The sequence below is a fragment of the Schistocerca serialis genome, chromosome 6 (assembly GCF_023864345.2).
Source record: "Schistocerca serialis cubense isolate TAMUIC-IGC-003099 chromosome 6, iqSchSeri2.2, whole genome shotgun sequence".
NCBI classification, from domain to species: Eukaryota; Metazoa; Arthropoda; class Insecta; order Orthoptera; family Acrididae; genus Schistocerca; species Schistocerca serialis.
In genome coordinates, this window is record NC_064643.1 from 46,880,020 (window position 1) to 47,168,377 (window position 288,358).

The following is a 288,358-nucleotide window of genomic DNA, read 5'->3' on the forward strand; positions in this document are numbered from 1 at the left end:
GTCGCTATGAAATACTATGGGTTTCATGACTTCTCATTCTAAATCGAGTAAAATTTTTTTGGAAACGACAGGATATAGTTTTGGAATTCGAGTATCTCTTTTCCGATGCACTATTCGTTTCTTACTGCAACGTTCGCTCCCTCACATTGACGAATTAACACAGAAATTGTGTCGCTATGAAATACTATGGATTTCATGACTTCTCATTCTAAATCGAGTAAAGTTTTTATGGAAACGACAGGATTTAGTTTTGGAATTCGAGTATCTCCTTTCCGATGCACTATTCGTTTCTTACTGCAACGCTCGCTCCCTCACATTGACGAATTAACACAGAGGTTGTGTCGCTGTGAAATACTATGGGTTTCATGACTTCTCATTCTAAATCGAGTAAAGGTTTTATGGAAACGACAGGATTAAGTTTTGGAATTCGAGTATCTCCTTTCCGATGCACTATTCATTCCTTACTGCTACGCTCGCTCCCTCACATTGACGAATTAACACAGATATTGTGTCGCTATGAAATACTATGGGTTTCATGACTTCTCATTCTAAATTGAGTAAAGATTTTATGGAAACGACAGGATTTAGTTTTGGAATTCGAGTATCTCCTTTCAGATGCACTATTCGTTCCTTACTGCAACGCTCGCGCCCTCACATTGATGAATTAACACAGAAATTGCGTCGCTATGAAATACTATGGATTCTATGACTTCTCTCTCTAAATCGAGTTTCGTTTCTATGTAAACGACAGGCTTTTCTTTTGGGATACGATTATCTCCTTTCCGATGCACTATTCGTCCCTTACTGCACCCTTCGCTCCCTCACATTGACGAATTAACACAGAAATTGTGTCGCTATGAGATACTATGGGTTGCATGACTTCTCATTCTAAATCGAGTAAAGTTTTTATGGAAACGACAGGATTTAGTTATGGAATTCGAGTATCTCCTTTCCGATGCTCTATTCGTTCCTTACTGCAACGCTCGCTCCCTCACATTGATGAATTAACACAGAAATTGCGTCGCTATGAAATACAATGGGTTCTATGACTACTCCTTCTAAATCGAGTAACGTTTCTATGGAAACGACAGGATTTAGTTTTGGGATACGAGTATCTACTTTCAGATGCACCATTCGTTGTTTACTGCAACCCTCGCTCCCTCACATTGACGAGTTAACACAGAAATTGCGTCGCTATGAAATACTTTGGGTTCTATGACTTCTCTCTCTAAATCGAGTCTCGTTTCTATGTAAACGACAGGATTTTCTATCGGAATACGATTATCTCCTTTCAGATGCACTATACGTTCCATACTGCACCCTTCGCTCCCTCACGTTGACGAATTAACACAGAAACTGTGTCGCTATGAAATACTATGGGTTTCATGACTTCTCATTCTAAATCGAGTAAAGTTCTTATGGAAACGACAGGAAATAGTTTTGGAATTCGATTATCTCCTTTCCGATGCACTATTCGTTCCTTACTGCAACGCTCTATAAAATAAATAAAATGAATAAAAAAATGTTATTGTTATTTTAAATATGTTAATTATTCTATCTGTATGATGGTGATTGTGATTGCAATTGTATTTGCTTATCTGGAACGTGGACGTTTAATTATTCGGTATCAGACGCTTGACAATGACTTTTTCGTAAAGGCAATGTTACTCGTAGTTGACCGTGAAATAAAACTGAATAATCGGACTTCGTAATTAAATCGTTTCCTAAGACTGCTGCGGTAGGTGCGGACTCATAATCTAAATCTCAATATTACAATAATTTGCCAGCCATGCCAATACGTCGTACAGAGGTGATTGTCTACTAAACATAAAAAAGTTACACAGTTAGTTAAATCAGATATATTCAATTAATAAGCCTACAGTTCATAATCCTACTTACTTTTATAAATATAAATTCTTTACAGAATCGAGTGCCTAGTGTGGTTGCAACTCGCAGTATTCTTCTATAACATGAAATATGGCGGTGTGCCAGACAATAAAATAAAATACGTGCTTCTCGCACCACTTCAACCAGAGCTCTCTCTTCCTTAATCAAACATAAGAGTAACGTAATTGTGCTTTTGTTTTATCAGCGACACAGCGCTGCAGTTGTGTGCCATAGGCTTTATTTATTTGTCACTGATTATTTATTTAATTAATATTTCGCGTTTCCGAGGAAACTCACGCTCGGCATGCAAATGTGCCTTTATATTGCCCCCTGAATTGCGAGGCGAAAGGACACACCTGCAGGCGAGCAATTCACCTAAAGGCACAAGAAAATCTAAGTAATCTACAACTATTTACATGACTTACATTACACATTATACACATTATATACAAAATTTGATTGACGCGGGTGCGCCGTAAAAGTTCTTATGTTGGCAGATAGAGTGCGCGCATGCGCAGAAGCGTCTGTGTAACTGCAGCACTGCCGTTATATCGTACAGTTAGATCACGCGGCACAGTATTGCAGATCATATTGTTCGTGTGTGCGCGTTTTTCAGTCGTTGCACAAAGAAAATATTCAACCAGGATTACATATGAAGACTACATTCTACGACAGGTAACTTAGTTTTAAATTTACAATATTTGTTATAACACAATACAACTTAGATTGTTAAATGTTCTTAGTTACATAGTATTGTTTTGAAATACTTCAAAGAAAAATGACCGTATTTTTCAGGTGTGTTGACCTATACACATCGTGTCGTTATTACAGTTCATATTCATCCGCTGCACAATAATTTTTTTTACAGGTTAGTATCGTCGTGGTAAAGTTTTTTGATCACAGTAACATCGTTGTATAACAACGTGATTAATACATAAGCGTGTCCATTTCTCATTTCCATTATAGTCGTAGTGATGCAGTTCGTTGTGACCAAAAGCATTGCTTATTACAGATCAGACGTGACCCGTCGAGTAATTGGTCCACGTGCAGTTCGTTTTTTACATTCCGCGGAAGCTTGGTTGCAGAACCTCGGACGGCACATAGCTGGCGTCGATCCTTGGACAGTCCAAGTAAGAGTGTCCGTCACATTTCGAGAACATTTCATTCCCTGAAGTACCAACCAAAATTCTTCCACCCGTCGTGTTGTTTTCTGGACAGGCACTTTGTGTCCATTTAATCCAGTTAACATCTTGAAGTTGGGTACTGTAGTAATATCACTAGACGATGCACGAATTATGCACTTCACATTTTCAGTTTTTTGCTGAATATAGCTCACCTAAATGTTCGTAGTTATTAATCAAGGAAATCGTTCATCGCGTTTACATAGATACGCTGCATAATGAATGGCATTAACAGTTTCTTTCACATGGGTTTCCGCGTAGTTGCAGAGTTAGTAATGTTCGTTAATGTCCGTGAACAGTGGTTCACTATGCAATGTCCTTTTGGCACTCGTTTTGTTCAAATTTTTGCATAGTAACAGTTGCACTATACATCAGTTTAAAAAATAAGTAATTATACATACACACATCACATATTTTCTTAGCATAAACATAATATAGTTGCACATAAACATGTTTACATCATCATTACATCGCTATAGGTTATTACATTGTGTCACATTTGATTACATGAATTGCAGATATTTACATCCTCTTTAGCGGTTTTGCTGGGATATTATCGATGTTTTTTGTGATGTCATCTGAAATTAAGATAGGTTAGACACAACATTTATTACATCAGTAGGCGAGACCAGGCGTTTTCACTACTCAATAAATATTCAAAATAGTAAGAGAGAGAAAATGTTCGATTCCTCGCGTTTTGTGCGTGTGTGTAGAGTGTCTGTGTGGCCTTGACTACTGATAGATGCTTTTCGTGTTGAGAGATGTGCGTCTAATCTATTTCCCAAAGTAAAAGATCGCTTCACAGATGACGTCTGTCAGTTCGTCAGGTGTCACACCAAGTCAGTGGTACCTTCAGTAACAAATGTTCCGTGAAAAATTAATATGTCATCCACTGCTACGTAATCATAAATTTCACTTTAATATTCCGTCTTTTAGGTGGAGGCGCGCGCTGAAAGAAGAGTTCTTCTGTCTTCAACTACGTCACTGGAACCGCTGAAATGAAAATTTCTATACTACTTATTATCTGTGTTGTCACAACAGAGTTTTTCGAGTTGCTTAGCAAAATTTTGATGGGTATGACTTTGACATTATTCAGCATGAAATGCTCTATGATCTCGGTGTGCGTTTAGCCCAATAATTTTGTTAGTTCTAGGATGTTGTAACAGATACGCACCAGGATGGGGTATGTTAATAATTATATACGGTCCTTCATATAGCAGACGCCACTTAGCGTTGCGTCGTTTGAGTGCTACAGATTTATGATGAGTATGAAGTAGTACAAGCATTCCTACCTCGAATTTTTGTTTTCTTTTTATTATGTTTCTGTGATGTTTGTTTCGTATTTGTGCGTGATGTGTCAATGTAGTCAATACTTCTTTTATTTTCTGTTCAGGTGTGATTTCCTTGTCTGACAACTTAGGTAATGGTTCTATCCACTGATCGTTCTGTTTGCAATTGAACATGATCTCGTTAGGTGTGTAATTCGTATCGTAAATATTTAAGTTATTGTGTACGTCTTCGAAAAGACTTAGGTAGGACACCCAATTAGTATGCTTTGATGAAATATAGGTCCTCATGAAACGGTTTAATTCTCGGAAAAGTCTCTCAGTCGCGTTACATTGTGGACTAAACCTCGAAATAAATATACTTTTAATGTTATTGTCCTTCAAGAAATTTCTCCATTTGTACCCAGAGTAGTATGCTGCATTATCTGATAGAATTGCTTTAGGTTTTCCCACGTGCGTCAGGTAATCACTTGAGAACCTTCGTATTATAGCATTTGCAGTGGCGGATTTTAAAGCATAAAGTTTTACATGTTTAGAAAATATACCGTAAAAAGCTAAGATATATTTGACGCCTCCAGAGCTTGCTGGATGCGGTCCACTGATGTCAGTACACAGAATTTCCAGGGGTTTACTGGGTAAAATAGAATGTAAATCTGTTTTTGTGGATAAATTCTGAGGTTTTGATTTTTGACATATGACACATGTTTTCAGTTCCCTGTAAATTTTTCTTCTCATATTGCTAAAATAACAGTATGTGCTGAGCTTCGCTAAACACTTTTTTGTCCCATAATGACCCCAAACTAAGTGTGTGTGCCAAATTAGATTACGTTCAGAATCTTTGGGAATGCATACACACCAGTTAGTAGCATTTGGATGTCGGCGGTAAAATAACACATCATTGTGTAACTTGTAATACTTAGTCAAAGGATGATTGTGTTTTTCTACCAGTAATGTTATTATCTTATACCAGTGAGGATCAGATTTTTGTAATTCAGCCATGTTTCTGCACATATCAATATAATATTGGTGATACTGCTTGTCTTGCATTAAGAGAATCCTGTAGTCATTTATATTTTCTAAGGCACTGTTGGTATCATTCATACCTTGTGGAAGTCTAGACAAAGTGTCTGCAATGGTGTTGTCCTTACCTCTTATGTACTTAATTTCAAAAGAGTAGTTCTGAAGTGTGACTGCCCATCGTGATAGTCTAGGATGTACAAGTTTACAAGTTAACAAAAATGTCAGGGCCTGGTGATCGGTGTAAATTACCGTATGTTTTCCAAATAAATAATAATTGAATTTCTTGAATGCCCATACTATGGAAAGTGTTTCTAACTCAGTAGTGGAGTATGTACGCTCACATTCAGTTAGAGTGCGACTCGCAAACCCAATAATTCTTATCTATTCCTCCTCTTTATTCTTTACAACTTGAAATAAGCAACAGCCCAAGCCAGTACGTGAAGCGTCACAAGTCATACAAAAATCTATATTGAAATCTGGATGGCTCAATATGTTAGCATTCACTAAAGCATGTTTAATTGTATTAAAGTCATTCTGGCACTGTTCCGACCAGATCCAAACTTGATTCTTTCTGAGTAGATTTAGCAGATGTTTACTGTTCAAAAGTGGTTGTGGCAAAAAACGTCTGAAAAGTGAACATAGCCCAAGGAATGATTTTAACTGCTTTTTAGTTCGAGGGCTAGGAAAGTTTCTGATAGCATCTAATTTACTGGGATCCGGACGTATGCCCTGTGAATTAATGATATGTCATAAATACTTTATCTCACTGCAACCAAATTTTGATTTTCTTAGGTTGGCTGTGACTCCAGCTTGTGCAAATTTTTCTAAAATTCTTTGAAGAGTGTCAACGTGTTCATTCCAAGATTGTGTAGCTATCAGTATATCATCTACATAGTGTGTGACTGTCTCAACTAAATCGTCGCCAAGCACGGTATCCAGGGCTGTAATGAATACCCCAGAGCTGACATTCAGTCCGAAGGGTAGAACACTAAACTGATAGGTTCGCCCTCCGAACATAAATGCAGTATATTTCCGAGAATCAGGAGTGATACCCACCTGCCAAAACGAATTAGCGAGATCTATTGTGGAAAAATATTTTGCATCTAGAAATTTCTGTAATTGCTCTTCTAAATTTTCAGGTTTTGTGTGAACCGGTAAAATTATTTCATTAATAGCTCGTGCGTCTAACACTAACCTAATGCTTCCATTTGATTTTTTGACAACAAGTAGAGGACTACAATAAGGTGAGGTGGATGGTTCAATGACCTTCCAGTCTAACATTTGTTTTAATTCTTGCCACACAGCAGGTCGTTGAGATAACGGTACGTTATATGTCTTATGGTAGAAGATCTTGTGAGGCTTAACTTCAATCTTGTACACATACGTGTTGATAACACCTAATCGTTTGGTAAAAACTTGTAAATATTTGGATAACACTTCCTGTAGTTTTATACGTTCATGTACACTGAGAGCTGTAGCTTCACTTATCTTATGATCTAGCAATGTTTTCAAGTCCATTAGCTCTGTGTCAGATGAGTGTGTTTGCATGTCTTGAATGTCATTGTCAAGTACTAACTGAACCTTGTACCCTGTACAGTGTTTGTCATGCTTTAGAGTTCTCCTGTCCAAATCAATAATAATTACACTGCCTTTATCATTTAAAATACATTTACCTTTGGAGAAGTCTATAATGCAGTCCTTCTCGCTCATAATATCTATTCCTAATATGCAATTTGTCACAAGGTTTTGTACAACCAGGAATGGCCATTGTACGGTTCCATTACCTATTTTAACGTTTACAAAAACTTGCTTCGTAACCCTACATGACTTATTACCTAGTGCAGTAGTTATTTTACAGTTTTGGGCAGGAAACTCAGGCACAGGTTCCAATTCACACATCTTTTTATAGAAATTAAAAGACAAAACGCTCACAGCTGCACCTGTATCTAGGATAATAGTAGTTGGAATCCCACCTACTACACCAGTAGTAGATGCTAAAACAATTTCATTTGTGTTTAAACGACATTGTGTACTGTCTTGTAAAAGTTCATCTGATATATTGTTATTGTGGTTGTATCTTATAAATAAAACAGGTAGTTTTTGTTTAGAATTACTCGGCATATCATTATTCTGTTGTTCATGTGTGGTGTCAAATAACTGATTAACATTGAAGTCGCCCCCCAAGAATTCTTCAGCCACGACCTGGGGCAAAGTAGTGACTGTTTCTAGTTTGTTGGATTATCATTTGTACTAGGTACTGATACAGATTGAGGTTGTGCATCAGGTGTCATTTCTATTATATTCACATTCGGATATTGCCTATTATGATCTCCAAACTTTTGCGGTTGTTGTTGCTGTTGCGCATTATAACTTACCTGTCGGTCGTAAGGTATGCTCCAATTTTGACCTGGTGGCTGCTGTGGTAAAGCAGAGTTTGACTGAAAGTACTGATCGTTACGAGTCCAACCTTGATGCTGTCTTGGCTCGTAGTTATTATTATTTCTATTTCTGTTTGTGTTTTTGTTATTACCTTTGTATCCCGTTGTTACCGTTGTAGTTATTACCGCGGTGCCTTTTGTATGGATTGCCGCATGAAATGTTATTACTGTTGTAACTATTGTTTGCATTGGAATACGCGTGTTGATTTTGATTTCCGTACTGAGACGGCATGTGAGTTTGCTGTTTTTGTTGTACCGCGTATCCAACTGTGGGCGCGCCAGAATTGTGTTGGCAAGCCTGCATGTTTTGCATACCACTAGTGTAAACATTGTGGCTGCTGTTTTGCCGCGCGAAGCGCTGATCTTCAAGTAACATGTCAACCGAATCTAAAGCTGTTAAAAAATGATCTGAATCGTCATCCGGGATATGTAGAAGTTTTTCCTTAATGTTGAAAGGCAATTTGGCCTTCAACACTCGGAGTATATCACGCGTTGCGACTGGTTCGTCTAAAAAATGTCCCATGTTCAAGTATTTTTCAAAATATCTGCGTAAGTTACCATTTTTACTGTTAAAAGTTTCAGGTTCTAAAATTTGTCTTCTGAGTCGCTCCTGGACGGATTGCGACCAGAATTTTTTCAGAAAAGCACGCTCAAACTCACTGTACGTGGTACATACGTCAGCTTGACTGTATGCCCAGACAGCTGCATCGCCTTGGATGTAACCGACAATATATGAAATCTTTTTCCGGTCACTCCAAGTGCGTGGAAATGCGTTACTAAAAGACTTAAGAAAAATCACCGGATGAATGGTTCGTTTTTCTGGGATAAAAATCTGAAATTGCCTGTGTTTCATTAAGCTTTCATCTTCCTTCGCATTGTGATATGGATTTATTCCACTGTAATTACTGGTATGTTCAGCTGGCGAGTAATTACGATAATGTTGCTGTGGTTTACCATGATAGTAGCTTGTGTTTGTGTTTCCACATCGTGGTATGTGTTGTAGTCGTGGTGTGTTTTGTTCTTGTGTATTTGTCGTGTGCGGAATGTGTGTATCATACTCGAATGTATATTGGTTTCTGAACTGTACATTTTGACTGATATTTTCGTTACATTCAGACTGTTATTAGTAATGTATTGCGCTACGGAGTCGTGCACAATTGTTGGTAAATTTTCACGTAAGCATCTATCAAAATGTTTGTCTTTGTTCTCAACCCAATCATGAAATTCTTTATTAATATTTTGAAAATGAGCTGTGGCATCTGATTGTAAGATGTCAGTCAGGTGTTGTTCAATATTGTCAAATTTATGCTGTACGTCAGTAATTCGTTTTTCAAGATTGTCATGTACTGAAGGATATGTTTGAATTTGTTCAGTAAGAACTTCACACGTGACATTAAGGTTTTTTACTTGTGTCTGTAAAAGTGCTACGTCAGTTGTAGTCTTTTCTTGTCTCGTATTGAGCTGGCAAAATTTAGTACTGAGTTCGGTCATCTGTTTGGTCAGTGTGGCGTCTATAAGTTCCACACGCTTACATAAAGTGTCATTACCTATCTTGATTGCTATGAGATCAGATTTGATTTCGTCATTTTGTGTTTTTAACTGTTCGTTTTGTGTCTCTAATTGTGCCTTTAAGGTTGCCATATTTTCGGCGTTTTGTTTCATTAGCATTTGTAACATGTCGGCAATGTTTACCGTTTGCAAGGTCTCTGCCCCCGCCGCGTCATTAGACGTGACGTCATGCATTAACATGGGCTCTGATTGAGATTTTGAAATTTTTGTAGTGGACGGCCTATTGTCAAAATTTTCATCAACACTTGCGTCAATGTTTGATGAATCGTCACTACCGGTTGCTGTCGTAAAGTCATTTTCTAACACTTGTCTCACGTCCGAGTCGGATTGCGTCTGAATAGTACGTCCTTGCTGTTCCATTTTTGCGTATTGTTTTCTAGTTATTACCATGCCACACGTGATATATGTTTCAAAAAAATTTTTGACACTGATTTTAAAATAAAATGTAGTTGAGCATGAATCGCTCGTAGCAACAATGGCTGTCTGTTAATTTAAAAATATAAACTGAATTTGAGATTATTGGTAATGGCTGCTAGCCATGTTACATGATATCGTACAGAAGTCGGCCATATTGTACACTCGTGTATTGCTATTGTTGCATACGTTATTGTTTAGGGAAAAGTACTGAGAATGAAATTTATCACTGAAACTGTTATGCGGAAAAGGAGCACTACAGAATTTACTGAAAGGCTAATACACTGAATTATACGTCTGGTCAAGCCTACCAATGCAAAGATGCTGCGTCTTACCTTATTTTGCTGGAAGTTTCATTGCGTCTTCCCGCAAAATTTCAGAATTGGAAAATATCTTCAGATTTTGTTATCTCTTATACATTGACGTCCAGGTCCAGAAAGTTGATTTTTTACATGAAACAAAGAGAACAATGTAACAAATGACAAAACAACAAGTCCGACACGCAGTCGCCAATATAAAATAAATAAAATGAATAAAAAAATGTTATTGTTATTTTAAATATGTTAATTATTCTATCTGTATGATGGTGATTGTGATTGCAATTGTATTTGCTTATCTGGAACGTGGACGTTTAATTATTCGGTATCAGACGCTTGACAATGGCTTTTTCGTAAAGGCAATGTTACTCGTAGTTGACCGTGAAATAAAACTGAATAATCGGACTTCGTAATTAAATCGTTTCCTAAGACTGCTGCGGTAGGTGCGGACTCATAATCTAAATCTCAATATTACAATAATTTGCCAGCCATGCCAATACGTCGTACAGAGGTGATTGTCTACTAAACATAAAAAAGTTACACAGTTAGTTAAATCAGATATATTCAATGAATAAGCCTACAGTTCATAATCCTACTTACTTTTATAAATATAAATTCTTTACAGAATCGAGTGCCTAGTGTGGTTGCAACGCGCAGTATTCTTCTATAACATGAAATATGGCGGTGTGCGGTGTGCCACTTCAACCAGAGCTCCCCTTTCTTAATCAAACATAAGAGTAACGTAATTGTGCTTTTGTTTTATCAGCGACACAGCGCTGTAGTTGTGTGCCATAGGCTTTATTTATTTGTCACTCATTATTTATTTAACTAATATTTCACGTTTCCGAGGAAACTTACGCTCGGCATGCAAATGTGCCTTTATAGCTCGCTCCCTCACATTGATGAATTAACACAGAAATTGCGTCGCTATGAGATACAATGGGTTGTATGACTACTCCATCTAAATCGAGTAACATTTCTATGGAAACGACAGGCTTTAGTTTTGGAATTCGAGTATCTCCTTTCAGATGCACTATTCGTTCCTTACTGCAACCCTCGCACCCCCACATTGACGAAATAACACAGAAATTGCGTCGCTATGAAATACAATGGGTTCTATGACCACTCCATCTAAATCGAGTAACGTTTCTATGGAAACGACAGGATTTAACTTTGGGATACGAGTATCTCCTTTCAGATGCACCATTCGTTCTTTACTGCAACCCTCGCTCCCTCACATTGACGAATTAACACAGAAATAGAGTCGCTATGAAATACTATGGGTTCCATGACTTCTCCTTCTAAATCGAGTAACGTTTCCATGGAAACAACAGTATTTTCCTTTGGGATACGAGTATCTCCTTTCCGATGCACCATTCGTTCTTTACTGCAACCCTCGCTCCCTCACATAGACGAATTAACACAGAACTTGCGTCGCTATGAGATACTTTGGGTTCTATGACTTCTCTCTCGAAAATCGAGTCTCGGTTCTATGTTAACGACAGGATTTTCTTTTGGGATACGAATATCTCCTTTCCGATGCACTATTCGTTCCTTACTGCACCCTTCGCTCCCTCACATTGACGAATTAACACAGAAATTGTGTCGCTATGAAATACTATGGGTTTCATGACTTCTCATTCTAAATCGAGTAAAGTTTTTATGGAAACGACAGGATTTAGTTTTGGAATTCGAGTATCTCCTTTCCGATGCACTATTCGTTCCTTACTGCAACGCTCGCTCCCTCACACTGAAGAATTATCACAGAAGATGCGTCGCTATGAAATACAATGGGTTCTATGACTACTCCTTCTAAATCGAGTAACGTTTCTATGGAAACGACAGGATTTAGTTTTGGGATACGAGAATCTCCTTTCAGATGCACCATTCGTTCTTTACTGCAACCCTCGCTCCCTCACATTGACGAATTAACACAGAAATTGCGTCGCTATGAAATACTATGTGTTCTATGCCTTCTCTCTCTAAATCGAGTCTCGCTTCTATGTAAACGACAGGATTTTCTTTTAGGAAACGATTATCCCCTTTCCGATGCACTATTCGTTCCTTACTGCACCCTTCGCTCCCTCACATTGACGAATTAACACAGAAATTGTGTCGCTATGAAATACTATGGGTTTCATGACTTCTCATTCTAAATCAAGTAAAGTTTTTATGGAAACGACAGGATTTAGTTTTGGAATTCGAGTATCTCCTTTCCGATGCACCATTCGTTCCTTGCTGCTACGCTCGCTCCCTCACATTGATGAATTAACACAGAAATTGCGTCGCTATGAAATACTATGTGTTCTATGACTTCTCCTGCTAAATAGAGTAACGTTTCTATGCAAACGACAGGTTTTAGTTTTAGGATACGAGTATCTCCTTTCCGATGCACCAATCTTTCTTTACTGCGACCCCCGCTCCCTCACATTGCCGAATTAACACAGATATTGCGTCGCTATGAAATACTACGGGTTTAATGACTTCTCCTTCTAAATCGAGTAACGTTTCTATGGAAACGACAGGATTTAATTTTGGGATACGAGTATCTCCTTTCCGATGCACTATTCGTTCTTTAGTGCACCCTCGCCCCCTCACTTTGACGAATTACCACAGAAACTGCGTCGCTATGAAATACTATGGGTTTCATGACTTCTCATTCTAAATCGAGTTAAGTTTCTACGGAAACTACAGGATTTAATTTTGGGATACGTGTATCTCCTTTCCGATGCACTAGTCGTTCCTTACTGCAACCCTCGCTCGCTCACATTGACGAATTAACACAGAAATTGCGTCGCTATGAAATACTATGGGTTCTATTACTACACCTGCTAAATAGAGTCTCGTTTCTATTGAAATGACAGGAATTTCATTTGGGATTCGAGTTTCTCCTTTCCGATGCACTATTCTTTGTTTACTGCCACCCTCGCCCCTGGCATTGACGAATTAACACAGAAATTGTGTCGCTATGTAATACTTTGGGTTTCATGACTTCTCATTCTAAATCGAGTTAAGTTTCTACGGAAACTACAGGATTTAATTTTGGGATACGTGTATATCCTTTCCGATGCACTACTCGTTCCTTACTGCAACCCTCGCTCCCTCACATTGACGAATTAACACAGAAATTGCGTCGCTATGAAATACTATGGGTTCTATTACTACTCCTGCTAAATAGAGTCTCGTTTCTATTGAAATGACAGGATTTTCATTTGGGATTCGAGTTTCTCCTTTCCGATGCACTATTCTTTGTTTACTGCCACCCTCGCCCCTGGCATTGACGAATTAACACAGAAATTGTGTCGCTATGAAATACTATGGGTTTCATGACTTCTCATTCAAAATAGAGTAAAGTTTCTATGGAAACGACACGATTTAGTTTTGAGACATCTGTATCACCTTTCCGACGCACGATTCGTTCCTTACTGCAACCCTCGCTCCCTCACATTGACGAATTAACACAGAAATTGCGTCGCTATGAAATACTATGGATTCTGTAACTTGTCCTTCTAAATCGAGTAACAAAATTATGGAAACGACTGGTTTTAGTTTTGGGATACGAGTATCTCCATTCCGATGCACTATTTGTTCTTTACTGCAACCCTCGTTTCCTCACTTTGGCGAATTAACACAGAAATTGCGTCGCTATGAAATATTATGGGTTCTATGACTTCTCCTGATAAATGGAGTAACGTTTCTATGGAAACGACAGGATTTAGTTTTTGGATACGAGTATCTCCTTTCCGATGCACCAATCGTTCTTTACTGCCACCCTCGCCCCTCACATTGACGAATTAACACAGAAATTGTGTCGCTATGAAATACTTTGGGTTTCATGACTTCTCATTCTAAATCGAGTAAAGTTTCTATGGAAACGACACGATTTAGTTTTGGGACACCTGTATCTCCTTTCCGATGCACTATTCATTCCTTACTGCAAACCTCGCTCCCTCACATTGATTAATTAACACAGAAATAGCAACGCTATGAAATACAATGGCTTCAATGACTTCTCCTTCCAAATCGTGTCTCATTTCTATGGATACGAATGTATTTTCTATTTTGATACGAGTATCTTCTTTCCGATGCAATATTCGTTCTTTACTGCAACCCTCGCCCCCTCACTTTGACGAATAAACACAGAAATTGCGTCGCTATGAAATACTATGGGTTCTATGACTTCTCCTTCAAAATCGAGTAACGTATCTATAGAAACGACAGGATTTAGTTTTGGGATACGAGTATCTCCATTCCGATGCACTATTCGTTCTTTACTGCAAACCTCGCTCCCTCACATTGACGAATGAACATAAAAATTGCGTCGCTATGAAATACTATGGGTTCTATCACTTCTCCTTCTCAATGGAGTCAAGTTTCTATGGAAACGAGATGATTTTCTTATGGGATACGGGTTTATCCTTTCTGATGCAACATTCGTTCTTCACTGCAACCGTCGCTCCCTCACATTGTCGAATTAACACAGAAATCGCGACGCAGTGAAATACTATGGGTTCTAGCACTTCTCCTGCTAAATCGAGTCTCGTTTCTATGGAAACGACAGGATTTTTTTTTGGGTTACGAGTATCTTCTTTCCGATGCAATATTCGTTCTTTACTGCAACCCTCGCTCCCTCACATTGGCGAATTAACACAGAAATTGCGTCGCTATGACATGCTATGGGTTTTAAGACTTCCTATGCTAAATCGAGTAACGTTTCTATGGAAGCGACAGGACTTAGTTTTTGGATACGAGTATCTCCTTTCCGATGCACCTATCGTTCTTTACTGCGACCCTTGCTCCCTCACATTGCCGAATTAACACAGAAATTGCGTCGCTATGAAATTCTATGGGTTCTGTGACTTCTCCTGCTAAATCAAGTAACGTTTCAATGGAAACGACAGGATTTAGTTTTAGGGTACGGGTATCTCCTTTCCGATGCACCATTCGTTCTTTACTGCAAACCCCGCTCCATCACATTGACGAATTAACACAGATATTGCGTCGCTATGTAATACTATGGGTTCTAGGACGTCTTCTGCTAAATCGAGTCTCGTTTCTATGGAAACGACAGGATTTTCTTTTGGGATACGAGTATCTTCTTTCCGATGCAATTTCCGTTCTTTTCTGCAACCCTCGCTCCCTCACATTGGCGCATTAACACAGAAATTGAGTCCCTATGAGATACTATGGGTTCTATGACTTCTCCTTCTAATTTGAGTAACGTATCTATGGAAACAACAGGATTTAGTTTTTGATACGAGTATCTCCTATCCCATGCACTATTCGTTCTTTACTGCAACCCTCGCTCCCTCACATTGCCGAATTAACACAGAAATTGCGTCGCTATGAAATACTATGGGTTCTATGACTTTACCTTCTAAATCGGGTATCGTTTCTATGGAAACGACAGGATATTGTTTTGGGATACGAGTATTTCCTTTCCGATGCACCATTCGGTCTCAACTGCAAGCTTCGCTCCCTCACATTGACTAATTAACACAGAAATTGGTTCGCTGTGAAATACTATCGGGTCTATGACTTCTCCTGCTAAATCGAGTCTCGTTTCTGTGTAAACGACAGGATTTTCTTTTGGATACGATTATCTCCATTCCGATGCACTATTCGTTCTTTACTGCAACCCTCGCTCCCTCACATTGACGAATTAACGCAGAAATTGCGTCGCTATGAAATACTATGGGTTCTATGACGTCTCCATCGAAATCGAGTAACGTTTGTATGGAAACGAAAGGATTAATTTTTGGGATACGAGTATCTTCGTTCCGATGCACCATTCGCTGTTTACTGCAACCCCCGGTCCCTCACATTGCCGAAGTAACTCAGAAACTGCGTCGCTATGATATACTATGGGTTCTATGACTTCTCCCGCTAAATCGAAACTCGTTTCCATTAAAATGACAGGATTTTCATTTGGGATACGAGTATCTCCTTTCTGATGCACTATTCGTTCTTTACTGCAACCCTTTGCACCCTCACAATGACGAATTAACGCAGAAATAGCGTCGCTATGAAATACTGTGGGATCTATGATTTCTCTTTCTAAATCGAGTAACAGTTCCATGGAAACAGCAGGATTTAGTTTTGGGATACGAGTATCTTATTTCCGATGCATTATTTGATCTTTACTGCAACCCTCGCTCCCTCAAATTGGCGATTTAACTTAGAAATTGCGTCGCTATGAAATTCTATGGGTTCTATGACTTCTTCTTCTAAATCGAGTAAAGTTTCTATGGAGATGACATTATTTAGTTTTGGGATTCGATTATTTCCATTCCGATGCAATATTCGTTCTTTACTGCAACGGTCGCTCCCTCACACTGACGAATTAACACAGAAATTGCGTCGCTATGAAATACTATGGGTTCAATTACTTCTCCTTGTAAATCGAGTAACGTTTCTAAGGAAACGACAGGATTTTCCTTTGGGATACGAGTATCTAATGTCAGATGCACTATTCGAACTTTACTGCAACCCTTGCTCCCTCACATTGACGAAGTAACACAGAAATGGCGTCGCTATAAAATACTATGGGTTCCATGACTTCTCCCTCTAAATCGAGTAACGTTTCTATGGAGACAACAGTATTTTCTTTTGGGATACGAGTATCTCCTTTCCGATGCACTATTTGTACTTTACTGCAATTCTCGCTCCCTCACATTGGCGAATTAACACAGAAATTGCGTCGCTATGAAATACTATGGGTTCTATGACTTCTCCAGCAAAATCGTGTAACGTTTCTATGGAAACGACAGGATTTAGTTTTGGGATACGAGTATCTCCTTTCCGATGCACCATTCGTTCATTACTGCGAGCCCGGGTCCTTCACATTGCCGAATTAACTCAGAAATTGCGTCGCTATGAAATACTTTGGGTTGTATGACTTCTCCCGCTAAATCGACTCTCGTTTCTATTGAAATGACAGGATTTTGATATTGGATAGGAGTATCTCCTTTCCGATGCACTATTCGTTCTTTACTGCAACCCTCGCTCCCTCACATTGACGAATTAACACAGAAATTGCGTCTCTCCGAAATACTACGTTTTCTATGACTACTTGTTCTAAATCGAGTATTTTTTCTATGGAGACGACAGGATTTAGTTTTGGGATACGAGTATCTCCTTTCCGATGCACCATTCTTTCTTTACTGCAACCCTCGCTCCCTCACGCTGACGAATTAACACAGAAATTGCGTCGCTATGAAATACTATGGGTTCTATGACTACTCCTGCTAAATCGAGTATCGTTTCTATGGAAACGAAAGGATTTTGTTTTAGGATACGAGTATCTCCTTTCCGATGCACCATTCGGTCTCTACTGCAAGCGTCGCTCCCTCACATTGACGAATTAACACAGATATTGGGTCGCTGTGAAATACTATGGGGGCTATGACTACTCCTGCTAAATAGAGTCTCGTTTCTATGTAAACGACAGGATTTTCATTTGTGATACTTGTATCTCCTTTCTGATGCACTATTCGTTCTTTACTGCAACCCTCGCTCCCTCACTTTGGGGATTTAACACAGAACTTGCGTCGCTATGAAGTACTATGGGTTCTATTACTTCTCCTTCTAAATCGAGTAACGTTTCTATGGAGGCGACAGGATTTAGTTTTGGGATACGAGTATCTCCTTTCCGATGCACCATTCGTTCTTTACTGCAACCCTCGCTCCGTCACATTGACGAATTAACACTGAAATTGCGTCGCTACTATATACTGTGGGTTCTATGACTTCTCTTGCTAAATCAAGTCTCGTTTCTATGGAAACGACAGGTTTCTCTTTTGGGATACGAATATCTCCTTACCGATGCACTATTCCATCTTTACTGCAACCCTCGCTCCCTCACATTGACGAATTCACACAGAAATTGCGTCGCTATGAAATAGTATGGTTCAAATGGCTCTGAGCACTATGGGACTCAACTGCTGAGGTCATTAGTCCCCTAGAACTTAGAACTAGTTAAACCTAACTAACCTAAGGACATCACAAACATCCAAGCCCGAGGCAGGATTCGAACCTGCGACCGTAGCGGTCTTGCGGTTCCAAACTGCAGCGCCTTTAACCGCACGGCCACTTCGGCCGGCCGAAATAGTATGGGTTCTATGACTTCTCCTTCTAAATCGAGCAACGTTTCTATGGAAACGGCAGGATTTTCTTTTGGGATACTAGTATCTCCTTTCCGAAGCACTATTCCTTCTTTACTGTAACCCTTGCTCCCTCACATTGACGAATTAACACAGAAATGGCGTCGCTATAAAATACTACGGGTTCCATTACTTCTCCTTCTAAATCGAGTAACGTCTCAATGGAAACAACAGTAATTTCTTTTGGGATACGAGTATCTCCTTACCGATGCACTATTTTTTCTTTACTGCAACCCTCGCTCCCTCACATTGGCGAATTAACTCATAAATCGCGTCGCTATGAAATACTATGGGTTCTATGACTTCTCCTACTATATCGAATGCCGTGTCTATGGAATCGACAGGATTTTCCTTAGCGATGCGAGTATCAATATTCCGAAGCACCATTCGTTCTTTACTGCAACCCTCGCTCCCTCACATTGGCGAATTAACACAGAAATTACGTCGCTATGAAATAATATAGGTTCTATACATTCTCCTTCTAAATCGAATAACGTTTCAATGGAAACGACATGATTAAGTTCTGGGATACGAGTATCTCCTCTCCGATGCACCATTCGTTCATTACTGCAACCCCAGGTCCCTCACATTGCCGAATTAACTCAGAAATTGCGTCGCTATGAAATACTTTGGGTTCTATGACTTCTCCAGCTAAATCGAGTCTCGTTTCTATTGAGATGACAGGATTTTGATTTGGGATACGAGTATCTCCTTTCCGATACACTATTCGTTCTTTACTGCACCCTCGCTCCCTCACATTGACGAATTAACACAGAAATTGCGTCGCTATGAAATACTGTGGGTTCTATGACTTCTCCTTCTAAATCGAGTATCGTTTCTATGGAAGCGACAGGATTTAGTTTTTGGTTACGAGTATCTCCCTTCTGATGCAACATTCGTTCATTACTGGAACCCCAGGTCCCTCACATTGCAGAATTAACTCAGAAATTTCGTCGCTATGAAGTACTTTGGGTTCTATGACATCTCCAGCTAAATCGAGTCTCGCTTCTATTGAAATGACAGGATTTTGATTTGGGATATGAGTATCTCCTTAACGATGCACTATTCGTTCTTTACTGCAACTCTCGCTCCCTCACATTGACGAATTAACACAGAAATTGCGTCGCTATGAAATACTCTGGGTTCTATGACTTCTGATTCTAAGTCGAGTAACGTTTCTATGGAATCGACAGGATTAAATTTTGGGATACGAGTAGCTCCCTTCGGATGCACCATTCGTTCTTTACTGCAACCCTTGCTCCCTCACATTGACGAATTAACACAGAAAAAGCGTCGCTATGAAATAGTATGGGTTCCATGACTTCTCCTTCTAAATCGCGTAACGCTTCCATGGAAACAACAGTATTTTCTTTTGGGATACGAGTATCTCCTTTCCGATGCACTATTTGTTCTTTACTGCAACCCTCGCTCCCTTATAGGCGAATTAACACAGAAATTGCGTCGCTATGAAATACTATGGGTTCTATGACTACTTCTTCTAAATCGAGTATCTTTTCTATGGAGACGACAGGATTTAGTTTTGGGATACGAGTATCTCCTTTCCGATGCACCATTCTATCTTTACTGCAAGCCTCGCTCCCTCACATTGACGAATTAACACAGAAATTGCGTCGCTATGAAATTCTATGGGTTCTCTGACGTCTCCTGCTAAATCGAGACTCGTTTCTATTGAAATGTCAGGATTTTCATTTGGGTAACGAGTATTCCCTTCCCGACCCTCTATTCGTTCTTTACTGCTACCCTCGCTCCCTCACATTGACGAATTAACACAGAAATTGAGTCGCTATGAAATACTATGGGTTCTATGAGTTCTCCTTCTAAATCGAGTAACGTATCTATGGAAACAACAGGATTTAGTTTTTGATACAAGTATCTCCTATACGATGCACTATTCGTTCTTTACTGCAACCCTCGCTCCCTCACATTGCCGAATTAACACAGGAGTTGCGTCGCTATGAAATACTATGGGTTCTATGACTTTACCTTCTAAATCGAGTATCGTTTCTAAGGAAACGAAAGGATTTAGTTTCGGGATACGACTATCTCCTTTCCGATGCACCATTCGTTTGTTACTGCAAACCCAGGTCCCTCACATTGCCGAATTAACTCAGAAATAGCGTCGCTATGAAATACTTTGGGTTCTATGACTTCTCCAGCTAAATCGAGTCTCGGTTCTATAGAAATGACAGGATTTTGATTTGGGATACGAGTATCTCCTTTCCGATGCACTATTCGTTCTTTACTGAAACCCTCGCTCCCTCACATTGACGAATTAACACAGAAATTGCGTCGCTTTGAAATACTGTGGGTTCTATGACTTCTCCTTCTAAATCGAGTAACGTTTTTATGGAAACGACAGGATTTAGTGTTAGGATACGAGTATCTCCTTTCCGATGCACCATTCGTTCTTTACTGCAACTCTCGTTCCCTCACTTTGACGAATTAACATAGAAATGGCGTCGCTATGAAATACTATGGGTTCTAAGACTTCTATTGCTAAATCGAGTAACGTTTCTATGGAGACAACAGTATTTTCTTTTGGGATACGAGTATCTCCTATCCGATGCACCATTCGTTGTTTACTGCAACCTTTGCTCCCTCACATTGACAAATTAACACAGAAATAGCGTCGCTATGAAATACTATGGGTTCCATGACTTCTCCTTCTTAATCGAGTAACGTTTCCACGAAAACAACAGTATTTTCTTTTGGGATACGAGTATCTCCTTTCCGACGCACTATATGTCCTTTACCGCAACCCTCGCTCCCTCACATTGGCGAATTAACACAGAAACTGCGTCGCTGTCAAATACTATGGGTTCTATGACTACTTCTTCTAAATCGAGTATCTTTTCTATGGAGACGACAGGATTTAGTTTTGGGATACGAGTATCTCCTTTCCGATGCACCATTCTTTCTTTACTGCAAGCCGCGCTCCCTCACATTGACGAATTAACACAGAAATTGCGTCGCTATGAAATACTATGGGTTCTATGACTATTCCTGCTAATTCAAGTCTCGTTTCTATGGAAACGACAGGATTTTCTTTGGGATACGTATATCTCCTTTCCGATGCACTATTCGATATTTACTGCAACCCTCGCTCTCTTACACTGACGAGTTAACACAGAAATTGCGCCGCTATGAAATAATACAGGTTCTATACATTCTCCTTCTAAATCGAGTAACGTTTCAATCGAAACGACATGATTAAGTTTTGGGATACGTGTATCTCCTTTCCGACGCACCATTCGTTCATTACTGCAAACCCAGGTCCCTCACATTGCCGAATTAACTCAGAAATTGCGTCGCTATGAAATACTTTGGGTTCTATGACTTCTCCAGCCAAATCGAGTCTCGGTTCTATTGAAATGACAGGATTTTGATTTGGGATACGAGTATCTCCTTTCCGATCCACTATTCGTTCTTTACTGAAACCCTCGCTCCCTCACATCGACGAATTAACACAGAAATTGCGTCGCTTTGAAATACTGTGGGTTCTATGACTTCTGCTTCTAAATCGAGTAACGTTTCTATGGAAACGACAGGATTTAGTTTTAGGATAGGAGTATCTCCTTTCCGATGCACCATTCGTTCTTTACTGCAACTCTCGTTCCCTCACTTTGACGAATTAACATAGAAATGGCGTCGCTATGAAATACTATGGGTTCTATGACTTCTCGTTCTAAATCGAGTAACGCTTCTATGGAAACGACTGGATTTAGTTTAGGGATACGAGTATCTCCTTTGTGAAGCACCTTTCGTTCTTTACTGAAACCCTCGCTCCCTCACATTGACGAATTATCACAGAAATAGCGTCGCTATGAAATACTATGGGTTCTATGACATCTCCTTGTCTATCGAATGACGTATCTATGAAAACAAGGGGATTTAGTTTTGGGATACGAGTATCTCCTTTCCGATGCACTGTTCGTTCTTTACTGCAACTCCCGCTCCCTCACATTCTCGATGTAACACAGAAATTGCGTCGCTATGATATTCAATAGGTTCTATGACTTCTCCTTCTTAATTGAGTAAAGTTTCTATGGAGACGACATTATTTAGTTTTGGGATACGAGTATCTCCTTTCCGATGCACCATTCGTTCTTCACTGCAACCCTCACTCCCTCAGATTGACGAATTAACACAGAAATTGCGTCAGTTTGAAATACTGTGGGTTCTATGACTTCTCCTTCTAAATCGAGTAACGTTTCTATGAAAACGACAGGATTTTCTTTTGGGATACGAATATCTCCTTTCCGATGCACTATTCGTTCTTTACTGCAACCCTCGCTACGTCACATTGACGAATTAACACAGAAATTGCGTCGCTTTAAAACACTATGCCTTCTAGGACTTCTCCTTCTAAATCGAGTAACGTATCAATGGAACCGTCTGGATTTAGTTTCGGGATACGAGTATGTCCTTTCCAATCCACAATTCGTTCTTTGCTGCAACCCTCGCTACCTCACATTGGCGACATAACACAGAAATTCCGTCGCTATGAAATACTATGGGTTCTATGACTTCTCCTTCTAAATCGAGTCTCATGTCTATGGAAACTACAGGATTTGCCTTAGGGATACGAGTATCTTCTTTCCGATGCAATATTCGTTCTTTACTGCAACCGTCGCCCCTAACATTGACGAATTAACACAGAAATTACGTCGCCATGAAATACCTAGGGCTCTATGACTTCTCCTGCTAAATCGAGTAACGTATCTATGGAAACGACGGAAGTTAGTTATGGGATACGAGTATCTCCTTTCCGATCCATCATTCGTTCTTTACTGCAACCCCCTGTCCCTCACATTGACGAATCAACTCAGAAATTGCGTCGCTATGACATTCAATAGGTTCTATGACTTCTCCTTCTTAATTGAGTAAAGTTTCTATGGAGACGACATTATTTAGTTTTGGGATACGAGTATCTCCTTTCCGATGCACCATTCGTTCTTCACTGCAACCCTCATTCCCTCAGATTGACGAATTAACACAGAAATTGCGTCACTTTGAAATACTGTGGGTTCTATGACTTCTCCTTCTAAATCGAGTAACGTATCTATGGAAACAACAGGATTTAGTTTTTGATACAAGTATCTCCTATACGATGCACTATTCGTTCTTTACTGCAACCCTCGCTCCCTCACATTGCCGAATTAACACAGAAGTTGCGTCGCTATGAAATACTATGGGTTCTATGACTTTACCTTCTAAATCGAGTATCGTTTCTAAGGAAACGAAAGGATTTAGTTTCGGGATACGACTATCTCCTTTCCGATGCACCATTCGTTTGTTACTGCAAACCCAGGTCCCTCACATTGCCGAATTAACTCAGAAATTGCGTCGCTATGAAATACTTTGGGTTCTATGACTTCTCCAGCTAAATCGAGTCTCGGTTCTATTGAAGTGACAGGATTTTGATTTGGGATACGAGTATCTCCTTTCCGATGCACTATTCGTTCTTTACTGAAACCCTCGCTCCCTCACATTGACGAATTAACACAGAAATTGCGTCGCTTTGAAATACTGTGGGTTCTATGACTTCTCCTTCTAAATCGAGTAACGTTTCTATGGAAACGACAGGATTTAGTATTAGGATACGAGTATCTCCTTTCCGATGCACCATTCGTTCTTTATTGCAACTCTCGTTCCCTCACTTTGACGAATTAACATAGAAATGGCGTCGCTATGAAATACTATGGGTTCTAAGACTTCTATTGCTAAATCGAGTAACGTTTCTATGGAAACGAATTGATTTAGTTCTTGGATACGAGTATCTCCTTTTCGATTTACCATTCGTTCTTTACTGCAACCCCCGCTACCTCACATTGCTGAACTAACACAGAAATTGCGTCGCTATGAAACACTATGCGTTCTGTGACTTCCCCTGCTAAATCGAGTCTGGTTTCTATCGAATTGAAAGGATTCTCATTTGGGATACGAGTATCTCCTTTCCGATGCTCTATTCCTTCTTTACTGCAACCCTAGCTCCCTCACATTGACGAATTACCACTGAAATTGCGTCGCTATAAAATACTTTGGGTTCTATGACTTCTCCTTCTAAATCGAGTAACGTTTCTATGGAGACAACAGTATTTTCTTTTGGGATACGAGTATCTCCTTTCCGATGCACCATTCGTTGTATACTGCAACCCTTGCTCCCTCACATTGACAAATTAACACAGAAATAGCGTCGCTATGAAATACTATGGGTTCCATGACATCTCATTCTTAATCGAGTAACGTTTTCACGAAAACAACAGTATTTTCTTTTGGGATACGTGTATCTCCTTTCCGATGCACCATTCGTTCATTACTGCAAACCCAGGTCCCTCACATTGCCGAATTAACTCAGAAATTGCGTCGCTATGAAATACTTTGGGTTCTATGACTTCTCCAGCCAAATCGAGTCTCGGTTCTATTGAAATGACAGGATTTTGATTTGGGATACGAGTATCTCCTTTCCGATCCACTATTCGTTCTTTACTGAAACCCTCGCTCCCTCACATCGACGAATTAACACAGAAATTGCGTCGCTTTGAAATACTGTGGGTTCTATGACTTCTGCTTCTAAATCGAGTAACGTTTCTATGGAAACGACAGGATTTAGTTTTAGGATAGGAGTATCTCCTTTCCGATGCACCATTCGTTCTTTACTGCAACTCTCGTTCCCTCACTTTGACGAATTAACATAGAAATGGCGTCGCTATGAAATACTATGGGTTCTATGACTTCTCGTTCTAAATCGAGTAACGCTTCTATGGAAACGACTGGATTTAGTTTAGGGATACGAGTATCTCCTTTGTGAAGCACCTTTCGTTCTTTACTGAAACCCTCGCTCCCTCACATTGACGAATTATCACAGAAATAGCGTCGCTATGAAATACTATGGGTTCTATGACATCTCCTTGTCAATCGAATGACGTATCTATGAAAACAAGGGGATTTAGTTTTGGGATACGAGTATCTCCTTTCCGATGCACTGTTCGTTCTTTACTGCAACTCCCGCTCCCTCACATTCTCGATGTAACACAGAAATTGCGTCGCTATGATATTCAATAGGTTCTATGACTTCTCCTTCTTCATTGAGTAAAGTTTCTATGGAGACGACATTATTTAGTTTTGGGATACGAGTATCTCCTTTCCGATGCACCATTCGTTCTTCACTGCAACCCTCACTCCCTCAGATTGACGAATTAACACAGAAATTGCGTCACTTTGAAATACTGTGGGTTCTATGACTTCTCCTTCTAAATCGAGTAACGTTTCTATGAAAACGACAGGATTTTCTTTTGGGATACGAATATCTCCTTTCCGATGCACTATTCGTTCTTTACTGCAACCCTCGCTACGTCACATTGACGAATTAACACAGAAATTGCGTCGCTTTAAAACACTATGCCTTCTAGGACTTCTCCTTCTAAATCGAGTAACGTATCAATGGAACCGTCTGGATTTAGTTTCGGGATACGAGTATGTCCTTTCCAATCCACAATTCGTTCTTTGCTGCAACCCTCGCTACCTCACATTGGCGACATAACACAGAAATTCCGTCGCTATGAAATACTATGGGTGCTATGACTTCTCCTTCTAAATCGAGTCTCATGTCTATGGAAACTACAGGATTTTCATTTGGGATATGAGTATCTCCTTTCCGATACACTATTCGTTCTTTACCGCAACCCTCGCTCCCCAACAGTGGCGAATTAACACAGAAGTTGCGTCCCTATGAAATACTATGGGTTCCATGAGGTCTCCGTCTATATCGAGTAGCGTATCTATATAAACGACGAGATTTAGTTATGGGATACGAGTATCTCCTTTCCGATGCACCATTCTATCTTTACTGCAACCCTCGATTCCTCACATTGACGAATTAACACAGAAATTGCGTCGCTATGAAATTCTATGGGTTCTCTGACGTCTCCTGCTAAATCGAGACTCGTTTCTATTGAAATGTCAGGATTTTCATTTGGGTAACGAGTATTCCCTTCCCGACCCTCTATTCGTTCTTTACTGCTACCCTCGCTCCCTCACATTGACGAATTAACACAGAAATTGAGTCGCTATGAAATACTATGGGTTCTATGAGTTCTCCTTCTAAATCGAGTAACGTATCTATGGAAACAACAGGATTTAGTTTTTGATACAAGTATCTCCTATACGATGCACTATTCGTTCTTTACTGCAACCCTCGCTCCCTCACATTGCCGAATTAACACAGAAGTTGCGTCGCTATGAAATACTATGGGTTCTATGACTTTACCTTCTAAATCGAGTATCGTTTCTAAGGAAACGAAAGGATTTAGTTTCGGGATACGACTATCTCCTTTCCGATGCACCATTCGTTTGTTACTGCAAACCCAGGTCCCTCACATTGCCGAATTAACTCAGAAATTGCGTCGCTATGAAATACTTTGGGTTCTATGACTTCTCCAGCTAAATCGAGTCTCGGTTCTATTGAAACGACAGGATTTTGATTTGGGATACGAGTATCTCCTTTCCGATGCACTATTCGTTCTTTACTGAAACCCTCGCTCCCTCACATTGACGAATTAACACAGAAATTGCGTCGCTTTGAAATACTGTGGGTTCTATGACTTCTCCTTCTAAATCGAGTAACGTTTCTATGGAAACGACAGGATTTAGTGTTAGGATACGAGTATCTCCTTTCCGATGCACCATTCGTTCTTTACTGCAACTCTCGTTCCCTCACTTTGACGAATTAACATAGAAATGGCGTCGCTATGAAATACTGAAACGTCCCCTTTGAACAACTATACATATGACTGTGCTTAAACTGACACACAATATTTTGTTAGCGCAACGCAATCTGACTTTCAAAATTCCCTACAAAAGAATGGCCCTGACTAACATTAAACTATACCTTTCACAAATCACTTACCTCACAAAAATCTTCGCTGCTCAAGCTACTGCAATACAGCGAGCGCCACTACTGCCAGCTAAATAAAAGATTCAAACTACTGAAGGCACTAACTATTGATAGGGATAGTTAGCAAATGAAAGATATTAGTAGAGAACAAACAATGTATTTACCTTGATATCATCATATATAAATATAGCAGTTCATGACAAATTTCAAAACTCCGCCATCTCTCTCTCCACATCCACCACTGCTGGCGGCTCACCTCCAACTGCGCAACGCTACGCGCTGTTCACAGCCAGCTGCCTAACACTACAATGGCGAGTATTACAACAATGCAAAGCAGACACAGACTGCCCACAGCACAGCCAGTGATTTTCATATTGAGCGCTACGTAACGTTGCCAATAAGAAAACATAAACAGCCTACTTACGTAGAGAAAACATAAACAGCCTACTTACAATACTATGGGTTCTAAGACTTCTATTGCTAAATCGAGTAACGTTTCTATGGAAACGAATGGATTTAGTTCTTGGATACGAGTATCTCCTTTTCGATTTACCATTCGTTCTTTACTGCAACCCCCGCTACCTCACATTGCTGAACTAACACAGAAATTGCGTCGCTATGAAACACTATGCGTTCTGTGACTTCCCCTGCTAAATCGAGTCTGGTTTCTATCGAATTGAAAGGATTCTCATTTGGGATACGAGTATCTCCTTTCCGATGCTCTATTCCTTCTTTACTGCAACCCTAGCTCCCTCACATTGACGAATTACCACTGAAATTGCGTCGCTATAAAATACTATGGGTTCTATGACTTCTCCTTCTAAATCGAGTAACGTTTCTGTGGAGACAACAGTATTTTCTTTTGGGATACGAGTATCTCCTTTCCGATGCACCATTCGTTGTTTACTGCAACCCTTGCTCCCTCACACTGACAAATTAACACAGAAATAGCGTCGCTATGAAATACTATGGGTTCCATGACTTCTCCTTCTTAATCGAGTAACGTTTCCACGAAAACAACAGTATTTTCTTTTGGGATACGAGTATCTCCTTTCCGACGCACTATATGTTCTTTACCGCAACCCTCGCTCCCTCACATTGGCGAATTAACACAGAAACTGCGTCGCTGTCAAATACTATGGGTTCTATGACTACTTCTTCTAAATCGAGTATCTTTTCTATGGAGACGACAGGATTTAGTTTTGGGATACGAGTATCTCCTTTCCGATGCACCATTCTTTCTTTACTGCAAGCCGCGCTCCCTCACATTGACGAATTAACACAGAAATTACGTCGCTATGAAATACTATGGGTTCTATGACTATTCCTGCTAATTCAAGTCTCGTTTCTATGGAAACGACAGGATTTTCTTTGTAATACGTATATCTCCTTTCCGATGCACTATTCGTTATTTACTGCAACCCTCGCTCTCTCACACTGACGAGTTAACACAGAAATGGCGCCGCTATGAAATAATACAGGTTCTATACATTCTCCTTCTAAATCGAGTAACGTTTCAATCGAAACGACATGATTAAGTTTTGGGATACGTGTATCCCCTTTCCGATGCACCATTCGTTCATTACTGCAAACCCAGGTCCCTCACATTGCCGAATTAACTCAGAAATTGCGTCGCTATGAAATACTTTGGGTTCTATGACTTCTCCAGCCAAATCGAGTCTCGGTTCTATTGAAATGACAGGATTTTGATTTGGGATACGAGTATATCCTTTCCGATCCACTATTCGTTCTTTACTGACACCCTCGCTCCCTCACATCGACGAATTAACACAGAAATTGCGTCGCTTTGAAATACTGTGGGTTCTATGACTTCTGCTTTTAAATCGAGCAACGTTTCTATGGAAACGACAGGATTTAGTTTTAGGATAGGAGTATCTCCTTTCCGATGCACCATTCGTTCTTTACTGCAACTCTCGTTCCCTCACTTTGACGAATTAACATAGAAATGGCGTCGCTATGAAATACTATGGGTTCTATGACTTCTCGTTCTAAATCGAGTAACGCTTCTATGGAAACGACTGGATTTAGTTTAGGGATACGAGTATCTCCTTTGTGAAGCACCTTTCGTTCTTTACTGAAACCCTCGCTCCCTCACATTGACGAATTATCACAGAAATAGCGTCGCTATGAAATACTATGGGTTCTATGACATCTCCTTGTCAATCGAATGACGTATCTATGAAAACAAGGGGATTTAGTTTTGGGATACGAGTATCTCCTTTCCGATGCACTGTTCGTTCTTTACTGCAACTCCCGCTCCCTCACATTCTCGATGTAACACAGAAATTGCGTCGCTATGATATTCAATAGGTTCTATGACTTCTCCTTCTTCATTGAGTAAAGTTTCTATGGAGACGACATTATTTAGTTTTGGGATACGAGTATCTCCTTTCCGATGCACCATTCGTTCTTCACTGCAACCCTCACTCCCTCAGATTGACGAATTAACACAGAAATTGCGTCACTTTGAAATACTGTGGGTTCTATGACTTCTCCTTCTAAATCGAGTAACGTTTCTATGAAAACGACAGGATTTTCTTTTGGGATACGAATATCTCCTTTCCGATGCACTATTCGTTCTTTACTGCAACCCTCGCTACGTCACATTGACGAATTAACACAGAAATTGCGTCGCTTTAAAACACTATGCCTTCTAGGACTTCTCCTTCTAAATCGAGTAACGTATCAATGGAACCGTCTGGATTTAGTTTCGGGATACGAGTATGTCCTTTCCAATCCACAATTCGTTCTTTGCTGCAACCCTCGCTACCTCACATTGGCGACATAACACAGAAATTCCGTCGCTATGAAATACTATGGGTTCTATGACTTCTCCTTCTAAATCGAGTCTCATGTCTATGGAAACTACAGGATTTGCTTTAGGGATACGAGTATCTTCTTTCCGATGCAATATTCGTTCTTTACTGCAACCGTCGCCCCTAACATTGACGAATTAACACAGAAATTACGTCGCCATGAAATACCTAGGGCTCTATGACTTCTCCTGCTAAATCGAGTAACGTATCTATGGAAACGACGGAAGTTAGTTATGGGATACGAGTATCTCCTTTCCGATGCATCATTCGTTCTTTACTGCAACCCCCTGTCCCTCACATTGACGAATCAACTCAGAAATTGCGTCGCTATGATATTCAATAGGTTCTATGACTTCTCCTTCTTAATTGAGTGAAGTTTCTATGGAGACGACATTATTTAGTTTTGGGATACGAGTATCTCCTTTCCGATGCACCATTCGTTCTTCACTGCAACCCTCACTCCCTCAGATTGACGAATTAACACAGAAATTGCGTCACTTTGAAATACTGTGGGTTCTATGACTTCTCCTTCTAAATCGAGTAACGTTTCTATGAAAACGACAAGATTTTCTTTTGGGATTCGAATATCTCCTTTCCGATGCACTATTCGTTCTTTAATGCAACCCTCGCTACGTCACATTGACGAATTAACACAGAAATTGCGTCGCTTTAAAACACTATGCCTTCTAGGACTTCTCCTTCTAAATCGAGTAACGTATCAATGGAACCGTCTGGATTTAGTTTCGGGATACGAGTATGTCCTTTCCAATCCACAATTCGTTCTTTGCTGCAACCCTCGCTACCTCACATTGGCGACATAACACAGAAATTCCGTCGCTATGAAATACTATGGGTTCTATGACTTCTCCTTCTAAATCTAGTCTCATGTCTATGGAAACTACAGGATTTGCTTTAGGGATACGAGTATCTTCTTTCCGATGCAATATTCGTTCTTTACTGCAACCGTCGCCCCTAACATTGACGAATTAACACAGAAATTACGTCGCCATGAAATACCTAGGGCTCTATGACTTCTCCTGCTAAATCGAGTAACGTATCTATGGAAACGACGGAAGTTAGCTATGGGATACGAGTATCTCCTTTCCGATGCATCATTCGTTCTTTACTGCAACCCCCTGTCCCTCACATTGACGAATCAACTCAGAAATTGCGTCGCTATGATATTCAATAGGTTCTATGACTTCTCCTTCTTAATTGAGTAAAGTTTCTATGGAGACGACATTATTTAGTTTTGGGATACGAGTATCTCCTTTCCGATGCACCATTCGTTCTTCACTGCAACCCTCAATCCCTCAGATTGACGAATTAACACAGAAATTGCGTCACTTTGAAATACTGTGTGTTCTTTGACTTCTCCTTCTACATCGAGTAACGTATCTATGGAAACGACAGGATTTAGTTTTGGGATACGAGTATCTCTTTTCCGATGCAGTATTCGTACTTTACTGCAACCCTCGATTCCTCACATTGACGAATTAATACAGAAATTGCGTCGCTATGAAAAACTATGGGTTCTATGACTTGTCCTACTAAATCGAGTAACGTTTCTATGGAGACGACTGGATTTAGTTTTGGGATACGAGTATCTCCTTTCAGATGCACCATTCGTTCTTTACTGCAACCCTCGCTCCCTCACATTGACGAATTAACACAGAAAGTTCGCCGTTATGAAATACTATGGGTTCTATGACTTGTCCATTTAAATCGAGAACGTAACTATGGAAACGACATGATTTAGATTTGGGATACGAGTATCTCCTTTCGATGCACTATTCGTTCTGTACTGCAACCCTCGCTCCCTCAAATTGGCGAATAAACACAGAAATTGCGTCGCTATGAAATACTATGGGATATATGACTTCTGCTGCTAAATCGAGTAACGTTTGTATGGAAACAACAGGATTTAGTTTTTGGATACGAGTATCTCCTTTCCGATGCACCATTCGTTCGTTACTGCGACACCCGCTCCCTCACATTGACGAAATAACACAGAAATTGCGCCGCTATGAAATACTATGGGTTCCAAGATTTCTCCTGCTAAATCGAGTCTCATGTCTATGGAATCGACTGGATTTTCTTTAGGGATACCAGTATCTCCTTTCCGATGCACTATTCGTTCTATACTGCAATCCTCGCTCCCTCACATTGACGAATTAACACAGAAATTGCGTCGCTATGAAATACTATAGGACCTTTACCTTCTCCTTCTAAATGGAGTAACGTTTCTATGGAAACGACATGATTACGTTTTGGGATACGAGTATCTCCATTCCGATGCACCATTCGTTCTTTACTGCAACCCCCGATCCCTCACATTGCGACGCTATGAAATACTATGGGTTATACGACTTCTCCTGCTATATCGAGTCTCGTTTCTATTGAAATGACAGGATTTTAATTTGGGATACGAGTATCTCCTTTCCGATGCACTATTCGTTCTATACTGCAACCCTCGCTCCCTCACATTGACGAATTAACACAGAAATTGCGTCGCCATGAAATACTGTAGGTTCTATGACTTCTCGTTCTAAATCGAGTAGCGTATGTATGGAAACGACAGGATTTAGTTTTGAGATACGAGTAGCTCCTTTCCGATGCAGTATTCGTTCTTTACGGCACCCCTCGATTCCTCACATTGACGAATTAATACAGAAATTGCAACGCTAGAATTCCTATGGGTTCAATGACTTCTCCTTGTAAATCGAGTGACGTATCTATGGAAAAAGGGGATTTAGTTTTGTGATACGAGTATCCGCTTTCCGATGCACTATTCGTTCATTACTGCAACCCTCGGTCCCTCACATTGGCAATTTAACACCGAAATTGCGTCGCTATGAAATACTATGGGTTCTATGACTTGTCCATTTAAATCGAGTAACGTAACTATGGAAACGACGGGATTTAGATTTGGGATACGAGTATCTATTTTCCGATGCACTATTCGTTCTTAACTGCAACCCTCGCTCCCTCACAATGACGAATTAACACAGAAATTGAGTCGCTTTGAAATAGTATGGGTTTTATTACTTCTCCTTCTATATCGAGCAACCTTTCTAAATAAACGATAGGGTGTATTTTTGGGATACGTGTATCTCCTTTCCGATGCACTATTCGTTCTTCACTGCAATCCTCGCTCCCTCACATTGACGAATTATCATAGAAATTGCGTCGCTATGAAATACTATGGGTTCTATGACTTCTCCTTCTAAATCGAGTAACTGTTCTATGGAAACGACAGGATTACTTTTGGTATACGAGTATCTCCTTTCCGATGCACCATTCGTTCTTTACGGCAAACCTCGATCCCCCACATTGACGTATTAAAACAGAAATTGCGTCGCTATGAAATACTATGGGTTCTATGACTACTCCTTCAAAATCTAGTAAAGTATCTATGGAAACAACAGGATATAGTTTTAGAATACGAGTATCTCCATTCCGATTTACTATTCGATCTCTACCGCAAGCGTCGCTCCCTCACATTGACGAATTAACACAGAAATTGCGTCGCTGTGAAATACTATAGGTTCTATACCTTCTCCTTCTAAGTCGAGTAATGTTTCTATGGAAACGACAGGATTAAGTTTTGGGATACGAGTATCTCCTTTCCGATGCACCTTTCGTTCTTTACTGCAACCCCCGCTCCCTCACAATGCTGAATTAACACAGAAATTGCGTCGCTACGAAATGCTATGGGTTCTATGACTCCTCCTTCTAAATCGAGTATAGTATCTATGGAAACTACAGGACTTAGTTTTGGGATACAAGTATCTCCTTTCCGATGCACTATTCGGTCTCTACCGCAAGCTTCGCTCCCTCACATTGACGAATTAACACAGAAATTGCATCGCTGTGAATTAGTATGTGTTCTACTACCTCTCCTTCAAAATCGAGCGACGTTTCTACGGAAACGACAGGATTCATTTTTGGCATACGTGTATCTCCATTGCGATGCACCATTCTTTCTTTACTGCAAACCTCGCTCTCTCACATTGACGAATTAACATAGAAATTGCGTCGCTATGAAATAATGTGGGTTCAATGACTTCTCATTCTAAGTCGAGTAACGTTTCTATGGAAACGACAGTATTACTGTTGGGATACGAGTATCTCCTTTCCGATGCACCATTCGTTCTTTACTGCAACAATCGCTCCCTCACATTGACGAATTAACAAAGGAATTGGGTCGCTGTGAAATAGTATGAGTTCTATTACTTTTCCTTCAAAATCGAGCGACATTTCTACGGAAACGACAGGATTCATTTTTGGGATACGTGTATCTCCTTTCCGATGCACCATTTGTTCTTTACGGCAATCCTTGCTCCCTCACATTGACGAATTAACATAGCAATTGCGTCGCTATGAAATACTGTGGGTTCTAAGACTTCTCTTTCTAAATCGAGTAACGTTTCTATGGAAACCACTGGATTACTCTTGGGATACGAGTATCTCCTTTCCGATGCACCATTCGTTCTTTACTGCAACCCTCGCTCCCTCACATTGACGAATTAACACAGAAATTGCGTCGCTATGAAATACTATGGGTTGTATGACTCTTCCTTCTAAATCGAGTAACGTTTCTATGGAAACAACAGGATTTAGTTTTGGGATTCGAGTATCTCTTTTCCGATGTACTATTCGGTCTCTACCGCAAGCTTCGCTCCCTCACATTGACGAATTAACACAGAAATTGCGTCGCTGTGAAATACTATGGTTTCTACGACTTCTCCTACTAAATCGAGTAACGTTTATATGGGGACGACAGGAATTAGTTTTGTGATACAAGTATCTCCTTTCCCACTCACCATTCGTTCTTACTGCAACCCTCGCCCCCTCACATTGACGAATTAACACAGAAATCGCGTCGCTATGAAATACTATGGGTTTTATGAATTCTCCTTCTAAATCGATAACGTTTCTATGGAGGCGACAGGATTTAGTTTTGGGATACGAGTATCTAATTTCCGATGCACCATTCGTTCTTTACTGCAACCCTCGCTCCGTCACATTAACGAATTAACACAGAAATTGCGTCGCTATTATATAATGCGGGTTTTATGACTTCTGCTGCTAAATCAAGTCTCGTTTCTATGGAAACGACAGGATTTTCTTTTGGGATACGAATATCTCCTTTCCGATGCACTATTCGTTCTTTACTGCAACCCTCGCTCACTCACATTGACGAATTAACACAGAAATTGCGTCGCTATGAAATACTATGGGTTCTATGACTTGTCCTTTTAAATCGAGTAACGTATCCATGGAAACTCAGGATTTAGGATTTGGGATACGAGTATCTCCTTTCCGATGCGCTATTCGTTCTTTACTGCAACCCTCGCTCCCTCACATTAACGAATTAACACAGAAAATGCGTCGCTATGAAATACAGTGGGTTCTATGACTTCTCCAGCTAAATCGAATTACGTTTCTACGGAAACGACAGGACTTAGTTTTTGGATACGAGTATCTCCTTTCCGATGCACCAATCGTTCTTTACTGCAACCCTCGCTCCCTCACATTAACGAATTAACACAGAAATAGCGTCGCTATGAGATACTATGGATTCTATACCTACTCCTTCTTATTCGAGTAACGTTTTTATGGAAACGACAGGATTAAGTTTTGGGATACGAGTATCTCCTTTCCGATGCACTATTCGTTCTTTACTGCAAACCTCGCTCCCTCACATTGGCGCATTATCACAGATATTGCGTCGCTATGAAATACTATGGGTTCATTGACTTCTAATGCTAAATCGAGTAACGTTCCTATGGAAACGACAGGATTTAGATTTGGGGTACGAGTAACTCCTTTCCGGTGCACCATTCGTTCTTTACTGCAACCTTCGCTCCCTCACATTGTCGAATTAACGCAGTAATTGCGTCGCTATGAAATACTATGGGTTCTATGACGTCTCCTTCCAAATCGAGTAACGTTTCTATGGAAACGAAAGGATCAAATTTTGGGATACGAGTATCTCCTTTCCGATGCACAATTCGTTCTTTACGGCAACCCTCGCTCCCTCATATTGACGAATTAACATAGAAATTGCGTCGCTATGAAATAATGTGGGTTCAATGACTTCTCATTCTAAGTCGAGTAACGTTTCTATGGAAACGACAGTATTACTGTTGGGATACGAGTATCTCCTTTCCGATGCACCATTCGTTCTTTACTGCAACAATCGCTCCCTCACATTGACGAATTAACAAAGGAATTGGGTCGCTGTGAAATAGTATGAGTTCTATTACTTTTCCTTCAAAATCGAGCGACATTTCTACGGAAACGACAGGATTCATTTTTGGGATACGTGTATCTCCTTTCCGATGCACCATTTGTTCTTTACGGCAATCCTTGCTCCCTCACATTGACGAATTAACATAGCAATTGCGTCGCTATGAAATACTGTGGGTTCTAAGACTTCTCTTTCTAAATCGAGTAACGTTTCTATGGAAACCACTGGATTACTCTTGGGATACGAGTATCTCCTTTCCGATGCACCATTCGTTCTTTACTGCAACCCTCGCTCCCTCACATTGACGAATTAACACAGAAATTGCGTCGCTATGAAATACTATGGGTTGTATGACTCTTCCTTCTAAATCGAGTAACGTTTCTATGGAAACAACAGGATTTAGTTTTGGGATTCGAGTATCTCTTTTCCGATGTACTATTCGGTCTCTACCGCAAGCTTCGCTCCCTCACATTGACGAATTAACACAGAAATTGCGTCGCTGTGAAATACTATGGTTTCTACGACTTCTCCTACTAAATCGAGTAACGTTTATATGGGGACGACAGGAATTAGTTTTGTGATACAAGTATCTCCTTTCCCACTCACCATTCGTTCTTACTGCAACCCTCGCCCCCTCACATTGACGAATTAACACAGAAATCGCGTCGCTATGAAATACTATGGGTTTTATGAATTCTCCTTCTAAATCGATAACGTTTCTATGGAGGCGACAGGATTTAGTTTTGGGATACGAGTATCTAATTTCCGATGCACCATTCGTTCTTTACTGCAACCCTCGCTCCGTCACATTAACGAATTAACACAGAAATTGCGTCGCTATTATATAATGCGGGTTTTATGACTTCTGCTGCTAAATCAAGTCTCGTTTCTATGGAAACGACAGGATTTTCTTTTGGGATACGAATATCTCCTTTCCGATGCACTATTCGTTCTTTACTGCAACCCTCGCTCACTCACATTGACGAATTAACACAGAAATTGCGTCGCTATGAAATACTATGGGTTCTATGACTTGTCCTTTTAAATCGAGTAACGTATCCATGGAAACTCAGGATTTAGGATTTGGGATACGAGTATCTCCTTTCCGATGCGCTATTCGTTCTTTACTGCAACCCTCGCTCCCTCACATTAACGAATTAACACAGAAATAGCGTCGCTATGAGATACTATGGATTCTATACCTACTCCTTCTTATTCGAGTAACGTTTTTATGGAAACGACAGGATTAAGTTTTGGGATACGAGTATCTCCTTTCCGATGCACTATTCGTTCTTTACTGCAAACCTCGCTCCCTCACATTGGCGCATTAACACAGATATTGCGTCGCTATGAAATACTATGGGTTCATTGACTTCTAATGCTAAATCGAGTAACGTTCCTATGGAAACGACAGGATTTAGATTTGGGGTACGAGTAACTCCTTTCCGGTGCACCATTCGTTCTTTACTGCAACCTTCGCTCCCTCACATTGTCGAATTAACGCAGTAATTGCGTCGCTATGAAATACTATGGGTTCTATGACGTCTCCTTCCAAATCGAGTAACGTTTCTATGGAAACGAAAGGATCAAATTTTGGGATACGAGTATCTCCTTTCCGATGCACAATTCGTTCTTTACGGCAACCCTCGCTCCCTCATATTGACGAATTAACATAGAAATTGTGTCGCTATGATATACTATAAGTTCTATGACCTTTCCTTCTAAATCGAGTAACGTATCTATGGAGGCGACAGGATTTAGTTTTGGGATACGAGTATCTCCTATCCGATGCACCATTCGTTCTTTACTGCAACCCTCGCTCCCCCACATTTATGAATGAACACAGAAATTGCGACGCTATGATATACTATGGGTTCTATTCCTTCTCCTTCTAAATCGCGTACCTTTTCTATGGAAACGACAGGATTAAGTATTGGGATACGAGTATCTCCTTCCGATGCACCATTCGTTCCCTACTGCAACCCCCGCTCCCTCACATCGCCGAATTAACGCAGAAATTGCGTCGCTATGAAATAGGTTGGGTTCTCGGACTTCTCCTGCTAAATCGTGTCTCGATTCTATGGAAACGACAGGATATTCCATTTTGATACGAGTATCTTCTTTCCGATCCGATATTCGTTCTTTACTGTAACCCTCGCCGCCTCACATTGACGAGTTAACACAGAAATTGCGTCGCTATGAAATACTATGGGTTCTATGACTACTCTTGCTAAATGGAGTCTCGTTTCTATTGAACTGAAAGGATTTTCGTTTGGGATTCGAGTATCTCCTTTCCGATGCACTATTCGTTCTTTACTGCAAACCTCGCTCCCTCACATTGACGAATTAACACAGAAATTGCGTCGCTATGAAATACTATGGGTTCTATGAATTCTCCTTCTAAATCGAGTAACGTTTCTATGGAAACGACTGGATTTAGTTTTGGGATACGAGTATCTGCTTTCCGATGCACCATTCGTTCTTTACTGCAACCCTCGCTAACTCACATTGACGAATTAACACAGAAATTGCATCGCTATGAAATACTATGGGTTCTATGTTTCCTCCTTCCAAATCGAGTAACGTGTCTATGGAAACGACAGGATTTGGTTTTGGGATACGAGCATCTCCTTTCCGATGCACTATTCGTTCTTTACTGCTTCCCTCGCTCCCTCACATTGACGAATAAACATAGAAATGCTATGGGTTGCATGACTTCTCCTTCTAAATCGTGTAACGATTTCGTGGAAACGACAGGATTTAATTTTGGGATACGAGTATCTCCTTTCTGAAGAACCCGTCGTTCTTTACAGCAACCCTCGCTGTCTCACATTGGCGATTTAACACAGAAATTGCGTCGCTATGAAATTCTATGGGTTCTGTGAATTTTCCTTCTAAAACGAGTAAAGTTTCTATAGAGACGACATTATTTAGTTTTGGGATACGAGTATCTCCTTTCCATTGCACTAATCGTTCTTTACTGCAACCCTCGCTCCCTTAGTTTGACGAATTAACACAGAAATTGCGTCGCTATGAAATACTATGGGTTCTATGACTTCTCCTGCTAAATCAAGTCTCGTTTCAATGGAAACGACAGGATTTTCCTTTGGGATACGAATGTCTCCTATCCGATGCACTATTCGTTCTTTACTGCAAACCTCGCTCCCTCACATTGACGAATTAACACAGAAATTGCGTCGCTATGAAATACTATGGGTTCTATGAATTCTCCTTCTAAATCGAGTAACGTTTCTATGGAAAGGACAGGATTTAGATTTGGGTACGAGTTTCTTCTTTCCGATGCACCAACACTCGTTCCCTCTCATTGACGAATTAACACAGAATTTGCGCCGCGATGAAATACTGTGGGTTCTATGACTTCTCCAGCTAAATCAAGTGTCGTTTCTATGGAAACGACAGGATTTTCTTTTGGGATACGAATATCTCCTATCCGATGCACTATTCGTTCCTTCCTGCAGCCCTCGCTCCCTCACATTGACGATATAACACAGAAATTCTGCCGCTATAAAATACTATGGGTTCTATGTCTTCTCCTTCTAAATCGAGTAACGTATCAATGAAAACGACAGGATTTTGTTTTGTGATACGTATATCTCATTACCGATGCACTATTTGTTCTTTACTGCAACCCTCGATCCCTCACATTGGCGAATTAACACAGAAATTGCGTCGCTATGAAATAATATGGGTTCTATGACTTCTCCTGCAAAATGGAGTAACGATTCTATGGAAGCGACAGGATCTAATTTTTGGATACGAGTGTCTCCTTCCGATGCACCATTCGTTCTTTACTGCAACGCTCGCTCCCTCACATTGACGAATTTACACAGAAATTTCGCAGCTATAAAATACTATGGGCTCCATGACTTCTCCTTCTAAATCGAGTAACGTTTCTAACGAAACAACAGTATTTTCTGTTGGGATACGAGTATCTCCTTTCCGATGCACAATTCTTTCTTTACTGCAACCCGTGCTCCTTCACATTGACGAATTAACACAGAAATTGCGTCGCTATGAAATACTATGGGTTCTGTGACTTCTATTTCTAAAACGAGTACCGTTTCTAGGGAAACAATAGTATTTTCTGTTGGGATACGAGTATCTCCTTTCCGATGCACTATTCGTTCTTTACTGCTACCCTCGCTCCCTCACATTGACGAATTAACACAGAAACACTATGGGTTCCATGACTTCTCCTCCTAAATCGAGTAACGATTCCGTTAGGACGACAGGTTTTAGTTTTGGGATACGAGTATCTCCTTTCCGATGCACCATTCGTTCTTTACTGCAACCCTCGCTCCCTCACATTGACGAATTAACACAGAAATTGCGTCGCTATAAAATACTATGGGTTCTATGACTTCTCCTTCTAAATCGAGTAACGTATCTATGGAAACGACAGGATTTAGTTTTGGGATACGAGTATCTCCTTTCCGATGCACTATTCGTTCTTTACTGCTTCCCTCGCTCCATCACAATGACGAATTAACACAGAAATGCTATGGGTTCCATGACTTTTCCCTCTAAATCGAGTAACGATTCCGTGGAAACGACAGGATTTAACCATGGGATACGAGTGTCTCCTTTCCGATGCACCATTCGTTCTTTGCTGCAACACACGTTCCCTCTCACTGACGAATTAACACAGAAATTGCGTCGCTATGAATTACAATGGTTTCTATGACTCTTCCTTGTAAATCGAGTCTCGTTTCTTTGGAATCGACAGGATTTAGTTTTTGGGATGCGAGTATCTCCTTTCTGATGCACCATTCGTTCTTTACTGCAACGATCGCTCCCTCACATTGACGAATTAACAGAGAAATGGGGTCGCTAAGAAATACTACGGGTTCTTTGACTTCTTTTTCTAACTCGAGTAACGCTTCTATGGAAAAGACAGGATTCTCTTTTGGGATACGAGTACCTCCTTTCCGATGCACCATTCGTTCTTTGCTGCAACACACGTTCCCTCTCACTGACGAATTAACACAGAAATTGCGTCGCAATGTAATACTATGGGTTCTGTGGCTTTTATTTCTAAAACGAGTAACGTATCTATGGAAACGACAGGATTTTCTTTCGGGATACGAGTATCTCCTTTCCGATGCACTTCTCGTTCTGTACTGCAATCCTCGCTCCCTCTAATTGACGAATTTACACAGAAATTTCGTAGCTGTGAAATACTATGGGTTCCATGACTTCTCCTTCTACATCGAGTAACGTTTCTATGGAAACAACCGTATTTTCTGTTGGGATACGAGTATCTCCGTTCCGATGCACTATTCGTTCTTTACTGCAACCCTCGCTCCCTCACATTGACGAAGTAACACAGAAATTGCGTCGCTATGAAATACTATGGGTTTTATGACTTCTTATGCTAAATCGAGTCTCGTATCTTTGAAAACAACCGGTATTAGTTTTGGGATACGAGTATCTCATTTCCGATGCACTATTCGTTCTTTACTGCAACCCTCGCTGCCTCACATTGACGAATTAACACAGAATTTTATATCGCTATGAAATACTCTGGGTTCTATGAATTCTCCTTCTACATTGAGTAACGTTTCTATGGAAACGACTGGATTTAGTTTTGGGATACGAGTATCTCCTTTCCGATGCACCATGCGATCTTTACTGCAACCCTAGCGCATTCACATTGACGAATTAACATAGAATTTGCAACGCAATAAAATACTATGGGTTCTAAGACTTCTCCATCTAAATCGAGTAACGCTTCTATGGAAACGACTGGATTTAGTTTTGGGATACGAGTATCTTCTTTCTGAAGAACCTGTCGTTCTTTACAGCAACCCTCGCTCCCCCACATTGACGAATTAACACAGAAATTGCGTCGCTATAAAATACTATGAGTTCTACGATTCCTCCTGCTAAATCGAGTCTCGTTTCTATGGAGACTACAGGATTTTCTTTTGGGATACGAGTATCTCCATTCCGATGCACTATTCGTTCTTTACTGCAACACTCGCTCCCTCACATTGGCGAATTAACACAGAAATTGCGTCGCTATGAAATACTATGTGTTCTAGGACTTCTCCTTCTAAATCGAGTAACGTATCTATTGAAACGACAGGATTTAGTTTTGGGATACGAGTATCTCCTTTCCGATACACTATTCGTTCTTTACAGCAATCCTCTGTCCCTCACATTGGCGATTTAACACAGAAATTGCGTCGCTATGAAATACTATGCGTTCTCTGGCTTCTCCTTCTAAATCGAGTAACCTTTCTATGGAAACGACAGGATTTTCTTTTGGGTTTCGAGTATCTCCTTTCCGATGCTCTATTCGTTCTTTACCGCAACCCTCGCTCCCTCACACTGACGAATTAACACAGAAATTCCGTCGCTAAGAAATACTGTGGGTTCTATGACTTCTCCTTCTAAATCGAGTCTCGTATCTATGGAAACGACAGGATTAATTTTCGGATATAAGTATCTCCTCCTCCGATGCACCATTCGTTCTTTTCTGAACCCTCGCTCCCTCACATTGACGAATTAACACAGAAATTGCGTCGCTATGAAATACTGTGGGTTCTATGAATTTTCCTTCTAAATCGAGTAACGTTTCTATGGAAACGGCAGGATATAGTTTTGGGATACGAGTATCTCCATTCCGATGCACCATTCGTTCTTTACTCCAACCCTCGCTCCCTCACATTGACGAATTAACACATTAATTGCGTCGCTATGAAATACTATGGGCCCTATGACTTCTCCTGCATTGTGGAGCCTCGTTTCTATGGAAACGACAGGATTTACTTTTGGGATACTAGTATCTCCTTTCCGATGCACCATTCGTTCTTTACCGTAACCCTCGCTCCCTCACACTGACGAATTAACACAGGAATTCCGTCGCTAAGAAATACTATGGGTTCTATGACTTCTCCTTCTACATCGAGTCTCGTATCTATGGAAACGACAGGATTAATTTTCGGATATAAGTATCTCCTCCTCCGATGCACCATTCGTTCTTTTCTGAACCCTCGCTCCCTCACATTGACGAATTAACACAGAAATTGCGTCGCTATGAAATACTGTGGGTTCTATGAATTTTCCTTCTAAATCGAGTAACGTTTCTATGGAAACGGCAGGATATAGTTTTGGGATACGAGTATCTCCTTTCCGATGCACTATTCGTTCTTTACTGAACCCTCGCTCCCTTACATTGACGAATTAACATAGAAATTGCGTCGCTATGAAGTACTGTGGGTTCTATGAATTTTCCTTCTAAATCGAGTAACGTTTCTACGGAAACGGCAGGATATAGTTTTGGGATACGAGTATCTCCATTCCGATGCCCCATTCGTTATTTACTCCAACCCTCGCTCCCTCACATTGACGAATTAACACATTAATTGCGTCGCTATGAAATACCATGGGCCCTATGACTTCTCCTGCAAAATCGAGTCTCGTTTCTATGGAGACGACAGGATTCACTTTTGGGATACGAGTATCTCCTTTCCGATGCACCATTCGTTCTTTACTGCAACCCTCGCTCCCTCATATTGACGAATTAACACAGAAATTGCGTCGCTATGAAATACTATGGGTTCTATGACTTCTCCTTCTAAATCGAGTCTCGTTTCTATGGAAACGACAGGATTTAGTTTTGGGATACGAGTATCTCCTTTCCGATGCACAATTCGTTCATTACTGCAACCCTCGCACCCTTACATTGAGGAACTAGCACAGAAATACCTTCGCTGTGAAATACTATGGTTTCTATGACTCCTTTTTCTAAATCGCGTTTTGTTTCTATGGAAACGACAGGATTTGGTTTTCGGAAACGAGTATCTCCTTTCCGATGCTCTATTCGTTGTTTACTGCAACCCTCGCTCCCACACATTGACGAATTGAAGCAGAAATTGCGTCGCTATGAGATACTATGGGTTCTACGACTTCTCCTTCCATATCGTGTCTCGTTTCAATGGAAACGACAGGATTTAATTTTGGAATACGTGTATCTCCTTTCCGATGCACAATTCGTTCTTTACTGCAATCCTCGCTCCCTCGCATTGACGAATTAACACAGAAATTGCGTCGCTATGAAATAGTTTGGGTTCTATGTCTTCGCCTTCTAAATCGCGTAACGTTTCTATGGAAACGACAGGATTTAGTTGAGGGGTACGTGTATATCCTTTCCGATGCACAATTCGTTTTTTACTGCTACCCACGCTCCCTCACATTGTCGATCTAACACAGAAATTGCGTCGCTATGAAATAGTATGGGTTCTATGTCTTCGCCTTCTAAATCGAGTAACGTTTCTATGGATACGACAGGATTTAGTTTTGGGACACGATTATCTCCTTTCCGATGCACCATTCGTTCTATACTGCAACAATCGTTCCCTCACATTAACGAATTAACACAGAATTTGTGTCGCTATGAAATACTATAGGTTCTGTGACTTCTCCTGCAAAATCGAGTTTCGTTTCTATGGATCCGGCAGGATTTTCTTTTGGGATTCGAGTATCTCCTTTCCGATGCACTAGTCGTTCTTTGCTGCAGCCCCCGCCCCCTCACATTACCGATTTGACACAGTAATTGCGTCGATATGAAATACTGTGGCTTCTAAAACTTCTCCTGCTAAATCGAGTCTCGTTTCTATTGAAATGAGAGGATTTTCTATTGGGATACGTGTATCTCCTTTCTGATGCTCTATTCGTTCTTTACTGCAACCCTCGCTCCCTCACATTGACAAATTAACACAGAAATTGGGTCGCTATGAAATACTAAGGGTTCTACGAATTCTCATTCTGAATCGAGTACCGTATCTATGGAAACTACAGGATTTAGTTTTGGGATACGAGTATCTCCTTCCTGATGCACCATTCGTTCTTTACTGCACCCTCGCACCCTCACATTGACGAATTATCACAGAAATTGCGTCGCAATGAAATACCATGGGTTCTATGAATTCTCCTTGTAAATCGAGTAAAGTTTCTATGGAAGCGACAGGATTTAGTTTTGTAATTCGAGTATCTCCTTTCCGATGCACTATTCGTTCTTTACTCCAACCCTAGCTCCCTCACACTGACGAATTAACACAGAAATTGCGTCGCTATTAAATACTATTTGACCTATGACTTCTCCTGATACATCGAGTCTCGTTTCCATGGAAACGACAGGATTTTCCATTGGGATACGAGTATCTCCTATCCGATGCACTATTCGTTCTTTACTGCAACCCTCGCTCCCCCACATTGACGAATTACCCCAGAGATGTCGTCGCTATAAAATACTATGGGTTCTATGACTTCGCCTTCTAAATCGAGTAAAGTTTCTATGGAAACATAAGGATTTTCTTTTATGATACGAGTATCTCCTTTCCGATGCACTATTCGTTCTTTACTGCAACCCTCGCTCCCTCATATTGACGAATTAACACTGAAATTGCTTCTTAATCAAATACTGTGCGTACTATGACTTCTCCTTCAAAATCTAGTAATGTTTCTATAGAAACGACAGGATTTTCTTTTGGGATACGAGTATCTCCAATCCGATGAACTATTCGTTCTTTGCTGCAGCCCTCGCTCTCCCACATTGACGAATTAACACAGAAATTGCGTCGCTATGATATACTGCGGGTTCTATGACTTCTCCTGCCAAATCGAGTAACGCTTCTATGGAAGCGTCAGGATTTAGTTTTGGGATACGAGTATCTCCTTTCCGATGCACCGTTCGTACTTTACTGCAACCCTCACTCCCTCATATTGACGAATGAACACAGAAATTGTGTCGCAATGAAATACGATGGGTTCTGTGACTACTCCTGCTAGTTCGAGTCTCGTTTCTGTGGAAACGACATAATCCTCTATTGGGATACGAGTATCTCCTTTCCGATGCACTATTCGTTCGTTACTGCAACTTTCGCTCCCTCATATTGACGAATTAACACAAAAATGGCATCGCTATGAAATACTATGGGTTCTATGATTTCTCCTTCTAAATGCAGTAGCGTTTCTATGGAAACGACAGGATTTTCTTTTGGGATACGAGTATCTCCTTTCCGATGCACTATTCGTTCTTTACTGCAACCTTCGCTACCTCACATTGACGCCTTAACACAGATATTGCGTCGCTATGAAATACTATGGTTTAAATGACTTCTCCTTCTAAGTTGAGTCTCGTTTCTATGGAAACGACAGGATTTAGTTTTGGGATACGAGTATCTCCTTTCTGATTCACCATTCGTTCTATACTACACCACTTGCTCCCTCACATTGACGAATTAAAGCAGATATTGCGTCGCTATGAAATACTATGGCTTCTATGACCTCTCCTTCTAAATCGAGCAACATTTCTATGGAAACGACTGCATTTTCTGTTGGGAAACGAGTATCTCCTTTCCGATGCACTATTCGTTCTTTACAGCATCCCTCGCTCCCTCATACTGACGAATTAACACAGAAATTGCGTCGCTATGACTTACTATGGGTTCTATGACTTCTCCTTCTAAATCGAGTCTCGTTTCTATGGAAACGACAGGATTTAGTTTTGGGATAGGAGTATCTCCTTACCGATGCACCACTCGTTCTTTACTGCAATACTCGCTCCCTCACATAGACAAATTAAAGCAGAAATAGCGTCGCTATGAAATACTATGGGTTCTATGACTTCCCTTTCTAAATCAAGCCTCGTTTCAATGGAAACGACAGGATTTAGTTGTGATATACGAGTATCTCTTTTCTGATGCACAATTCGTTTTTTACTGCAACCCTCGTTCCCTCGCATTGACGAATTAGCACAGGCAGTGCGTCGCTATGAAATACTATTGGTTCTATGACATATCCTTCTAAATCGAGTAACGTTTCTATGGATACGACAGGATTTTGTTTTGGCAAACGAGTATCTCCTGTCCGATGCTCCATTCGTTCATTACTGCAACCCTCGCTCCCTATTACTGACGAATTAACACAGAAATTGCGTCGCTATGAATTATTATGGGTTCTATGACTTCTCCTTCTAAATCGAGTCTCGTTTCTATGGATACGACAGGATTTTGTTTTGGGATACGAGTATCTCCTCTCCGATGCACTATTCGTTCTTTACTGCAGCCCTCGGTCCCTCTAAATGACCAATTAACACAGAAATAGCGTCGCTAAGAAATTCTATGGGTTCTATGACTTCTTGTGCTAAATCGTGTTTCGTTTCTATGGAAACTACAGGATTTAGTTTTGGGATCCGAGTAGCTCCATTCCGATGCGCCATTCGTTCTTTACTGCAACCCACGCTCCCTCGCATTGACAGACTAACACAGAAATTGCGTCGCTATGAAATACTATAGGGTCTATGACTTCTCCTGCTAAATCGAGTCCCGTTTCTATGGAAGCGACAGGGTATTTTTCTTTTGGGATACGAGTATCTCCTTTCCGAAGCCCTATTCGTTGTTTACTGCAGCCCTCGCCCATTCACATTGACGAATTAACACAGAAATTGCGCCGCCATGAAATACTATGGGCTCTATGACTTCTCCTTCTAAATCGTGTAATGCTTCTATTGAAACGACAGGATTTAGTTTTGGGATACGACTATCTTCATTCCGATGCACTATTCGTTCTTTACTGCAACCTTTGCTACCTCACACTGACGAATTAACACAGAAATTGCGTCGCAATTAAATACTATTTGTTCTATGACTTCTCATTCTAAATCCAGTCCCGTTTCTATGGAAATGCCAGGATTTTCGTTTGGGATACGAGTATCATCATTCCGATGCACTAATCGTTCTTTACTGAAACCCTCGCTCCCTCACATTGGCGAATTAACACTGAAAGTGTGTCGCTATGAAATACTATGGGTTCTATGACCTCTCCTTCTAAATCGAGTAACGTTTCTATGGAGAAGACACGATTTAGTTTTGGGATACGAGTATCACCTTTCCGATGCACCATTCATTCTGTACTGCAACCATCGCTCCCTCACACTGCGAATTAACACAGGAACTGCGTCGCTATGAAATACTGTGGCTTCTATGACTTCTCGTGCTAAATCGTGTCACGTTTCTATGGAAATGCCAGGATTTTCTTTTGGGATACGAGTGTCTCCTTTCCGACGCACTATTCGTTCTTTACTGCAACCCTCGCTCCCTCATATTGACGAATTAACGCAGAAAGTGCGTCGCTGTGATATACTATGGGTTCTATGACCTCTCCTTCTAAATCGAGTAACGTTACAATGGAACCAACTGGATTTAGTTTTGGCATACGAGTATCTCTTTTCCGATGCACTTTTCGTTCTTTACTGCAACCTTCGCTGCCTCACACTGACGAATTAACACAGAAATTGCGTCGCTATTAAATACTATTTGTTCTATGATTTCTCATTCTAAATCCAGTCCCGTTTCTATGGAAATGCCAGGATTTTCTTTTGGGATACGAGTATCATCATTCCGATGGACTATTCGTTCTTTACTGCAACCCTCGCTCCCTCACATTGACGAATTAACACAGAAATTGCGTCGCTATGAAATACCATATGTTCCATGAATTCTCCTTCTAAATCGAGTAACTTTTCTATGGATACGACAGAACCTAGTTTTGGGATACGAGTATCTCCTTTCCGATGCACTATTCGTACTTTACTGCAACCCTCGCTCCCTCACATTGACGAATTAACACAGATATTGCGTTGCTATGAAATACTATGGGTTCTATGACCTCTCCTTCTAAATCGAGTAACGTTACAATGTAACCGACAGAATTTAGTTTTCGCATACGAGTGTCTCTTTTCCGATGCACTTTTCGTTCTTTACTGCAACCTTCGCTGCCTCACACTGACGAATTAACGCAGAAATTGCGTCGCCATAAAATACTATGGGTTCAATGATTTCTCCTTCTAAATAGAGTACCGTTTATATGGAAACGACATGATTTTCTTTTGGGATACGAGGATCTTGTTTCCGATGCACCATTTGCTCTTTACTTCAACCCTCTCTCCCTCACATTGACGAATTAACACAGATATTGCGTCGCTATGATATACTAAGGGTTCTATGACTTCTCCTCCTAAGTCGAGTAACGTTTTTATGGAAACGACAGGATTTAGTTTTCGGATACGATTATCTCCTTTCCGATGCACTATTCGTTCTTTACTGCAACCCTCGCACCCTCACATTGACGAATTAACACTGAATTTCGTCGCTAAGAAATACTAAGGGTTCTATGACTTCTTCTTCTAAATCGAGTAACGTTTATATGGAAACGACATGATTTTCTTTTGGGATACGAGCATCACGATTCCGATGCACCATTCGCTTTTTACTGCAGCCCTCGCTCCCTCACAATGACGAATTAACCCAGAAAATGCGTCGCTATGAAATACTACGGGTTCTATGACTTCTCCTTCTAAATCGAGTAGCGTTTCTATGGAAACGACAGGATTTGGTTTTCGGATACGAGTATCTCCTTTCCGAACCACTATTCGTTCTTTACTGCAACCCTCGCTGCCACACATTGACGAATTAACACAGGAATTGCGCTGCTATGAAATACTATGGGCTCTATGACTCCTCCTTCTAAGTCGAATTACGTTTCTATGGATACGACAGGATTTAGTTTTGGGATACGAGTATCTCCTTTCCGATGCACTATTCGTTCTTTACTGCAACCCTCGCTCCCTCACAATGACAGATAAACACAGAAATTGCGTCGCTATGAAATACTGTGGATGCTATGACTTCTCCTTCTAAGTCGAATAACGTTTCTATGGATACGACAGGATTTAGTTTTGGGATACGAGTATCTCCTTTCCGATGCACTATTCGTTCTTTACTGCAACCCACGCTCCCTCACAATGACAGATAAACACAGAAATTGCGTCGCTATGAAATACTACAGGTTCTGTGACTTCTCCTTCTAAATCGAGTCTCGAATCTATGGAAACGACAGGATTTTCTTTTGGGATACGAGTATCCCTTTCCCGATGCACTATTCGTTCTTCACTGCAACCCTCGCTCCCGCACATTGACGAATTAACACAGAAATTGCGTCGCTATGAAATACTATGAAATCTATGACTTCTCCTGCTAAATCGAGTCTCGTTTCTATGGAAGCGACAGGATTTAGTTTTCGGATACGAGTTTCTCCTTTCCGATGCACTATTCGTTCGTTACCGCAACCCTCGCTGCCTCACATTGACGAATTAACACAGGAATTGCGCTGCTATACAATACTATGGGTTCTATGACTTCTCCGTCTAAGTCGAATAACGTTTCTATGTATACGACAGGATTTAGTTTTGGGATACGAGTATCTCCTTTCCGATGCACTATTCGTTCTTTACTGCAACCTTCGCTGCCTCACACTGACGAATTAACACAGAAATTGCGTCGCCATAAAATACTATGGGTTCAATGATTTCTCCTTCTAAATAGAGTACCGTTTATATGGAAACGACATGATTTTCTTATGGGATACGAGGATCTTGTTTCCGATGCACCATTCGCTCTTTACTGCAACCCCCTCTCCCTCACATTCAGGAATAACACAGAAATTGCGTCGCTATGATATACTAAGGGTTCTATGACTTCTCCTCCTAAGTCGAGTAACGTTTTTATGGAAACGACAGGATTTAGTTTTCGGATACGAGTATCTCCTTTCCGATGCACTATTCGTTCTTTACTGCAACCCTCGCACCCTCACATTGACGAATTAACACTGAATTTCGTCGCTATGAAATACTACGGGTTCTATGACTTCTCCTTCTAAATCGAGTAACGTTTCTATGGAAACGACAGGAGTTTCTTTTGGGATACGAGTATCTCCTTTCCGATGCACCATTCGTTCTTTACTGCAAACCTTGCTCCCTCACATTGACGAATTAACACTGAAATTGCGTCGCTATGAAATACTGAGGGTTCTATGACTTCTCCTCCTAAGTCGAGTAACGTTTCTATGGAAACGACAGGATTTAGTTTTCGGATACGAGTATCTCCTTTCCGAACCACTATTCGTTCTTTACTGCAACCCTCGCTGCCACACATTGACGAATTAACACAGGAATTGCGCTGCTATGAAATACTATGGGCTCTATGACTCCTCCTTCTAAGTCGAATAACGTTTCTATGGATACGACAGGATTTAGTTTTGGGATACGAGTATCTCCTTTCCGATGCACTATTCGTTCTTTACTGCAACCCTCGCTCCCTCACAATGACAGATAAACACAGAAATTGCGTCGCTATGAAATACTATGGATTCTATGACTTTTCCTTCTAAGTCGAATAACGTTTTTATGGACACGACAGGATTTAGTTTTGGGATACGAGTATCTCCTTTCCGATGCACTATTCGTTCTTTACTGCAACCCACGCTCCCTCACAATGACAGATAAACACAGAAATTGCGTCGCTATGAAATACTACAGGTTCTGTGACTTCTCCTTCTAAATCGAGTCTCGAATCTATGGAAACGACAGGATTTTCTTTTGGGATACGAGTATCCCTTTCCCGATGCACTATTCGTTCTTCACTGCAACCCTCGCTCCCGCACATTGACGAATTAACACAGAAATTGCGTCGCTATGAAATACTATGAAATCTACGACTTCTCCTGCTAAATCGAGTCTCGTTTCTATGGAAACGACAGGATTTTCTTTTCGGATACGGGTATTTCCTTTCCGATGCACTATTCGTTCTTTGCTGCAGCCCTCGCGCCCTCCCATTGACGAACTAACACAGAAATCGCGTCGCTATGAACTATGATGTGATCTGTGACCTCTCCTTCTAAATCGAGTAACGTTTCTATGGAAGCGACAGGATTTAGTTTTCGGATACGAGTATCTCCTTTCCGATGCACTATTCGTTCGTTACCGCAACCCTCGCTGCCTCACATTGACGAATTAACACAGGAATTGCGCTGCTATATAATACTATGGGTTCTATGACTTCTCCGTCTACGTCGAATAACGTTTCTATGTATAAGACAGGATTTAGTTTTGGGATACGAGTATCTCCTTTCCGATGCACTATTCGCTCTTTACTGCAACCCTCGCTCACTCCCATTGACGAACTAACATAGAAATCGCGTCGCTATGAACTACTATGGGTTCTATTACTTCTCCTTCTAAATCGAGTAACATTTCTATGGAAACGACAGGATTTTCTTTTAGGATACTAGTATCTCGTTTTCGATGCTTTATTAGTTTTTTACTGCAACCCTCGCTCCGTCCCATTGACGCACTAACACAGAAATCGCGTCGCTATGAAATACTAAGGGTTCTATGACTCTTCCTCCTAAGTCGAGTAACGTTTCTATGGAAACGACAGGATTTAGTTTTCGGATACGAGTATCTCCTTTCCGAACCACTATTCGTTCTTTACTGCAACCCTCGCTGCCACAAATAGACGAATTAACACAGGAATTGCGCTGCTGTGAAATACTATGGGCTCTATGACTCCTCCTTCTAAGTCGAATAACGTTTCTATGGATACGACCGGATTTAGTTTTTGGATAAGAGTATCTCCTTTCCGAACCACTATTCGTTCTTCACTGGAAGCCTCGCTCCCTCACATTGACGAATTAACACAGAAATTGCGTCGCTATGAACTACTATTGGTTCTATGATTTCTCCTTCTAAATCTAGTCGCGATTGTATGGAAACGACAGGATTTTCATTTGTGATACGAGTAGCTCCTTTCCGAAGCACTATTCGTTCTCTACTGCTACCCTCGCTCCCTCACATTGACGAATTAACACAACAATTGCGTCGCTATGATATACTATGGTTTCTATGACTTCTACTTCAAAATCGAGTTACGTTTCTATGGAAACGACAGGATTTAGTTTTGGGATACCAGTATCTCCTTTCCGATGCACTATTCGTTCTTTACTGCAACCCTCGCTCCCTCACTATGACAGATAAACACAGAAATTGCGTCGCTATGAAATAATACACGTTCTGTGACATCTCCTTTTAAATCGAGTCTCGTATCTATGGAAACGACAGGATTTTCTTTTGGGATACGAGTATCTCCTTTCCGATGCACTATTCGTTCTTTACTGCAACCTTCGCTACCTCACATTGACGCCTTAACACAGATATTGCGTCGCTATGAAATACTATGGTTTAAATGACTTCTCCTTCTAAGTTGAGTCTCGTTTCTATGGAAACGACAGGATTTAGTTTTGGGATACGAGTATCTCCTTTCTGATTCACCATTCGTTCTATACTACACCACTTGCTCCCTCACATTGACGAATTAAAGCAGATATTGCGTCGGTATGAAATACTATGGCTTCTATGACCTCTCCTTCTAAATCGAGCAACATTTCTATGGAAACGACTGCATTTTCTGTTGGGAAACGAGTATCTCCTTTCCGATGCACTATTCGTTCTTTACAGCATCCCTCGCTCCCTCATACTGACGAATTAACACAGAAATTGCGTCGCTATGACTTACTATGGGTTCTATGACTTCTCCTTCTAAATCGAGTCTCGTTTCTATGGAAACGACAGGATTTAGTTTTGGGATAGGAGTATCTCCTTACCGATGCACCACTCGTTCTTTACTGCAATACTCGCTCCCTCACATAGACAAATTAAAGCAGAAATAGCGTCGCTATGAAATACTATGGGTTCTATGACTTCCCTTTCTAAATCAAGCCTCGTTTCAATGGAAACGACAGGATTTAGTTGTGATATACGAGTATCTCTTTTCTGATGCACAATTCGTTTTTTACTGCAACCCTCGTTCCCTCGCATTGACGAATTAGCACAGGCAGTGCGTCGCTATGAAATACTATTGGTTCTATGACATATCCTTCTAAATCGAGTAACGTTTCTATGGATACGACAGGATTTTGTTTTGGCAAACGAGTATCTCCTGTCCGATGCTCCATTCGTTCATTACTGCAACCCTCGCTCCCTATTACTGACGAATTAACACAGAAATTGCGTCGCTATGAATTATTATGGGTTCTATGACTTCTCCTTCTAAATCGAGTCTCGTTTCTATGGATACGACAGGATTTTGTTTTGGGATACGAGTATCTCCTCTCCGATGCACTATTCGTTCTTTACTGCAGCCCTCGGTCCCTCTAATTGACCAATTAACACAGAAATAGCGTCGCTAAGAAATTCTATGGGTTCTATGACTTCTTGTGCTAAATCGTGTTTCGTTTCTATGGAAACTACAGGATTTAGTTTTGGGATCCGAGTAGCTCCATTCCGATGCGCCATTCGTTCTTTACTGCAACCCACGCTCCCTCGCATTGACAGACTAACACAGAAATTGCGTCGCTATGAAATACTATAGGGTCTATGACTTCTCCTGCTAAATCGAGTCCCGTTTCTATGGAAGCGACAGGGTATTTTTCTTTTGGGATACGAGTATCTCCTTTCCGAAGCCCTATTCGTTGTTTACTGCAGCCCTCGCCCATTCACATTGACGAATTAACACAGAAATTGCGCCGCCATGAAATACTATGGGCTCTATGACTTCTCCTTCTAAATCGTGTAATGCTTCTATTGAAACGACAGGATTTAGTTTTGGGATACGACTATCTTCATTCCGATGCACTATTCGTTCTTTACTGCAACCTTTGCTACCTCACACTGACGAATTAACACAGAAATTGCGTCGCAATTAAATACTATTTGTTCTATGACTTCTCATTCTAAATCCAGTCCCGTTTCTATGGAAATGCCAGGATTTTCGTTTGGGATACGAGTATCATCATTCCGATGCACTAATCGTTCTTTACTGAAACCCTCGCTCCCTCACATTGGCGAATTAACACAGAAAGTGTGTCGCTATGAAATACTATGGGTTCTATGACCTCTCCTTCTAAATCGAGTAACGTTTCTATGGAGAAGACACGATTTAGTTTTGGGATACGAGTATCACCTTTCCGATGCACCATTCACTCTGTACTGCAACCATCGCTCCCTCACACTGCGAATTAACACAGGAACTGCGTCGCTATGAAATACTGTGGCTTCTATGACTTCTCGTGCTAAATCGTGTCACGTTTCTATGGAAATGCCAGGATTTTCTTTTGGGATACGAGTGTCTCCTTTCCGACGCACTATTCGTTCTTTACTGCAACCCTCGCTCCCTCATATTGACGAATTAACGCAGAAAGTGCGTCGCTGTGATATACTATGGGTTCTATGACCTCTCCTTCTAAATCGAGTAACGTTACAATGGAACCAACTGGATTTAGTTTTGGCATACGAGTATCTCTTTTCCGATGCACTTTTCGTTCTTTACTGCAACCTTCGCTGCCTCACACTGACGAATTAACACAGAAATTGCGTCGCTATTAAATACTATTTGTTCTATGATTTCTCATTCTAAATCCAGTCCCGTTTCTATGGAAATGCCAGGATTTTCTTTTGGGATACGAGTATCATCATTCCGATGGACTATTCGTTCTTTACTGCAACCCTCGCTCCCTCACATTGACGAATTAACACAGAAATTGCGTCGCTATGAAATACCATATGTTCCATGAATTCTCCTTCTAAATCGAGTAACTTTTCTATGGATACGACAGAACCTAGTTTTGGGATACGAGTATCTCCTTTCCGATGCACTATTCGTACTTTACTGCAACCCTCGCTCCCTCACATTGACGAATTAACACAGATATTGCGTTGCTATGAAATACTATGGGTTCTATGACCTCTCCTTCTAAATCGAGTAACGTTACAATGTAACCGACAGAATTTAGTTTTCGCATACGAGTGTCTCTTTTCCGATGCACTTTTCGTTCTTTACTGCAACCTTCGCTGCCTCACACTGACGAATTAACGCAGAAATTGCGTCGCCATAAAATACTATGGGTTCAATGATTTCTCCTTCTAAATAGAGTACCGTTTATATGGAAACGACATGATTTTCTTTTGGGATACGAGGATCTTGTTTCCGATGCACCATTTGCTCTTTACTGCAACCCTCTCTCCCTCACATTGACGAATTAACACAGATATTGCGTCGCTATGATATACTAAGGGTTCTATGACTTCTCCTCCTAAGTCGAGTAACGTTTTTATGGAAACGACAGGATTTAGTTTTCGGATACGATTATCTCCTTTCCGATGCACTATTCGTTCTTTACTGCAACCCTCGCACCCTCACATTGACGAATTAACACTGAATTTCGTCGCTAAGAAATACTAAGGGTTCTATGACTTCTTCTTCTAAATCGAGTAACGTTTATATGGAAACGACATGATTTTCTTTTGGGATACGAGCATCACGATTCCGATGCACCATTCGCTTTTTACTGCAGCCCTCGCTCCCTCACAATGACGAATTAACCCAGAAAATGCGTCGCTATGAAATACTACGGGTTCTATGACTTCTCCTTCTAAATCGAGTAGCGTTTCTATGGAAACGACAGGATTTGGTTTTCGGATACGAGTATCTCCTTTCCGAACCACTATTCGTTCTTTACTGCAACCCTCGCTGCCACACATTGACGAATTAACACAGGAATTGCGCTGCTATGAAATACTATGGGCTCTATGACTCCTCCTTCTAAGTCGAATTACGTTTCTATGGATACGACAGGATTTAGTTTTGGGATACGAGTATCTCCTTTCCGATGCACTATTCGTTCTTTACTGCAACCCTCGCTCCCTCACAATGACAGATAAACACAGAAATTGCGTCGCTATGAAATACTGTGGATACTATGACTTCTCCTTCTAAGTCGAATAACGTTTCTATGGATACGACAGGATTTAGTTTTGGGATACGAGTATCTCCTTTCCGATGCACTATTCGTTCTTTACTGCAACCCACGCTCCCTCACAATGACAGATAAACACAGAAATTGCGTCGCTATGAAATACTACAGGTTCTGTGACTTCTCCTTCTAAATCGAGTCTCGAATCTATGGAAACGACAGGATTTTCTTTTGGGATACGAGTATCCCTTTCCCGATGCACTATTCGTTCTTCACTGCAACCCTCGCTCCCGCACATTGACGAATTAACACAGAAATTGCGTCGCTATGAAATACTATGAAATCTATGACTTCTCCTGCTAAATCGAGTCTCGTTTCTATGGAAACGACAGGATTTTCTTTTCGGATACGGGTATTTCCTTTCCGATGCACTATTCGTTCTTTACTGCAGCCCTCGCGCCCTCCCATTGACGAACTAACACAGAAATCGCGTCGCTATGAACTACTATGTGTTCTGTGACCTCTCCTTCTAAATCGAGTAACGTTTCTATGGAAGCGACAGGATTTAGTTTTCGGATACGAGTTTCTCCATTCCGATGCACTATTCGTTCGTTACCGCAACCCTCGCTGCCTCACATTGACGAATTAACACAGGAATTGCGCTGCTATACAATACTATGGGTTCTATGACTTCTCCGTCTAAGTCGAATAACGTTTCTATGTATACGACAGGATTTAGTTTTGGGATACGAGTATCTCCTTTCCGATGCACTATTCGTTCTTTACTGCAACCTTCGCTGCCTCACACTGACGAATTAACACAGAAATTGCGTCGCCATAAAATACTATGGGTTCAATGATTTCTCCTTCTAAATAGAGTACCGTTTATATGGAAACGACATGATTTTCTTATGGGATACGAGGATCTTGTTTCCGATGCACCATTCGCTCTTTACTGCAACCCCCTCTCCCTCACATTCAGGAATAACACAGAAATTGCGTCGCTATGATATACTAAGGGTTCTATGACCTCTCCTCCTAAGTCGAGTAACGTTTTTATGGAAACGACAGGATTTAGTTTTCGGATACGAGTATCTCCTTTCCGATGCACTATTCGTTCTTTACTGCAACCCTCGCACCCTCACATTGACGAATTAACACTGAATTTCGTCGCTATGAAATACTACGGGTTCTATGACTTCTCCTTCTAAATCGAGTAACGTTTCTATGGAAACGACAGGAGTTTCTTTTGGGATACGAGTATCTCCTTTCCGATGCACCATTCGTTCTTTACTGCAAACCTTGCTCCCTCACATTGACGAATTAACACTGAAATTGCGTCGCTATGAAATACTAAGGGTTCTATGACTTCTCCTCCTAAGTCGAGTAACGTTTCTATGGAAACGACAGGATTTAGTTTTCGGATACGAGTATCTCCTTTCCGAACCACTATTCGTTCTTTACTGCAACCCTCGCTGCCACACATTGACGAATTAACACAGGAATTGCGCTGCTATGAAATACTATGGGCTCTATGACTCCTCCTTCTAAGTCGAATAACGTTTCTATGGATACGACAGGATTTAGTTTTGGGATACGAGTATCTCCTTTCCGATGCACTATTCGTTCTTTACTGCAACCCTCGCTCCCTCACAATGACAGATAAACACAGAAATTGCGTCGCTATGAAATACTATGGATTCTATGACTTTGCCTTCTAAGTCGAATAACGTTTTTATGGACACGACAGGATTTAGTTTTGGGATACGAGTATCTCCTTTCCGATGCACTATTCGTTCTTTACTGCAACCCACGCTCCCTCACAATGACAGATAAACACAGAAATTGCGTCGCTATGAAATACTACAGGTTCTGTGACTTCTCCTTCTAAATCGAGTCTCGAATCTATGGAAACGACAGGATTTTCTTTTGGGATACGAGTATCCCTTTCCCGATGCACTATTCGTTCTTCACTGCAACCCTCGCTCCCGCACATTGACGAATTAACACAGAAATTGCGTCGCTATGAAATACTATGAAATCTACGACTTCTCCTGCTAAATCGAGTCTCGTTTCTATGGAAACGACAGGATTTTCTTTTCGGATACGGGTATTTCCTTTCCGATGCACTATTCGTTCTTTGCTGCAGCCCTCGCGCCCTCCCATTGACGAACTAACACAGAAATCGCGTCGCTATGAACTATGATGTGATCTGTGACCTCTCCTTCTAAATCGAGTAACGTTTCTATGGAAGCGACAGGATTTAGTTTTCGGATACGAGTATCTCCTTTCCGATGCACTATTCGTTCGTTACCGCAACCCTCGCTGCCTCACATTGACGAATTAACACAGGAATTGCGCTGCTATATAATACTATGGGTTCTATGACTTCTCCGTCTACGTCGAATAACGTTTCTATGTATAAGACAGGATTTAGTTTTGGGATACGAGTATCTCCTTTCCGATGCACTATTCGCTCTTTACTGCAACCCTCGCTCACTCCCATTGACGAACTAACATAGAAATCGCGTCGCTATGAACTACTATGGGTTCTATGACTTCTCCTTCTAAATCGAGTAACATTTCTATGGAAACGACAGGATTTTCTTTTAGGATACTAGTATCTCGTTTTCGATGCTTTATTAGTTTTTTACTGCAACCCTCGCTCCGTCCCATTGACGAACTAACACAGAAATCGCGTCGCTATGAAATACTAAGGGTTCTATGACTCTTCCTCCTAAGTCGAGTAACGTTTCTATGGAAACGACAGGATTTAGTTTTCGGATACGAGTATCTCCTTTCCGAACCACTATTCGTTCTTTACTGCAACCCTCGCTGCCACAAATAGACGAATTAACACAGGAATTGCGCTGCTGTGAAATACTATGGGCTCTATGACTCCTCCTTCTAAGTCGAATAACGTTTCTATGGATACGACCGGATTTAGTTTTTGGATAAGAGTATCTCCTTTCCGAACCACTATTCGTTCTTCACTGGAAGCCTCGCTCCCTCACATTGACGAATTAACACAGAAATTGCGTCGCTATGAACTACTATTGGTTCTATGATTTCTCCTTCTAAATCTAGTCGCGATTGTATGGAAACGACAGGATTTTCATTTGTGATACGAGTAGCTCCTTTCCGAAGCACTATTCGTTCTCTACTGCTACCCTCGCTCCCTCACATTGACGAATTAACACAACAATTGCGTCGCTATGATATACTATGGTTTCTATGACTTCTACTTCAAAATCGAGTTACGTTTCTATGGAAACGACAGGATTTAGTTTTGGGATACCAGTATCTCCTTTCCGATGCACTATTCGTTCTTTACTCCAACCCTCGCTCCCTCACTATGACAGATAAACACAGAAATTGCGTCGCTATGAAATAATACACGTTCTGTGACATCTCCTTTTAAATCGAGTCTCGTATCTATGGAAACGACAGGATTTTCTTTTGGGATACGAGTATCCTTTCTCCGATGCACTATTCGTTCTTCACTGCAACCCTCGCTCCCGCACATTGACGAATTAACACAGAAATTGCGTCGCTATAAAATACTATGGGTTCTATGACCTCTCCTTGTAAATCGAGTAACGTTACAATGGTACCGACAGGAGTTAGTTTTGGGATACGAGTATCTCTTTTCCGATGCACTTTTCGTTCTTCACTGCAACCCTCGCTCCTTCACATTGACGAATTAACACAGAAATTGCGTCGCTATGAAATACTAAGGTTTCTATGACTTCTCCTCATAAGTCGAGTAACGTTTCTATGGAAACGACAAGATTTAGTTTTCGGATACGAGTATCTCCTTTCCGAACCACTATTCGTTCTTTACTGCAACCCTCGCTGTCTCACATTGACGAATTAACACAGGAATTGCGCTGCTATGTAATACTTTGGGCTCTATGACTTCTCCTTCTAAGTCGAATAACGTTTCTATGGATACGACAGGATTTAGTTTTGGGATACGAGTATCTCCTTTCCGATGCACTATTTGTTCTTTACTGCAACCCCCGCTCCCTAACTTTGACGAATTAACACAGAAATTGCGTCGCTATGAAATACTATGAAATCTATGACTTCTCCTGCTAAATCGAGTCTCGTTTCTATGGAAACGGCAGGGTTTTCTTTTGGGATACGAGTATCCCTTTTCCGATGCACTATTCGTTCTTCACTGCAAACCTCGCTCCCGCACATTGACGAATTAACACAGAAATTGCGTCGCTATGAAATACTATGTGTTCTATGACCTCTCCTTCTAAATCGAGTAACGTTTCTATGGAAACGACAGGATTTGGTTTTCGGATACGAATATTACCTTTCCGATGCACTATTCGTTCGTTACTGCAACCCTCGCTGCCTCACATTGACGAATTAACACAGGAATTGCGCTGCTACCTAATACTATGGGTTCTGTGACTTCTCCGTCTAAACCGAATAACGTTTCTATGTATCCGACAGGATTTAGTTTTGGGATACGAGTATCTCCTTTCCAATGCACTATTCGTTCTTTACTGCAAACCTCGCTCCCTCCCATTGACGAACTAACACAGAAATCGCGTCGCTATGAACTACTATGGGTTCTGTGACTTCTCCTTCTAAATCGAGTAACGATTCTATGGAAACGACGGGATTTTCTTTTAGGATACGAGTATCTCGTTTTCGATGCACTAGTTTTTTACTGCAACGCTCGCTCCCTCCCATTGTCGAAATAACACAGAAATCGCGTCGCTATGAAATACTAAGGGTTCTATGACTTCTCCTCCTAAGTCGAGTAACGTTTCTATGGAATCGACAGGATTTAGTTTTCGGATACGAGTATCTCCTTTCCGAACCACTATTAGTTCTTTACTGCAACCCTCGCTGCCACACATAGACGTATTAACACAGGAATTGCGCTGCTATGAAATACTATGGGCTCTATGACTCCTCCTTCTAAGTCGTATAACGTTTCTATGGATACGACCGGATTTAGTTTTGGGATACGAGTATCTCCTTTCCGAACCACTATTCGTTCTTCACTGCAAGCCTCGCTCCCTCACATTGACGAATTAACACAGAAATTGCGTCGCTATGAACTACTATTGATTCTATGACTTCTCCTTCTAAATCGAGTCTCGATTCTATGGAAGCGACAGGATTTTCTTTTGTGATACGAGTATCTCCTTTCCGAAGCACTATTCGTTCTCTACTGCTACCCTCGCTCCCTGACATTGACGAATTAACACAACAATTGCGTCGCTATGATATACTATGGTTTCTATGACTTCTACTTCTAAATCGAGTAACGTTTCTATGGAAACGACAGGAATTAGTTTTGGGATACGAGTATCTCCTTTCCGATGCACTATTCGTTCTTTACTGCAACCCTCGCTCCTTCATAATGACAGATAAACACAGAAATTGCGTCGCTATGAAATACTACATGTTCTGTGTCTTCTCCTTCTAAATCGAGTCTCGAATCTATGGAAACGACAGGATTTTCTTTTGGGATACAAGTATCTCCTTTCCGATGCACTATTTGTTCTTTACTGCAACCCCCGCTCCCTTACTTTGACGAATTAACACAGAAATTGCGTCGCTATGAAATACTATGAAATCTATCACTTCTCCTGCAAAATCGAGTCCCGTTTCTATGGAAACGGCAGGATTTTTATTTTGGATACGAGTATCACCTTTCCGATGCACTATTCGTTCGTTACTGCAACCTTTCACGTCGCAGATTGTAAAATTGTTGCTCTTTGGTTTATTTATTCTCTTTGTAACAACACATTTACGAAAAGAGTTACGTGAAATACTTTTAGCAATGCTGTGCTTTGAATTTCTTTATCATCATTACCCTTTAGCGGAATAAAATGTATATATGGAAGTCTTATTGTTCTGTATCTGGCCTACAATTTAAGGAACGATTTTTCGTAACTGCAACTCATGCTAAGAATCAATATATCTTCCCTACTTCATAGTGATTAAAAGTTGAAATTACTTTGTTCTGACCACCGATGCTACAGTCCGTGTGATCGTTCAAAAACACAAGTTCGCAGTGGATTTTATTTCTCGTTAAAATGCTATTTCATACCCCGACTAGCCCAAGAACATGAGACTCTCATTAATAAATACGTTGTCACTATAAAGTTTGCCAGATCAGAACGGAGCACAGCAAGATTCCTATCAGATTCTGAAGGTACATTAAATTATTTACACTGTAAATTATATCCTATCAGCAGCCCGCGTCAATCTGCAACACATCATAAAATCTGCTGATCTTCACTGCCAGACTGGGAGCTAAAAGAAATAATATTATTTTACTATTATTTTACCGCTTCCTTGCGGTGTGCTCGACTATATTGTAAGTTGTTTAAATACGCCGCGGCAGCGGCTCTTCGTTCTCCACGCAGCTCAGCACCACAGATAATATTTATATAACTGAAAAATGTCTCAACAGGATGGGATAATATGCAAGCAAGCTTAACAATAAATAATACAAGTTTTCATTTAAACAACTCTATTAAAACCTTTAAATATCTCAGTGATTACAGACCTTTGTGAATTCACACGTAATGGCGTACATTGCTTAGTCTCGACAAAAGAATGCTACACTAGCGTTCGCTACTACGACACAGGATATCTTACTCGTTCGACTCCCAGATGAAGAAGACAAAGAAATTGCTATTCGTCACGTATTATATACTAGTTACTTACTTTAATCTTTGTTCGACATTTATCGTCTGTGGCGGTTTCATTACTCGCCGACGCAGATATTCTCAAAAATAAATAATAAAAAAAATACATAATTTTATACAATAACACAATATGATACATATAATTTTCTAGTTACTACATAATATGTTGTTTTTGTTTCTTACTAGACGTTACAATGCCCCCTGGCAGCAATTGACTAACGTTAAGAATGTTCGGCAATATGCTGCCACTAACGTCTGTTTGGTTATTGTCTGTTACCTTGGTTAGAACATTCACTTTAAACTTCTTAGTTCTTTTACACTGTAGGTTTAATTACACTTTTTATACTGTTCTTACACTTTGCGAGGTGACCATAAACCTAGTCCCAGGGTCATTACATTTATTTGGCTCCCCCATTCGGGCTACGTGCGATCAGAAAACCTGGGAAAACTGCGCCGGAGCCATGGTCATCTCGTCTGGTTTGTTTTAATACCCAGTTTGATCACAAAAAGTTCAGATTCTATCCAATGTTCACATATAACAAAGGCTATTTGTGAGAGCATGTTAAACCTTTAGTCTCTTTGTTACCCATATAATATTTGTGTTTTGGATTGTAATGAAAGTCACTTATTACACATTTTTACAGTAGTATCATGAATCGTCCTTGCATTTACTCGCGACAATTGCTTTAAAATGTCTAGCATTCATGCGAGTATACTTCATTAACATGACGAAAACATATTATATCTATATATCACTGAACCAATGAATACTTTGGGTCCGTATTGAATAACTCAAGAAAAAAAAAACAAATGTTTGTCACGTCATTTCGTGTCCACTAAACCCTATTCATGTTAGTGCATTAAACACATATTTGGTAGTTCATTTGAATGACAACAATGTTGTACGGAGCTGGCGGCGCGAAGCAATTGTTGAGTCGCGTCGTCTGGAACGCCGCGTGCCGACGGCCGCTGGGTTCGACGACCTGCTCTCAGTAACAGCGACGTCGTGCTGACGGGGCGCAAGCAGTCGCGAACCGCGGCGAACCATTCGCCGATGTCGGTGAGTGGCAGTGGTTTACCGCGACCGGCTGGCTGGCGGCACGGCACTCGTCTCGGCTTCTCCACATGGCTCCCCGTTGTAGCGCATGAAACAAACATTCCACAACGGTGTACTGCCTTTAAGGACACAGATTACTAGCTGTGGAAGAAGATGCAACTTGTTAAAAGCGTTTATTGTTCAGTAAGCCGTCGCTTCACTGGTATGCACAGGATGGCTTGGCGTGATAACAGGTTTCTTGTGGCATTGTGACACTGGTATTCAAGGTTCGTCACACGCACATTGTACTACACATTTTCACTCACTCCACGGTTGGTACACTGCCAGAGCGTCTTTCAACACGTGAAAATGTTTCGTAACACACATACTACATGTCCCCATCGAGCTAGGTTCGTTTAACTCGACTCCGAACGGATCAATAACTACTGTTTTTATACACTGTCTATTGTTCATTGAGCACTGCACTAGGACAGTCTGTCACTCAACACTAGACTTATCGACGTATATATTGGTGCAGATACAACAGTCATTTTCTGTCCCTGCTACACACAATATTCCGTCCTTTCCTCCATTGTTTATGCACACAGTTTATTTTTTAATACCTTTTAACTGTTCTTCGCATACTCACTCTCATCTACATGGCGTCTATTTGTTTTTACCTTATCACAACACACTTTTCATATTGTTACTAGGCGTATACAGCCCTTTTGTAAAAATTTTTTAATTTTCTTATCAGTGTAGCTTGCCTGGTTATCACCCATCTATCAAACAGATTTTACCATGTGCATGACAGCTTGACTTGGGCATATTGATCAATAAATACTTCATTTGGCACTAGCATTATTTTTAATAATTTTTCCTATATGACTACAGTGTAGGTTCCACATTGGTTGACTTAATTCGCGTATCGCGTAATGAATATTCAAGGGCGTGTACCAAGTACACAGGCTTCAATTGAAGCATTGTTATATACAAAGCGGATTTTCCACGGAACGGGCTTGTTTTTTGATTAGCTTATGCTCCAGTGTCGTTCTCATATCACTACTGGCAGCAAACATCACATAATTGTTGCATATTACAGAGTCCATGTTTGGCTAGTCAAGACTCTCTCTCTCAGGATTCCTTATCCTAATACAATTACAACAGTTACCTTACTATATTAGATTGCATCATTAATTGCACTTACATACTACACATAGAAAATGGTTCAAGAAATTAATCCTTTGTATAATGATTCAAGAAATTAATCCTCACTTTATCAACAAGAAGATTGTTCGTTGCTTAATGAGCCTATAATTTTTAAATGGCTCTAATTGTCTGTAAACAAAATCTTTCCTGTGTAAGCTATTGCCTACTTTCTGAATCCACTTCCTCCAAGTTTCATTACACACAAATTTCTTTCTTAAAACTAACATACTTATATTCTAAAACACAATTAAAATCTTCTTACAACTATTACTCTTTATATGTGATATGTCACTGAATAAATAACTTCACATCTTTACGTGGATACAATCCTTTGATCTTCCCCGTATGGGGATGTGCTAACAAATAGCTACATTCGTGTGGCACGCTTATTACTTCAAAAGGCCCTGAATATAGCAATTGCCACTTACTATTCTGTTTTAAGGTGGCTGAGGATTTAGCGTGGTTACGAATAAGTACTAGATCTCCTACATTATATTTCTGTTCGTTAGTTACACCTCGGTCGTACTTCCTTTTCCTCTTTGCCGCACAGCTGGTTAGTCTGTTCCATATCTTTTTCATCTTTTCCTCCCTTGTTTCTGCCTTGACTGGTAGTCTCGGCAAAGGCGTGAGCCATTCATTCGGTGTCTCATTAAATCCCTTCAATATCTCTACCGGTGGATAGCCTGTACTTGAATGGGGTGTTAAATTGTGTATTTCTACAAATTTCGGTATTAGCCCTGGCCATTTTGTATGTTGGTTCCCTATGTAGATTCTAAGGAACTTATTCAATTCTCTGAATATTCTTTCAACTAGACTGGCTTCGGGATGGAACCGGGATACCAGAATATGCTGTATATTTTGTTCCCGTAGGTAATTTTTCCAAGTTCGACCCGTGAAATAAGAAGCATTATCAGTCGTTATGGCTTCGGGTTTTCCCACTTGAGGCAAGTATTCTTGACTGATCCGCCTGACCATGGTTTTGGCCGTAGCTGATTTTATGCAATAAATTGCCAAGTATTTGGAAAAAATATCGTACATGGCCAGTATATATTTCATACCTCCTCTGGCCATGGGGTAAGGACCGGCTACATCCACAGATACTATTTGAAGCGGCCTGAGTGGAACTATGGGATGTAGCTCAAACTTAGTGGATCTATTATAATGTTTTGCTTTTTGACATATCACGCAAGTTCTAACTGTTGCCTGAATCTGGTGTTTCATACGGGGAAAGTAGCAGTATCTCGCCATGATCTCTGCACACTTTCCAATCCCTGCATGGCCCCATGCCAAGTGCGTGTGCCATATCATAACTTTTACCGACTGGTTAGGTATACATACCGCCCAGCAGTCTTCTTTCGTATTAAGTTTATGATACAAAATATGGTTCACTATTTTAAAACATTGCTCATCTCTATTGTTAACACCCTCTTCAATATTATTAATGATTTTTTTCCACATCGGATCTGCCCTTTGTAATTCGCACAGGTTTTTACATATATCTAAAAAATCCTTCATGTAAGTATTGTCACGCACTAACAGCACTTTATACTCCGCGGACTGCTCTAACATTTCTGCTAAATCCGGTAATCCTACCGGCAGTCGCGACAGAGCATCCGCTATTACGTTATCTTGGCCTTTTATGTACATAATCTTTATCCGGTATTCTTGTAAGACAAGCATCCATCTCCTCAGTCTAGTATGGAATAGTTTGCATGACATCAAAAAACTTAACGCCTGGTGGTCACTATACACTTTAATCTCCTTCCCTTGTAAATAATAATTAAACTTTTTCACAGCCCAGACTACTGCAAGTGCTTCCAGTTCCGTTGCCGAGTAGGCTCTCTCGCAGCTAGTTAAAGTCCTACTGGCGAAGCCGATAATCTTTATTGTTGCCGGGTCGTTGCCTTCCTCCCACTGGAACAGGCACGCTCCCAAGCCATAGGAACACGAATCCGTCGCAAGACAAAAATCTTTTGAGAGATCTGGGTGCTGCAAAATATTTGCATTCAGTAGGGCGGTTTTAATCGCTTCAAAAGCTTGTTGACATTTGTCAGTCCAAACCCACTGCACACTTTTTCGTAGCAGATTTAGTAGCGACGCGTCATTTAACAACTGATTGGGCACGAACCTTCTGAAAAAAGACGTGAGCCCAAGGAATGCTTTCAATTGCCTCTTAGTGCGGGGGCTTGGAAATTCTCGGATCGCCTCTAGTTTTTTGTTGTCTGGGCGTATACCAAGTGGTGTAATAAGATGGCCTAAAAATTTAATTTTATTTCGTCCAAATTTTGACTTTTCTAGGTTTGCTGTCACACCTGCTTGCTTAAATCTCTCTAGTACTCTACGCAACAATTCCATATGTTCGTCCCAAGTAGCAGTAGCGATTACCAGATCATCAACATATACAGTGATTTTTTCTAATAAGTCTGGACCCAGTACCGTGTCTAGTGCAGTAATAAACACTCCAGCACTCACATTCAATCCGAAGGGAAGTACCTTGAATTGGTAACTCCGCCCTCCGAATATGAAAGCTGTGTACTTCCTGGATTCCGGTGTAAGGGGAATTTGCCAATATGAACTTTTCAGATCGACCGAGGTCAAGTACTGTGCTCCATGAAATTTTTGTATCTGCTCATCTAAATTCTCAGGGCGAGTCCGGACAGGTATGATAATTTTGTTAATGTCCCTCGCATCTAACACTAGCCTGATTTTTCCATTGGCTTTCGCCACTGCTACAAGAGGACTACTGTATGGAGAGAAGGAGGGCTCAATGATATCCCACTCTAACATCTTCCGAATCTCTTTAGCTACTAATTCCCTCCTCGACCAAGGGATGGAGTAAGTTGCGCGACAGTATGTTTTGTGGGGCATCACCTCTATGTGATAGTGGTACCCTTTGACTATTCCTGGTCGGTCGGTAAATACCATAGTGTATTCCGATAGCAGCTGCGTCAACTGTTGCTTTTGTTTACCGCTTAAACCTTCAGATTCCTGCACTTTGGTTTGAAATGCCTCAACATTTGTTTCAAAATTTCGATCCTCTAAATTCGGGTAATAGAGGTCTGCTGCATGTGACAAATCATCAAGGTGTAGTACCCAAGGGTTCCTACCCTTGATATTGATTCGACTACAACACGGCACAAGTACCTCCTTCGATTTCATCATAGATAACTCAATCCTCCTACCCCTATTAACTATGCTTAATTTCCCCAAGGAGAGGTCGATCAATGCGTCCCTCTCACGGAGAAAATCTACTCCCAGAATGCAGGCCACCTTCAATCCTTTAACAACGAGGAACGAGCTCACTATGGCTTCGCCCTCCTTACAAATCTCCACCTGCACCTGGTACTTAACTGATTGGCTCTGTGCACCAATGGCTCCAGACACCTTACAATTATTAACCAGGAAAGTCGGAATGCTATGTCCTTTTCCCAGTGCCTTAAATAACTCCATACTCATTACACTTACTGAGGCACCTGTGTCGATGATTATATTCACTGCAACATCATTGATTTTCGCTTCGATAATAGCTTGCACATTTTCGTTATTATCTTTCTTACATTCGTGTGGTTCGTTCAGTAGATCTTTATCCATACTGACACCATCGTTGTATCGCAGCATACGTATCCCAGGTATATTATTATCACTCGTGTTGCTCTCACTCCATCCCTCGGCCATCGATGGAGAGCATATCGAGGCCGATTCTAGTTTGTTGGATTAGTTGCTTGTGAAGTACTTGGAAGGCTATTGTCCGCGACCTCCACTATATGTACACTCTGATTTGTCGGCCGCCACGGCTGCGCAATAGGCGCGTTTTGCGGCGGTGGTCTATTGTTGTCATACCGGTCATTACCCTGTCGCTCTGGGCTTCTTCGCTGATTTTGCTGCCAATTTCGATTACTATCACTATAATTGCTCTGCCACTGACCTCGCGCATTTTTCCAGCGGTTGGTCCCTGACATTCCAGATTCGTACCGGTCGTCAAATCGACGCCTTTTGTTATAAGTTGTTTGTCCATACCCGTTCTGGCCTCTACCATTACTACCATTTTGCGAATGTTCTTGCCGCTTGTTACCACCCCCACCATTTCCCTGGTTGTGGTTTTGTGCACTACTATTTCTGTCATGTTTACATCCTGATCCATTATTCCGCGAGTGATCACACGCTGATTTTGCGTCTTCCTGTATCAAGTCTATAGAATCTAGAACAGACAGGAAGTTTTCCATATCGCTTTCTGGTACGTGTATTAATTTCTCTTTGATGTGAATGGGTAACTGTGATTTTAGTAGTCTTATTATGTCTCTTGGTGATATAGGCTCGTCCCAGTAGCGTGTTTTGTTTATATATTTTTCAAAATACCGTCTCAAATTCCCCAGACGAGGTGAGTATGGTTCGGGATTATATACTTCTTTTCTTAACCGCTCTTGTATACAAGGCGACCAATATTTCGATAGAAATGCCCTTTCGAACTGTTCATATGTCATGCAGCTGTCTGCTACTTCTGTAGCCCACAACGCTGCATCACCTTGAATGTACGACATTACGTATTGAATTTTCTGTGTTTCGTTCCACACACTGGGCAAGATATTCTTAAAGCTTTTTATGAATACTACTGGGTGTACTGATTTCCGTTCAGTAGTAAACGTTTGAAATTGTCTATTTTTGATTAAACTTTCTTCCACTAATATTTTTGAACTACATGGTTTTGCTCCTTGGACATATGCTGTGTGCTCCGAACCGAAGCTACAGCTCTTCGCATTATCGACTACAGATTCCCCATTGTTGTATCGCGTATAAGTTTGTGCGTTGCCGAAACCATGGGCTGTTGGCGACAGAGGTTCCTGTTCCAAATGTTTTCTGCTTTGTGCTAAACCCTTCTCCAGGTCGGATATCCGTTTGTTCATATTGACTTGCCACTGCAGAATATCCTCACTGAGTATTTGTTTGATGGTTTGCACGTCGTTCTGTACCTGACTATTCACTGCGGTACTGAACGATTCGGAGCCTCTATTTGCTATGGCTGCTTGTACTTTGGAATTAATGTTCTTGTCAATCTCACACTCCTTCACTTCTAGCCATGAGTTGAATTCTGTTTCAATTTTAGTTGCTTGTTCGTTCCACTTCTGCTCTACAAGCTGCGTGGAATCTATTTCTAGCTTTTCTACTCGATTGGCTAATACACCTATTTCGTCTACCCTGTTAGCGTTTGCTACTTGCAGGTTGTTGACCTGTTCAGTCAGCTCCTGCACGGCCTTAGGTATCGACTCATAATTCTGTTTCATATCTGCAATCTCTTTTTTCATGTTTTCTAACGATTGCACAAGTTGCTGGTCCCGCTCAGCTTGCCGGCGATCTCACTCAGCTTGCTGGCGGTCTCGCTCGACTTGCTGTTGCGCAAATTCTGCCTGGTAATTCAGCACGCGCTCTAATATAGCCTGAAGCGAATACCCACCAGGCAGATTACCACTCTCTGGTTCCTGCTTTTCTGGTGGTGGTACAACTTCTTTCTCTACATCCGCTTGAGGACTAGTGGGCGGTGGCACCACTTCCTGTGCCCCTGCCCCCATATTCTCACATGTTATATCCTCAAAGAGAGTACTAGTACTACTTGAGGTACCCGGTTCCACATTTCCTGCACTAACTAATTGTTGTTCCTCAGTATCCATATTGCTCGGACGTTGACTACGCAACTTAACCATATTCATAAATTGCTTACTAAACCACAAAGTCTGACAGTTTTGCCCCTTGCACACAAAATACGTTAATTTATCTACACTAACTGCACACTAAAAATTACTATCTACCATCAACTTTGTCCTGTCACAAACACTAACATCAAACTACGCACAATATGCACACCACTAGCGAAATGAGATCACTTCACTGGAGCTCGACTTCTACAAACAGGACAACTACACTGTAGTCTTACCTTTAGTTTATCTTATCTCGGGGTTCGGCTGCCCCCGGATTACGTAGTCGTTACAACTTCTCAGTACTATCAGGATCGTCTTCTCAGACTCGTTTGCAGTAGTACGTTTTGTCATGAAAGAGTGTTTACACATTCATTAATACATAGCATTGATCATGATATACATACATACATTTATCACTAAATACATATATATCTACACATACATAACAATCAACACTGAAAGAAAAATACATAAAATTTTATATTTGTGGCCACTGCAAATTCGGGCCCCGCGTTTTTGGGCGACAGTTTCACGTCCAACTCTCTCGCGGATTGTAAAATTGTTGCTCTTTGGCTTATTTATTCTCTTTGTAACAACACATTTACGAAAAGAGTTACGTGAAATACTTTTAGCAATGCTGTGCTTTGAATTTCTTTATCATCATTACCCTTTAGCGGAATAAAATGTATATATGGAAGTCTTATTGTTCTGTATCTGGCCTACAATTTAAGGAACGATTTTTCGTAACTGCAACTCATGCTAAGAATCAATATATCTTCCCTACTTCATAGTGATTAAAAGTTGAAATTACTTTGTTATGAGCACTGATGTTACAGTCCGTGTGATCGTTCAAAAACACAAGTTCGCAGTGGATTTTATTTCTCGTTAAAATGCTATTTCATACCCCCACTAGCCCAAGAACATGAGACTCTCATTAATAAATACGTTGTCACTATAAAGTTTGCCAGATCAGAACGGAGCACAGCAAGATTCCTATCAGATTCTGAAGGTAAATTAAATTATTTGCACTGTAAATTATATCCTATCTGCAGCCCGCGTCAATCTGCAACACATCATAAAATCTGCTGATCTTCACTGCCAGGCTGGGAGCTAAAAGAAATAATATTATTTTACTATTATTTTACCGCTTCCTTGCGGTATGCTCGACTATATTGTAAGTCGTTTAAATACGCCGCGGCAGCGGCTCTTCGTTCTCCACGCAGCTCAGCACCACAGATAATATTTATATAACTGAAAAATGTCTCAACAGGATGGGAAAATTTGCAAGCAAGCTTAACAATAAATAATACAAGTTTTCATTTAAACAACTCTATTAAAACCTTTAAATATCTCAGTGATTACAGACCTTTGTGAATTCACACGTAATGGCGTACATTGCTTAGTCTCGACAAAAGAATGCTACACTAGCGTTCGCTACTACGACACAGGATATCTTACTCGTTCGACTCCCAGATGAAGAAGACAAAGAAATTGCTATTCGTCACGTATTATATACTAGTTACTTATTTTAATCTTTGTTCGACATTTATCGTCTGTGGCGGCTTCATTACTCGCCGACGCAGACATTCTCAAAAATAAATAATAAAAAAAAAATACATAATTTTATACAATAACACAATATGATACATATAATTTTCTCGTTACTACATAATATGTTGTTTTTGTTTCTTACTAGACGTTACAAACCCTCGCGCCCTCCCATTGACGAACTAACACAGAAATCGCGTCCCTATGAACTACTATGGGTTCTATGACTTCTCCTTCTAAATCGAGTAACGTTTCTATGGAAACGACAGGATTTTTTTTTGGGATACGAGTATCTCGTTTTCGATGCACTATTCGTTGTTTACTGCAACCCTCGCTCCCTCACATTGACGAATTAACACAGAAATTGCGTCGCTAGGAAATACTATGCGTTCTATGACTTCTCCTCCAATGTCGAGTGACGTTTCTATGGAAACGTCAGTATTTAGTTTTGGGATACGAGTATCTCCTTCCCGATGCACTATTCGTTCCTTACTGCAACCCTCGCTTCCTCACATTGACGAAATAACACAGAAATTGCGTCGCTATTAAATACTATGGGTTCGATGGCTTCGCCTTCTAAATCGAGTAACGTTTCTACGGATACGACAGGACTTAGTTTTGGGTTACGAGTATCTCCTTCCCGATGCACTCTTCGTACCTTACTGCAACCCTCGCTCCCTCCCATTGACGAACTAACACAGAAATCGCGTCGCTAGGAACTACTATGGGTTCTATGACTTCTCCTTCTACATCGAGTAACGTTTCTATGGAAGCGACAGGATTTTTTTTTTGGGATACGAGTATCTCGTTTTCGATGCACTATTCGTTGTTTACTGCAACCCTCACTCCCTCACATTGACGAATTAACACAGAAATTGCGTCGCTAGGAAATACTATGCGTTCTATGACTTCTCCACCAAAGTCGAGTGACGTTTCTATGGAAACGTCAGTATTTAGTTTTGGGATACGAGTATCTCCTTCCCGATGCACTATTCGTTCCTTCCTGCAACCCTCGCTTCGTCACATTGACGAAATAACACAGAAATTGCGTCGCTATTAAATACTATGGGTTCGATGGCTTCTCCTTCTAAATCGAGTAACGTTTCTACGGATACGACAGGACTTAGTTTTGGGTTACGAGTATCTCCTTTCCGATGCACTCTTCGTACCTTACTGCAACCCTCGCTCCCTCACATTGACGAATTAACACAGAAATTAAGTCGCTATGTAATACTATTGGTTCTATGACTTCTCCTTCTAAATGCAGTCTCGATTCTAAGACAACGAGAGGATTTTCTTTTGGGATACGAGTATCTCCTTTCCGATGCACTATTCGTTCTTTACTGCAACCCTCGCTCCCTCACTTTGACGAATTAACACAGAAATTGTGTCGCTATTAAATACTATGGGTTCTATGACTTCTCGTTCAAAATCGAGTAACGTTTCTATGTATACGACAGGATTTAGTTTTTAGATACGAGTATCTCCTTTCCGATGCACTATTCGTACTTTACTTCAACCGTCGCTCCTTCATATTGACGAATTAACACAACAATTGCGTCGCTATGAAATACAGTGGGTTCTATGACTTCTCCTTCTATATCGAGTAACGTTTCTATGGCATCGACAGGTATTTCTTTTGGGATACGAGTATCTCCTTTCCGATGCACTATTCGTTCTTGACTACAACCCTCGCTCCCTCATTTTGACGAATTAACACAGAAATTGCGTCGCTATGAAATACTATGGGTTCTATGACTTCTCGATCAAAATCGAGTAACGTTTCTATGTATACGACAGGATTTAGTTTTGGGATACGAGTAACTCCTTTCCGATGCACTATTCGTACTTTACTGCAACCCTCGCTCCCTCACATTGACGAATTAACACAACAATTGCGTCGCTATGAAATACTATGGTTTCTATGACTTCTACTTCTAAATCGAGTAACGTTACTATGGAGACGACAGGATTTAGTCTCTGGATACGAGTATCACCTTTCCGATGCACTATTCGTTCTTTACTGCAACCCTCACTTCCACCCAATGACAGATAAACACAGAAATTGCGTCGCTATGAAATACTACAGGTTCTGTGACTTCTCCTTCTAAATCGAGTCTCGATTCTATGGAAACGACAGGATTTTCTTTTGGGAAACGAGTATCCATTTTCCGATGCACTATTCGTTCTTCACTGCAACCCTCGCTCCCGCACATTGACGAATTAACACAGAAATTGCGTCGCTATGAAATACTATGGGTTCTATGACTTCTCCATCTAAATTAAGCAACGTTTCAATGGAAACGACAGGATTTAGTTTCTGGATACGAGTTTCTTCTTTCCGATGCACTATTCGTTATTTACTGCAACCCTCGCTCCCTTACTTTGACGAATTAACACAGAAATTGCGTCGCTATGAAATAGTGTGAAATCTATGACTTCTCCTGCTAAATCGAGTCTCGTTTCTAGGGAAACGAAAGGATTTAGTTTTGGATACGAGTATCTCCTTTCCGATGCACAATTTGTACTTTGCTGCAACCTTCGCTCCCTCGCATTGACGAAATAACACAGAAATTGCGCCGCCATAAAATACTACGGGTTCTATGACTTCTCCTTCTAAAACGAGAAACGTTTCTATGGAAACGACAGGATTTTAGTTTCGGATACGAGTACCTCCTTACCGATGCACCATTCGTTCCTTACTGCCACACTCGCTCCCTCACATTGACGAATTAACACTGAAATTGCGTCGCTATGAAATACTATAGGTTCTATGACTTCTCCTTCTAAATCCAGTCTCGATTCTAAGACAACGACAGGAGTTTCTTTTGGGATACGAGTATCTCCTTTCCGATGCACTATTCGTTCTTTACTGCAACCCTCGCTCCCTCACTTTGACGAATTAACACTAAAATTGCGTCGCTATGAAATACTATGGGTGCCGTGATTTCCCCTTCTAAATCGAGTAACGTTCCTATGGAAACGACTGGATTTTCTTTTGGGATACGAGTATCTCCTTTCCGATGCACTATTCGTTCATTACTGCAACCCTCGCCACCTCACATTGACGAATTAACACAGAAATTGCGTCGCTATGATATACTACGAGTTCTATGACGTCTCCTTCTAAATCGGGTAACGTTTCTATGGAAACGACAGGATTTAATTTTGGGATATGAGTATCTCCTTTCCGATGCACTATTCGTTCATTACTGCAACCCTCGCCACCTCACATTGACGAATTAACACAGAAATTGCGTCGCTATGATATACTACGAGTTCTATGACGTCTCCTTCTAAATCGGGTAACGTTTCTATGGAAACGACAGGATTAAGTTTTGGGATACGAGTATCGCCTTTCCGATGCACAATTCGTTCTTTACTGCAACCCTCGCTCCCTCGCATTGACGAAATAACACAGAAATTGCGTCGCCATGAACTATAATGGGTTCTATGACTTCTCCTTCTAAATCGAGTAACGTTTCTGTGGAAACGACTGGATTTCCTTTTGGGACATGAGAATCTCGTTTCCGACGCATCATTCGCTCTTTACTGCAACCCTCGCTCCCTCACATTGACTAATTAAACCTGAAATTGCGTCGCTATGAAATACTAGAGGTTCTATGACTTCTCTTTCTAAATCGAGTAACGTTTGTTTGGAAACGACAGGATTTAGATTTGGGATACGAGTATCTCCTTTCCGATGCACTATTCGTTTTTTACTGCAACCCTCGCTCCCTCACATTGACGAATGAAAGCAGAAATTGCGTCGCTATGAAATACTATGGGTTCTATGACTTTTCCTTCTTAATCGAGTCTCGTTTCTATGGAAACGACAGGATTTAGTTTCTGGAAACGAGTATCTCCGTTCCGATGCACTATTCGTTCTTAACTGCAACCCTCGCTCCCTCACAATGACGAATTAACACAGAAATTGCGTCGCTATGAAATACTATGTGTTCTGTGTCTTCTCCTTCCCAATCGAGTTACGTTTCTTTGGAAACGACAGGATTTAGTTTTGGGATACGAGTATCTCCTTTCCGATGCACTATTCGTTCTTTACTGCAACACTCGCTCAATCATATTGACGAATTAAGACTGAAATTGCATCGCCTTGAAATACTGTGGGTTCCATGACTTCCCCTTTTAAATCGAGTAAATTTTCTATGGAAACGACAAGATTTTCTTTTGGGATACGAGTATCTCTTTTCCAATCCACTATTCGTAGTTTACTGCAACCCTCCCTGCCTCACATCCACAAATTAACACAGAGATTGCGTCGCTATGAAATACTATGCGTTCTATGACCTATCCATCTAAATCGCATCTCGTTTCTATGGAAACGACAGGATTTAGTTTCTGGAAACGAGTATCGCCTTTCCGATGCACTATTCGTTCTTTACTGCAACCCTCGCTCCCTGACATTGACGAATTAACCCAGAAATTGCGTCGCCATGAAATTCTACTGTTCTATGAGTTCGCCTACTAAATCGAGTGACGATTCTATGGAAACGACAGGATTTTCTTTTGGGATACGAGTATTTCCTTTCCGAAGCACCATTCGTTCCTTACTGCAACGCTCGCTCCCTCACATTGACGAATTAACACAGAAATTGCGTCGCTATGAAATACTATGTGTTCTATGACTTCTGCTTCTAAATCGTGTAACATTTCTATGGAATCGACAGGATTTTCTTTTGGGATACGAGTATCTCCTTTCCGATGCACTATTCGTTCTTTACTGCAACACTCTCTCAATCATATTGACGAATTAAGTCTGAAATTCCATCGCCTTGAAATACTGTGGGTTCCATGACTTCCCCTTCTAAATCGAGTAAATTTTCTATGGAAACGACAAGATTTTCTTTTGGGATACGAATATCTCTTTTCCAATCCACTATTCGTAGATTACTGCAACCCTCCCTGCCTCACATCCACGAATTAACACAGAGATAGCGTCGTTATGAAATACTATGCGTTCTATGACCTATCCATCTAAATCGCATCTCGTTTCTATGGAAACGACAGGCTTTAGTTTTTGGAAACGAGTGTCTCCTTTCCGATGCACTATTCGTTCCTTACTGCAACGCTCGCACCCTCACATTGACGATATAACACAGAAATAGGGTCGCTATGAAATACAATGGGTTCTATGACTTCTCCTGCTAAATCGAGTCTCGTTTCTATGTAAACGACAGGATTTTCTTCTGGGATACGAGTATCTCCTTTCCGATGCACTATTCTGTCTTTATTGCAACTCTCGCTCCCTCACATTGATGAATAAACACAGTTATTGCGGCGCTATGAATTACTATGATATCTATGGCTTCTGCTGCTAAATCAGGTCTCGTTTCTATTAAAACGACATGATTTTCTTTTGAGATACGAGTATCTCCTTTCCGGTGCACTATTCCTTCTTTACTGCATCCCTCGCTCCCTCCCATTGAAGAATTAACACAGAAATTGCGTCACAATGAAATACTATGGGTTCTATGATTTTTCCTGATAAATCGAGTCTCGTTTCTATGGAAACGACTGGATTTTCTTTTGGGATACGAGTATCTCCTTTCCGATGAACTATTCGTTCTTTACTGTAACCCTCGCTCCGTCACATTGACGCATTAACACAGAAATTGTGTCGCTATGAAATACTATGTGTCCTATGACTTCTCTGTCTAAATCGAGCAACGTTCCTATGGAAGCGACAGGATTTTCTTTAGGGATACCTCTATCTCGTTTCCGATGCACTAGTCCTTCTTTACAGCATCCCTCGGTCCCTCACAATGACGAGTTAACACAGAAATTGCGTCGCTATGAATTACTATGGGTTCAATGACATTTGATTCTAAATCGAGTAATGTTTCTATGGAATCGGCAGGATTTTCTTTTGGGATACGAGTATCTCCTTTCCGATGCACAATTCGTTCTTTACTGCAACCCTCGCTCCCTCACATTGATGATTTAACACCGAAATTGCGTCGCTATGATATACTATGTTATCTATGACTTCTCCTTCTAAATCTAGTCTCGTTTCTACGGAAACGACAGGATTTTCTTTAGGGGTACGAGTATCTCCTTTCCGATGCACTATTCCGTCTTTACTTAATCCCTCGCTCCCTCACATTGACGAATTACCACTGACATTGCGTCGCTATGAAATACTATGTGTTCTATGACTTCTCCTGCTAAATCGCGTCTCGTTTCTATGGAAACGACAGGATTTTCTTTTGGGATACGAGTATCATCTTTCCGATGCACTATTCCTTCCTGACTGCATCCCTCGCTCCCTTACATTGACGAATTAACGGAGATATTGCGTCGTTCTGAAATACTATGGTTTCTATGACTTCTCCTTCTAAATCGAGTAACGTTTCTATGAAAACGACAGGAATTTCTTTTGGAATACGAGTATCTCCTTTCCGATGCACTATTCCTCCTTTACTGCATCCCTCCCTCCCTCACAATGACGAATTAACACAGAAATTGCGTCGCTAAGAAATACTATGGGTTCTATGACTTCTCCTGCCAAATCGAGTCTCGTTTCTATGGAAACGACAGGATTTTCTTTTGGGATACGAGTATCTCCTTTCCGATGCACTGTTAGTTCTTTACTGCAACCCTCGCTCCCTCACATTGAAGAATTAACATAGAAAACCCGCCGCTATGAAATACTATGGGTTCTACGACTTCGCCTTCTAAATCAAGTAACGTTTCCGTGGAAACAACAGGATTTTCTTTTGGGTTACGAGAATCTCCTGTCCGATGCACTATTACTTCTTTACTGCATCCCTCTCTCCCTCTCATTGACGATTTAACACAGAGAATGCGTGGATATGATACTCTATGGGTTCTGTGACATCACCTGCTAAATCGAGTCTCGTTTCTATGGAAACGACAGGATTTTCTTTTGGGATACGAGTATCTCCTTTCCAATGCACTATTCGTTCTTTCCTGTTACCCTCGCTCACTCACACTCTCGAATTAACACAGAAATAGCGTCGATATGAAATACTATGTGTTCTATGACTTCTCCTGCTAAACTGAGTCTCGTTTCTATGGAAACGACAGGATTTTCTTTTGGGATGCGAGCATCTTTTTCCAAGCACTATTCGCTCTTTACTGCATCCCTCGCTCCCTCACGTTGACGAATTAACACAGATAGAGCGTCGCTATGAAATACTATGGGATCTATTACTTATCCTGCTAAATCGAGTCTCGTTTCTATGGAGACGACACGATTTTCTTTTGGTATGCGAGTATCCCCTTTAAGATGCACTTTCCGTTCTTTACTATATCCCTCGCTCCCTCACATTAACGAATTAACACAGAATTTGCGTTGCTATGACATACTATGGGTTCTATGACTTCTCCTGCTAAATCGAGTCTCGTTTCTATGGAACCGACAGGATTTTCTTTTGGGATACGAGTATCTCCTTTACGATGCACTATTCCTTCTTTACTGCATCCCTCGCTCCCTCACACTGACGAATTAACACAGAAATTGCGTCGCTACGAAATACTATGGGTTCTATGACTTCTCTTTCTAAATCGTGTAACGTTTCTATGGAAACGACAGGATTTTCTTTTGGGATACGAATATCTCTTTTCCGATCCACTATTCCTTCTTTACTGCATCCTTCGGTCCCTCACATTTAGGAGTTAACACAGAAAATGCGTCGCTATGTAATGCTATGGGTCCTATGACTTCTCCTGCCAAATCGAGTCTCGTTTCTATGGACGCGAGAGGATTTTCTTTTGGGATACGAGTATCTCCTTTCCGATGCACTATTCCTTCTTTACTGCATCCCTCGCTCCCTTATATTGACGAATTAACACAGAAATTGCGTCGCTATGAAATACTATGGGTTCTGTAACTTCTCCTTCTAATTCGAGTAACGTTTCTATGGAAACGACAGGATTTTCTTTTGGGATACGAATATCTCTTTTCCGATGCACTATTCCTTCTTTACTGCATCCCTCGGTCCCTCACATTGAGGAGTTAACACAGAAAATGCGTCGCTATGTAATACTATGGGTTCTATGACATCTCTTTCTAAATCGAGTAATGTTTCCATGGAAGCGACAGGATTTTCTTTTGGGATACGAGTATCATTTTTCGGACGCACTATTCTTTCTTTACTGCAACCCTCGCTCCCTCACATTGACGAATTAACACAGAAATTGCGTCGCCATGATATACTATGTGTTCTATGCCTTCTCCTTCTAAATCGAGTCTCGTTTCCATGGAAACGACAGGATTTCTTTTGGGATACGAGTATCTCCTTTCCGATGCACTATTATTTCTTTACTGCATCCCCCGCCCCTCACATTGACTAATTAACACAGATATTGCGTCGCTATGAATTACTATGGTTTTTATGACTTCTCCTTCTAAATCGAGTCTCGTTTCTATAGAAACGACAAGATTTTCTTTTGGGATACTAATATTTCCTTTCCAATGCACTATTCCGTCTTTACTGAATCCCTCGCTAACTCAAATTGACGTATTACCACAGAAATTACCTCGCTAAGATATACTATGTGTTCTATGACTTCTCCTGCTAAATCGAGTCTCGTTTCTATGGAAACGACAGGATTTTCTTTTGGGATACGAGTATCTTTTTTCCGATGCACTATTCGTTTTTTACTGCAACCCTCCCTCCATCACATTGACGAATTAACACAGAAATTGCGTCACAATGAAATACAATGGGTTCTATAACTGCTCCTTCTAAATCGAGTCATGTTTCTATGCAAACGACCGGATTTTCTTTGGGGTTCGAGTATCTCCTTTCCGATGCACTAATCGTTCTTTACTGCATCCCTTGCTCCCTCACATTGACGAATTAACACAGAAATTGCGTCGCTATGAAATACTATGGGATCTATTACTTATCCTGCTAAATCGAAACTCGTTTCTATGGAAACATCAGGAATGTCTTTTGGGATTCGAGAATCTCCTTTCCGATGCGATATTAGTTCATTACTGCATCCCTCTCTCCCTAACATTGACGAATTAACACAGAAAATGCGTAGTTATGAAATACTATGTGTTCTATGGCTTCTATTGCTAAATCGAGTATCGTTTCTATGGAAACGACAGGATTTTCTTTTGGGATACGACTATCTCCTTTCCGATGCACTATTCGTTCTTTACTGCAACCCTCGCTCCCTCACATTGAAAAATTAACACAGAAATTATGTCGCTATGAAATACTGTGGGTTCTATGACTTCTCCTTCAAAATCGAGTAACGGTTCTATGGAAACGACAGGATATTCTTTCGGGATACGAGTATCTCCTATCCGATGCACTATTCCTTCTTTACTGCATCCCTCGCTCCATCACATTGACGAATTAACACAGAAATTGCGTCGCTATGAAATACTATGTGTTCTATGACTTCTCCTGCTAAATCGAGTCTCGTTTCAATGGAAACGGCAGGATTTTCTTTTGGGATACGAGTATCTCCTTTCCAATGCACTATCCGTTCTTTACTGCAACCCTCGCTGCCTCACATTGAAGCATTAACACAGAAATTACGTCGCTATGAAATACTATGGGCTCTATGACTTCTAAATCTAAATCGAGTAACGTTTCTATGGAAACAACAGGATTGTCATTTGGGATACGAGAATCTCCTTTCCGATGCACTACTTCTTCTTTACTGCATCCCCCAACCCCACACATTGACGAATTAAGACAGAAATTGCGTCACTAAGAAATACTTTGGGGTCTATGACTTCTACTGCTAAATCGAGTCTCTTTTCCATGGAAAAGACAGGATTTTCTATCGGGATGCGAGCATCTCCTTTCCGATGCACTATTCGTTCTTTACTGAAACCCTCGCTCAGTCACATTGACGAGTTAACACAGAAATTGCGTCGCTATGAAATACTATGGGTTCTATGACTTCTCCTTCAAAATCGAGTAACAGTTCTATGCAAACGACAGGATTTTCTTTTGGGATACGAATATCTCTTTTCCGATGCACTATTCCTTCTTTACTGCATCCCTCGGTCACTCACATTGAGGAGTTAACACAGAAAATGCGTCGCTATGTAATGCTATCGGTCCTATGACTTCTCCTGCCAAATCGAGTCTCGTTTCTATGGACGCGAGAGGATTTTTTTTTGGGATACGAGTATTTCCTTTCCGATGCACTATTCCTTCTTCACTGCATCCCTCGCTCCCTTATATTGACGAATTAACACAGAAATTGCGTCGCTATGAAATACTATGGGTTCTGTAACTTCTCCTTCTAAATCGAGTAACGTTTCTATGGAAACGACAGGATTTTCTTTTGGGATACGAATATCTCTTTTCCGATGCACTATTCTTTCTTTACTGCATCCCTCGGTCACTCACATTGAGGAGTTAACACAGAAAATGCGTCGCTATGTAATGCTATCGGTCCTATGACTTCTCCTGCCAAATCGAGTCTCGTTTCTATGGACGCGAGAGGATTTTCATTTGGGATACGAGTATCTCCTTTCCGATGCACTAATCGTTATTTACTGCAACCCTCGCTCCCTCACATTGACGAATTAACACAGAAATTGCGTGCTATGAAATGCTATGGGGTTCTAGGACTTCTCCTGCTAAATCGAGTCTCGTTTCAATGGAAACGGCAGGATTTTCTCTTGGGATACGAGTATCTCCTTTCCAATCCACTATTCGTTCTTTACTGCAACCCTCGTTCCCTCACATTGAAGAATTAACACAGAAAATACGTCGCTATGAAATACTATGGGTTCTATGACCTCTCCATCTAAATCGAGTAACGTTTCTATGGAAACAACAGGATTCTCTTTTGGGATACGAGAATCTCCTTTCCGATGCGCTATTCCTACATTACTGCATCCCTCGCTGCCTCACATTGCGAATTAACACAGAAACTGCGTCGCTATGAAATGCTGTGTGTTCTATGACTTGTCCTGCGAAATCGAGTCTCCTTTCTATGGAAACGACAGGATTTTCTTTTGGGATACGAGTATCTCCTTTCCGATGCACTATTCGTTCTTTACTGCATCCCTCGCTCCCTCACATTGACGAATTAACACAGAATTTGCGTCGCTATGAAATACTATGGGTTCTATGACTTCTCCTGCTTACTGGAAAATCGTTTCTATAGAAACGACAGGATAATCTTTCGGGATACGAGTATCTCGTTTCCGATGCACTATTCCTTCTTTACTGCATCCCTCGCACCCTCACATTGACGAATTAACACAGAAATTGCGTCGCTTTGAAATACTATGTGTTCTATGACTTCTCCTGCTAAATCGAGTCTCGTTTCTATGGCAACGGCAGGATTTTCATTTGGGATACGAGTTCCTCCTTCCCAATGCACTATACGTTCTTTACTGCAACCCTCGCTCCCTCACATTGAAGAATTAACACAGAAATTGCGTCGCTATGAAATACTATGGGTTCTATGACTTCTCCTGCTAAATCGAGTAACGATGTTAACGAAACGGCTGGATTATCTTCTGGGATACGAGTATCTCTTTTCCAGTGCAATATTCGTTCTTTACTGCTCCCCTCGCTCCGTCACAATGATGAATTAACACAGAAATTGCGACGCTATGATATACTATGGCTTCTAAGACTTCTCCTGCTAAATCGAGTAACGTTTCTATGGAAACGACAGGATTTTCTTTTGGGATACGAGTATCTCCTTTCCGATGCGCTATTCCGTCATTACTGCCTCCCTCGCTCCCTCATACTGACGAATTAACACAGAAGTTGCGTCGCTATGAAATACTATGGGTTCTATGACTTCTCATTCTCAATCGGTTAACGTTTCTATGGAAACGACAGGATTTTCATTTGGGATACGAGTACCTTCTTTCCAATGTACTATTCGTTCTTTACTGCAACCCTCGCTTCCTCACATTGAAGAATTAACACAGAAATTGCGTCACTATGAAATACTATGGGTTCTATGACTTCTCCTTCTAAATCGAGTAACATTTCTATGGAAACAGCAGGATTGTCTTTTGGGATACGAGAGTCTCCTTTCCGATGCGCTATTCCCTCATTACTGCATCCCTCGCTCCCTCACATTGACGAATTAACACAGGAAATGCCTCGTTATGAAACTCTATGGGTTCTATGACATCACCTGCTAAATCGAGTCTCGTTTCTACGGAAACGACAGGATTTTCTTTTGGGATACGAGTATCTCCTTTCCGATGCACTATTCGTTCTTTACAGCATCCCTCGCTCCCTCACATTGACGAATTAACACAGAATTTGCGTCGCTATGAAATACTATGTGTTCTATGACTTCTCCTGCTAAATCGAGTCTCGTTTCTATGGAAACGACTGGATTTTCTTTTGGAATACGAGTATCTCCTTTCCGATGCACTATTCCTTCTTTACTGCATCCCTCGCACCCTCACATTGACGAATTAACACAGAAATTGCGTCGCTATGAAATACTATGGGATCTATGACTTCTCCTTCTAAATCGAGTAACGTTTCAATGGAAACGATAGTATTTTCTTTTGGGATACCACTATCCCATGTACGATGCACTATTTCTTCTTTACTGCATCCGTCGCTCACTCACATTGTCGAATTATCACTGAAATAGCGTCGCTATGAAATACTATGGGTTCTATGACTTCTCCTGCTAAATCGTGTCGCGTTTCTATGGAAACGACAGGATTTTCTTTTTGGTTACGAGTAACTCCTTTCCGATGCACTATTCCGTCTTTACTGCATCCCTCGCTCCCTCACATATACGAATCAACACAGAAAAGTCCGCCCCGGTAGCTGAGTGGTCAGCGTGACAGACTGTCAATCCTAAGGGCCCGGGTTCGATTCCTGGCTGGGTCGGAGATTTTCTCCGCTCAGGGACTGGGTGTTGTGTTGTCCTGATCATCATCATTTCATCCCCATCGACGCGCAGGTCGCCGAAGTGGCGTCAAATCAAAAGACCTGCACCAGGCGAACGGTCTACCCGACGGGAGGCCCTAGCCACACGACATTTCCATTTAACACAGAAATTGCGTCGCTACGAAATACCATTGGTTCTATTACTTCTGCTGCTAAATCGAGTCTCGTTTCTATGGATACTACGGGATTTTCTTTTGGGATACGAATATCTCCTTTTCGATGCACTATTCGTTCTTTACTGCATCCCACGCTCCCTCCCATTGACGAATTAACACAGAAAATGCGTCGCTATGAAATACTATGTGTTCTATGACTTAACCTTCTAAATCGAGTAACGTTTCTATGGAAACGACGGGGTTTTCTTTTGGGATACGACTATCTCCTTTCCGATGCACTATTCCTTCTTTACTGCAACCCTCGCTCCCTCACATTGACGAATTAACACAGAAATTGCGTCGCTATGAAATACAATGGGTTCTATGACTTCTCCTGCTAAATCGAATCTCGTTTCTATGGAAACGACTGGATTTTCTTTTGGGATACGTGTATCTCCTTTCCGATGCACAATTCCTTCCTTACTGCATCCCTCGCTCCCTCACATTAACACTGAAATTGCGTCGCTATGAAATACTGTGGGTTCTTTGACTTCTCCTGCTAAATCAAGTCTTGTTTCTATGGAAACGACAGGATTTTCTTTTGGGATACGAGTATCTCCTTTCCGATGCACTATTCGTTCTTTACTGCAACCCACGCTCTCTCACATCGACGAATTGATACAGAAATTGAGTCGTTATGAAATACAGTGCGTTCTATTACTTCTCCTTCTAAATCGATAAACGTTTCTATTGAAACGACAGGATTTTCTTTTGGGATACGAGTATCTCCTTTCCGATCCACTGTTCTTTCTTTACTGCATCCCTCGCTCCCTCACATTGACGAATTAACACAGAAAATGCGCCGCTATGAAATACTATGTGTTCTATGACTTCTCCTGCTAAATCGAGTCTCGTTTCAATGGATACGACAGGTTTGTCTTTTGGGATACGAGTATCTCCATTCCGATGCACTATTCGTTCTTTACTGAAACCCTCGCCCCGTCAAATTGACGAATTAACACAGAAATAGCGTCGCTATGAGATTCGTTGGGTTCTATGACTTCTCCTTCTAAATCGAGTAACGTTTCAATGGAAACGACAGGATTTTCTTTTGGGATACGTGTACCACCTTTGCGATGCACTATTCCTTTTTTACTGCAACCCTCGCTGCCTCACACTGACGAATTTACCCAGAAATTCCGTCGCTGTGAAATGCTATGGATTCTATGAGTTCTCCTGCTAAATCGAATCTCGTTATTATGGAAACGACAGGATTTTCTTTCGGGATACGAGTATCTCCTTTCCGATGCACTATTCGTTCTTTACTGCATCCCTCGCTCCCTCACGTTGACGAATTAACACAGAAATTGCGTCGCTATGAAATACTATGGGTTCTACGACTTATCCTGCTAAATGGAGTCTAGTTTCTATAGAAACGACAGGATTTTCTTTTTTGGATACGACTATCTCCTTTCCGATTCACTATTCGATCTTTACTGCACCCCTCGCTCCCTCACATTGAGGAATTAACACAGAAATTACGTCGCTATGAAATACTATAGGTTCTATGATTTCTTCTGCTAAATCGAGTCGCGTTTCTATTGAAGCGACTGGATTTTCTTTTGGGATACGAGTATCCCCTTTCCGATGCACTAATCGTTATTAACTGCAACCCACCTCTTTCACATTGACGAATTAACAGAGAAATTGCGTAGCTATGATATGCTATGGGTTCTATGACTTCTCCTGCATATTCAGTGATGTTTCTAAGGAACCGAAAGGATTTTCTTTTGGAATACGAGTATCTCCTTTCCGATGCACTATTCCTTCCTTACTGCAGCCCTCGCTCTCTCACATTGACGAATTAACACAGAAATTGCGTCGCTATGAAATACTATTTGTTCTATGACTTCCCCTGCTAAATCGAGTCTCGTTTCTATGGAAACGACAGGATTTTCTTTTGGGATACGAGTATCTCCTTTTACGATGCACTAATCGTTATTTACTGCAACCCTAGCTCCCTCACATTGACGAATTAACACAGAAATTGTGTCGCTATGAATTGCTATGGGTTCCATGACTTCTCCTGCTAAATCGAGTAACGTTTCTAGGGAAACGACAAGTTTTTCTTTTGGGATACGAGTATCTCTTTTCCGATGCACTATTCCTTCGTTACTGCATCCCTCGTTCCCTCACATTGACGAATTAGCACAGAAATTGCGTCGCTATGAAATGCTATGGGTTCTATGACTTCTGCTGCTAAATCGTGTAACGTTTCTATGGAAACAACAGGATTTTCCTTTGGGATACGAGTATCTCCTTTCCGATGCACTATTCCAACTTTACTGCAACCCTCGCTCCCTCACATTGACGAATTAACACAGAAATTACGTCGCTATGAAGTACTATGGGTTCTAAGACTTCTCCTGCAAAATTGAGTCTCGTTTCTATGGAAACTACAGGATTTCCTTTTTGGATACGACTATCTCCTTTCCGATGCACTATTCGTTCCTTGCTGCATCCCTAGCTCCCTCACACTGACGAATTAACACAGAAATTGCGTCGCTATGAACTACTGGGGTTCTATGACTTCTCCAGCTAAATCGAGTCTCGTTTCTATGGACACGACAGGATTTTCTTTTGGGATACGAGTATCTCCTTTTACGATGCACTAATCTTTATTTACTGCAACCCTCGCTCCCTCACACTGACGAAGTAACACAGAAATTACGTCGCTATGAAAAACTATGGGTTCTATGACTTCTCCTGCAATATAGAGTCTCGTTTCTATGGAAACTACAGGATTTTCTTTTTGGATACGACTAACTCCTTTCCGATGCACTATTCGTTCCTTACTGCATCCCTGGCTCCCTCACACTGACGAATTAACACAGAAATTGCGTCGCTATGAACTACTATGGGTTCTATGACTTCTCCTGCTAAATCGAGTCTCGTTTCTATGGAAACGACAGGAATTTCTTTTGGGATACGAGTATCTCATTTTACGATGCACTAACCGTTATTTCCTGCAACCCTCGCTCGCTCACACTGTCGAAGTAACACAGAAATTACGTCGCAATCAAATACTATGGGTTCTATGACTTCTCCTGCAAAATCGAGTACCGTTTCTATGGAAACTAAAGGGTTTTTTTCTGGATACGGCTAACTCCTTTCCGATGCACTATTCGTTCCTTATTGTATCCCTAGCTCCCACACACTGACGAATTAACGCAGAAATTGCGTCGCTATGAACTACTATGGCTTCTATGACTTCTCCTGCTAAATCGAGTCTCGTTTCTATGGAAACGACAGGATTTTCTTTTGGGATCCGAGTACTCACTTTACGATGCACTAATCGTTATTTACTGCAACCCTCGCTCCCTCACACTGACGAATTAACACAGAAATTGCGTCGCTATGAACTATTATGGGTTCTATGACTTCTCCTGCTAAATCGAGTCTCGTTTCTATGGAAACGACAGGATTTTCTTTTGGGATACGAGTATCTCCTTTTACGATGCACTAATCGTTATTTACTGCAACCCTCGCTCCCTCACAATGACGAAGTAACACAGAAATTACGTCGCTATGAAATACTATGGGTTCTATGACTGCTCCTGCAAAATCGAGTCTCGTTTCTATGGAAACTACAGGATTTTCTTTTTGGATACGACTAACTCCTTTCCGATGCACTATTCGTTCCTTACTGCATCCCTAGCTCCCTCACACTGACGAATTAACACAGAAATTGCGTCGCTATGAACTACTATGGGTTCTATGACTTCTCCTGCTAAATCGAGTCTCGTTTCTATGGAAACGACAAGATTTTCTTTTGGGATACGAGTATCTCCTTTTACGATGCACTAATCGTTATTTACTGCAACCCTCGCTCCCTCACAATGTCGAAGTAACACAGAAATTACGTCGCTATGAAATACTATGGGTTCTATGACGTCTCCTGCAAAATCGAGTCTCGTTTCTATGGAAACACAGGATTTTCTTTTTTGATACGACTAACTCCTTTCCGATGCACTATTCGTTCCTTACTGCATCTCTAGCTCCCTCACACTGACGAATTAACACAGAAATTGAGTCGCTACGAACTACTATGGGTTCTATGACTTCTCCTGCTAAATCGAGTCACGTTTCTATGGAAACGACAGGATTTTCTTTTGGGATACGAGTATCTCCTTTTACGATGCACTAATCGTTATTTACTGCAACCTTCGCTGCCTCACATTGACGAATTAACACAGAAATTGCGTCGCTATGTATTGCTATGGGTTCCATGACTTCTCCTGCTAAATCGAATAACGTTTCTAAGGAAACGACAATATTTTCTTTTGGGATACGAGTATCTCTTATCCGATGCACTATTCCTTCGTTACTGCATCCCTCGCTCCCTCACATTGACAAATTAACACAGAAATTGCGTCGCTATGAATTGCTATGGGTTCTATGACTTCCCCTGCTAAATCGAGTCTCGTTTCTATGGAAACGACAGGATTTTCTTTTGTAATACGAGTATCTCCTTTCCGATGCACTATTCCAACTTTACTGCAACCCTCGCTCCCTCACATTGACGAATTATCACAGAAATTACGTCGCTATGAAAAACTATAGGGTCTATGACTTCTCCTGGAAAATCGAGTCTCGTGTCTATGGAAACTACAGGATTTTCTTTTTGGATACGACTATCTCCTTTCCGATGCACTATTCGTTCCTTACTGCTCCCTCACACTGACGAATTAACACAGAAATTGCGTCGCTATGAACTACTATGGGTTCTATGACTTCTCCTGCTAAATCGAGTCTCGTTTCTATGGAAACGACAGGATTTTCTTCTGGGATACGAGTATCTCCTTTCCGATGCACTATTGGTTCTATACTGCATCCATCGCTCCCTCATATTGATGAATTAACAAAGAAATTGCGTCGCTATGAAATACAATGGGTTCTACAACTTTTCCTGCAAAAAATGGGTAACGTTCCTGTGGAAACAACAGAATTTCTTTTGGGATACGAGTATCTCCTTTCCGATGCACTATTCGTTCTGCAACCCTCGCTCTCTCACATTGAAGAATTAACACAGAAATTGCGTCGCTATTGTAATCTCTCCACGGAAAATTACCCTCTACCACGCAACAATTAATAATGGGCAATCAAATTATCCACATTTATTTACGTTTGAAAAGTATCTGATCAGATTTTCTAGTAATATATGGGCCGACAGCTCGTCAACGCCTAGGTATTTTTCTAGTTCGTTTATTTTTTGGAGCAACTGAGGTACAGGTATGTATGCTTCATAGTCATTATAGTGGGAGAAAGGAACAGCTTCGGAAGTATCGGTTGGAAGATTTTCGGATTGCTAAAAGAAATTTATTTACTCTTCTTCGCGCTAAAGCGAGCTAGGATAGTTTGTGCCGCTAGCGTGATAGATAAAGAGAAAAAAAAACCTGTAAATGAAAATTACATGACTTGGAACCAACAGAAAACGGAACATGTACGTAAATGGATTCAATATACAATTTTTCTCAGAAATTAGGTTTGTGACCATTTTATTCTAGAGTGAATGATGAATGAGTTCTCTGTCTGAATCACTGATGATTGTCTGGGCCCTGTAATTAATTGGGAAGTTTCAGCTGTGACGGAGAGAGCCTGCAATCTCTGAGTTTTTATAAATCGTCCAAAAGGGCATCGTCCACATCTAAAATTTTAGATCTGTCGTAAACTGAACGAATTGTTCAAACGATCGATTTTCCCGCCTGGATGCAGCGCTTAATAATAATAACAAATGTAAAGATCTTTTCCAGCAAGCCAGCCGCTGAACATTAAGACGAAGGGCTCCACCAGAGATTCTACTAGGCTGATTTCACGTAAATAATATAGTTAAACTGTACACAGATAAACGACAGGGAGAGAGAGAGCGAAAAAATTCGAGAAATTACTGAGAATCCTCCATTAGCATAATTGTTTGTCTGTCTTTTCACGGATCAGCCTAATAAGAAAACACGAAGCCCTGACTTTATTGTACCGATTTATGTGTGAGGGTGACCGAGCGATGAAGGCGACAGATACATTTCTGTACAGACAAAACATTACACCAAGTTAGCGGCAAGCTGCATTCATATAGACTTTCATCATTTACAGAGTAGAATTCATTATACTATGAAATACTATGGGTTCTATGACTTCTCCTTCTAAATCGAGTAACGTTTCCGTGGAAATTGCAGGATTTTCTTTTGGGATACGAGAATCTTCTTTCCGATGCACCATTCCTTCTTTACTGCATCCCTCGCTCCCTCAGATTAACGAATTAACACAGAAAATGCGTCGTTATGAGACTCTATGGGTTCTATGATTTCACCTGCTAAATCGAGTCTCGTTTCTATGGAAACGACAGGATATTCTTTTGGGATACGAGTCTCTCCTTTCCGATGCACTATTCGCTCTTTACTGTATCCCTCGCTCCCTCACATTGACGAATTAACACAGATATAGCGTCGATATGACTTACAATGGGTTCTAAGACATCTCCTGCTAAATCGAGTCTCGTTTCTATGGAAACGACAGAATTTTCTTTTTGGATACGAGTACCTCCTTTCCGATGCATTATTCCTTCTTTACTGCATCCCTCGCTCCCTCACATTGACGAATAAACACAGAAATTGCGTCGCTATGAAATACTATGGGTTCTATGACCTCTCCTGCTAAATGGAGTCTCGTTTCTATAGAAACGACAGGATTTTCATTTGGGATACGAGTATCTCCTTTCCGATGCACTAATCGTTATTTACTGCATCCATCGCTCCCTCACATTGACGAATTAACACAGATATGGCGTCGCTATGAAATACTATTGGCCCTATGACTTCTTCTAAATCGAGTAACGTTTCTATGGAAACGACAGGATTTTCCTTTGGGATGCGAGTATCTCCGTTCCAATGCACTATTAGTTCATTACTGCAACCGTCGCTCCCTCACATTGACGAATTACAGACATTGCGTCGCTATGAAATACTATGTGTTCTATGACTTTTCCTGCTAAATCGAGTAACGTTTCAATGGAAACGACAGGATTTTCTTTTAAGATACGAGTACCTCCTTTCCGACGCATTATTCGTTCTTTACTGCAACCCTCTCTCCCTCACATTGAAGATTTAACACAGAAATTGCGTCGCTATGATATACTATGGGTTCTATGAGCTCTCCTTCTCAATGGAGTAACGTTTCTATGAGAAAAACATGATTTTCTTTTGGGATACGAGGATCTCCTTTCCGATTCACTATTCCTGCTTTACTGCATCCCTCGCTCCCTCACATTGACGAATTAACACAGAAATTGCGTCGTTATGAAATACGATGGGTTCTATGACTTCACTTGCAAAATCGGGTCTCGTTTCTATGGTAACGACAGGATTTTCTTTTGGGATACGAGTATCTCATTTCCGATGCATTATTCCATCTTTACTGCATCCCTCTCGCCTTCACATTCACGATATAACACAGAAATTGCGTCGCTATGAAATGCTATGGGTTCTATGACTTCTCCTGCAAAATCGAGTCTCGTTTCAATGGAAACGCCGGGATTTTCTTTTGGGATACGAGTATCTCATTTCCGATGCACTAATCGTTATTTACTGCAACCCTCGCTCCCTCACATTGACGAATTAACACAGAAATTGCGTCGCTATGAAATACAATGGGTTCTATGACCTCTCCTGCTAAATGGAGTCTCGTATCTATGCAAACGACAGCATTTTCTTTCGGGATACGAGTATCTCCTTTCCGATGCACTAATCGTTATTTACTGCACCCCTCGCTCCCTCACATTGACGAATTAACACAGATATTGCGTCGCTATGAAATTCTATGGGTTCTATGACTTTTCCTGCTAAATCGAATCTTGTTTCTATGGAAACGATAGGATTTTCTTTTGGGATACGAGTATCTAATTTGCGATGCACTATTCCTTCTTTACTGCATCCCTCGCCCCCTCACATTGACGAATTAACACAGAAAATGCATCGTTATGAGTCTCTATGGGTTCTATGACTTCACCTGCTAAAACGTGTCTCGCTTCTATGGCAACGACAGGATTTTCTTTTGGGATACGAGTATCTCCTTTCCGATGCACTATTTGTTCTTTACTGCATCCCTCGGACCCTCACATCTACGAATTAACACAAAATTTCCGTCACTATGAAATACTATGATTTCTATGACATCTCCTTCTAAATCGAGTAATGTTTCTATGGAAACGACAGGATCTTCCATTGGGATACGAATATCTCCTTTCCGATGCACTATTCGTTCTTTACTGCAACCCTCGCTCCCTCACTTTGACGAATTACCACAGAAATTTCGTTGCTATGAAATGCTATGGGTTCTATGACTTCTCCGGCTAAATAGAGTGATGTCTCTAAGAAAACGACAGGATTTTCTTTTGGAATACGAGTATCTCCTTTCCGATCCATTAATCCTTCTTTACTGCATCCCTCGCTCCCTCACATTGACGAATTAACACATAAATTGCGTCGCCATAAAATACTAAGGGTTCTATGATTTCCCTTGCTAAATCGAGTCTCATTTCTATGGTAACGACAGGATTTTCATTTGGGATACCTGTATCTCCTTTCCGATGCATTATTCGTTCTTTACTGCAATCCTCGCTCCCTCACATTGACGAATTAACACAGAAATTGCGTCGCTAAGAAATAAAATGAGTTCTATGACTTCTCCTTCTAAATCGATTAACGTTTCTATGGAAACGACAGGATTTCCTTTTGGGATACGAGTATCTCCTTCCCGATGCACTATTCCTTCTTTACTGCATTCCTCGCTCCTTCACATTGATGAATTAACACCGAAATTGCCTCGCTATGAAATACTATGGATTCAATGACTTCTCCTGTTAAATCGAGTCTCGTTACTATGGAAACGACAGGATTTTCTTTTGGGATACGACTATCTCCTTTCCGATGCACTAATCGTTATTTACTGCAACCCTCGCTCCCTCACATTGACGAATTAACACAGAAATTGCGTCGCTATGAAATTCTATGGGTTCTAAGACTTCTCCTGCTAAATCGAATCTTGTTTCAATGGTACGTCGGGATTTTCTTTGGGGATACGAGTATCTCCTTTGCGATGCAAAATTCCTTCCTTACTGCATCCCTCGCTCCCTCACATTGACGAATTAACACAGAAATGCCGTCGCTATGAAATACTATGTGTTCTATGACTTTTCCTGCTAAATCGAGTCTCGTTTCTATGGAAACGACAGGATTTTCTTTTGGGATACGAGTATTTCCTTTCCGATTCACTATTCGTTGTTTACTGCAACCCTCGCTCGCTCACATTGACAAATTTACACAGAAATTGCGTCGCTATGAAATACAATGGGTTCTATGACCTCTCCTTCACAAATCGAGTAACGTTTCTATGGAAACGACAGGAATTTCATTTGGGATACGAATATCTCCGTTCCGATGCACTATTCCTTCATTACTGCATCCCTCGCTGCCTCACATTGACGAATTAACACAGAAATTTCGTCGCTATGAAATTCCATGGGTTCTATGACTTCTCCTGCTACATAGAGTAATGTTTCTAAGGAAACAACAGGTTTTTCTTTTTGATACGAGTATCTCCTCTGCGATGCATTATTCCTTCTTTACTGCGTCCCTCGCTCCCTCACATTGACGAATTACCACAAAAATCCCATCGCTATGAAATACTAAGGGTTCTAGCTCTTCTCCTGCTATATCGAGTCACGTTACTATTGAAACGACAGGATTTTCTTTTCGCATACGACTATCTCCTTTCCGATGCACTATTCGTTCTTTACTGCAACCCTCGCTCCCTCACTTTGACGAATTAACACAGAAATTTCGTTGCTATGAAATTCTATGGGTTCTATGACTTCTCCGGCTAAATAGAGTGATGTCTCTAAGAAAACGACAGGATTTTCTTTTGGGATACGAGTATCTCCTTTCCGATCCATTATTCCTTCTTTACTGCATCCCTCGCTCCCTCACATTGACGAATTAACACATAAATTGCGTCGCCATAAAATACTAAGGGTTCTCTGATTTCTCCTGCTAAATCGAGTCTCATTTCTATGGTAACGACAGGATTTTCATTTGGGATACGAGTATCTCCTTTGCGATGCAAAATTCCTTCCTTACTGCATCCCTCGCTCCCTCACATTGACGAATTAACACAGAAATGCCGTCGCTATGAAATACTATGTGTTCTATAACTTTTCCTGCTAAATCGAGTCTCGCTTCTATGGCAACGACAGGATTTTCTTTTGGGATACGAGTATCTCCTTTCCGATGCACTATTCGGTCTTTACTGTAACCCTCGCTCCCTCACATTGACGAATTAACACAGAAACAGCGTCGATATGACATACTATGGGTTCTAAGACTTCTCCGGCTAAATCGAGTCTCGTTTCTATGGAAACGACAGGATTTTCTTTTGGGATACGAGTATCTCCTTTCCGATGCACTATTCGTTCTTTACTGTATCCCTCGCTCCCTCACATTGATGAATTAACACAGAAATTGCGTCGCTATGAATTACTATGGGTTGTATGACTTCACCTGCTAAATCGAGTCTCGTTTCAATGGAAACAACAGGATTCTCTTATGGGATACGAGTATCTCCTTTCCGATGCACTATTCCTTCTTTACTGCATCCCTCGGACCCTCACGTTGACGAATTAACACAAAATTTCCGTCACTATGAAATACTATGGGTTCATGACATCGCCTTCTAAATCGAGTAATGTTTCTATGGAAACGACAGGATCTTCCATTGGGATACGAATATCTCCTTTCCGATGCACTATTCTTTCATTACTGCAACCCTCGCTCCCTCACTTTGACGAATTAACACAGAAATTTCGTTGCTATTAAATGCTATGGGTTCTATGACTTCTCCGGCTAAATAGAGTGATGTGTTTAAGAAAACGACAGGATTATCTTTTGGGATACGAGTATCTCCTTTCCGATCCATTAATCCTTCTTTACTGCATCCCTCGCTCCCTCACATTGACGAATTAACACATAGATTGCGTCGCCATAAAATACTAAGGGTTCTATGATTTCCCTTGCTAAATCGAGTCTCATTTCTATGGTAACGACAGGATTTTCATTTGGGATACGTGTATCTCCTTTCCGATGCATTATTCGTTCTTTACTGCAATCCTCGCTCCCTCACATTGACGAATTAACACAGAAATTGCGTCGCTATGAAATAAAATGAGTTCTATGACTTCTCCTTCTAAATCGATTAACGTTTCTATGGAAACGACAGGATTTCCATTTGGGATACGAGTATCTCCTTCCCGATGCACTATTCCTTCTTTACTGCATCCCTCGCTCCTTCACATTGACGAATTAACACAGAAATTGCGTCGCTATGAAATAAAATGAGTTCTATGACATCGCCTTCTAAATCGAGTAATGTTTCTATGGAAACGACAGGATCTTCCATTGGGATACGAATATCTCCTTTCCGATGCACTATTCGTTCATTACTGCAACCCTCGCTGCCTCACATTGACGAATTAACACAGAAATTGCGTCGCTATGAAATTCTATGGGTTCTAAGACTTCTCCTGCTAAATCGAATCTTGTTTCAATGGTACGTCGGGATTTTCTTTTGGGATACGAGTATCTGCCTTGCGATGCAAAATTCCTTCCTTACTGCATCCCTCGCTCCCTCACATTGACGAATTAACACAGAAATGCCGTCGCTATGAAATACTATGTGTTCTATGACTTTTCCTGCTAAATCGAGTCTCGTTTCTATGGAAACGACAGGATTTTCTTTTGGGATACGAGTATTTCCTTTGCGATGCACTATTCGTTGTTTACTGCAACCCTCGCTGCCTCACATTGACGAATTATCACAGAAATTGCGTCGCTATGAAATTCTATGGGTTCTAAGACTTCTCCTGCTAAATCGAATCTTGTTTCAATGGTACGTCGGGATTTTCTTTTGGGATACGAGTATCTCCTTTCCGATGCACTAATCGTTATTTACTGCAACCCTCGCTCCCTCACATTGACGAATTAACACAGAAATTGCGTCGCTATGAAATACTATCGGTTCTATGTCTTCTCCTGCTGAATCGAGTCTCGTTTCTATGGTAACGACAGGATTTGCTTTTGGGATACGAGTATCTCCTTTCCGATGCACTAATCGTTATTTACTGCAACCCTCGCTCCCTCTCATTGACGAATTAACACAGAGATTGCGTCGCTATGAAATACTATCGAGTCTATGTCTTCTCCTGCTGAATCAAGTCTCGTTTCTATAGCAACGACAGGATTTGCTTTTGGGATACGAGTATCTCCTTTCCGATGCACTAATCGTTATTTACTGCAACCCTCGCTCCCTCTCATTGACGAATTAACACAGAGATTGCGTCGCTATGAAATACTATCGAGTCTATGTCTTCTCCTGCTGAATCAAGTCTCGTTTCTATAGCAACGACAGGATTTGCTTTTGGGATACGAGTATCTCCTTTCCGGTGCACTATTCATTCATTACTGCAACCCTCGCTCCCTCACATTGACGAATTATCACAGAAATTGCGTCGCTATGAAATACTATGGGTTCTATGACTTCTCCTGCTAAATCGAATCTTGTTTCTATGGAAACGACAAGATTTTCTTTTGGGATACGAGTTTCTTCTTTCCGACGCACTATTTGTTCTTTACCGCAACCCTCGTTCCCTCACATTGAAGAATTAACACAGAAATTGCGTCGCTATGAAATACTATGGGTTCTATGACTTCTCCTTCTAAATCGAGTAACGTTTCAATGGAAACTACAGGATTGTCTTTTGGGATACGAGAATCTTCTTTCCGATGCACCATTCCTTCTTTACTGCATCCCTCGCTCCATCACATTGACGAATTCACACAGAAAATGCGTCGTAATTAGATTCTATTGGTTCTACGGCTCCACTTGCTAAATCGAGTCACGCTTCTATGGAAACGACAGGATTTTCTTTTGGGATACGAGTATCTCCTTTCCGATGCACTAATCGTTATTTTCTGCAACCCTCGCTCCCTCACATTGGCGAATTAACACAGAAATTGCGTCGCTATGAAATGCTATGGGTTCTATGACCTCTCCTGCTAAATGGAGTAACGTTTCTAAGGAAACGACTGGATTTTCGTTTGGGATACGAGTATCTCCTTTCCGATGCACTATTCCTTCCTTACAGCGCCCCTTGCTCCCTCACATTGACGAATTAACACAGAGATTGCGTCGCTATGAAATACTGTCGGTTCTATGTCTTCTCCTGCTGAATCGAGTCTCGTTTCTATGTTAACGACAGGATTTTCTTTTGGGATGCAACTATCTCCTTTCCGATGCACTATTCCTTCTTTACAGCATCCCTCGGTCCCTCACATTGACGAATTAACACAAAAATTCCGTCATTATGAAATACTATGGGTTCTATGACATCTCCCTCTAAATCGAGTAATGTATCTCATTAAACGACGGGATTTTCCATTGGGGTTTAGTATCTCCTTTCCGATGCACCTTTCGTTCTTTACTGCAACCCTCGCTCCCTCACATTGGCGAATTACAGAAATTGCATCGCTATGAAATACTTTGGGTTCTATGACTTCTCCTTCTAAATCGTGTAACGTTTCTATGGAAACGACAGGATTTTCTTTTGGGATACGAGTATCTCCTTTCCGATGCACTATTCGTTCTTTACTGCAACCCTCGCTCCCTCACATTGACGAATTAACACAGAAATAGCGTCGCTATTGAATGCTATGGGTTCTATGACTTCTCCTTCATAAATCGAGTAACGTTTCAATGGAAACTACAGGATTGTCTTTTGGGATACGAGTATCTCCTTTCCGATGCACTATTCCTTCTTTACTGCATCCCTCGCTCCCTAACATTGACGAATTAACTCAGAAAATGCGTCGTTATGAAATACTATGGGTTCTATTACTTCACCTGTTAAATCGAGTCTCGTTTCTATGGAAACGACAGGATTTTCTTTTGGGATACGAGTATCTCCTTTCCGATGCACTAATCGTTATTTACTGCAACCCTCGCTCCCTCACATTGGCGAATTAACACAGAAATTGTGTCGCTATTAAATGCTATGGGTTCTATGACCTCTCCTGCTACATCGAATCTCGTTTCTATGGAAACGAACATTATTTTCTTTTTCGATACGAGTATCTCCTTTCCGATGCACTATATTGTCATTACTGCAACCCTCGCTCCCTCACGTTGACGAATTAACACAGAAAATGCGTCGCTGTGAAATACAATGGGTACTATGACTTTCCCTGATAAATCGAGTCTTGTTTCTATGCAAACGACAGGATTTTCTTTTGGGATACGAGTATCTCCTTTCCGATGCACTATTCGATTTTTACTGCCACCCTCGCTCCCTCACATTGACGAATTAACACAGAAATTGCGACGATATGTCATACTATGGGTTCTATGACTTCTCCTGCTTAATCGAGTCTCGTTTTTATGGAAACGACCGGATTTTCTTTTGGGATACGAGTATCTCCTTTCGGATGCACTATTCGTCCTTTACTGCAACCCTCGCTCCCTCACATTGAAGAATTAACACAGAAATTGCGTCGCTGTGAAATACTATGTGTTTTATGACTTCTCATTCTAAATCGGGTAACGTTTCTTTGGAAACCACAGGATTTTCTTTTGGGATACGAGTATCTCCTTTCCGATGCACTATTTCTTCTTTACTGCATCCCTCGCCCCCTCACATTGAGGAGTTAACACAGAAATTGCGTCGCTATGAAATACTATGGGTTTTCTGACTTCTCCTTCTAAATCGAGTAACGTTTCTATGGAAACGAAAGGATTTTCTTTTGGGATTCGAGTATCTCCTTTCCGATGCACTATTCCTTCACTACTGCATTCCTCGGTGCCTCACAATTAGGAGTTAACACAGAAATTGCGTCGCTATGAAATACTATGGGTTCTATGACTTCTCCTGCTAAATCGAGTCTCGTCCTACGGAAACGACAGGATTTTCTTTTGGGATACGAGTATCTCCTTTCCGACGCACATTTCGTTCTTTACTGCAACCGTCGCTCCCTCAAATTGACGATTTAACACAGATATTGCGTCGCTATGAAATACAATGTGTTTTATGACTTCTCCTTCTAAATCGAGTAACGTTTCTATGGATACGAAAGGGTTTTCTTTTGGGATACGAGTATCTCCTTCCCGATGCACTATTCCTTTTTTACTGCATCCCCCGCTCCCTCACATTGATGAGCTATCACAGAAATTGCGTCGCTATGAAATACGATGGGTTCTGTGGCATCTCCTTTTAAATCGAGTAACGTTTCTATGGAAACCACAGGATTTTCTTTAAGGATACAAGTATCTCCTTTCCCATGCACTATTCCGCCCTTACTGAATCCCTCGGTCCCTCACATTGACGAATTAACATAGAAATTGCGTCGCTATGAAATACTATGTGTTCTATGACATTTCCTTCTAAATCGAGAAACGTTTCTACGGAAACGACAGGATTTTCTTTTGGGATACGAGTATCTCCCCTACGATGCACTATTCCTTCTTTACTGCAACCCTCGCCCCCTCACATTGGGGAGTTGACACAGATATTGCGTCGCTATGAAATACTATGGGTTCTATGACATTTCCTTCTAAATCGAATAACGTTTCTTTGGAAACGAAAGGTTTTTCTTTTGGGATACGAGTGTCTCCTTTCCGATGCACTATTCCTTCTTTACTATTACCCTCGGTCCGTCAGATTGACGAATTAACACAGAAATTGCGGCGCTATGAAATCTATGTGTTCGATGATTTGTCCTTCTAAATCGAGTGACGTTTCTATGGAAACCACGGGATTTTCTTTTGGGGTTCCAGTATCTCCTATCCGATGCACTATACCTTCTTTACTGCTTCCTTCGCTCCCTCACATTGAAGAATTAACACAGAAATTGCGTCGCTGTGAAATATTATGTGTTTTATGACCTCTTATTCTAAATCGGGTAACGTTTCTATGGAAACCACAGGATTTTCTTTTGGGATACGAGTATCTCCTTTCCGATGCACTATTTCTTCTTTACTGCATCCCTCGCTCCCTCACATTGAGGAGTTAACACAGAAATTGCGTCGCTATGAAATACTATGGGTTTTCTGACTTCTCCTTCTAAATTGAGTAACGTTTCTATGGAAACGAAAGGATTTTCTTTTGGGATTCGAGTATCTCCTTTCAGATGCACTATTCCTTCACTACTGCATCCCTCGGTGCCTCACAATTAGGAGTTAACACATAAATTGCGTCGCTATGAAATACTATTGGTCCTTCGACTTCTTCTTCTAAATCGAGTCTCGTTTCTTTGGAAACGACAGGATTTTCTTTTGGGATGCGAGTATCTCCTTTATGATGCACTATTCCTTCTTTACTGAATCCCTCGCTCCCTCACATTGACGAATGAACACAGAAATTGCGTCGCTATGAAATACTATGGGTTCTATGACTTCTCCTGCTAAATCGAGTCTTGTCCTACGGAAACGACAGGATTTTCTTTTGGGAAACAAGTATCTATTTTCCGATGCACTATTCCTTCTTTACAGCATCCCTCGCTCCCTAACATTGAGGAGTAAACACAGAAATTGCGTCGCTATGAAATTCTATGGGTTCTATGACATCTCCTTCTAAATCGAGTAACGTTTCTATAGAAACGACAGGATTTTGTTTTGGGAAACGAGTATCTCCTTTCCGAATCACTATTCATTCTTTACTGCATCTCTCGCTCCCTCACATTGAATAGTTAACTCAGAAATTACGTCGCTATGAAATATTATTGGTTCTACGGCATCTCCTTCTAAATTAAGTAACGTTTATTATCTTTTGGGATACGAGCATCTCTTTTCCGAAGCACTATTCTTTCTTTGCTGCATCCCTCGCTCCCTCACATCGACGAATTAACACAGAAATTGCCTCGCTATGAAATCCTGTATGTTCTATGCCTTCTCGTTCTAAATCGAGTAACGTCTCTATGGAGACGAAAGGATTTTCTTTTGGGATACGAATATCTAGTTTCCGATGTACTATCCCATCTTTACTTCATTCCTCATTCCTTCACATTGACGAATCAACACAGAAATGGCGTCGCTATGAAATACTATTGATTCAAAGATTTCCCCCTCCGAATCGAGGAACGTTTCTATGGAAACGAGACGATTTTCTTTTGGGCTACGAGTATCTCCTTTCCGAAGCACTATTCCTTCTATACTATATCCCTTGCTCCCTCACATTGACGAATTAACACAGAAATGGCGTCGATATGAAATACTATGTGTTCTATGGTTCTCCTTCTAAATCGAGTTATGTATCAATGGGAAAGACAAGATTTTCTTTTGGGATCCGAGTATCTCCTTTCCGATGCACTATTCCATCTTTACTGCATCCCTCGCTCCCTCACATTGACGAATTAACACAGAAATTGCGGTGCTATGAAATACTATAGGTTATATGACTTCTCCTTCTAAAACGAGTAGCGTTTCTTTGGAAACGACAGGATTTTCTTTTGGGATACAAGTATCTACTTTCCGATGCGCAATTCCTTCTTTACTGCATCCCTCGCTCCCTCACATTGACGAATTAACACAGAAATTGCGACGCTATGAAATACTGTGGGTTCTATGACTTTTCCTTCCAAATGGAGTAACGTTTCTATGGTAACGCCAGGATTTTCTATTGGGATACGAGTATCTTCTTTCCGATGCACTATTCCTTCCTTACTGCATCCCTCAGTCCCTCACATTGAGGAATTAATCCAGAATTTGCTGGGCTATTAAATACTATGAGTTATATGAATTCTCCTTCTAGATCGAGTAACGTATCTATGGAAATGACAGGATTTTCTTTTGGGATACGAGTATCTCCTTTCCGATGCTCTTTTCCATCTTTACTGCATCCCTCCGTCCCTCACATTGACGAACCAACACAGAAATTGCAGGGCTATTAAATACTATGGGATATATGATTTCTCCTTCTAAATCGTGTAACGTTTCTCTGGAAACGACAGGATTTTCCTTTGGGATACGAGTATCTCCTTTTCGATGCACTATTTCTTCTTTACTGCATCCCTTGCACCCTCACATTGAGGAGTTATCACTGAAATTGAGTCGCTATGATATACTATGGGTTCTATGACATCTTCTCCTAAATCGAGTAATGTTTCTACGGAGACGACAGGATTTTCTTTTGGGATACGAATATCTCCTTTCCGATCCACTATTCGTTCTTTACTGCAACACTCGCTCCCTCACATTGAGGAGTTAACACAGAAATTGTGTCGCTATGAAATACTATGGGTTCTATGACTTCTCCTTCTACATCGAGAAACGTTTCTACGGAACGACAGGATTTTCTTTTGGGATACGACTATTTTGTTTCCGATGCACCATTCCTTCTTTACTGCAACCCCCGCTCCCTCACATGGAGGAGTTAACACAGATATAGCGTCGCTATGATATACAATGCGTTCTATGACATCTCCTTCTAAATCGAGTAACGTTTCTATGGAAACGAAAGGTTTTTTTTTGGGCTACGAGTATCTCCTTTCCGAAGGACTATTCCTTCTATACTATATCCTTTGCTTCCTCACATTGACGAATTAACACAGAAATGGCGTCAATATGAATTACTATGTGTTCTATGGCTTCTCCTTCTAAATCTAGTAACGTATCTATGGGAAAGACAAGATTTTCTTTTGGGATACGAGTATCTCCTTTCCGACGCACTATTCCTTCTTTACTGCATCCCTCGCTCCCTCACATCGACGAATTAACACAGAAACTGCGTCGCTATGGAGTACTATGGGATCTATGACTTCTCATTCTAAATCGAGTACGTTTCTACGGAAACGAAAGGATTATCTTTTGGGATACGACTGTCTCCATTCCGATGCACTATTCCTCCTTTACCGCATCCCTCGCTCCCTCACATTGACGAATTAAAACAGAAATTGTGTCGCTTTGACATACTATGGGTTATATGACTTCCCCTTGTAAATCGAGAAACGTTTCTATGGAATCGAGAGGATTTTCTCTTGGGATACGAGTATGTCCTTTCCGATGCACTATTCCTTGTTTACTGCATTCCTCGCTCCCTAACATTTACGAATTAACACAGAAATTGCGTTGCTATGAAATACTATGTGTTCTATGACATCTCCGTCTAAATCGAGTAACGTTTCTATGGAAACGACAGGATATTCTTTTGGGATACGAGTATCTTTTTTCCGTTGCACTATTCCTACTTTACTGCATCCGTCGCTCCCTCACATTGACGAATTAACAAAGAAATTGCGTCGCTATGAAATACCATGTGTTTATGACTAGTCCATCTAAATCGAGTAACTTTTCTATGGAAACGACAGGATTTTCTTTTGAGAAACGACTATGTCCTTTCCGATGCACTATTCCTTCTTTACTGCATCCCTCGCTCCCTCACATTGACGAATTACCACAGAAATTGCGTCGCCATGAAATACTATGGGTTGTATGACATATCCTTCTAAATCGAGTTTAGTTATTATGGAAACGACCGGATTTTCTTTTGGGATACGAGTATCAGCTTTCCGATGCACTATTCCTACTTTACTGCATCCCCCGCACCCTCACATTGACAAATTAACACAGAAATTGCGCCGCTATGAAATACTATAGGATCTATGACTTCTCCTTCTAAATCGAGTAACGCTTCTATGAAAACGACAGTATTTTCTTTTGGGGTACGAGTATCTCCTTTCCGATGCACTAATCATTCTTTACTGCATCCCTCGCTCCCTCACATTGACGAATTGTCACAGAAATTGCGTCGCTATGAACTACTATGTGTTCTATGACTTCTCCTTCTAAATCGAGTAACGTTTCTATGGAAACGACTGGATTTTCTCTTGGGATACAAGTATGTCCTTTCCGATGCACTAATCCTTCTTTACTGCATCCCTCGCTCCCTCACATTGACGAATTGTCACAGAAATTGCGTCGCTATGCAATACTATGGATTCTATGACTTCTCCTTCTAAATGGAGTAACGTTTCTATGGAAACAATAGGATTTTCTTTTGGGAACGGAGTATCTCCTTTTCGATGCACTATCCCTTCTTTACTGCATCCCTCGCTCCCTCACATTGACGAATTGTCACAGAAATTGCGTCGCTATGAAGTACTATGTGTTCTATGACATCTCTTTCAAAATCGAGTAACGTCTCTATGGAAACAACAGGATTATCTTTTGGGATACGAGTATCTCCTTTTAGATGCACTATTGCTTCTTTACTGCATCCCTCTCTCCCTCATTCCTCACGTTGACGAATGAACACAGAAATTGCGGCGCAATGAAATACTATTGGTTCTATGACTTCTCCTTCTAAATCGAGTACCATTTCTACGGAAACAACAGGATTATCTTTTGGGATACTACTATCTCCTTTCCGATCCACTAGTCCTTCTCTACTGCATGCCTCGCTCCCTCCCATTGACAAATTAGCTCAGAAATTGCGTCGCTATGAAATACTATGCGATCTATGACTTCTCCTTCTAAATCGAGTAACGTTTCTATGGAAACGACAGGATTTTATTTTAGGATACATATATCTCCTTTCCGATGCACTATTCCTTCTTTACTGCATCCCTCGTTCCCTCACATTGACGAATTAACACAGAAATTGCGTCGCTATGAAATGCTATGTGTTCTATGACATCTCCTTCTATATCGAGTAACGTTTCTATGGAAACGACATAATTTTCTTTTGGGATACGAGTATCTCCTTTCCGATGCACTATTCCATCTTTACTGCGTCCCTCGCACCCTTACATTGGCGAATTAGCACAGTAATTACGTCGCTATGATATATATGGTTTCTATGACTTGTCCTTCTAAATCGAGTAACTTTTCTTTGGAAACGACAGGATTTTCTTTTGGGGTACGACTGTCTCCTTTCCGATGCACTATTCTTTCTTTACTGCATTCCTCGCTCCCTCAAATTGACGAATTAACACAGAAATTACGTCGCTATGAAATACTATGGGTTCTATGACATCTCCTTCTAAATCGAGTAACGTTTCTATGGAGACGACAGGATTTTCTTTTGGGATAGGAGTATCTCCTTTCCGATCCACTATTACATCGTTACTGCATCCCTCGCTCACTCACATTGACAAGTTCACATAGAAATTACGAGGCTATGATATACTATGGGTTTTATGACTTCTCCTTCTAAATCGAGTAACGGTTCTATGGAAACGACAGTATTTTATTTGGGATGGGAGTATCTCCTTTCCGATGCACCATTCTTTCTTTACTTAATCCCTTGCTCCCTCACATTGACGAATTGAAGAAGAAATTGCGTCGCTACGTAATTCTATGGGTTCTATGACATTTCCTTCGAAATCGAGTAACGTTTCTATGGAAACGACAGGATTTTCGTTTGGGATACGAGTATCTCCTTCCCGATGCCCTATTCCTTCTTTACTGCATCCCTCGCTCCCTCACATTGACGAATTAACACAGAAACTCCGCCGCAATGAGATACTATGGGTTCTATCACTTCTCCTTCTAAATAGAGTAACGTTGGTATGGAAACTAAAGGATTATCTTTTGGGATACGATTATCCCCTTTTCGATGCACTATTCCTTCTTTACTGCATCCCTCGCCCCCTCACATAGACGAATTAACACAGAAATTGCGTCGCTATGAAATACCATGCGTTCTATGACTTCTCCCTCTAAATCGAGTAACGTTTCTATGGAAACGACAGGATTTCCTTTTGGGATACGCCCCCAGGGGCTCAGCATTCATTTGCTGGGTACGGGCTTGGCGACCCCGGGGTTCCTGAGCTGGGGACTGGTAAGCGCCACCTTTCCCCCGTCACCGTAAGCTCTGAGTACACTTCAGCGACCACCGTGCGGCGCGGCGGTGGAATGTTGTGTGTCTCAGGGAATGGGGATCTTGGCTTGGCCGCCCGGATCGCGATGATGGAACAAACCTCTATAAAAAACCCCTCAATCTTCCGGTGTGCTCCGCGCCTATGAGATGCATGGCTGTTGAGGTGGAACAGTCGCAAGCGGGCAACCTCTGGGGCACCTGCCACACCCCAGTTGTATAGGGCTTACTCAGGCATGCGGGGCTCTGTCTGAGCGGACCTTTAGTTCCCTAGCTGCTCGTGGGATCGAGATGGAACCCTCGAACTTTTCTTTTCCTCCCAGCGGAAAGGGTGGGCCGCTGGTAGGTTCTAACACCCAATCTAACAAGAGGGCTCGTGTAGCCAGTCCTCCTGATTCAGGTACTAGTAACACAACGCATTCTGCTTCTCAGAATGTGTTTCTCATAATTAAAAGAAAAGATGGGAGTTTTGAAAAAGTTTCGCCATTTTATATACAGAAGGGCTTAGAGGGTATGTTTTTACAAAGATTTTAGGGAGCGGATTTTAATTTGCTCACTGTGTGACAAGCTCGCCCATCTTTTCTGTAAGTGGCCAGCCAATGACACATTCCTGTGTCATTCTTGTTGCTATGTTTTCCCTTCCCTTCGGTTATACTTTCTTATGTAGTAATTTCCCTCTTTTCCTGTTTTCTTTGAATGTGTTTTTCAGTTTTATTAGGTCTCTCCACATTCGTTCCTTTTAATGTGTGTCAGGGCACTGATGACCTCGATGTTGAGCGCCCATAAACCCCAACACACACACACACACACACACACACACACACTTTTGGGATACGAGTATCTCCTTTCCGATGCACTACTCCTACTTTACTGCATCCCTCGCTCCCTCACATTGACGAATTGACACTGAAATTGGGTCGCTATGAAATACTATGGGTTCTATGACATCTCCTTCTAAATCGAGTAACGTTTCTAAGGAAACGACAGGAATTTCTATTGGGATACGAGTATCTCCTTTCCGATGCACTACTCCTTCCTTACTGCATCCCTCGCTCATTCAAATTTACGAATTACCACAGAAATTTTGTTGCTATGAAAAACTATGGGTTCTATGACATCTCCTTCTAAATCGAGTAACGTTTTTATGGAAACGACAGGATTTTCTTTTGGGATACGACTATCTGCTTTCCGATGAACTAATCCTTCTTTTCTGCATGCCTCGCTCCCTCACATTCTCGCATTAACACAGAAATTGCGTCGCTATGAAATACTATGTGTTCTATGACATCTCTTTTTAAATCGAGTAACAATTCTACGAAAACGACAGGATTTTCATTTGGGATACGACTATCTCCTTTCCGATGCACTATTCCTTCTTTACTGCATTCCTCGCTCCCTCACATTGTCGAATTAACACAGAAATAAGTCACTATGATATATTTTGGGTTCTATGAGTTCCCTATCTAAGTCAAGTAACGTTTCTATGGAAACGACAGGATTTTCTTTTGGGATAGGAGAATCTCCTTTCCGATGCACTATTCCTTCTTTACTGCATCCCTCGCTCCCTCACATTGACGAATTAACACAGAAATTGCGGCGCTATGAAATACTATGGGTTCTATAACTTCTCTTTCCAAATCGAGTAACGTTTCTATGGAAACGACAGGTTTTCTTTTTGGGATAGGCGCATCTCCTTTCAGATGCACTATTCCTCCTTTAATGCATCCCTCGCTCCCTCACATTGACGTATTACCACAGATATTGCGTCGCTATGAGATACTGATGGTTCTAGGACTTTTCCTTCTAAATCGAGTTACGTTTCTATGGAAACGAAAGGGATTTTCTTTTGGGATACGACTATTTCCTTTCCGATGCACTATTCCTTCTTTACTGCATCTTTCGCTCCCTCACATTGACGAATGAACACAGAAATTGCGTCGCTATGAAATACTATGGGTTCTATAACTACTCCTTCTAAATCGCGTAAGGTTACAATGGAAACGACAGGAAATAATTTTGGGATACGAGTATCTCCTTTCCGATGCACTATTCCTTCTTTACTATATCCCTTGCTTCCTCACATTGTCGAATTAACACAGAAATTGCGTCGCTATGAAGTACTATGGGTTCATTGACATATCCTTCTAAATCGAGTAACGTTTCAATGGAAACGACAGGAATTTCTATTGGGATACGAGTATCTATTTTCCGATGCACTACTCCTCCCTTACTGCATTCCTCGCTCCCTCAAATTTACGAATTAAGACAGAAATTTCGTCTCTATGAAAAACTATGGGTTCTATGACATCTCCTTCTAAATCGAGTAACGTTTTTATGGAAGCGACAGGATTTTCTTTTGGGATACGACTATCTCCTTTCCGATACACTATTCCTTCTTTACTGCATGCCTCGCTCCCTCACATTGACGAATGAACACAGAAATTGCGTCGCTATGAAATACTATGGGTTCTATAACTACTCCTTCTAAATCGCGTAAGGTTACAATGGAAACGACAGGAAATTATTTTGGGATACGAGTATCTCCTTTCCGATGCACTATTCCCTCTTTACTGCATCCCTTGCTCCCTCACATTGACGAATTAAAACAGATATTGCGTCTCTACGTAATACAATGGGTTCTATGACATTTCCTCCGAAATCGAGTAACGTTTCTATGGAAACGACAGGATTTTCTTTTGGGATACGAGTATCTCCTTTCCGATGACGTATTCCTTCTTTACTGCATCCCTCGCTCCCTCACATAGACGAATTAACACAGATACTGCATCGCTATGAGATACTATGGGTTCTATCACTTCTCCTTCTAAATCGAGTAACGTTTGTATGGAAACTAAAGGATTATCTTTTGGGATACGATTATCTCCTTTTCGATGCACTATTCCTACTTTACTGCATCCCTCGCCCCCGCACATAGACGAATTAACACAGAAATTGCGTCGCTATGAAATACTATGCGTTCTATGACTTCTTCCTCTAAATCGAGTAACGTTTCTATGGAAACGACAGGATTTCCTTTTGGGATACGAGTATTTCCTTTCCGATGCACTACTCCTACTTTACTGCATCCCTCGCTCCCTCACATTTACGAATTAACACTGAAATTGGGTCGCGATGAAAAACTATGGGTTCTACGACATCTCCTTCTAAATTGAGTAACGTTTCTATGGAAACAACAGGATTTTCTTTTGGGGTACGGGTATCTCCTTTCCGATGCACCATTCCTTCTTTACTGCATCCCTCGCTCTCTCACACTGACGAATTAACACTGAAATTGGGTCGCTATGAAAAAATATGGGTTCTATGCATCTCCTTCTAAATTGAGTAACGTTTCTATGGAAACAACAGGATTTTCTTTTGGGGTACGGGTATCTCCTTTCCGATGCACCATTCCTTCTTTACTTAATCCCTTGCTCCCTCACATTGACGAATTAACACAGAAATTGCGTAGCTATGAAATACTATCGGTTCTATGAGATCTCCCTCTGAAACGAGTAACGTTTCTATGGAAAGACAGGATTTTCTTTTGGGATACAAGTATCTCCTTACCGATGCACTATTCCTTCTTTACTGCATGCCTCGCTCCCTCACATTGACGAATTAACACAAAAATTGCGTCGCTATGAAATACTATGTGTTCAATGACATCTCTTTCTAAATCGTGTAACAATTCTATGTAAACGGCAGGATTTTCATTTGGGATACGGGTATCTCCTTTCCCATGCACTATTCCTTCTTTACTGCATATCTCGCTCCCTCACATTGACGAATTAACACAGAAATTACGGCGCTATGATATACTACAGGTTCTATTACTTCTCCTTGTAAATCGAGTAACGTTTCTATGAAAATGACAGTATTTCCATTTGGAATACGAGTATCTGCTTTCGATGCACTATTCCTCCTTTACTGCATCCCTCGCTCCCTCACATTGACGAATTAACACATAAATTGCGTCGCTATGAAATACTATTGGTTCTATGACATCTTCTTCTAAATCGAGTAACGTTTTTATGGAAACGACAGGATTTTCTTTTGGGATACGACTATCCCCTTTCCGATGCACTAAACATTCTTTTCTGCATGCCTCGCTCCCTCACATTCTCGAATAAACACAGAAATTGCGTCGCTATGAAATACTATGTGTTCTATGAGATCTCCTTTTAAATCGAGTAACAATTCTATGAAAACGACAGGATTTTCATTTGGGATACGAGTATCTCCATTCCGATGCACTATTCCTTCTTTACTGCATCCCTTGCTCCCTCACATTGACGAATTGAAGAAGATATTGCGTCGCTACGTAATTCTATGGGTTCTATAACATTTCCTTCGAAATCGAGTAACGTTTGTATGGAAACTAAACGATTATCTTTTGGGATACGATTATCCCCTTTTCGATGCACTATTCCTTCTTTACTGCATCCCTCGCCCCCTCACATAGACGAATTAACACAGAAATTGCGTCGCTATGAAATACCATGCGTTCTATGACTTCTCCCTCTAAATCGAGTAACATTTCTATGGAAACAACAGGATTTCCTTTTGGGATACGAGTATCTCCTTTCCGATGCACTAGTGCTACCTTACTGCATCCCTCGCCCCCTCACATTGACGAATTGACACTGAAATTGGGTCGCTATGAAAAACTATCGGTTCTATGACATCTCCTTCTAAATCGAGTAACGTTTCTAAGGAAACCACAGGAATTTCTATTGGGATACAAGTATCTCCTTTCCGATGCACTACTCCTTCCTTACTGCATCCCTCGCTCCCTCAAGTTTACGAATTACCACAGAAATTTCGTCGCTATGAAAACTATGGGTTCTATGAATTCTCCTTCTAAATCGAGTAACGTTACTATGGAAACGACAGGATTTTCTTTTGGGATAGGAGAATCTCCTTTCCGATGCACTATTCCTTCTTTACTGCATTACTCGCTCCCTCACATTGACGAATTAACACAGAAATTGCGGCGCTATGAAATACTATGGGTTCTATAACTTCTCTTTCCAAATCGAGTAACGTTTCTATGGAAACGACAGGATTTCTTTTTGGGATAGGAGCATCTCCTTTCCGATGCACTATTCCTCCTTTACTGCATCCCTCGCTCCCTCACATTGACGTATTACCACAGATATTGCGTCGCTATGAGATACTGATGGTTCTAGGACTTTTCCTTCTAAATCGAGTTACGTTTCTATGGAAACGAAAGGGATTTTCTTTTGGGATACGACTATTTCCTTTCCGATGCTCTATTCCTTCTGTACTGCATCCCTCGCTCCCTCACATTGACGAATTTACACAGAAATTGCGTCGCTTTAAAATACTATGGTTTCTATGACATCTCCTTCTAAATCGAGTAAATTTACTATGGAAACGACAGGATTTTCTTTTGGGATACGAGTAACACCTTTCCGATGCACTATTCCTTCATTACTATATCCCTTGCTTCCTCACATTGTCGAATTAACACAGAAAATGCGTCGCTATGAAGTACTATGGGTTCATTAACATATCCTTCTAAATCGAGTAACGTTTCTATGGAAACGACAGGAATTTCTATTGGGATACGAGTATCTATTTTCCGATGCACTACTCCTTCCTTACTGCATTACTCGCCCCCTCAAATTTACGAATTACCACAGAAATTTCGTCGCTATGAAAAACTATGGGTTCTATGAGATCTCCTTCTAAATCGAGTAACGTTTTTATGGAAACGTCAGGATTTTCTTTTGGGCTACATCTATCTCCTTTCCGAAACACTATTCCTTCTTTACTGCATGCCACGCTCCCTCACATTGACGAATGAACACAGAAATTGCGTCGCTATGAAATACTATGGGTTCTATCACTTCTCCTTCTAAATCGAGTAACGTTTGTATGGAAACTAAAGGATTATCTTTTGGGATACGATTATCTCCTTTTCGATGCACTATTCCTTCTTTACTGCATCCCTCGCCCCCGCACATAGACGAATAAACACACAAATTGCGTCGCTATGAAATACTATGCGTTCTATGACTTCTTCCTCTAAATCGAGTAACGTTTCTATAGAAACGACAGGATTTCCTTTTGGGATACGAGTATTTCCTTTCCGATGCACTACTCCTACTTTACTGCATCCCTCGCTCCCTCACATTTACGAATTAACACTGAAATTGGGTCGCTATGAAAAACTATGGGTTCTATGACATCTCCATCTAAATTGAGTAACGTTTCTATGGAAACAACAGGATTTTCTTTTGGGGTACGGGTATCTCCTTTCCGATGCACCATTCCTTCTTTACTGCATCCCTCGCTCTCTCACACTGACGAATTAACACTGAAATTGGGTCGCTATGAAAAACTATGGGTTCCATGCATCTCCTTCTAAATTGAGTAACGTTCCTATGGAAACAACAGGAGTTTCTTTTGGGGTACGGGTATCTCCTTTCCGATCCACCATTCCTTCTTTACTTAATCCCTTGCTCCCTCACATTGACGAATTAACACAGAAATTGCGTAGCTATGAAATACTATCGGTTCTATGAGATCTCCCTCTGAAACGAGTAACGTTTCTATGGAAAGACAGAATTTTCATTTGGGATACAAGTATCTCCTTACCGATGCACTATTCCTTCTTTACTGCATGCCTCGCTCCCTCACATTGACGAATTAACACACAAAGTGCGTCGCTATGAAATACTATGTGTTCAATGACATCTCTTTCTAAATCGTGTAACAATTCTATGAAAACGACAGGATTTTCATTTGGGATACGAGTATCTCCATTCCGATGAACTATTCCTTCTTTACTGCATCCCTTGCTCCCTCACATTGACGAATTGAAGAAGAAATTGCGTCGCTACGTAATTCTATGGGTTCTGTAACATTTCCTTCGAAATCGAGTAACGTGTCTATGGAAACGACAGGATTTTCTTTTGGGATACGAGTATCTCCTTTCCGATGCCCTATTCCTTCTTTACTGCATCCCTCGCTCCCTCACATTGACGAATTAACACAGAAACTGCGTCGCAATGAGATACTATGGTTTCTATCACTTCTCCTTCTAAATCGAGTAACGTTTGTATGGACACTACACGATTATCTTTTGGGATACGATTGTCCCCTTTTCGATGCACTATTCCTTCTTTACTGCATCCCTCGCCCCCTCACATAGACGAATTAACACAGAAATTTCGTCGCTATGAAATACCATGCGTTCTATGACTTCTCCCTCTAAATCGAGTAACATTTCTATGGAAACGGCAGTATTTTCTTTCGGGAAACGAGTATCTCCTTTCCGATGCACTATTCCTTCTTTACTGCATCGCTCGGTCCCTCATATTTACGAATTAATACAGAACTTGCATCGCTATGAAATACTATGGGTTCTATGACATCTCCTTCTAAACCGAGCATCGTTTCAATTGAAACGACAGTAATTTCTTTTGGGAAACGAGTATCTCCTAACCGATGCACTATTCCATCTATACTGCATCCCTCCCTCCTCACTTTGACGAATTAACACAGAAATTGCGTCGCTATGAATTACTATAGGTTCTATGACATCTCATTCTTAATCGAGTAATGTTTCTATAGAAACGACAGGATTTTCTTTGGGGATACAAGTATCTCCTTTCCGATGCACTATTCCTTCTTTACTGCTTCGCTCGGTCCCTCACATTCACTTATTAACACAGAAATTGCGTCGCGATGAAGTACTATGGGTTCAATGACATCTCCTTCAAAATCGAGTAACATTTCTATGCAAACGACAGTATTTTCTTTTGGGATACAAGTATCTCCTTTCCAAAGCACTTTTCTTTCTTTACTGCATCCCTCGCTCGCTCACATTGACGAATTAACACAGAATTTGCGTCGCTATGAAATACTATGTGTTCTATGACGTCTCCTTCTAAATCGACTAACGTTTCTACGGATACGACAGGATTTTCTTTTAAGATTCGATTATCTCCTTTCCCATGCACCATTCCTACTTTACTGCATCCCTCGCTCCCTCACATTGACGAATTAACACAGAAATTGCGTCGTATGAAATACTATGGGATCTATGACATTTCCTTCTAAATCAAGTAACGTTTCTATGGAAACATTAGGATTTTATTTCGGGATACGAGTAACTCCTTTCCGATACGCTATTCCTTCTTTACTGAATCCCTCGCTCCCTCACATTGACGAATTTACACAGAAATTGCGTCGCTATGAGATACTATTGGTTCTATCACTTCTCCGTCTAAATGGAGTGACGTTTGTATGGTAACTAAAGGATTTTCTTTTGGGATACGATTTTCTCCTTTCCGATGCACTATTCCTTCTTTACTGCATCCCTCGCTCCCTCACATTGATGAATTAACGCAGAAATTGCGTCGCTATGAAATACTATGCGTTCCATGACTTCTCCCTCTAAATCAAATAACGTTTCTATGGAAACGGCAGTATTTTCTTTCCGGAAACGAGTATCTCCTTTCCGATGCACAATTCCTTTTTTACTGCATCCCTCGCTCCCTCACATTGACGAATTAACACAGACATTGCGTCGCAAATATATACTATGAGTTCTATTACTTCGTCTTCTAAATCGAGTTTCGATTTTTATGGAAACGACAGGATTAACTTTTGAGATACGAGTATCTCCTTTCAGGTGCAGTATTCCCTCTTTACTGCATCCCTCGCTCCCTCACATTGACGAATTAACACAGAAATAGCGTCGCTATTAAATGCTATGGGTTCTATGAGATCTCCTTCTAAATCGAGTTACGTTTCTATGGAAACAACAGGATTTTCTTTTGGGATACGAGTATCTCCTTTCCGATGCACTATTCCTTCTTTACTGCATCCCTCGCTCCCTCACATTGACGAAATAACACAGAAATTGCGTCGCTATGAAATACTGTGGGTTCTATAACATCTCCTTCTATATCGAGTAACGTTACTATAGTAACAAAAGGATTTTCTTTCGGGATACGACTATCTCCGTTCCGATGTACTATTTCTTCTCTACTGCATCATTCGCTCCCTCACATTGACGCATTAACACAGAAATAGCGTCGCTATGAAATACTATGTGTTCTATAACTACTCCTTCTAAATCGAGTAACGTTTCTATGGAAACGACATAATTTTCTATTGGAATACGAGTATCTTCTTTCCGATGCACTATTCCTTCTTTACTGCGGCGCTCGCTCCCTCACATTGACTTATTAACACAGATATGCGGCGCTATGAAATACTATGGGTTCTATAACTACTCCTTCTAAATAGAGTAACGTTTCTTTGAAAACGACAGGACTTTATTTTGGGATACGACTATCTCCGTTCCGATGTACTATTCCTTCTTTACTGCATCATTCGCTCCCTCACATTGACGAATTAACACTGAAATAGTGTCGCTATGAAATACTATGGGTCCTATGACATCTCCTTCTAAATAGAGTAACGTTCCTATGGAAACGACTGGATTTTTTTGCCGTACGAGTAAGTCCATTCCGATGCACTATTCCTTCTTCTCTGCATCCCTCGGTCACTTACATTGATGAATTAACACAGAATTTGCGTCTCAATGAAGTACTATGGGTTCAATGACGTGTCCTTCTAAATCGAGTTACATTGCTATGGAAACCACAAAATTTCCTTTTGAGATACGAGTATCTCCTTTCCGAAGCAGTATTCCTTCTTTACTGCATCCCTCGCTCCCTCACATTGATGAACTAACACAGAATTCGTCTCAATGAAGTACTATGGGTTCAATGACGTGTCCTTCTAAATCGAGTAACATTTCTATGGAAACGACAAAATTTCGTTTTGAGATACGAGTATCTCCTTTCCGAAGCAGTATTCCTTCTTTACTGCATCCCTCGCTCCCTCACATTGATGAACTAACACAGAAATTGCGTCGCTATGAAATACTATGGGTTCCATGACATCTCCTTCTAAATCGAGTAACGTTTCTGTGGAAACAACAGAATTTTCTTTTGAGATACGACTAACTCCGTTCCGATGCACTATTCCTACTTTACGGAATCCGTCGCTCCCTCACATTGACGAATTAACACATAAATTGCGTCGCTATGAAATACTATGGGCTGTATGACATCCCTTCTAAACGGAGTACCGTTTCTATGGAAACGACAGGATTATCATTTGGGATACGAGTATCTCCTTTCCGATGCACTATTCCTTTTTTACTGCATTCCTCGTTCCCTCAGAATGACGAATTAAAACAGAAATTGCATCGCTATGAAATAGTATAGGTTCTATGACATTTCCTTCTAAATCGAGTAACGTTTCTATGGAAACGACAGGATTTTCTTTTGGGATACGAGTATCTCCTTTCCGATACGCTATTCCTTCTTTACTGCATCCCTCGCTCCCTCACATTGACGAATTAACACAGAAATTGCGTCGCTATGAGATACTATGGGTTCTATCACTACTCCATTTAAATCGAGTAACGTTTCTGTGGAAACAACAGAATATTCTTTTGGGGTACGAGCATCTCCTTTCTGATGCACCATTCCTTTTTTACTGCATCCCTCGCTCCCTAACATTGACGAATTAACACAGAAATTGCGGCGCTATGAAATACTATGAGTTCTATAACTTCTCCTTCTAAATCGAGTATCTTTTCTATGGAAACGATAGGATTTTCCTTTTTGATACGATTATCTCCTTTCCGATGCACTATTCCTTCTTTACTGCATTCCCCGCTCCGACACATTGTCGACTTAACTCAAAAATTGCGTCGCTAAAATGTACTATGGGTTCAATGACATCTCCTTCTGAATCGAGTAATGTTTCTATGGAAACGACAGGATTTCCTTTTGGGATACGAGTATCTCCTTTCCGATGCACTATTCCTTCTTTGTTGTATCCCTCGCTCACACACACTGACGAATTAACACAGAAATTTCGTCCTTATGAAATACTATGTTTCCTATGACTTCTCCTTCTTAATCGAGTAACGTTTCTATGGAAACGAGAGGATTTTCTATTGGGATACGAGTATCTCCTTTCCGATGCACTATTCCTTCTTAACTGCATCCCGCGCTCCGTCACATTGTTACATTAACAGAGATATTGCGTCGCTATGAAATACTATGGGTTCTATGACTTCTCCTTCTAAATCGAGTAACGTTTCTATGGAAACTACATGATTTTCTTTTGGGATACGAGTAACTCCTTTCCGATGCACCATTCCTACTTTACTGCATCCCTCGCTCCCTCACCATGACCAATTAACACAGACATTGCGTCGCTATGATATACTATGGGTTCTATTATTTCGTCTCCTAAATCGAGTAAAGACTTTTATGGAAACGAGAGGATTTACTTTTGGGATACGAGTATCTCCTTTCAAATGCAGTATTCCTCCTTTACTGCATCCCTCGCTCCCTCACATTGACGAATTAACAATGAAATTGCGTCGCTATGGAATACTATGGGTTCTATGACATCTCCTTCTAAATCGAGTAACGTTTCTATGGACACAACGGGATTTTCTTTTGGAATACGAGTATCTCCTATCCGATGCACTATACCTTCTTTACTGCATCTCTCGCTCCCTCACATTGACGACATAACACAGTAATTGCGTCGCCATGAAATACTGTGGGTTCTATAACTTCTCTTTCTAAATCAAGTTACATTTCTATGGAAACAAAAGGATTATCTTTTGGGAAACGACTATCTCCGTTCCGATGTACTGTTCCTTCTTTACTGCATCATTCGCTCCCTCAAATTGACGAATTAACGCAGAAATAGAGTCGCTATTAAATTCTATGGGTTCTATGACATCTCCTTCTAAATCGAGTAACGTTCCTATTAAAACGACAGGATTTTTTTTGCGGTACTAGTAACTCCTTTCCGATGCACTATTCCTACATTACTGCATCCCTCGCTTCCTCACATTGACGAAGTAACACAGATATTGCGTCGCTATGAAATACTATGTTTTCTATGACTTCTCCTTCTAAATCGAGTAACGTTTCTATGGAAACTACAAGATTTTCTTTTGGGATACGAGTAACTCCTTTCCGATGCACCTTTTCTACTTTACTGCATCCCTCGCTCTCTCAATTTGACGAATTAACACTGAAATTGCGTCGCTGTGAAATCTCCATCTAAATCGAGTAATATCTCTATAGAGACGACGGGATTTTCTCTTGGGATACGAGTATCTCCTTTCCGATGCACCATTTGTTCTTTACTGCCTTTCTCAGTCCCTCACATTCACTTATTAACACAGAAATTGCGTCGCAATGAAGTACTATGGGTTCAATGACAAAATGGTTCAAATGGCTCTGAGCACTAAGGGACTTAACATCTATCGTCATCAGTCCCCTAGAACATAGAACTACTTAAACCTAACTATCCTAAGGACAGCACACAACACCCAGCCATCACGAGGCAGTGAAAATCCCTGACCCCGCCGGGAATCGAACCCGGGAAACCGGGCGTGGGAAGCGAGAACGCTACCGCACATCCACGAGATGCGGGCGGTTCAATGACATCTCCGTCTAAATCGAGTAACGTTTCTATGGAAACGACAGGATTTTCTTTTGGGTCACGAGTATCACCTTTCCGTTGCACTATTCCTTCTTAACTGCATCCCTTGCTCCCTCACATTGACGAATTAACACAGAAATTGCGGCGCTATGAAACTGTATGGGTTCTATAACTTCTCCTTCTAAATCAAGCAACGTTTCTATGGAAACTATAGGATTTTCTGTTGGGACTGGAGAATGTCCCTTCCGATGTAATATACCTTCTTTACTGCATCCCTCGCTCCCTCACATTGACGAACTAACACAGATATTGCGTCGCTTTGAGATACCATGGGTTCTAGGACTTCTCCTTCTAAAACGAGTTACGTTTCTATGGAAATGATCGGATTTTCTTTTGGGATACGACTATCGCCTTTCCGATGCACTATTCCTTCTTTACTGCGTCCCTCGCTCCCTCACATTGAGGAATTAACACAGAAATTGCGTCGCTATGAAATACAATGGTTTCAATGACATCTCCTTGTACATCGAGTAACTTTTCTGTGGAAACGAAAGGATTTTCTTTTGGGATACAAGTATCTCCTCTCCGATGCACTATTCCTTCTTTACTGCATCCCTCGCTCCCTCAAATTGACGAATTATTACAGAAATTGCGTCGCTATGAAATACTATGGGTTCTATGACTTCTCTTTCTTAATCGAGTAACGTTTCTATGGTACCGACAGTATTTTCTTTTGGGATACGAGTATCTCCGTTCCGATGTACTATTCCTTCCCTACTGCATCATTGCCTCCCTTACATTGACGAATTAACACAGAAATTGCGCCGCTATGTAATATTACGGGTTCTATGACATCTCCTTCTAAATCGAGTAATGTTTCCATGGAAGCGACAGGATTTTTTTTTCGGTAGGAGTAACTCATTTCCGATGCACTATTCCTTCTTTACTGTATCCCTCGCTCCCTCACATTGACGAATTAACACATAAATTACGACGCTATGATATACTAGGGCTTCTATGACTTCTCCTTCTAAATCGAGTAACGTTTCTATGGAAACGGCAGTATTTTCTTTTGGGATACGAGTATCTCCTATCCGATGCACAATTCCTTCTTTACTGCATCCCTCCGTCCTCACTTTGACGAATTAACACAGATATTGCGTCGCTATGAAATACTATAGGTTCTATGACATCTCCTTCTAAATCGAGTAATGTTTCTGTGGAAACGACAGGATTTTCTTTTGGGATACGAGTAACTCCTTTCCGATGCACTATTCCTACTTTACTGCATCCCTCGCTCCCTCACATAGACGAATTAACACTGAAATTGCGTCGCTATGAAATACTATGGTTTCTGTAACACCAACTTCTAAATCGAGTAACGTTTCTGTGGAAACGACAGCATTTTCTTTTGGGATATGAGTATCTCCTTTCCGTTGCACTATTCATACTTTACTGCATCCCTCGCTCCCTCACATTGACGAATTAACACAGATATTGCGTCGCTATGCGATACTATGGGGTCTACGAATTCTCCTTCTAAAACGAGTAACGTTTCTATGGAAACGACAGGATTTTCTTTTGGGATACGACTATCTCCTTTCCGATGCACTATTCCTTCTTTACTGCATCCCTCACTCTCACACATTGACGAATTAACATAGAAATTGCGTCGCTATGACACAGTATTGTTTCTATGACATCTCCTTCTAAATCGAGTATCTTTTCTATGGAAACGACAGGATTTTCCTTCGGGATACGATTATCTCCTTTCCGATACACTATTCCTTCTTTACTGAATTCCCCGCTCCGACAAATTGACGACTTAACTCAAAAATTGCGTCGCTAAGATGTACTATGGGATCAATGACATCTCCTTCTGAATCGAGTGATGTTTCTATGGAAACGACAGGATTTTCTTTTGGGATACGAGTATCTCCTTTCCGATGCACTATTCCTTCTTTGCTGTATCCCTCGCTCACACACATTGACGAATTAACACAGAAATTTCGTCGCTATGAAATACTATGTTTCCTATGACTTCTCCTTCTTAATCGAGTAACGTTTCTATGGAAACGACAGGATTTTTTTTGGGGATAGGAGTATCTCCTTACCGATGCACTATTCCTTCTTTACCCGATACCTCGCTCCCGCACATTAACAAACTAACACAGAAATTGCGTCGCTATGAGATATTATGGGTTGTATGACTTCTCCTTCTAAATCGAGTAACGTTTCTATGGAAACGACAGGATTTGCTTTTGGGATACGACTATCTCCTTTCCGATGCTCTATTCCTTCTATACTGCATCCCTCGCTCCCTCACATTAACGAATTAACACAGAAATTGCGTCGCTATGAGTTACAATGGGTTCTATCACTTCTCCTTCTAAATCGAGTAACGTTTGTATGGAAACTATATGATTTTCTTTTGGGACTGGACAATCTCCCTTCCGATGTAATATACCTTCTTTACTGCATCCCTCGCTCCCTCACATTGACGAATTAACACAGATATTGCGTCGCTTTGAGATACCATGGGTTCTAGGACTTCTCCTTCTAAAACGAGTTACGTTTCTATGGAAACGATCGGATTTTCTTTTGGGATACGACTATCTCCTTTCCGATGCACTATTCCTTCTTTACTGCATCCCTCGCTCCCTCACATTGACGAATAAACACAGAAATTGCGTCGCTATGAAATACAATGGTTTCAATGACATCTCCTTCTACATCGAGTAACTTTTCTATGGAAACGACAGGATTTTCTTTTGGGATACGAGTATCTCCTCTCCGATGCACTATTCCATCATTACTGCATCCCTTGCTTCCTCACGTTGACGAATTAACACTGAAATAGCGTCGCTATGAAGTACTATGGGTTCAATGACATCTCCTTCTAAATCCAGTAACGTTTCTATGGACACGAAAGGAATTTCTTTTGGGATACGAGTATCTCCTTTCCGATGCTTTATTCCTTCTTTACTGCATCCCTCGCTCCCTCAAATTGACGAATCATTACAGAAATTGCGGTGCTATGAAATACTATGGGATCTATGACTTCTCCTTCTTAATCGAGTAACGTTTCTATGGTACCGACAGGATTTTCTTTTGGGATACGAGTATCTCCGATCCGATGTACTATTCCTTCTCTACTGCATCATTGCCTCCTTCACATTGACGAATTAACACTGCAATTGCGTCGCTATGAAGTGCTATGGTTTCTATGACATCAAATTCTAAATCGAGCAACGTTTCTGTGGAAACAACAGAATATTCCTTTGCGGTACGAGTATCTCCTTTCTGATGCACCATTCCTTTTTTACTGCATCCCTCGCTCCCTAACATTGACGAATTAACACAGAAATTGCGGCGCTATGAAACACTGTGGGTTCTATAACTTCTCCTTCGAAATCGAGCAACGCTTCTGTGGAAACAACAGGATTTTCATTTGGGATATGAGTATCTCCATTCCGTTGCACTATTCATACTTTGCTGCATCCCTCGCTCCCTCACATTGACGAATCATTACAGAAATTGCGGTGCTATGAAATACTATGGGATCTATGACTTCTCCTTCTTAATCGAGTAACGTTTCTATGGTACCGACAGGATTTTCTTTTGGGATACGAGTATCTCCGATCTGATGTACTATTCCTTCTCTACTGCATCATTGCCCCCCTCACATTGACGAATTAACACTGCAATTGCGTCGCTATGAAGTGCTATGGTTTCTATGACACCAAATTCTAAATCGAGCAACGTTTCTGTGGAAACAACAGAATATTCCTTTGCGGTACGAGTATCTCCTTTCTGATGCACCATTCCTTTTTTACTGCATCCCGCGCTCCCTAACATTGACGAATTAACACAGATATTGCGTCGCTATGCGATACTATGGGGTCTATGAATTCTCCTTCTAAAACGAGTAACGTTTCTATGGAAACGACAGGATTTTCTTCTGGGATACGAGTATCCCCTTTCCGATGCACCATTTGTTCTTTACTGCTTCTCTCGGTCCCTTACATTCACTAACTAACACAGAAATTGCGTCGCAATGAAGTACTATGGGTTCAATGACAAAATGGTTGAAATGGCTCTGAGCACTATGGGACTTAACATCTATGGTCTTCAGTCCCCTAGAACTACTTAAACGTAACTAACATAAGGACAGCACACAACACCCAGCCATCACGAGGCAGAGAAAATCCCTGACCCCGCCGGGAATCGAACCCGGGAACCCGGGCGTGGGAAACGAGAACGCTACCGCACGTCCACGAGATGCGGGTGGTTCAATGACATCTCCGTCTAAATCGAATAACGTTTCTATGGACGCGACAGGACTTTCTTTTGGGATACGAGTATCTCCTTTCCGATGCACTATTCCTTCTTAACTGTATCCCGCGCTCCCTCACATTGACAAATTAACATTGAAATTGCGTCGCTGTGAAATATTATAGGTTCTATGACATCTCCTCCTAAATCGAGTAATATTTCTATGGAGACGACGGGATTTTCTCTTGGGATACGAGTATCCCCTTTCCGATGCACCATTTGTTCTTTACTGCTTCTCTCGGTCCCTTACATTCACTAACTAACACAGAAATTGCGTCGCAATGAAGTACTATGGGTTCAATGACAAAATGGTTCAAATGGCTCTGAGCACTATGGGACTTAACATCTATGGTCTTCAGTCCCCTAGAACTACTTAAACGTAACTAACATAAGGACAGCACACAACACCCAGCCATCACGAGGCAGAGAAAATCCCTGACCCCGCCGGGAATCGAACCCGGGAACCCGGGCGTGGGAAACGAGAACGCTACCGCACGTCCACGAGATGCGGGTGGTTCAATGACATCTCCGTCTAAATCGAATAACGTTTCTATGGACGCGACAGGATTTTCTTTTGGGATACGAGTATCTCCTTTCCGTTGCACTATTCCTTCTTAACTGCATCCCTTGCTCCCTCACATTGACGAATTAACACAGAAATTGCGGCCCTATGAAACTGTATGGGTTCTATAACTTCTCCTTCTTAATCGGGCAACGTTTCTATGGTAACGACAAGAATTTTTTTGGGATAGGAGTATCTCCTTACCGATGCACTATTCCTTCTTTACCCGATCCCTCGCTCCCGCACATTAGCAAACTAACACAGATATTGCGTCGCTATGAGATACTATGGGTTCTATGACTTCACCTTCTAAATCGAGTAACGTTTCTATGGAAACGACAGGATTTGCTTTTGTAATACGACTATCTCCTTTCCGATGCACTATTCCTTCTATACTGCATCCCTCGCTCCATCACATTGACGAATTAACACAGAAATTGCGTTGCTGTGAAATAGTATGGCTTCTACAACATCTCCTTCTAAACGAGTATCTTTTCTATGGAAACGATAGGATTTTCATTTGGGATACGAGTATCTCCTCTCCGATGCACTATTCCTTCTTTAATGCATCACTCGCTCCCTCACATTGACGACATAACACAGAAATTGCGTCGCCATGAAATACTGGGGGTTCTATTACTTCTCCTTCTAAATCGAGTTGCGTTTCTATGGAAACAAAAGGATTAACTTTTGGGATACGACTATCTCCATTCCGATGTACTGTTCCTTCTTTACTGCATCATTCGCTCCCTCAAATTGACGAATTAACGCAGAAATAGAGTCGCTACTAAATTCTATGGGTTCTATGACATCTTCTTCTAAATCGAGTAACGTTCCTATTAAAACGACAGGATTTTTTTTGCGGTACGAGTAACTCCTTTCCGATGCACTATTCCTACATTACTGCATCCCTCGCTTTCTCACTTTGACGAATTAACACTGAAATTGCGTCGCTGTGAAATACTATATGATCTATGAGATCTCCTTCTAAATTGAAAAATGTTGCTATGGAAACGACAGGATTACCTTTTGGGATACGAGTATCTCCTTTCCGATGCGCTATTCCTTCTTTACTGCGTACCTCGCTCCCTCACATTGACGAATTAACACAGAAATGGCGGCGCTTTGAAATACTATGCGTTCTATAACTTTCCTTTCTAAATCGAGTAACGTTTCTATGGTTACGACAGGATTTTCTTTCGGGATATATCTCCTTTCCGACGCACTATTCCTTCTTTACTGCATTCTTCGCTCCTTCACATTGAAGAATTAACACAGAAATTCCGTCGCTATCAAATGCTATGTGTTCTATGACATTTCCTTCTAAATAGAGTAACATTACTATGGAAACGACTGGATTTTCTTTCGGCATAAGAGTATCTCCTTTCAAGAGCAGTATTAATTCTTTACTGCATCCACTGCTCCCTTACATTGACGAATTAAGACATAAACTGCGTCGCTATGAAATACTATGGGTTCTGTCACATCTCCTTCTAAATCGAGTAGCGTTTCTATGGAAACGACAGGATTTTCTTTGGGGTACGTGTATCTCCTTTCCGATGTACTATTCCTTCTATACTGCATCCCACGCTCCCTCACATTGACGAATTAACACAGAAATTGCGTCGCTGTGACATAGTATGGCTTCTACAACATCTCCTTCTAAATCGAGTATCTTTTCTATGGAAACGATAGGATTTTCATTTGGGATACGAGTATCTCCTTTCCGATGCACTATTCCTTCTTTACTGCATCCCCCGCTCCCTCACTTCGACGAATTAACACAGAAATTTCGTCGCTATGAAGTATTATGGGTTCAATGGCATCTCCTTCCAGATCCAGTAACGTTTCTATATAAACGACATGATTTTCTTTTGGGATACGAGTATCTCCTTTCCGATGCACTATTCCTTCCTTACAGCATCCCGCGCTCCCTCACATTGACGAATTAACGCAGAAATTGCGTCGCTATGAAATATTATGGGTTCTATGACTTCTCCTTTAAATCGAGTAACGTTTCTATGGAAACTTCTGGATTTTCTTTTTTGATACGAGTATCTCCCTTCCGGCGCCCCATTCCTACTTAACTGCATCCCTCGCACCCTCACATTGACAAATTAACACAGACATTGCGTCGCTATGATACACTATTGGTGCTATTACTTCGTCTTCTAAATCGAGTAACGATTTGAAGGAAACGACAGGATTTACTTTAGGGATACGAGTATCTCCTTTCAAATGAAGTATTCCTTCTTTACTGCATCCCTCGCTCCCTCACATTGACGAATTAACACATTAATGGCGTCGCTATGAAATACTATGTGTTCTATGACATCTCCTTCTAAATCGAGTAACGCTTCTATGGAAACGACAGGATTTTCTTTAGGGAAATGAGTATCTTCTTTCTGATGCACTATTCCTTCCTTACAGCATCCCTCGCTCTCTCTCATTGACGAATTAACATAGAAATTGCGGCTCTATGATACACTATATGTTCTATAACTTCTCCTTCTAAATCGAGTATCGTTTCTAAGTAAACGACAGGATTTTCTTTTGGGATACGACTATCTCCTTTCCGATGCAGTATACCTTCTTTACTGCATCCCTCGCTCCCTCACATTGACGAATTAATACAGATATTGCGTCGCCAAGAAGTACTATTGGTTCAATGACCTCTCCTTCAAAATCGAGTACCATTTCCATGGAAACGACAGGATTTTCTTTTGGGATACGAGTATGTCCTTTCCGATGCACTATTCCTTCTTTACTGCATCGCTCGCTCCCTCATATTGACGAATTAACACAGAAATTGCGTCGCTATGAAATACAACGGGTTCTATGACTTCTCCTTCTAAATCGAGTAACGTTTCTATCGAAACTACAGGATATTCTTTTGGGATCCGACTATCTCCTTTCCGATGCACTATTCCTTCCTTACAGCATCCCGCGCTCCCTCACATTGACGAATTAACGCAGAAATTGCGTCGCTATGAAATATTATGGGTTCTATGACTTCTCCTTTAAATCGAGTAACGTTTCTATGGAAACTTCTGGATTTTCTTTTTTGATACGAGTATCTCCCTTCCGGCGCCCCATTCCTACTTAACTGCATCCCTCGCACCCTCACATTGACAAATTAACACAGACATTGCGTCGCTATGATACACTATTGGTGCTATTACTTCGTCTTCTAAATCGAGTAACGATTTGAAGGAAACGACAGGATTTACTTTAGGGATACGAGTATCTCCTTTCAAATGAAGTATTCCTTCTTTACTGCATCCCTCGCTCCCTCACATTGACGAATTAACACATTAATGGCGTCGCTATGAAATACTATGTGTTCTATGACATCTCCTTCTAAATCGAGTAACGCTTCTATGGAAACGACAGGATTTTCTTTAGGGAAATGAGTATCTTCTTTCTGATGCACTATTCCTTCCTTACAGCATCCCTCGCTCTCTCTCATTGACGAATTAACATAGAAATTGCGGCTCTATGATACACTATATGTTCTATAACTTCTCCTTCTAAATCGAGTATCGTTTCTAAGTAAACGACAGGATTTTCTTTTGGGATACGAGTATGTCCTTTCCGATGCACTATTCCTTCTTTACTGCATCCCTCGCTCCCTCACATTGACGAATTAATACAGATATTGCGTCGCCAAGAAGTACTATTGGTTCAATGACCTCTCCTTCAAAATCGAGTACCATTTCCATGGAAACGACAGGATTTTCTTTTGGGATACGAGTATGTCCTTTCCGATGCACTATTCCTTCTTTACTGCATCGCTCGCTCCCTCATATTGACGAATTAACACAGAAATTGCGTCGCTATGAAATACAACGGGTTCTATGACTTCTCCTTCTAAATCGAGTAACGTTTCTATCGAAACTACAGGATATTCTTTTGGGATCCGACTATCTCCTTTCCGATGCACTATTCCTTCTTTACTGCATCCCTTGCTCCCTCACATTGACGAATTAACACAGATATTGTGTCGCCATGAAGCACTTTGGTTTCAATGACCTCTCCTTCAAAATCGAGTACCATTTCTGTGGAAACGACAGGATTTTCTTTTGGAATACGAGTATGTCCTTTCCGATGCACTATTCCTTCTTTACTGCATCGCTCGCTCCCTCATATTGACGAATTAACACAGAAATTGCGTCGCTATGAAATACAACGGGTTCTATGACTTCTCCTTCTAAATCGAGTAACGTTTCTATCGAAACTACAGGATATTCTTTTGGGATCCGACTATCTCCTTTCCGATGCACTATTCCTTCTTTACTGCATCCCTTGCTCCCTCACATTGACGAATTAACACAGATATTGTGTCGCCATGAAGCACTTTGGTTTCAATGACCTCTCCTTCAAAATCGAGTACCATTTCTATGGAAACGACAGGATTTTCTTTTGGGATACGAGTATCTCCTTTCCGATGCACTATTCCTTCTTTACTGCACGCCTCGCTCCCTCACATTGACGAATTAACACACAAATTGCGTCGCTTTGAAATGCTATGGGTTTTATGACTCCTCCTTCTAAATCGAGTAACGTTTCTATGGAAAATACGAGATTTTCTTTTGGGATACGAGTTTCTCCTTTCTGATGCACCATTCCTACTTTACTGCATCCCTCGCTCCCTCACATTGGCGAATTAACACAGAAATTGCGTCGCTATGAAAGACTTTGTGTTCTATGACATCTCCTTCTACATCGTGTAACGTCTCTAAGTAAACGACAGGATTTTCTTTTGGGATACAAGTATCTCCTTTCCGATGCACTATTCCTTCTTTACTGCATCCCTCGCTCCCTCCCATTGACGACATAACACAGAAATTGCGTCGCTATGAAATACTAGGGGTTCTATAACTTCTCCTTCCAAACCGAGTAACGTTTCAATGGAAAAAAAAGGATTTTCTTATGGTATACGACTATCTCCTTTCCGATGCAATATTCCTTCTTTACTGCATCCCTCGCTCTTTCACATTGACGAATGAACACAGAACTTGCGTCGCAATGAAATACTATGGGATATATGACATCTCCTTCTAAATCGAGTACTGTTGCTATGGAAACGAGAGGATTTTCTTTTGGGATACGAGTATCTCCTTTCTGATCACTATTGCTTCTTTACTGCATCCTTCGCTCCCTCACACTGACGAATTAACACAGAAATTGCGGCGCTATGATATACTATGGGTTCTATTACTTCGTCTTCTAAATCGAGTAAGATTTTTTATAGAAACGATAGGGTTTACTTTTGGGATACGAGTATCTGCTTTCCGATGCACTATTCCTTCTTTACTGCATCCCTCGCTCTCTCACATTAACGAATTAGCACAGAAATTGCGTTGCTATGAAATACTATTGGTTCTATGACATCTCCTTCTAAATCGAGTATTGGTTCTACGCAAACTACAGGATTATCTTTTAGAACACGAGTATTTCCATTCCGACGCACTATTCCTTCGTAACTGCGTCCCTCGCTCCTCTTCATTGACGAATTAACACAGAAATTGCATTCCTATGAAATTCCGTGGATTCTATAACTTTCCCTGCTAAATAGATAACGCCTCTATGGAAACGACAGGGTTTTCTAATGTCATACGACTATATGCGTTCCGATGCACTATTCCTTCTTAACTGCGTCCCTCGCTCCCCCACATTGACGAATCAACACAGGAATTGCGTCGCCATGAAATACTATGGTTTCTACGACATCTCCCACTAAATCGAGTAACTTTTCAATGGAAACGACAGGATTTTCTATTGGGATAGGAGTATCTCCTTTCCGATGGACCATTCCTTCCTTACTGCATCCCTCGCTCCCACACATTGATGTATTAACACAGATATTGCGTCGCTATGAAGTACTATGTGTTCAATGGCATACCCTTCTAAATCGAGTAACGTTTCTATGGAAACGACAGGATTTTCTTTTGGGATACGAGTATCTCCTTTCCGATGCACTATTCCTACTTTACTGCATCCCTCGCTCCCTCACATTGACGGATTAACACAGAAATTGCGTCGCTATGAAATACTATGAGTTCTGTGACATCTCCTTCTAAATCGAGTAACGTTTCTATGGAAAGAACAGGATTTTCTTCTGGGGTACGAGTATCTCGTTTCCGATGCACTATTCCTTCTTTACTGCATCACTCGCTCCCTCACATTGTCGAAATATCACAGAAATGGTGTCGCTATGAATTTTTATGGGTTCTATAACTTCTCTTTCTAAATCGAGTAACGTTTCCATGGAAACGACGGGATTTTCTTTTGGGGTACGAGTATCTCCTTTCCGGTGCACTATTCCTTATTTACTGCATCCCTCGCTCCCTCACGTTGACGAATTATCACAGAAATTGCGTCGCTATGATATTCTATGGATTCTATGACATCACCTTGTAAATCGAGTAACGTTTCTATGGAAGCGATTGGAATTTTTTTTATGATACGAGTATCTCCTGTGTGAAGCACAATTCCTTCTTTACAGCATAACTCGCTCCTTCACATTGACGAACTAACACAGAAATTGCGTCGCTATGAAATACAATGGGTTCTATGCCATCTCCTTCTAAATCGAGTAATGTTTCTATGGAAACTACAGGATATCCTTTTGGGATGTGAGTATCTCCTTTCCGATGCAGTATTCCTTCTTTACTGCATCACTCGCTCCCTCACATTGTCGAAATATCACAGAAATGGTGTCGCTATGAAATTTTATGGGTTCTATAACTTCTCTTTCTAAATCGAGTAACGTTTCTATGGAAACGACAGGATTTTCTTTTGGGATACGACTGTCTCCATTCCGAATCTCTATTCCGTCTTTACTGCATCCCTCGCTCCCTCACATTGACGAAGCAACACAGAAATTGTGTCACAATGAAATACTATGGTTGCTATGACATCTCCAACTAAATCGAGTAACTTATCAATGGAAACGACAGGACTTTCTTTTGGGAATGGCGTATCTCCTTTCCGATGGACCATTCCTCCCTTACTGCATCCCTCGCTCCCTCACATTGATGTATTTACAAAGAAATTTCGTCGCTATGAGGTACTATGGGTTCAATGACATATCCTTCTAAATCGAGGAACGTTTCTATGGAAACGACAGGATTTAGATTTGGAATACGAGTATCTCCTTACGACGCACTACTCCTTCTTTACTGCATCTCTCGTTCCCTCACATTGACGAATTAACACAGAAATTGCGTCGCTATGAAATACTATGGGTTCTATGACTCCTCCTTCTTAATCGAGTATCGTTTCTTTGCAAACTACAGGATTTTCATTTGGGATTCGAGTATCTCCTTTCCGATGCACTATTCCTACTTCACTGTATCCCTTGCTGCCTCACATTGACGGAGTAACACAGAAATTGCGTCGCTATGAAATACTATGAGTTCTATAACATCTCCTTCTAAATCGAGTAACGTTTCTATGGAAACGACAGGATTTTCTTCTGGGATACGAGTATCTTGTTTCCCATGAACTATTCCTTCTTTACTGTTACCCTCGCTCCCTCACATTGACGAAATAACACAGATTTTGTGTCGCTTTGAAATACTATGGGTTCTATGACTTCTACTTCCAAATCGAGTAACGTTTCTATGGAAACGACAGGATTTTCTTTTGGGATACGAGTATCTCCTTTCCGATGCACTATTCCAACTTTTCTGCATTCCTCGCTCCCTCGCATTGACGGATTAACACAGAAATTGCGTCGCTATGAAATAGTATAGGTTCTATGACATCCCTTCTAAATCGAGTAACGTTTCTATGGAAACGACAGGATTTTCCTTTGGGATACGAGTATGTCCTTTCCAATGCACTAATCCTTCTTTTCTGCATCCCCCGCTCCCTCACATTGACGAATTAACACAGAAATTCCTTCGCTATGACATACTATGGGTTCTATCACTTCCCCTTCTAAATCCAGTAACGTTTCTATGGAAACAAAAGTATTTTCTTGTGGGATACGACTATCTCCTTTACGATGCTCTTTTCCTTCTGTACTGCTTCCCTCGCTCCCTCACATTGACGAATTAACACAGTAATTATCGGCGCTATGAAATACTATGGGATCTATAACTTCTACTTCTAGATCGAGTAACGTTTCTATGGAAACGACAGGATTTTCTTTTGGTATACTAGTATCTCCTTTGCGACGCACTATTATTAATTTACCTCACCCCTCGCTCCCTCACATTGACGAATTAACACAGAAATTGCGTCGCTATGAAATACTATGGGTTCTATGACATCTCCTTCCAAATTGAGTAAAGTTTCCATGGAAACTTCAGGATGTTCTTTTGGGGTACGAGGATCTCGTTTCCGATGACCTATTCCTTCCTTACTGCTACCCTCGCTCCGTCACATTGACGATATAACACAGAAATTGCGTGGATATCAAATACTATGGGTTCTATGACTGCTACTTACAAATCGAGTAACGTTTCTATGGAAACGACAGGATTTTCTTTTGGGATACGACTATGTCCTTTCCGATGCACTATTCCTTCTTTTCTGCATCCCCCGCTCCCTCACATTGACGAATTAACGCAGAAATGGCTTCGCTATGAAATACTATGGGTTCTATCACTTCCCCTTCTAACTCGAGTAACGTTTCTATGGAAACAAAGGTATTTTCTTTTGGCATATGACTATCTCCTTTACGATGCCCTTTTCCTTCTTTACTGCATCCCTCGCTCCCTCACATTGATGAACTAACACAGAAATTGCGTCGCTATGAAGTTTTATTTGTTCTATAACTTCTCCTTCTAAATCGAGTAACGTTTCTATGGAAACGACAGGATTCTCTTTTGGGATACGACTATCTCTTTTCCGATGCACTATTCCTTCTTTTCTGCATCCCTTGCTCCCTCACATTGACGGATTAACACAGAAATTGCGTCGCTATGAAATACTATGGGTTCTATGACATCTCCTTCTAAATCGAGTAATGTTTCTATGGAAAAAACAGGATATTCTTTTGGGATACGAGTATCTCCATCCCGATGCGACTATTCCATCTTTACTCCGTCCCTCGCTCCGTCACATTGACATATTAGCACAGTATTTGCGGCGCTATGAAATACTATGGTTTCTATAACTTTTCCTTCTAGATCGAGTAACGTTTCTATGGAAACGACAGGATTTTCTTTTGGGATACTAGTATCTCCTTTGCGACGCACTACTATTTATTTACCTCATCCCTCGCTCCCTCACATTGACGAATTAACACAGAAATTGCGACGCTATGAAATACTATATGTTCTATGACATCTCCTTCCCAATCGAGTAACGTTTCTATGGAATCAACAGGATTTTCTTTTGGGATAGAAGTATCTCCATTCCAATGCACTATTCCTTCCTTACTGCATCCCTTGCTCCCTCGCATTGACAAAATAACACAGAAATTGAGTCGCTATTAAATACTATGGGTTCTATGACTCCTACTTGGAAATCGAGTAACGTTTCTATGAAAACGACAGAATTTTCTTTTGGGATACGACTATCTCCTTTCCGAAGCACCATTCCTTCTTTACTGCATCCCTCGCTCCCCCTCATTGACGAATTAACACAGAAAATGCGTCGCTATGAAGTATTATGGGTTCAATGACGGCTCCTCCTATATCGAGTAACTTTTCTATGGAAACGACAGGATTTTCATTTGGGTTAGAGTATCTCCTTTCCGATGCACTAGTCCTTCTTTGCTGCATCCCTCGCTCCCTGACATTGACAAATTAACACAGTAATTGCGGCGCTATGAAATACTATGGGTTCTACAACTTTTCCCTCTAAATCGAGTGACAATTCTATGGAAACAACAGGATATTTTTTGGGATACTAGTACCTTCTTTCCGACGCAATATTCCTTCTTTACTGCATCCCTCGCTCCCTCACATTGACGATTTAAGACAGAAATTGCGTTGCTATTAAATACTATGGGTTCTATGGCATCTCCTTCAAAATCGAGAAACGTTTCTGTGGAAACAACCGCACTTTCTTTTGAGTTACGAGAATATCCTTTCCGTTGCACCATTCCTGCTTTACTGCGTCCCTCATTCACTCATATTTACGAATTAACACAGATATTGCGGCGCTACGAAATACTATGGGTTCTACAACTTTTCCTTCTAAATCGAATGACAATTCTATGGAAACAACAGTATATTTTTTTGGATACTAGTATCTCCTTTCCGACGCACTATTCCGTCCTTCCTGCATCCCTCGCTCCCTCACACTGACGAAATAACACAGAAATTGCGTCGCTATGAAATACTATGGGTTCTATGACATCTCCTTCTAAATCGAGTAATGTTTCTATGGAAACAACAGGATTTTCTTCTGGTATACGAGTATCTCCTTTCCGATACACTATTCCTTCATTACTGCATCACTCGCTCCCTCACATTGTCGAAATAACACAGAAATTGCGTCGCTATGAAATTTTATGTGTTCTATAACTTCTCCTTCTAAATCGAGTAACGCTTCTATGGAAACGACAGGATTTCCTTTTGGGATACCACTATCTCTTTTCCGATGCACTATTCCTTCTTTGCTGCATCCTTCGCTCCCTAACATTTACGAATTAACTCAGATATTGCATCGCTATGAGATACTATGGGTTCTATGACTTCTCCTTCTAAACCGAGTAACGTTTCTATGGAAACGACAGGATTTTCTTTTAAGATACGAGTATCTCCTTTCCGACGCACTATTCTTTCTTTACTGCATCCCTCGCTCCCTCACATTGACCAACTAACACAGAAATTGCGTCGCTATGAAATACCTTGGGTTCTATGACTCCTCCTTCTTAATCGAGTACCGTTTCTTTGGAAACGACAGGATTTTCGTTTGGGATACGAGTATCTCCTTTCTGGTGCACAATTCCTTCTTTACTGCATCCCTTGCTCCCTCACATTGACGAATTAACACAGAAATTGCGTCGCTATGAAATACTATGGATTCTATGACATATCCTTCTAAATCGAGTAACGTTTCTATGAAAACGACAGGATTTTCTTTTGGGATACGAGTATCTCCCTTCTGATGCACTATTCCTTCTTTGCCGCATCCCTCGCTCCCTCACATTGACGAATTAACCCAGAAATTGCGTCGCAGTGAAATACTATTGGTTCTATGACATCTCCCTCTAAATCGAGTAACGTTTCTATGGAGACGAAAGGATTTTCTTTGGGATACGAGTATCTCCCTTCTGATGCACTATTCCTTCTTTACTGCATCCCTCGCTCCCTTTACATTGACGAATTAACACAGAAATTCCGTCGCTATGAATTACTGTGGGATCTATGCCATCTCCTTCTAAATCGAGTAACTTTTCTAAGGCAACGACTGGATTTTCTTTTGGGATAGGAGTATCTCCTTTCCGATTTACTATTCCTTCCTTACTGCATCCCTCGCTCGGCCACATGGACGAAATTACACAGAAATTGCGTCGCTATGAAGTACTATGGGTTCAATGACATATACTTCTACATCGAGTAACGTTTCAATGAAAACGACAGGATTTTCTGTTGGGATACGAGTATCTCATTTCCGATACACTACTCCTTCTTTACTGCATCCCTCGCTCCCCCACATTGACGAATTAACACAGAAATTGCGTCGCTATGAAGTACTATGGGTACTATGACTCCTCCTTCTTAATCGAGTAACGATTCTATGGAAACGACAGGATTTTCTTTTGGGATACGAGTATCTCCTTTCCGATGCACTAATCCTACTTTACTGCATTCCTCGCTCCCTCGCATTGATGGATTAACACAGAAATTGCGTCGCTATGAAATACTATGGGTTCTATGACATCTCCTTCTAAAACGAGTAACGTTTCTATGGAAAAAACTGGATTTTCTTTTGGGGTACGAGTATCTCCTTTCCGATGAACTGTTCCTACTTTACTGCATCGATCGCACCCACACAATGTCGAAATAACACAGAAATTGCGTCGCTATGAAGTTTTATGGGTTCTATAACTACTTCTTCTAAAACGAGTCACGTTTCTATGGAAACGACAGGATTTCCTTTTGGGATACGACTATCTCTTTTCCGATGCACTATTCCTTCTTTGCTGCATCCTTCGCTCCCTAACATTTACGAATTAACTCAGATATGGCATCGCTATGAGATACTATGGGTTCTATGACTTTTCCTTCTAAACCGAGTAACGTTTCTATGGAAACGACAGGATTTTCTTTTAAGATACGAGTATCTCCTTTCCGACGCACTATTCTTTCTTTACTGCATCCCTCGCTCCCTCACATTGACCAACTAACACAGAAATTGCGTCGCTATGAAATACCTTGGGTTCTATGACTCCTCTTTCTTAATCGAGTACCGTTTCTTTGGAAACGACAGGATTTTCTTTTGGGATACGAGTATCTTGTTTCCCATGAACTATTCCTTCTTTACTGTTACCCTCGCTCCCTCACATTGACGAAATAACACAGATTTTGTGTCGCTTTGAAATACTATGGGTTCTATGACTTCTACTTCCAAATCGAGTAACGTTTCTATGGAAACGACAGGATTTTCTTTTGGGATACGAGTATCTCCTTTCCGATGCACTATTCCAACTTTTCTGCATTCCTCGCTCCCTCGCATTGACGGATTAACACAGAAATTGCGTCGCTATGAAATAGTATAGGTTCTATGACATCCCTTCTAAATCGAGTAACGTTTCTATGGAAACGACAGGATTTTCCTTTGGGATACGAGTATGTCCTTTCCAATGCACTAATCCTTCTTTTCTGCATCCCCCGCTCCCTCACATTGACGAATTAACACAGAAATTCCTTCGCTATGACATACTATGGGTTCTATCACTTCCCCTTCTAAATCCAGTAACGTTTCTATGGAAACAAAAGTATTTTCTTGTGGGATACGACTATCTCCTTTACGATGCTCTTTTCCTTCTGTACTGCTTCCCTCGCTCCCTCACATTGACGAATTAACACAGTAATTATCGGCGCTATGAAATACTATGGGATCTATAACTTCTACTTCTAGATCGAGTAACGTTTCTATGGAAACGACAGGATTTTCTTTTGGTATACCAGTATCTCCTTTGCGACGCACTATTATTAATTTACCTCACCCCTCGCTCCCTCACATTGACGAATTAACACAGAAATTGCGTCGCTATGAAATACTATGGGTTCTATGACATCTCCTTCCAAATTGAGTAAAGTTTCCGTGGAAACTTCAGGATGTTCTTTTGGGGTACGAGGATCTCGTTTCCGATGACCTATTCCTTCCTTACTGCTACCCTCGCTCCGTCACATTGAAGATATAACACAGAAATTGCGTGGATATCAAATACTATGGGTTCTATGACTGCTACTTCCAAATCGAGTAACGTTTCTATGGAAACGACAGGATTTTCTTTTGGGATACGACTATGTCCTTTCCGATGCACTATTCCTTCTTTTCTGCATCCCCCGCTCCCTCACATTGACGAATTAACGCAGAAATGGCTTCGCTATGAAATACTATGGGTTCTATCACTTCCCCTTCTAACTCGAGTAACGTTTCTATGGAAACAAAGGTATTTTCTTTTGGCATATGACTATCTCCTTTACGATGCCCTTTTCCTTCTTTACTGCATCCCTCGCTCCCTCACATTGATGAACTAACACAGAAATTGCGTCGCTATGAAGTTTTATTTGTTCTATAACTTCTCCTTCTAAATCGAGTAACGTTTCTATGGAAACGACAGGATTCTCTTTTGGGATACGACTATCTCTTTTCCGATGCACTATTCCTTCTTTTCTGCATCCCTTGCTCCCTCACATTGACGGATTAACACAGAAATTGCGTCGCTATGAAATACTATGGGTTCTATGACATCTCCTTCTAAATCGAGTAATGTTTCTATGGAAAAAACAGGATATTCTTTTGGGATACGAGTATCTCCATCCCGATGCGACTATTCCATCTTTACTCCGTCCCTCGCTCCGTCACATTGACATATTAGCACAGTATTTGCGGCGCTATGAAATACTATGGTTTCTATAACTTTTCCTTCTAGATCGAGTAACGTTTCTATGGAAACGACAGGATTTTCTTTTGGGATACTAGTATCTCCTTTGCGACGCACTACTATTTATTTACCTCATCCCTCGCTCCCTCACATTGACGAATTAACACAGAAATTGCGACGCTATGAAATACTATATGTTCTATGACATCTCCTTCCCAATCGAGTAACGTTTCTATGGAATCAACAGGATTTTCTTTTGGGATAGAAGTATCTCCATTCCAATGCACTATTCCTTCCTTACTGCATCCCTTGCTCCCTCGCATTGACAAAATAACACAGAAATTGAGTCGCTATTAAATACTATGGGTTCTATGACTCCTACTTGGAAATCGAGTAACGTTTCTATGAAAACGACAGAATTTTCTTTTGGGATACGACTATCTCCTTTCCGAAGCACCATTCCTTCTTTACTGCATCCCTCGCTCCCCCTCATTGACGAATTAACACAGAAAATGCGTCGCTATGAAGTATTATGGGTTCAATGACGGCTCCTCCTATATCGAGTAACTTTTCTATGGAAACGACAGGATTTTCATTTGGGTTAGAGTATATCCTTTCCGATGCACTAGTCCTTCTTTGCTGCATCCCTCGCTCCCTGACATTGACAAATTAACACAGTAATTGCGGCGCTATGAAATACTATGGGTTCTACAACTTTTCCCTCTAAATCGAGTGACAATTCTATGGAAACAACAGGATATTTTTTGGGATACTAGTACCTTCTTTCCGACGCAATATTCCTTCTTTACTGCATCCCTCGCTCCCTCACACTGACGTACTAACACAGGAATGGCAACGCTATGAAATACTATGGGTTCTATAACTTTTCCTTCTAAATCGAGTAGCGTTTCTATGGAAACGACAGGATCTTCTTTCGGGATACGAGAATTTCCTTTCCTACGCACAGTTCCTTCTTTACTGCATCCCTCGCTCCCTCACATTGACGATTTAAGACAGAAATTGCGTTGCTATTAAATACTATGGGTTCTATGGCATCTCCTTCAAAATCGAGAAACGTTTCTGTGGAAACAACCGCACTTTCTTTTGAGTTACGAGAATATCCTTTCCGTTGCACCATTCCTGCTTTACTGCGTCCCTCATTCACTCATATTTACGAATTAACACAGATATTGCGGCGCTACGAAATACTATGGGTTCGACAACTTTTCCTTCTAAATCGAATGACAATTCTATGGAAACAACAGTATATTTTTTGGGATACTAGTATCTCCTTTCCGACGCACTATTCCGTCCTTCCTGCATCCCTCGCTCCCTCACACTGACGAAATAACACAGAAATTGCGTCGCTATGAAATACTATGGGTTCTATGACATCTCCTACTAAATCGAGTAACGTTCCTATGGAAACGGCAGGATTTTTTTTTTTGCGGTACGAGTAACTCCTTTCCGATGCACTATTCCTTCTTTACTGCATCCCTCGCTCCCTCACAATGACTAATTAACACAGAAATTACGTCGCTATGAAATACTATGCGTTCTATGGAAACGACAGTATTTTCTTTTGGGTCACGACTATCTCCATTCCGATGCACTATTACTTCTTTACTGCATCCCTCGCTCCCTCACATTGACGAATTAACACAGAAATTGCGTCGCTATGAAATACTATGTGTTCTATGACATCTTCTTCTAAATCGAGTAACGTTTCTATGGGAACGACAGGATTTCCTTTTGGGAAACGACTATCTCTTTTCCGATGCACTATTCCTTCTTTACTGCATAACTCGCTCCCTCACATTGACGAATTAACACAGAAGAAGCGTCGCTATGAAATACTGTGGGTTCAATGACATTTCCTTCTAAATCGAGTGACGTTTCTATGGTAACGACAGGATTTTCTTTTGGGATACAAGTATCTCCATTCTGATGCACTATTCCTTCTTTACTGCATCCCTCGCTCCCTCACATTGACGAATTAACACAGAAATTGCGGCGCTATGTTACACTATGGGTTCTATGACTTCTCCTTCTAAGTCGAGTAACGTTTCTATGGAAACGACAGGATTTTCTTTTGGGATACGGGTATTTCCTTTTAGATGCACTATTCCTTCTTTACAGCATCCCTCGCTCCCTCACATTGACGATTTAACACAGAAATTGCGTCGCTATGAAATACTATGTGTTCTATGACATCTCTTGCAAAATCGAGTAATGGTTCTATGGAAACGACAGGATTTTTTTTTTGGGATACGAGTATATCCTTTCCGATGCACAATTCCGTCTTTACTGCATCCCTCGCTCCCTCTTATTGACGAAATAACACAAAACTTGCGTCGGTATAAAAAAGTATGAGTTCTAAGACTTCTCCTTCTAAATCGAGAAACGTTTCTATGGAAACGACAGGATTTTCTTTTGGGACACGAGTATATCCTTTCCGATGCACTATTCGTTCTTTACTGCATCACTCGCTCCCTCACATTGACAAAATAACACAGAAATTGAGTCGCTATGAAATACTATGGGTTCTATGACTTCTCCTTCTAAATCGAGTAACGATTCTATGGAGACCACAGGATTTTCTTTTGGGATACGAGTATCTCCTTTCTGATGCACTATTCCATCTTCACTGCATCCCTCGCTCCCCCACATTGACGAATTAACACAGAAATTTTGGCGCTATGATATACTATGGGTTCTATGACATCTCCTTCTAAATCGAGTAACATTTCTATGGAAACTACAGGATTTTCTTTTGGGATACGTGTATATCCTTTTCGACCAACTATTCCTTCTTTACTGCATCCCTCGCTCCCTCAGATTAACGAAATAACACATAAATTGCGTCGCCATGAAATACTATGTGTTCTATGACTTCTTCTTCTAAATCGAGTAACGTCTCTATGGAAACGACATGATTTTCTTTTGAAATACGAGAATCTCCTTTCTGATGCACTATTCGTTCTTTACTGCATCCCTTGCTCCCTCACATTGACGTATTAACACAGGAATGGCGGCGCTATGAAATACTATAGGTTCTATAACTTCTCCTACTAAATCGAGTAACGTTTCTATGGAAACGACAGGATTTTCTTTCGGGATACGAGAATCTCCTTTCCGACGCACAATTCCTTCTTTACTGCGTCCCTCGCTCCCTCACATGGACGATTTAACACAGAAATTGCGTCGCTATGAAATACTATGGGTTCTATGACATATCCTTCAAAATCGAGAAACGTTTCTGTGGAAACAACAGGATTTTCTATTGAGATACAAGAATATCCTTTCCGATGCACCATTCCTTCTTTACTGCGTCCCTCATTCCTTACATTTACGAATTAACACAGAAATTGCGGCGCCATGAAATACTATGGGTTCTACAATTTTTCCTTCTAAATCGAGTGACAATTCTATGGAAACAACAGGATATTCTTTTGGGATACTAGTATCTCCTTTCCGACGCACTATTCCTTCTTTACTGCATCACTCGCTCCCTCACATTGTCGATATAACACAGTAATTGCGTCGCTATGAATTTTTATGGGTTCTATAACTTCTTCTTCTAAATCGAGTAACGTTTCTATGGAGACGACAGGATTTTCTTGCGGGTTACGAATATCTCCTTTCCGATGCACCATTCCTTTCTTACTGCGTCCCTCCCTCCCTCACATTGACGAATTAACACAGAAATTGCGGCGCTATGAATTACTTTGGGTTTTATAACTTTTCCGTCTAAATCGAGTAACTTTTCTATGGAAACGACAGGTTTTTCTTTTGGGATACTAGTATTTCCTTTCCGACGCACTATTCCTTCTGTACTGCATCCCTCGCTCCCTCACATTGACGAATTAACACAGAAATGGCGTCGCGATGAAATTCAATGTGTTCCATGGCTTCTCCTACTAAATCGAGTAACGATTCTATGGAAACAACAGGATTTTCTTTTGGGGTACGAGAATCTCCTTTCAGATGCACTATTCCTTCTTTACTGCATCCCTCGCTCCCTCACATTGACGAATTAACACAAAAATTGCGTCGCTATGAAACACTATGCTTTCTATGACATCTCCTTGTAAATCGAGTAAAGTTTCTATGGAAACGTCAGGATTTTCTTTGGGGTACGAGTATCTCCTTTCCGATGCACTATTCCTTCTTTACTGCATCCCTCGCTCCCTCTCATTGACGAATTAACAGAGAAATTGCGTCGCTATGAAATACTATGGTTTCTATGACATCTCCTTTTGAATCGAATAACTTTTCTATGGAAACGACTGGATTTTCGTTTGGGATAGGAGTAACTCCTTTCCGATTTACTATACCTTCCTTACTGCATCCCTCGCTCCCTTACATTGATCTATTAACACAGAAATTGCGTCGCTATGAAGTACTATGGGTTCAATGACATATCCTTCTAAATCGTGTGACGTTTCTATGGAAACGCCAGGATTTTGTTTAGGGATACGAGTATCTCCTTTCCGATACACTACTCCTTCTTTACTGCATCCCTCGCTCCCTCACAATGACAAATTAACATAGAAATTACGTCGCTATAAAATAATATGCGTTCTATGGAAACGACAGTATTTTCTTTTCGGACACGACTATCTCCATTCCGATGCAGTATTCCTTCTTTACTGCATCCCTCGCTCCCTCACATTGACGTATTAACACAGGAATGGCGGCGCTATGAAATACTATGGGTTCTATAAGTTTTCCTTCTAAATCGAGTAACTTATCTTTGGAAACGACAGAATTTTCTTTCGCGGTACGAGAATATCCTTTCCGTCGCACAATTCCTTCTTTACTGCATCCCTCGCTCCCTCACGTTGACGATTTATCACAGAAATAGCGTCGCTATGAAATACTATGGGTTCTATGACATCTCCTTCTAAATCGAGTAATGTTTCTATGGAAACGACAGGATTTTTTTTTTTTTTTTTTTTTTTGGGATACGACTATCTCCTTTCCGAAGCACTATTCCTTCTTAACTGCATACCTCGCTCCCTCACATTGACGATTTAACACATAAATTGCGTCGCTATGACTCACTATGTGTTCTACGACTTCTCCTTCTAAATCGAGTAACGTTCTAATGGAAACGACAGGATTTTCTTTTGGGATACGAGTATCTCCTTTCTGATGCACTACTCCTTCTTTACAGCATCCCTCGCTCCCTCACATTGATGAGTTAACACAGAAATTTCGGCGCTATGTTATATTATGGGTTCTATGAATTCTCCTTCTAAATCGAGTAACGTTTGTATGGAAACGACAGGATTTTCTTTTGGGATACGTGTATATCCTTTCCGATGCACTATACATTCTTTACTGCATCCCTCCTTCCCTCACATTGACAAAATAACACAGAAATTGCGTCGCTATGAAATACTATGTTTTCTGTGACTTCTCCTTCTAAATCGAGTAACGTTTCTATGGAAACGACAGGATTTTCTTTTGTTATACGAGTATCTCCTTTCTGATGCACTATTCCTTCTCTACTGCATTCCTTTCTCCCACACATTGACGAATTAACACAGAAATATGGGCGCTATGATATACTATGCGTTCTATGACATCTCCTTCTAAATCGAGTAACATTTCTATAGTAACTAGAGGATTCTCTTTTGGGATTCGAGTATATCCTTTCCGATGAACTATTCCTTCTTTACTGCATCCCTCGCTCCCTCACATTGACGAAATAATACAGACATTGCGTCGCTATGAAATACTATGGGTTCTACGACTTCTCCATCACAACCGAGTAACGCTTCCATGGAAACGACAGGATTTTCTTTTGAGATACGAGTATCTCCTTTTAGGTGCACTATTCCTACTTTACGCCATCCCTCGCTCCCTCACATTGACGAATTAACACAAAAATAGCGTCGCTCTGAAATACTATGGGTTCTGTGACATCCCTTCTAAATCGAGTAACGTTTCTATGGAAACGACATGTTTTCGTTTCGGATACGAGTATCTCCTTTCCGATGCACTATTCCTTCTTTACCGCGTCCCTCGCTCCCTCACACTGACGAATTAACACAGGAATTGCGGCGCTATGAAATACTACGGGTTCTATATCTATTCCTTCTAAATCGAGTAACGTTTCTATGGAAACTACAGGATTTTCTTTCGGGACAGTAGTATCTCCTTTCCGACGCACAATTCCTTCTTAACTGCATCCCTCGCTCCCTCACATTTACGAACTAACACATAAATTTGATCGCTATGAAATACAATGTGTTCTATGAGTTCTCCTTCATAACCGAGTAACGTTTCTATGGAAACGAGAGGATTTTCTTTTGGGATACGAGTATCTCCTTTCCGATGCACTATTCCATTTTTACTGCATCCCTCGATCCCTCACATTGACGATTTAACACAGAATTTGCGTCGCTATGAAATGCTATGGGTTCTATGACATCCCCTTCAAAATCGAGAAACGTTTCTTTTGGGATACGAGTATATCCTTTCCGATGCACTATTCCGTCTTTACTGCATCCCTCGCTCCCTCACATTGACGAATTAGCTCATAAATTGCGTCGCTATGAAATACTATGGGTTCTATGACTTATTCTTCTAAATCGAGTAACGTTTCTATGGAAACGACAGGATTTTTGTTTGGGATACGAGTATCTCCTGTCTGATTCACTATTCCTTCTTTACTGCGTCCCTCGCTCCCTCACATTGACGAATTAACACAGGAATGGCGGTGCTATGAAATACTATGGGTTCTATAAGTTTTCCTTCGAAATCGAGTAACGTACCTTTGGAAACGACAGAATTTTCTTTCGGGGTACGAGAATCTCCTTTCCGTCGCACAATTCCTTCTATACTGCATCCCTCGCTCCCTCACAATGACGATTTAACACAGATATTGCGTTGCTATGAAATACTATGTGTTCTATAAGTTTTCCTTCGAAATCGAGTAACGTATCTTTGGAAACGACAGAATTTTCTTTCGGGGTACGAGAATCTCCTTTCCGTCGCACAATTCCTTCTTTACTGCATCCCTCGCTCCCTCACATTGACAAATTAACACAGACATTGCGTCGCTATGATACACTATTGGTTCTATTACTTCGTCTTCTAAATCGAGTAACGATTTTAAGGAAACGACAGGATTTACTTTTGGGATACGAGTATCTCCTTTCAAATGAAGTATTCCTTCTTTACTGCATCCCTCGCTCCCTCACATTGACGAATTAACACTGAAATTGCGTCGCTATGGAATACTATGGGTTCTATGAATTCTCCTTCTAAATCGAGTAACGTTTCTATGGAAACAACGGGATTTTCTTTTGGGATACGAGTATCCCCTTTCCGATGCACTATTCCTTCTTTACTGCATCACTCGCTCCCTCACATTGACGACATAACACAGAAATTGCGTCGCCATGAAATACTGTGGGTCCTATTACTTCTCCTTCTAAATCGAGTTACGTTTCTATGGAAAAAAAAGGATTATCTTTTGGGATACGACTATCTCCGTTCCGATGTACTGTTCCTTCTTTACTGCATCATTCTCTCCCTCAAATTGACGAATTAACGCAGAAATAGAGTCGCTATTAAATTCTATGGGTTCTATGACATCTCCTTCTAAATCGAGTAACTTTCCTATATGATCTATGACTTCTCCTTCTAAATCGAAAAATGTTTCTATGGAAACGACAGGATTACCTTTTGGGATACGAGTATCTCCTTTCCGATGCGCTATTCCTTCTTTACTGCGTACCTCGCTCCCTCACATTGACGAATTAACACAGAAATGGCGGCGCTTTGAAATACTATACGTACTATAACTTTCCTTTCTAAATCGAGTAAGGTTTCTATGGAAACGACAGGACTTTCTTTCGGGATATATCTCCTTTCCGACGCACTATTCCTTCTTTACTGCATTCCTCGCTCCCTCACATTGAAGAATTAACACAGAAATTCCGTCGCTATCAAATGCTATATGTTCTATGACATTTCCTTCTAAATAGAGTAACATTTCTATGGAAACGACTGGATTTTCTTTCGGCATAAGAGTATCTCCTTTCAAGAGCAGTATTCCTTCTTTACTGCATCCACCGCTCCCTTACATTGACGAATTAACACAGAAACTGCGTCGCTATGAAATACTATGGGTTCTGTGACATCTCCTTCTAAATCGAGTAACGTTTCTATGGAAACGACAGGATTTTCTTTGGGGTACGTGTATCTCCTTTCCGATGTACTATTCCTTCTATACTGCATCCCTTGCTCCCTCACGTTGACGAATTAACACAGAAATTGCGTCGCTATGAAATACTATGGGTCCTATGAGAACTCCTTCTAAATCGAATAATGTTTCTATGGAATCTAGAGTATTTTCTTTTGGGATACGAGTATCTCCTCTCCGATGCACTATTCCTTCTTTACTGCATCCCTCGCTCCCTCACGTTGACGAAATATCACAGATATTGCGTCGCTATGAAATACTATGGGTTCTATGACTTCTCCTTCTAAATCGAGTAACTGTTCTATGGAAACGATAGGATTTCCCTTTGGGATACGACTATCTCCTTCCCGATGCACTATTCCTTCTTTACTGCATCCCCCGCTCCCTCACATTGACGAATTAACACAGAAATTGCCATGCTATGAAGTACTATGTGTTCTATGACATTTCCTTCTAAAGCGAATAACGTTTCTATGGAAAAAACAGGATTTTATTTTGGGATACGAGTATCTCCTTTCCGATACACTATTCCTTCTTTACTGCATCCCTCGCTCCCTCACATTGACGAAATAACACAGAAATTGCGTCGCTATGAAATTCTATGGGTTCTATAACTTCTCCTTCTAAATCGAGTGACGTTTCTGCGGAAACAAGAGGACTTTCTTTTGGAATACGACTATCTCCGTTCCGAAGTACGATTCCTTCTTTACTGCATCATTCGCTCCCTCTCATTAACGAATTAACACAGAAATTGTGTCGCTATGAAATACTATGGGTTCCATGACATCTGCTTGTAAATCGAGTAACGTTTCTATGGAAACGACAGGATTTTTTTTGCGGTACGTTATAATGACTCCTTTTCTTACTAGGCTAATTACTGTGTAGCTCTACAGGGCCATTATACTGAAATGTTTCCCCACACCACCTAGTATTGTCTTTCTATTTGTGTGAGTAACTGTATGTTCACTGTTGTGGGTAAATACATACAGCGTACACAGGGAGGTGTGTGAAACTGATGGCGATTACACGCTTCCGCTGTTGTAGAAATCTGCTCCAGATGCTGCAGATACCGTGTTGAGCTGAAAGTGGTAACCAAAGTGCGGAGAAATATTCTTCGGGGTTCTGTTGCATAGCAATCAGATTGCTTTCAGTTCTGAGAAATGTCCAGCTACTATTGTGGATTTGAATGATCCATGAAGTGACTTCTTTTCCGAAGAAAACATCGAACTATTTCACTAGAACTGAACGCTCCCGTCGGAACTGTTCTCAGCTGGTGTTTATTAGTAAATCACAATAGCTGTACATCGCTGGGTGTATAATAAGACGTACCTTCTCGAAATGAACAATATTTTATTGTTCTATTAACTGATTTCCTTCCATATGCACTGATATTTTAGAATGTGAATCAAAAACTCGCCATGGCGTCGATTTTTTACATCACAAGAATGGCTCTCCTCTACTCAAAATTACTTTTAACAAGAACAAACAAATTACTATATCCTAAGAGTAATTACGTGAGCGCTGTCCGCCACAGAGTAATAAACAATATCTTTGTCTCTCTCTCGCACTGTCACAGCAAATTACGCTGCATGGTACATCATAACGAGTAACTCTTTTCCGATGCTCTATTCCTTCTTTACTGCATCCCCCGCTCCCTCACATTGACGAAATAACACAGACATTACGACGCCATGATATACTATGGCTTCAATGACTCCTCCTTCTAAATCGGGTAACGCCTCTATGGAAACGACTGTATTATCTTTTGGGATACGAGTATCTCCTATCCGATGCACTATTCCTTCTTTACTGCATCCCTCGCACCCACACTTTGACGAATTAAACAGAAATTGCGTCGTTATGAAATACCTTAGGTTCTGTGACATCTCCTTCTAAATCGAGTAATGTTTCCATGGAACCGACGGGATTTTCTTTTGGGATACGAGTATCTCCTTTCCGATGACTATTCCTTCTTCACTGCTTCGCTCGGTCAATCACATTCTCTTATTAACACAGAAATTGCGTCGCTATGAAATACTACGTGTTCTATGACTTCTCCTTCCTAATCGAGTAACGTTTCTATGGAAACGACAGGATTTTCGTTTGGGATACGAGTATCTCCTTTCCGATGTACTATTCCTTCTTTACTACATCCCTCGCTCCCTCACGTTGACGAATTAACACAGAAATTGCGTCGCTATGAAATACTATGGGTTCTATGACTTATTCTTCTAAATCGAGTAACGTTTCTATGGAAACGACAGGATTTTTGTTTGGGATACGAGTATCTCCTGTCTGATGCATTATTCCTTCTTTACTGCGTCCCTCGCTCCCTCACATTTACGAATTAACACAGAAATTGCGTCGCAATGAAATACTATGGGTTCTATGAGATCTACTTCTATATCGAGTAACGTTTTAATAGAAACTAGAGTATTTTCTTTTGGGATACGAGTATCTCCTCTCCGATGCACTATTCCTTCTTTACTGCATCCCTCGCTCTCTCACACTGACGAAATAATACAGATATTGCGTCGCTATGAGATACTATGGGTTCTATGACTTCTCCCTCTAAATCGAGTAAAGTTACTATGGAAACGACAGGATTTTATTTTGGGATAAGACTATCTCTTTTCCGATGCAACATTCCCTCTTTACTGCATCTCTTGCTCCCTCACATTGACGAATTAACACAGAAATTGCGTCGCTATAACATAGTATGTTTTCTATGACATCTCCTTCTAAATCGAGTTACTTTTCTATGGAAACGATAGTATTTCCCTTTGGGATACGACTATCTCTTTCCGATGCACTATTCCTTCTTTACTGCATCCCCCGCTCCCTCACATTGACGAATTAACACAGAAATTGCGTCGCTATGAAATACTATGGGTTCTATAACTTCTCCTTCTAAATCGAGTAACGTTTCTATGGAAACAAAAGGACTTTCTTTTGGGATACGACTATCTCCGTTCCGATGTACGATTCCTTCTTTACTCCATCATTCGATCCCTCACATTGACGAATGAACACAGAAATTGCGTCGCTATGAAATACTATGGGTTATATGAACCCTCCTTCCAAATCGAGTAATGTTTCCATGGAAACGACGGCATTTTCTTTTGGGATACGAGTATCTCCTTTCCGATGCACTTTTCCTTCTTCACTGCTTCGGTCGGTCAATCACATACACTTATTAACACAGAAATTGCGTTGCTATGAAGTACTATGGGTTCAATGACATCTCCTTCTAAATCGAGTTACGTTTCTATGGAAACGACAGGATTGACCTTTGGGATACGACTATCTCCTTTCCGATGCACCATTCCTATTTTACTGCTTCCTTCGCTCCCTCACATTGACGAATTAACATAGAAATTGCGTCGCTATGAAATACTATGTGTTCTATGACATTTCCTTCTAAATCGAGTAACGTTTCTATGGAAACGACAGGATTTTCTTTTTGGGATAAGCGTATCTCCTTTCTGATGCACTATTCCATCTTTACTGCATCCCTCGCTCCCTCACACTGACGAATTAACACAGAAATTGCGTCGCTATGAAATACTGTGGGTTCTATGACATCTCCTTCTAAATCGAGTAACGTTTCTATGGAAGCGACAGAATTTTCTTTCTGTATACGAATATCTCCATTCCGACGCACTATTCTTTCTTTACTGCATCCCTCGCTCCCTTACATTGACGAATTAACACAGAAATTGCGTCGCAATGAAATAGAATGGGGACATTGACGTCTCCTTCTACATCGAGTAATGTTTCTATGGACACAAAAGGATTTTCGTTTGGGATACGAGTATCTCCTTTCAGATGAATTATTCCTTCTTTACTGCATCCCGCGCTCCCTCACATTAACGAATTAACACAGACATTGGGTCGCTATGAAATACTATGTGTTCTATGACTTCTCCTACTAGATCGAGTAACGTTTCTATGGAAACTACAAGATTTTTTTTTGGGATACGAGTATGTCCTTTCCGATGCACCATTCCTTCTAAACTGCATCCCTCGCTCTCTCACATTGACGAATTAACACAGAAATTTTGGCGCTATGATATACTATGGGTTCTATGTTATCTCCTTCTAAATCGAGTAACATTTCTATGGAAACTACAGGATTTTTTTTGGGATACGTGTATATCCTTTTCGACTAACTATTCCTTCTTTACTGCATCCCTCGCTCCCTCAGATTAAAGAAATAACACATAAATTGCGTCGCTATGAAATACTATGTGTTCTATGACTTCTCCTTCTAAATCGAGTAACGTCTCTATGGAAACGACATGATTTTCTTTTGGGATACGAGAATCTCCTTTCTGATGCACTATTCGTTCTTTACTGCATCCCTTGCTCCCTCACATTGACGTATTAACACAGGAATGGCGGCGCTATGAAATACTATGGGTTCTATAACTTCTCCTACTACATCGAGTACCGTTTCTATGGAAACGACAGGATTTTCTTTCGGGATACGAGAATCTCCTTTCCGACGCACAATTCCTTCTTTACTGCGTCCCTCGCTCCCTCACATGGACGATTTAACACAGAAATTGCGTCGCTATGAAATACTATGGGTTCTATGACATATCCTTCAAAATCGAGAAACGTTTCTGTGGAAACAACAGAATTTTCTACTGAGATACGAGAATATCCTTTCCGATGCACCATTCCTTCTTTACTGCGTCCCTGATTCCCTCACATTTACGAATTAACACAGAAATTGCGGCGCCATGAAATACTATGGGTTCTACAATTTTTCCTTCTAAATCGAGTGACAATTCTATGGAAACAACAGGATATTCTTTGGGATACTAGTATCTCCTTTCCGACGCACTATTCCTTCTTTACTGCATCCCTCGCTCCCTCACATTGACAAATCAACACAGAAATTGCGTCGCAATGAAATACTATGGTTTCTGTGACATCTCCTACCAAATCGAGTAAGTTTTCTATGGAAACGACAGGATTTTCTTTTGGGATAGGAGTAACCCCTTTCCGATGGACCATACCTTCCTTACTGCATCCCTCGCTCTCTCACATTGATGTATTACACAGGAATTTCGTCGCTATGAAGTACTATGAGTTCAATGACATATCCTTCTACATCGAGTAACGTTTCTGTGGAAACGACAGGATTTCCTTTTGGGATACGGGTATCTCCTTTCCGATGCACTACTTCTTCTTTACTGCATCCCTCGCTCCCTCACTTTGACGAATTAGCACAGAAATTCCGTCGCAATGAAATACTATGAGATCTATGACATCTCGTTCTAAATCGAGTAACGTTTCTATGGAAACGACAGGATTTTCTTTTGGGATACGATGATCTCTTTTCCGATGCGCAATTCCTTCTTTGCTGCATCCCTCGCTCCCTCACATTTACGAATTAACACAGATATTGCATCGCTATAAAATACTATGGGTTCTATGACTTCTCCTTCTAAGCCGAGTAACGTTTATACGGAAACGGCAGGTTTTTCTTTTGAGATACGATTATCTCCTTTCCGAAGCACTATTGCTTCTTTACTGCGTCCCTCGCTCCTCCGCATTGACGAATTAACACAGGGATTGCGGCGCTATGATATACTGTGGGTTCCATAACTTTTCCTTCTCAATCGAGTAACGTTTCCATGGAGACGACAGGATTTTCTTGCGGGTTACGAATATCTCCTTTCCGATGCACCATTCCTTCCTTACTGCGTCCCTCCCTCCCTCACATTGACGAATTAACACAGAAATTGCGGCGCTATGAATTACTATGGGTTCTATAACTTTTCCGTCTAAATCGAGTAACTTTTCTATGGAAACGACTGGATTTTCGTTTGGGATAGGAGTAACTCCTTTCCGATTTACTATTCCTTCCTTACTGCATCCCTCGCTCCCTTACATTGATCTATTAACACAGAAATTGCGTCGCTATGAAGTACTATGGGTTCAATGACATATCCTTCTAAATCGAGTGACGTTTCTATGGAAACGGCAGGATTTTGTTTTGGGATACGAGTATCTCCTTTCCGATACACTACTCCTTCTTTACTGCATCCCTCGCTCCCTCACAATGACAAATTAACATAGAAATTACGTCGCTATAATATAACATGCGTTCTATGGAAACGACAGTATTTTCTTTTCGGACACGACTATCTCCATTCCGATGCAGTATTCCTTCTTTACTGCATCCCTCGCTCCCTCACATTGACGTATTAACACAGGAATGGCGGCGCTATGAAATACTATGGGTTCTATAACTTTTCCTTCCAAATCAAGTAACTTATCTTTGGAAACGACAGAATTTTCTTTCGGGGTACGAGAATATCCATTCCGTCGCACAATTCCTTCTTTACTGCATCCCTCGCTCCCTCACGTTGACGAATTAGCTCATAAATTGCGTCGCTATGAAATGCTATGGGTTCTATGACCTCCCCTTCAAAATCGAGAAACGTTTCTTTTGGGATACGAGTATATCCTTTCCGATGCACTATTCCGTTTTTACTGCACCCCTCGATCCCTCACATTGACGAATTAGCTCATAAATTGCGTCGCTATGAAATACTATGGGTTCTATGACTTATCTTTCTAAATCTAGTAATGTTTCTATGGAAACGACAGGATTTTCTTTTTGGATACGAGTATCTCCGCTCTGATGCACCATTCCTTCTTTACTGCATACCTCGCTCTCTCACATTGACGAATTACCACAGAAATTTCGGCGCTATGATATACTATGGGTTCAATGACTTCTCCTTCTAAATCGAGTAACGTTTCTATGGAAACGACAGGATTTTCATTTGGGATACGAGTATTTCCTTTCCGATGTACTATTCCTTCTTTACTGCATCCCTCACACCCAGATTGACGAATTAACACAGAAATTTCGGCGCTATGAAATACTATGCGTTCTGTGACATCCCTTCTAAATCGAGTAACGTTTCTATGGAAACGACAAGATTTTTGTTTGGGATACGAGTATCTCCTGTCTGATGCACTATTCCTTCTTTACTGCATCCCTCGCTCCCTCACATTGACGAATTAACACAGAAATGGCGGCGCTGTGATATACTATGGGTCCTATGACTTCTCCTTCTAAATCGAGTAACGTTTCTTTGGAAACGACAGGATTTAGTTTTGGGATACGGGTATCTCCATTCCGATGTACTATTCCTTCTTTACTGCATCCCTCGCTCCCTCACATTGACGAAATAACATATAAATTGCGTCGCTATGACTCACTATGTGTTCTACGACTTCTCATTCTAAATCGAGTAACGTTCTAATGGAAACGACAGGATTTTCCTTTGGGATACGAGTATCTCCTTTCTGATGCACTACTCCTTCTTTACAGCATCCCTCGCTCCCTCACATTGACGAGTTAACCTAGAAATTTCGGCGCTATGTTATACAATGGGTTCTACGATTTCTCCTTCTAAATCGAGTAACGTTTCTATGGAAACGACAGGATTTTCTTTTGGGATTCGAGTATATCCTTTCCGATGAACTATTCCTTCTTTACTGCATCCCTCGCTCCTTCACATTGACGAAATAACACAGACATTGCGTCGCTATGAAATACTATGGGTTCTATGACTTCTCCATCACAACCGAGTAACGCTTCTATGGAAACGACAGGATTTTCTTTTGAGATACGAGTATCTGTTTTTAGGTGCACTATTCCTACTTTACGGCATCCCTCGCTCCCTCACATTGACGAATTAACACAAAAACAGCGTCGCTCTGAAATACTATGGGTTCTGTGACATCCCATCTAAATCGAGTAACGTTTCTATGGAAACGACATGTTTTCGTTTCGGATACGAGTATCTCCTTTCCGATGCACTATTCCTTCTTTACCGCGTCCCTCGGTCCCTCACATTGACGAATTAACACAGGAATTGCGGCGCTATGAAATACTATGGCTTCTATAACTATTCCTTCTAAATCGAGTAACGTTTCTATGGAAACTACAGGATTTTCTTTCGGGACAGTAGTATTTCCTTTCCGACGCACAATTCCTTCTTAACTGCATCCCTCGCTCCCTCACATTTACGAACTAACACATAAATTTCATCGCTATGAAATACAATGGGTTCTATGAGTCCTCCTTCATAACCGAGTAACGTTTCTATGGAAACGAGAGGATTTTCTTTTGGGATACGAGTATCTCCTTTCCGATGCACTATTCCATTTTTACAGCATCCCTCGATCCCTCACATTGACGATTTAACACAGGATTTGCGTCGCTATGAAATGCTATGGGTTCTATGACATCCCCTTCAAAATCGAGAAACGTATGTTTTGGGATACGTGTATATCCTTTCCGATGCACTATACATTCTTTACTGTATCCCTCCCTCCCTCACATTGACAAAATAACACAGAAATTGCGTCGCTACGAAATACTATGTCTTCTACGACTTTTCCTTCTAAATCGAGTAACTTATCTTTGGAAACGACAGAATTTTCTTTCGGGGTACGAGAATCTCCTTTCCGTTGCACTATTCCTTCTTTACAGTATACCTCGCTCCCTCACATTGACGATTTATCACATAAATTGCGTCGCTATGAAATGCTATGGGTTCTATGACATCCCCTTCAAAATCGAGAAACGTTTCTTTTTGGATACGAGTATATCCATTCCGATGCACTATTCCGTCTTTACTGCATCCCTCGCTCCCTCACATTAACGAATTAGCTCATAAATTGCGTCGCTATGAAATACTATGGATTCTACGACATCTCCTTCTAAATCGAGAATTGTTTCTATGGAAACGACAGGATTTTTTTTTTTTTTTTTTTTTTTTTGGGATACGATTATCTCCCTTCCGATGGACTATTCCTTCTTAACTGCATACCTCGCTCCCTCATTTTGACGATTTAACACAGAATTTTTGTCGCTATGAAATACTATGGGTTCTATGACATCTCCTTCAAAATCGAGACACGTTTCTATGGATACAACAGAATTTTCTTTTTAGATACGGGTATATCCTTTCCGATGCACTATTCCGTCTTTACTGCATCCCTCGCTCCCTCACATTGACGATATAACACATGAATTGCGTTGCTATGACTCACTATGTATTCTACGACTTCTCCTTCTAAATCGAGTAACGTTCTACTGGAAACGACAGGATTTTCTTTTGGGATACGAGTATCTCCTTTCTGATGCACTATTCCTTCTTTACTGCATCCCTCGTTTCCTCATATGGACGAATTAACACAAAATTTCGGCGCTATGATATCCAAGGTGTTCAATGACTTCTCCTTCTAAATCGAGTAACGTTTCTATGGAAACGACAGTATTTTATTTTGGGATACTAGTATATCCTTTCCGATGCACTAATCCTTCTTTACTGCATCCCTCGCTCCCTCACATTGACATATTAACACAGAAATTGCGTCGGTATGAAATACTATGGGTTCCATGACATCTTCTTCTGAATCGTGTAATGTTTCTATGGAAACGAAAGGATATTCTTTTGGGATACGAGTATCTCCTTTTAGATGCACTATTCCTTCTTTACTGCATCCCTCGCTCCCTCACATTTACGAATTATCACAGAAATTGCGTCGCTATGAAATACTATGTCCTCTATGACATCTACTTCTAAGTCGAGTAACGTTTCTATGGAAACGACAAGATTTTCTTTTGGGATACGAGTATCTCCATTCCAATGCACTATTCCTTCTTTACTGCATCCCTCGCTCCCTCACATTGACGAAATAACTTAGAGATTGCGTCTCTATGAAATACTATGGTTTCTATGACATCTCCTTCTAACTCGAGTAACATCTCTATGGAAACTACAGGATTTTCTTTTGAGATACCAGTACATCTTTTCCGATGAACTATTCCTTCTTTACTGCATCCCTCGCTCCCTCACTTTGACGACATAACACAGAAATTGCGTCGATATGAAATACTATGTGTTCTATGACTTCTCCTTCTAAACCGGGTAACGTTTCTATGGAAATGAGAGAATTTCCTTTTGGGATACGAGTATCTCCTTTCTGATGCACTATTCCTTCTTTACTGCAGCCCTCGCCCACTCACATTGACGAATTAACACAGAACGTGCGTCGCTAGTAAATACTATGGGTTCTATGACATCACCTTCTTCATCGAGTAACATTTCTATGGAAACAACATAATTGTCATTTGGGATACGAGTATCTCCTTTCCGATGCACTATTTCTTCATTACTGCATCCCTCGCTCCCTCACATCGACAAATGAACACAGATCTTGTATCACTATGAAATACTATGGGCTCTATGACATCTACTTCTAAATCGAGTAATGTTTCAATTGAAACGACAGAGTTTTCTTTTGGGGATACGAGTATCTCCTTTCCGATGCACTATTTCTTCTTTACTGCGTCCCTCTCTCCCTTACATTGACGAATTAACACAGAAATTGTGTCCCTATGAAATGCTATGCACCGTATGACTTCTCCTTCTAAACCGAGTAACGTTTCAATTGAAGCCACTGGATTTTCTTTTGGGATACGACTATCTCCTTTACGATGCACTATTCCTTCTTTACTGCATCCCTCGCTCCCTCACATTGACATATTAACACAGAAATTGCGTCGGTATGAAATACTATGGGTTCCATGACATCTTCTTCTGAATCGTGTAATGTTTCTATGGAAACGAAAGGATATTCTTTTGGGATACGAGTATCTCCTTTCTGATGCACTATTCCTTCTTTACTGCATCCCTCGCCAACTTACATTGACGAATTAACACAGAAATTTCGGCGCTATGATATACTATGGGTTCAAAGACTTCTCCTTCTAAATCGAGTAACGTTTCTATGGAAACGACAGGATTTTCTTCTGGGATACGAGTATTTCCTTTCAGATGTACTATTCCTTTTTTACTGCATCCCTCGCACCCACATTGACGAATTAACACAGATATTTCGGCGCTATGATATACTCTGGGTTCTGTGACATCCCTTCTAAATCGAGTAACGTTTCTATGGAGACGACAGGATTTTTGTTTGGGATACGAGTACCTCCTGTCTGATGCTCTATTCCATCTTTACTGCATCCCTCGCACCCTCACATTGACGAATTAACACAGAAATGGCGGCGCTATGATATACTATGGGTCCAATGACTTCTCCTTCTAAATCGAGTAACGTTTCAATGGAAACGACAGGATTTTCTTTTCGGATACGGGTATCTCCTTTCCGATGTACTATTCCTTCTTTACTGCATCCCTCGCTCCCTCACAGTGACGAATTAAAACAGAATTTCCGTCGTTATGAAATACTATGGGTCCTATGACTTCTCGTTCTAAATCGAGTAACGTTTCTATGGAAACGACAGGATTTTCTTTTGGGTTACGGGTATCTCCTTTCCGATGTACTATTCCTTCTTTACTGCATCCCTCGCTCCCTCACAGTGACGAATTAAAACAGAATTTCCGTCGTTATGAAATACTATGGGTTCTATGACTTCTCCTTCTAAATCGAGTAACGTTTCTATGGAGACGACAGGATTTTCTTTTGGGATACGAGTATATCCTTTCCGATGCACTATACCTTCTTTACTGCATCCCTCCCTCCCTCACATTGACAAAATAACACAGAAATATCGGCGCTATGATATACTATGGCTTCTATGACATCTCCATCTAAATCGAGTGACATTTCTATGGTAACTACAGGATTATCTTTTGGGATTCGAGTATATCCTTTCCGATGAACTATTCCTTCTTTACTGTATTCCTCGCTCCCTCACATTGACGAAATAACACAGAAATTGCGTCGCTATTTAATGCTATGGGTTCTATGACTTCTCCATCATAACCGAGTAACGATTCTATGAATACGACAGGATTTTCTTTTGAGTAACGAGTATCTCCTTTTAGGTGCACTATTCCTACTTTACGGCATCCCTCGCTCCCTCACATTGACATATTAACACAAAAATAGCGTCGTTCTGAAATTCTATAGGTTCTGTGACATCCTTTGTAAATCGAGTAACGTTTCTATGGAAACGACATGTTTTCGTTTCGGATACGTGTATCTCCTTTCCCATGCACTATTCCATCTTTACTGCATCCCTCGCTCCCTCACATTTACGAACTAACACATAAATTTCATCGCTATGAAATACTATGGGTTCTATGAGTTCTCCTTCATAACCGAGTAACGTTTCTATGGAAACGAGACGATTTTCTTTTGGGATACGAGTATCTCCTTTCCGATGCACTATACCATTTTTAGTGCATCCCTCGATCCCTCTCATTGACGTATTAACACAGAATTTGCGTCGCTGTGAAATACTATGGGTTCTGTGACATCTCCTTCCAAATCGAATAATGTTTCTATGGAAACGGCAGGATTTACTTTTGGGATAGGAGTATTTCCTTTCCGATCCACTATTCCTTCTTTACCGCGTCCCTCCCTCCCTCACATTGACGAATTAACACAGGAATTGCGGTGCTATGAAATACTATGGGTTCTATAACTATTCCTTCTAAATCGAGTAACGTTTCTATGGAAACGACAGGATTTTCTTTCGGGATAGTCGTATTTCCTTTCCGACGCACAATTCCTTCTTAACTGCATCCCTCGCTCCCTCACATTGACGATTTAACACAGAAATTGCGACGCTATGAAGTACTATGGGTTCTACGACATCTCCTTCCAAAACGAGTAACGTTTCTATGGAAACGACAGGATTTTCTTTTGTGTTACGAGTATCTCCTTTCCGATGCACTATTTCTTCATTACTGCATCCCTCGCTTCCTCACATTGACGAATGAACTCAGAACTTGCATCGTTATGAAATACTATGGGCTCTATGACATCTACTTCTAAATCGAGTAATGTTTCTATTGAAACGACAGAATTTTCTTTTGGGGATACGAGTATTTCCTTTCTGATGCACTATTTTACCTTTACTGCATCCCTCGCTCCCTCACATTGACGAATGAACACATAAATTGAGTAACCATGAAATACTATGGGTTCCATCTCTTCTCTGTCTAAATCGAGTAACGTATGTATGGAAACAAAGGGATTTTCTTATGGGATACAACTATCTCCTTTCCGCTGAATTATTCCTTCTTTACTGCATCCATCGCTCCCTCACATTGACGAATTAACACAGAAATAGCGTCGCTATTAAAATACAATTGGTTCTATGACAACTTCTTCTAAATCGAGTGACGTTTCTATGGAAATGAGAGAATTTTCTTTTGGGATACGAGTATCTCCTTTCTGATGCGCTATTCCTTCTTTACTGCATCCCTCGCTCACACACATTGACGAATTAACACAGAAATTGCGGCGCTATGATATTCGATAGGTTCTATGACTTCTCCACCTAAACCGAGTAACGTTTCTATGGAAACGACAGGATTTTCTTTCGGGATACGAGTATCTCCTTTCCGACGCCCAACTCCTTCGTAACTGCATTCCTCGCTCCTTCACATTGACGATTTAACACATAAATTGCGTCGTTATGAAATACTATGGGTTCTATGACATCCCCTTCCAAATCAAGAAGCGTTTCTATGGCAACAACAGGATTTTCTTTTGGGATACGAGTATGTCTGTTCCGATGCACTATTCCGTCTTTACTGCATCCCTCGCTCCCTCACATTGACGAAATAACTAATAAATTGCGTCGCCATGATATACAATGGTTCTATGACTTCTCCTTCTAAATCGAGTAACGTTTCTATGGAAACGAAAAGGATTTTCTTTTGGATTACGAGTATATCGTTTCCGATGAACAATTCCTTCTTTACAGCATCCCTCGCTCCCTCACATTGACGAATTAACACAGAACGTGCGTCGCTATGAAATAATATGGGTTCTATGACATCTCCTTCTCATTCAAGTAACATTTCTATGGAAACAACAGGATTGTCTTTTGGGATACGAGTATATCCTTTCTAATGAACTATTCCTTCTTTACTGCATCCCTCGCTCCCTCACATTGACGAAACAACACAGAAATTGCGTCGCTATGACATACTATGGGTTCTATGACTTCTCCTTCCAAATCGAGTAACGTTTCTATGGAAACGACAGGATTTTCTTTTGGGATACGAGTATCTCCTTTCCGATGCACTATTAATTCATTACTGCATCCCTCGCTCCATCACATTGACGAAATAACACAGAAATTGCGTCACCATGAAATACTATGGGTTCTATCTCTTCTCCGTCTAAATCGAGTAACGTTTGTATGGAGACAAAGGGATTTTCTTATGGGATACGACTATCTCCATTCCGATGAATTATTCCTTCTTTACTGCATCCCTCGCTCCCTCACATTGTCGAATTAACACAGACATTGCGTCCCTATGAAATACTATGCAGCCTATGACTTCTCCTTCTAAACCGAGTAACGTTTCTATGGAAACCACAGGATTTTCTTTTGGGATACGACTATCTCCTTTCCGATGCACTATTCCTTCTTTACTGCATACCTCGCTAACTCGCATTTACGAAATAACACAGAAATAGCGTCGCTATGAAATACAATTGGTTCTATGACAACTTCTTCTAAATCGAATAACGTTTCTATGTAAATGAGAGAATTTTCTTTTGGGATACGAGTATCTCCTTTCTGATGCACTATTCCTTCTTTACTGCATCCCTCGCCCACTCACATTAACGAATTAACACAGAAATTACGGCGCTATGATATACTGTGTGTTCTATGACTTCTCCTCCTAAAACGAGTAACGTTTCTATGGAGAAGACAGGATTCTCTTTTGGTATACGAGTATATCCTTTCCGATGCAATATTCCTTCTTTACTGCATCCCTCGATCCCACACATTGACAAAATAAAACAGAAATTCCGTCGCTATGAGATACTATGCATTCTATGACTTCTCCTTCTAAACCGAGTAACGTTTCTATGGAAACCACAGGATTTTCTTTTGGGATACGTCTATCTCGTTTCCGATGCACTATTCCTTCTTTACAGCATACTTCGCTCCCTCTCATTGACGAATTAACACAGAAATTGCGTCGCTGTGAAATACAATTTGTCCTATGACATCTCCTTCTAAATCGAGTAACGTTTTTATGAAAACGAGAGAATTGTCTTTTGGGATACGATTATCTCCTTTCTGATGCGCTATTCCTTCTTTACTGCATCCCTCGCCCACACACATTGACGAATTAACACAGAAATTGCGGCGCTATGATATTCTATGGGTTCTATGACTTCTCCTCCTAAACCGAGTAACATTTCTATGGAGACGGCAGGATTTTCTTTTGAGATACGAGTATCTCCTTTCCGATGCGCTATTCCTACTTTACGGCATCGCTCGCTCCCTCACATTGACAAATTAACACAAAAATTGCCACGCTCTGAAATACTATGGGCTCTGTGACACCCCTTCTAAATCGAGTAACGTTTCTATGGAAACGACATGTTTCCGTTTGAGATACGACTACCTCCTTTCTTAAGCACCATTCCTTCTTTACTGCATCCCTCGCTCCCTCACATTTACGAATTAACACATAAATTTCATCGCTATGATTTACTATGGGTTCTATGACTTCTCCTTTATAACCGAGTAACGTTTCTATGGAAACGACAGGATTTTCTTTTGAGATACGAGTATCTCCTTTCCGATGCGCTATTCTTACTTTACGGCATCGCTCGCTCCCTCACATTGACGAATTAACACAAAAATTGCGTCGCTCTGAAATACTATGGGTTCTGTGACATCCCTCCTAAATCGAGTAACGTTTCTATATAAACGACATGTTTCCGTTTGGGATACGACTACCTCCTTTCTTAAACACTATTCCTTCTTTACTGCATCCCTCGCTCCCTCACATTGACGAATTAACACAGAAACTGCAGCGCTGTGATATACTATTGGTTCTATGACTTCTCCTTCTAAATCGAGTTACGTTTCTACGGAAACGACAGGATTTCCTTTTGGGATACGATAATCTGCTTTCCGTCGCACAATTCCTCCTTTACTGCATCCCTCGCTCCCTCACGTTGACGATTTATCGCAGACATTGCGTCGCTATGAAATACTATGGGTTCTATGACATCTCCTTCAAAATCGAGAAACGTTTCTATGGAAACAACAGGATTGTCTTTTGGGATACGAGTATATCCTTTCTAATGAACTATTCCTTCTTTACTGCATCCCTCGCTCCCTCACATTGACGAAACAACACAGAAATTGCGTCGCTATGACATACTATGGGTTCTATGACTTCTCCTTCCAAATCGAGTAACGTTTCTATGGAAACGACAGGATTTTCTTTTGGGATACGAGTATCTCCTTTCCGATGCACTATTTATTCATTACTGCATCGCTCGCTCCCTCACATTGACGAATTAACACAAAAATTGCGTCGCTCTGAAATACTATGGGGTCTGTGACATCCCTTCTAAATCGAGTAACGTTTCTATGGAAACGACATGTTTCCGTTTGGGATACGACTACCTCCTTTCTTAAGCACTATTCCTTCTTTACTGCATCCCTCGCTCCCTCACATTGACGAATTAACACAGAAACTGCAGCGCTGTGATATACTATGGGTTCTATGACTTCTCCTTCTAAATCGAGTTACGTTTCTATGGAAACGACAGGATTTCCTTTTTGGGGTACAATAATCTGCTTTCCGTCGCAGAATTCCTTCTTTACTGCATCCCTCACTCCCTCACGTTGGCCGGCAGCGGTGGTCTAGCGGTTCTAGGCGCGCAGTCCGGAACCGCGCGACTGCTACAGTCGCAGGTTCGAATCCTGCCTCGGGCATGGATGTGTGTGATGTCCTTCGGTTAGTTAGGTTTAAGTAGTACTAAGTTCTAGGCGACTGATGACCACAGTAGTTAAGCCCCATAGTGCTCAGAGCCATTTGAACCATTTTTTTCCCTCACGTTGACGATTTATCACAGAAATTGCGTCGCTATGAAATACTATGGGTTCTATGACATCTCCTTCAAAATCGAGAAACGTTTCTATGGAAACAACAGGATTTTCTTTTCGAATACGAGTATCTCCTTTCTGATGCACTATTCCTTCTTTACTGCATTCCTCGTTTCCTCACATGGACGAATTAACGCAAAATTTCGGCGCTATGATATCCAATGTGTTCTATGACTTCTCCTTCTAAATCGAGTAATGTTTCTATGGAAACGACAATATTTTATTTTGGGATACGAGTATATCCTTCCCGATGCACTATTCCTTCTTTACTACATCCCTCGCTCCCTCACATTGAGAAATTAAGACATAAATTGCGTCGGTATGAAATACTATGGGTTCTATGACAACTTCTTCTGAATCGTGTAACGCTTCTATGGAAGCGCCAGGATTTTCTTTTGGGATACGAGTATCTCCTTTCTGATGCACTATTCCATCTTTACTGCATCCCTCCCTCCCTCACATTGACGAATTAACACAGAAATTTCGGTGCTATGATATACTATGGGTTCTATGACTTATCCTTCTAAATCGAGTAACGTTTCTATTTAAACGACAGGATTATCTTTTGGGAAACGAGTATCTCCTTTTAGATTCACTATTCCCTCTTTACTGATCCCTCGCTCCCTCACATTGACGAATTAACATAGAATTTGCGTCGCTATGAAACACTATGGGTTCTATGACACCTCCTTCAAAATCGAGAAACGTTTCTATGGAAACAACAGGATTTTCTTTTGGAATACGAGTATATCCTTTCTGATGCACTATTCCGTCTTTACTGCATCCCTCGCTCCCTCACATTGAAGAAATAACTCATAAATTGCGTTGCTATGAAATACTATGTGTTCTGTTACTTCCACTTCTAAATCGAGTAACGTTTCTATGGATACGACAGGATTTTCTTTTGGGATACGAGTATATCCTTACCCAAGAGCTATTACTTTTTTACTGCATCCCTCGCTCCCTCACATTGACGAAATAACACAGAAGTTGCGTCACTATGAAATACTATGTGTTCTGTGACTTCTCCTTCTAAATCGAGTAACGTTTCTATGGAAATCACAGGATTTTATTTTGGGTCAGGAGTTTCTCCTTTCAGATGCAGTATTCCTTCTTTACTGCATCCCTCGCTCCCTCACATTGACGAAATAACACAGAAATTGCGTCACTATGAAATACTATGTGTTCTGTGACTTCTCCTTCTAAATCGAGTAATGTTTCAATGGAAACTACAGAATTTTCTTTTGGGATACGTATACCTCCTTTCCGATGCACTGGTCCTTCTTTACTGCGTCCGTCCCCCCTTACATTGACTAATTTACACAGAATTTGCGGGGCTATTAAATACTATGGGTTCTATAACTTTTCCTTCTAAATCGAGTAACGTTTCTACGGAAACGACAGGATTTTCTTTTGGAATACGACTATCTCCTTTCCGATGCACTATTCCTTCTTTTCTGCGACACTCGCTTCCTCACGTTGACGAATTAACACAGAAATTTCGGCGCTATAAAATACTACGGGTTCTATAACTTTTCCTTCTAAATCGAGTATCGTTACTACGGAAACGACAGGATTTTCTTATGGGACACGAGTATCTACTTTCTGACGCACTAATCCTTCTTTACTGCATCCCTCGCTCCCTCACATTGACGAAATAACACAGAAGTTGCGTCACTATGAAATACAATGTGTTCTGTGACTTCTCCTTCTAAATCGAGTAACGTTTCTATGGAAATCACAGGATTTTATTTTGGGATAAGAGTATCTCCTTTCAGATGCACTATTCCTTCTTTACTGCATCCCTCGCTCCCTCACATTGACGAATTATCACAAAAGTTTCGGCGCTATGAAATACTATGGGTTCTATGACTTCTCCTTCATAACCGAGTAACGTTTCTATGGAAACGACAGGATTTTCTTTTGAGATACGAGTATCTCCTTTTTGGGTGTACTATTCCTACTTTACGGCATCCCTCGCTCCCTCACATTGATAATTAACTCAAAAATAGCGTCGCTCTGAAATACTATGGGATCTGTGACAACCTTTCTAAATCGAGTAACGTTTCTATGGAAACGACATGTTTTCGTTTCGGATACGAGTACCTCCTTTCCGGTGCACTATTCCTTCTTTACTGCATCCCTCGCTCCCTCACATTTCCGAACTAACACATAAATTTCATCGCTATGAAATACTATGGGTTCTATGACTTCAGCTTCATAACCGAGTAACGTTTCTATGGAAACGACAACATTTTATTTCGGGATACTAGTATCTACTTTCCGACGCACAATTCCTTCTTAACTGCATCCCTCGCTCCCTCACTTTGACGAATTAACACAGAAACTGCGTCGCTATGATATACTATGTTTTCAATGGCATCTCCTTCTAAATCGAGTAATGTTTCTACGGAAGCGACAGGATTTTTTTTTTTTTTTCTGGGATACGACTGTCTCCTTTCCGATGCACTATTCCTTCCTTACTGCATACATCGCTCCCTCACATTGACGATTTATCAGAGAAATTGCGACGCTATGAAATACTATGTGTTCTATTACTTCCCCTTCTAAATCGAGTAACGGTTCCATGGAGACGACAGGATTTTCTTTTAGGATACGAGTATCTCCTTTCTAATGCACTATTCCATCTTTACTGCATCCCTCATTTCCTCACATGGACGAATTAACACAAAATTTCGGTGCTATGATATCCAATGTGTTCTATGACTTCTCCTTCTAAATCGAGGGACGTTTCTATGGATACGACAGTATTTTATTTTGGGATACGAGTATATCCTTTTCGATGCACTATTCCTTCTTTACTGCATCCCTCGCTCCCTAACATTGACAAATTAACGCAGAAACTGCGTCGGTATGAAATACTATGGGTTCTATGACTTCTTCTTCTGAATCGCGTAACGTTTCTATGGAAACAAATCTAGAAACGTTTCCAGGGAAACGACAGGATTTTCTTTTGTGATACGAGTATCTCCCTTCTGATGCACTATTCCATGCCTACTGCATCCCTCGCTCCCTCACATTGACGAATTATCACAGAAATTTCGGCGCTATGTTATACTATGGGTTCCATGACATCTCCTTCTAACTCGAGTAACATCTCTATGGAAACTACAGGATTTTCTTTAGGGATGCGAGTATCTTCTTTCCGATGAACTACTTCTTCTTTACTGCATCACACGCTCCCTCACATTGACGAAATAACACAGAAATTGCGTCGCTATGAAATACTATCGGTTTATGACTTCTCATTCTACATCGTGTAACGTTCCTATGGAAGCGACAGGATTTTCTTTCGGGATACGATTAACTCCTTTCCGACGCACAACTCCTTCGTAACTGCATTCCTCGCTCCCTCACATTGACGAATTGACACAGAAATTGCGTCGCTATGAAATACTATGGGTTCTATGACATCTCCTTCTAAATCGAGTAATGTTTCTACGGAAACGACAGGATTCTTTTTTGGGATACGACAATCTCCTTTCCGTTGCACTATTCCTTCTTTACTGCATACCTCGCTCCCTCACATTGACGATTTAACACATAAATTGCGTCGCTATGAAATACATTGGGTTCTATGACATCCCCTTCTATGGGAACAACAGGATTTTCTTTTGGGATACGAGTATGTCCTTTCCGATGGACTATTCCGTTTTTACTGCATCCCTCGCTCCCTCACATTGACGAAATAACTCATAAATTGCGTCGCTATGAAAAACAATGGTTCTATGACTTTTCCTTCTAAATCGCGTAACGTTTCTATGGAAACGACAGGATTTTCTTTTGAGATACGAGTATATCGTTTCCGATGAACTATTCCTTCTTTACAGCATCCCTCGCTCCCTCACATTGACGAATTAACACAGAACGTGCGTCGCTATGAAATACTATTGGTTCTATGACATCTCCTTCTTAATCGAGTAACATTTCTATGGAAACAACAGGATTGTCTTTTGGGATACGAGTATATCCTTTCTAATGACCTATTCCATCTTTACTGCATCCCTCGATCCCTCACATTGACGAAACAACACAGAAATTGCGGCGCTATGATATTCTATGAGTTCTATGATTTCTCCTCCTAAAACGAGTAACGTTTCTATGGAAACGGCAGGATTTTCTTTTAAGATACGAGTATCTCCTTTCTGATGCACCATTCCTTCTTTACTTCATCCATCGCTCCCTCACATTGGCGAATTAACATCGAAATTTCGGCGCTATGATATACTATGGGTTCTTTGACTTCTCCCTCTAAATCGAGTAACATTTCTATGGAAACGACAGGGTTTTCTCTTGGGATACGAGTATCTCCTTTCCGATGCACTATTTCATCTTTACTGCATCCCTCGCTGCCTCACATTGACGAATGAACACAGAACTTGCATCGCTATGAAATACTATGGGTTCTATGACATCTCCTTCTAAATCGAGTAATGTTTCATTTGAAACGACAGAATTTTCTTTTGGGGATACGAGTATCTCCTTTCCGATGCACTATTCCTTCTTTACTGCGTCCGTCTCGACCTTCCTTTGACAAAATTAACACAGAAATTGCGTCGTTATGACATTCAATTAGTTCTATAACATCTCATACTAAATCGAGTAACGTTTCTATGGAAACGAGAGAATTTTCCTTTAGGATACGAGTATCTCCTTTCTGATGAACTATTCCATCTTTACTGCCCCCCTCGCTCCCTCACATTGACGAATTAACACAGAAATTGCGTCACAATGAAATACTATGGGTTCTATCACTACTCCGTCTAAATCGAGTAACGTTTGTATGGAAACAAAGGGATTTTCTTATGGGATACGACTATCTCCTTTCCGATGAACTATTCCTTCTTTACTGCATCCCTCGCTGCCTCACATTGACGAATAAACACAGAAATTGGGTCCCTATGAAATACTATGCATTCTACGACTTCTATTTCCAAACCGAGTAACGTTTCTATGGAAACCACAGGATTTTCTTTTGGGATACGACTATCTCGTTTCCGATGCACTATTCCTTCTTTACTGCATACCTCGCTCCCTCACATTGACGAATTAACACAGAAATTGCAGCGCTATGATATACTATGTGTCCTATGACTTATCCTCCAAAATCGAATTACGTTTCTATGGAAACGACAGGATTTTCTTTTTGGGATACGAGTATATCCTTTCCGATGCACTATTCCTTCTTTACTGCATCCCTCGCTCTCTCACATTGACAAATTAACACAGAAATTGCGTCGCTATGAAGTACTATGCATTGTATGACTTCTCCTTCTAAATCGAGTAACTTTTCTATGGATACGACTGGATTTTCTTTTGGGATACGACTATCTCCTTTCCGATACACCATTCCTTCTTTACTGCGTATCTCACTCCCTCACATTGACGAATTAACACAGAAATAGCGTCGCTATGAAATACAATTGGTTCTATGACATCTCCTTCTAAATCGAGTAACATTTCTATGGTAACTACAGGATTTTCTTTTGGGATTCGAGTATATCCTTTGCCATGAGCTATTCCTTCTTTACTGCATCCCTCGCTCCCTCACATTGACGAAATAACACAGAAGTTGCGTCACTATGAAATACTATGTGTTCTGTGACTTCTCCTTATAAATCGAGTAACGTTTCTATGGAAATCACAGGATTTTATTTTGGGATAAGAGTATCTCCTTTCAGATGCACTATTCCTTCATTACTGCATCCCTCGCTCCCTCACATTGACGAATGATCACAAAAGTTTCGGCGCTATGAAATACTATGGGTTCTATGACTTCTCCTTCATAACCGAGTAACGTTTCTATGGAAACGACAGGATTTTCTTTCGGGATACTAGTATCTACTTTACGACGCACAATTCCTTCTAACTGCATCCCTCGCTCCCTCACATTGACGAATTAACACAGAAACTGCGTCGCTATGATATACTATGGGTTCAATGGCATCTCCTTCTAAATCGAGTAATGTTTCTACGGAAGCGACAGGATTTTTTTTTTCTGGGATACGACTGTCTCCTTTCCGATGCACTATTCCTTCTTTACTGCATACCTCGCTCCCTCACATTGACGATTTATCAGAGAAATTGCGATGCTATGAAATACTATGTGTTCTATTACTTCCCCTTCTAAATCGAGTAACGGTTCCATGGAGACGACGGGATTTTCTTTTAGGATACGAGTATCTCCTTTCTGATGCACTATTCCATCTTTACTGCATCCCTCGTTTCCTCACATGGACGAATTAACACAAAATTTCGGTGCTATGATATCCAATGTGCTCTATGACTTCTCCTTCTAAATCGAGTAACGTTTCTATGGAAACGACAGTATTTTATTTTGGGATACGAGTATATCCTTTTCGATGCACTATTCCTTCTTTACTGCATCCCTCGCTCCCTCACATCGACAAATTAACACAGAAACTGCGTCGGTATGAAATGCTATGGGATCTATGACTTCTTCTTCTGAATCGCGAAACGTTTCCAGGGAAACGACAGGATTTTGTTTTGGGATACGATTATCTCCCTTCTGATGCACTATTCCTTCTTTACTGCATGCCTCGTTTCCTCACATATACAAATTAACACAAAATTTCGGTGCTATGATATCCAATGTGTTCTATGACTTCTCCTTCTAAATCGAGTAACGTTTCTATGGAAACGTCAGGATTTTTTTTCGAATACGAGTATCTCCTTTCCGATGCAGTACTCCTTCTTTACTTCATCACACGCTCCCTCACATTGACGAAATAACACAGAAATTGCGTCGCTATGAAATACTATGGGTTTATGACTTCTCATTCTACATCGTGTAACGTTCCTATGGAAGCGACAGGATTTTCTTTTGGGATACGACTATCTCCTTCCCGATGCACTATTCCTTCTTTACTGCATCCCTCGTTTCCTCACATATACAAATTAACACAAAATTTCGGTGCTATGATATCCAATGTGTTCTATGACTTCTCCTTCTAAATCGCGTAACGTTTCTGTGGAAACTACAGGATTTTCTTTTGGGATACGAGTATATCGTTTCCGTTGAACTATTCCTTCTTTACAGCATCCCTCACTCCCTCACATTGACGAATTAACGCAGATATTGCATCGCTAAGAAATACTATGGGTTTTATGACTTCTTCTTCTAAACCGAGTAACGTTTCTATGGAAATGACAGGACTTCTTTTGACATACGAGTATCTCCGTTCCGATGCACTATACCTACTTTACGGCATCCCTCGCTCCCTCCCATTACCAATTAACACAAAAATTCAGTCGCTTTGAAATACTATGGGTTCTATGACATGCCTTCTAATTCGAATAACGTTTCTATAGGAACGACAGGATTTTCTTTTGGGATACGAGTATCTCCTTTCCGATGCACTATTCCTCCTTTAATGCATCCCACGCTCCCTTACATTGACGAATTAACACAGAAATTGCGTCGCTATGAAATATAATGGGTTCTATGACATCTCCTTCTAAATCGAGTAACGTTTCTATGGAAACGACTGGATTTTCTTTTGGATAACTAGTATCTCCATTCCGATGCGCTATTCCTTCTTTACTGCATACGTCACTCCCTCACATTGACGAATTAACACAGATATAGCGTCGCTATGAAATACAATTGGTTCTATGACATCTCCTTCTAAACCGAGCATCGTTTCTGTGGAAACAAGTGAATTTTCTTTTGGGATAGGAGTATCTCCTTAAAGATGTACTATTCTTTCTTTACAGTATGCCTCGCTCCCTCACATTGACGATTTAACGCAGAATTTTCGGCGCTATGATATACTATGTGTAATATGTCTTCCCCTCCAAAATCGAATAACGTTTCTATGGAAACGACAGGATTTTCTTTTTGGGATACGAGTACCTCCTTTCCGATGCACTATTCCTTTTTTACTGCATCGCTCTCTCCCTCACATTGACGAATTAACACAGAATCAGCGTCACTATGAAATACTATGGGTACTATGACATCTACATCTAAATCGAGTAACATTTCTATGGGAACGATAGAATTTTATTTTGGGATACGAGTATCTCCTTTCTGTTGCACTATTCCTTCTTTAGTGCATTCCTCGCTACCTCACATTGACGTATAATTACAGAAATTGCGGCGCTATGATATACAATGGATTCTATGGCTTCTCCTCCTAAATTGAGTATCGTTTCTATGGAAACCACAGGATTTTGTTTAGCGATACGATCATCCTTTCCGATGCACTATTCCTGCTTTACTGCATCCCTCGCTCCCTCGTATTGACGAATTAACAGAGAAATTGCGTCGCTATGAAATACTATTGGTACTATGACATCCCCCTCTAAATGGAGTAATGTTTTTATGGAAACGACAGGAGTCTCTTTCGGGATACGAGTATCTCCTTCTCGATGCACTATTTCTTCTTCACTGCACACCCCGCTCTCTCACATTGAGGAATTAAATCCGAAATTGCGTCGCTATGAAATACTATGTGTTCTATGACATCTCCTTCTAAATCGAGTAACGTTTCTACGGAAACGACAGGATTTTCTTTTGGGATACGAGTATCTACTTTCTGACGCACTATTCCTTCTTTACTTTATCACTCGTTCCCTCACATTGACCAATTAACACAGAAGTACCGGCGCTAAGATATACTATGTGTTGTATGACTTCTCCATCTAAACAGAGTAACGTTTCTATGGAAACGACAGAATTTTCATTTGAGATACGAGTATCTCCTTTCCGATGCACTATTCCCACTTTACGGCATCCGTCGATCCCTCACATTGACGAATTAACACAGACATTGCGTCGCTATGAAATACAATGGGTTCTATGACATATCCTTCTAAATCGAGAAACGTTTCTATGGAAACAACAGGATTTTCTATTGGGGTACGAGTATCTCCTTTCCGATGCACTATGTCTTCATTACTGCATACCTCGCTCCCTCACATTGACGAATTAACACAGAACTTGCGTCGCTATGAATTACTATGGGTTCTATGACTTCTCCTTCTAAATCGGGTATCGTTTCTATGGAAACGACAGGATATTCTTTTTGGATAGAAGTATATCCTTTCCGATGCACCAATCCCTCTTCACTGCATCCCTCGCTCCCTCACATTGACAAAATAACACAAAAATTGTGTCGCTATGAATTACTATGGGTTCTGTCACTTCTCCTTCTAAATCGAGTAACGTTTCTATGGAAACGACAGGATTTTTTTTGGGATACAAGTATCTCATTTCTGATGCACTATTCCTTCTTTTCTGCATCCCTCGCTGCCTCACATTAAGGAATTAACACAAAAATTGCGACGCTATGAAATACAATTGGTTCTATGACATCCCTTCTAAATCTAGTAACGTTTCTATGGAAACGACAGGACTTTCATTTGGGATACGAGTATCTCCTACCCGATGCACTATTCCTTCTTTACTGCATCCCTCGCTCCCTCACATTGACGAATTAACACAGAAATTGCGTCGCAATGAAATACTATGGGTTCTATGTCTTCTCCTCCTAAATCGAATAACGTTTCTATGGCAACGACAGGATTTTCTATATTGGATACGAGTACCTCCTTTCCGATGCACTATTCCTTTTTACTGCATCCCTCTCTCCCTCACATTGACGAATTAACACAGAATCAGTGTCGCTATGAAATACTATGGGTACTATGACATCTACTTCTAAATCGAGTAACATTCCTATGGGAACGACAGAATTTTATTTTGGGATACGAGTATCTCCTTTCTGTTGCACTATTCCTTCTTTAGTGCATTCCTCGATACCTCACATTGACGAATTATTACAGAAATTGCGGCGCTATGATATACTATGGATTCTATGGCTTCTCCTCCTAAATTGAGTAACGTTTCTATGGAAACCACAGGATTTTGTTTTGGGATACGATCATCCTTTCCGATGCACTATTCCTGCTTTACTGCATCCCTCGCTCCCTCATATTGACGAATGAACAGAGAAATTGCGTCGCTATGAAATACTTTTGGTACTATGACATCCCCCTCTAAATGGAGTAATGTTTCTATGGAAACGACAGGAGTCACTTTCGGGATACGAGTATCTCCTTTCCGATGCACTATTTCTTCTTTACTGCATCCCTCGCTCCCTCACATTGACGGATTAACACAGAAATTGGGTCGCTATGAAATACTATTAGTTCTATGACGTCTCCTACTAAATCGAGTAACGTTAATATGGAAACGACAGGATTTTCTTTTGGGATACGACAATCTCCTTTCCGATGCACTATTCCCACTTTACGGCATCCCTCGCTCCCTCACATTGACGAATTAACACAGACATTGCGTCGCTATGAAATACAATGGGTTCTATGACATATCCTTCTCAATCGAGAAACGTTTCTATGGAAACAACAGGATTTACTATTGGGGTACGAGTATCTCCTTTCCGATGCACTATGTCTTCATTACTGCATACCTCGCTACCTCACATTGACAAATTAACACAGAACTTGCGTCGCTATGAAATACTATGGGTTCTATGACTTCTCCTTCTAAATCGAGTAACGTTTCTATGGAAACGACAGGATATTCTTTTGGGATAGAAGTATATCCTTTCCGATGCACCAATCCTTCTTCACTGCATCCCTTGCCCCCTCACATTGACAAAATAACACAGAAATTGCGTCGCTATGAATTACCATGGGTTCTATCACTTCTCATTCTAAATCGAGTAACGTTTCCATGGAAACGACAGGATTTTCTCTTGGGATAAGAGTATCTCCTTTCTGATGCACTATTCCTTCTTAACTGCATCCCTCGCTCCCTCTCATTGACGAATTAACACAGAAATTTCGGCGCTGTGGTATTCTATGGGTTCTATGACATCTTCTTCTAAATCGAGTATCATTTCTATGAAAACAACAGGATTTTCTTTTGTTACACGCGTATATCCTTTCGGATGAACTATTCCTGCTTTACTGCATCCCTCGCTCCCTCATATTGACGAATTAACAGAGAAATTGCGTCGCTATGAAATACTATTGGTACGATGACATCCACCTGTAAATGGAGTAATGTTTCTATGGAAGCGACAGGAGTCTCCTTCGGGATACGAGTATCTCCTTTCCGATGCACTTTTTCTTCTTTACTGCACACCTCGCTCTCTCACATTGACGAATTAACACAGAACTTGCGTCGCTATGATATACTGTGGGTTCTATTATTTCTCCTTCTAAATCTAGTAACGTTCTATGGAAACGTCAGGATTATCTGTAGGGATACGAATATCTCCTATCTGATGCACTATTCCTTCTTTACTGCATCCCTCGCTCCCTCACACTAACGAAATAACAAAGAAATTTCGGCGCAATCATTTACTAAGGGTTCTATGACTTCGCCTTCTAAATCGACAACGTTTCTATGGAAACGACAGGATATTCGTTTGGGATAGAAGTATATCCTTTCCGATGCACCCATCCTTCTACACTGCATCCCTCGCTCCCTCACATTGACGAATTAACACAGAAATTTCGGCGCTATGATATACTATGGGTTCTATGACTTCCCCTTCTAAATCGAGTAACGTTCCTATGGAAACGACAGGACTTTCATTTGGGATACGAGTATCTACTTTCGCATGCACTATTCCTTCTTTACTGCATCCCTCGCTCCCTCACATTGACGAATTAACACAGAAATAGCGTCGCTATGAAATACAATTGGTTCTATGACATCTCCTACTAAATCGAGAATCGTTTCTATGGAAAGAAGAGAATTTTCTTTTGGGATACGAGAAACCCCTTTCTGATGCACTATTCCCTCTTTACTGCATCAGTGGCTCCCTCACATTGACGAATTAACACAAGTATTGCGTCGCTGTGATATACAATTGGTTCTATGACATCCCTTCTAAATCCAGTACCGTTTCTATGGAAACGGCAGGACTTTCTTTTGGGATACGAGTATCTCCTATCTGGTGCACTATTCCTCCTTTACTGCATCCCTCGCTCCCTCACATTGACGATATAACACAGAAATTGCGCCGCTATGATCTTCTATGGGTTCTATGACATCTCCTTCTAAATCGAGTAACATTTCTATGGAAACAACAGGATTTTGATTTGGGATACGTGTATATCCTTTCCGATGAACTATTCCTTCTTTACTGCATCCCTCGCTCCCTCACATTGACGAATTAACACAGAAATAGCATCCCCATGAAATACTATGCATTCTATGATTTCTCCATCTAAACCGAGTAACTTTCCTATGGAAACGACAGGATTTTCTTTTGGGATACGAGTATATCGTTTCCGATGAACTATTCCTTCTGTACAGCATCCCTCCGTCCCTCACATTGACGAATTAGCACAGAACGTGCGTCGCTATGAAATACTATGGGTTCTATGACATCTCCTTCTTAATCGAGTAACATTTCTATGGAAACAACAGGATTGTCTTTTGCGATACGAGTATATCCTTTCTAATGCTCTATTCCATCTTTGCTGCATCCCTCGCTCCCTCACATTAACGAAACAACACAGAAATTGCGTCGCTATGACATACTATGGGTTCTATGACCTCTCCTTCTAAATCGAGTAACGTTTCTATGGAAACGACAGGATTTTCTTTTGGGATACGAGTATCTATTTCTGATGCACCATTCCTTCTTTACTGCATCCATCGCTCCCTCACATTGACGAATTAGCACAGAAATTTCGGCGCTATGTTGAACTATGTGTTCTATGACTTCTCCCTCTAAATCGAGTAACATTTCTATGGAAACGACAGGATTTTCTCTTGGAATACGAAAGTTTCCATTCCGATGCACTATTTCTTCTTCACTGCATCCCTCGCACCCTCACATTGACGAATGAACACATAACTTGCATCGCTATGAAATACTATGGGTTCTATGACATCCCCTTCTAAATCGGGTAATGTTTCAATTGAAACGACAGAATTTTTTTTGGGGGATACGAGTATCTCCTTTCCGATGCACTATTCCTTCTTTACTGCGTCCCACTCGAACTTACATTGACGAATTAACACAGAAATTGCGTCGCTATGAATTACAATTGGTTCCATAACATCTCCTTCTAAATCGAGTAACGTTTCTATGGAAACGAGAGAATTTTCCTTTGGGATACGAGTATCTCCTTTCCGATGCACTATTCCTTCTTTACTGCATACCTCGCTCCCTCACATTGACGAAATAACACTGAAGTAGCTTCGCTATGAAATACGATTGGTTCTATGACATCTCCTTCTAAATCGAGTAACGTTTCTATGGAAATGAGAGAATTTTCATTTGGGATACGAGTATCTCCTTTATGATGCACTATTCCTTCTTTACTGCATCCCTCGCCCACTTACTTTGACGAATTAACACAGAAATTGCGGCGCTATGATATACTATGTGTTCTATGACTTCTCCTCCTAATTCGAGTAACGTTTCTATGGAAACGACAGGATTCTCTTTTGGGATACGAGTATATCCTTTCCGATGCAATACTCCTTCTTTACTGCATCCCTCGCTCCCTCACATTGACAAAATAACACAGAAATTCCGCCGCTATGAAATACTATGGATTCTATGACTTCTCCTTCAAAATGGAGCAACGTTTCTATGGAAACGGCACGATTTTCTTTTGGCATACGAGTATCTCCTATCTGGTGCACTATTCCTTCTTTACTGCATCCCTCGCTCCCTCACATTGACGATATAACACAGAAATTGCGCAGCTATGATTTTCTATGGGTTCTATGACATCTCCTTCTAAATCGAGTAACATTTCTATGGAAACAACAGGATTTTGATTTGGGATACGTGTATATCCTTTCCGATGAACTATTCCTTCTTTACTGCATCCCTCGCTCCCTCACATTGACGAATTAACACAGAAATAGCGTCCCCATGAAATAGTATGCATTCTATGATTCCTCCATCTAAACCGAGTAACGTTCCTATGGAAACGACAGGATTTTCTTTTGGGGTACGAGTATATTGTTTAAGATGAACTATTCCATCTGTACAGCATCCCTCCCTCCCTCACATTGACGAATTAGCACAGAACGTGCGTCGCTATGAAATACTATGGGTTCTATGACATCTCCTTCTTAATCGAGTAACATTTCTATGGAAACAACAGGATTGTCTTTTGGGATACGAGTATATCCCATCTAATGCTCTATTCCATCTTTGCTGCATCCCTCGCTCCCTCACATTAAAGAAAAAACAACGAAATTGCGTCGCTATGACATACTATGGGTTCTATAACTTCTCCTTCTAAATCGAGTAACGATTCTATGGAAACGACAGGATTTTCTTTTGGGATACGAGTATCTGTTTCTGATGCACCATTCCTTCTTTACTGCATCCATCGCTCCCTCACATTGACGAATCAGCACAGAAATTTCGGCGCTATGTTGTAATATGTGTTCTATGACTTCTCCCTCTAAATTGAGTAACATTTCTATGGAAACGACAGGATTTTTTCTTGGGATACGAATATCTCCTTTCCGATGCACTATTTCTTCTTTACTGCATCCCTCGCTCCCTCACATTGACGAATGAACACAGAACTTGCATCGCTATGAAATACTATGGGTTCTATGACATCTCCTTCTAAATCGGGTAATGTTTCAATTGAAACGACAGAATTTTCTTTTGGGGATACGAGTATCTCCTTTCCGATGCACTATTCCTTCTTTACTGCGTCCCACTCGAACTTACATTGACGAATTAACACAGAAATTGCGTCGCTATGAAATACAATTGGTTCCATAACATCTCCTTCTAAATGGAGTAACGTTTCTATGGAAACGAGAGAATTTTCCTTTGGGATACGAGTATCTCCTTTCCGATGCACTATTCCTTCTTTACTGCATACCTCGCTCCCTCACATTGACGAAATAACACTGAAGTAGCTTCGCTATGAAATACGATTGGTTCTATGACATCTCCTTCTAAATCGAGTAACGTTTCTATGGAAATGAGAGAATTTTCATTTGGAATAAGAGTATCTCCTTTATGATGCACTATTCCTTCCTTACTGCATCCCTCGCCCACCTACTTTGACGAATTAACACAGAAATTGCGGCGCTATGATATACTATGTGTTCTATGACTTCTCCTCCTAACTCGAGTAACGTTTCTATGGAAACGACAGGATTCTCTTTTGGGATACGAGTATATCCTTTCCGATGCAATACTCCTTCTTTACTGCATCGCTCGCTCCCTCACATTGACAAAATAACACAGAAATTCCGTTGCTATGAAATACTATGGATTCTATGACTTCTCCTTCAAAATGGAGCAACGTTTCTATGGAAACTGCACGATTTTCGTTTTTGATACGAGTATCTCCTTTCTGATGCACTATTCCTTCTTTACTGCATCGTTCGCTCCCTCACATTGACGATATAACACAGAAATTGCGGCGGTATGATCTTCTATGGGTTCTATGACATACCCTTCTAAATCGAGTAACATTTCTATGAAAACAACAGGATTTTCTTTTGGGATACGTGTATATCCTTTCCGATGAACTATTCCTTCTTTACTGCATCCCTCGCTCCCGCACATTGACGAATTAACAATGAAATTGCGTCCCCATGAAATACTATGCATTCTATGACTTCTCCATCTAAACCGAGTAACGTTTCTATGGAAAACACAGGACTTTCTTTTGGGATACGACAATCTCCGTTCCGATGCACTATTCCTTCTTTACTGCATACCTCGCTCTCTCACATTGACGAATTAACACAGAAATTGCGTCGCTATGAAATACAATTGGTCCTATGACATCTCCTTCTAAATCGAGTAACGTTTCTACGGAAACGAGAGAATTTTCTTTTGGGATACGAGTATCTCCTTTCTGATGCACTATTCCTTCTTTACTGCATCTCTCGCTCCCTCACATTGACGAATTAACACAGAAATGTCGGCGCTATGTTATACTATGGGTTCTATGACTTCTCCATCTAAATCGAGTAACGTTTCTATGGAGACGACACTATTTTCTTTTGGGATACGAGTATCTCCTTTCCGATGCACTATTCCTTCTTCACTGCACCCCTCGCTCCATCAAATTGACGAATTAACAGAGAACTTGCGTCGCTATGAAATACTATGGGTGCTATGACATCTCCTTCTAAATCGTGTAACATTTCTATGGAAACAACAGGATTTTCTTTTGGGAGTCGAGTATCTCCTTTCTGATGCCCTATTCCTTCTTTACTGCATCCGTCGCTCCCTCACATTGACGAATTAACACAGAAATTTCGGCGCTATGATATACTATGTGTTCTATGACTTCTCCCTCTAAATCGAGTAACATTTCTATGGAAATGACAGGATTTTCTCTTGGGATACGAGTATCTCCTTTCCGATGCACTATTTCTTCTCTACAGCATACCTCGCTCCCTCACATTGACGAATTAACACAGAAAGAGCGTCCCCATGAAATACTAAGCATTCTATGATTTCTCCATCTATACCGAGTAACGTTTCTTTGGAAACGACAGGATTTTATTTTCGGATACAAGTATATCGTTTCCGATGGACTATTCCTTCTGTACAGCATCCCTCCCTCCCTCACATTGACGAATTAGCACAGAACTTGCGTCGCTAAGAAATACTATGGGTTCTATGACATCTCCTTCTTAATCGAGTAACATTTCTATGGAAACAACAGCATTGTCTTTTGGGATACGAGTATATCCTTTCTAATGATCTATTCCATCTTTGCTGCATCCCTCGCTCCTTCACATTGACGAATGAACACAGAACTTGCATCGCTATGAAATACTATGGGTTCTATGACATCTCCTTCTAAATCGAGTAATGTTTCAATTGAAACGACAGAATTTTCTTTTGGGGATACGAGTATCTGCTTTCCGATGCACTATTCCTTCTTTACTGCATACCTCGCTCCCTCACATTGACGAAATAACACTGAAATAGCTTCGCTATGAAATACGATTGATTCTATGACATCTCCTTCTAAATCGAGTAACGTTTCTATGGAAATGAGAGAATTTTCTTTTGGGATACGAGTATCTCCGTTATGATGCACTATTCCTTCTTTACTGCATCCCTCGCCCACTTACTTTGACGAATTAACACAGAAATTGCGGCGCTATGATATACTATGTGTTCTATGACTTCTCCTCCTAATTCGAGTAACGTTTCTATGGAAACGACAAGATTCTCTTTTGGGATACGAGTATATCCTTTCCGATGCAATACTCCTTCTTTACTGCATCCTTCGCTCCCTCACATTGACAAAATAACACAGAAATTCCGTTGCTATGAAATACTATGGATTCTATGACTTGTCCTTCAAAATGGAGCAACGTTTCTATGGAAACTGCACGATTTTCGTTTGGGATACGAGTATCTCCTTTCTGATGCACTATTCCTTCTTTACTGCATCGTTCGCTCCCTCACATTGACGATACAACATAGAAATTGCGGCGCTATGATCTTCTATGGGTTCTATGACATACCCTTCTAAATCGAGTAACATTTCTATGGAAACAACAGGATTTTCTTTTGGGATACGTGTATATCCTTTCCGATGAACTATTCCTTCTTTACTGCATCCCTCGCTCCCGCACATTGACGAATTAACACAGAAATTGCGTCCCCATGAAATACGTACTATGCATTCTATGACTTCTCCATCTAAACCGAGTAACGTTTCTATGGAAAACACAGGATTTTCTTTTGGGATACGACTAACTCCTTTCCGATGCACTATTCCTTCATTACTGCATACCTCGCTCTCTAACATTGACGAATTAACACAGAAATTGCGTCGCTATGAAATACAATTGGTCCTATGACATCTCCTTCTAAATCGAGTAACGTTTCTATGGAAACGAGAGAATTTTCCTTTGGGATACGAGTATCTCCATTCTGATGCACTATTCCATTTTTACTGCATCCATCGGTCCCTCACATTGACGAATTAACACAGAAATTGCGTCACCATGAAATACTATGTGTTCTTTCACTACTCCGTCTAAATCGAGTCACGTTTGTATGGAAACAAAGGGATTTTCTTATGGGAAACGCCTATCTCCTTTCCGATGAACTATTCCTTCTTTACTGCATCCCTCGCTACCTCACATTGACGAATTAACACAGAAATTTCGGCGCTATGATACACTATGGGTTCTATGACTTCCCCTTCTAAATCGAGAAACGTTTCTATGGAGACGACACTATCTTCCTTTGGGATACGAGTATCTCCATTCCGATGCACTATTCCTTCTTCACTGCACCCCTCGCTCCCTCACATTGACGAATTAACAGAGAACTTGCGTCGCTATGAAATACTATGTGTTCTATGACATCTCCTTCTAAATCGAGTACCATTTCTATCGAAACCACAGGATTTTCTTTTGGGAGACGAATATCTCCTTTCTGATGCACTATTCCTTCTTTACTGCATCCGTCGCTCCCTCACATTGACGAATAAACACAGAAATTTCGGCGCTATGATATACTATGGGTTCTATGACTTTTCGTTCTATATCGAGTGACGTTTATTTGAAAACGACAGGATTTTCCTTTACGATACGTGTATCTCCTTTCCGATTCACTATTCCTTCTTTACTGCATCCCTCGCTCCCTCACATTGACGAATTAACACAGACTTTGCGTCGCTATGAAATACTATGTGTTCTATGACATCTCCTTCTAAATCGAGTAATGTTTCAATGGAAACGACAGAATTTTCTTTTGGGATACGAGTACCACCTTTCCGATGCACTATTCCTTCTTTACTGCGTCCCTCTCCCCCTTACATTGACGAATTAACACAGAATTCTAGGGGCTATGAAATACTATGGGTTCCATAACTTTCCCTTCTAAATCGAGTTACGTTTCTATAGAAACGACTGGATTTTCTTTCGGGATACGACAATCTCCTTTCCGATGCACTATTCCTCTTTCACTGCACCCCTCGCTCCCTCACTTTGACGAATTAACACAGAAATTGCGGCGCTATGAAATACTATGGGTTCTATAACTTTTCCTTCCAAATCGAGTAACGTTTCTATGGAAACGACAGGAATTTCTTTCGGGATACGGGTATCTCATTTTCGATGCACTATTCCTTCATTACTGCATCTCTCGCTCCCTCACATTGACGAATTAACACAGAGAGTGCGTCGCTATGAAATACTATTGGCTCTATGACATCTCCCTCAAAATCGAGTAATGTTTCTGTGTAAACAACAGGAGTCTGTTTCGGGATACGAGTATCTGCTTTTCGATGCGCTATTCCATCTTTAGTGCATTTCTCGCTCCCTCACATTGAAGAATCAACACAGAAATTGCGTCGCTATGAAATACAATTGGTTCCATAACATCTCCTTCTAAATGGAGTAACGTTTCTATGGAAACGAGAGAATTTTCCTTTGGGATACGAGTATCTCCTTTCCGATGCACTATTCCTTCTTTACTGCATACCTCGCTCCCTCACATTGACGAAATAACACTGAAGTAGCTTCACTATGAAATACGATTGGTTCTATGACATCTCCTTCTAAATCGAGTAACGTTTCTATGGAAATGAGAGAATTTTCGTTTGGAATAAGAGTATTTCCTTTATGATGCACTATTCTTTCTTTACTGCATCCCTCGCCCACTTACTTTGACGAATTAACACAGAAATTGCGGCGCTATGATATACTATGTGTTCTATGACTTCTACTCCTAATTCGAGTAACGTTTCTATGGAAACGACAGGATTCTCTTTTGGGATACGAGTATATCCTTTCCGATGCAATACTCCTTCTTTACTGCATCCCTCGCTCCCTCACATTGACAAAATAACACAGAAATTCCGTTGCTATGAAATACTATGGATTCTATGACTTGTCCTTCAAAATGGAGCAACGTTTCTATGGAAACTGCACGATTTTCGTTTGGGATACGAGTATCTCCTTTCTGATGCACTATTCCTTCTTTACTGCATCGTTCGCTCCCTCACATTGACGATATAACACAGAAATTGCGGCGGTATGATCTTCTATGGGTTCTATGACATACCCTTCTAAATCGAGTAACATTTCTATGGAAACAACAGGATTATCTTTTGGGATACGTGTATATCCTTTCCGATGAACTATTCCTTCTTTACTGCATCCCTCCCTCCCGCACATTGACGAATTAACAATGAAATTGCGTCCCCATGAAATACTATGCATTCTATGACTTCTCCATCTAAACCGAGTAACGTTTCTATGGAAAACACAGGACTTTCTTTTGGGATACGACAATCTCCGTTCCGATGCACTATTCCTTCTTTACTGCATACCTCGCTCTCTCACATTGACGAATTAACACAGAAATTGCGTCGCTATGAAATACAATTGGTCCTATGACATCTCCTACTAAATCGAGTAACGTTTCTACGGAAACGAGAGAATTTTCTTTTGGGATACGAGTATCTCCTTTCTGATGCACTATTCCTTCTTTACTGCATCTCTCGCTCCCTCACATTGACGAATTAACACAGAAATGTCGGCGCTATGTTATACTATGGGTTCTATGACTTCTCCATCTAAATCGAGTAACGTTTCTATGGAGACGACACTATTTTCTTTTGGGATACGAGTATCTCCTTTCCGATGCACTATTCCTTCTTCACTGCACCCCTCGCTCCATCACATTGACGAATTAACAGAGAACATGCGTCGCTATGAGATACTATCGGTACTATGACATCTCCTTCTAAATCGTGTAACATTTCTATGGAAACAACAGGATTTTCTTTTGGGAGTCGAGTATCTCCTTTCTGATGCCCTATTCCTTCTTTACTGCATCCGTCGCTCCTTCACATTGACGAATTAACACAGAAATTTCGGCGCTATGATATACTATGTGTTCTATGACTTCTCCCTCTAAATCGAGTAACATTTCTATGGAAATGACAGGATTTTCTCTTGTAATACGAGTATCTCCTTTCCGATGCACTATTTCTTCTCTACAGCATACCTCGCTCCCTCACATTGACGAATGAACACAGAACTTGCATCGCTATTAAATACAATTGGTTCTATGACATTTCCTTCTAAATCGAGTAACGTTTCTATGGAAGTGAGAGAATTTTCTTTTGGGATACGAGTATCTGCTTTCTGATGCACTATTCCTTCTTTACTGCATCCCTCGCCCACTTACATTGACGAATTAACACAGAAATTGCCGCGCTATGTTATACTATGTGTTCTATGACTTATCCTCCTACTTCGATTAACGTTTCTATGGAAACGACAGGATGCTCTTTAGGGATACGAGTATATCCTTTCCGATGCAATATTCCTTCCTTACTGCATCCCTCGCTCCCTCACATTGACAAAATAACACAGAAATTCCGCCGCTATGAAATACTATGGATTCTATGACTTCTCCTTCAAAATAGAGCAACGTTTCTAAGGAAGCGGTTCGATTTCCTTTTGGGATACGAGTATCTAATATCTGGTGCACTATTCCTTCTTTACTCTTCTTTACTGCATCCCTCGCTCCCTCACATTGACTATATAACACAGAAATTGCGCCGCTATGATCTTCAATGGGTTCTATGACATCTCCTTCTAAATCGAGTAATATTTCTATGGGAACAACAGGATTTTGATTTGGGATACGTTTATATCCTCTCCGATGAACTATTCCTCCTTTACTGCATCCCTCGCTCCCTCACATTGACGAATCAACACAGAAATAGCGTCCCCATGAAATACTATGCATTCTATGATTTCTCCATCTAAACCGAGTAACGTTTCTTTGGAAACGACAGGATTTTCTTTTCGGATACGAGTATATCGTTTCCGATGAACTATTCCTTCTGTACAGCATCCCTCCCTCCCTCACATTGACGAATTAGCACAGAACTTGCGTCGCTAAGAAATACTATGGGTTCTATGACATCTCCTTCTTAATCGAGTAACATTTCTATGGAAACAACAGGATTGTCTTTTGGGATACGAGTATATCCTTTCTAATGATCTATTCCATCTTTGCTGCATCCCTCGCTCCCTCACATTGACGAATGAACACAGAACTTGCATCGCTATGAAATACTATGGGTTCTATGACATCTCCTTCTAAATCGAGTAATGTTTCAATTGAAACGACAGAATTTTCTTTTGGGGATGCGAGTATCTGCTTTCCGATGCACTATTCCTTCTTCACAGCGTCCCACTCGAACTTACATTGACGAATTAACACAGAAATTGCGTCGCTATGAAATACAATTGGTTCCATAACATCTCCTTCTAAATCGAGTAACGTTTCTATGGAAACGAGAGAATTTTCCTTTGGGATACGAGTATCTCCTTTCCGATGCACTATTCCTTCTTTACTGCATACCTCGCTCCCTCAAATTGACGAAATAACACTGAAATAGCTTCGCTATGAAATACGATTGGTTCTATGACATCTCCTTCTAAATCGAGTAACGTTTCTATGGAAATGAGAGAATTTTCTTTTGGGATACGAGTATCTCCTTTATGATGCACTATTCCTTCTTTACTGCATCCCTCGCCCACTTACTTTGACGAATTAACACAGAAATTGCGGCGCTATGATATACTATGTGTTCTATGACTTCTCCTCCTAATTCGAGTAACGTTTCTATGGAAACGACAGGATTCTCTTTTGGGATACGAGTATATCCTTTCCGATGCAATACTCCTTCTTTACTGCATCCCTCGCTCCCTCACATTGACAAAATAACACAGAAATTCCGTTGCTATGAAATACTATGGATTCTATGACTTGTCCTTCAAAATGGAGCAACGTTTCTATGGAAACTGCACGATTTTCGTTTGGGATACGAGTATCTCCTTTCTGATGCACTATTCCTTCTTTACTGCATCGTTCGCTCCCTCACATTGACGATACAACATAGAAATTGCGGCGCTATGATCTTCTATGGGTTCTATGACATACCCTTCTAAATCGAGTAACATTTCTATGGAAACAACAGGATTTTCTATTGGGATACGTGTATATCCTTTCCGATGAACTATTCCTTCTTTACTGCATCCCTCGCTCCCGCACATTGACGAATTAACACAGAAATTGCGTCCCCATGAAATATGTACTATGCATTCTATGACTTCTACATCTAAACCGAGTAACGTTTCTATGGAAAACACAGGATTTTCTTTTGGGATACGACTAACTCCTTTCCGATGCACTATTCCTTCATTACTGCATACCTCGCTCTCCAACATTGACGAATTAACACAGAAATTGCGTCGCTATGAAATACAATTGGTCCTATGACATCTCCTTCTAAATCGAGTAACGTTTCTATGGAGACGAGAGAATTTTCTTTTGGGATACGAGTATCTCCTTTCTGATGCACTATTCCTTCTTTACTGCACCCCCCGCTCACACACTTTGACGAATTAACACAGAAATTACGGCGCTATAATATTCTATGCGTTCTATGACTTCTCCATCTAAATCGAGTAACGTTTCTATGCAGACGACACTATTTTCTTTTGGGATACGAGTATCTCCTTTCCGATGCACTATTCCTTCATCACTGCACCCCTCGCTCCCTCACATTGACGAATTAACAGAGAACTTGCGTCGCTATGAAATACTATGGGTACTATGACATCTCCTTCTAAATCGTGTAACATTTCTATGGAAACAACAGGATTTTCCTTTGGGAGTCGAGTATCTCCTTTCTTATGCACTATTCCTTCTTTACTGGATCCGTCGCTCCCTCAGATTGACGACTTAACACAGAAATTTCGGCGCTATGATATACTATGTGTTCTATGACTTCTCCCTCTAAATCGAGGAACATTTCTATGGAAACGACAGGATTTTCTCTTGGGATACGAGTATCTCCTTTCCGATGCACTATTTCTTCTTTACAGCATACCTCGCTCCCTCACATTGACGAATGAACACAGAACTTGTATCGCTATGAAATACTATGGGTTCTATGACATCTCCTTCTAAATCGAGTAATGTATCAATTGAAACGACAGAATTTTCTTTTGGGGATACGAGTATCTGCTTTCCGATGCACTATTCCTTCTTTACTGCGTCCCTCTCGAACTTACATTGACGAATTAACACAGAAATTGCGTTGCTATGAAATACAATTAGTTCTATAACATCCCCTTTTAAATCGAGTAACGTTTCTATGGAAACGAGAGAATTTTCCTTTGGGATACGAGTATCTCCTTCCTGATGCCCTATTCCATTTTTACTGCATCCATCGCTCCCTCACATTGACGAATTAACACAGAAATTGCGTCACCATGAAATACTATGTGTTCTTTCACTACTCCGTCTAAATCGAGTCACGTTTGTATGGAAACAAAGGGATTTTCTTATGGGAAACGACTATCTCCTTTCCGATGAACTATTCCTTCTTTACTTTATCCCTCGCTACCTCACATTGACGAATTAACAGAGAACTTGCGTCGCTATGAAATACTATGTGTTCTATGACATCTCCTTCTAAATCGAGTACCATTTCTATCGAAAACACAGGATTTTCTTTTGGGAGACGAATATCTCCTTTCTGATGCACTATTCCTTCTTTACTGCATCCGTCGCTCCCTCACATTGACGAATAAACACAGAAATATCGGCGCTATGATATACTATGGGTTCTATGACTTTTCGTTCTATATCGAGTGACGTTTATTTGGAAACGACAGGATTTTCCTTTACGATACGTGTATCTCCTTTCCGATTCACTATTCCTTTTTTACTGCATCCCTCGCTCCCTCACATTGACGAATTAACACAGACTTTGCGACGCTATGAAATACTATGTGTTCTATGACATCTCCTTCTAAATCGAGTAATGTTTCAATGGAAACGACAGAATTTTCTTTTGGGATACGAGTACCACCTTTCCGATGCACTATTCCTTCTTTACTGCGTCCCTCTCCCCCTTACATTGACGAATTAATACAGAATTCTAGGGGCTATGAAAAACTATGGGTTCCATAACTTTCCCTTCTAAATCGAGTAACGTTTCTATAGAAATGACTGGATTTTCTTTCGGGATACGACTATCTCCTTTCCGATCCACTATTCCTCCTTTACTGCATCCCTCGCTCCCTCACATTGACGAATTAACACAGAAATTGCGGCGCTATGAAATACTATGGGTTCTATAACTTTTCCTTCCAAATCGAGTAACGTGTCTATGGAAACGACAGAAATTTCTTTCGGGATACGGGTATCTCATTTTCGATGCACTATTCCTTCTTTACTGCATCTCTCGCTCCCTCACATTGACGAATTAACACAGAGAGTGCGTCGCTATGAAATACTATTGGCTATATGACATCTCCCTCAAAATCGAGTAATGTTTCTGTGTAAACAACAGGAGTCTGTTTCGGGATACGAGTATCTGCTTTTCGATGCGCTATTCCTTCTTTAGTGCATTTCTCGCTCCCTCACATTGAAGAATCAACACAGAAATTGCGTCGCTATGAAATCCTATGGGCTCTATGACATTTACTTCTAAATCGAGTAACGTTTCTATGGAAACGAAAGGATTTTCTTTGGGGATACGAGTATCTATTTTCCGATGCACGATTCCTTCTTTACAGCATCCCTCGCTCCCTCACATTGACGAATTAACACAGAAATTGCGTCGCTATGAAATTCTATGGGTTCTATAACATCTCCTTCTAAAGCGAGTAACGTTTCAATCGAAACGACTGGATTTTCTTTTGGGTGTACGAGTATCTACTTCCCGATGCACTATTCCTCCTCTACTGCGTCCCTCGCTCCCTCAAATATACGAATTAACACAGAAATTGCACCGCTATGAAATACTATTGGTACTATGACTTTTCCTTCTAAACAGAGTAACGTTTCTATGGAGTCGGCAGAATTTTCTTATGAGTTACGAGTATCTCCTTTCCGATGCACCGTTCCTACTTTACGGCATCCCTCGCTCCCTTACATTGACGAATCATCACAGAAATTGCGTTGCTATGAAATACAATGGGTTCAATGACATATCCTTCTAAATCGAGTAACGTTTCTATGGAATCAACAGGATTTTCTATTGGGGTACGAGTTTCTCCTTTCCGATGCACTATGTCTTCATTACTGCATACCTCGCTCCCTCACATTGACGAATTAACACAGAACTTGCGTCGCTATGGAATACTATGGGCTCTATGACATTTCCTTCTAAATCGAGTAACGTTTCTATGGAAACGACAGGGTTTTCTTTTGAGATACAAGTATCTCCTTTCTGATGCACTATTCCTTCTTTACTGCATCCCTCGCTCCCTCACATTGTCGAATTAACACAGAAATTTCGGCGCTATGATATTCTATGGGTTCTTTGACTTCCCCTTCTAAATCGAGTAACGTTTCTATGGAAAAGACAGGATTTTCGTTTGGGATACGAGTATCTCCTTTCCGATGCACTACTCCTTCTTTACTGCATCACTCGCTCCCTCACATTGACGAATTAACACAGAACTTGCGTAGCTATGAAATACTATGGGTTCTATGAGATTTCCTTCTAAATCGAGTAACATTTCTATGGAAACAACAGAATTCTCATTTGGGATACGTATACCTCCTTTCCGATGCACTAGTCCTTCTTTACTGCGTCCCTCTCCCCCTTACATTGATGAATTTACACAGACTTTGCCGGGCTATTAAATACTATGGGTTCTATAACTTTTCCTTCTAAATCGAGTAACGTTTCTATGGAAACGACAGGGTTTTCTTTTGAGATACAAGTATCTCCTTTCCGATGCACTATTCCTTCTTTAATGCATACCTCGCTCTCGCACATTGACGAATTAACACAGAAATTGCGTCGCTATGAAATACTATGGGTTCTATGACATCTCCTTCTAAATCGAGATTCGTTTCTATGGAAACAAGAGAATTTTCTTTTGGGAACCGAGTAACTCCTTTCTGATGCACAATTCCCTCTTTACTGCATCAGTCGCTCCTTCGCATTGACGAATTAACACAAGTATTGCGTCGCTATGAAATAAAATTCGTTCTATGACATCCCTTCCAACTCGAGTAACGTTTCTATGGAAACGACTGGACTTTCTTTTGGGATACGAGTATCTCCTTTCCGATGCACTATTCGTTTCTTACTGCAACGCTCCCTCCCTCACACTGAAGAATTAACACAGAAATTGCGTCGCTATGAAATACAATGGTTTCTATGACTACTGCTTCTAAATCGAGTAACGTTTCTATGGGAACGACAGGATTTAATTTTGAGATACGAGTATTTCCTTTACGATGCACCATTCCTACTTTACGGCAACCCTCACTCCCTCACATTGACGAATTAACACAGAAATAGCGTCGCTATGAAATACTATGGGTTTTATAACATCTCTTTCTAAATCGAGTAACGTTTCTATGGAAACGACTGGATTTTCTTTTGGGATACGACTATCTCCTTTCCGATGCAGTATTCCTACTTTACGGCATCCCTCGCTCCCTCACATTGACGAATTAACTCAGACATTGCGTCGCTATGAAATACAATTAATTCTGTGACAACTCCTCCTAAATCGAGTTACGTTTCTATGGATACAACAGGATTTTCTTTTGGGGTACGAGTATCTCTTTTCCGATGCACTATGCCTTCATCACTGCATACTTCGCTCCCTCACATTGACGAATTAACACAGATACTAAGAAATACTATGGGTTCTATGACTTCTCCTTCTAAACCGAGTAACGTCTCTATGGAAACGAAAGAATTTTCTTTTGTGATACGAGTATCTCCTTTCTGATGCACTATTCCTTCTTTACTTCATCCCTCGCCCCCTCACATTGACGAATTAACACTAAAAATGCGTCGCTATGAAATATAATGGGTTCAATGACATCCCTTCTAAATCGAGTAACGTTTCTATGGAAACGACAGGATTGTCTTTTGGGATACAAGTATCACCTCCCGATGCATCATTACTGCATCCCCGCTCCCTCACATTGACGAATTAACACAGAAATTGCGTCGCTATGAAATACTACGGTGTCAATGACATCTCCTACTAAATCGAGCAACGTTTTTATGGGAACGACATGATTTTCTTTTGGGATAGGAGTATCACCTTTGCGATGCAGTATTCCTTCTGTACTGCGTCCCTTGCTCCCTCAAATTGACGAATTAACACAGAATCTGCGTCGCTATGAAATACTATGCGTTCTATGCCATCTCCTTCTTAATCGAGTAACGTTTCTATGGAAACGACAAGAGTTCCTTTTGGGATACGAGTATCTCTTTTCTGATGCACTATTCCTACTTTACGGCATCCCTCGCTCCCTCACATTGACGAATTAACACAAAAAGTGCGTCGCTATGAAATACCATGGGTTCAATGACATCCCTGCTAAATCGAGTAACGTTTCTATGGAAACGACGGGATTTTCTTTTGGGATACGAGTATCTCCTTTCCGATGCACTATTCCTTTTTTACTGCATCCCTCGCTCCCTCACATTGACGAATTAACACAGAAATTGCGTCGCTATGATATACTTTCGGTTCTAAGACATCTCCGTCTAAATCGAGTAACGTTTCTATGGAAACGACAGGATTTTCTTTTGGGATACGAGTATCTCCTTTCTGATGCACTATTCCTTCTTTACTGCATCCCTCGGTCCCTCATATTGACGAATTAACACAGACATTGCGGAGCTATGTTATACTAGGTGTTCTATGACTTCTCCTTCTAAATCGAGTAACATTTCTATGGAAACGACAGAATTTTCTTTTGGGATGCGAGTATCTCCTTTCACATGCACTATCCCTTCTTTACTGCATCCCTCACTCCCTCACATTGACTAATCAACACAGAAAGTGCGTCGCTATGAAATACTATGTGTTCTATGACTTCTCCTCTTAAATCGAGTAACGTTTCTATGGAAACGACAGGATTTTCTTTTGGGATACGAGTATCTCCTTTCCAATGCACTATTCCTTCTTTACTGCATCCCTCGCTCCCTCAAATTGACGAATTAACACAGAATCTGCGTCGCTATGAAATACTAATCGTTCTATGCCATCTCCTTCTTAATCGAGTAACGTTTCTATGGAAACGACAAGAGTTCCTTTTGGGATACGAGTATCTAATTTCTGAGGCACTATTCCTACTTTACGGCATCCCTCGCTCCCTCACATTGTCGAATTAACACAAAAATTGCGTCGCTATGAAATACCATGCGATCTATGACATCCCGCCTAAATCGAGTAACGTTTCTATGGAAACGACAGGATTTTCTTTTGAGATACGAGCATCTCCTTTCCGATGCACTATTCCTTCTTTACTGCATCCCTCGCTCCCTCACATTGACGAATTAACACAGAAATTGGGCCGTTATGAATTACTATGGGTTCTAAGAGAACTCCGTCTAGATCGAGTTAAGTCTCTATGGAAACGACAGGATTTTCTTTTGGGATACGAGTATCTCGTTTCCGATGCACTATTCCTTCTTTACTGCATCCCTCACTCCCTCACATTGACTAATCAACACAGAAAGTGCGTCGCTATGAAATACTATGGGTTCTATGACTTCTCCTCTTAAATCGAGTAACGTTTCTATGGAAACGACAGGATTTTCATTTGGGATACGACTATCTCCTTTCCTATGCACTATTCCTTATTTACTGCATCCCTCGCTCCCTCCCATTTACGAATTAGCACAGATATTGCATCGCTATGAAATACTATGGGTTCTATGACTTCTCCTCCTAAACCGAGAAACGTTTCTATAGAAACGACAGAATTTTCTTTTGAGATACGTGTATCTCTTTTCCGATACACTATTCGTACCTCACGGCATCCCTCGCTCCCTCACATTGTCGAATTAACTCAAAAATTGCGTCGCTATGAAATACCATGGGTTCTATGACATCCCTGCTAAATCGAGTAACGTTTCTATGGAAACGAGTGGAATTTCTTTTGGGATACGAGTATCTCCTTTCCGATGCACTATTCCTTCTTTACTGCATCCCTCGCTCCCTCACATTGACTAATTAACACAGAAAGAGCGTCGCTACGAAATACTATGGGTTCTATGACATCTCCTTCTAAATCGAGTAGTATCTATATGGAAAGGACAGGATTTTCTTTTGGGATACGAGCACCTCCATTCCGATGCACTATACTTTCTTTACTGCGTCCCTCGCTCCCTCACATTGACGAATTAACACAGAAATTTCGTCGCTATGAAATACTATGGATTCTATGACATCCCTTCTAAATCGAGTAACGTTTCTATGGAAACGACATGGCTTTTCTTTTGGGAAACGACTGTCTCCTTTCCTATGCACTATTCCTTATTTACTTCATCCTTCGCTCCCTCCCATTTACGAATTAACACATATATTGCATCGCTATGAAATACTATGGGTTCTATGACTTCTCCTTCTAAACCGAGTAACGTTTCTGTAGGAACGACAGGATTTACTTTTGAGATACGGGTATCTCCTTTCTGATGCACTATTCCTTCTTTTCTGCAACCCTCAGTCCCTCATATTGACGGATTAACACAGATATTGCGGCGCTATGATATACTATGTGTTCTATGACTTCGGTGTGTTGATGATTTTCACTTATGGACCGTCTGACAGCAACTGAATAAAACACAATTTTAGTGCCATACGCGTTTCGCCTTTATTTTCTGCAAGGCATCATCAGTGGCAGGTTGCGTAGACAGTTTCTTATATATTACGCTCCTGTTACATTTTTGGTCTTATTCTTCTTCCTATGAGCGCCAATTTGCTGTTTTTTTCTGCATTCCACAGCACTATGACTTCTTCTAAATCGAGTAACATTTCTATGGAAACGACAGGATTTTCTTTTGGGATACGAGTATCTCCTTCCGCATGCACTATTCCTTCTTTACTGCATCCCTCGCTCCCTCCCATTTACGAATTAGCACAGATATTGCATCGCTATGAAATACTATGGGTTCTATGACTTCTCCTCCTAAACCGAGAAACGTTTCTATAGAAACGACAGAATTTTCTTTTGAGATACGTGTATCTCTTTTCCGATACACTATTCGTACCTCACGGCATCCCTCGCTCCCTCACATTGTCGAATTAACTCAAAAATTGCGTCGCTATGAAATACCATGGGTTCTATGACATCCCTGCTAAATCGAGTAACGTTTCTATGGAAACGAGTGGAATTTCTTTTGGGATACGAGTATCTCCTTTCCGATGCACTATTCCTTCTTTACTGCATCCCTCGCTCCCTCACATTGACTAATTAACACAGAAAGAGCGTCGCTACGAAATACTATGGGTTCTATGACATCTCCTTCTAAATCGAGTAGTATCTATATGGAAAGGACAGGATTTTCTTTTGGGATACGAGCACCTCCATTCCGATGCACTATACTTTCTTTACTGCGTCCCTCGCTCCCTCACATTGACGAATTAACACAGAAATTTCGTCGCTATGAAATACTATGGATTCTATGACATCCCTTCTAAATCGAGTAACGTTTCTATGGAAACGACATGGCTTTTCTTTTGGGAAACGACTGTCTCCTTTCCTATGCACTATTCCTTATTTACTTCATCCTTCGCTCCCTCCCATTTACGAATTAACACATATATTGCATCGCTATGAAATACTATGGGTTCTATGACTTCTCCTTCTAAACCGAGTAACGTTTCTGTAGGAACGACAGGATTTACTTTTGAGATACGGGTATCTCCTTTCTGATGCACTATTCCTTCTTTTCTGCAACCCTCAGTCCCTCATATTGACGGATTAACACAGATATTGCGGCGCTATGATATACTATGTGTTCTATGACTTCGGTGTGTTGATGATTTTCACTTATGGACCGTCTGACAGCAACTGAATAAAACACAATTTTAGTGCCATACGCGTTTCGCCTTTATTTTCTGCAAGGCATCATCAGTGGCAGGTTGCGTAGACAGTTTCTTATATATTACGCTCCTGTTACATTTTTGGTCTTATTCTTCTTCCTATGAGCGCCAATTTGCTGTTTTTTTCTGCATTCCACAGCACTATGACTTCTTCTAAATCGAGTAACATTTCTATGGAAACGACAGGATTTTCTTTTGGGATACGAGTATCTCCTTCCGCATGCACTATTCCTTCTTTACTGCATCCCTCGCTCCCTCACATTAACTAATTAACACAGAAAGTGCGTCGCTATGAAATACTATGGGTTCTATGACATCTCCGTCCAAATTAAGTAATGTCTCTATGGAAACGACAGGATTTTCTTTTGGGTTACGAGTATCTCCTTTCCGATGCCCTATTCCTTCATTACTGCATCCCTCGCTCCCTCACATTGACGAATTAGCACAGAACTTGCGTCGCTAAGAAATACTATGGGTTCTATGACATCTCCTTCTTAATCGAGTAACATTTCTATGGAAACAACAGGATTGTCTTTTGGGATACGAGTATATCCTTTCTAATGATCTATTCCATCTTTGCTGCATCCCTCGCTCCCTCACATTGACGAATGAACACAGAACTTGCATCGCTATGAAATACCATGGGTTCTATGACATCTCCTTCTCAATCGAGTAATGTTTCAATTGAAACGACAGAATTTTCTTTTGGGGATACGAGTATCTGCTTTCCGATGCACTATTCCTTCTTCACAGCGTCCCACTCGAACTTACATTGACGAATTAACACAGAAATTGCGTCGCTATGAAATACAATTGGTTCCATAACATCTCCTTCTAAATCGAGTAACGTTTCTATGGAAACGAGAGAATTTTCCTTTGGGATACGAGTATCTCCTTTCCGATGCACTATTCCTTCTTTACTGCATACCTCGCTCCCTCACATTGACGAAATAACACTGAAATAGCTTCGCTATGAAATACGATTGGTTCTATGACATCTCCTTCTAAATCGAGTAACGTTTCTATGGAAATGAGAGAATTTTCTTTTGGGATACGAGTATCTCCTTTATGATGCACTATTCCTTCTTTACTGCATCCCTCGCCCACTTACTTTGACGAATTAACACAGAAATTGCGGCGCTATGATATACTATGTGTTCTATGACTTCTCCTCCCAATTCGTGTAACGTTTCTATGGAAACGACAGGATTCTCTTTTGGGATACGAGTATATCCTTTCCGATGCAATACCCCTTCTTTACTGCATCCCTCGCGCCCTCACATTGACAAAATAACACAGAAATTCCGTTGCTATGAAATACTATGGATTCCATGACTTGTCCTTCAAAATGGAGCAACGTTTCTATGGAAACTGCACGATTTTCGTTTGGGATACGAGTATCTCCTTTCTGATGCACTATTCCTTCTTTACCGCATCGTTCGCTCCCTCACATTGACGATACAACATAGAAATTGCGGCGCTATGATCTTCTATGGGTTCTATGACATACCCTTCTAAATCGAGTAACATTTCTATGGAAACAACAGGATTTTCTTTTGGGATACGTGTATATCCTTTCCGATGAACTATTCCTTCTTTACTGCATCCCTCGCTCCCGCACATTGACGAATTAACACAGAAATTGCGTCCCCATGAAATACGTACTATGCATTCTATGACTTCTACATCTAAACCGAGTAACGTTTCTATGGAAAACACAGGATTTTCTTTTGGGATACGACTAACTCCTTTCCGATGCACTATTCCTTCATTACTGCATACCTCGCTCTCTAACATTAACGAATTAACACAGAAATTGCGTCGCTATGAAATACAATTGGTCCTATGACATCTCCTTCTAAATCGAGTAGCGTTTCTATTGAGACGAGAGAATTTTCTTTTGGGATACGAGTATCTCCTTTCTGATGCACTATTCCTTCTTTACAGCACCCCCCGCTCACACACTTTGACGAATTAACACAGAAATTACGGCGCTATGATATTCTATGCGTTCTATGACTTCTCCATCTAAATCGAGTAACGTTTCTATGGAGACGACACTATTTTCTTTTGGGATACGAGTATCTCCTTTCCGATGCACTATTCCTTCATCACTGCACCCCTCGCTCCCTCACATTGACGAATTAACAGAGAACTTGCGTCGCTATGAAATACTATGGGTACTATGACATCTCCTTCTAAATCGTGTAACATTTCTATGGAAACAACAGGATTTTCCTTTGGGAGTAGAGTATCTCCTTTCTTATGCACTATTCCTTCTTTACTGGATCCGTCGCTCCCTCAGATTGACGAATTAACACAGAAATTTCGGCGCTATGATATACTATGTGTTCTATGACTTCTCCCTCCAAATCGAGTAACATTTCTATGGAAACGACAGGATTTTCTCTTGGGATACGAGTATCTCCTTTCCGATGCACTATTTCTTCTTTACAGCATACCTCGCTCCCTCACATTGACGAATGAACACAGAACTTGCATCGCTATGAAATACTACGGGTTCTATGACATCTCTTTCTAAATCGAGTAATGTTTCAATTGAATCGACAGAATTTTCTTTTGGGGATACGAGTATCTGCTTTCCGATGCACTATTCCTTCTTTACTGCGTCCCTCTCGAACTTACATTGACGAATTAACACAGAAATTGCGTTGCTATGAAATACAATTAGTTCTATAACATCCCCTTTTAAATCGAGTAACGTTTCTATGGAAACGAGAGAATTTTCCTTTGGGATACGAGTATCTCCTTTCTGATGCACTATTCCATTTTTACTGCATCCATCGCTCCCTCAGATTGACGAATTAACACAGAAATTGCGTCACCATGAAATACTATGTGTTCTCTCACTCCTCCGTCTAAATCGAGTCACGTTTGTATGGAAACAAAGGGATTTCCTTATGGGAAACGACTATCTCCTTTCCGATGAACTATTCCTTCTTTACTGCATCCCTCGCTACCTCACATTGACGAATTAACACAGAAATTTCGGCGCTATGATATACTATGGGTTCTATGACTTCTCCTTCTAAATCGAGAAACGTTTCTATGGAGACGACACTATCTTCCTTTGGGATACGAGTATCTCCATTCCGATGCACTATTCCTTCTTCACTGCACCCCTCGCTCCCTCACATTGACGAATTAACAGAGAACTTGCGTCGCTATGAAATACTATGTGTTCTATGACATCTCCTTCTAAATCGAGTACCATTTCTATCGAAACCACAAAATTTTCTTTTGGGAGACGAATATCTCCTTTCTGATGCACTATTCCTTCTTTACTGCATCCGTCGCTCCCTCACATTGACGAATAAACACAGAAATTTCGGCGCTATGATATACTATGGGTTCTATGACTTTTCGTTCTATATCGAGTGACGTTTATTTGGAAACGACAGGATTTTCCTTTACGATACGTGTATCTCCTTTCCGATTCACTATTCCTTCTTTACTGCATCCCTCGCTCCCTCACATTGACGAATCAACACAGACTTTGCGTCGCTATGAAATACTATGTGTTCTATGACATCTCCTTCTAAATCGAGTAATGTTTCAATGGAAACGATAGAATTTTCTTTTGGGATACGAGTACCACCTTTCCGATGCACTATTCCTTCTTTACTGCGTCCCTCTCCCCCTTACATTGACGAATTAACACAGAATTCTAGGGGCTATGAAATACTATGGGTTCCATAACTTTCCCTTCTAAATCGAGTAACATTTCTATAGAAACGACTGGATTTTCTTTCGGGATACGACTATCTCCTTTCCGATGCACTATTATTCCTTTACTGCATCCCTCGCTCCCTCACATTGACGAATTAACACAGAAATTGCGGCGCTATGAAATACTATGGGTTCTATAACTTTTCCTTCCAAATCGAGTAACGTTTCTATGGAAACGACAGGAATTTCTTTCGGGATACGGGTATCTCATTTTCGATGCACTATTCCTTCTTTACTGCATCTCTCGCTCCCTCACATTGACGAATTAACACAGAGAGTGCGTCGCTATGAAATACTATTGGCTCTATGACATCTCCCTCAAAATCGAGTAATGTTTCTGTGTAAACAACAGGAGTCTGTTTCGGGATACGAGTATCTGCTTTTCGATGCGCTATTCCTTCTTTAGTGCATTTCTCGCTCCCTCACATTGAAGAATCAACACAGAAATTGCGTCGCTATGAAATCCTATGGGCTCTATGACATTTACATCTAAATCGAGTAACGTTTCTATGGAAACGAAAGGATTTTCTTTGGGGATACGAGTATCTATTTTCCGATGCACGATTCCTTCTTTACAGCATCCCTCGCTCCCTCACATTGACGAATTAACACAGAAATTGCGTCGCTATGAAATTCTATGGGTTCTATAACATCTCCTTCTAAATCGAGTAACGTTTCAATCGAAACGACTGGATTTTCTTTTCTGTGTACGAGTATCTACTTCCCGATGCACTATTCCTCCTCTACTGCGTCCCTAGCTCCCTCAAATATACGAATTAACACAGAAATTGCATCGCTATGAAATACTATTGGTACTATGACTTTTCCTTCTAAACAGAGTAACGTTTCTATGGAGTCGGCAGAATTTTCTTATGAGTTACGAGTATCTCCTTTCCGATGCACCGTTCCTACTTTACGGCATCCCTCGCTCCCTTACATTGACGAATCATCACAGAAATTGCGTTGCTATGAAATACAATGGGTTCAATGACATATCCTTCTAAATCGAGTAACGTTTGTATGGAAACAACAGGATTTTCTATTGGAGTACGTGTATCTCCTTTCCGATGCACTATGTCTTCATTACTGCATACCTCGCTCCCTCACATTGACGAATTAACACAGAACTTGCGTCGCTATGGAATACTATGGGCTCTATGATATTTCCTTCTAAATCGAGTAACGTTTCTATGGAAACGACAGGGTTTTCTTTTGAGATACAAGTATCTCCTTTCTGATGCACTATTCCTTCTTTACTGCATCCCTCGCTCCCTCACATTGTCGAATTAACACAGAAATTTCGGCGCTATGATATTCTATGGGTTCTTTGACTTCCCCTTCTAAATCGAGTAACGTTTCTATGGAAAAGACAGGATTTTCGTTTGGGATACGAGTATCTCCTTTCCGATGCACTACTCCTTCTTTACTGCCCCACTCGCTCCCTCACATTGAGGAATTAACACAGAACTTGCGTCGCTACGAAATACTATGGGTTCAATGACATTTCCTTCTAAATCGAGTAACATTTCTATGGAAACAACAGGATTTTCGTTTGGGATACGAGTATCTCCTTTCCGATGCAGTACTCCTTCTTTACTGCATCCCTCGCTCCCTCACATTGACGAATTAACACAGAACTTGCGTCGCTATGAAATACTATGGGTTCTATGAGATTTCCTTCTAAATCGAGTAACATTTCAATGGAAACAACAGAATTCTCTTTTGGGATACGTATACCTCCTTTCCGATGCACTAGTCCTTATTTACTGCGTCCCTCTCCCCCTTACATTGATGAATTTACACAGACTTTGCCGGGCTATTAAATACTATGGGTTCTAGAACTTTTCCTTCTAAATCGAGTAACGTTTCCATAGAAACGACACGATTTTCTTTCGGGATAAGAGTATCTCCTTTCCGATGCGCTATTCCTTCTTTTCTCCGACACTCGCTCCCTCACATTGACGAATTAACACAGAAATTTCGGCGCTATGATATACTATGGGTTCTATAACTTTTCCTTCTAAATCGAGTAACGTTTCTACGGAAACGACAGGATTTTCTTTTGGGATACGACTATCTCCTTTCCGATGCACTATTCCTTCTTTAATGCATACCTCGCTCTCGCACATTGACGAATTAACACAGAAATTGCGTCGCTATGAAATACTATGGGTTCTATGACATCTCCTTCTAAATCGAGATTCGTTTCTATGGAAACAAGAGAATTTTCTTTTGGGATACGAGTAACTCCTTTCTGATGCACAATTCCCTCTTTACTGCATCAGTCGCTCCTTCGCATTGACGAATTAACACAAGTATTGCGTCGCTATGAAATACAATTCGTTCTATGACATCCCTTCCAACTCGAGTAACGTTTCTATGGAAACGACTGGACTTTCTTTTGGGATACGAGTATCTCCTTTCCGATGCACTATTTCTTCTTTACTGCATTCCTCGCTCCCTCACATTGACGAATTAACACAGACATTGCGTCGCTACGTAATACTATGAGTTCTATGACTTCTCCTTCTAATTCGAGTAACGTTACTATGGAAACAACAGGATTTTCTTGTGGGATACGACTACCTCCTTTCCGATGCTCTATTCCTCCTTTACTGCATCCCTCACTCCCTCAGATTGATGAATTAACACAGAAATTGCGTCGCTATGAAGTACAATGCATTCTATGACTTCTCCATCTAAATCGAGTAACGTTTCTATGGAAACGACAGGATTTTCTTTTGGGATGCAAGTATTTCCTTTCCGATGCACTATTCCTTTTTTACTGCATCCCTCGCTCCCTCACATTGACGAATTAACACAGAATCAGCGTCGCTATGAAATACAATAGGTTCTATGACATCTCCCTCTAAATCGAGTAATGTTTCTATGGAAACGATAGGATTTTCATTTGGGTTACGAGTATCTCATTTCCGATGCACTATTCCTCCTTTACTGCATACGTCGCTCTCTCACATTGACGAATTAACACAGAATTTGCGTCGCTATGAAATACTATGGGTTCTATGACATCTCCTTCTAAATCGAGTAACGTTTCTATGGAAACGACAGGATTTTCTTTTGGGATAGGAGTATCTAATTTCTGATGCACTATTCCTTCTTTACTGCATCCCTCGCTCCCTCACACTGACGAATGAACACAGAAATTGCGTCGCTATTTAATACTATGGATTCTATGACATCACCCTCTAAATCGAGTAATGTTGCAATGGAAACGACTGGATTTTCTTTTGGGTGTTCGAGTATCTCTTTTCCAATGCACTATTCCTTCTGTACTGCGTTCCGCGCTCCCTCACATTGACGAATTAACACAGAAATTGCATCGCAATGAAATACTATTGGTTCTATGACTTCTCCTTCTAAACAGAGTAGCTTTTCTATGGAAACGACAGGATTTAATTTTGAGATACGAGTATTTCCTTTACGATGCACCATTCCTACTTTACGGCATCCCTCACTCCCTCACATTGACGAATTAACACAGAAATAGCGTCGCTATGAAATACTATGGGTTTTATAACATCTCTTTCTAAATCGAGTAACGTTTCTATGGAAACGACTGGATTTTCTTTTGGGATACGACTATCTCCTTTCCGATGCAGTATTCCTACTTTACGGCATCCCTCGCTCCCTCACATTGACGAATTAACTCAGACATTGCGTCGCTATGAAATACAATTAATTCTGTGACATCTCCTCCTAAATCGTGTATCGTTTCTATGGATACAACAGGATTTTCTTTTGGGGTACGAGTATCTCTTTTCCGATGCACTATGCCTTCATTACTGCATACTTCGCTCCCTCACATTGACGAATTAACACAGATACTAAGAAATACTATGGGTTCTATGACTTCTCCTTCTAAACCGAGTAACGTCTCTATGGAAACGAAAGAATTTTCTTTTGTGATACGAGTATCTCCTTTCTGATGCACTATTCCTTCTTTACTTCATCCCCCGCCCCCTCACATTGACGAATTAACACTAAAAATGCGTCGCTATGAAATATAATGGGTTCAATGACATCCCTTCTAAATCGAGTAACGTTTCTATGGAAACGACAGGATTGTCTTTTGGGATACGAGTATCTCCTCCCGATGCATCATTACTGCATCCCCGCTCCCTCACATTGACGAATTAACACAGAAATTGCGTCGCTATGAAATACTACGGTGTCAATGACATCTCCTACTAAATCGAGCAACGTTTTATGGGAACGACATGATTTTCTTTTGGGATAGGAGTATCACCTTTGCGATGCAGTATTCCTTCTGTACTGCGTCCCTTGCTCCCTCAAATTGACGAATTATCACAGAATCTGCGTCGCTATGAAATACCATGCGTTCTATGCCATCTCCTTCTTAATCGAGTAACGTTTCTATGGAAACGACAAGAGTTCCTTTTGGGATACGAGTATCTCATTTCTGATGCACTATTCCTACTTTACGTCATCCCTCGCTCCCTCACATTGACGAATTAACACAAAAATTGCGTCGCTATGAAATACCATGGGTTCAATGACATCCCTGCTAAATCGAGTAACGTTTCTATGGAAACGACAGAATTTTCTTTTGGGATACGAGTATCTCCTTTCCGATGCACTATTCCTTTTTTACTGCATCCCTCGCTCCCTCACATTGACGAATTAACACAGAAATTGCGTCGCTACGATATACTATCGGTTCTAAGACATCTCCGTCTAAATCGAGTAACGTTTCTATGGAAACGACAGGATTTTCTTTTGGGATACGAGTATCTCCTTTCTGATGCACTATTCCTTCTTTACTGCATCCCTCGGTCCCTCATATTGACGAATTAACACAGACATTGCGGAGCTATGTTATACTAGGTGTTCTATGACTTCTCCCTCTAAATCGAGTAACATTTCTATGGAAACGACAGAATTTTCTTTTGGGATGCGAGTATCTCCTTTCACATGCACTATCCCTTCTTTACTGCATCCCTCACTCCCTCACATTGACTAATCAACACAGAAAGTGCGTCGCTATGAAATACTATGGGTTCTATGACTTCTCCTCTTAAATCGAGTAACGTTTCTATGGAAACGACAGGATTTTCTTTTGGGATACGAGTATCTCCTTTCCAATGCACTATTCCTTCTTTACTGCATCCCTCGCTCCCTCAAATTGACGAATTAACACAGAATCTGCGTCGCTATGAAATACTATGCGTTCTATGCCATCTCCTTCTTAATCGAGTAACGTTTCTATGGAAACGACAAGAGTTCCTTTTGGGATACGAGTATCTAATTTCTGATGTACTATTCCTACTTTACGGCATCCCTCGCTCCCTCACATTGTCGAATTAACACAAAAATTGCGTCGCTATGAAATACCATGCGATCTATGACATCCCGTCTAAATCGAGTAACGTTTCTATGGAAACGACAGGATTTTCTTTTGAGATACGAGCATCTCCTTTCCGATGCACTATTCCTTCTTTACTGCATCCCTCGCTCCCTCACATTGACGAATTAACACAGAAATTGGGCCGTTATGAATTACTATGGGTTCTAAGAGAACTCCGTCTAGGTCGAGTTAAGTCTCTATGGAAACGACAGGATTTTCTTTTGGGATACGAGTATCTCCTTTCCGATGCACTATTCCTTCTTTTCTGCATCCCTCGCTCCCCCACATTCACGAATTGACACAGAAATTGCTTCGCTATGAAATACTATGGGTTCTATGACTTCTCCTCTTAAATCGAGTAACGTTTCTATGGAAACGACAGGATTTTCATGTGGGATACGACTATCTCCTTTCCTATGCACTATTCCTTATTTACTGCATCCCTCGCTCCCTCCCATTTACGAATTAGCACAGATATTGCATCGCTATGAAATACTATGGGTTCTATGACTTCTCCTCCTAAACCGAGAAACGTTTCTATAGAAACGACAGAATTTTCTTTTGAGATACGTGTATCTCTTTTCCGATACACTATTCGTACCTCACGGCATCCCTCGCTCCCTCACATTGTCGAATTAACTCAAAAATTGCGTCGCTATGAAATACCATGGGTTCTATGACATCCCTGCTAAATCGAGTAACGTTTCTATGGAAACGAGTGGAATTTCTTTTGGGATACGAGTATCTCCTTTCCGATGCACTATTCCTTCTTTACTGCATCCCTCGCTCCCTCACATTGACTAATTAACACAGAAAGAGCGTCGCTACGAAATACTATGGGTTCTATGACATCTCCTTCTAAATCGAGTAGTATCTATATGGAAAGGACAGGATTTTCTTTTGGGATACGAGCACCTCCATTCCGATGCACTATACTTTCTTTACTGCGTCCCTCGCTCCCTCACATTGACGAATTAACTCAAAAATTGCGTCGCTATGAAATACCATGGGTTCTATGACATCCCTGCTAAATCGAGTAACGTTTCTATGGAAACGAGTGGAATTTCTATTGGGATACGAGTATCTCCTTTCCGATGCACTATTCCTTATTTACTTCATCCTTCGCTCCCTCCCATTTACGAATTAACACATATATTGCATCGCTATGAAATACTATGGGTTCTATGACTTCTCCTTCTAAACCGAGTAACGTTTCTGTAGAAACGACAGGATTTTCTTTTGAGATACGGGTATCTCCTTTCTGATGCACTATTCCTTCTTTTCTGCAACCCTCAGTCCCTCATATTGACGGATTAACACAGATATTGCGGCGCTATGATATACTATGTGTTCTATGACTTCGGTGTGTTGATGATTTTCACTTATGGACCGTCTGACAGCAACTGAATAAAACACAATTTTAGTGCCATACGCGTTTCGCCTTTATTTTCTGCAAGGCATCATCAGTGGCAGGTTGCGTAGACAGTTTCTTATATATTACGCTCCTGTTACATTTTTGGTCTTATTCTTCTTCCTATGAGCGCCAATTTGCTGTTTTTTTCTGCATTCCACAGCACTATGACTTCTTCTAAATCGAGTAACATTTCTATGGAAACGACAGGATTTTCTTTTGGGATACGAGTATCTCCTTCCGCATTCACTATTCCTTCTTTACTGCATCCCTCGCTCCCTCACATTAACTAATTAACACAGAAAGTGCGTCGCTATGAAATACTATGGGTTCTATGACATCTCCGTCCAAATTAAGTAATGTCTCTATGGAAACGACAGGATTTTCTTTTGGGTTACGAGTATCTCCTTTCCGATGCCCTATTCCTTCATTACTGCATCCCTCGCTCCCTCACACTGACGAATGAACACAGAAATTGCGTCGCTATGAAATACTATGTGTTCTATGACATCTCCTTCTAGATGGAGTAACGTTTCTATGGAAACCACCAGATTTTCTTTTGACATACGAGTATCTTCTTTCAGATGCACTATTCCTACTTTACGGCATCCTTCGCTCCCTCACATTGACAAATTAACACAAAAATTGCGTCGCTACGAAATCTACGTGTTCTGTAACATCCCTTCTAAATCGAGTAACGTTTCTATGGAAACGACAGGATTTTATTTTGCGATACGAGTATCTCCATTCCGATGCACTAATTCTTCTTTACTACAAATCTCGCTCCCTCACATTGACGATTTAACACAGAAATTGTGGCGCTATGAAATACTATGGGTTCTATAACTTTTCCTTCTAAATCGAGTAACGTTTCTATGGAAACGAAAGGATTTTCTTTTGGTATACGAGTATCGCCTTTCCGTAGCACTATTCCTTCTACACAGCATCCCTCGCTCCCTCACATTGACGAATTAACACAGAAATTGCGTCGCTGTTAAATACTATGGGTTCTATGACATTTCCTTCTAAATCGAGTAACGTTTCTATGGAAACGACAGGATTTCCTTTTGCGATACGAGTGTCTCCTTTCCGGTGCACTATTCCTGCTTAACTGCATCCCTCGCTCCCTCACATTGACGAATTAACACTGATATTGCGTCGCTATGAAATACTATGGGTCCTATGACATGATGACATGTCCCTCTAAATCCAGTAATGTTTCTATGGAAACGACGGGATTTTCTTTTGGGATACGAGTATCGCCTTTCCGAAGCACTATTCCTTCTTTACTGCATCCCTCGCTCCCTCACATTGACGAATTAACACAGAAATTGCGTCACTATGTAATACTATGTGTTCTATGACTTCTCTTTCTATATCGAGTAACGTTTCTATGTAGACGACAGGATTTTCTTTTGGGATACGAGTATCGCCTTTCCGAAGCACTATTCCTTCTTTACAGCATCCCTCGCTCCCTCACATTGACGAATTAACACAGGAATTGCGTCGCTATTAAATTCTATGGGTTCTATGACATTTCCTTCTAAATCGAGTCACGTTTCTATGGAAACGACAGGATTTTCTTTTGGGATACGAGTATCGCCTTTCCGAAGCACAATTCCTTCTTTACTGCATCCCTCGCTCCCTCACATTGACGAATTAACACAGAAAGTGCGTAGCTATGAAATACTATGAGTTCTATGACATTATCTTCTAAATCGAGTAATGTTACTATGGAGACGACAGTATTTTCTTTTGGGATACGAGTACCTCCTATCCGTTGCTCTATTCCTTCTTTACTGCGTCCCTGGCTCCCTCACATTGGCGAATTAACACAGAAATTGTGGCGCTATGAAATACTATGGGTTCTATAACTTTTCCTTCTAAATCGAGTAACGTTTCTATGGAAACGACAGGATTTCCCTTTGGGATACGAGTATCGCCTCTCCGAAGCACAATTGCTGCTTTACTGCATCCGTCGCTCCCTCGCATTGGCGAATTATCACATAAGTTGCGTCGCTATGATATAGTATGCGTTCTATGACATTTTCTTCTAAATCGAGTGACGTTTCTATGGAAACGACAAGATTTTCTTTTGGGATACGTGTACCTCCTTTCCGATGCACTATTCCATCTGTACTGCATCCTTCGCTCCCTCACTTTGACGAATTAACACAGAAATTGCATCGCTATGAAATACTATGTGTCCTATGACATCATGACATGTCCTTCTAAATCGAGTAATGTTTCTATGGAAACGACAGGGTTTTCTTTTGGGATGCGAGTACCTCCTTTCCGATGCACTATTCCTTCTTTACTGCATCCTTAGCTCCCTCACATTGACGATCTACCACATAGACTGCGTCGCTATGAAGTACTATGGGTTCAATGACATCCCCATCTAAATCGAGTAACGTATCTATGGAATCAACAGGATTTTCTTTTGGGATACGAGTATCTCCCTTCTGATGCACTACTCTTTCTTTACTGCATCCCTCGCTACCTCACATTGACGAATTATCACAGACATTGCGTCGCTATGATATACTATGGGCTCTATGTCTTCGCCTTCTAAATCGAGTAACGTTTCTATGTAAATGAATGGATTTACTTTTGGAATACGTGTATCTCCTTTCCGATGCTCTATTCGACGTTTACTGCATCCCTCAATCCCCCAGATTCACGAATTAACACAGATATTGCGGCGCTATGAAATACTATAGGTTCTACAAATTCTCCTTCTAAGTCGAGTAATGTTTCAATGGATACGACAGGACTGTATATCGGGATACGAGTATCTCCTTTCCAATGCACTGTTCCTTCTTTACTGCATCCCTCGCCCCCTCACATTGACGAATTAACACAGAAATTGCGGTGCTAAGAAATACTATGGGTTCTACAACTTCTTCTTCTAAATCGAGTTACGTCCCTGTGGAAACGACAGGATATTCTTCTGAGATACGACCATCTCCTTTCCGCGGCACTATTCCTTCTTTACTGCATCCCTCGCTACCTCACATTGACGAATTAACACGGAAATTGCGTCGCTGTGATATACTATGGGTTCTACGACATCTTCTTCTAAATCGAGTAACTTTTATATGGAAACGACAGGAGTTTCTTTTGGGATACGAGTACCAATTTTCCGATGCGCTATACCTTCTTTACAGCATCCCTCGCTCCCTCACATTGACGAATTAACACAAAAATTGCGTCGCTATGAAATACCATGGCTTCTATGACATCCCTTCTAAATCGAGTAACGTTTCTATGGAAACGACAGGACTCTCTTTTGGGATACGAGTATCTCCTTTCGCATGCACTATTCCTTCTTTACTGCATCCCTCGCTCCCTCACTTTGACTAATTAACACAGAAAGTGCGTCGCTATGAAGTACTATGCGTTCTATGACATCTCCTTCTAAATCGAGTATTGTTTCTATGGATACGACAGTATTTTCTTTTGGGATACGAGTACCTCCTTTCCGATGCACTATTCCTTCTTTGCTGCGACCCTCGCTCCCTCACATTGACGAATTAACACTGAAATTGCGTCGCTATGAAATACTGTGGGTCCTATGACATGATGATATGTCCTTCTAAATCCAGTAATGTTTCTATGGAAACGACATGATTTTTTTTTGGGATACGGCTATCTCCTTTCCGATGCATTAATCCTACTTTACTGCATCCTACGCTCCCTCACTTTGACGAATTAACAGAGAAATTGCGGCGCTATGAAATACTATGATTTCTATAACTTTTCCTTCTTAATCGATTAACGTTTCTATGGAAACGACAGGATTTTCTTTTGGGATACGAGTATCGCCTTTCCGATGCACTATTCCTTCTTTACAGCATCCCTCGCTCCCTCACATTGACGAATTAACACAGAAATTGCGTCGCTATTAAATACTATGGGTTCTATGACATTTCCTTCTAAATTGAGTAACGTTTCTATGGAAACGACAGGATTTTCTTTTGGGATACGAGTATCTCCATTCCGATGCACTATTCCTTCCTTACTGCATCCCTCGCTTCCTCACATTGACGTATTAACACAGAGATTGCGTCGCTATGAGATACTATGGGTTCTAAGACATCTCCTTCTAAATCGAGTAACATTTCTATGGAAACGACAGGGCTTTCTGTTGGGATACGAATATCTCCTTTCGCATGCAATATTCCTTCATTACGGCAACCCTCGCTCCCTCACATTGGCTAAGTTACACAGAAAGTGCGTCGCTATGAAATACTATGATTTCTATGACATCTCCTTCTAAATCGAGTAATGTTACTATGGAAACGACAGTATTTTCTTTTGGGATACGAGTACCTCCTCTCCGATGCACTATTCCTTCTTTAGTGCGTCCCTCGCTCCCTCACATTGACGAATTAACACAGAAATTGCGCGCTACGAAATACTATGGGTTCTACACTTTTCCTTCTAAATCGAGTGACGTTTCTATGGAGACGACAGGATTTTCTTTTGGGATACGAGTATCTCCTTTCGCATGCACTATTCCTTCTTTACTGCATCCCTCGCTCCCTCACATTGACGAATTATCACAGAAATTGCGTCACTACGAAATACTATGTGTCCTACGACATGATGACATGTCCTTCTAAATCGAGTTATGTTTCTATGGAAACGACAGTATTTTCTTTTGGGATGCGAATTTCTCCTTTCCGATGCACTATTCCTTCTTTACTGCATCCCTCGCTCCCTCACATTGACGAATTAGCACAGAAATTGCGTCGCTATGAAATACTATGAGTTCTATGACATCATCTTCTAAATCGAGTAATGTTACTATGGAAACGACAGGATTTTCTGTTGGGATGCGGCTATCTCCTTTCCGATGCACTAATCCTACTTTACTGCATCCCTCGCTCCCTCACAATGACGAAGTTACACAGAAATTGCGTCGCAATGATGTACTATGGGTTCAATGACATCTCCTTCTAAATCGAGTAACGTTTCTATGGAAACAACAGGATTTTCCTTGACATACGAGTATCTCCTTTCCGATGCACAATTCCTACTGTACGGCATCCCTCTCTCCCTCACATTGACGAATTAACACAAAAATTGCGTCGCTATGAAATACTATGGGTTCTATAACATCCCTTCTAAATCGAGTAACGTTTCTATGGAATCGACAGGATTTTCTTTTGCGATACGACTATCTCATTTCCGATGCACTATTCCTACTTTACTGCATCCCTCGCTCCCATCACATTGACAAATGAACACAGAAAGTGCGGCGCTATTATATACTATGTGTTCTATGACTTCTCCTTCTAAATCGAGTAATAATTCAATGGAAACGACAGGATTTTCTTTTGGGATACGAGTACCTCCTTTCGCATGCACTAATCCTTCTTTACTGCATCTCTCGCTCCCTCACATTGACTAATTAACACAGAAAGGGCGTCGCTATGAAATACTATGAGTTCTATGACATTATCTTCTAAATCGAGTAATGTTACTATGGAAACGACAGTATTTTCTTTTGGGATACGAGTACCTCCTCTCCGATGCACTATTCCTTCTTTTGTGCGTCCCTCGCTCCCTCACATTGACGAATTAACACAGAAATTGCGCGCTACGAAATACTATGGGTTCTACACTTTTCCTTCTAAATCGAGTGACGTTTCTATGGAGACGACAGGATTTTCTTTTGGGATACGACTATCTCCTTTCCTATGCACTATTCCTTATTTACTGCATCCCTCGCTCCCTCCCATTTACGAATTAACACAGATATTCTACGCTATGAAATACTATGGGTTCTATGACTTCTCCTTCTAAACAGAGTAACGTTTCTATAGAAACGACAGGATTTTCTTTTGAGACACGGGTATCTCCTTTCCGATGCACTATTCCTACTTTACGGCATCCCTCACTCCCTCACATTGTCGAATTAACACAAAAATTGCGTCGCTATGAAATACCATGCGTTTTATGACATCCGTTCTAAATCGAGTAAAGTTTCTATGGAAACGACAGGATTTTCGTTTGGGATACGAGTACCTCAATTCCGATGCACTATTCCTCTTTTACTGCGTCCCTTGATCCCTCACATTGACGAATTAACACAGAAATTACGTCGCTATGAAATACTATGTGTTCTTAGACATCCTTTCTAAATCGAGTAACGTTTCTATCTAAACGGTATGATTTTCTTTTGGGTTGCGAGTATCTCCTTTCCGATGCACTATTGCTTCTTACTGCAACCCTCGCTCCCTCACATTGACGAATTAACACAGAAATTGCTTCGCTTTGAAATACTATGGCTTCTATGGCTTCTCCTCTTAAATCTAATAACGTTTCAACGGACACGACAGGATTTTCTTTTGGGTTTCGACTATCTCCTTTCCGATGCACTATTCCTTCTTTACTGCATTCCTCGCTCATTCCCATTTACGAATTAACTCAGATATTGCATCCCTATGAAATACTGTGGGTTCTATGTCTTCTCCTTCTAAACCGAGTAACGTTTCTATAGAAACGACAGGATTTTCTTTTGAGATCCGGCTATCTCCGTTCCGATACACTATTCATACTTTACGGCATCCCTCGCTCCCTCACATTGACGAACTAACACATAAATTGCGTCGCTATGAGGTACAATGGGTTAAATGACATCTCCATCTAAATCGAGTAACGTTTCTATGGAAACAACAGGATTTTCCTTAGCGATACGAGCATCTCCTTTCCGATGCACTATTCCTTCTTTACTGCAAACCTCGCTCCCTCACATTGACGAATTAACACTGAATTTGCTTCGCTATGAAACACTATGGGTTCTATGACTTCTCCTTTTAATTCGAATAACGTTTCTACGTAAACGACAGGATTTTCTTTTGAGATACGGGTATCTCCTTTCCGATGCACTATTCCCACTTTACGGCATCCCTCGGTCCCTCACATTGAAGAATTAACACAGAAATTGCGGTGCTATTATATACTATGTGTTCTATGACTTCTCCTTCTAAATCGAGTAACATTTCAATGGAAACGACAGGATATTCTTTGGGATACGAGCATCTCCTTTCACATGCACTAATCCTTCTTTACTGCATCCATCGCTCCCTCACATTGACTAATTACCACAGAAAGAGCGTCGCTATGGAATACTATGGGTTCTATGTCTTCTCCGTCTAAACCGAGTAACGTTTCTATTGAAACGACAGGATTTTCTTTGAGATCCGGGTATCTCCTTTCCGATGCACTATTCCTACATTACGGCATCCCTCGCTCCCTCACCTTGTTGAAATAACACAAAAATTGCTTCGCTATGAAATACCATGGGTTCTATGACATCCCTTTTAAATCGGGTAACGTTTCTATGAAAACGACAGGATTTTCTTTTGGGATGCGAGTATCTCCTTTCCGATGCACTATTCCTTCCTTGCTGCATCCCTCGCTCCCTCACATTGACGAATTAACACAGAAATTGCGGCGCCATGATATTCTATGTGTTCTATGACTTCTCCTTCTAAATCGAGTAACATTTCTAAGGAAACGACAGGATTTTCTGTTGGGAAACGAGTATCTCCTTTCGCATGCACTATTCCTTCTTTACTGCGTCCCTCGCTCCCTCACATTGACGAAATAACACAGAAGTTACGTCGCTATGAAATACTATGTGTTCTATGACATGTCCTTCTAAATCGAGTAATGTTTCTATGGGAACGGCAAGATTTTCTATTGGAATACGAGTATCGCCTTTCCGATGCACTATTCCTTCTTTACTGCATCCCTCGCTCCCTTACATTGACGAATTAACACAGAAATTGCTTCGCTATGAAATACAATGAGTTCTATGACTTCTCCTTCTAAATCGAGTAACGTTTCTATGGAAACGACAGTATTTTCTTTTGGGATACGACTATCTCCGTTCCGATGCACTATTCCTTCTTTACTGCATCCCTCGCTCCCTCCCATTTACGATTTAACAGAGATATTGCACCTCTCTGAAATACTATGGGTGCTATGACTTCTCCTTCTAAACCGAGTAACGGTTCTACAGAAACGACAGGATTTTCTTTTGAGATATGGGTATCTCCTTTCCGATGCACTATTCCTACTTTACGGCATCCCTCGGTCCCTCACATTGACGAATTAACACAGAAATTGCGGCGCTATTATATACTATGAGTTCTATGACCTCATCTTCAAAATCGAGTAATGTTACTATGGATACGACAGGATATTCTTTTTGAATGCGTGTACCTCCTTTCCGATGCACTATTCCTTCTTTACTGCGTCCCTCGCTCCCTCACATTGACGAATTAACACAGAAATAGTGGCGCTATGAAATACTATGGGTTCTATAACTTTTACTTCTAAATCGAGTAACGTTTCTATGGAAACGACAGGATTTTCTTTTGGGATACGAGTATCGCCTCTCCGATGCAATATTCCTTCTTTATTGCATTCCTCGCTCCCTCACATTGGCAAATTAACACAGAAATTGCGTCGCTATGATATAGTATGGGTTCTATGACATTTCCTTCTAAATCGAGTGACGTTTCTGTGGAAACGACAGGATTTTCTTTTGGGATACGAGTATCTCCTTTCCGATGCACTATTCCTTCTTTACTCTATCCCTCGCTCCGTCACATTAACGAATTAACACAGATTTGTGTCGCTATGAGATACTATGGGTTCTATGACGTCTCCCTCTAAATCGAGTAACGTTTCTATGGAAACGACAGGATTTTCTGTTGGGATACGGCTATCTCCTTTCCGATGCACTAAACCTACTTTACTGCATCCCTCGCTCCCTCACATTGACGAACTAACACAGATATTGCGTCGCAATGAAGTACTATGGGTTCAATGACATCTCGTTCTAAATCGAGTAATGTTTCTATGGAAACAACAGAATTTTCTTTGACATACGAGTATCTCCTTTCCGATTCACAATTCCTACTGTACGGCATTCCTCGCTCCCTCACATTGACGAATTAACACAGAAGTTACGTCGCTATGAAATACTATGTGTTCTATGACATGTCCTTCTAAATCGAGTAATGTTTCTATGGGAACGGCAAGATTTTGTTTTGGAATACGAGTATCGCCTTTCCGATGCACTATTCCTACATTACTGCATCCCTCGCTCCCTCACATTGACGAATTAACACAGACATTGCGGCGCTTTTATATACTATGTGTTCTATGACTTCTCCTTCAAAATCGAGTAATAATTCAATGGAAACGACAGGATTTTCTTTGGGGATACGAGTATCTCCTTTCGCATGCACTCATCCTTCTTTACTGCATCCCTCGCTCACTCAATTTGACTAATTAACACATAAATTGCGTCGCTATGAAATACTATGAGTTCTATGACATTATCTTCTAAATCGAGTAATGTTACTATGGAAACGACAGTATTTTCTTTTGGGATACGAGTACCTCCTATCCGATGCACTATTCGTTCTTTACTGCGTCCCTCGCTCCCTCACATTGACGAATTAACACTGAAATTGCGCGCTATGAAATACTATGGGTTCTATAACTTATCCTTCTAAATCGAGTGACGTTTCTATGGAAACGACTGGATTTTCTTTTGGGATACGGGTATCTCCTTTCCTATGCACTATTCCTTCTTCACTGCATCCTTCGCTCCCTCACATTCATGAACTAACACATAGATTGGGTCGCTATGAAGTGCTATGGGTTCAGTGACATCTCCTTCTTAATCGAGTAACGTTTCTATGGAAACAACAGGATTTTCATTTGATATACGAGTATCTCCTTTCCGATGCACTATTCCTTCTTTACTCTATCACTCGCTCCCTCACATTAACGAATTAACACAGACATTGCGTCGCTATGATATCCTATGGGTTCTATAAATTCTCCTTGTAAATTCACATGCACTAATCCTTCTTTACTGCATTCTCGCTCACTCAGTTTGACTAATTAACACATAAATTGCGTCTCTATGAAATACTATGAGTTCTATAACATCCCTTCAAAATCGAGTAACGTTTCTATGGAAACGACAGGATTTTCTTTTGCGATACGAGTATCTCCTTTCCGATGCACTATTCCTTCGTTACTGCAAACCTCGCTCCCTCACATTGACGAATTAACACAGAAATTGCTTCGCTATGAAATACTATGGGTTTTATGACTTCTCCTTCTAAATCGAGTAACGTTTCAATGGAAACGACAGGATTTTCTTTTGGGATACGAGTATCTCCTTTCCGTTGCACTATTCCTTCATGACTGCAAACATCACTACCTCACAATGACGAATTAACACAGAAATTGCTTCGCTATGAAATACTATGTGTTCTATGACTTCTCCTTTTAAATCGAGTAACGTTTCTATGGAAACGACAGGATTTTCGTATGGGATACCACTATCTCCTTTCCTATGCACTATACCTTATTTACTGCATCCCTCGCTCCCCCCCATTTACGAATTAACACAGATATTGCATCGCTATGAAATACTATGGGTTATATGTCTCCTCCTTCTAAACCGAGTAACGTTTCTATAGAAACGACAGGATTTTCTTTTGAGATCCGGGTATCTCCTTTCCGATGCACTATTCCTACTTTACGGCATCCCTCGCTCCCTCACCTTGTTGAATTAACACAAAAATTGCGTCTCTATATAATACAATGGGTTCTATGACATCCCTTCTAAATCGGGTAACGTTTCTATGGATACGACAGGATTTTTTGTAGGGATACGAGTATCTCATTTCGCATGCACTATTCCTTCTTTACTGCATCCCTCAACCTTCACATCGACTAATTAACACAGAAAGAGCGTCGCTATGAAATACTATGGGTTCTATGACATCTTCTTCTAAAACGAGTAATGTATCTATGGAAACGACAGAATTTTTCTTTTTGGGATACGAGTACCTCCATTCCGATGCACTATTCCTTCTTTACTGCGTCCCTCGCTCCCTCACATTGACGAATTAACACAGAAGTTACGTCGCTATGAAATACTATGTGTTCTATGACATGTCCTTCTAAATCGAGTAATGTTTCTATGGGAACGGCAAGATTTCCTTTTGGAATACAAGTATCGCCTTTCCGATGCACTATTCCTTCTTTACTGCATCCCTCGCTCCCTCACATTGACGAATTAACACAGAAATTGCGTCGCTATGAAATACTATGTGTTCTATGACATCCCTTCTAAATCGAGTAACGTTTCTATGGAAACGATAAAATTTCCTTTTGAGTTACGAGTATCTCCGTTCCGATGCACTATTCCTTCTTTACTGCACCCCTCGCTCCCTCACATAGACGAACTAACACATAAATTGCGCCGCTATGAAGTACAATGGGTTAAATGACATCTCCATCTAAATCGAGTAACGTTTCTATGGAAACAACAGGATTTTCTTTTGGGATACGAGTATCTCCTTTCTGATGCAATATTCCTTCTTTACTGCATCCCTCGCTCCGTCACATCGACTAATTAACGCAGAATGTGCGTCGCTATGAAATACTATGGGTTCTATGACATCTCCTTCTAAAACGAGTAATGTCTCTATGGAAACGACAGGTTTTTTTTTGGGGATACGAGTACCTCCATTCCGATGCACTATACCTTCTTTACTGCGTCCCTCGCTCCCTCACATTGACGAATTAACACAGACGTTACGTCGCTATGAAATAATATGTGTTCTATGACATGTCCTTCTAAATCGAGTAATGTTTCTATGGGAACGGCAAGATTTTCTTTTGGAATACGAGTATCGCCTTTCCGAAGCACTATTCCTTCTTTACTGCATCCCTCGCTCCCTCAAACTGACGAATTAACACAGATACAGCGTCGCTATGAACTACTATGGGTTCTAAGACAACTCCGTCTAGATCGAGTAACGTTTCTATGGAATCGACAGGATTTTCTTTTGGGATACGAGTATCTCCTTTCTGATGCAATATTCCTTCTTGACTGCATCCCTCGCTCCCTCACATTGACGAATTAACACAGAAATTGCGTCGCTATGAAATACTATGGGTTCTAAGACATCTCCGTCTAAATCGAGTAACGTTTCTATGGAAACGACAGGATTTTCTTTTGGGTTACGAGTATCTCCCTTCTGATGCACTATTCCTTCTTTACTGCATCCCTCGCTCCCTCACATTGACGAATTAACACAGAAATTACATCGCTATGATATACTATGGGTTCTATGACTTCTCCTTCTAAATCGAGTAGCGTTTCTATGTAAACGAATGGATTTCCGTTTGGAATACGAGTATCTCCTTTCCGATGCACTATTCGACGTTTACTGCATCCCTCAATCCCTCACATTCGCGAATTAACAAAGATATTGCGGCGCTATGAAATACTATGGGTTCTATAAATTCTCTTTCTAAATCGAGTAACGTTTCTATGGATACGACAGGATTTTCTTTTGGGATACGAGTATCTCCTTTCCAATGCACTGTTCCTTCTTTACTGCATCCCTCGCCCCCTCACATTGACGAATTGACACAGAAATTGCTTCGCTATGAAATACTATGGGTTCTATGACTTCTCCTCTTAAGTCGAGTAGCGTTTCTATGGAAACGACACGATTTTCTTCTAAGATACGGCTATCTCCTTTCCGATGCACTATTCCTACTTCACTGCATCCCTCGCTCCCTCACATTGACGCACTAACACAGAAATTGCGTCGCTATGAAGTACTATGGGCTCAATGACATCTCCGTCTAAATCGAGTAACGTTTCTATGGAAACCACACGATTTTCTTTTGACATACGAGTGTCTCTTTTCCGATGCACTATTCCTACTTTACGGCATTCCTCGCTCCCTCACAGTGACGAATTAACACAGAAATTGCTTCGCTATGAAATACAATGGGTTCTATGACATCCCCTCTAAATCGAGTAACGTTTCTATGGAAACGATAGGATTTTCTTTTGGGATACGAACATCTCCTTTCCGATGCACTATTCCTTCTTTACTGCATCCCTCGCTCCCTCAAACTGACGAATTAACACAGAAATTGTTTCGCTATGAAATACAATGGGTTTTAGGATTTCTCCTTCTAAATCGAGTAACGTTTCAATGGAAACGACAGGATTTTCTTTTGGGATACGACTATCTCCTTTCCGATGCACTATTCCTACTTTACTGCATCCCTCGCTCCCTCACATTGACGCACTAACACAGAAATTGCGTCGCTATGAAGTACTATGGGCTCAATGACATCTCCTTCTAAATCGAGTAACGTTTCAATGGAAACGACAGGATTTTCTTTTGGGATACGTCTATCTCCTTTCTGATGCACTATTCCTTATTTACTGCATCCCTCGCTCACTCCGGGTATCTCCTTTCCGATGCACTATTCCTACTTTACGGCATCCCTCGCTCCCTCACATTGTCGAATTAACACAAAAATTGCGTCGCTATGAAATACCATGCGTTCTATGACATCCCTTCTAAATCGAGTAACGTTTATATGGAAACGACAGGATTTTCTTTTGGGATACGACTATCTCCTTTCCTATGCACTATTCCTTATTTACTGCATCCCTGGCTCACTCCCATTTACTAATTAACACATTTATTGCACCACTATGAAATACTATGGGTTCTATGACTTCTACTTCTAAACCGAGTAACGTTTCTTTAGAAACGACAGGATTTTCTCTTGAGATACGGGTATCTCCTTTCCGATGCACTATTCCTACTTTACGGCATCCCTCGCTCCCTCACATTTTCGAATTAACACAAAAATTGCGTCGCTATGAAATACCATGCGTTCTATGACATCCCTTGTAAATCGGGTAACGTTTCTATGGAAACGACAGGATTTTCTTTTGGGATGCGAGTACCTCCATTCCGATGCACTATTCCTTCTTTACTGCGTCCCTCGCTCCCTCACATTGACGAATTAACACAGACGTTACGTCGCTATGAAATAATATGTGTTCTATGACATGTCCTTCTAAATCGAGTAATGTTTCTATGGGAGCGGCAAGATTTTCTTTTGGAATACGCGAATCGCCTTTCCGATGCACTATTCCTTCTTTACTGCATCCCTTGCTCCCTCACATTGACGAATAAACACAGAAAATGCGTCGCTATGAAATACTATGGGTTCTATGACATCCCTTCTAAATCAAGTAACGTTTCTATGGAAACGATAGGATTTTCTTTTGGGTTACGAGTATCTCCGTTCCGATGCACTATTCCTTCATTACTGCACCCCTCGCTCCCTCACATTGACGAACTAACACATAAATTGCGTCGCTATGAAGTACAATTGGTTAAATGACATCTCCATCCAAATCGAGTATCGTTTCTATGGAAACGATAGGATTTTCTTTTGGACTACGAGCATCTCCTTTCCGATGCACTATTCCTTCTTTACTGCATCCTTCGCTCCCTCAAACTGACGAATTAACACAGAAATAGCATCGCTATGAATTACTTTGGGTTCTAAGATATCTCCGTCTAGATCGAGTAACGTTTCTATGAAAACGACAGGATTTTCTTTTGGGATATGAGTATCTCCTTTCCGATGCACTATTCCTTCTTTACTACTGACCTTGCTCCCTCACATTGACGAATTGACACAGAAATTGCTTCGCTATGAAATACAATGGGTTCTATGACATCTCCTTCTAAATCGAGTAACGTTTCTATGGAAGCGACAGTATTTTCTTTTGGGATACGACTATCTCCTTTCCGATGCACTATTCCCTCTTTACTGCATCCCTCGCTCCCTCCCACTTACGATTTAACACAGATATTGCACCTCTATGAAATACCTTGGGTGCCATGACTTCTCCTTCTGATTCGAGTAACATTTCAATGGAAACGACCGGATATTCTTTTGGGATACGAGTATCTCCTTTCGCATGCACTAATCCCTCCTTACTGCATCCCTCGCTCCCTCACATTGACTAATTAACACAGAAAGTGCGTCGCTATGAAATACTAAGAGTTCTATGACATCATCTTCTAAATCGAGTAATGTTACTATGGATACGACAGGATTTTCTTTAGGGATACGAGTATCTCCTTTCCGATGCACTATTCCTTCTTTACTCTATCCCTCGCTCCCTCACATTAACGAATTAACACAGATATTGCGTCGCTATGAGATACTATGGGTTCTATGACGTCTCCCTCTAAATCGAGTAACGTTTCTATGGAGGCGATAGGATTTTCTTTTGGGATACGGCTATCTTGTTTCCGATGCACTGTTCCTTCTTTACGGCATCCTTCGCTCCCTCACATTGACGAACTAACACATAGATTGCGTTACTATGAAGTACTATGGGTTCAATTACATCTCCATCTAAATCGAGTAACGTTTCTATGGAAACAACAGGATTTTCTTTTGGGATACGAGTATCTCCTTTCTGATGCATTATTCCATCTTTACTGCATCCCTCGCTCCCTCACATTGATGAATTAACACAGACATTGCGTCGCTGTGATATACTATGGGTTCTATGACTTCTCCTTCTAAATCGAGTAACGTTTCTATGTAAACAAATGGATTTCCTTTTGGAATACGAGTATCTCCTTTGCGATGCACTATTCGTCCTTTACTGCATCCCTCAGTCTCCCACATTCACGAATTAACACAGATATTGCGGCGCTATGAAATACTATGGGTTCTATACATTCTCCTTCTAAGTCGAGTAACGTTTCTATGGATACCACAGGACTTTCTTTTGGGATACGAGTATCTCCTTTCCAATGCACTGTTCCTTCTTTACTGCATCCCTCGCCCCCTCACATTGACGAATTAACATAGAAATTGCGTCGCTATGAAATACTATGGGTTCTACGACATCTTCTTCTAAATCGAGTAACTTTTATATGGAAACGACAGGATTTTCTTTTGGGATACGACTATCTCCTTTCCAATGCACTATTCCTTCTTCAGTGCATTCCTCCCTCCCTCACATTGACTAATTAACACAGAAGTTGCGTCACTCTAAAATACTATTGGTTCTATGACTTCTCCTTCTAAATCGAGTAACGTTTCTATGGAAACGACAGGATTTTTATTTGGGATACGAGTATCTCCTTTCTGATGCATTATTCCATCTTTACTGCATCCCTCGCTACCTCACATTGACGAATTAACACAGAAATTGCGTCGCTGCGAAATACTATGGGTTCTACGACATCTTCTTCAAAATCGAGTAACTTTTATATGGAAACGACAGGAGTTTCTTTTGGGATTATAATGAATTCTACTCTGCTTTTGTATATGATGAAAGTCTATAGGAATGCAGCTTGCCGCTAACTTGGTGTGATGTTTTGTCTGTACGGAAGTGTATCTGTCGCCTTAATCGCTCTTTCCCTCTCACACATAAATCGGCACAATAAAGTCAGGGCTTCGTGTTTTCTAGTTAGGCTGATCCGTGAAAAGACAGAGAAACAAATATGCCAATGGAGGGTTCTCTCACTCTCTCTCTCTCTCTCTCTGTCCATTATCTGTGTACAGTTTAAATATATTATTTACGTGAAATCAGCCTAGTAGAATCTCTGGTGGAGCCCTTCGTCTTAATATTCAGCGGCTGGCTTGCGAGAAAAGATCTTTACATTTGTTATTATTATTAAGCGCTGCATTCAGTTGGGAAAATCGATCGTTAGAACAATTCGTTCAGTTTACGACAGATCTAAAATGTCAGATGTGAACGAAGCCTTTTTGGACGATTTCAAAAATACTCAGAGATTGCAGGCTCTCTTCGTCACAGCGGAAACTTCCCAATTAATTACAGGGCCCAGATAATCATCAATGGTTCAGACAGAGAACTCATTCGTCATTCACTCTAGAATAAAATGGTCACAAACCTTATTTCTCAGGAAAATTGTATATTGAATCCATTTCCGTACATGTTCCGTTTTCTGTTGGTTCCAAGTCTCGTGTAATTTTCTTTTACAGGTTTTTCTTTCTCTTTATCTATCACGCTCGCGGCACATACTTTCCTAGCTCGCTTTAGCGCGGAGAAGAGTAAATAAATCTCCTTTAGCAATTCGACAATATTCCAACCGATACTTCAGAAGCTGTTCCACTCTCTCTTTATAATAACCATGGAGCATACATTTCTGTACCTCTGTTGTTCCAAAGAATAAACGTACTAGAACAATACCTTGGCGTCGACGAGCTGTCGGCGCATATATTACTATAAAATCTGATCAGATACTTTTCAAACGTAAATACATGTGGATGATTTGGTTGACCATTATTAATTATTGCGTGGTGGAGGGTAATTTTCCGTGGGGAGATTACAATGCCCCTCGCAGCGAGCGAAGTTTTTCAGCTCGATTTTGGTTCACCGAACACACTTCGCGAGCTACCTATTAGCGTGGATAACCCGGAAGTGATGATTGTCAGTCCTCCGACTGAAAAAGAATATTATATTTGAGACAGAGGAAGAAAATAAATGTTGAAGACAGAAGAAATGAAGAGACCGGTACCGTCGTTTCCATAGAAACGCGACTCGATTTAGAAGGAGAAGTCATAGTACCCATAGTACATCACAGCGACGCAATTTCTGTGTTAATTCGTCAATGTGAGGGAGCGAGGGTTGCAGTAAAGAACGAATAGTGCATTGGAAAGGAGATACTCGTATCCCAAACGAAAATCAAGTCGTTTCCATAGAAACGCGACTCGATTTAGAAGGAGAAGTCATAGAACCCATAGTATTTCATGTCGACGCAATTTCTGTGTTAATTCGTCAATGTGAGGGATCGAGGGATGCAGTAAAGAAGGAATAGTGCATCGGAAACAATTTAGTCGTATCCCAAAAGAACATCCTGTCGTATCCATAGAAACGTAGCTCGATTTAGACGGAGTAGTCATAGAACCCATACTATTTCATAGCGACGCAATTTCTGTGTTAATTCGTGAATTAGACGGAGCGAGGGTTGCAGTAAAGATCGAATAGTTGATCGGAAATTAGATACTCGTGTCCCAAAAGAAGATTCTGTCGTTTCGATAGAAACGCGACTCGATTTAGCAGGAAAAGTCATAGAACCCATAGTATTTCATTGCGACGCAATTTCTGTGTTAATTCTTCAATGTAAGGGAGCGACGGATGCAGTAAAGAAGGAATAGAGCACCGGAAAGGAGATACTCGTATCCCAAAAGAAAATCATGTTGTTTCCATTGAAACGAGACTCGATTTAAAAGGAGAAGTCATAGAACCCATAGTATTTCATAGCGACGCAATTTCTGTGTTAAATCGTCAGTGTGAGGGAGTGAGGGTTGCAGTAAAGGACGAATAGTGCATCGGAAAGAAGGTACTCGTTTCCCAAAAGATAATCCAGTCGTTTCCATAGAAACGTTACTCGATTTAGCAGGAGATGTCATGGAACCCATAGTATATCATAGCGACACAATTTCTGCGTTAATTCGTCAATGTGACGGAGTGAGGGTTTCAGTAAAGATCGAATAGTGCATCGGAAAGGAGATACTCGTATCCCAAAAGAGAATCCTTTCGGTTCCATAGAAACAAGACTCGATTTAGCAGGAAAAGTCATAGAACCCATAGTATTTCATTGCGACGCAATTTCTGTGTTAAATCTTCAATGTGAGTGAGCGAGGGATGCAGTAAAAAAGGAATAGTGCATCGGAAAGGAGATAGTCGAATCCCAAAAGAAAATCCTGTCGTTTCCATAGAAACGTTACTCGAATAAGATGGAGATGTCTTTGAACCCATAGTATTTCACAGCGGGGCAATTTCTGTGTTAACTCCTCAATGTGAGGGAGCGAGGGATGCAGTAAAGAAGGAATAATGCTTCGGAAAGGAGATAGTCGTATCCCAAAAGAAAATCCTATCGTTTCCAAAGAGACGAGACTCGATTTAAAAGGAGAGGTCATAGAACACATAGTATTTCATACCGACGCAATTTCTGTGTTAATTCGTCAATGTGAGGGAGCGAGGGATGCAGTAAAGAGGGAATAGTGCATCGAAAAGGAGACACTCGTATCCCAAAAGAACATCCTCCCGTTTCCTTAGAAATATTACTCGATTTAGAAGGAGAAGTCATAGAACGCATAGTATTTCATAGCGTCGCAATTTCTGTGTTAATTCATCAATGTGAGGGAGCGAGGGATGCAGTACAGAAGGAGTAGTGCATCGGAAAGGAGACAGTTGTATCCCAAAAGAAAAATCCTGACGTTTCCGTAGAAACGTTACTCGATATAGAAGGAGAAGTCATTTTACCCGTAGTATTTCACAGCGACGCAACTTCTGTGTTAATTCGTCAATATGAGGGAGCGAGAGATTCAGTAAAGAAGGAAATGTGCATCGGAAAGGAGATAGGCGTATGCAAAAAGAAAATCCTATCGTTTCCATAAAAACGTTACTCGATTTAGAAGGAGATATCATAGAACACATAGAATTTCATAGCGACGTAATGTCTGTGTTAATTCGTCAATGTGAGGGAGCGAGAGATGCAGTAAAGAAGGAATTGTGCGTCGGAAAGGAGATAGTCGGATCCCAAAAGAAAATCCTGTCGTTTCCATAGAAACGTAACACGATTTAGAAGAAGAATTCATTTAACACGTAGTATTCCATAGCGACGCAATTACTGTGTTCATTCGGTAATATGAGGGAGCGAGAGAATCAGTAAAGACGGAATAGTGCATCGAAAGGAGATACTCGTATACCAGAAGAAAATCTTGTCGTTTCCATAGAAACGATACTCGATTTAGGACAAGTTGTCATAGAAACCATAGTATTTCATAGCGACGCAATTTCTGTGTTAATTCGTCAATGTGGGGGAGTGAGGGATGCAGTAAAGGAGGAATAGTGCATCGGAAAGGAGATACTCGTTTCCAAAAAGAAATTAGTGTCGTTTCCATAGAAACGTTACTGGATTTAAAAGGAGATGAAATAGAACCCATAGTATTTCATAGCGACGCAATTACTGTGTTAAATTGTGAATGTGATGGAGCGAGGGATGCAGTTGAGAATGAATAGTGCATGGGAAAAGAGATAGTCGTATCCCAAAAGAAAATTCTCCCGATTCCATAGAAACATTACTCGATTTAGAAGGAGATGTTACAGAACACATAGTATTTCATAGCGACGCTTGTTATGTGTTAATTCGTCAATCAATGAGAGGGAGCGAGGATTGCTGTAGAGAAGGAATGGTGCATCGGAAAGGAGATAGTCGTATCCCAAAAGAAAATCCCGTCGTTTCCATAGAAACGTTACTCGATTTAGAAGGAGACGTCATAGAACCTATAGTATTTTATAGCGACGCAATTTCTGTGTTAATACGTGAATGTGAGGGTGCGAGGTATACAGTAAGGAAGGAATAGTGCATGGGAAGGGGGATACTAGTATTCCAAAAGAAAATAGTGTCGTTTCCATTGAAACGTCACTCGATTTAGGTGGAGATGTCATAGAACCCATAGTATTTCATAACGACGCAATTTCTGTGTTAATTCGTCGTTTGAGGGGGCGAGGGTTGCAGTAAAGAACGAATAGTGCATTGGAAAGGAGATACTCGTATTCCAATCGAAAATCATGTCGTTTCCATAGAAACGCGACTCGATTTAGAAGGAGAAGCCATAGAACCCATAGTACCTCATAGCGACGCAATTTCTGTGTTAATTCGTCAATGTGAGGGAGCGAGGGTTGCAGTAAAGAACGAATAGTGCATTGGAAAGGAGATACTCGTATCCCAAAAGCAAATCCTGTCGTTTCCGTAGAATCGAGACGCGATTTAGCAGGTGAGGTCAAAGAACCCATAGTACATCATAGCGACGCTATTTCTGTGTTAATTAGTCGTTTGAGGGGGCGAGGGTTGCAGTAAAGTACGGGTAGTTCATTGGAATGGAGATACTCGTATCCCAAACGAAAATCATGTCGTTTCCATAGAAACGCGACTCGATTTAGAAGGAGAAGTCATAGAACCCATAGTTCATCATAGCGACGCAATTTCTGTGTTAATTCGTCAATGTGAGGAGCGAGGGTTGCAGTAAAGAACGAATAGTGCATTGGAAAGGAGATGCTCGTATCCCAAACGAAAATCATGTCGTTTCCATAGAAACGCGACTCGATTTAGAAGGAGAAGTCTTAGAACCCATAGTACATCATAGCGACGCAATTTCTGTGGTAATTCGTCAACGTGAGGGAGCGAGGGATTTAGTAAAGACGGAATAGTGCATCGGAAAGGTTGTATTCGTATTCCAAAAGAAAATCCTGTCGTTCCCATAGAAACGAGACTCGATTTAGAAGGAGAAGTCATACAACCCATAGTATTTCATGGCGACGCAATTTCTGCTCTAATTCGTTAATGTGAGGGAGCGGGGGATGCAGTAAAGAAGGAATAGTGCATCGGAAAGGAGATACTCGTATCCCAAAAGAAAATCCTGTCGTTTCCATAGCAAAAATTACTCGATTTAGAATCAGATGTCATAGAACCCGTAGTATTTCATAGCGACGCAATATCTGTGTTAATTCGTCAATGTGCCGGAGCGAGGGTTTCAGTAAAGAACGAATAGTGCATCAGAAAGGTGATACTCGTATCCCAAACGAAAATCATGTCGTTTCCATAGAAACGCGACTCGATTTAGAAGGAGAAGTCATAGAACCCATAGTTCATCATAGCGACGCAATTTCTGCGTTAATTCGTCAATGTGAGGAGCGAGGGTTCCAGTAAAGAACGAATAGTGCATTGGAAAGGAGATACTCGTATCCCAAACGAAAATCATGTCGTTTCCATAGAAACGCGACTCGATTTAGAAGGAGAAGTCATAGAACCCATAGTACATCACAGCGACGCAATTTCTGTGTTAATTCGTCAATGTGAGGGAGCGAGGGTTGCAGTAAAGAACGAATTGTGCATTGGAAAGGAGATACTCGTATCCCAAACGAGAATCAAGTCGTTTCCATTGAAACGCGACTCGATTTAGAAGGAGAAGTCATAGAACCCATAGTATTTCATCTCGACGCAATTTCTGTGTTAATTCGTCGATATGAGGGAACGGGGATGCAGTAAAGAAGGAATAGTGCATCGGAAAGGAGATACTCGTATCCCAAAAGAAAATCCTGTCGTTTCCATAGAAAAATTACTCGATTTAGAATCAGATGTCATAGAACCCATATTATTTCATAGCGACGCAATTTCTGTGTTAACTTGTCAATGTGAGGGATCGAGGGATGCAGTAAAGAAGGAATAGTGCATCGGAAACGATATAGTCGTATCCCAAAAGAAAATCCTTTCGTATCCATAGAAACGTAGCTCGATTTAGACGGAGTAGTCATAGAACCAATACTATTTCATAGCGACGCAATTTCTGTGTTAATTCGTGAATTAGACGGAGCGAGGGTTGTAGTAAAGAACGAATAGTTCATCGGAAATTAGATACTCGTATCCCAAAATAAGATTCTGTCGTTTCCATAGAAACGCGACTCGATTTAGCAGGAAAAGTCATAGAACCCATAGTATTTAATTGCGACGCAATTTCTGTGTTAATTCGTCAATGTGAGGGAGCAAGGGGCGCTGTAAGGAAGGAATAGTGCATCGGAAAGGAGATACTCGTATCCCAAACGAAAATCCAGTCGTTTCCTTAGAAACGTTACTCCATTTAGCAGGAGAGGTCATAGAACCCATAGCATTTCATAGCGACGCAATTTCTGTGTTAATTCGCCAATGTGAGGGAGCGAGGGTTGCAGTAAATAACGATTAGTGCATCGGAAAGGAGATACTCGTATCCCAAAAGAAAATCCTGTCGTTTCCATAGAAACGTTACTCGATTTAGAAGAAGAAGCGACAGAACGCATAGTATTTCGTAGCGACGCAATATCTGTGTTAATTCGTCAATGTGAGGGACGGAGGGATGCAGTAAAGATCGAATAGTGCATCGGAAAGGAGGTAGTCGTTTCCCAAAAGATAATCCAGTCGTTTCCATAGAAACGTTACTCGATTTAGAAGGAGATGTCATGGAACCCATAGTATATCATAGCGACACAATTTCTGTGTTAATTCGTCAATGTGACGGAGCGAGGGTTTCAGTAAAGATCGAATAGTGCATCGGAAAAGAGATACTCGTATCCCAAAAGAGAAACCTTTCGGTTCCATAGAAACAAGACTCGATTTAGCAGGAAAAGTCATAGAACCCATGGTATATAATTGCGCCGCAATTTCTGTGTTAAATCTTCAATGTGAGTGAGCGAGGGATGCAGTAAAGAAGGAATAGTGCATCGGAAAGGAGATAGTCGTATCCCAAAAGAAAATCCTGTCGTTTCCAAAGAGACGAGACTTGATTTAGAAGGAGAGGTCATAGAACACATAGTATTTCATAGCGACGCAATTTCTGTGTTAAATCGTCAACGTGAGGGAGCAAGGGATGCAGTAAAGAGGGAATAGTGCATCGGAAAAGAGATACTCGTACCCTAAAGAAAATAATGTCGTTTCCATTGAAACGAGACTCGATTTAGCAGCAGAAGCCATAGATTCCATAGTATTTCATAGCGACGGAACATCTGTGTTAATTCGCCAATGTGAGGGAGCGAGGATTGCAGTAATGATCGAATAGTGCATCGGAAAGGAGATATTCGTATCCCAAAAAAAAAATCCTGTCGTTTCCATAGAAACGAGACTTGATTTAGCAGGAGAAGTCATAGAACCCATAGTATTTCATAGCGACCATATTTCTGTGTTAATTCGTCAATGTGAGGGATAGAGGGATGCAGTAAAGAAGGAATAGTGTATCGGAAAGGAGATAGTCGTATCCCAAAAGAAAATCCTGTCGTTTCCATAGAAACGTCACTCGAATAAGAAGGAGATGTCTTAGAACCCAAAGTATTTCATAGCGAGGCAATTACTGTGTTACCTCCTCAATGTGAGGGAGCGAGGGATGCAGTAAAGAAGGAATAGTGCATCGGAAAGGAAATAGTCGTATCCCAAAAGAAAATCCTGTCATTTCCATAGATACGTAACTCGATTTAGACGGAGAAGTCGTATAACCCGTAGTATTTCATAGCGACGCAATCTCTGTGCTAATTCGTCAATGTGTGAGAGCGAGGGATGCAGTAAAGGAGTAATAGTGCATCGGAAACGAGTTAGTCGTATCCCAAAAGAAAATCCTGTCGTTTCCGTAGAAACGAGACTCGATTTAGCAGGAGAAGTTTTAGATCCCATAGTATTTCCTGGCGACCCTATTTCAGCGTTAATTCGACAATGTGAGGAAGCGTGGGATGCAGTAAAGAAGGAATAGTGCATGGGAAAGGAGATACTCGGGTCCCAAAAGGAAATCCAGTCGATTCCATAAAACCATTACTCGATGTAGAAGGAGATGTCATAGAACCCATAGAATTTCACAGTGAGGCAATTTCCGTGTTAACTCCTCAATGTGGGGGAGCGAGGGATGCAGTAAAGAAGGAATAGTGCACCGGAAAGGAGAAATTCGTATTCCAAGAGAAAATCCTGTCGGTTCCATAGAAACATTACTCGATTTAGAAGGAGATGTCATGGAACCTATAGTATATCATAGCGACACAATTACTGTGTTAATTCGACAATGTGACGGAGCGAGGGTTTCAGTAAAGATCGAATAGTGCATCGTAATGGAGATACTCGTATCCCAAAAAAAAATCCTGTCGTTTCCATTAAAACGAGACTCGAATTAGCAGGAGAAGTCGTAGAACACTTAGTATTTCATAACGGGGCAATTTCTGTGAAAATTCGTCAATGTTAGGGAGCGAGGGATGCAGTAAAGAAGTAATAGTGCATCGGAAAGGTGATAGTCCTATCCAAAAGAAAATCCTGTCGTTTCCATAGAAACGAGACTCGATTTAGAAGGGGAAGTCACAGAACGCATAGTATTTCATAGCGACGCAATATCTGTGTTAATTCGTCAATGTGAGGGACCGAGGGATGCAGTAAAGATCGAATAGTGCATCGGAAAGGAGGTACTCGTTTCCCAAAAGATAATCCAGTCGTTTCCATAGAAACGTTACTCGATTTAGAAGGAGATGTCATGGAACCTATAGTATATCATAGCGACACAATTACTGTGTTAATTCGTCAATGTGACGGAGCGAGGGTTTCAGTAAAGATCGAATAGTGCATCGTAATGGAGATACTCGTATCCCAAAAGAGAATCCTTTCGGTTCCATAGAAACAAGACTCGATTTAGCAGGAAAAGTCATAGAACCCGTAGTATTTCATTGCGACGCAATTTCTGTGTTAAATCTTCAATGTGAGTGAGCGAGGGATGCAGTAAAGTAGGAATAGCGCACCGGAAAGGAGATACTCGTATCGCTGAAGAAAATCCTGTCGTTTCCGTTGAAACGAGACTCGATTTAAAAGGAGACGTCATACAACCCATAGTATTTATAGCGACACAATTTCTGTGTTAATTCGTCCATGTGAGGGAGCGAGGGATGCAGTAGAGAACGAATAGTGCATTGGAAAGGAGATACTCGTATCCCAAAAGCAAATCCTGCCGTTTCCATAGAAAAATTACTCGATTTAGAATCAGATGTCATAGAACCCATATTATTTCATAGCGACGTAATTTCTGTGTTAACTCGTCAATGTGAGGGATCGAGGGATGCAGTAAAGAAGGAATAGTGCATCGGAAACGATATAGTCGTATCCCAAAAGAAAATCCTTTCGTATCCATAGAAACGTAGCTCGATTTAGACGGAGTAGTCATAGAACCCATAGTATTTCATACCGACGCAATTTCTGTGTTAATTCGTGAATTAGACGGAGCGAGGGTTGTAGTAAAGAACGAATAGTTCATCGGAAATTAGATACTCGTATCCCAAAATAAGATTCTGTCGTTTCCATAGAAACGCGACTCGATTTAGCAGGAAAAGTCATATAACCCATAGTATTTCATAGCGACGCAATTTCTGTGTTAAATCGTCAGTGTGAAGGAGCGTGGGTTGCAGTAAAGAACGAATAGTGCATCGGAAAGGAAATACTCGTATCCCAAAAGAAAATCCTGTCGTTTTAATTGAAACGAGACTCGATTTAGCAGCAGAAGCCATAGAACCCATATTATTTCATAGCGACGCAATTTCTGTGTTAATTCGTCAATGTGAGGGAGCGAGAGAATCAGTAAAGAAGGACTAGTGCATCGGAAGGGAGATACTCGTATCCCTAAAGATAATCCTGTCGTTTCATTGGCAACGTTACTCGAATTGGAAGGAGAAATCATAAAGCCCATAGTATTTCACGGCGAGCTAATTTCTGTGTTAATTCGTTAATGTGAGGGAGGGAGGGATGCATTAAACAAGGAATAGTGCATCGGAAAGGAGATACTCGTATTCCAAAAGGAAATCCTGTCGTTTCCATAGAAACGCTACACTATTTAAATTGATATGTCATAGAACACATAGTATTTCATAGCGAAGCAATATCTGTCTTAATTTGTCAATATGAAGGAGCTAGGGATACAGTATAGAAGGAATAGTGCATCGGAAGGGAGATACTCGTATTCCAAAAGAAAATAGTGTCGTTTCCATAGAAACGTTACTCGATTTAGGAGGAGATATCATAGAACCCATAATATTTCATAGCGACGCAATTTCTGTGTTAATTCGTGAAATTTAGGGAGCGAGGGATACTTTATAGACGGAATAGTGCATCGCAAATGGAGATGGTCGTATCCCAAAAGAAGGAGATATCATAGAACGAATAGTTCCTCATAGCGACGCAATTTCTGTGTTAATTCGTCAGTCAAAGTGAGAGATGCAGTAAAGAAGGGACCGTGCATCGGAAATTAGATAGTCGTATCCCAAAAGAAAATCCTGTCGTTTCCATAGATACGTTACTTCATTTAGAAGGAGATTTTATAGAACCCATAGCATTTCATAGCGACGCAATTTCTGTGTTAATACGACAATGTGAGTGAGCGAGGGATGCAGTAAAGAAGGAAAAGTGCATCGGAACGGAGATAGTCGTATCCAAAAAGAAAATCCTGTCGTTTCCATAGATATGTTACTCGATTTAGAAGGAGATGTCATAGAACACACAGTATTTCATTGCGACCCAATTTTTGTGTTAATTCGTCAATGTGAGGGAGCGAGGGATGCAGTAAAGAAGGAATAGTGCATCGGAAGGGAGATACTCGCATCCCAAAAGAAAATCCAGTCGTTTCCATAGAAACGATACTCGATTTAGAAGGATATGTCATAGAACACATAGTTTTTCATAGCGACGCAATTTATGTGTTAATTCGGCAATGTGAGGGTGCGAAGGATGCAGTAAAGTGAGATTAGTGCATCCGAAAGGAGATAATCGTATCCCAAAAGAAAATCATGTCGTTTCCATAGAAACGTTACTCAATTTAGAAGGAGATGTCAAAGAAACCATGGTATTCCATAGCGACGCAGTGTCTGAGTTAATTGAACAATGTGAGCGAGCGAGGGATGCAGTAAAGAAGGAATAGCGCATCTGAAAATAGATACTCGTATCCCAAAAGAAAATCCTCTCGTCTCCATGGAAACGTTACGCGATTTGGAAGGAGATGTCATAGAACCCATAGTATTTAATAGCGACGCAATTTCTGTGTTAATTCGTCAATGTGATGGAGCGAGTGATGCAGTAAAGAAAGGAATAGTACATCGGAAAGGAGATAGTCCTATCCCAAATAAAGTCCTGTTGTTTCCACAGAAACATTACTCAGTTTAGAAGGAGATGTCATAGCACGCCTAGTATTTCATATCGACGCTATTTCTGAGTTAATTCGTTAATGTGAAGTAGCGAGGGATGCAGCAAAGTAGGAATAGTGCACCGGAAAGAAGAAACTCCTATCCCTAAAGATAATCCTGTCGATTCATCGGCAACGTTACTCGATTTAGAAGGAGAAATCATAAAGCTCATAGTATTTCACGGCGAGCTAATTTCTGTGTTAATTCGTCAATGTGAGGGAGGGAGGGATGCAGTAAACAAGGAATAGTGCATCGGAAAGGAGATACTCGTATTCCAAAAGAAAATAGTGTCGTTTCCATAGAAACGTTACCCGATTTAGGAGGAGATGTCATTGAACCCACAGTATTTCATAGCGACGCAATTTCTGTGTTAATTCGTCAATGTGAGGGAGCGAGAAATTCAGTAAAGAACGACTAGTGCTTCGAAAAGGAGATACTGGTATTCCAAAAGAAAATAGTGTCGTTTCCGTAGAAACGTTACTTGATTTAGGTGGAGATGTCATAGAACACAGAGTATTTCATTGCGACGCAATTTCTGTGGTAATTCGTCAATGTGAGGGAGCGAGGGATGCAGTAATTAAGGAATAGTGCATCTGAAAGGAGATACTCGAATCCCAAAAGGAAATCCTGTCGTTTCCATAGAAACGCTACACTATTTAAATTGATATGTCATAGAACACATAGTATTTCATAACTAAGCAATTTCTGTCCTAATTCGTCAATGTGAAGGAGCGAGGGATACAGTAAAGAAGGAATAGTGCATCGGAAGGGAGATACTCGTATTCCAAAAGAAAATAGTGTCGTTTCCATAGAAACGTTACTCGATTTAGGAGGAGATGTCATAGAACCCATAATATTTCATAGCGACGCAATTTCTGTGTTAATTCGTGAAATTTAGGGAGATGTCATAGAACACATAGTATTTCATAGCGAAGCAATTTCTGTCTTAATTCGTCAATGTGAAGGAGCGAGGGTTGCAGTGAAGAACGAATAGTGCATCGGAAAGGAGATACTCGTATCCCAAAACTAAATCCTGTCGTTTCCATAGAAACGTTACTTGATTTAGTACGAGAAGTCATAGAAACCCATAGTATTTCATAGCGACGCAACTTCTGTGTTAATTCGTCAATGTGGGGGAGCGAGGGTTGCAGTAAAGAACGAATAGTGCATCGGAAAGGAGATACTCGTATCCCAAAAGCAAATCCTGTCGTTTCCATAGAAACGTTCCTCGATCTAGAAGGAGAAGTCATAGAACTCATAGTATTTAATAGCGACGCAATTTCGGTGTTAATTGGTCAATGTGAGAGCGAGGAATGCAATAAAGAAGGAAAAGTGCATCGGATAGGAGATACTCGTATTCCAAAACTAAATCCTGTCGTTTCCATAGAAACGTTACTCGATGTAGAGGGTGAAGTCATAGAACCCATAGTATTTAATAGCGACGCAATTTCAGTGTTAATTCGTCAATGTGAGAGCGAGGAATGCAGTAAAGAAGGAAAAGTGCATCGGAAAGGAGATACTCGTATCCCAAAACTAAATCCTGTCGTTTCCACAGAAACGTTACTCGATTTAGAAGGAGAAGTCATAGAACCCATAGTATTTCATAGCGACGCAACTTCTGTGTTAATTCGTCAATGTGGGGGAGCGAGGGTTGCAGTAAAGAACGAATAGTGCATCGGAAAGGAGATACTCGTATCCCAAAACTAAATCCTGTCGTTTCCACAGAAACGTTACTCGATTTAGAAGGAGAAGTCATAGAACCCATAGTATTTCATAGCGACGCAACTTCTGTGTTAATTCGTCAATGTGATGGAGCGAGGGTTGCAGTAAAGAACGAATAGTGCATCGGAAAGGAGATACTCGTATCGAAAAAGAAAATCCTGTCGTTTCCATACAAACGTTACTCGATTTAGAAGGAGAAGTCATAGAACCCATAGTATTTCATAGCTACGCAATTTCTGTGTTAATTCGTCAATGTGAGGGAGCGAGGGTTGCAGTAAAGAACGAATAGTGCATCGGAAAGGAGATACTCGTATCCCAAAACTAAATCTTGTCGTTTCCACAGAAACGTTACTCGATTTAGAAGGAGAAGTCATAGAACCCATAGTATTTCATAGCGACGCAACTTCTGTGTTAATTCGTCAATGTGAGGGAGCGAGGGTTGCAGTAATGAACAAATAGTGCATCGGAAAGGAGATACTCGTATCCCAAAACCAAATCCAGCCGTTTCCGTAGAAACGTTACTCGATTTAGAAGGAGAAGCCATAGAACCCATAGTATCGCACAGCGACGCAATTACTGTGTTTACTCGTCAATGTGAGCGAGCGTGGGTTGCAGAAAAGGTCGAATAGTGCATCGGAAAGGAGATACTCGTCTCCCAAAACTAAATCCTGTCGTTTCCATAGAAACGCTACTCGATTTAGAAGGAGAATTCATGGAACCCATAGTATTTCATAGCGACGCAATTTCTGTGTTAATTCGTCAATGTGAGGGAGCGAGGGTTAAAGTGAAGCACGAATAGTGCATCGGAAAGTAGAAACTCGTATCCCAAAAGAAGATCCTCTCGTTTCCATAGAAACGGGACTCGATTTAGCAGGACAAGTCATAGAAATCATAGTATTTCATAGCGACGAAATTTCTGTGTTAATTCGTCAATGTGAGGAAGCGAAGGATGCTGTAAAGAAGGAACAGTGCATCGGAAAGGAGTTAGTGTTATCCCAAACCTAAATCCTGTCGTTTCCATAGAAACTTTACTCTATTCAGAAGGAGTATTCATAGGACACATTGTATTTCATACCAACGCAATTTCTGTGTTAATTCGTTATGTGAGGGAGCGAGGGTTGCAGTAAAGAACGAATAGTGCATCGGAAAGGCGATACTCGTAACCAAAAAGATAATCCTGTAGTTCCCATAGAAACGAGACTTGATTTAGGAGGAGAAGCCATTGAACTTATAGTATTTCATAGCGACGCAATTTCTGTGTTAATTCGTCAATGTGAGCAAGCAGGGGTTACAGTAAAGAACGAATAGTGCATCGGATAGGATATACTCGTATCCCAAAACGAAATCTTGTCGTTTCCATAGAAACGTTGCTCTATTTAGAAGGAGAAGTCATAGAACCCATAGTATTTCATAACGACGCAATATCTGTGTTATTCGTCAATGTGAAAGAGCGAGGGTTGCAGAAAAGGACGAATAGTGCATCGGAATGGAGATACTCGTATCCCAAAACTAAATCCTGTCAATTCCATTGAAACGTTACTCAATGTAGAAGGTGAATTCATAGAACCCATAGTATTTCTTAGCCACGCAATTTCTGTGTTAATTCGTCAACGTGATGGAGCGAGGGTTGCAGTAAAGAATGAATAGTGCATCGGAAAGGAGATACTCGTATCCCAAAAGAAAATCCTGTCGTGTACATCGAAACGAGACTCGATTCAGCAGGAGAAGTCAAAGAACAGATAGTATTTCATAGCGACGCAATTTCTGTGTTTATTCGTCAATGTGAGGGAGATGGGGTTGCAGTAAAGAAGGAACAGTGCATCGGAAAGGATATACTCGTATCCCAAAACTAAATCCTGTCGTTTCCATAGAATCGTTACTCGATTTAGCAGGAGAAGTCATAGAACCCATAGTATTTCAAAGCGACGCATTTTCTGCGTTAATTCGTCAATATGAGGGAGTGAGCGTTGCAGTAAAGATCGAATAGTGCATCGGAAAGGAGATTCTCGTATCCCAAAAGAAAATCCTGCCGTTGCCATAGAAACGTTACTCGATTTAGATGGAGAAGTCATGGAACAAATAGTATTTCATAGCGACGCATTTTCAGTGTTAATTCGTCAATGTGAGGGAGCGTGGGTTGCAGTAAAGAGTGAATAGTACATCGGAAAGGACATACTCGTATCCCAAAAGAAAATCCTGTCGTGTCCATCGAAACGAGACTCGATTCAGCACGAGAAGTCAAAGAACAGATAGTATTTCACAGCGACGCAATTTCTGTGTTTGTTCGTCAATGTGAGGGAGATGGGGTTGCAGTAAAGAAGGAACAGTGCATCGGAAAGGAGATACTCGTATCCCAAAACTAAATCCTGTCGTTTCCATAGAAACGTTACTCGATTTAGCAGGAGAAGTCATAGAACCCATAGTATTTCATAGCGACGCATTTTCTGTTTTAATTCGTCAATATGAGGGAGCGAGGGTTGCAGTAAAAAACGTATACTGCAACGGAAAGGTGATACTCGTAACCCAAACGAAAATCCTGTCGTTTCCTTAGAAACGAGACTCGATTTAGCAGGAGAAGTCACTGAACACATAGTATTTCATAGCGACGCAATTACAGTGTTAATTCGTCAATGTGAGGAAGCGAACGTTGCAGTAAAGAACGAATAGTGCATCGGAAAGGAGATACTCGACTCCCAAAACTAAATCCTGTCGTTTCCATTGAAATGTTACTCGATTAAGAAGGAGAAGTCATAGAACCCATAGTATTTCACAGCGACACAATTTCTGTGTTAATTCGTCAATGTGAGGGAGCGAGGTTTGCAGTAAAGAACGAATAGTGCATCGCAAAGAAGATACTCGTATCCCAAAAGAAAATCCTGTCGTTTCCATAGAAACGATACTCGATTGAGAAGGAGAAGTCATAGAACCCATAGTATTTCATAGCAACGCAATTTCTGTGTTAATTCGTGAATGTGAGTGAGCGAGGGTTGCTGTAAAGACCGAATAGTGCATCGGAATGGAGATACTCGTATCCCAAAAGTAAATCCTGTCGTTTCCATAGAAACGTTACTTGATTTAGGAGCAGAAGTCACAGAACCCTTAGTATGTCATAGCGACGCAAACTCTGTGTTAATTCGTCAATGTGGGGGAGCATGGGTTGGAGTATAGAACGAATAGTGCATCGGAACGGAGATTCTCGTATCCCAAAAGAAAATCTTGTCGTTCCCATTGAACCGTTACACCAACTAGAAGGAGAGATCATAGAACCCATAGTATTTCTTAGCGACGCAATTTCTGTGTTAATTCGTCAATGTCAGGGAGCGAAGGTTGATGTAAAGAACGAATAGTGCATCGGAAAGGAGCTACTCGTATCCCAAAAGAAAATCCTTTCGTTTCCATATAAACGAGACACTATTAAGGAGGAGAAGTCATTGAACCCATAGTATTTCATAGCGACGCAATTTCAGTGTTAGTTCGTCAATGTGAGGAAGTGAGGGTTGCAGTTAAGAACGAATAGTGCATCGGAAAGGAGGTACTAGTATCCCAAAACTAAATCCTTTCGTTTCCATAGAAACGTTACTCGATTTAGAAGAAGAATTCATTGAACCCTTAGCATTTGATGGCGACGCAATTTCTGTGTTAATTCGTCAATGTGAGGGAGCGAGTGTTGCTGTAAAGAACGAATAGTGCATCGGAAAGGAGATACTCGTATCCCAAAAGAAAATCCTGTCGTTTCCATAGAAACGAGACTCGATTTAGCAGGAGAAGTCATAGAAACCATAGTATTTCCTAGCGACGCAATTTCTGTGTTAATTCGTCAATGTGAGGAAGCGAGGCACGCAGTAGAGAAGGAACAGTGCATCGGAAAGGAGATACTCGTATCCCAAACCTAAATCCTGTCGTTTCCACAGAAACGTTACTCTATATAGAAGGAGAAGACATAGAACCCATAGTATTTCTTAGCTACGCAATCACTGTGTTAATTCGTCAATGTGAGGGGGCGAGAGTTGCAGTGAAGAACGAATAGTGCATCGGAAAGGAGATACTCGTATCCCAAAACTAAATCCTGTCGTTTCCATAGAAACGTTACTAGATTTAGTACGAGAAGTCATAGAAACCCATAGTATTTCATAGCGACGCAATTTCTGTGTTTATTCGTCAATATGAGGGAGATGGGGTTGCAGTATAGAACGAATAGTGCAATGGAAAGGAGATTCTCGTATTTCTGAAGAAAATCTTGTCGTTGCCATTGAACCGCTACACGAATTAGAAGGAAAAGTCATAGAGCCCATAGTATATCTTAGCGACGCAATTTCTGTGTTAATTGGTCAATGTGAGGGAGCGACGGTTGAAGTAAAGAACGAATAGTGCATCGGAAAGGAGTTACTTGTATCCCAAAAGAAAATCCTATCGTTTCCATAGAAACAAGACTCGATTAAGGAGGTGAAGTCATTGAACACATAGTATTTCATAGCGACGCAATTTCTGTGTTAATTCGTCAATGTGAGGAAGCGAGGGTTGCAGTAAAGAACGAATTGTGCATCGGTATGGAGATACTCGTATCCTAAAATAAATACTGTCGTTTCCATAGAAACGTTACTCTATTTAGAAGGAGAATTCATAGAACACGTAGTATTTCATGGCGACGCAATATCTGTGTTAATTCGTCAATGTGAGGGAGCGAGGGTTTCAGTAAGGAACGAATAGTGCATCGGAAAGGAGATACTCGTATCCCAAAAGAAAATCCTGTCGTTTCCATAGAAACGAGACTCGATTTAGCAGGAGAAGTCATAGAAACCATAGTATTTCATAGCGACGCAATTGCTATGTTAATTCCTCAATGTGAGGAAGCGAGGCACGCAGTAAAGAAGTAACAGTGCATCGGAAAGGAGATACTCGTATCCGGAACCTAAATCCTGTCGTTTCTATAGAAACGTTACTCTATTTAGAAGGAGAATTCATAGAACACATAGTATTTCATAGCTACGCAATTTCTGTGTTAATTCGTCAATGTGAGGGAGCGAGGGTTGCAGTAAAGAACGAATAGTGCATCGGAAAGGAGATACTCGTATCACAAAAGGAAATCCTGTCGTTTCCATAGAAACGTTACTCGATTTAGAAGGAGAAGTCATAGAACCCATAGTATTTCATAGCTACGCAATTTCTGTGTTAATTCGTCAATGTGAGGGAGCGAGGGTTGCAGTAAAGAACGAATAGTGCATCGGAAAGGAGATACTCGTATCCCAAAACTAAATCCTGTCGTTTCCATAGAAACGTTACTCGATTTAGAAGGAGAAGTCATAGAACCCATAGTATATCATAGCGACGCAACTTCTGTGTTAATTCGTCAATGTGGGGGAGCGAGGGTTGCAGTAAAGAACGTATAGTGCATCGGAAAGGAGATACTCGTATCGAAAAAGAAAATCCTGTCGTTTCCATACAAACGTTACTCGATTTAGAAGGAGAAGTCATAGAACCCATAGTATTTCACAGCGACGCAATTACTGAGTTTATTCGTCAATGTGAGCGAGCGAGGGTTGCAGAAAAGGACGAATAGTGCATCGGTAAGGAGATACTCGTCTCCCAAAACTAAATCCTGTCGTTTCCATAGAAACGCTACTCGATTTATAGGGAGAATTCATGGAACCCATAGTATATCACAGCGACGCAATTTCTGTGTTAATTCGTCAATGTGAGGGAGCGAGGGTTAAAGTGAAGCACGAATAGTGCATCGGAAAGTTGAAACTCGTATCCCAACAGAAAATCCTCTTGTTTCCATAGAAACGGGACTCGATTTAGCAGGACAAGTCATAGAAATCATAGTATTTCATAGCGACGCAATTTCTGTGTTAATTCGTCAATGTGAGGAAGCGAAGGATGCTGTAAAGAAGGAACAGTGCATCGGAAAGGAGTTAGTGTTATCCCAAACCTAAATCCTGTCGTTTCCATAGAAACGTTACTCTATTTAGAAGGAGTATTCATATTACACATAGTATTTAACACCAACGCAATTTCTGTGTTAATTCGTTTTGTGAGGGAGCGAGGGTTGCAGTAAAGAACGAATAGTGCATCGGAAAGGCGATACTCGTATCCGAAAAGAAAATCCTGTCTTTCCCATAGAAACGAGACTCGATGTAGCAGGAGAAATCATAGAACCTATAGTATTTCATAGCGACGCAATTTCTGTGTGAATTCGTCAATGTGAGGGAGCGAGGGTTGCAGTAAAGAACGAATAGTGCATCGGAAGGGAGACACTCGTATCCCAAAACTAAATCCTGTCGTTTCCGTAGAAATGTTACTCGATTTAGAGGGAGATGTCATAGGACCCATAGTATTTCATAGTGACGCGATTTCTGTGTTAATTCGTCAATTTGAGGGAGCGAGGGTTGCAGTAAGGAACGAATAGTGCATCGGAGACGAAATTCTCGTATCCCAAAAGAAAATCCTGTCGTTGCCATAGAAACGTTACTCGATTTAGAAGGAGAAGTCATGGAACAAATAGTATTTCATAGCGTCGCATTTTCAGTGTTAATTCGTCAATGTGACGGAGCGTGCGTTGCAGTAAAGAGTGAATAGTACATCGGAAAGGACATACTCGTATCCCAAAAGAAAATCCTGTCGTGTCCATCGAAACGAGACTCGATTCAGAAGGAGAAGTCAAAGAACACATAGTATTTTATAGCGACGCAATTACGGTGTTAATTCGTCAATGTGAGGAAGCGAGCGTTGCAGTAAGGAACGAATAGTGCATCGCAAAAAAGATACTCGTATCCTTAAACAAAATCCTGTCGTTTCCATAGAAACGATACTCGATTGAGGAGGAGAAGTCATAGAACCCATAGTATTTCATAGCAACGCAATTTCTGTGTTAATTCGTCAATGTGAGGGAGCGAGTGTTGCAGTAAAGAACGAATAGTGCATCGGAAAGGAGATACTCGTATCCCAAAAGAAAACCTTTCGTTTCCATAGAAACGAAACTCTATTAAGGAGGAGAAGTCATTGAACCCATAGTATTTCATAGCGACGCATATTTCAGTGCTAATTCGTCAATGTGAGGAAGCGAGGGTTGCAGTAAAGATCGAATAGTGCATCGGAAAGAAGATACTCGTATCCCAATACTAAATGCTGTCGTTTCCATAGAAACGTAACTCGACTTAGAAGGAGATGTCATAGAACACATAGTATTTCATAGCGACGTAATTTCAGTGTTAATTTGTCAATGTGAGAGCGAGGAATGCAGTAAAGAAGGAAAAGTGCATCGGAAAGGAGATACTCGTATCCCAAAAGAAAATCCTGTCGTTGCCATAGATACGTTACTCGATTTAGAAGGAGAAGTCATGGAACACATAGTATTTTATAGCGACGAAATTTCTGTGTCAATTCGTCAATGTGAGTGTGCGTGGGTTGCAGTAAAGAGTGAATAGTACATCGGAAAGGACATACTCGTATCCCTAAAGAAAATCCAGTCGTGTCCATCGAAACGAGACTCGATTCAGCAGGAGAAGTCAAAGAACAGATAGTATTTCATAGCGACACAATTTCTGTGTTTATTCGTCAATGTGAGGTAGATGGGGTTGCAGTATAGAACGAATAGTGCAATGGAAAGGAGATTCTCGTATTTCTGAAGAAAATCTTGTCGTTGCCATTGAACCGCTACACGAATTAGAAGGAGAAGTCATAGAGCCCATAGTATATCTTAGCGACGCAATTTCTGTGTTAATTGGTCAATGTGAGGGAGCGACGGTTGAAGTAAAGAACGAATAGTGCATCGGGAAGGAGTTACTCGTATCCCAAAAGAAAATCCTATCGTTTCCATAGAAACGCTACTCGATTTAGAAGGAGACTTCATGGAACCCATAGTATATCATAGCGACGCAATTTCTGTGTTAATTCGTCAATGTGAGGGAGCGAGGATTAAAGTGAAGCACGAATAGTGCATCGGAAAGTAGAAACTCGTATCCCAAAAGAAAATCGTCTTGTTTCCATAGAAACGGGACTCGATTTAGCAGTACAAGTCATAGAAATCATAGTATTTCATAGCGACGCAATTTCTGTGTTAATTCGTCAATGTGAGGAAGCGAAGGATGCTGTAAAGAAAGAACAGTGCATCGGAAAGGAGTTACTCTTATCCCAAACCTAAATCCTGTCGTTTCCATAGAAACGTTACTCTATTCAGAAGGAGTATTCATAAGACACATAGTATTTAACACCAACGCAATTTCTGTGTTAATTCGTTCTGTGAGGGAGCGAGGGTTGCAGTAACGAACGAATAGTGCATCGGAAAGGCGATACTCGTAACCAAAAAGAAAATCCTGTCGTTCCCATAGAAACGAGACTCGATTTAGGAGGAGAAGTCATTGAACTTATAGTATTGCATAGCGACGCAATTTCTGTGTTAATTCGTCAATGTGAACAAGCAGGGGTTGCAGTAAAGAACGAATAGTGCATCAGATAGGAGATACTCGAATCCCAAAATGAAATCTTGTCGTTTCCATAGAAACGTTACTCTATTTAGAAGGAGAAGTCATAGAACCCATAGTATTTCATAACGACGCAATATCTGTGTTATTCGTCAATGTGAAAGAGCGAGGGTTGAAGAAAAAGACGAAAAGTGCATCGGAAAGTTGATACTCGTATCCCAAAACTAAATCCTGTCAATTCCATTGAAACGTTACTCGATGTAGAAGGTGAATTCATAGAACCCATAGTATTTCTTAGCCACGCAATTTCTGTGTTAATTCGTCAACGTGATGGAGCGAGAGTTGCAGTAAAGAATGAATAGTGCATCGGAAAGGAGATACTCGTATCCCAAAAGGAAATCCTGTCGCTCCCATAGAAACGAGACTCGATGTAGCAGGAGAAGTCATAGAACCTATAGTATTTCATAGCGACGCAATTTCTGTGTGAATTCGTCAATGTGAGGGAGCGAGGGTTGCAGTAAAGAACGAATAGTGCATCGGAAAGGAGATACTCGTATCCCAAAACTAAATCCTGTCGTTTCCGTAGAAATGTTACTCGATTTAGAGGGAGATGTCATAGAACCCATAGTATTTCATAGTGACGCAATTTCTGTGTTAATTCGTCAATTTGAGGGAGCGAGGGTTGCAGTAAGGAACGAATAGTGCATCGGAGACGAGATTCTCGTATCCCAAAAGAAAATCCTGTCGTTTCCAGAGAAACGAGACTCGTTTAGCAGGAGAAATCATAGAACCCATAGTACTTCATAGCGACGCAATTTCTGTATTTATTCGACAATGAGAGGGAGATGGGGTTGCAGTAAAGAAGGAACAGGGCATCGGAATGGAGATACTCGTATCCCAAAAGTAAATCCTGTAGTTTCCATAGAAACGTTACTCGATTTAGAAGGAGAAGTCATAGAACTCATAGTATTTAATAGCGACGCAATTTCAGTGTTAATTGGTCAATGTGTGAGCGAGGAATGCAGTAAAGAAGGAAAAGTGCATCGGAAAGGAGATACTCGTATCCCAAAAGAAAATCCTTTCGTTGCCATAGAAACGTTACTCAATTTAGAAGGAGAAGTCATGGAACAAATAGTATTTCATAGCGACGCAATTTCTGTGTTAATTCGTCAATGTGAGGGAGCGTGGGTTGCAGTAAAGAGTGAATAGTACTTCGGAAAGGACATACTCGTATCCCAAAAGAAAATCCAGTCGTGTCCATCGGAACGAGACTCGATTCAGCAGGAGAAGTCAAGGAACAGATAGTATTTCATAGCGACGCAATTTCTGTGTTTATTCGTCAATGTGAGGGAGATGGGGTTGCAGTAAAGAAGGAACAGTGCTTCGGAAAGGAGATACTCGTATCCCAAAACTAAATCCTGTCGTTTCTATAGATACGTTACTCGATTTAGAAGGAGAAGTCATAGAACCCATAGAATTTCATAGCGACGCATTTTCTGTGTTTATTCGTCAATATAAGGGAGCGAGAGTTGCAGTAAAGATCGAATAGTGCATCGGAAAAAAGATACTTGTATCCCAAAAGAAAATCCTGTCGTTTCCATAGAAACCAGACTCGATTTAGCAGGAGAAGTCTTAGAAACCATAGTATTTCATAGCGACGCAATTTCTGTGTTAATTTGTCAATGTGAGGAAGCGAGGCATGCAGTAAAGAAGGAACAGTGCATCGGAAAGGAGATACTCGTATCCCAAACCTAAATAATGTCGTTTCCATAGAAACGTTACTCTATTTAGAAGGAGAATTCATAGAACACATAGTATTTCATGGCGACGCAATTTCTGTGTTAATTCGTCAATGTGAGGGAGCGAGGGTTCCAGTAGAGAACGAATAGTGCATCGGAAAGGAGATACTCGTATCCCAATAGAAAATCCAATCGTTTCCATCGAAACGTTACTCGATTTAGAAGGAGATGTCATAGAACCCATAGTATTTCATAGCTACGCATTTTCTGTGTTAATTCGTCAATGTGAGGGAGCGAGGGTTGCAGTAAAGAACGAATAGTGCATCGGAAAAGAGATACTCGTATCCCAAAACTAAATCCTGTCGTTTCCATAGAAACGATACTTGATTTAGAACGAGAAGTCATAGAAACCCATAGTATTTCATAGCGACGAAACTTCTGTGTTAATTCGTCAATGTGGGGGAGCGAGGGTTGCAGTAAAGAACGAATAGTGCATCGGAAAGGAGGTACTCGTATCCCAAACCTAAATCCTGTCGTTTGCATAGAAACGTTACTCTATTTAGAAGGAGAATTCATAGAACACATAGTATTTCATGGCGACGCAATTTCTGTGATAATTCGTCAATGTGAGGGAGCGAGGGTTCCAGTAGAGAACGAATAGTGCATCGGAAAGGAGATACTCGTATCCCAATAGGAAATCCAATCGTTTCCATAGAAACGTTACTCGATTTGGAAGGAGAAGTCATAGAACCCATAGTATTTCTTAGCGACGCTATTTCTGTCTTAATTCGTCAATGTGAGCGAGCGAGGGTTGCAGAAATGGACGAGTAGTGCATCGGAAAGGAGATACTCGTATCCCAAAACTAAATCCTGTCGTTTCCGTCGAAACGAGACTCGATTCAGCAGGAGAAGTCAAAGGACAGATAGTATTTCATAGCGACGCAAATTCAGTGTTAATTCGTAATGTGAGGGAGATGGGGTTGCAGTAAAGAACGAATAGTGCATCGGAAAGGAGATACTCGTATCCCAAAACTAAATCCTGCCGTTTCCATAGAAACCTTACTCGATTTAGAAGGAGAAGTCATAGAACCCATAGTATTTCACAGCGACGCAATTACTGTGTTTCTTCGTCAATGTGAGCGAGCGAGGTTTGCGGAAAAGGACGAATAGTGCATCGGAATGGAGTTACTCGTCTCCCAGAACTAAATCCTGTCGTTTCCATAGAAACGTTACTCGATTTAGAAAGAGAATTCATGGAACCCATAGTATTTCATAGCTACGCAATTTCTGTGTTAATTCGTCAATGTGAGGGGGCGAGGGTTGCATTAAAGAACGAATAGTGCATCAGAAAGGAGATACACGTATCCCTAAAGAAAATCCTGTCGTTTCTATACAAACGTTACTCGATTTAGACGGAGAAGTCATAGAACCCATAGTATTTCATAGCGACGCTATTTCGGTGTTAAATCGTCAATGTGGGGGAGCGAGGGTTGCAGTAAAGAACGAATTGTGCATCGGAAAGGAGATACTCGTATCGAAAGAGAAAATCCTGTCGTTTCCATACAAACGTTACTCGATTTAGAAGGAGAAGTCATAGAACACATAGTATTTCACAGCGACGCAGTTACTGTGTTTATTCGTCAATGTGAGCGAGCGAGGGTTGCAGAAAGGGACGAATAGTGCATCGGAAAGGAGATACTCGTATCCCAATACTAAATCCTGTCGTTTCCATAGAAGTGCGACTCGATTTTAAAGGTGAAGTCATAGAACCCATAGTGTTTCTTAGCGACGATATTTCTGTCTTAATTCGTCAATGTGAGCGAGCGAGGGTTGCAGAAAAGGACGAATAGTGCATCGGAAAGGAGATACTCGTATCCCAAAACTAAATCCTGTCGTTTCCATAGAAACGTTACTCGAATTACAAGGAGAATTCATGGAACCCATTGTATTTCATAGCGACGCAATTTCTGTGTTAATTCGTCAATGTGAGGGAGCAAGGGTTGCAGTGAAGCACGAATAGTGCATCGGAAAGTAGAAACTCGTATCCCAGAAGAAAATCCTGTCGTTTCAATTGAAACGAGACTCGATTTAGCAGGACAAGTCATAGAAATCATAGTATTCCATAGCGACGCAATTTGTGTGTTAATTCGTCAATGTGAGGGAGCGAGGGTTGCAGTTAAGAACGAATAGTGCATCGGAAAGGAGATACTCGAATCCCAAAACTAAATCCTGCCGTTTCCATAGAAACGTTACTCGATTTAGACGGAGAAGTCATAGAACCCATAGTATTTCACAGCGACGCAATTACTGTGTTTCTTCGTCAATGTGAGCGAGCGAGGGTTGCGGAAAAGGACGAATAGTGCATCGGAATGGACTTACTCGTCTCCCAGAACTAATTCCTGTCGTTTCCATAGACACGTTACTCGATTTAGAAAGAGAATTCATGGAACCCATGGTATTTCATAGCGACGCAATTTCTGTGTTAATTCGTCAATGTGAAGAAGCGAGGGTTGCAGTAAAGAACGAATAGTGCATCGGAAAGAAGATACTCGTATCCCAAAAGAAAATCCTGTCGTTTCCATAGAAACGAGACTCGATTTTGCAGGAGAAGTCATAGAACCCATAGTATTTCATGGCGACGCCATTTCTGTGTTAATTCGTCAATGTGAGGGAGCGAGGGTTGCAGTAAAGAACGAATAGTGCATCGGAAAGGCGATACTCGTATCCCAAAAGGAAATCCTGTAGTTTCCATAGAAACAATCCTCGATTTAGAAGGAGAAGTCATAGAACCCATAGTATTTCATAGCTACGCAATTTCTGTGTTAATTCGTCAATGTGAGGGGATGAGGGTTTCAGTAAAGAACGAATAGTGCATCGGAAAGGAGATACTCGTATCCCAAAACTAAATCCTGTTGTTTCCATAGAAACGTTACTTGATTTAGAACGAGAAGTCATAGAAACCCATAGTATTTCATAGCGACGCAATTTCTGTGTTAATTCGTCAATGTGAGGGTGCGAGGGTTGCAGTAAAGAACGAATAGTGGATCGGAAAGGCGATACTCGTAACCCAAAAGAAAATCCTGTCGTTTCCATAGAAACGAGACACAATTTAGGAGGAGAAGTCATTGAACACATAGTAATTCATAGCGACGCAATTTCTGTGTTAATTCCTCAATGTGAAGAAGCGAGGGTTGCAGTAAAGAACGAATAGTGCATCGGAGAGAAGATACTCGTATCCCAAAAGAAAATCCTGTCGTTTCCATAGAAACGAGACTCGATTTTGCAGGAGAAGTCATAGAACCCATAGTATTTCATGGCGACGCCATTTCTGTGTTAATTCGTCAATGTGAGGGAGCGAGGGTTGCAGTAAAGAACGAATAGTGCATCGGAAAGGAGATACTCGTATCCCAAAACTAAATCCTGTTGTTTCCATAGAAACGTTACTTGATTTAGAACGAGAAGTCATAGAAACCCATAGTATTTCATAGCGACGCAACTTCTGTGTTAATTCGTCAATGTGGGGGAGCGAGGGTTGCAGTAAAGAAAGAATAGTGCATCAGAAAGGAGATACTCGTATCCCTAAAGAAAATCCTGTCGTTTCTATACAAACGTTACTCGATTTAGGAGGAGAAACATAGAACCCATAGTATTTCTCAGCGACGCAATTGCTCTGTTTATTTGTCAATGTGAGCGAGCGAGGGTTGCAGAAAAGGATGAATAGTGCATCGGAAAGGAGATACTCGTATCCCAAAATTAAATCCTGACGTTCCCACAAGAACGAGACTCGATTTAGGAGTAGAAGTCATTGAACTTATAGTATTTCATAGCGACGCAATTTCGTGTTAATTCGTCAATGTGGGCAAGCAAGGAGTGGAGTAAAGAACGAGTAGTGCATCGGATAGGAGATACTCGTATCCCAAAACTAAATCCTGACGTTTCCATAGAAACGTTACTCTATTTAGAGGGAGTAGTCGTAGAACCCATAGTATTTCATAGCGACGCAATATCTGTGTTATTCGTCAATGTGAGCGAGCGAGGGTTGCAGAAAAGGACGAATAGTGCATCGGAAAGCAGATACTCGTATCCCAAAACTAAATCCTGTCAATTCCATTGAAACGTTACTCGATTTAGAAGGTGAATTCGTAGAACCCATAGTATTTCATAGCCACGCAATATCTGTGTTAATTCGTCAACGTGAGGGAGTGAGGGTTGCAGTAAAGAATGAATAGTGCATCGGAAAGGAGATACTCGTAACCCCAAAAGGAAATCTTGTCGCTCCCATAGAAACGAGACCCGATGTAGCAGGAGAAGTCGTAGAACCTATAGTATTTCATAGCGACGCAATTTCTGTGTGAATTCGTCAATGTGAGGGAGCGAGGGTTGCAGTAAAGAACAAATAGTGCATCGGAAATGAGATACTCGTATCCCAAAACTAAATCCTGTCGTTTCCATAGAAACTTTTCTCGATCTAGAGGGAGAATTCACAGAACCCACAGTATTTCATAGTGACGCAATTTCTGCGTTAATTCGTCAATGTCAGGGAGCGATGGTTGCAGTACAAAACGAATAGTGCATCGGAAAGGAGATACTCGCATCCCAAAAGACAATCCTGTCGTTTCCATAGAAACGAGACTCGATTTAGCAGGAGAAGTCATAGAACCCATGGTATTTCATGGGCGAAACAATTTCTGTGTTAATTCGTCAATGTGAGGTAGCGAGGGTCACAGTAAAGAACGAATAGCGCATCGTCAAGGAGATACACGTATCCCAAAACTAGATCCTGTCGATTCCATAGAAACGCTACTCGATTTAGAAGAAGAAGTCATAGGACCCATAGTATTTCATAGCGACGGAATATCTGAGTAAATTCCTCAATGTGAGGGAGCGAGGGATGCAGTAAAGTAGGAACAGTGCATCGGAAAGGAGATACTCGTATCCCAATACTGAATCCTGTCGTTTCCATAGAAATGTTACACGATTTAGAAGGAGAAGTCATAGAACCCATAGTATTTCATAGCGACGCAATTTCTGTGTGAATTCCTCAATGTAAGGGAGCGAGGTTTGCAGTAAAGAACGAATAGTGCATCAGAAAGGAGATACTCGCATCCCAAAAGAAAATCCTGTCGTTTCCATAGAAACGAGACTCGATTTAGCAGGACAAATCATAGAACCCATAGTATTTCATAGCGACGCAATTTCTGTGTTAATTCGTCGATGTGTGGGAGATGGGGTTGCAGTAAAGAAGGAACAGTGCTTCGGAAAGGAGATACTCGTATCCCAAAACTTTATTCTGTCGTTTCTATAGATACGTTACTCGATTTAGAAGGAGAAGTCATAGAACCCATAGTATTTCATAGCGACGCCATTTCTGTGTTAATTCGGCAATGTGAGGGAGCAAACGTTGCAGTACAGAACGAATAGTGCATCGGAAGGAGATACTCGTATCCCAAAAGAAAATGCTGCCGTTTCCACAGAAACGTTACTCGATTTAGAGGGAGACGTCATAGAACCCATAGTATTTCTAAGCGATGCAATTTTTGTGTTCATTCGTCAATGTGAGGGAGCGAGGGATGCAGTAAAGAAGGAAAAGTGCATCGGAGAGGAGATACTCGTATCCCAAAAGAAAATCCTGTCGTTTCCATAGAAATATTGCTCGATTTAGAAGGAAAAGTCACAGAACCCATAGTATTTCATAGCGACGCAATTTTTGTGACAACTCGTCAATTTGAGGGAGCGAGGGATGCAGTAAAGAAGGAATACTCCATCTTAAAGGAGTTACTCCGATCCCAAAAGAAAATCCTGTCGTTTCCATGGAAACGTTACTCGATTTAGAAGGATATGTCATAGAACCCATAGTATATCATAGCGACGCGATTTCTGTGTTGATTCGTCAATTTGAAGGAGCGAGGGTTGCAGTAAAGAAGGAATAGTGCGTCGGAAAGGAGATACTCCTATCCCAAAACTAAATCCTGTCATTTCCATAGAACCGTTACTCGATTTAGAAGGAGAAATCATAGAACACATAGCATTTCATAGCGCTGGAATTTCTGTGTTAATTCATCAATGTGAGGGATCGAGGGATGCAGGATAGAAGGAATAGTGCGCCGGAAATGAGATACTCGTATCCCTAAAAAAAATCCTGTCGTTTCCATAGAAACGTTACTCGATTTAGAAGGAGAAGTCATAGAAACCATAGTACTTCATAGCTCCGCAATTTCTGTGTTAATTCGTCAATGTTAGGGAGCGAGGGATGCAGTAAACAAGAAATAGTGCATCGGAATGGAGATACTCGTATACCAAAAGAAAACCTTGTAGTTTCCATGGAGACGTTTTTCATTTTAGAATTAGAAGTCATAGAACTCATAGTATTTTGTAGCGACACAATTTCTGTGTTAATTCGCCATTGTGAGGGAGCGAGGGATTCACTAATGACGGAATAGTGCATCGGAATGGAGATACTCGTATCCCAAAAGAAAAGCCTGTCGTTTCCATAGAAACGTTACTCGATTTAGAACGAGAAGTCATAGAACCCATAGTATTTCATAGCGACGCAATTTCTGTGTGAATTCGTCAATGTGAGGGAGTGCGGGATGCACTAATGAAGGAATAGTGGATCGGAAAGGAGATATTCGTATCCAAAAAGAAAATTCTGTCGTTTCCATAGAAACATTACTCGATTTAGAAGCAGAAGTCATATAAACCTTAGTATTTCATAGCGACGCAATTTCTGTGTCAATTCGTCAATGTGAAAGAGCGAGGGATGCTGTAGTGAAGGAATAATGCATCGGAAAGTAGATACTCACATCCCAAATGAAAATCCTGTCGTTTCCATAGAAACGAGACTCGATTTAGCAGGACAAATCATAGAACCCATAGTATTTCATAGCGACGCAATTTCTGTGTTAATTCGTCGATGTGTGGGAGATGGGGTTGCAGTAAAGAACGTATAGTGCATCGGAAAGGAGATACTCGTATCCCAAAAGAAATTCCTGTCGTTTCCATAGAAACGAGTCTCGAATTAGCAGGAAGAGACATAGAACCCATAATATTTCATAGCGACGCAAATTCTGTGTTAATTCGCCAATGTGAGGGAGCGAGGGATGCAGTAAGGAAGGAACAGTGCATCGGAAAGGTGATACTCGTATCCCAATACTAAATCCTGTAGTTTCCGTAGAATTGTAACTCAAATTAGAAGGAGAAGTCATAGAACCCATAGTATTTCGTAGCGACGCAATGTCTGTGTCAATTCGTCAATGTGAGGGACCGAGGGTTGCAGTAAAGAACGAATTGTGCATCGGAAAGGAGATACTCGTATCCGAAAACTAAATCCTGTCGTTTCCTTAGAAACGTTACTAGATTTAGAAGGGAAAGTCATAGAACCCATAGTATTTCATAGCGACGCAATTTCTGTGTCAATTCGTCAATGTGAGGGAGCGAGGGTTGCAGTAAAGAACGAATTGTGCATCGGAAAGGAGATACTCGTATCCGAAAACTAAATCCTGTCGTTTCCATAGAAACGTTACTCGATTTAGAAGGAGAAGTCATGGAACCCATAGAACTTCATAGCGACGCAATTTCTGTGTTAATTCGTCAATGTGAGGGAGCGTGGGCTGCAGTAAAGAACGAATAGTGCATCGGAAAGGAGATACTCGTATCCCAAAACTAAATCCTGTCGTTTCCATAGAAACGTTACTCGATTTAAAAGGAGAAGTCATAGAACCCATAGTAATGCATAGCGACGCAATTTCTGTGTTAATTCGTAAATGTGAGGGTGCTAGGGTTGCAGTAAAGAACGAATAGTGAATCGGAAAAGGGATACTCGTATCCCACAGGATAATCCTGTCGTTTCCATAGAAACGAGACTGGATTTAGCAGGAGAAGTCATAGAACCCATAGTATATCATAGCACGCAATTTCTATGTTAATTCGTCAATGTGAAGGGGGGCGAGTGTTGCAGTAAAAAACGAATAGTTCATCGGAAAGGAGATACTCGTATCCCAAAAGAAAATCCTGTCGTTTCCATTGAAACGTTACTCGATTTTAAAGGTGAAGTCATAGAACCCATAGTATTTCATAGCGACGCAATATTAGTGACAATTCGTCAAAGTGAGGGAGCGAGGGATGCAGTAAAGAGGGAATAGTGCATCGGAAAGGAGATACTCGTATCCCTAAAGAAAATCCTGTCGTTTCCACATAACCGTTACTCGATTTAGGAGGAGAAGTCATAGAACACATAGTAATTCATAGCACCGCAATTTCTGTGTTAATTCAACAATGTGAGGGAGCGAGCTATACAGTAAAGATGCAATAGTGCGTCGGAAATGAGATACTCGTATCCCAAAAGAAAATCCTGTATTTTCCATAGAACGTTACTCGACTTATGAGATCACATAGAACCCATAGTACTTCATAGCGCCGCAATTTCTGTGTTAATTCATCAATGTGAGGGAGCCAGGGTTGCAGTAAAGAAGGAATAGTGCGTCGGAAAGGAGAGACTCGTATCCCAAAACTAAATCCTGTCGTTTCCACGGGAACGTTACTCTATTTAGAAGGAGAATTCATAGAACCCGTAGTATTTCATAGGGACGCAATTTTTGTGACAATTCATCAATGTGAGGGAGCGAGGGATGCAGGAAAGAAGGAATAGTGCATCGAAAAGGAGATACTCCGATCCCAAAAGAAAATCCTGCCGTTTCCACAGAAACGTTACTCGATTTAGAAGGAGACGTCATAGAACCCATAGTATTCCATAGCGACGCAATTTTTGTGTTTATTCGTCAATGTGAGGGAGCGAGGGATGCAGTAAAGAAGGAAAAGTGCATCGGAGAGGAGATACTCGTATCCCAAAAGAAAATCCTGTCGTTTCCATAGAAACGTTGCTCGATTTAGAAGGAGAAGTCACAGAACCCATAGTATTTCATAGCGACGCAATTTTTGTGACAAGTCGTCAATTTGAGGGAGCGAGGGATGCAGTAAAGAAGGAATACTGCATCGGAAAGGAGTTACTCCGATCCCAAAAGAAAATCCTGTCGTTTCCATGGAAACGTTACTCGATTTAGAAGGAGATGTCATAGAACCCATAGTATATCATAGCGACGCGATTTCTGTGTTAATTCGTCAATTTGAGGGAGCGAGGGATGCAGTAAAGAAGGAATAGTGCGTCGGAAAGGAGATACTCCTATCCCAAAACTAAATCCTGTCATTTCCATAGAACCGTTACCCGATTTAGAAGGAGCAATCATAGAACCCATAGCATTTCATAGCGCTGCAATTTCTGTCTTAATTCATCAATGTGAGGGATCAAGGGGTGCAGGATAGAAGGAATAGTGCGCCGGAAATGAGATACTCGTATCCCTAAAAAAAATCCTGTCGTTTCCATAGAAACGTTACTCGATTTAGAAGGAGAAGTCATAGAAACCATAGTATTTCATAGCTCCGCAATTTCTGTGTTAATTCGTCAATGTTAGGGAGCGAGGGATGCAGTAAACAAGAAATAGTGCATCGGAACGGAGATACTCGTATACCAAAAGAAAACCTTGTAGTTTCCATAGAGACGTTTTTCATTTTAGAATTAGAAGTCATAGAACCCATAGTATTTTGTAGCGACACAATTTCTGTGTTAATTCGCCATTGTGAGGGAGCGAGGGATTCACTAATGACGGAATAGTGCATCGGAATGGAGATACTCGTATCCCAAAAGAAAAGCCTTTCGTTTCCATAGAAACGTTACTCGATTTAGAACGAGATGTCATAGAACCCATAGTATTTCATAGCGACGCAATTTCTTTGTGAATTCGTCAATGTGAGGGAGTGAGGGATGCACTAATGAAGGAATAGTGGATCGGAAAGGAGATATTCGTATCCCAAAAGAGAATTCTGTCGTTTCCATAGAAACATTACTCGATTTAGAAGCAGAAGTCATATAAACCTTAGTATTTCATAGCGACGCAATTTCTGTGTCAATTCGTCAATGTGAAAGAGCGAGGGATGCTGTAGTGAAGGAATAATGCATCGGAAAGTAGATACTCCTATCCCAAACGAAAATCCTGTCGTTTCCATAGAAACGTTACTCGATTTGCAAGGAGAAGTTGTAGAACCCATAGTATTTCATAGCGACGCGATTTCTTCTTTAATTCGTCAATGTGAGGGAGCGAGGGATGCAGGATAGAAGGAATAGTGCGCCGGAAATGAGATACTCGTATCCCTAAAAAAAATCCTGTCGTTTCCATAGAAACGTTACTCGATTTAGAAGGAGAAGTCATAGAAACCATAGTACTTCATAGCTCCGCAATTTCTGTGTTAATTCGTCAATGTTAGGGAGCGAGGGATGCAGTAAACAAGAAATAGTGCATCGGAATGGAGATACTCGTATACCAAAAGAAAACCTTGTAGTTTCCATAGAGACGTTTTTCATTTTAGAATTAGAAGTCATAGAACTCATAGTATTTTGTAGCGACACAATTCCTGTGTTAATTCGCCATTGTGAGGGAGCGAGGGATTCACTAATGACGGAATAGTGCATCGGAATTGAGATACTCGTATCCCAAAAGAAAAGCCTGTCGTTTCCATAGAAACGTTACTCGATTTAGAACGAGAAGTCATAGAACCCATAGTATTTCATAGCGACGCAATTTCTGTGTGAATTCGTCAATGTGAGGGAGTGAGGGATGCACTAATGAAGGAATAGTGGATCGGAAAGGAGATATTCGTGTCCAAAAAGAAAATTCTGTCGTTTCCATAGAAACATTACTCGATTTAGAAGCAGAAGTCATATAAACCTTAGTATTTCATAGCGACGCAGTTTCTGTGTCAATTCGTCAATGTGAAAGAGCGAAAGATGCTGTAGTGAAGGAATAATGCATCGGAAAGTAGATACTCCCATCCCAAACGAAAATCCTGTCGTTTCCATAGAAACGTTACTCGATTTACAAGGAGAAGTTATAGAACCCATAGTAATTCATAGCGACGCGATTTCTTCTTTAATTCGTCAATGTGAGGGAGCGAGGGATGCAGTAAAGAAGGAATAGTGCATCGGAAAGGAGATACTCGTATCCCAAAAGATAATCCTGTCGTTTCCATAGAAACAATACTCGATTTAGCAGGAGAAGTCATGGAACCCATAGTACTTCATAGCGACGCATTTTCTGTGTTAATTCGTCCATGTGAGGGGGCGAGGGTTGCAGTAAAGAACGAATAGTGCATCGGAAAGGAGATACTCGTATCCCAAAAGAAAATCCTGTCGTTTCCATAGAAACGAGATTCGATTTAGCAGGAGAAGTCATAGGCCCATAGTGTTTCATAGCACCGCAATTTCTGTGTTCATTCGTCAATGTGAGGGAGCGAGGGTTGCAGTAAAGAACGAATTGTGCATCAGAAAGGAGATACTCGAATCCCAAAAGAAATTCCTGTCGTTTCAATTGAAACGAGACTCGATTTAGGAAGAGAAGTCATAAAACCCATATTATTTAATAGTGACGTAATGTCTGTGTTAATTCGTCAATGTGAGGGAGCGAGGGTTGCAGTAAAGATCGAATAGTGCATCGGAAAGGAGATACTCGTATCCCAAAACTAAATCCTGTCGTTTCCATCGAAACGAGACTCGATACAGCAGGAGAAGTCATAGAACCCATAGTATTTCATAGCGACGGAATATCAGAGTAAATTCCTGAATGTGAGGGAGCGAGGGATGCAGTAAAGTAGGAACAGTGCATCGGAAAGGAGATACTCGTATCCCAAAACTGACTCCTGTCGTTTCCATAGAAATGTTACACGATTTAGAAGGAGAAGTCATACAACCCATAGTATTTTATAGCGACGCAATTTCTGTGTGAATTCCTCAACGTAAGGGAGCGAGGGTTGCAGTAAAGAACGAATAGTGCATCAGAAAGGAGATACTCGCATCCCAAAAGAAAATCCTGTCGTTTCCATAGAAACGAGACTCGATTTAGCAAGGCAAATCATAGAACCCATAATATTTCATAGCGACGCAATTTCTGTGTTAATTCGTCGATGTGTGGGAGATGAGGTTGCAGTAAAGAAGGAACAGTGCTTCGGAAAGGAGATACTCGTATCCCAAAACTTTATTCTGTCGTTTCTATAGATACGTTACTCGATTTAGAAGGAGAAGTCATAGAACCCATAGTGTTTCATAGCGACGCCATTTCTGTGATAATTCGTCAATGTGAGGGAGCCAGGGTTGCAGTAAAGAACGAATAGTGCATCGGAAAGGAGATACTCGTATCCCAAAAGAAATTCCTGTCGTTTCCATAGAAACGAGACTCGAATTAGCAGGAGAAGACATAGAACCCATAATATTTCATAGCGACGCAAATTCTGTGTTAATTCGCCAATGTGAGGGAGCGAGGGATGCAGTAAGGAAGGAACAGTGCATCGGAAAGGAGATACTCGTATCCCAATACTAAATCCTGTAGTTTCCATAGAAACGTAAGTCAAATTAGAAGGAGAAGTCATAGAACCCATAGTATTTCATAGTGACGCAATTTCTGTGTCAATTCGTCAATGTGAGGGAGCGAGGGTTACAGTAAAGAACGAATTGTGCATCGGAAAGGAGATACTCGTATCCGAAAACTAAATCCTGTCGTTTCCATAGAAACGTTACTCGATTTAGGAGGAGAAGTCATGGAACCCAAAGAATTTCATAGCGACGCAATTTCAGTGTTAATTCGTCAATGTGAGGGAGCGTGGGTTGCAGTAAAGAACGAATAGTGCATCGGAAAGGAGATACTCGTATCCCAAAACTAAATCCTGTCGTTTCCATAGAAACGTTACTCGATTTAGAAGGAGAAGTCATAGAACCAATAGTAATGCATAGCGACGCAATTTGTGTGTTAATTCGTCAGTGTGAGGCAGCGAGGACTGCAGTAAAGAACGAATAGTGCATCGGAAAGGAGATACTCGTATCCCAAAAGTAAATCCTGTCGTTTCCATAGAAACGGGAATCGATTTAGCAGGAGAAGTCATAGAACCCATAGTATTTCATAGCGACGTAATTTCTGTGTTAATTCGTCAATGTGAGGGTGCGAGGGTTGCAGTAAAGAAGGAATAGTGAATCGGAAAAGGGATACTCGTATCCCAAAGGATAATCCTGTCGTCTCCATAGAAACGAGACTCGATTTAGCAGGAGAAGTCATAGAACCCATAGTATATCATAGCACGCAATTTCTATGTTAATTCGTCAATGTTTAGGGGGGAGAGTGTTGCAGTAAAAAACGAATAGTTCATCGGAAAGGAGATACTCGTATCCCAAAAGAAAATCCTGTCGTTTCCATTGAAACGTTACTCGATTTTAAAGGTGAAGTCATAGAACCCATAGTATTTCATAGCGACGCAATATTTGTGACAATTCGTCAAAGTGAGGGAGCGAGGGATGCAGTAAAGAGGGAATAGTGCATCGGAAAGGAGATACTCGTAGCCCTACAGAAAATCCTGTCGTTTCCATACAACCGTTGCTCGATTTAGGAGGAGAAGTCATAGAACACATAGTAATTCATAGCACCGCAATTTCTGTGTTAATTCAACAATGTGAGGGAGCGAGCTATACAGTAAAGATGCAATAGGGCGTCGGAAATGAGATACTCGTGTCCCAAAAGAAAATCCTGTATTTTCCATAGAACGTTACTCGACTTATGATATCACATAGAACCCATAGTATTTCATAGCGCCGCAATTTCTGTGTTAATTCATCAATGTTAGGGAGCGAGGGCTCCAGTAAACGAGGAATAGTGCATCGGAAAGGTCATACTCGTATCCCGAAAGGAAATCCTAGTGCCTCCATTGAAACGTTACTCAATTTAGAAGGAGAATTCTTAGAACCCATAGTATTTCATATCGACGCAATTTCTGTGTTAATTCGTCAATGTGAGGAAGCGCAGGATGCAGTAAAGAAGGAACAGTGCATCGGAAAGGAGATACTCGTATCCCAAACCTAAATCCTGTCGTTTCCATAGTAACGTTACTCTATTTAGAAGGAGAATTCATAGAACACATAGTATTTCATAGCGACGCAATTTCTAAGTTAATTCGTCAATGTGAGGGAGCGAGGGTTGCAGAAAAGAACGAATAGTGAATCGGAAAGGAGACACTCGTATCCCAAAAGAAAATCCTGTCGTGTCCATTTAAACGAGACTCGATTTAGCAGGAGAAATCATGGAACCCATAGTATTTCATAGCGACGCAATATCTGTGTTAATTCGTTAATGTGAGGGAGCCAGGTTTGCAGTAAAGAACGAATAGTGCATCGGAAAGGAGATACTCGTATCCCAAAAGAAATTCCTGTCGTTTCCATAGAAACGAGACTCGAATTAGCAGGAGAAGGCATAGAACCCATAATATTTCATAGCGACGCAAATTCTGTGTTAATTCGCCAATGTGAGGGAGCGAGGGATGCAGTAAGGAAGGAACAGTGCATCGGAAAGGAGATACTCGTATCCCAATACTAAATCCTGTTGTTTCCATAGAAACGTAACTCGAATTAGAAGGAGAAGTCATAGAACCCATAGTATTTCATAGCGACGCAATTTCTGTGTCAATTCGTCAATGTGAGGGAGCGAGGGTTGCAGTAATCAACGAATTGTGCATCGGAAAATAGATACTCGTATCCGAAAACTAAATCCTGTCGTTTCCTTAGAAACGTTACTAGATTTAGAAGGGGAAGTCATAGAATCCATAGTATTTCATAGCGACGCAACTTCTGTGTCAATTCGTCAATGTGAGGGGGCGAGTGTTGCAGTAAAGAACGAATTGTGCATCGGATAGGAGATACTCGTATCCGAAAACTAAATCCTGTCGTTTCCATAGAAACGTGACTCGATTTAGAAGGAGAAGTCATGGAACCCAAAGAATTTCATAGCGACGCAATTTCTGTGTTAATTCGTCAATGTGAGGGAGCGTCGGTTGCAGTAAAGAACGAATAGTGCATCGGAAAGGAGATACTCGTATCCCAAAACTAAATCCTGTCGTTTCCATAGAAACGGGAATCGATTTAGCAGGAGAAGTCATAGAACCCATAGTATTTCATAGCGACGTAATTTCTGTGTTAATTCGTCAATGCGAGGGTGCGAGGGTTGCAGTAAAGAACGAAATGTGAATCGGAAAAGGGATACTCGTATCCCAAAGGATAATCCTGTCGTTTCCATAGAAACGAGACTCGATTTAGCAGGAGAAGTCATAGAACCCATAGTATATCATAGCACGCAATTTCTAAGTTAATTCGTCAATGTGAGGGAGCGAGTGTTGCAGTAAAAAACGAATAGTTCATCGGAAAGGAGATACTCGTATCAAAAAACAAAATCCTGTCATTTCCATAGAAACGTTACTCGATTTAGAATGAGAATACATAGAACCCATAGTACTACATAGCGACGCAATTTTTGTGACAATTCGTCAATGTGAGGGAGCGAGGGATGCAGTAAAGAAGGAATACTGCATCGGAAAGGAGTTACTCCGATCCCAAAAGAAAATCCTGTCGTTCCCATGGAAAAGTTACTCGATTTAGAAGGAGATGTCTTAGAACCCATAGTATATCATAGCGACGCGATTTCTGTGTTAATTCGTCAATTTGAAGGAGCGAGGGATGTAGTAAAGAAGGAATAGTGCGTCGGAAAGGAGATACTCGTATCCCAAAACTAAATCCTGTCATTTCCATAGATCCGTTACTCGATTTAGAAGGAGAAATCATAGAACCCATAGCATTTTATAGCGCTGCAATTTCTGTGTTAATTCGTCAATGTGAGGGATCGAGGGATGCAGGATAGAAGGAATAGTGCGCCGGAAATGAGATACTCGTATCCCTAAAAAAAATCCAGTCGTTTCCATAGAAACGTTACTCGATTTAGAAGTAGATGTCATAAAAACCATAGTATTTCATAGCTCCGCAATTTCTGTGTTAATTCGTCAATGTGAGGGAGCGAGGGTTGCGGTAAAGAACGAATAGTGCATCGGAAAGAAGATACTCGAATCCCAAATGAAATTCCTGCCGTTTCAATTGAAACGAGACTCGATTTAGGAAGAGAAGTCATAAAACCCATAGTATTTCATGGTGACGTAATATCTGTGTTAATTCGTCAATGTGAGGGAGCGAGGGTTGCAGTAAAGTAGGAATAGTGCATCGGAAAGGTGATACTCGTATCCCAAAAATATATCCTGTCGCATCTATAGAAATGAGACTATTTAGCAGGAGAGGTCATAGAACGAATAGTATCTCATAGCGACGCAATTTCTGTGTTAATTCTCAATGTGATGGAGCGAGGGTTGCAGTAAAGAACGAATAGTGCATCGGAATGGAGATACTCGTATCCCAAAAGATAATCCTGTCGTTTCCGTAGAAACGAGACTCGAATTAGCAGGAGAAGTCATAGAACCCATAGTATTTCATAGCGTCGCAAATTCAGTGTTAATTCGCCAATGTGAGGGAGCGAGGGATGCAGTAAGGAAGTAACAGTGCATCGGAAAGGAGATACTCGTATCCCAATAATAAATCCTGTAGTTTCCATAGAAACGTAAATCGAATTAGAAGGAGGAGTCATAGAACCCATAGTATTTCATAGCGACGCAATGTCTGTGTCAATTCGTCAATGTGAGGGAGCGAGGGCTGCAGTAAAGGACGAATAGTGCATCGGAAAGGAGATACTCGTATCAAAAAACAAAATCCTGTCATTTCCATAGAAACGTTACTCGATTTAGAATGAGAATACATAGAACCCATAGTACTACATAGCGACGCAATTTCTGTAATAATTGGTCAATGTGAGGGAGCGAGGGTTGCAGCAAAGAACGAATAGTGCATCGAAATGGAGATACTCGTATCCCAAAAGAAAATCCTTTCGTCTCCATAGAAACGAGACTCGATTTATCAGGAGAAGTCATAGAACCCACAGTATTTCATAGCGACGCAATTTCTGTGTTAATTCGTCATTGTGAGGTTGCGGGGGATGCAGTAAAGTAGGAACAGTGCATCGGAAAGGAGATACTCGTATCCCAAAACTAAATCCTGTCGTTTCCGTAGAAATGTTACACGATTTAGAACGAGAAGTCATAGGGCCCATAGTATTTCATAACGACGCAATTTCTGTGTTAATTTGTCAATGTAAGGGAGCGAGGGTTGCAGTAAAGAACGAATAGTGCATCGGAAAGGAGATACTCGTATCCCAAAAGAAAATCCTGTCGTTTCCATAGAAACGATACTCGATTTAGCAGGAGAAGTCATAGAACCCAATGTATTTCATAGCGACGCAATTTCTGTGTTAATTCGTCAATGTGAGGGAGCGAGGGTTGCAGTAAAGAACGAATAGTGCATCGGAAAGGAGATACTCGTATCGCAAAAGAAAATCCTGTCGTTTCCATTGAAACGAGACTCTATTTAAAAGGAGCAGTCAAAGAACCCATAGTATTTCATAGCGACGAAATTTCTGTGTTAGTTCGTCAATGTGAGGAAGCGAGGTTTGCAGTAAAGAATGAATAGTGCATCGGAAAGTAGATACTCGTATCCAAAAAGAAAATCCTGTCGTTTACATAGATACGAGACTCGAATTAGCAGGAGAACCCATAGAACACATAGTATATCATAGCGACGCAATTTCTGTGTTAATTCGTCGATGTGAGGGAGCGAGGGTTGCAGTAAAGAACGAATAGTGCATCGGAAAGGAGATACTCGTATCGCAAAAGAAAATCCTGTCGTTTCCATTGAAACGAGACCCGATTTAGCAAGAGAAGTCATAAAACCCATAGTATTTCATAGTGACGCAATATCTGTGTTAATTCGTCAATGTGAGGGAGCGAGGGTTGCAGTAAAGAACGAATAGTGCATCGGAAAGGAGATACTCGTATCCCAAAAGAATATCCTGTCGTTTACATAGATACGAGACTCGAATTAGCAGGAGAAGCCATAGAACACATAGTATATCATAGCGACGCAATTTCTGTGTTAATTCTTCAATGTAAGGGAGCGAGGATTGCAGTAAAGAACGAATAGTGCATCGGAAAGGAGATACTCGTATCCCAAAACTAAATCCTGTCGTTTCCATAGAAACGTTACTCGATTTAAAAGGAGAAGTCTTAGAACCCATAGTATTTCACAGCGACGCATTTTCTGTGTTAATTCTTCAATGTGAGGGAGCGAGGATTGCAGTAAAGAACGAATAGTGCATCGGAAGGGAGATACTCGTATCCCAAAGTAAATCTTCTCGTTTCCATAGAAACGGGAATCGATTTAGCAGGAGAAGTCATTTAACCCATAGTATTTCTTAGCGACCCGATTAGTGAGTCAATTCGTCGATGTGAGGGAGCGAGGGATGCAGTAAAGAAGGAACAGTGCATCGGAAAGGAGATACTCGTATCCCAAAACTAAATCCTGTCGTGTCCATAGAAGCGTTAGTCGATTTAGAAGGAGAAGTCACAGGCCCCATAGTATTTCATAGCGACGCAATGTCTGTGTTAATTCGTCAATGTGAGGGAGCGAAGGTTGCAGTAAAGAACGAATAGTACAACTGAAAGGAGACACTCGTATCCCAAAAGAAAATCCTGTCGTTTACATTGATACGAGACTCGAATTAGCAGGAGAACCCATAGAACACATAGTATATCATAGCGACGCAATTTCTGTGTTAATTCGTCAATGTGAGGGAGATGGGGTTGCAGTAAAGAAGAAACAGTGCGTCGGAAAGGAGATACTCGTATGCCAAAACTAAATCCTGGGGTTTCTATAGATACGTTACTCGATTTAGAAGGATAAATCATAGAACCCATAGTATTTCATAGCGTCGCAATTTCTGTGTTAATTCGTCAATGTGAGCGAGCGAGTGTTGCAGAAAAGGACGAATGGTGCATCGGAAATGAGATATTCGTATCCCATAACTAAATCCTGTCGTTTCCATAGAAACGTTGCTGGATTTAGAAGGGGAATTCGTGGAACCCATAATATTTCATAGCGACGCAATTTCTGTGTTAATTCGTCAGTGTGGGGGAGCGAGGGTTGCAGTAAAGAACGAATAGTGCACCGGAAAGGAGATACTCGTATCCCAAAAGAAAATCCTGTCGTTTCCATTGAAACGAGACTCGATTTAGCAGGAGAAGTCATAAAGCCCATAGCAATCCATAGCGACGCAATTTCTGTGTTAATTCGTCAATGTGACGGAGCGAGGGTTGCAGTAAAGAACGAATAGTGCATCGGAAAGGAGATACTCGTATCCCAAAACTAAATCCTGTCGTTTCCATAGAAACGTTACTAGATTTAGAAGGAGAAGTCAAAGAACTCATAGTATTTCATAGCGACGCATTTTCTGTCTTAATTCATCAATGTGAGGGAGCGAACGTTGCAGTAAAGAACGAATAGTGCAACGGAATGGAGATACTTGTATCCCAAAACTAAATCCTGTCATTTCCATAGATACGTTGCCGATTTAGAAGGAGAAGTCATAGAACCTATAGTATTTCTTAGCGACGGAATATCTGAGTTAATTCGTCAATGTGAGGGAGCGAGGGATGCAGTTCAGTAGGAACAGTGCATCGGAACGGAGATACTCGTATCCCAAAACTGAATCCTGTCGTTTCTATGGAAACGTTACACGATTTAGAAGGAGAAGTCATAGAACCCATAGTATATCATAGAGACGCAATTTCTGTGTTAATTCGTCAGTGTAAGGGAGCGAGGGTTGCAGTAAAGAACGAATAGTGCATAAGAAAGGAGATACTCGCATCCCAAAAGAAAATCCTGTCATTTCCATAGAAACGAGACTCGATTTAGCAGGAGAAGTCATAAAACCCATAGTATTTCATAGCGACGCAATTTCTGTGTTAATTCGTCAATGTGAGGTAGCGAGGGTTGCAGTAAAGAACGGATAGTGCATCGGAATGGAGATACACGTATCCCAAAACTAGATATTGTCGTTTCCATAGAAACGTTACTCGATTCAGAAGGAGAAGTCATAGAACACATAGTATTTCATAGCGACGCAATTTCTGTGTTAATTCGTCAATGTGAGGGAGCGAGGGTTGCAGTAAAAAACGAATAGTGCATTGGAAGGGCGATACTCGTAACCCAAAAGAAAATCCGGTCATTTCCATAGAAACGAGACTCGATTTAGGAGGAGAAGTCATAGAACCCATAGTATTTCATAGCGACGCCATTTCTGTGTTAATTCGTCAATGTGAGGGAGCAAAGGCTGCAGTACAGATCCAATAGTGCATCGGAAAGGAGATACTGTTATCCCAAAAGAAAATCCTGCCGTATCCATAGAAACGACACTCGATTTAGCAGGAGAAGTCATAGAAACCATAGTATATCATATCGACGCAATTTCTGTGTTAATTCGTCAATTTGAGGAAGCGAGGTATGCAGTAAAGAAGGAACAGTGCATCGGAAAGGAGATACTCGTATCCAAAACCTAAATCCTGTCGTTTCCATAGAAACGTTACTCTATTTAGAAGGAGAATTCATAGAACACATAGTATTTCATAGCGACGCAATTTCTGAGTTAAATCGTCAACGTGAGGGAGCGGGGGTTGTTGTAAAGAATGAATAGTGCATCGGAAAAGAGATACTCGTATCCCAAAAGAATATCCTGTCGTCTCCATCGAAATGAGACTCGATTGAGCAGGAGAAGTCATAGAACCCATAGTATCTCATAGCGACACAATTTCTGTGTTAATTCGTCAATGTGTGGGAGCGAGGGATGCAGTAAACAAGGAACATGCATCGGAAAGGAGATACTCCGATCCCAAAAGAAAATCCCGCCGATTCCACAGAAACGTTACTCGATTTAGAAGGAGACGTAGTAGAACCCATAGCATTTCATAGCGCTGCAATTTCTGTGTTAATTCATCTATGTGAGGGAGTGAGGGATGCAGGATAGAAGGAATAGTGCGTCGGAAACGAGATACTCGTATCCCTAAAGAAAATCCTGTCGTTTCCATAGAAACGTTACTCAGTTTAGAAGCAGAAGCCATAGAAACCATAGTATTTCATAGCTCCGCAATTTCTGTGTTAATTCATCAATGTTAGGGAGCGAGGGATGCAGTAAACAAGAAATAGTGCATTGGAAAGGAGATACTCGTATACCAAAAGAAAATCTTGTAGTTTCCATAGAAACGTTTTTCATTTTAGAATTAGAAGTCATAGAACCCATAGTATTTTTTAGCGACACAATTTCTGTGTTAATTCGCCATTGTGAGGGAGCGAGGGATGCAGTAAATAAGAAACAGTGCATCGGAAAGGAGATACTCGTATCCCAAAACTAAATCCTGTCGTTTCCATAGAAACGTTACTCGATTTAGAAGGAGAACCCATAGAACACATAGTATATCATAGCGACGCAATTTCTGTGTTAACTCGTCAATGTGAGGTAGCGAGGGTTGCAGTAAAGAACGAATAGTGCATCGGAAAGGAGACACTCGTATCCCAATAGAAAATCCTGTCGTTTCCAATGAAACGTGACTCGATTTAACAGGAGAAATCATAGAACCCATAGTATTACATAGCGACGCAATATCTGTGATAATTCGTCAATGTGAGGAAGCCAGGGTTGTAGTAAAGAACGAATAGTGCTACGGAAAGGAGGTACTCGTATGCCAAAAGAAAATCCTGTCGTTTCCATAGAAACGAGACGCGAATTAGCAGGAGAAATCATAGAACCCATAGTATTTCAGAGCGACGCAAATTCTGTGTTAATTCGCCAATGTGAGGCAGCGAGGGATGCAGTAAAGAACGAATAGTGCATCGGAAAGGAGATACTCGTATCCCAAAAGAATATCCTGTCGTTTACATAGATACGAGACTCGAATTAGCAGGAGAAGCCATAGAACACACAGTATATCATAGCGACGCAATTTCTGCGTTAATTCGTCAATGTGAGGGAGCGAACGTTGCAGTAAAGAACGAATAGTGCAACGGAATGGAGATACTTGTATCCCAAAACTAAATCCTGTCATTTCCATAGATACGTTGCCGATTTAGAAGGAGAAGTCATAGAACCCATAGTATTTCATAGCGACGGAATATCTGAGTTAATTCGTCAATGTGAGGGAGCGAGGGATGCAGTTAAGTAGGAACAGTGCATCGGAACGGAGATACTCGTATCCCAAAACTGAATCCTGTCGTTTCTATGGAAACGTTATACGATTTGGAAGGAGAAGTCATAGAACCCATAGTATATCATAGAGACGCAATTTCTGTGTTAATTCGTCAATGTAAGGGAGCGAGGGTTGCAGTAAAGAACGAATAGTGCGTCAGAAAGGAGATACTCGCATCCCAAAAGAAAATCCTGTCATTTCCATAGAAACGAGACTCGATTTAGCAGGAGAAGTCATAAAACCCATAGTATATCATAGCGACGCAATTTCTGTGTTAATTCGTCAATGTGAGGTAGCGAGGGTTGCAGTAAAGAACGGAATGGAGATACACGTATCCCAAAACTAGATATTGTCGTTTCCATAGAAACGTTACTCGATTTAGAAGGAGAAGTCATAGAACACATAGTATTTCATAGCGACGCAATTTCTGTGTTAATTCGTCAATGTGAGGGAGCGAGGGTTGCAGTAAAAAACGAATAGTGCATTGGAAGGGCGATACTCGTAACCCAAAGGAAAATCCGGTCATTTCCATAGAAACGAGACTCGATTTTGGAGGAGAAGTCATAGAACCCATAGTATTTCATAGCGACGCCATTTCTGTGTTAATTCGTCAATGTGAGGGAACAAAGGCTGCAGTACAGATCCAATAGTGCATCGGGAAGGAGATACTCTTATCCCAAAAGAAAATCCTGCCGTATCCATAGAAACGACACTCGATTTAGCAGGAGAAGTCATAGAAACCATAGTATATCATATCGACGCAATTTCTGTGTTAATTCGTCAATTTGAGTAAGCGAGGGATGCAGTAAAGAAGGAACAGTGCATCGGAAAGGAGATACTCGTATCCAAAACGTAAATCCTGTCGTTTCCATAGAAACGTTACTCTATTTAGAAGGAGAATTCATAGAACACATAGTATTTCATAGCGACGCAATTTCTGTGTTAAATCGTCAACGTGAGGGAGCGAGGGTTGTAGTAAAGAATGAATAGTGCATCGGAAAAGAGATACTCGTATCCCAAAAGGAAATCCTGTCGTTGCAATAGAAACGAGACTAGATGTAGCAGCAGAAGTCATAGAACCCATAGTATTTCATAGCGACGCAATTTCTGTGTTAATTCGTCAATGCGAGTGAGCGAGGTTTGCCGTAAAGCACGAATAGTGCAACAGAAAGGAGATACTCGTATCCCAAAAGAAAAACCTGTCGTTTCCATAGGACCGAGACCCTATTTAGAAGGAGAAGTCATAGAACCAATAGTATTTCATAGCGACGAAATTTCTGTGTTAATTCGTCAATGTGAGGAAGCGAGGTTTGCAGTAAAGATTGAACAGTGCATCGGAAAGGAGTTACTCGTTCCCACAAGAAAATCCTGTCGTTTCCATAGAAGAGAGACTCGAAATAGCCGGAGAAGTCAGAGAACCCATAGTATTTCCTAGCGACGCAATTTCTGTGTTAATTCGTCATTGTGAGGGAGCGAGGGATGCAGTAAAGAAGGAACAGTGCATCGGAAAGGAGATAATCGTATCCCAAAACTAAATCCTGTCGTTTCCATAGAAACGATATTCGATTTCGAAGGAGATGTCGTAGAACCCATAGTATTTCGTAGCGACGCAATTTCTGTGTTAATTCGTCAATGTGAGGGAGCGATAGTTGCAGTAAAGAACGAATAGTGCATCGGAAAGCAGATTCTCGTATCCCAAAAGATAATCCTGTCGTCTCCATCGAAATGAGACTCGATTGAGCAGGAGAAGTCATAGAACCCATAGTATCTCATAGCGACGCAATTTCTGTGTTAATTCGTCAATGTGAGGGAGCGAGGGATGCAGTAAAGAAGGAACAGTGCATCGGAAAGGAGATACTCGTATCCAAAACCTAAATCCTGTCGTTTCCATAGAAACGTTACTCTATTTAGAAGGAGAATTCATAGAACACATAGTATTTCATAGCGACGCAATTTCTGTGTTAAATCGTCAACGTGAGGGAGCGAGGGTTGTAGTAAAGAATGAATAGTGCATCGGAAAAGAGATACTCGTATCCCAAAAGGAAATCCTGTCGTTGCAATAGAAACGAGACTAGATGTAGCAGCAGAAGTCATAGAACCCATAGTATTTCATAGCGACGCAATTTCTGTGTTAATTCGTCAATGTGAGGGAGCGAGGGATGCAGTAAAGGAGGAACAGTGCATCGGAAAGGAGATACTCCGATCCCAAAAGAAAATCCCGCCGATTCCACAGAAACGTTACTCGATTTAGAAGGAGACGTAGTAGAACACATAGCATTTCATAGCGCTGCAATTTCTGTGTTAATTCATCAATGTGAGGGAGTGAGGGATGCTGGATAGAAGGAATAGTGCGTCGGAAACGAGATACTCGTATCCCTAAAGAAAATCTTGTAGTTTCCATAGAAACGTTTTTCATTTTAGAATTAGAAGTCATAGAACCCATAGTATTTTTTAGCGACACAATTTCTGTGTTAATTCGCCATTGTGAGGGAGCGAGGGATGCAGTAAAGAAGAAACAGTGCATCGGAAGGGAGATACTCGTATCCCAAAACTAAATCCTGTCGTTTCCATAGAAACGTTACTCGATTTAGAAGGAGAACCCATAGAACACATAGTATATCATAGCGACGCAATTTCTGTGTTAACTCGTCAATGTGAGGTAGCGAGGGTTGCAGTAAAGAACGAATAGTGCATCGGAAAGGAGACACTCGTATCCCAATAGAAAATCCTGTCGTTTCCAATGAAACGTGACTCGATTTAACAGGAGAAATCATAGAACCCATAGTATTACATAGCGACGCAATATCTGTGATAATTCGTCAATGTGAGGAAGCCAGGGTTGCAGTAAAGAACGAATAGTGCATCGGAAAGGAGGTACTCGTATGCCAAAAGAAAATCCTGTCGTTTCCATAGAAACGAGACTCGAATTAGCAGGAGAAATCATAGAACCCATAGTATTTCAGAGCGACGCAAATTCTGTGTTAATTCGCCAATGTGAGGCAGCGAGGGATGCAGTAAAGAACGAATAGTGCATCGGAAAGGAGATACTCGTATCCCAAAAGAATATCCTGTCGTTTACATAGATACGAGACTCGAATTAGCAGGAGAAGCCATAGAACACATAGTATATCATAGCGACGCAATTTCTGCGTTAATTCGTCAATGTGAGGGAGCGAACGTTGCAGTAAAGAACGAATAGTGCAACGGAATGGAGATACTTGTATCCCAAAACTAAATCCTGTCATTTCCGTAGATACGGTGCCGATTTAGAAGGAGAAGTCATAGAACCCATAGTATTTCATAGCGACGGAATATCTGAGTTAATTCGTCAATGTGAGGGAGCGAGGGATGCAGTTAAGTAGGAACACTGCATCGGAACGGAGATACTCGTATCCCAAAACTGAATCCTGTCGTTTCTATGGAAACGTTACACGATTTAGAAGGAGAAGTCATAGAACCCATAGTATATCATAGAGACGCAATTTCTGTGTTAGTTCGTCAATGTAAGGGAGCGAGGGTTGCAGTAAAGAACGAATAGTGCATCAGAAAGGAGATACTCGCATCCCAAAAGAAAATCCTGTCATTTCCATAGAAACGAGACACGATTTAGCAGGAGAAGTCATAAAACCCATAGTATTTCATAGCGACGCAATTTCTGTGTTAATTCGTCAATGTGAGGTAGCGAGGGTTGCAGTAAAGAACGGATAGTGCATCGGAATGGAGATACACGTATCCCAAAACTAGATATAGTCGTTTCCATAGAAACGTTACTCGATTTATTAGGAGAAGTCATAGAACCAATAGTATTTCATAGCGACGCAATTTCTGTGTTAATTCGTCAATGTGAGGGAGCGAGGGTTGCAGTAAAAAACGAATAGTGCTTTGGAAGGGCGATACTCGTAACCCAAAAGAAAACCCGTCATTTCCATAGAAACGAGACTCGATTTAGGAGGAGAAGTCATAGAACCCATAGTATTTCATAGCGACGCCATTTGTGTGTTAATTCGTCAATGTGAGGGAGCAAAGGCTGCAGTACAGATCCAATAGTGCATCGGAAAGGAGATACTCTTATCCCAAAAGAAAATCCTGCCGTATCCATTGAAACGACACTCGATTTAGCAGGAGAAGTCATAGAAACCATAGTATATCATATCGACGCAATTTCTGTGTTAATTCGTCAATTTGAGGAAGCAAGGGATGCAGTAAAGAAGGAACAGTGCATCGGAAAGGAGATACTCGTATCCTAAACCTAAATCCTGTCGTTTCCATAGAAATGTTACTCTATTTAGAAGGAGAATTCATAGAACACATAGTATTTCATAGCGACGCAATTTCTGTGTTAAATCGTCAACGTGAGGGAGCGAGGGTTGTAGTAAAGAATGAATAGTGCATCGGAAAAGAGATACTCGTATCCCAAAAGGAAATCCTGTCGTTGCAATAGAAACGAGACTAGATGTAGCAGCAGAAGTCATAGAACCCATAGTATTTCATAGCGACGCAATTTCTGTGTTAATTCGTCAATGCGAGTGAGCGAGGTTTGCAGTAAAGCACGAATAGTGCAACGGAAAGGAGATACTCGTATCCCAAAAGGAAAACCTGTCGTTTCCATAGAACCGAGACCCTATTTAGAAGGAGAAGTCATAGAACCAATAGTATTTCATAGCGACGAAATTTCTGTGTTAATTCGTCAATGTGAGGAAGCGAGGTTTGCAGTAAAGGTTGAACAGTGCGTCGGAAAGGAGTTACTCGTTCCCATAAGAAAATCCTGTGTTTTCCATAGAAGAGAGACTCGAAATAGCCGGAGAAGTCATAGAAACCATAGTATTTCCTAGCGACGCCATTTCTGTGTTAATTCGTCATTGTGAGGGAGCGAGGGATGCAGTAAAGAAGGAACAGTGCATCGGAAAGGAGATAATCGTATCCCAAAACTCAATCCTGTCGTTTCCATAGAAACGATATTCGATTTCGAAGGAGATGTCGTAGAACCCATAGTATTTCGTAACGACGCAATTTCTGTGTTAATTCGTCAATGTGAGGGAGCGATAGTTGCAGTAAAGAACGAATAGTGCATCGGAAAGCAGATTCTCGTATCCCAAAAGAAAATCCTGTCGTCTCCATCGAAATGAGACTCGATTGAGCAGGAGAAGTCATAGAACCCATAGTATCTCATAGCGACGCAATTTCTGTGTTAATTCGTCAATGTGAGGGAGCGAGGGATGCAGTAAAGAAGGAACAGTGCATCGGAAAGGAGATACTCGTATCCAAAACCTAAATCCTGTCGTTTCCATAGAAACGTTACTCTATTTAGAAGGAGAATTCATAGAACACATAGTATTTCATAGCGACGCAATTTCTGTGTTAAATCGTCAACGTGAGGGAGCGAGGGTTGTAGTAAAGAATGAATAGTGCATCGGAAAAGAGATATTCGTATCCCAAAAGAAAATCCTGTCGTCTCCATCGAAATGATACTCGATTGAGCAGGAGAAGTCATAGAACCCATAGTATCTCATAGCGACGCAATTTCTGTGTTAATTCGTCAATGTGAGGGAGCGAGGGATGCAGTAAAGAAGGAACAGTGCATCGGAAAGGAGATACTCCGATCCCAAAAGAAAATCCCGCCGATTCCACAGAAACGTTACTCGATTTAGAAGGAGACGTAGTAGAACCCATAGCATTTCATAGCGCTGCAATTTCTGTGTTAATTCATCAATGTGAGGGAGTGAGGGATGCAGGATAGAAGGAATAGTGCGTCGGAAACGAGATACTCGTATCCCTAAAGAAAATCCTGTCGTTTCCATAGAAACGTTACTCAGTTTAGAAGGAGAAGCCATAGAAACCATAGTATTTCATAGCTCCGCAATTTCTGTGTTAATTCATCAATGTTAGGGAGCGAGGGATGCAGTAAACAAGAAATAGTGCATTGGAAAGGAGATACGCGTATACCAAAAGAAAATCTTGTAGTTTCCATAGAAACGTTTTTCATTTTAGAATTACAAGTCATAGAACCCATAGTATTTTTTAGCGACACAATTTCTGTGTTAATTCGCCATTGTGAGGGAGCGAGGGATGCAGTAAAGAAGAAACAGTGCATCGGAAAGGAGATACTCGTATCCCAAAACTAAATCCTGTCGTTTCCATAGAAACGTTACTCGATTTAGAAGGAGAACCCATAGAACACATAGTATATCATAGCGACGCAATTTCTGTGTTAAGTCGTCAATGTGAGGTAGCGAGGGTTGCAGTAAAGAACGAATAGTGCATCGGAAAGGAGACACTCGTATCCCAATAGAAAATCCTGTCGTTTCCAATGAAACGTGACTCGATTTAACAGGAGAAATCATAGAACCCATAGTATTACATAGCGACGCAATATCTGTGATAATTCGTCAATGTGAGGAAGCCAGGTTTGCAGTAAAGAACGAATAGTGCATCGGAAAGGAGGTACTCGTATGCCAAAAGAAAATCCTGTCGTTTCCATAGAAACGAGACTCGAATTAGCAGGAGAAATCATAGAACCCATAGTATTTCAGAGCGACGCAAATTCTGTGTTAATTCGCCAATGTGATGCAGCGAGGGATGCAGTAAAGAACGAATAGTGCATCGGAAAGGAGATACTCGTATCCCAAAAGAATATCCTGTCGTTTACATAGATACGAGACTCGAATTATTAGGAGAAGCCATAGAACACATAGTATATCATAGCGACGCAATTTCTGCGTTAATTCGTCAATGTGAGGGAGCGAACGTTGCAGTAAAGAACGAATAGTGCAACGGAATGGAGATACTTGTAACCCAAAACTACATCCTGTCATTTCCATAGATACGTTGCCGATTTAGAAGGAGAAGTCATAGAACCCATAGTATTTCATAGCGAGGGAATATCTGAGTTAATTCGTCAATGTGAGGGAGCGAGGGATGCAGTTAAGTAGGAACAGTGCATCGGAACGGAGATACTCGTATCCCAAAACTGAATCCTGTCGTTTCTATGGAAACGTTACACGATTTAGAAGGAGAAGTCATAGAACCCATAGTATATCATAGAGACGAAATTTCTGTGTTAATTCGTCAATGTAAGGGAGCGAGGGTTGCAGTAAAGAACGAATAGTGCATCAGAAAGGAGATACTCGCATCCCAAAAGAAAATCCTGTCATTTCCATTGAAACGAGACTCGATTTAGCAGGAGAAGTCATAAAACCCATAGTATTTCATAGCGACGCAATTTCTGTGTTAATTCGTCAATGTGAGGTAGCGAGGGTTGCAGTAAAGAACGGATAGTGCATCGGAATGGAGATACACGTATCCCAAAACTAGATATTGTCGTTTCCATAGAAACGTTACTCGATTTAGAAGGAGAAGTCATAGAACCCATAGTATTTCATAGCGACGCAATTTCTGTGTTAATTCGTCAATGTGAGGGAGCGAGGGTTGCAGTAAAAAACGAATAGTGCATTGGAAGGGCGATACTCGTAACCCAAAAGAAAATCCGGTCATTTCCATAGAAACGAGACTCGATTTAGGAGGAGAAGTCATAGAACCCATAGTATTTCATAGCGACGCCATTTCTGTGTTAATTCGTCAATGTGAGGGAGCGGTAGTTGCAGTAAAGAACGAATAGTGCATCGGAAAGGAGATTCTCGTATCCCAAAAGAAAATCCTGTCGTCTCCATCGAAATGAGACTCGATTGAGCAGGAGAAGTCATAGAACCCATAGTATCTCATAGCGACGCAATTTCTGTGTTAATTCGTCAGTGTGAGGGAGCGAGGGATGCAGTAAAGAAGGAACAGTGCATCGGAAAGGAGATACTCCGATCCCAAACGAAAATCCCGCCGATTCCACAGAAACGTTACTCGACTTAGAAGGAGACGTAGTAGAACCCATAGCATTTCATAGCGCTGCAATTTCTGTGTGAATTCATCAATGTGAGGGAGTGAGGGATGCAGGATAGAAGGAATAGTGCGTCGGAAACGAGATACTCGTATCCCTAAAGAAAATCCTGTCGTTTCCATAGAAACGTTACTCAGTTTAGAAGGAGAAGCCATAGAAACCATAGTATTTCATAGCTCCGCAATTTCTGTGTTAATTCATCAATGTTAGGGAGCGAGGGATGCAGTAAAAAAGAAATAGTGCATTGGAAAGGAGATACTCGTATACCAAAAGAAAATCTTGTAGTTTCCATAGAAACGTTTTTCATTTTAGAATTAGAAGTCATAGAACCCATAGTATTTTTTAGCGACACAATTTCTGTATTAATTCGCCATTGTGAGGGAGCGAGGGATGCAGTAAAGAAGAAACAGTGCATCGGAAAGGAGATACTCGTATCCCAAAACTAAATCCTGTCGTTTCCATAGAAACGTTACTCGATTTAGAAGGAGAACCCATAGAACATATAGTATATCATAGCGACGCAATTTCTGTGTTAACTCGTCAATGTGAGGTAGCGAGGGTTGCAGTAAAGAACGAATAGTGCATCGGAAAGGAGACACTCGTATCCCAATAGAAAATCCTGTCGTTTCCAATGAAACGTGACTCGATTTAACAGGACAAATCATAGAACCCATAGTATTACATAGCGACGCAATATCTGTGATAATTCGTCAATGTGAGGAAGCCAGGGTTACAGTAAAGAACGAATAGTGCATCGGAAAGGAGGTACTCGTATGCCAAAAGAAAATTCTGTCGTTTCCATAGAAACGAGACTCGAATTAGCAGGAGAAATCATAGAACCCATAGTATTTCAGAGCGACGCAAATTCTGTGTTAATTCGCCTATGTGAGGCAGCGAGGGAAGCAGTAAAGAACGAATAGTGCATCGGAAAGGAGATACTCGTATCCCAAAAGAATATCCTGTCGTTTACATAGATACGAGACTCGAATTAGCAGGAGAAGCCTTAGAGCACATAGTATATCATAGCGACGCAATTTCTGCGTTAATTCGTCAATGTAAGGGAGCGAGGGTTGCAGTAAAGAACGAAAAGGGCATCGGAAAGGAGATACTCGCATCCCAAAGTAAAATCATGTCGTTTCCATAGAAACGTTACTAGATTTAGAAGGAGAAGTCATAGAACTCATAGGATTTCATAGCGACGCATTTTCTGTGTTAATTCATCAATGTGAGGGAGCGAACCTTGCAGTAAAGAACGAATAGTGGAACGGAATGGAGATACTCGTATCCCAAAACTAAATCCCGTCGTTTCCATAGATACGTTATCGATTTAAAAGGAGAAGTCATAGAACCCATAGTATTTCATAGCGACGGAATATCTGGGTTTATTCGTCAATGTGAGGGAGCGAGGGTTGCAGTAAAGAACGAATAGTGCATTGGAAGGGCGATACTCGTAACCTAAAAGAAAATCCGGTCATTTCCATTGAAACGAGACTCTACTTAGGAGGAGAAGTCATAGAACCCATAGTATTTCATAGCGACGCCATTTCTGTGTTAATTCGTCAATGTGAGGGAGCAAAGGTTGCAGTACAGAACCAATAGTGCATCGGATAGGAGATACTCTTATCCCAAAAGAAAATCCTGCCGTATCCATAGAAACGAGACTCGATTTAGCAGGAGAAGTCACAGAACCCATAGTATTTCATGGGCGACGCAACTTCTGTGTTAATTCGTCAATGTGAGGTAGCGAGGGTCACAGTAAAGAACGCATAGTGCATCGGAAAGGAGATACACGTATCCCAAAACTAGATCCTGTCGTTTCCATAGAAACGCTACTCGATTTAGAAGGAGCAGTCATAGAACCCATAGTATTTCATAACGACGCAATTTCTGTGTTAATTCGTCAATGTGAGGGAGCGAGGGTTGCAGTAAAGAACGAATAGTGCATCGTAAAGGAGATACTCGTATCCCAAAACTGAATCCTGTCATTTCCATAGAAACATTACACGGATTAGAAGGAGAAGTCATAGAAGCCATAGTATTTCATAGCGACGCAATTTCTGTGATAATTCGTCAGTGTGAGGGAGCGAGGGTTGAGGTAAAGAACGAATAGTGCATCGGAAAGGAGTTACTCGTATCCCAAAAGAAAATCCTGTCGCTTCCATTGCAACGAGACTCGATTTAGGGGGAGAAGTCATTATACGCATAGTATTTCATAGCGACGCTATTTCAGTGTTAATTCGTCAATGTGAGGGAGCGAGGGTTGCAGTAATAAATGAATAGAGCATCGGAAAGGAGATACTCGTATCCCAAAAGAAGATCCAGTCGTTTCCATTGAAACGAGACTCGATTTAGCAGGAGAAATCATAGAACCCATAGTATTTCATAGCGACGCAAATTCTGTGTTAATTCATCAATGTGAGGGAGCGAGGGATGCAGTAAACAAGAAATTGTGCATCGGAAAGGAAATACTTGTATACCAAAGAAAATCTTGTAGTTTCCGTAGAAACCTTTTTAATTTAGAATTACAAGTCGTAGAACCCATGGTATTTTGTAGCGACACAATTTCTGTGTTAATTCGCCATTATGTGGGAGCGAGGGATGCAGTAATGAAGGAATAGTGCATCGGAATGGAGATACTCGTATTCCAAAAGAAAAGCCTGTCGCTTTCATGGAAACGTTACTCGATTTAGAACGAGAAGTCATAGAACCCATAGTATTTCATAGCGACGCAATTTGTGAGTGAATTCGTCAATGTGAGGTAGCGAGGGATGCAGTTAAGTAGGAACAGTGCATCGGAAAGGAGATACTCGTATCCCAAAACTGAATCCTGTCGTTTCCATAGAAACGTTTCTCGATTTAGAAGGAGAAGTCATAGAACACATAGTATTTCATAGCGACGCAATTTCTGTGTACTTTCGTCAATGTGAGGGAGCGAGGGTTGCAGTAAAGAACGAATAGTGCATCGCATCCCAAAATTAAATCCTGCCGTTTCCATAGAACCCATAGTATTTCATAGCGACGCAATTTCTGTGTTAATTCGTCTATGTGATGTAGCGAGGGTTGCAATAATGAACGAATAGTGCATCGGAAAGGAGACACTGGTATCCCAATAGAAGATCCAGTCGTTTCCATTGAAACGAGACTCGATTTAGCAGGAGAAATCATAGAACCCATAGTATTTCATAGCGACGCAATATCTGTGTTAATTCGTCAATGTGAGGGAGCCAGGGTTGCAGTAAAGAACGAATAGTGCATCGGAAAGGAGATACACGTATGCCAAAAGAAAATCCTGTCGATTCCATAGAAACGAGACTCGAATTAGCAGGAGAAATCATAGAACCCATAGTATCTCATAGCGACGCAAATTCTGTGTTAATTCGCCAATGTGAGGGAGCGAGGGATGCAGTAAGGAAGGAACTGTGCATCGGAAAGGAGATACTCGTATCCCAATACTAAATCCTGTAGTTTCCATAGAAACGTAACTCGAATTGGAAGGAGAAGTCATAGAACCCATAGTATTTCATAGCGACGAAATTTCTGTGTCAATTCGTCAAAGTGAGGGAGCGAGGGTTGCAGTAAAGAACGAATTGGTAATCGGAAAGGAGATACACGTATCCGAACACTAAATCATGTTGTTTCCATAGAAACGTTACTCGATTTAGAAGGAGAAGTCACAGAACCCATAGTATTTCATAGCGACGCAATTTTTGTGACAATTCGTCAATTTGAGGGAGCGAGGGATGCAGTAAAGATGGAATACTGCATCGGAAAGGAGATACTCCGATCCCAAAAGAAAATCCTGTCGTTTCCATGGAAACGTTACTCGATTTAGAAGGAGAAGTCATAGAACTCATAGTATATCATAACGTCGCGAATTCTGAGTTAATTCGTCAATTTGAGGGAGCGAGGGATGCAAAAAAGAAGGAATAGTTCGTCGGAAAGGAGATACTCGTATCCAAAAACTAAATCCTGTCATTTCCATAGAACCGTAACTCGATTTAGAAGGAGAAGTCATAGATCCCATAGCATTTCATAGCGCTGCAATTTCTGTGGTAATTCATCAATGTGAGGGAGCGAGGGATGCAGGATAGAAGGAATAGTGCGTCGGAAATGTGGTACTCATATCCCTAAGGTAAATCCCTTCGCTTCCATAGATACGTTACTCGATTTAGAAGGAGAAGTCATAGAAACCATAGTATTTCATAGCACCGCAATTTCTGTGTTATTTCATCAATGTTAGTTAGCGAGGGATGCAGTAAACAAGAAATTGTGCATCGGAAAGGAGATACTTGTATACCAAAGAAAATCTTGTAGTTTCCGTAGAAACCTTTTTAATTTAGAATTAGAAGTCGTAGAACCCATCGTATATTGTAGCGACACAATTTCTGTGTTAATTCGCCATTATGTGGGAGCGAGGAATGCAGTAATGAAGGAATAGTGCATCGTAATGGAGATACTCGTATTCCAAAAGAAAAGCCTGTCGCTTTCATGGAAACGTTACTCGATTTAGAACGAGAAGTCATAGAACCCATAGTATTTCATAGCGACGCAATTTCTGTGTGAATTCGTCAATGTGAGGTATTGAGGGATGCAGTTAAGTAGGAACAGTGCATCGGAAAGGAGATACTCGTATCCCATAACTGAATCCTGTCGTTTCCATAGAAACGTTTCTCGATTTAGAAGGAGAAGTCATAGAACCCATAGTATTTCATAGCGACGCAATTTCTGTGTAATTTCGTCAATGTGAGGGAGCGAGGGATGCAGTAAAGCACGAATAGTGCATCGCATCCCAAAATTAAATCCAGCCGTTTCCATAGAACCCATAGTATTTCATAGCGACGAAATTTCTGTGTCAATTCGTCAAAGTGAGTCAGCGAGGGTTGCAGTAAAGAACGAATTTTATATCGGAAAGGAGATACACGTATCCGAAAACTAAATCCTGTTGCTTCCATAGAAACGTTACTCGATTTAGAAGGAGAAGTCATAGAACCCATAGAATTTCATAGCGACGCAATTTCTGTGTTAATTCGTCAATGTGAGGGAGCGAGGGATGCAGTAAAGAAGGAATCGTGCATCGGAAAGGAGATACTCGTATCCCAAAAGAAAATCCTGTCGTTTCCATAGAAACGTTACTCGATTTAGAAGGAGATCACATAGAACCCATAGTATTTCATAGCGCCGCAATTTCTGTGTTAATTCATCAATGTGAGGGAGCGAGGGATGCAGGATAGAAGGAATAGTGCGTCGGAAATGTGATACTCATATCCCTAGGGAAAGACCTGTCGTTTCCATAGATACGTTACTCGATTTAGAAGGAGAAGTCATAGAAACCATAGTATTTCATAGCTCCGCAATATCTGTGTTATTTCATCAATGTTAGGGAGCGAGGGATGCAGTAAACAAGAAATTGTGCATCGGAAAGGAAATACTTGTATACCAAAGAAAATCTTGTAGTTTCCATAGAAACCTTTTTTATTTAGAATTAGAAGTCGTAGAACCCTTGGTATTTTGTAGCGACACAATTTCTGTGTTAATTCGCCATTATGTGGGAGCGAGGGATGCAGTAATGAAGGAATAGTGCATCGGAATGGAGATACTCGTATTCCAAAAGAAAAGCCTGTCGCTTTCATGGAAACGTTACTCGATTTAGAACGAGAAGTCATAGAAGCCATAGTATTTCATAGCGACGCAATTTCTGAGTGAATTCGTCAATGTGAGGTAGCGAGGGATGCAGTTAAGTAGGAACAGTGCATCGGAAAGGAGATACTCGTATCCCAAAACTGAATCCTGTCGTTTCCATAGAAACGTTTCTCGATTTAGAAGGAGAAGTCATAGAACCCATAGTATTTCATAGCGACGCAATTTCTGTGTAATTTCGTCAATGTGAGGGAGCGAGGGTTGCAGTAAAGAACGAATAGTGCATCGCATCCCAAAATTAAATCCTGCCGTTTCCATAGAACCCATAGTATTTCATAGCGACGCAATTTCTGTGTTAATTCGTCTATGTGAGGTAGCGAGGGTTGCAATAATGAACGAATAGTGCATCGGAAAGGAGACACTGGTATCCCAATAGAAGATCCAGTCGTTTCCATTGAAACGAGACTCGATTTAGCAGGAGAAATCATAGAACCCATAGTATTTCATAGCGACGCAATATCTGTGTAAATTCGTCAATGTGAGGGAGCCAGGGTTGCAGTAAAGAACGAATAGTGCATCGGAAAGGAGATACTCGTATGCCAAAAGAAAATCCTGTCGATTCCATAGAAACGAGACTCGAATTAGCAGGAGAAATCATAGAACCCATAGTATTTCATAGCGACGCAAATTCTGTGTTAATTCGCCAATGTGAGGGAGCGAGGGATGCAGTAAGGAAGGAACTGTGCATCGGAAAGGAGATACTCGTATCCCAATACTAAATCCTGTAGCTTCTATAGAAACGTAACTCGAATTAGAAGGAGAAGTCATAGAACCCGTAGTATTTCATAGCGACGAAATTTCTGTGTCAATTCGTCAAAGTGATTGAGCGAGGGTTGCAGTAAAGAACGAATTGTATATCGGAAAGGAGATACACGTATCCGAAAACTAAATCCTGTTGTTTCCATAGAAACGTTACTCGATTTAGAAGGAGAAGTCATAGAACCCATAGAATTTTATAGCGACGCAATTTTTGTGTTCATTCGTCAACGGGAGGGAGCGAGGGATGCAGTAAAGAAGGAAAAGTGCGTCAGAGAGGAGATACTCGTATCCCAAAAGAAAATCCTGTCGTTTCCATAGAAACGTTACTCGATTTAGAAGGAGATCACATAGAACCCATAGTATTTCATAGCGCCGCAATTTCTGTGTTAATTCATCAATGTTAGGGAGCGAGGGATGCAGTAAACAAGGAATAGTGCATCGGAAAGGACATACTCGTATCCCGAAAGGAAATCCTGGTGCCTCCATTGAAACGTTACTCAATTTAGAAGGAGAATTCTTAGAACCCGTAGTATTTTATAGCGACGAAATTTCTGTGTAAATTCGTCAATGTGAGGGAGCGGGGGTGGCAGTAAAGAACGAATGGTGCATCGGAAAGGTAATACTCGTATCCCAAAAGAAAATCCTGTCGTTTCCATAGAAACGTTACTCGATTTAGAAGGAGAAGTAACAGAACCCATAGTACTTCATAGCGACGCAATTTTTGTGACAATTCGTCAATTTGAGGGAGCGAGGGATGCAGTAAGGAAGGAATACTGCATCGGAAAGGAGATACTCCGATCCCAAAAGAAAATCCTGTCGTTTCCATGGAATCGTTACTCGATTTAGAAGGAGAAGTCATAGAACTAATAGTATATCATAGCGTCGCGATTTCTGAGTTAATTCGTCAATTTGAGCGAGCGAGGGATGCAAAAAAGAAGGAATAGTGCGTCGGAAAGGAGATACTCGTATCCAAAAACTAAATCCTGTCATTTCCATAGAACCGTATCTCGATTTAGAAGGAAGAGTCATAGATCCCATAGCATTTCATAGCGCTGCAATTTCTGTGTTAATTCATCAATGTGAGGGAGCGAGGGATGCAGGATAGAAGGAATAGTGCGTCGGATATGTGATACTCATATCCCTAAGGAAAATCCTGTCGTTTCCATAGATACGTTACTCGATTTAGAAGGAGAAGTCATAGAAACCATAGTATTTCATAGCTCCGCAATTTCTGTGTTATTTCATCAATGTTAGGGAGCGAGGGATGCAGTAAACAAGAAATTGTGCATCGGAAAGGAGACACTTGTATACCAAAGAAAATCTTGTAGTTTCCGTAGAAACCTTTTTAATTTAGAATTAGAAGTCGTAGAACCCATGGTATTTTGTAGCGACACAATTTCTGTGTTAATTCGCCATTATGTGGGAGCGAGGGATGCAGTAATGAAGGAATAGTGCATCGGAATGGAGATACTCGTATTCCAAAAGAAAAGCCTGTCGCTTTCATGGAAACGTTACTCGATTTAGAACGAGAAGTCATAGAACCCATAGTATTTCATAGCGACGCAATTTCTGTGTTAATTCGTCAATGTGAGGTAGCGAGGGATGCAGTTAAGTAGGAACAGTGCTTCGGAAAGGAGATACTCGTATCCCAAAACTGAATCCTGTCGTTTCCATAGAAACGTTTCTCGATTTAGAAGGAGAAGTCATACAACTCAAAGTATTTCATAGCGACGCAATTTCTGTGTCAATTCGTCAATGTGAGGGAGCGAGGGTTGCAGTAAAGAACGAATTGTGTATCGGAAAGGAGATACACGTATCCGAAAACTAAATCCTGTTGTTTCCATAGAAACGTTACTCGATTTAGAAGGAGAAGTCATAGAACCCATAGAATTTCATAGCGACGCAATTTCTGTGTTAATTCGTCAATGTGAGGTAGCGAGGGTTGCAGTAAAGAACGAGTAGTGCATCGGAAAGGAGACACTCGTATCCCAAAAGAAAATCCTGTCGTTTCCATTGAAACGAGACACGATTTAGCAGGAGGAATCATAGAACCCATAGTATTTCATAGCGACGCAATATTTGTGTTAATTCGTCAATGTGAGGGAGCCAGGGTTACAGTAAAGAACGAATAGTGCATCGGAAAGGAGATACTCGTATGCCAAAAGAAAATCCTGTCGTTTCCATAGAAACGAGACTCGAATTAGCAGGAGAAATCATGGAACCCATAGTATTTCATAGCGACGCAAATTCTGTGTTAATTCGCCAATGTGAGGGAGCGAGGGATGCAGTAAGGAAGGAACTGAGCATCGGAAAGGAGATTCTCGTATCCCAAAACTAAATCCTGTAGTTTCCATAGAAACGTAACTCGAATTCGAAGGAGAAGTCATACAACTCAAAGTATTTCATAGCGACGCAATTTCTGTGTCAATTCGTCAATGTGAGGGAGCGAGGGTTGCAGTAAAGAACGAATTGTGTATCGGAAAGGAGATACACGTATCCGAAAACTAAATTCTGTTGTTTCCATAGAAACGTTACTCGATTTAGAAGGAGAAGTCATAGAACCCATAGAATTTCATAGCGACGCAATTTCTGTGTTAATTCGTCAATGTGAGGGAGCGGGGGATGCAGTAAAGTAGGAACAGTGCAACGGAAAGGAGATACTTGTATCCCAAAACTAAATCCTGTCGTTTGCATAGAAACGTTACACGATTTAGAAGGAGAAGTCATAGAACCCATAGTATTTCATAACGACGCAATTTCTGTGTTATTTCGGCAATGTGAGGGAGCGAGGGTTGCAGTAAAGAACGAATAGTGCATCGGAAAGGAGATACTCGAATCCCAACAGAAAATCCTGTCGTTTCCATAGAAACGAGACTCGATTTAGCAGGAGAAGTCATAGAACCCACTGTATTTCATAGCGACGCAATTTCTGTGTTAATTCGTCAATGTGAGTGAGCGAGGTTTGAAGCAAAGCACGAATAGTGCGACGGTAAGGAAATACTCGTATCCGAAAAGGAATTCCTTTCGTTTCCATAGAAACGAGACTCTATTTAGAAGGAGAGGTCATAGAACCCATAGTATCTCATAGCGACGCAATTACTATGTTAATTCGTCAATGTGAGTGAGCGAGTGTTGCAGTAAAAAACGAATAGTTCATCTGAAACGAGATACTCCGATCCCAACAGGAAATTGTGTCGTTTCCATAGAAACGTTACTCGATTTAGATGGAGAAGTCATTTAACCCATAGTATTTCTTAGCGACCCGATTAGTGAGTTAATTCGTCAATGTGAGGGAGCGAGGGATGCAGTAAAGAAGGAATAGTGCGTCGGAAATGAGATACTCGTATCCCAAAGAAAATCCTGTATTTCCCACAGAAACGTTACTCGACTTAGAAGGAGATCACATAGAACCTATAGTACTTCATAGCGACGCAATTTTTGTGTTCATTCGTCAATGTGAGGGAGTGAGGGATGCAGTTAAGAAGGAAAAGTGCGTCAGAGACTAGATACTCGTATCCCAAAAGAAAATCCTGTCGTTTCCACAGAAACGTTACTCGATTTAGAAGGAGAAGTTACAGAACCCATAGTATTTCATAGCGACGCAATTTTTGTGACCATTCGTCAATTTGAGGGAGCGAGGGATGCAGTAAAGAAGGAATACTGCATCGGAAAGGAGATACTCCGATCCCAAAAGAAAATCCTGTCGTTTCCATGGAAACGTTACTTGATTTAGAAGGAGAAGTCATAGAACCCATAGTATGTCATAGCGACGCAATTTCTGAGTGAATTCATCAATGTGAGGGAGTGAGGGATGCAGTAACGAAGGAATAATGGATCGGAAAAGAGATATTCGTTTCCCAAAAGAAAGTTCTGTCTTCTTCATAGAAACATTACTCGATTTAGAAGCGGAAGCCATATAAAGCTTAGTATTTCATAGCGACGCCATTTCTGTGTCAGTTCGTCAGTGAGAAAGAGCGAGGGATGCTGTAATGAATTAACAGTGCATCGGAAAGTAGATACTCCTATCCCAAAGGAAAATCCTGTCGTTACCATAGAAACGTTACTCGATTTACAAGGAGAAGTTATACAACCCATAGTATTCCATAGCGACGCGATTTCTTCTTTAATTCGTCAATGTGAGGGAGCGAGGGATGCAGTTAAGAAGGAATAGTGCACTGGAAAGAAGATACACATATCCCAAAAGAAAATCCTTTCGTTTCCATAGAAACGTTACTCGATTTAGAAGGAGAAGTCATAGAAACCATAGTATTTCATAGCTCCGCAATTTCTGTGTTATTTCATCAATGTTAGGGAGCGAGGGATGCAGTAAACAAGAAATAGTGCATCGGAAAGGAGATACTTGTATACCAAAAGAAAATCTTGTAGTTTCCATAGAAATCTTTTTCATTTTAGAATTAGTAGTCATAGAACCCATGGTATTTTCTAGCGACAAAATTTCTGTGTTAATTCGCCATTGTGTGGGAGCGCGGGATGCAGTAATGATGGAATAGTGCATCGGAATGGAGATACTCGTATTCCAAAAGAAAAGCCTGTCGCTTCCATGGAAACGTTACTCGATTTAGAACGAGAAGTCATAGAACCCGTAGTATTTCATAGCGACGCAATTTCTGTGTGAATTCATCAATGTGAGGGAGTGAGGGATGCAGTAATGAAGGAATAATGGATCGGAAAGGAGATATTCGTATCCCAAAAGAAAATTCTGTCTTCTACATAGAAACATTACTCGATTTAGAAGCAGAAGCCATATAAAGCTTAGTATTTCATAGCGACGCCATTTCTGTGTCAGTTCGTCAATGAGAAAGAGCGAGGGATGCTGTAATGAATTAACAGTGCATCGGAAAGTAGATACTCCTATCCCAAAGGAAAGTCCTGTCGTTTCCATAGAAACGTTACTCGATTTACAAGGAGAAATTATAGAACCCATAGTATTCCATAGCGACGCGATTTCTTCTTTAATTCGTCAATGTGAGGGAGCGAGGGATGCAGTTAAGAAGGAATAGTGCACTGGAAAGAAGATACACATATCCCAAAAGAAAATCCTGTCGTTTCCATAGAAACGTTACTCGATTTAGTAAGAGAAGTCATTGAACCCATAGTATTTCATAGCGACGCAATTTCTGTATTAATTCGTCAATGTGAGGGAGCGAGGGATGCAGTTGAGAAGGAATAGTGCATCGGAAAGGA